Below are 250581 nucleotides of genomic sequence, written 5' to 3'. Positions count from 1 at the left end.
TCACAGCACGGGGCGGTGGCAAAGTGGTTAGCACTGCTGCCTCACAGCGCCAGGGGCTGACCTCGATTCTGACCTCGGGTCATTGTGCGGAGTTTGCACACTGCCCCCCCCCCGTGACTGTGTGGGTTTTCTCCGGGTGCTCCAGCTTTCTCCCACAGTCCAATTATGTGCTGGTCAGATGGATTGGTCATGCTAAATTGCCCCTTCATGTCCAGAAATGTACAGGTTAGGTTACATAGACATAGAACATACAGTACAGAAGGAGGCCATTCGGCCCATCGGGTCTGCACTGACCCACTTAAGCCCTAACTTCCACCCTATCCCAATAACCCCTCCTAACCACTAAGGGCAATTTAGCATGGCCAATCCACTGAACCTGCACGTCTTTGGACTGTGGGAGGAAACCGGAGCACCCAGAGGAAACCCACATAGACATAGGGAGAACATGCAGACTCCGCACAGATAGTGACCCAGCGGGGAATCGAACCTGGGATCCTGGCGCTGTGAAGTCACAGTGCTATCCACTTGTGCTACCGTGCTGCCCATGTGGGAGTGGGGTCTGGGTAGGGCGCTCTATCAGAGGGTTGGTGCCGACTCGATGGGCCAAATGGCCTCCAGCACTGTAGGTATTCTATGATTACATGTCAAAGACCACACAGAGTAGGATAAGGCAAAAAAAGGGAAGCTTATGTCAGATATTAAGAGTTCAATACCGCAGAAAGCCTATAGAAAATGAGGGATAACGTTGAAAAGGAAATTAAGAAAGCAACGACAGAACATGAAAAAAATATTGTCATTAAAATCCAAAGAAAACCAAAGAGGATAAGTCAGGAATGAGTAAGGACCAAAAAGATCATTTGTGTTTGTGTAGAGGCAGGTGATATGTGCATGGTCCTTAAATGAATACTTTGCTTCTGTTTTCACAAAACGGGGGGGGGGAGGGAGAGGGGTGACACATTGTAGTTGAAAAGGAATTTAAAATATTGCATGATTTAAATATAGCGAGAAATAAATCCGAAAAGGTTTGACATCTTTGAAAGTAATACATTGTCAGGACCGGGTGAAATGTATCTCAGTCTGTGAAGAGAAGAAAGGGAGGAAAAGCAGAGGTACTGATCATTTTCTTCTAATCCTCTTGGCTACAGGAGTGGTACCAGAGGACTGGAGGCAGAGGACTGGAGGCAACTAACATTGCAGTGTTTAGAAACGGAGTTTGGGATAGACAGAATAATTCTAGGCCAGTCAGCCTTATTTCAGCAGAGGGCAAACTACTGGGGGGGGGGGGGGGGGGGGACAGTGTAAATTGTCATTTAAAAATGCATAGATTAATCAAGGACAGCTAGCTTCGACTTGTTCAGGAGAGTTATGTCCAACTAACTTGATTGATTGATTTTTTCAGGAAGTAATAAGGAGGGTCAATGACAGTAGTCTAGCAATGCCTTTGACAAGGTCTCACTTGGCTAACTGGTTAGGAATGTAGGAGCCCCTGGAATTTAAGGAAAACTTTGGATCCAAAATTGGCTCAGTGGCAGGAAGCAAATGGTAATAGATGACAGATATGAATGTGACTGGAAGACTGTTTCCAGTGCAGTTCTGCAGAGTTCAGTACTGGGTCCCTTGCTTTCCAAGGTATACATGATTACATGTAGAGGCATGATTAAGAAGATTTCAGGTTGTACAAAAACTGATTGAGTGAAGGAGAAAGCTTGAGACTGCAACAACATTATTGGACTGATCAAGTGGGCAGAAAAGTGGTGAACTAAATTCAATCCACATAAGTGTGAGGTAATGCATTTGAGGAGGGCAAACTAGGCAAGGGAATACAAATCAATAAGAAACTAAGACGTGCGAAGGGACAAAGGAACCTTGGAGTGCATGTCACAGATCCCTTAAGATAACAGGGCAAGCAGACAAGGTGGTTAAGCAGGCTGATGAAATATATTCCTTTATTAGCAGACGATAAAAGCAGGGAGTTTATGTTGTAAAAAACGCTCATGATGGCGATAGCTGGAGTACAGCATACAATTCTGTTCATTGCATTACAGGAAGAATGTGGTCATGTTTGAGGGGAAATAGTGGAAGATATTGTCAGAAATTGAGAATTGTAGCTATGAAGAAGATTAGATAGGCCAGGGTTGTTTTCTTTGGCGTAGAGGCAGCTGAGAAAAGAATTACTTGAGGTGCATAAAATTAATGGGAGCCCAAATTGATGACTACCTATTTCCCTGAGCAGAGAGATCAGTAACCAAGAAGCATAGATGTAAATAATAATAATCTTTATTATTGTCACATATAGGCTTATATTAACACCGCAATGAAGTTACTGTGAAAGTCCCCTAGTCACCACACTCCGGCACCTGTTCAGGTACACTGAGGGAGAATTCAGAATGTCCAATTCACCTAATAGCACGTCTTTCGGGACTTGTGGGAGGAAACCGGAGCACCCGGTGGAAACCCACGCAGACGCGGGGAGAACATGCAGACTCCGCACAGACAGTGACCCAAGCCGGGAATTGAACCTGGATCCTGGCGCTGTGAAGCTACAGTGCTAACCACCGTGGTCCATGCCGTCCAAAGTAATTGGTAGAACGATTAGAGGGGAGTGGAGAAATTATTTCATCCAGAGCCCGGTGGTTTTCTGGAACTCACTGCCTGAAAGGCTGGTAGAGGCCGAAACCCTCGTAGCATGTCGAAGTACTTGAGGTGCTGTAACCTACGAAGAGCTAGAACGCGGGATGAGGATAGATAGCTTTTTCAGCTGGCACAGACACGATGGGTCAAAGACCCAAGATTGCATTCATCAGTTTTCCACCTTCTAGCTTATTTCCTTCTTCCCTCTGATGGTTGTATCTAATTCCCGAGGAGGCAGGGAATGCCACATCACAGCCAGTGGAGGTAAAGTTAAAATTTCCCATCCCGGTTTTCATATATCTCTGAGCTAGTTATTGGAGCACTCCATTTGAGTGTATTCTTGTTTTGTCAGCAAGTTAGTTTAGCAGTCCAAATGTTGCGTGCAGCTTTTAGTTAATGGGATCTTTGCGCACATACAAAATTAATTATTCTCCCCCCCCCCTTCACCTTACTCTATAATATACATCACACATCATAAATATGAGCGTACAACATTTCAGTTTCATGTGCAACATTTCTGCAAAAGAGAAGAGTTAGCAGAGCTAATTAGACCAGCATTTTGCTGCCCGTCTTCAGGTAATTTACCAAGCAACCTGTGGTGTACATGACAGGTGCAGTACTGCACCTATCTGTGCTTTATTTGGAAGCAAGCAACATCAAACACTTTGTCCTTCCCTCGCACCACACACTTGTATATGGTGAGTGTGGTGGTATGAATGTGAGCACTGCCATTGGTGCAGAGCATGGGTTTCCCATTGGCTCTGGCTGGTCATGTGCCTCTCGTCTGATTGGCTGTGACTAGTCATGTGACTGCTCACCAATTGGTCGCGAGGCAAGTAGACCCCGCCTCCGAGGCGGGGTATATGTACCCAGAGTTCCCGGCGGTCGGCCTTGCTCTGTAGTCGACCACCGGGCTAACAACTAGCTGATTAAAGCCACAGTTCAGATCCTAATCGTGTCTTGAGTCGAATTGATGGTACATCAATTTAATCAGCTGGAATTTTGGAATGGAGCTTCGCATCAAGCCTGACTGCCTCCGCACCAGCCCGCATGCTGCAAATGCGTCTGCAATCTTTAAACACTGGCAAGCATGTTTTAATAGCTACCTGACGACTGCAGCCGGCAAGCCCACCAAGGAGCAGAAACTCCACCACTCATGTGGGCACAGCGATCTACTCTATGACTGAGGACGAAAGCGATTATGATGCGGCCATGGAGATTCTCAAAGAACACTTTCTCCGGCTGGTCAACGAAGTTTACGCACGGCATCTCCTGACGACTAGACAACAGTTCCCTGGTGAGTCACTCGACGAGCTTTACCAGGCCCTCGCAGCTCTAGGGAGAACGTGCGCATGTCTCCAAGTTTCGGCGACTGAGCACATGGAACTTTTAATCAGAGACGCTTACGTTGCTGGCATGCAGCCCCCTTCTATCTGCCAACGATTGCTGGAAAAGAACACCCTCAGCCTAGCTGAGGCACGGACTCTTGCAACCTCCCTGGAGGTTGCTGACCTGAACGCCCGATCATACGCCCCCGGCCGCGCAGCAACCCCCTGGACTTCATGGCACGGGTCACCCCCGTCCTCCGTGGACCCCGACCCCCCCCCCCCCAAGCCTGCGCTGCGGGTCGCTCCGACAAACTAGCGAGGCCCTGTTGCTATTTTTGTGGTCTCTCCAAGCCCCCGGCCCGCTCCGCTCTGTGCAAGAGCTGCGGGAAGAAGGGCCACTACGCGGTGGTCTGCCAGACCAAGTCGGTCGCTGCTGTTCCGCGCAGCGACTGCGGATCTCCCCCCCCCCCCGGGCCCCCCCAGGGCACCAACCTCTCCGGCCCCCGCAACGGCCCCACGGTCCTCCCGACCCTCGCTCCCAGCTGGCCCGCAGACGCCGCTGACACTGCCCCCAGCCGCCACGAGGTTCCCATGGGCGCCGCCACCTTGGACCCCGGACGCATGTGCGGGTCCTGGGCGCCGCCATCTTGGGCCAACACGGAAGGCCCTGCAAGCGATTACTCTGCCACTGAGGATGATCTGGAACTCTCACCACGACTGGCTTCCTTCAAACTTGACCAGTCATGACCATGCTCGCTCGCCAAGACTACGACAACGGTTCAGCTCAACGGACACAAAAAGAGGTACCTGCTGGACTCTGAGAGCATGGAAAGTTTTGTCCACCCCGACACGGTAAGACGCTGCACGCTCCCCATCCACCCAGTTAAGCATAAGATTGAATTGGCCTCGGGTTCGCACTCCGTCCAAATCACCGGGTGCTGCATAGCGGACCTCACTGTCCAGGGGAGTGTCTTCAAAAACTTCAAACTCCTCATCCTCCCCCGTCTATGCGCTCCGGCACTCTTGGGCCTGGATTTCCAGTCCAACCTGCAGAGCTTGACCTTTCAATTCGGCGGCCCAATTCCTCCTCTTACTGTTTGCAGCCTCGCGTCTCATATTATGCCCAGTGGGTCCCCAACTACGCCGACAAAGCCCGCCCCCTCATCCAGTCCACCTCCTTTCCCCTGTCGATGGAGGCCCACCAGGTCTTTAGCTGCATCAAAGCGGATATCGCAAAGGCCACGATGCATGCTATCGACGAGTCCCTCCCATTCCAGGACGAGAGCGACGCGTCTGACGTCGCTCTGGCGGCCACCCTGAACCAAGCGGGCAGACCCGTGGCCTTCTTTTCACGAACCCTCCACGCTTCCGAAATCCGCCATTCCTCGGTGGAAAAGGAGGCACAGGCCATAGTTGAAGCTGTGCGACATTGTAGGCACTATTTGGCCGGCAGGAGGTTTACCCTCCTCACAGACCAATGGTCAGTAGCTTTCATGTTCGACAATGCACAGAGGGGCAAGATCAAGAACGACAAGATCTTGCGGTGGCGGATCGAGTTGTCCACGTACAACTACGATATCTTGTATCGTCCTGGGAAGCTCAACGAGCCATCCGATGCCCTATCCCGCAGTACCTGTGCCAGCAGATTGGCGCAGATTGACCGCCTCCGCTCCCTCCACACGGACCTCTGCCATCCAGGGGTCACCCGTTTCTACCATTTTATTAACACCGCAATGAAGTTACTGTGAAAGTCCCCTAGTCACCACACTCCGGCACCTGTTCAGGTACACTGAGGGAGAATTCAGAATGTCCAATTCACCTAATAGCACGTCTTTCGGGACTTGTGGGAGGAAACCGGAGCACCCGGTGGAAACCCACGCAGACGCGGGGAGAACATGCAGACTCCGCACAGACAGTGACCCAAGCCGGGAATTGAACCTGGATCCTGGCGCTGTGAAGCAACAGTGCTAACCACCGTGGTCCATGCCGTCCAAAGTAATTGGTAGAACGATTAGAGGGGAGTGGAGAAATTATTTCATCCAGAGCCCGGTGGTTTTCTGGAACTCACTGCCTGAAAGGCTGGTAGAGGCCGAAACCCTCGTAGCATGTCGAAGTACTTGAGGTGCTGTAACCTACGAAGAGCTAGAACGCGGGATGAGGATAGATAGCTTTTTCAGCTGGCACAGACACGATGGGTCAAAGACCCAAGATTGCATTCATCAGTTTTCCACCTTCTAGCTTATTTCCTTCTTCCCTCTGATGGTTGTATCTAATTCCCGAGGAGGCAGGGAATGCCACATCACAGCCAGTGGAGGTAAAGTTAAAATTTCCCATCCCGGTTTTCATATATCTCTGAGCTAGTTATTGGAGCACTCCATTTGAGTGTATTCTTGTTTTGTCAGCAAGTTAGTTTAGCAGTCCAAATGTTGCGTGCAGCTTTTAGTTAATGGGATCTTTGCGCACATACAAAATTAATTATTCTCCCCCCCCCCCTTCACCTTACTCTATAATATACATCACACATCATAAATATGAGGGTACAACATTTCAGTTTCATGTGCAACATTTCTGCAAAAGAGAAGAGTTAGCAGAGCTAATTAGACCAGCATTTTGCTGCCCATCTTCAGGTAATTTACCAAGCAACCTGTGGTGTACATGACAGGTGCAGTACTGCACCTATCTGTGCTTTATTTGGAAGCAAGCAACATCAAACACTTTGTCCTTCCCTCGCACCACACACTTGTATATGGTGAGTGTGGTGGTATGAATGTGAGCACTGCCATTGGTGCAGAGCATGGGTTTCCCATTGGCTCTGGCTGGTCATGTGCCTCTCGTCTGATTGGCTGTGACTAGTCATGTGACTGCTCACCAATTGGTCGCGAGGCAAGTAGACCCCGCCTCCGAGGCGGGGTATATGTACCCAGAGTTCCCGGCGGTCGGCCTTGCTCTGTAGTCGACCACCGGGCTAACAACTAGCTGATTAAAGCCACAGTTCAGATCCTAATCGTGTCTTGAGTCGAATTGATGGTACATCAATTTAATCAGCTGGAATTTTGGAATGGAGCTTCGCATCAAGCCTGACAAGATCTTGCGGTGGCGGATCGAGTTGTCCACGTACAACTACGATATCTTGTATCGTCCTGGGAAGCTCAACGAGCCATCCGATGCCCTATCCCGCAGTACCTGTGCCAGCAGATTGGCGCAGATTGACCGCCTCAGCTCCCTCCACACGGACCTCTGCCATCCAGGGGTCACCCGTTTCTACCATTTTATTAAGACCCGCAACCTGCCCTACTCCGTTGAGGAAGTCAGGACAGTCACCAGGGACTGCCACGTCTGCGCCGAGTGCACACCGCACTTCTACCGCCCCGAACGAGTGCATCTGATCAAGGCATCCCGCCCCTTTGAACGTCTCAGTATAGACCTCAAGGGTCCCCTCCCCTCCAACAACCATAACACATATTTCTTGAGTGTTATCGACGAATACTCCCGCTTCCCTTTCGCAATTCCCTGTCCCGACATGACCACAACAACCATCATAAAGGCCCTCCTATCCATCTTCCCCTGTTTGGTTACCCCGCGTACATCCACAGCGACCGGGGGTCCTCTTTTATGAGCGACGAGCTGCGTCAGTTCCTTCTCAGCAGGGGCATAGACTCTAGCAGGACGACCATTTATAACCCCTGGGGTAACGGTCAGGTCGAGCGGGAGAATGGCACCATTTGGAAGACCATCCTGCTGGCCCTACGGTCCAGAGATCTCCCTTTTCCCATTGGCACGATGTCATCCCCGACGCCCTGCATTCAATCCGGTCTCTCCTCTGTACTACCACTAATCAAACATCTCACGAACGTCTTCTTGTTTTCCCCAGGAAGTCGTCCTCAGGATCCCCTCTCCCGACCTGGCTGGCCACCCCCGGGCCCATCCTGCTCCGGAAGCATGTGCGGGTGCACAAGTCCGACCCGTTGGTTGAGCGAGTCCAGTTACTCCATGCCAACCCGCAATATGCGTACGTGGAGTATCCCGACGGTCGGCAGGATACGGTCTCGCTTCGGGAACTGGCACCTGCCGGCGTGCGGCCTTCTCCCCCTACAATTCTCCCCAACCCCAATTCCCTCCACGACCCAGCGCACATGCCCCCTTTCCCCCGATTACAGCGTCTCCACCACCGGCCCAGGGTACGGAGACACATCTACGACCGACGCTCCCGGAGGCAAGGACGACCATCGGTCCAACGTCACCGGCTCCATTGCGATGGTCCTCTAGATTAGAACACCACGGGCACCCGACAAGCTGATCGTGTCCATCTGATGCGGCCATGGGACATTTTGGACTTTGTTGTTATTCCATTGCACCTTAAGTAGTACAGTAGTCCCCCGTTATACCGCAATACCGTTCGCGATATACCGCGGGGGGGTTTATGGACCCCAACTGTCAGTTGTGTCAATTTCAGCGGCCGGCTCACTTTGATCCGGAGAGGGAAGCTGCTCTCTCACTGAAACAATCAGCCGGCCGCTGAAATTGACACTGCCCGCTGCTCTCTCCCTCCAATCCAACTTTTAAGTTTTAATGTTTCTGATTGGAGGGAGAGAGCAGCCGGCAGTGTCAATTTCAGCGGCCGGCTGATTGTTTCAGTGAGAGAGCAGCTTCCCTCTCCGGATCAAAGTGAGCCGGCCGCTGAAATTGACACTGTTTTAATTAGATCCACGATGGGGGTTTTAAATTTATTTAAAAATCTATGCTAGCGCTTCCCATTGTGAGTCTACGGGGGTCTGACCTCTCCCCCCGCCCCCCGTAGACTCTCAATGGGAAGTGCTAGCATAGATTTTTAAATAAATTTAAAACCCCCATCGTGGATATCCGCGGCTCGGTTGCAACGCGGGTGGCTGTCTTGGACCCCAACACCCGCGTTATAAAGGGGGACTACTGTAGTAGTATTGTTTGTTTTTGCCACGAGCCAGTGGGCAGCCCACCTTTCTCAATTTTCGCTGCTCATACCACCAGTCCTCGGACCCCCTCCCCCCCCCCTCTCTCTTCCACTCACACACCCCCCGCCTTCTTTCTCCACAAGGGGTGAATGTGGTGGTATGAATGTGAGCACTGCCATTGGTGCAGAGCATGGGTTTCCCATTGGCTCTGGCTGGTCATGTGCCTCTCATCCAATTGGCTGGGACTAGTCATGTGGCTGCTCACCAATTGGTCGAGAGGCAAGTAGACCCCGCCCCTGAGGCGGGGTATAAGTACCCAGAGTTCCCGGCGGTCGGCCTTACTCTGTAGTCAACCACCGGGCTAACAACTAGCTGATTAAAGCCACAGTTCGGATCCTAATCGTGTCTTGAATCCAATTGATGGTACATCAGTCAGCTCCAGGGCTTTACAGTTGACATTCCTTTATCTGCTGCTAAATTGTGGAGAAGAAGCCTCAGGTAGAACGCTCGTTGGGTTTTTCATCTGATGGAGTCTTCAAGGTCTTCAGAATTCACTATTCTATGTGTGATTATCAAAATCAAACTCAAACCCATCTTCACTTGCCATCTACTCAATTCAAATTTCTATGGAGTCATTTAGGAGCAGAATCCCTGGTCATTTTTTCCTTCCTAATACAGGATCCTCTGAATTCTCAACTTTTAAAAAATCCTTCTTAATGTGGATTAATTAAAATAAGAGGCTTAAAAAGGTTCAAATTACAAAAACAGGAAGTAAATATATATTACGGTCGGCACGGTGGTACAGTGGTTAGCACTGCTGCCTCACGGCACCGAGGACCCAGGTTCGATCGCGGCCCTGGGTTACTGTTCATGTGGAGTATGCACATTTTCCCCGTGTCTGCATGGGTTTCACCCCCACAACCCAAAGATGTACACGTTAGGTGGATTGACCACGCCAAATTGCCCCTTAATGAGAAAAAAATAATTGGGTAATCCAAATTTTTTTTTAAAGGAAATATATATTACAAAACCTCCTATTGAAGTCTTTAAATAAAAATAAATATCCTGATTTCAAAAATATCCTTGTACTTTGTGCATTTTAAGGCAAGATACAAAAAAGTGACATTTGTAAATCATAAGAACTAGGAGCAGGAGTAGGCCATCTGGCCCCTCGAGCCTGCTCCGCCATTTTATGAGATCTTGGCTGATCTTTTGTGGACTCAACTCCACTTTCCGGCCCGAACACCATTATTAATCCCATTATTCTTCAAAAAACGATCTATCTTTATCTTAAAAACATTTAATGAAGGAGCCTTAACTGCTTCACTGGGCAAGGAATTCCATAGATTCACAACCCTTTGGGTGAAGAAGTTCCTCCTAAACTCAGTTCTAAATCTACTTCCCCTTATTATGAGACTATGCCCCCTAGTTCTGCTTTCACCCGCCAGTGGAAACAACCTACCCGCATCTATCCTATCTATTCCCTTCATAATTTTATATGTTTCTATAAGATCTCCCCTCATCCTTCTAAATTCCAACGAGTACAGTCCCCGTCTACTCAACCTCTCCTCGTAATCCAACCCCTTCAGCTCTGGGATTAACCTAGTAAATCTCCTCTGCACACCCTCCAGTGTCAGTACGTCCTTTCACAGATGTGGAGATGCCGGCGTTGGACTGGGGTGAGCACAGTAAGAAGTCTTACAACACCAGGTTAAAGTCCAACAGGTTTGTTTCAAACACGAGCTTTCGGAGCGCTGCTCCACCTGAGGAAGGAGCAGCGCTCCGAAAGCTCGTGTTTGAAACAAACCTGTTGGACTTTAACCTGGTGTTATAAGACTTCTCACTGTCCTTTCACAGGTAAGGAGACCTAAACTGAACACAATACTCCAGGTGCGGCCTCACTAACACCTTATACAATTGCAGCATAACCTCCCTTGTCTTAAACTCCATCACTCTAGCAATGAAGGACAAAATTCCATTTGCCTTCTTAATCACCTGTTGCAACTGTAAGCAAACTTTTTGCGACTAAATCAAATAGCATCAACAGTGAAGATTTGTTTCCATTTATAGTAACAAATATAACTGCCATTATGTGGTGAATGTAATATATATATATGATAATTCACTGTCTTCGTAAGCGCAGTAGCGCTATCCTACCACAAGGGGGAGTAGCTCTAGGAGTACTCAGGAACTTGTACTGGGCTCCACCCTTGGCTCCGCCCATGACTCCTCCCCCTAGTGCTGCTGTATCAATACCCTTGTCCAGAGTCAGCCTGAGTTCACTAAGAGTTCATCAACGGGTAACAGGCTGGCTCTGAAGTAAGTCGATTAATGCCTAGATTCATATCGGAAACACGTGTCTGGTGAATTGATGGTTCCATCAATTTAATCAACTTAAGAACAGTAAAGATCGATTATGGAATCGGCCCACAAGCCTGGACGCCTGGAACTCGACCCGCAGGATGCAGAGGCTAAAGAAATCTTCTCCCACTGGATGCGGTGCTTCAAGGCCTACCTGGCAGAAGCGAGCACAGCCGAAACGACAGAGGATCAGAAGCTAAGTCTACTGCACGCGAGGGTAAGCCACAGAAGCTCTACACAACTAAACTCGGCCAGTTCATATACTGCGGCGCTAGCAGTTCTCAATAAAATTTATGTAAGGCCTATTAATTAAGTTTACGCACGCCATGTGTTCACGACTCGCCGCCAGCGGCCTACAGAATCACTCGCCGAATTTCTAAGGGAACTCAATAATTTGTCCAATGACTGTAATTACCAAGCGGTTACCACGGCTGAACACAGGGAACTTGCCGTACGCGATGTTTTTGTAGCGGACCTCAGGTCTAACTATGTGCGCCAACGACTGCTGGAAAAGGGGGCCCAGGACTTAGAAACGACTGTGGAAGCTGCTACCACGGTGGAGGTCTCCTTCCGCAGCCTTAACTCATTCCCCGCGAACCCTGCGATCCAATCATGGGCCCCCGCCAGCGACTCCCCCAGGCCTGTGCTACGCTGCCGCCCAGCCACCATACTGCCCCAGCCAGCCACTATGCTGCTCCAGCCAGCCACTATGCTGCTCCAGCCTGCCATTTCTGCGGCCAGAACCAGCACCCGCGGCAGCACTGCCCGGCCCGCAGTGCGACCTGCAGCAGCTGCGGGCGAAAAGGCTATTACGCAAGAGTGTGCCTCGCTAAAAGGGCCCCAGCATGGGGCTGACAGTCACAATTCGAGGCGCTAGCTACTCGAAATTCAAACTCTACGTTTTGCCCAAACTCTGTGCGCCACTCTTATTAGGCCTAGACTTCCAATGTAACCTCAAGAGCCTCACCCTCAGCTTCGGAGGGCCCCTGCCCCCACTCACGATCTGCAGCCTCGCTACGCTGCGAATCCCCCCCCCTCCCCTCTTTGCCAATCTCACACAGGACTGTAAACCCGTAGCCACTCGTAGCAGGCGGTACAGCCTGCAGGATAGGGTATTTATCAGATCAGAGGCCCGAAGGCTGCTCAGTGAGGGGGTTATAGAGGGTTATAGAGGCCAGCAATAGTCCCTGCAGAGCTCAGGTGGTGGTCGTTAAGACCGGGGAAAAATTCCGTATGGTAGTCGACTACAGTCAGACCATAAATAGATTTACACTCCTCGACGCGTATCCCCTCCCCAGGATTGCAGACATGGTAAACCAGATCGCCCAGTACCGGCTCTTTTCCACGGTGGATCTGAAGTCTGCATACCACCAGCTCCCAATCTGCCCGGAGGACCGCCACTACATGGCATTCGAGGCCGATGGCCGCCTCTTCCATTTTCTCCGGGTCCCTTTCGGCATCACTAATGGGGTCTCGGTGTTCCAACGAGCAATGGACCGAATGATGGACCAGTACGGGCTGCGGGCCACGCTTCCGTACTTGGAGAATGTCACCATCTGCGGCTATGACCAGCAGGACCACGATGCCAACCTCCACCGTTTTCTCCAGACGGCACAGAAACTGAATCTCACATACAACAAGGAGAAATGTGTTTTCCGCACAACCAGACTAGCCATCCTCGGCTATGTCGTGGAAAACGGAGTCCTGGGCCCAGACCCGGACCGTATGCGCCCCCTCTTAGAACTCCCCCTCCCCCATTGCACCAAGGCCCTTAAACGGTGCTTTTTGGGTTTCTTTTCCTACTACCCCCAGTGAGTCCCACAATATGAGGACAAAGCCCGCCCACTCTTTAGGGCCACACGATTTACCTTGTCAGCCGAGGCAAGCCAGGCCTTCGACGGCATCAAGGAGGACATCGCCAAAGCGGTCATGCGGGTGGTGGATGAATCCACTACATTTCAGGTAGAGAGCGACGCCTCAGAGGTAGCTCTTGCAGCCACGTTAAATCAGGCAGGGAGACCAGTCGCATTTTTCTCCCGAACCCTCTCCGCTTCAAAACTCCGACACTCTTCAGTCGAGAAAGAAGCACAAGCCATTGTGGAGGCTATCCGTCACTGGAGGCACTACCTCGCAGGTAGGAGGTTCACCCTCATCACCGACCAAAGATCGGTCGCCTTCATGTTCGACAACTCGCAAAGGGGCAAAATTAAAAACGACAAAATTCTGAGATGGAGGATCGAACTCTCCACCTACAATTCCGATATTAAATATCGACCCGGGAAGCTCAACGAGCCTCCGGGTGCCCTATCCCGCGGGACATGCGCCAGCACGCAGATCGACCGATTAAAAGTCATCCACAATGACCTCTGCCACCCGGGGGTCACCCGGCTCACCCACTACATCAGGGCCCGAAACCTGCCTTTCTCCAACGAGGAGATAAAAGCGGTCACCAGGGACTGCCCGATCTGTGCGGAGTGCAAACCGCACTTCTATAGACCAGACAGGGCCCACCTGGTCAAGGCATCTAGGCCCTTTGAACGCCTTGCGATTGATTTCAATTGGCCACTCCCCTCAACTAACAAGAACGTTTACTTTTTAAACGTCGTAGACGAGTTCTCCCGTTTCCCATTCGCTATCCCGTGCCCTGACATGACCTTCCACACAGTCATTAGGGCCCCGCATAGCATCTTCACCCTGTTTGGTTTCCCCAGCTATGTACACAGCGACCGGGGTTCATCCTTCATGAGCGACGAGCTGCGTCAATACCTGCTCGACAAGGGCATTGCCTCGAGCAGGACTACCAGCTACAACCCCAGGGGGAACGGGCAGGTGGAGAGGGAGAACACGACGGTCTGGAAGACCGTCCTACTGACCCTCCGGTCGAGAAAGCTCCAAGTCTCCCAGTGGCAGGAAGTCCTCCCAGACGCGCTCCACACTATTAGGTCCCTTTTGTGGACGGCGAGCAATCAGACCCCTCACGAGAGGCTCTTCATTTCTTCCAGGGGCACTACCACGGGGGTCTCACTTCCGGCATGGCTAAGGGCGCCGGGCCCCGTACTTCTGAGGAAACCGACACAAAACCGACCCCCTTGTTGAGAAGGTGCGCCTGCTCCACTCCAACCCCCAGTACGCATTCGTCGGGTTCCCTGACGGCCGTCAGGACACGGTATCCCTCCGGGATCTGGCACCCGCCGGATCCAGCGCCCCCTCTACCCCCACAGAAGGACCTCTCACCCTACACCCCATGCTGCCGCAGCCTCGCGCTCCCGAGCCCACGGGCTCGCTCCACCAGTTCCGCGCACCCGCGCCGGCCAGCCCCCAGCGCCCCCAGTCCCCGGCCGAACCAGGAGAGTATGAAGCTCAGATACAACCCTCCCTGGAGTCCGCCATCGTACCCCAGCACGCAACACCCATCCAGCCACCGCAAGAGGTTGCAACACCGGTGCTCCGCAGGTCACAGCGGACAATTCGACCACCGGCAGACTGACGTTGTAGGCCACCACCCCCGCCGAACTTGATTTTTTTGCAGGGGGTGAATGTGGCGAATGTAATATATATATATATATATATATGATAATTCACACTGTCTTTGTAAGCGCAGTAGTGCTATCCTACCACTAGGGGGAGTACCTCTAGGAGTACTCAGGAACTTGTACTGGGCTCCACCCTTGGCTCCGCCCACAACTCCTCCCCCTAGTGCTGCTGTATAAATATCCTTGTCCAGAGTCAGCCTGAGTTCACTAAGAGTTCATCAACGGGTAACAGGCTGGCTCTGAAGTAAGTCGATTAAAGCCTAGATTCATATCGGAAACATGTGTCTGGTGAATTGATGATTCCATCACATTATTAAACATAAACCTGAGCTAGCCATCTCTGAGTTGCCACTTCCATGTGACAGGACAAAGGGATGCTGCATTTTGCAACAGATTTCAGTGTACTCAACCTGGATTCTTATTCAATCTCATCTTGGACTCATTCAAAGGAGGTCATTCATTCATGCTCAACCAAACTAACAGCAAGGGTTGGCAATGCACTTCCCATTAACAATAGAACAAAATCACACCAAGGCCATAAAACGAGGGTCACAATGCAGGTGAAATGTGTAGCCATCTCAGATGGCCACCTGCAAAGGACCATGGGAATTATGGCCAACCCAGGACTCTGACAGACTCAGAGCTTGTGTGTGTATTTGCAACTCAGATAGCTAGACACGATCAAAACCCCTGCTCGTTTGCATTCTAATGGCCCATTTCCCCAGAACAAAAGGACTGTACTCAGGTTACAGATACAGACTAATCGGCGCCACTCCCTTTATTCAGGGAGCCCAAACAGCCAAGGGCAATGACCGCTAAGGACACGCCCAGCCATCAAGGCACCCACCCCTTTATTGGCCAAAATCAAAGGCAGTAATCGAAGCCTGTCGAACTATTGGGTTCAAGTTAAGGACCGCCCCAAAGAGTGCAAAATCCCAGAGGGGTAAGAGACACAGCCACGTGTTCGGTCTCTCTTGGATCCGGCCTATGCCAACCCAAGTGCAGCATAACGACCAGACAGACAAGTTCAAGACCAACGATCGCTACCAGACGGATGAGCCCAGCAGAAACAGAGCCACTTCTTCCACCCAGCCACGCAAGATCCGGACAAAGGCCTTGTCCATCTGCATAGAGCCAGTTAACCTGAAGTTAAGTCTCGGTTATTGTAGTTGTTGGGTGTAGTTTAACTTGTAGTGTTTTGTGTTGCACGTCAAAATAATCCTTGTGTGTAAATAAACCATCTGTGAACTTGAACTGACTAACTGGTTGTGTGGTCCTTTGATCGATATCCGGTAAAGCCGTGTGGTGGTATCATTTGACACCTGGCGACTCTAAACAGCATCATTATTAATTGGCAACATTATTGGTGCCGAAAAGAGCAATAAATGATAGCCTAAACTGAAATTCTAACAGCCCACTGGATTCAACATACTCTTACAAATAATAAAGGGAGAATTTCAGAGAATAAAAGAGATAAAATAGATCATGGCTGATCTTTTGTGGACTCATCTCCACTTTCCCGCCCGAACACCGTAACCCTTTATTCTTCCATCTATCTTTATCTTGTTTAAGCACGATAAGGAAATTGTCTTATTTAAACACAAAAAGGAAACTTGATCTGACCAAATAGTGTATTGTGCAAAATATATAAAACTGATATTTATAAAGCACCTTTCGTGTAATGCAACATCCCAGAGCACTTCACAAGAACATTATAAAACCAAGTGTGACACTGAGCCATATAAGGATATACGAGGTCAGATGATGAAAGTTTGGTCAGAGGTAGATCTTAAGGAGGAAAATGAGTTTATGAGAGGTGGAGAGATGTAGGGAGGAAATTGCAGAGCTAGGAACCTAAGTGATTAAAAGATACGACTACCAATGGTGGAGCAATTAAATTTGGGAATGCACAAGAGATCAGAATTAAAGGAGCACAGATATCTCACAGAAAGGATCACTGAGATAGGGAGGGGCGAGATCATGGAGGGATTGGAAAAAAAGGATGAGAATTTAAAAATAAAGATGTTTGGCCCGATCGAACTGCTTAGTCATGTCCGACTGTTAAATGTCGCGAGAGGCCTCGAGGGATTTACGACGCTCAAGATGTGATCTGGATCTTGCCCTCACTGGGCGGGATCCAGAGTTGCATATTTATGTGAGCAGTTAAGCTCACTTAAATATGTCTGCGCCAAATTTCCCCAAGGCCTGGGATCAAACGCCTTTGCCTAGGAGACCTCGCTATGGCAACATTTAACAAACGTGGACCAGGCGTAACGGCACCTGGAGATGAGGGTGGTCTCCCCGGCCACTGGAGAATCCCGAGTGGTCAGGCTCTGGGCAGGATGGTACCCTAGCACTCCTACTGGCACTTGGGCACCATCAGTCTGGCACCTTGTCACTGCCACCCGGGCACAGTGGCACTGCCATGGTGTGCAGGTGGCACTGCCAGGCTGGCAGAGGCACTGCCAGAGTGCTAGGCTGGCAGTGCCTGGTTGCCAGGTTGGCACTGCCAGGATTCAGGCCTGGGTTTGCCCCGCCCTTATGAGTTGGGGTATGGGTGGGAGAGGGCTTGAGGACACCCACCCCCCCCACCAACAGGTAGGTTGGGTCACAGTAACTCACCAGTGCAGGAATAATAATCTTTATTAGTGTCACAAGTCGGCTTACATTAATACTGCAATAGTCACACACTCCGGCGCGTGTTCGGGTACACTGAGGGAGAATTCAGAATGTCCAATTCACCCAACAGCATGTCTTTCAGGACTTGTGGGAGGAAACCGGAGCACCCGGAGGAAACGCACACAGACACAGGGAGAACGTGCAGACTCTGCACAGACAGTGACCCAAGCCGGGAATTGAACCCGGGTCCCTGCCACAAAATTAGGGTAAGTGCGGCCTTGGTGGGGTGTTCCTCGTCGGGGCCAAAAAAAAATCCCTTTTGATAGCGGGGTCGTTTTCAGCGCTGCAGGCGTCAAGAAACACCCCACTAAACGCACCCAAAACGGGACAATTACTGGGAACGAGCCAATGTAGGCCAGTGAGTACGGGTGACGGTGCATGTGTTGCGACATGGACAGCAGGGTTTTTGGGTGACCTCACATCTGGAGGCTAGAATATGGGACACCAGGCAGGAGTGCATTGGAATAGTCCACTCTAAGGAAACAAAGGCATAGATGAAATTCATAGTGGCAGATGAGCAGAGAAAAGTTCAGTAATATTGTCTGGGTGGAAATAGGCAGAAAGGGGTTTGGATGAAAGATTATTGACCTGAAATGTCTTCCCCTCTCAAATTATTTTCCAGCATTTTTCATTTTTGTTTCCTACTTCCAGCATCAGCAGGATTTTGTTCTTGGATTGGATTATCTGGTTTATTATCTCCTTGATGTGTGCAAAGTGGTAGACAGATTTGTCATCAAACAACAGTGACTATAGCCAGAATTAAATCTAGCCCACCACAACGGGAAACCTAGCCGTTGGGTCCAAATCGCAGGAAGGGCCATGCATCAGTCTCCAGGAAGTGGGAAAACGTCCCAGTTACGTTGTATGTGGGGAAGAGCTGATGTGGAAAACGTGCCCGCATGCAGCAGGATGTCAACTAGGCTCATTAGTGAGCCAATAGGCACCATTTATCCCTGAACTGACTGAAATTTAGTGGTTGCTCAAGAAAGGAAATGAGCATGGCTTTCCTGTCACACCCAAATACTGCTAGCAGATCTGACCTGGAAGGGGGGGGGGGAGCAGCAGAAAACCAATTCCCTCGTTGTCAGGCATTCTGTGCTTGAGACCCCCAAATTTGGGAAGGGGCTGAGCCACTGAAAGCCCTTCCCTCCCCCACCCCATCTCTTGCACTCCTGCAGCCCCATCCTGCCCTGACTTACCGGAGTCAAGGTTCTCTGATGAAGTCCTTGAGAGCATCAACAGGAAAGGCCACCACTTACTTAGCAGGTGGGATTTCCACTGTCAGAGTCGTAAATCTTGGGGCAGGCTCAGTATTCACCCATTGAATGCCTGGCCAGTACTTAATTTGGTTGGGCCTCCCCCAGATAAGTGATCTTGGTTTTTCACCGGTGGGCAGGACCCCATCAGGAACATTATAATCCAGACCCAATGTTTCAAAAGGACTTCTTTGTATCTGAAGTACTTTGGAATGTCTTGTAGGTGAAAGGTGTTATGTGAATGTCAGGATAGGAGCACACCTGAAGTCAAACTTTTTATTTTGGAAACACATAATAGGTATTTTAAAAAAAAAAACACAGAATATAGACATCTTGAGTACATGACATTTTTATTCTTCCCCATGTGCTGTACACAAAACAAGTTTTTTTCAACTGAATCACAATGATGGAATGTTTGTAACATCGACATAATGCATAAATTATTCCTCAAATATTAGCAGAAGCATCCAACATGGAATTTACAACGAAAAAAATGCCCAAGTTGATAAATTGAATTCCAGTTTTGTTGCACACACACAGAATCCCCAAACTTTTCTTGTGGAAACTCATTTATTTGTATGATTTCTGACAGAAGAAGAAGAAGAAGAGTACACCTGTTAAGGCCATGCTGTTACACGCCATGCGAACTTCAGTGATATGTGGGGGAAGGGAGCAGGAGGAAGGAGTCGCCAACTCCATTCTTTGAAGCATAACAAAAGAGGAGCAAAAGAGGGCTTACATTTATACACACCACATCCAAGCTTCAGCTATTCAACAGACCACCTTCAGCATCACTTTATAGTGTTTTGAACATATTTTCCCAAACAATTTCCCAAACATTTGGCAACAAAGGCATTTGTTAATACATTAAGATAAAATATAAATAGTTTTGATCAGCATTTTTACAGACAAAATAATGTTAAATTTACAGCCTAGTGCAGCACTTTGTTCTTTATCCCCTGCTCAGGAGAGAGTTATTACTAACTGGTCCAAATAAAGGGTTACTTTACTAATCTACACACAATACTAACCATTTACATTAAACTTTCATTTCTCCTTACCCTCCTGCATTCTCCATCCCCTCATGAAAAAAAATGTGCACAACAGCAATTAAATAGTCCTAAAACAGCAGCCACAGATAAAAGAGACTATATTTATGTTGAATGTAAATCAGCTCTCAACTTTCAATATTTTAGTGCACTTCAAAAGATTGACAAATTTTCTCCAATTATCCAATCTTAGCACAAATTAGAATAATGATAAATAGATGCAAACTAATTACCTGAGTAAACTGTAGGAAGAAGTAGCAAATGATACAACAAACCTAGCAAATTCAATAAATAGCGGCAGTAGAAATTTATCTTAATAAGTGTGTACATGTACTTTCACTTTGTATCCTTTTGCTCTGCAGAATTATACTGCTGTCCGGTTTAATTTAGGACACATTAAATAACTCAAGGCTAATATTAATGTTTTATTTCTTTCAAACTTTTTGTTTTATATCAAGAATGACAGATTGCACAGCTAACAGAGTGGCACAGAGCATGCATCATGGACTTTGGTTAAAACTGGGAATCTTGATAAAACAGCCAGATACCTATATTTGATGCCATTATTCTAAAAGATCTCGAGCACAATATATAGTGGGCTGTCAATTCCCTCATGAATTTGCTGTAGAATTGCACTGTACTGTTACACCCTGGTGCAAAACACGTGGCATTATTCTGGAATTAGTACAATGATAGCTAGTTGGGGTATATAAAGGAATGTCCGCATTAATGTGATGCAACTGTCAGTGTAAGGAAGTGACTTAATGCATTCACTACAGACGTCCAACGATTTACCCTCTGTACTAAAATAAGTGGGTTTAATTGCAAGACCTAGTTAGAGAGAATATATTTATAGGTTATAAAAAATAAAAATGTAACAGTGAACAAGGGCAGTGGCAGTCATTCAATTTATGATTCAGAGAGGCATCCATAAGCATAAAATCAAGTGCTGAATTTACTTATGAATGTCACCCAGAACACCTCTTTCTCCTGCTTTCTGCCATTTGCAACCACTACTCAAGATATATACACACACAAACACACATATATATCTGGATATTTGATGTGAAAGCTCTTCAATACAGAATGAATGCAGTTTCGGTTTAATAATATGCTCGTACGTTTTATTCCTAAATTCATGAGCAGCTAGCTACATACTCCATTATTTATATCTGCAGGTCCAGATGTGCAATTGTCTGTTTAATTTATTAGTTTTATGATAACACTGTTTGATTCCTGTGAAGGTGGAACACACAGCGCTAAGGAGGGTAGAGGAAATCCTTGAGTATAAAGCTGCACATATTCTTCCACATGTATAGTTTACTTAAATAAATTGGGGCAGGACGAAGGCGCCAAATAAAAACAATCTTCAAATAGGCGACTCCCATCCTAAAGGTAAACTGAAGTGAGTTAACACAAGAACTCATCTGTATCCAGTTCTCCAATTAAATTTGTAGATCCAAAGATCAACTGTTACTGCAAATAGCGATAAACTTTAAAGCAGTGATTTCCAGAGTCAGCTACTACCACATGACCATCCGAGGTCAATGCCAGACCTTGAGGACCATACAGAGGATCAGCTGAAGTGTTAATATAAGAGAGGAATGATCCACTTCCATCAAACACCTGTATTAAAATAGAAATAAACCAAACACCTGTATTAAAATAGAAATAAACCAGAATTGAAACTTAAGTAAAGATCAATTTGAATTTTCTATATATCCAAAGTTACAGAAAATTGTTGTTAATGGCAAGAGGTTTTTGAATAATATTTGTTCAATCTCTACATTTACCAACCATTTACCTGGCATCAATTAGCTGAAGAATAAACTTTTGTTATTAAAACTATATTTTCTATTACCTGTATGCGACTGTTTCCCCAGTCAGCAACTATAATATTTCCATTGGAATCCACTGCCACTCCTGTTGGAGCATTAAACTGGCCATTTCCTTCTCCATTTGATCCAAATTTTAATACAAACTCGCCATCTGTGTTAAACACCTATGCATAAAATGAGAGTATGTTGCACATATTAAAAAATATACCGTCAATCTTGAAAGCTTTTAAGCTACGGTAGGATTTTCCCATTCAGAATCAGGACACCGTGGAGGCAGCTGGGCAAAAATAATGCCACTGCCTGCAAGTCTACTGCCTCCATTTCCACCTCTGATGACTTTCCTGAGGACAAGGATAGAGTTTGGGAATGGGTGGGACGAGTGAGCAAGTAAAGTGCAGACTGAATTCATTAGGGAGCTCATTAAAAAGTCACTGTCTGACCTACAAAAAGTTTCATGGGGCAGGCAGCTGTTCGGATCTCTCTGAAGCTGACCAGCCTCCACTTGGCGTCAACAGGGGCAACAAAGCTGGAAGTTTTATTTAATGCAAAAAAAAAGTGACAGTTTGGACAAGAGATTACTTACTGAGCAGTAATATAATTCTACGAACCAACTTTCCCAGAACTATTCCTGGTCCCAGCTGTTGGAAGATGAAGATCCTCGTTTTAAGATCATATACAGATGGCAGCCACAGCATTGGCTTCTGATTCGGGCCAGATTGTGGTCAATTGCCCTGGTGCCCCACCTCCACTTAACGGTCACAAAGTGGGCAGCAGGCCCCTCTCAAATCACACTTTATGGCACACTGGAAATGGAGGTGGGAACTCAATATGGAATTGGTCCTGCTCCTGAATCCCACCTCCAAAGAAAAAAAATCTTGCCCTTGGTGTTGAATTAAATTGTTAAAATCCTGTGTAGCATTTTTTTTTGTCTATGCACAAAAATCCTTAATTCATGCAGTGAACTAGTCACTGATAACCAAATGCAATTCAAAACCATAACAAAAACGGTAATTATTTCCTTGGATTCCGCTCCCAAAAACATATTTCACTATATGTAAGTATTAACTCAAGTATATGTAACTTTAACCATGATTTAAGTATTGCACTAACAAAATGTAAATGTGCATAAAATGCAATTTTTACTCTCAATAGCATAGATTTGCAATATGCTGCTGCAATGGAAGAATATAAACTTATTTTAATGCAATGCCAATATACAAGTATTTAATTTTTCCCTCAATATCAGACAAGTGTCAGCACCATGATATGACAGACAACATAAGGTCAGAAGAGCAGATGCCGGACTATTCAAAATGACTGGAATGAACCTATTGCAAGTAGACCAAAACAAACCTGGCATAAGGAGCTTATAGTCAACGATGAACAGATCAAAACAGGAACAGAAAATCCAAGTCCTTCAATAATTGAACAGATCAGCTAATGTGAACTATTAATCACTTTAAATGCTTGCCGAGGGTGGCACAGTGGTTAGCACTGTTGACTCACGGCGCCGAGAACCTGGGGTTCAATCCCAGCCCCGGGTCACAGTCTGTGTGGAGGTTGCACATTCTCCCCATGTCTGCGTGTGTCTCACCCCCACAACCCAAAGATGTGCGGGGTAGGTGAATTGGTCATGCTAAATTGCCCCTTAATTGGAAAAAAAGAATTGGGTACTCTAAATTTATAAAATAAAAAACTTTAAATGCTTGCCTGACATATCATTGAGCTTTCAAAACTAGAGAAAATCCTTGGGAACTTTGTCACATACACATTCAGAAGGTTCGTGATTCTAACCTCACTTAACAAAAAAAAACAAATCTGTGATGAAGTCATATGTATAATAGTCACCATAACCACTTCACCCAATGTACCTCTTCCTGGGCCTTCGAGCTGCCCCTCCCTCACCCATCTCTAATGGGCAAAGCCCGCCTCCCCCCCCCCCCCCTCAAACAACCGGGGGCCTCACCTCCCCAGAAAGATCCCTGCCCCAGGTGCCATCACAACTGGTTCACGACTTTGTGAACCAGTGCCAACTGGGGATGCCGGTGTATCCCAGGCCCCGGGTGGGGAGGTCGGTGTATCCCAGGCCCCGGGTGGGGAGGTCGGTGTATCCCAGGCCCCGGGTGGGGAGGTCGGTGTATCCCAGGCCCCGGGTGGGGAGGTCGGTGTATCCCAGGCCCCGGGTGGGGAGGCCGGTGTATCCCAGGCCCCGGGTGGGGAGGCCGGTGTATCCCAGGCCCCGGGTGGGGCGGTCGGTGTATCCCAGGCCCCGGGTGGGGATTCCGGTGTATCCCAGGCCCCGGGTGAGGAGGCCGGTGTATCCCAGGCCCCGGGTGGGGAGGCCGGTGTATCCCAGGCCCCGGGTGGGGAGGTCGGTGTATCCCAGGCCCCGGGTGGGGAGGACGGTGTATCCCAGGCCCCGGGTGGGGAGGTCGGTGTATCCCAGGCCCCGGGTGGGGAGGTCGGTGTATCCCAGGCCCCGGGTGGGGAGGTCGGTGTATCCCAGGCCCCGGGTGGGGAGGTCGGTGTATCCCAGGCCCCGGGTGGGGAGGTCGGTGTATCCCAGGCCCCGGGTGGGGAGGTCGGTGTATCCCAGGCCCCGGGTGGGGAGGTCGGTGTATCCCAGGCCCCGGGTGGGGAGGCCGGTGTATCCCAGGCCCCGGGTGGGGAGGCCGGTGTATCCCAGGCCCCGGGTGGGGAGGCCGGTGTATCCCAGGCCCCGGGTGGGGAGGCCGGTGTATCCCAGGCCCCGGGTGAGGAGGTCGGTGTATCCCAGGCCCCGGGTGGGGATGCCGGTGTATCCCAGGCCCTACATGAATCAAATGAACGGATATTTAAATGAGCCCAATGAATCATTTAAATATGCTCACCTGGATCTCGCCCAGTGAGATCCAGATCACAAGACATTTTGAATATCGCGAAGTCTGGTATGAGGCGTCTCACGAGATTCTATGGCTTCCTCCCAACACCAACCCGGATGCAACGAGGCTGCTGAATAGCGCCAAAGTTCTAACTAGCTATTGATGAATTCACAATTTAAATTTTAAAAACTCATTGATTAAAAAATGAATTACTGCATTTAAATTCCTTTAACCACTTAATCCCTTCTGACAACAAGCATTTGTGTTCATAGTTCCACTTCAAAGACATTATAAGCACTTGGAGCTGTCAATCAGATTGTGAACTGACAGGCACTCCACTTTGATAATGATAGGCTGTGAAATCAGTCACGCAGCAGTAATCCTATAATGAGAGTGAAATAGCAAGCACATGGCTGGGGGACCAGAGAAGCCCACCTCTCATCTCACCCTGAACTGTAATAATGCCGCATTATAGATACAACAGTCCATTACTGAAGGTATACTTAAATGTAACCTCCCCATAAATTTAGAGTACCCAATTATTTTTTTCCAATTAAGGGGCAATTTAGCATGGCCAATCCTCCTAACCTGCCCATCTTTGGGTTGTGGGGGTGAGACCTACACAGTCACTGGGAGAATGTGCAAACTCCAACCTCCCCATAAATAAGGCACAACACATGACTGAAGACAAGTACAGTGGTACTATCCCCAATTATTAAAATACAACATATCTAAGCGACAAAACAAGACACTGGAAGCTGTGCCCTAAATCTAAATTGGCTATGAATTAAGCTGGAAGGGGAGAGGAGAAACAAATTGGACAACACATTGTCCTTTCATCTTGGGATGCAGGTTTCAAACAAGCCCTTCAAACAAGCATTCAAACAATTAAATGCTTCCCCTTTCTTTCCGTTAACTGTAAGAATCCCATGTGTAATAAACGAGGACCATCTTTATTCTTTCCTGGTATCTTTGGGTGCACAGTTACATTGCCCTTTAACGCAGTACACGTTAGAAATCTCTCAGCGTCTGAAGATGGTTAATATGACAAATAGAATTTAAAAACTAAAATAGATGTGCATTGAAATTGGGATTAAACTATGTTGGAATTAAGGTGCGACTAATTTTCAAAAAGTTAGCATATCCATCACCTCAATCTGCATAAAAATTCTCAGAAAGTCAATTTAGCCCCAAAACAGCCAATTTCCAGTTCAGACCAATGTTCACTCTTCTACCCAATGAAATTCTTCACTTTGAAAAAAAAACTGGAATACAGAGAAGAGCATGTTCAACTTCCTGCATTTGGTCATCCTACAGCTTTCTGCATTTGATTATCCTTAATAAAAGGTTTGTCCAATAGATTACCAACATGTAAAGTTTTCTATACCTTCACAGAATGATTATGAAAATCAGTAACAATGATTTCATTATTGTTGTTGACTGCTGCAAAATGAGGACCTGAAAAAGAAAGGCAGAAAATTAGCATAATGTCAATATGTTTTTAAGAACAACTTTGTTTGAAAACATTGAACACTGGGTTTGGATTCTGAACACAAAATGTATTCCTACACTAACGACATGTTGCGTTGTTTGTAACACTATAGGTGTCGGCAAATCATTGATAACCAGATGAAAGCTAAAATGATCTTGGACTTGAAGTGTCCTATTCTATAAAATCTGCATGGAGGATCTAAAGCTGCATTTCCAACAATGCGCATTTAAACAAACTCAATTCCAAAATGAATGGCCCGACTTATTTGGGAAAGAAATTTAAATCCTTACCTATTGCTGAATCAAAAGGTTAACATGTTTCTGAACCTTGGACTGGCTTTGTGACAGGGAGCATTTGTGGGAAGGTCGATCATTTTATTTAAAAAGAGTAGTGGTATAAAATGTTAAAAGTTCAATAAAAATATTTTTTTTTAAAAAAAGGGTAGTGGATAAATATTTGAAACATGTAAAAAAAAATATATGGCCCAGAGGAGAATAAAACCAAAGGATCGAGATTATTTTTTTATTATTCTAGCAAAGCTGGTATGGACACTAAATGCCGGATAGTTTGTTCTCTGCTGGTAATTTCTGCGGTTCTACAAAGACCTCGAACAGTGTCAGTTAGTAACCCAGGTCCATCTACTTGGATTAATGAAAGAAAAGTAGAACGTGTCAGTTGGTTGGAAAGAGCAAGTAGCACTTCCAAAAGAAGTTCATAAACCAGCAACTTTTATCTTCAGCTTTTTTCCTGTATCATTGGCGTGGATTGGTATGGTTTCTGCCTGACATCTTTCTCTTCTACATTTCATGAAACCTTTTTAGCTCATGAAATATTGAACAGGTATTTAGCATCACGATGAATGTATCTGCTGACTGGGAAATAGCAAGCCTGTCAAGAATGAAAATGAAATGAAAATCGCTTATTGTCACGAGTAGGCTTCAATGAAGTTACTGTGAAAAGCCCCTAGTCGCCACATTCCGGCGCCTGTCCGGGGAGGCTGGTACGGGAATTGAACCGTGCTGCTGGCCTGCTTGATCTGCTTTTAAAAGCCAGCGATTTAGCTGAGTGAGCTAAACCAGCCCCTAGAGCAAGAACGCTGCAGAATAAATGTACCTTGTGCAAAAAGGGCAACTGCAACATCAAAGGAATTGAAAGATTACAAATATGAGATGCACATTTGTTTTTTTTAAAAATACGTAACGATCAGTGAAAGGTCTAATGTTATCAACGCCATGGGGGTGAAACTTGTGGGCAATTTCCAAGGAATGGTTGACAATTGGACACAAAAATTGGTAAATCTGGAAATATCTTGAGGAAACTGGGACTTTCCGGTGGCGGCTATGGAGTGAGCGGGCACACATTTGGTAGCTCCCGCACAACGTTGATTTTTTTGGACCTTTTCCCGTACCTAGGTTGGACGTTGGATGGAAAAAGGTGTAGGAGAGCCAGGAGAAAGCGTAACTCCTCTGGTGTGGCTGGTGGATTGATCTATGGACCAGAAGTGGGTCAAGAAGAAGGGAGCTGGTGGAGCAGGAGAATCTACATGCGCCACAGGTCAAGATGGTAGAGGCTAAAGGGCCTGTCCTGCCCATCCAGTAGTCAACGGAGCAGCTGGTGGACTTCTTAAATGAAAATTTCAGCCAGCAGCGAAGAGAAGCCCAGGAGGACCTAGTCAGGACGGTAGAGCGCTTTAAGCGGGGATTGACCGTGTGGAGCAGAAGCTGGAGTCCCAGGGCAAGGCGATCCTAAAATGGAGGAAACAATGGGGGAGCATGAGGGGCAGCTAATTTCATTGGTGCCTCGATGGGAGTCATGTGGAAGACCCAGAAGCGGCTGAAGGAGAAGGTGGAGGATCTGGAGAACTGCCCTAAAAGACAAAACTTGCGGATGATGGGGATGCCCAAATGCATTGAAGGAGCGGATGCCGGCACAAATGTGGCCAAGATGTTGGAAAAGTTGATGGGGGAAAGAGGGCCTTTGACTGGCCTCTGAAGGTTGACCGAGCGCACAGAGAGCTGATGATGCCACAGGCGGGCGTGCCGACGAGGGCGATGGTGGCGCAGTTGCACAGTTTCCTGGACAAGGAGAACATTCTTCAATGGGCAAGGCAGACGAGGAGGTGCACCTCGGAAGGGAATGGGCTCTGGGTATACCAGGACTTGAGCGCAGAATTTAACCAATTTAATCGGCTTACAACTGAGCCTGCCTGTGACTATGCTGAACTGAAGGCGTACTCGCAGGACCGCAGAATTTATACTTCCTGAAGGGGGTGGAGCCGAGGGTGGAGCCCTGTACATGCTCCTCATCTCCCCCAGTGGGCAGAGCCGCGCAACGGCTCACAGGGACACAGTAATGTACAGTGTAAATTATAGTGGTTACACGTTCACCCCCATGCGATTCTCCCACCCGGTGGGGGGGTCGGAGAATCCCGCCCATGGTTTCTTTTGGTGGTTGTTGGAGAGCCTTTTCTCCTTTGAAATGTTTTGTTGGGCTGATGGTGGTGTGCTCGAGGAGCATTAAGGATGAGTGCACCTTTTTTCTGTTTCTTTATTTCTTTGTTTCTTGAGGGAGTACGAACGAGGGGGGGAATAAATGGGGGCTAGGAGGCTTTGAGTGAGGACTGCCAGGCTAGCTGGGCAGGCTAGTTAACGGTAGCACAATGGAGCAGTCAGGTGGTTGGTGCAGGGGAGGGGGGGGGGGGGGGGCTGCTGACAAGGGCATGGTTGTTGTGGAGCAGCGGGAAAGGGAGGGGTGGACATCCGAGGATGGGCTGGCCCAAAAAGGGATACGGTTGATCGACAGGGGAAGGGGGCGGGGAACCCCCCAATCAGGTTGGTCACGTGGAACGTGAGGGAGCTGAATGGGCCAGTCAAATGGTCACATGTGTTCGTGCACCTGAGGAGTCTGAAGGTGGACGTGGCTTTTTTTTTTCTCCAAAAGATGCACTTGGGATCAGACCAAGTTGAGGAAAGGACTGGACATGGAGACAAGGAGTGTGGCGGTGCTGGTGCTGGTGAATAAGCAGGTGACGTTCGAGTTGGGGAACACTGTGGCAGATTCGGGGGGGGGGGGGGGGGCAGCGGAGAAGAGAGATTTGTGATAGTGAATGGGAAGCTTGAGGAAATGCTGGTGGTTTTGGTAAATGTTTTTGGCCAAACTGGGACAATGTGGAGTTTTTTAGATGGGTGCTGGGGAAGATTCCTGTCCTGGAGTCGCACTGGTTGATCATTTTAACACAGTCATTGAGCCACGTTTGGACCAGTCGAGCATGTGATCGGGGAAGGTGTCGGCGGTGGCGAAGGAGCTGAAGAGATTCATGGAGTGGATGGGGGGTGGGGGGGGGGGGGGGGGGTAGACTGTTGAGGTTCAGTAGGCCAAGGGCGAAGGAGTTTTCGTTGTTTTTTCATGATCATCGGCTGTACTCCCTGATTAACTTTTTTGTGCTGGACAAGGCGTTGCTGGCAGGGGGCAACACCCGGAGTGGAGACTAGATGCGGGGTTATTGGCAGATGAGGTGCGCGAGCGAGTGAGGACTGCCACCTGGGGATATGTGGACCTCAATGATACAGGGGAGGTCAAAGCCGCCATGCTGTGGGAGGCACTCAAGGCAGTGGTTGTGGGGAGGGGGCAGTTTATTTATTTTGATTTGGGCTACAGGGATAAGATGGAACAAGTAAAGATGGCAAGGTTGGTGGAAGGAGATTCCGAGGGTGGATAGGAGGTACTCGGAGGCCCCGGAGGCTGGGCTGTTGAAGGAGAGGCAGAGGCTCCGGATGGACTTTGGGAAGGTAGTAGGGCAATTCCAGAAGGGCCAGGGGGACAATGTATGAGTACAGGGAGAAGGCGAGTAGGATGCTAGCCCACCAACTTAGGAAACAGGAGGAAGCGAGAGAGATTGGAGGAGTGAAGGGCGACACGGGAAGGGTGGTACTTGACCCGGTGGTGGTGAATGGGGTGTTCGAGGAGTTTTATAAAAGGTTTTGGGGGAGGGGGGGATCTGGGGCCGCTGCTGGTGAGGGCTTATAATGAGACTAGGGAAAGGGGGGAGCTCCCCACAACATTACCACAGGTGCCCATCTCCCTGATACTGAAGAATGATAAGGATCCGGAGCAGTGTGGATCCTGTCCGATATCATTGTTAAATGTGGATGCCAAGTTACTGGCGAAGGTGTTGGCTTCGCGAATCAAGGACATCGCCGGGGGTGATAGGTGAGGATCAAACGGGGTTTGTGAAGGGGAGGCAGTTGTCGGCAAATGTGGCGAGGTTACTTAATGTGATTATGATGCCCCCGGAAGGCATGTAAGTGGAGGTGGCAGTGGCAATGGATGCAGAGAAAGCTTTCAACTGGGTGGAGTGGGAATATCTGTGGGAGGTGTTGGGACGGTTTGGTTTTGGGCAGGGGTTTGCGGATTGGGTCCGGTTACTGTGAAAGGCACCAGTAGCGGGTGTGCAAACAAACAGAGTGAATTTGGGATATTTCGGGTTGCACCGTGGGACAAGGCAGGGGCGCCCGCTCTTCCCGTTGCTTTTTGCCTTGGTGATAGAGCCTTTGGCAATGGCACTTAGAGCGTTGAGGAGTTGGAAAGGGATTGTAAGGGGTGGTCGTCGAACACATGGTTTGTCTGTATGCAGACAACTTGTATATATATTTCAGACACATTGGGGGACATTGGCAACATTAAGGAAGTTTTGGAGAACATTGGCCAGTTTTCGGAATACAAGCCGAACATGGCGAATGGAGCGAGCTGTTCCCAATTAAAACCAGGGGGCAGGAGAGGAGGTTGGGGAGCTGCTGTTCAAGGTGGTGGGGGTGTGTTTTAGGCACTTGGGCATTCAGGCGGCGTGGGGCTGGGCACAGCTGCATAAGTTGAACTTGGCTTGGTTGGTGGAGCAGATTTCATAGAATTTACAGAGCAGAAGGAGGCCATCGGCCCATCGAGTCTGCACTGGCTCTTTGAAAGAGTACCCTACCCAATCCCACACTTCCACCCTATCACCATAACCCAGTAACCCGACCCAACGCTAAGGGCAATTTTGGACACTAAGGGCAATTTAACATGACCAATCCACCTCACCTGCACATCTTTGTGACTGTGGGAGGAAACCGGAGCATCCGGAGGAAACCCAAGCAGACACGGGGAGAATGTGCAGACTCCGCACAGACAGTGAACCAAGCCGGGAATCGAACCTGGGACCCTGGAGCTCTGAAACAATTGTGCTAACCACTATGCTACCGTATGGGGGGGGGGATTTTAAGAAGGTGGTGTGCTGCCACAGCCGTTGCCGGGACGGGTGCGGACAGTGAAGATGACGGTGCTGCCTCGGTTCTGGTTTGTATTTCAGAACCTCCCGTTCTTTATTCCAAAGTCAGTTTTTAAAAAGGTCAATGCGTTGATCACGGGGTTTGTGTGGACAGAGAAGATCTCACGGGTCAAGAGGATGTTTTTGGAACATGGATGATGAAGTGGAGGGTTGGTGTTGCTGAATTTAATGAATTACTACTCGGCGTTTAACATTGCTATGGTTAGGAAATGGGTATTGGGGGAGGGGTCAGATGGAGGCGTCTTCTTGCAGGGGAACGAGTTTAGGGCATTGTTGACAATGCCTCTGCCGATCTCGTCAGCCAAGTACTCCGCGAAGCCCAGTGGTGACGTCGGCCTTGAGGGTATGGGGACAGTGGAGGCAGCACTTGAGACTGGAGGGTGCCTCAGTGTGGGCACCGATTTGTGATAACCATAGGTTTGCACCGGGGAGGAGCTGGACGCAAGGTTTCAGAGGTGGCGGCAGGCAGGATTGAGTGGTTTGGGGATCTTTTCTTAGGGGGAGCTTCGCGAGCCTCGAGGACATGGAGGGAGAATATGAGCTGCCCAGTGGGAATGGGTTTAGGTACATATAGATACGGAATTTTGTGAGGAGGGAGGTGACATCCTTTCCCGGGTTGCTGCCCTTGGGGCTGCAGGATAAGGTGTTGTTGAGGGAGGCAGTAGGGAGGGAAGGCGTCCGAGGTTTATACGGAGCTGATGGACTCGGAAGGAGCCCCGATAGGAGATGTTAAACAGAAGTGGGAGGGGGTTTTTGGAGGCCCCAGAAATGGGAAGAGGCTCTTCGGAGGGTGAGTGCAAGGCTTGTGGGCGATACTCAGCCTTATTCAATTTAAAGTAGTTTACAGGGTGTGGTGAATGTAATATAGATGTATATATGTTAATTCACACTGTCTTTGTAAGCGCAGTAGCGCTATCCTACCACTAGGGGAAGTAGCGCTGGGAGCAATCAGGAACTTGTACTGGGCTCCACCTTTGGCTCCGCCCACGACTCCTCCCCCTAGTGCAGCTGTATAAATACCCGTGTCCAGAGTCAGCCTGAGTTCACTACGAGTTCATCGACAGGTAACAGGCTGGCTCTGAAGTAAGTCGATTAAAGCCTAGATTCACAGCGGAAACACGTGTCTGGTGAATTGATGGTTCCATCACAGGGCGTTATGACGGTGGCGAGGGTGAGAGAGTTCTTTGGGGGAGTAGAGGACAGATGTGGGCGGTGAGGCCTGTGAACCATGTTTACATGTTTGGGCATGTCCAAAATTGAAGGGGTTCTGGCAGGGGTTTGCGGGTGTAATGTCCAAGTTGTTGGGGGTAAAGTGGCCCCGAGCCCAGAGGCAGCGATATTTGGGGTGTTGGAATACTTGGGAGCCAAGGGGACGAGAGAGGCCGATGTCTTGGCCTTTGCCTCCCTGATAGCCGCAGACGGATTTTGCTCAGGTGGAGGGATTCAGAGCCTCTGAAAGTGGGGTGTGGGTGAGTGACCAGGTGTAATTCCAGAGTTTGGGAAAGATCAAGTTCGTCTCGAGAATGTCGGTTGATGGGAAGCCGTTCATTGACTTCTTGAAGGAGGATTGAGGTGTAAGCAGAGGAGAAAGTGGGGGGTATAAGGGGGTTAAAATGGGGAAGGCAGGACGGGAGGAGGGGAAGGAGTGAGGGGTGGGGATGGCGTGTCTTATTTATGACATTGTACAATTTTGCTTCTGCTCTTATTTGTTGTGTTTGTTGTTTATATCAATGCCTTAATAAAATATTTTTTGAAAAAAGGAAACAGCAAAATGTCAGAATTAGTTGGGCAGCACAGGCACAGCAGTTACCACTGCTGCCTCACAGCGCAGGGAACCAGAGTTTGAGTCCAGCCTTGGCTGACTGTGGAGTTTGGACATTCTTCCAGTGTTTGCCTGGGTTTCCTCCGGGTGCTCCGGTTTCCTACCACAGTCCAAAGATGTGCAGGTTAGATGGATTGGCCATGATAATTGTGCGGGGTTAAGGGTTTAAGCGAGTGGGCCTGGGTAGGGTGCTCTTTCAGAGGGTCGGTGCAGACCCGATGGGCCAAATGGCTTCCTGCACTGTAGGGATTCTATGGATTCTTTGAAGAGTATTAGATCCTGTGGTATTATATGTGGATCAAATTAATTTTCCTCTCTATAAATTATTCAAATACTGTCATAAATCAGGCAGCAAGCACTTCTCCCTCCTGATAGCTTAATCAGAAAACCTTCAAACCAAACCTAAATAATGAAACCATTTTTGGGAAAGGAAAGTGAAGAAAAAGTCACCCCTCTGTGCACTTGTAAAGCAAAAACCTAAATTAAGTCAATATTCATATTAACAAACCAAAGCTCAAGCTTAACTAACATTGATCCTAGGATTGCTGCTCAATTCTCTTCCGAGAGGTATCAGTTATTCTTAATAGCCCTCTGCTTTATAACTAGGTTCTTCCCCAGCAATGACAAAGTACTTATTCAGGAGGTTTGACATCATCAAGTACCAAACAGAGTAACTAGGCAACTGTTGAAAAGTGCAGGAAAAAAAGTTCAGGCAACTGTCATCATCCAGTGAAAAAAAACATACCATGAAGAAGCAATGTATGGTTTCAGGTCAATATTTGAAATTAAAAGTTCAATTGCTGAAAGCTCCCAGCGATTAATATTAGAATCTTTACAAAAGGAAATGCTCGCAAGTTTTTTTGTTGGGAGGGAGTGTCGAGAATAATTAAGCATTTGGTAACTGGTTGGAGAATGCCCCCCTGAATCATGGTATGCACATTGTAATTTAATATCAAGAAACAAAGGTCAAACAATTATATCAGCTATTGACACCACAAAATCGACGCATAAATACGTACAAAGCACATGGGAAACATTCAAACAATGAAAAGAGAGAGAGATCCAGACATAGGACTGTAGAGGCTTGTGTTAGTAATGATTATGGAAGGGCAGCAAGGTGGCACAATGGCTAGCACCGCTGCCTCATGGCGCTGAGGGCCCAGGTTCGATCCCAGCCCTGGGTCACTCTCCATGTGGAGTTTGCACATTCTCCTCGTGTCTGCGTGGGTCTCACCCCCACAACCCAAAGATGTGAATTGTCCCTTAATTGGAAAAAAAAAAATAATTGGGAACTCTAAATTTTTTTTATTTAAAAAAAAAAAGAAACGATTATGGAGGCAGCTTTTTTTTTTAAAAAAGAGTAAAAATATTAAAGTAGATGGATCTGTAATAAATTTAAGCACTTGTTGATAAAATGCAACACCACTTAAGATGCCGATTGCTGTTATAAAAATAAAGTTGCCAAACGGGGCCACCACATGAAATAGAAGGAAAAGTTCCATTCCACCATCTGGACACTTTACACGCTAAGAGATTATTGAACCGATGACACAGAGCATAAAGATGCCACTATCATTTCCAGAGTTTCCCATGTCGAAAGTTTGCAATTTCATCAGTAATACAGGCATGCACTAGTTACAGAAATGGAAAGTCCCTTGGTAGGAAGCACAACCTCCTTCTAGAAGCTCACAAAAGGTTTTTTTTTTAAAAAAAACAAGATATTACTCATTGCCGAATTCACTTTAAAATCAGACACAAAATATAAGTCGATTCATTAAATAGGAGCCTGTTTCAGCTCTATTTTCCCCGTGATTTGTGCTCCAGGACACAATTTTCTGGATTTTTGGCAAGCCTTTAAGTTAACGTATCTTTTTTGGATTTATTCATCTTATATAGATGACAATTGATGAAGTACATTTGGCAGGAATCATGCAGTTATCATCGTGTTCAGGACAAGAACAAGCATGCGTTCAATTTATGCAACAAGATTTGATCATGCTAAGTCTTCATGCAAATGTGTGCAGAAGAGGCAAGAAAGGGGGTTCAAGTATTACCATCAAGTGTACCTGCAAACTGCTTGTCACTGTTTCCTCGATTACCAAATTTTGTCACCAGCTTCCCATTAGGCTGGAAAATAAAGACGCAGCAAGCCTTGTTGTCCACCACAATTATATGACCATTCCGATCCACTGCTACACCCTTTGGTCCCAAAAGTTTCCCAGAGCCTAGCTTGGTCTGTCAGAGAGAATAGAATGCAATCATCTTAAAAGTAGTTTTACGTTTTTAGTCTCCATTGCCTCCCCCCCCCCCTCCCCTTTTAAGCATATTATGTGGGGAAAGTATTTTATGTTCATGTTCGAATCAAAGCATCACAGTTCAAAATGGGGCCATTCAGCCCACTCTGCCCATGCCAGCTCTGTGAAAGAACGATCAAATTACTTTGCAAATTTCTCTTTTTCAAGCACTTAAAAGTTTCTATCGAATATGCTTCCACCACCCTTTGAAATTGTGCATTCCACAACTTGCTGTGGTGCTAAATGTTCAGAGGCACCCTGAAATTAAATAGTGTCTTTGACAACCGTGTTTTATCACCAATGAAGTTCTCTTGGAAGTTAGTCATTGTTGTAATGGAGGGAATAGGCAGTTAATTTGTGCACAGCGAGATTCAATAGACAGCAAGGGAATAATAACCAAATAAACTGTTTATTGTGATGTTGATTAAGGGATAAATTTTGGCCAGCACACCAGGGATAACTTCCCTCCATCTTCAAAATCGTTCCACCGTGATCTTTGACATCCACCTGAGAGAGCATACATACAAGCTCTTACTTTAATATCTCATGCAAAAGATGATGGTGCAGATATCTCTCAATACAGATTACTCTCAATACAGATCTCTCTCAATACTACACTGGGGTGTCAGCCTAGATTTTTGAGCTCAAGTCTCTGGAGTGGTACTTCAACTCGAACCTTCTTTCTCCGAGACGAGAGCCCCGGTTGATCTCAGAGTAACTTACCTTTATTTCTTTTTTAAAACAGGGAGGGAAAATTGAGGAAAACAATGGTTGGAAAAAACAGTTTTAAGACCATTGGCTGGATTCTTCCACCCCGCCCGCCACAAGAATACCTCGGGCAAGCCGCGGACAATGGAGAAGCCCATTGACCTCAGGCGGGATTCTCTGGTCGCCAAGCGGACGCAGCCGGAGAATCCCGCCCCAGGAAGTTGAAAAAGGTTCACCAGTTCAGAATCTTGATTGGGGAATTGAGTAGAAAAGATTTTTCTTCCGAATACAAGTAAATCCAAATTAAAATCGAGGATTATCAGAAGACTAAGGCCTGAATTTTCACTTTTGAATCATGAGCGCAGAGTCGGGACAATTCACGGCTCTTTAAACCCAACTCGGGAGCAGGTTAGTCCCAAAATTGATTAATTTTCATTCGGGAGTGGGGTGGGAAGAGAGAATTAATGGCAGTTGGGTGCGCTGCCCCTGAAACAGTTCAGAGACAGCCACAGGGGTTGCTGGGTACGGAGATAGTGTGTACGAAGTCCAAGCTGTAAAAAGAAACCAATACAAAAGACACCCCTGCCACCCTCAATCCTACCTCCATGCACTCCCCATGCCACATCTATGACAACCTATGCCCCTCTACCCAACCCCATGGCCCTTCATTAATGTATGCTCCCCTACCCACATCCCAAGGCCCCTTATAGCCCCTCTTTGCCAACCTATTGCCCTCTACCCAACCCTCATGTCAACCCACCACCCTTCGCTATTATTCACCCAGTATCCACCATGGGCAGACCTCAGGACCCATGCTAAGATTAAATAAAATAAAGTTATAAGTGTCTATTGCAAGCTTTATTTTCACATGCAAACACTCATGAAAATCTATTAAATACATTCAAATTCCTTCAAATACATAATCCCTTATAAAAACAGCATTTCATTCAAGTTCTTAGATGTGCAGGGGAGGTGAATTGGCCATGCTAAATTACCCCTTAATTGGAAAAAAAAGAATTGGGTACTCGAAATTTATTTCATTTAAAAATTCATCAAGTCCTTAACTCCTTATAAAAACAAACATTGGTATTCATAGCCTAAAAAGTCTTTATAACCACCTGGAACTGTCAATCAAGCTCTAAACTGACAGGCACCCAGCATGATATTGACATGTTGTAAAATCAGTCTTGCAGCACAAATCCTATAATTATAACCCTCAGGCTTATGTCAACAGTGAAAAAGCAAACTGATTTTTAAAAAAATTCTAGAATGTTGTTTTGAACATTAAGGCCTGGAGATTCAAATGCCTTAACAGCTCCAATTAGTTTGGTAGTTACCTTGACAGCTCCCTGTGATTATATCCACTTTGTACACACATGCATGCCTACTTTTTTAAATCCCAAAGGGCACCTGACCTCTCCCTTGGGTGTCCCTGGAAATGCAGAACAGAGACGGGGTGTGGACAATTCCAAGTAAGGCAGCAATCTGACAATGAAGTTACGATAACATTGATCGCTTTTCGGCCTTTTGGTAAAGATGAGCACGAGGTCAGGTGTAATGCCTGGATCTTGTATGTCTCTCCTGTTTGGACCATGAATTGGATTCAATGTGAATTGATTTTTGGAGCAGGCAAGGAGCTGGATTAGAGGGTTTGTCCCTGTCCACACTCTGAGCTCTGGCTTTGTAACTCTGATAAAAAAAACATTGTATACAGTTCGTGCAGGAATTGCATTGATTGATGGGTTCAGCGAGGATTCATTTCTTTTTTACAAGTGTCGATTATTGATCAACGAACAAGAATATTTGACAAAAATGTCGACCATATTTAAATGTAAGCTTGCACATAAACTCAGTTAATTCATTGACTTACTACAAAGACTACCTGCTCACCTTGAATTTCCCATCCGGTGAAAAAATGCTCACCCACTTGTTATCATAATCGGCTATAATGATGTCACCACTCGGGTGTACAGCTACTCCTGTTGGACGCTGCAACTGCCCAGGAGATCGGCCGCGAACACCAAACCGGTTTTTAAATTGTCCGTCATTTGAGAAAATCTAGAACACAAGTTTATTTCATCTTGTATAATATTGAAGTTATGAATCGAAATGTCATGCTTTGTCATTCATAAACAAGAAATAATTATTTAAGTAGAATCAGTCAGGCTGCTTGAAGAATGCTGAATGATAGTCTGTGCCACTGAGAAGGAAAGCCCACTTAATTTAGTATAGTGTCAGGGGAGATGGTGGCGTAGTGGTATTGTCATTAGACTAGTAATCCTGTGGACTAGTAACCTTGGTCAAAGTTCTGAAATAAAGGACACCCTTACAAATGTCATAACAACTTTATCTAACAACACTGAATAATATGTGCAAACCTGGTCTATTCACCCTGTGTTTCCCCTTAGCACGGTCTTGAGGATGCCTTTGCCTGGCCTATTGCTCCTCCACAGAACTATTCCAGTGATTGCATATGACTAGTGGAAGGCTGATGACTTTCATTAGGAGAGACTGTGGACGGTCTCACATATTCAAAGTGCACAGCAGCAATCTACCAAGCAGTTGTATTGGAACACTACCACTCCAAACTACACACCATGCTGGCTTGGAAATATATTGCAGTTCCTCAACTGTCGTTGGGTCAAAATCCTGGAACTCCCTTCCTAACAGAACTGTGGGTGTACCTAGAACATAGAACATTACAGCGCAGTACGGGCCCTTCGGCCCTCGATGTTGCGCCGTCCTGTGAAACCCCTCTAAAGCCCATCTACACTATTCCCTTATCGTCCATATGCCTATCCAATGACCATTTGAATGCGTTTAGTGTTGGCGAGTCCACTACTGTTGCAGGTAGGGCATTCCACGCCCTTACTACCCTCTGAGTAAAGAACCTACCTCTGACATCTGTCCTATATCTATCTCCCCTCAATTTAAAGCTATGTCCCCTCATGCTAGACATCACCATCCGAGGAAAAAGGCTCTCACTGCCCACCCTATCTAATCCTCTGATCATCTTGTATGCTACCTGCACCACATGGACTGCAGCGGTTCAAGTAGGTGCCTGGAGAGCGCGAAGAATGAATGGAGCTGCAAGGTACAATTACTGAGAATGTTGTACAGGAAAGGTTATGAAAGTCATTTAGCAGTTCATAAAAATATATTGATGCAACTATACAATAATAATAATACTCTTTATTAATGTCACAAGTAGGCTTACATTAACACTGCGCTGAAGGTACTGTGAGAATCCCCTAGTCATAACAGCAACACAAGAGTGGGACAGGTCACTTAACACAGGAACAGATTGTTTTTGCAATATACCCTCACCTGGACACATTGATTGTTACTGTCTGCAATCATGATCTTTCCACTGGTGGACGTTGCCACTCCCTGCAAATTAGTGAATTCTCCTTTATTCCTTCCTTTGGTTCCTGCAATAAAATCAAACTTGCTAAGTGTGCACACCTTTATTTGGAAAGGCAAAGGTTGGAGCATATTATTCAGCATCATTTCTACCAGAATGCTTATGGGAGAAAAACAGTCAAATAAATCAGAGAAACACAGTTGGAGTTTCCACATTTATTACTTCCTACAGCTTTACAGAGAGCAATACACGTTCAGAAAAATTCCTTGGTGCAGCTCCCGCTTTGCCAACAGCACAATGAAAATTTACATCCAAATTTCCTCTGATGGAACTTACCAAAGCAGGCATGAACAACTCCAAAGGAAAATTCCCACTGGAGCTTCAGCGGCTATTTTTGATACACTGTGACTGATTTTAACTGATTTTAAAATATTGACTCAAATCTTCTTTCATGAATTATACTGGTATTTCTTATATTATATTATACTGGTTGTGACCATAGCTACTTGTTAGAAGAGAGATTTATTCAACTTAAACTTAACATTGCATTGCACAGATTTTTTTTTTTACAGTCAGATCATAGCCAAAGTGGCAATCTCTAGATATGTAGCAGAACAAAACAATATCTTGGAATTTGGTCAGAATGCGTACCTTGCACGCATCTGTAAGAATAAGAACTGACGAAATAGAAGCAGATTTAGGCTCCGAGAGATGTAGAAGTAGGCCATTTGGCCCATGGACTCTGCTCGCCATTCAATGAGATCATGGTCGAACTGACATAATAATCCTCAACTCCACTTATCCCCATAACCCTTTATTCCCTTACTGATTTTTAATCGGTCTATCTCAGCCTTGAGCATACTTAACGACCCAACCTCTACAGCTCTCCGCGGATAAAGAATTCCACAGACTGCCCTCAGAAAGAATTCCTCCTCATCTCGGTCTTAAATGGGTGACCGCTTACTCAGATTATGCCCCCTGGTCCTGGACTCTCCCACAAGGGGAAACAACCTCTCAGCATCTACCCTGCCAAGCCCCGTGAGAATCGTACATGTCTCAATAAGGTTGCCTCTCATTTTTCTAAACTCCAATAAGTACAGGCCCAACCTACTCAACCACTCCTCAAAGAAAATCCCTCCATACCATGGATCAGCCTAGTGATCCTTCTCTGGACTGCCGCCAATGTCAGTATATATTTTCTTTGATAAAGGGACCAACTTGGTGCCACAACAAGGCCTCTCTCTCTCTCTCTCTCGATACACGACACTTGTATTGTCTCGCGCGATTCAAAGTAATCTTGTGATATGTCGTGATCTGGATCTCTCCCAATGAGACATTTGGCACATTTAAATATGTCTGCATCAGATTCTCCTGGGACCCAGGACCTAACAGCCTCATCTTGGTGATCTCGTCAGGGCGCCGTTCAGCGCTAATCCACACAAACGTGGACCAGGCATAACGGCACCCCGGGCGGTCTCCCAATCCATTAGAGACCCCCGGGTGGTCGGCCCCTGGGCAGCTGGTACCCTGCCACTCTCACTGTTACCCACGCACTTTGGCACTGCCAGCCTGGCACCGCCACCTGTTCAGCCTCAGTGCCACCCTGACACTACCAGGGTGCCCAGGTGGCACTGCCAGGCTGGCAGGGCACTGTCAGGGTGCCATGCCCATAAGAGATGGGGTGAGAGGGGTGCTCAAGGATCCCATAAGAGGTAAGTGGGTGCCAGGGGGGGGATCTGGAGGCCGCAATGCGGATGAAAGATCGGGTGGCCTTTAAAAATGGTGCCCCGATTCACGCGTTGGTCTTTATCAGCGCTTCAGGTGACAAGAAACCCTGTTCAATGCACCTGAAACAGGACTCTGTTTTTGTCCCGTTGAATCGTGTCCTTTATGTCATCCTCATTACTTGCCTTCCCACATTTTTGTGTCATCCACAAACTTGGCAATAGTACATTAATTTCCCTCGTCCAAGTCATTAATGTATATTGCAAATAATTGTGGCCCCAGTACTGATCCCTGTGGCACTCCATTAACTACAGGTTGCCATCCTGAACATGCCCATCTTATTCCAGCTCTCTATCTTCTATCATTCAGCCAATGTTCTATCCATGCTAACATACTGCCCCCAACACCATGGCCTCTTATCTTATCAAGCGCATTTGAAAATCCATGTAGATTACATCTACTGGTTCCTCTTGATCTATCCTCTCGTTACCGCCTCAAAGAATTCTAATAAATTTGGCAGACATGATTTCCCTTCATGGTGCCATGCTGACTCTGCTTGATCACATTATGCATTTCTAACTGCTCTGTTATTACATCCTTTAGAATGGACTTTAATATTTTCCCAGTGACAGAAGTTAAGCTAATTGGCCTATAGTTACCTGTTTTTTGTCTCCCTCACTTTTTGATAAGGGTGTTACATTGGCAGTTATCCAATCCTCTAGGAATTTTCCAGAATTTAAGGATTCTTGGAAGATTACTACCAGTGCACCCACTATCACTGTAGCTATTTCCTTTAATATCCTGGGATGCAACCCAGGACTGGACTCACCTGGTCCAGGTGACTTATAGGCCTTTAGCCCCATTAGTTTCCCTAGTACTTTTTCCCTCGTGATTGTTATTGTATTTATTTCCCCCCCCCACTTCTGCCCCTTGATTATTTAGAATTTTTGGAATGTTATTTTTGTCTTCCATTGTGAAGACTGACACAAAGTGTAAGTTTAACTCCTCTACCATTTCCTGGTTCCCCATTATTGTTTCCCCAGTCTCATTGTCTAAGGGGTCTATGTTCATTTTGACCTCTCTCTTCCTTTTTATATATTTAAAGAAGCTCTTGCTGTCCGTTTTTATATTATTTGCCATAGTTTATTTTCACCCTTTTTTGTCATCTTTTGTTGGTTTTTAAAACTTTTCCAATCCTCCCGTTTACCATTAATACCATATTAGATGTTTTTTCCTTTAGTTTAATACTATCCTCAACTTCATTGGTTAACCATGGTTGATTTCTTTCCTTCCTAGAATCCTTCTTCCCTTCCTAGAATCCTTCTTCCTCACTTTTTTTTTGTGAATCATGAACTATGTTCATAGACATCTGCCATTGCTGATCAACCAACTTTCCTGCGAAGCTCCTTTCCCAGTCCACTCCATCCAACTCTACCCTCATTCCTTTATAATTACCCTTATTTAAGTGCAGCACAGTTGTTTCTGACCCACGTTTCTTACTTTCAAATTGAATACTGAATTCTACCACGTTATGATCACTGTTTCCTTGGAGATCTTTTACTCTGAGATTGCATATTAAACCTACCTCATTTACATTACCAGATCCAAAATAGCCTGAATCCTGGTTGGATCCACAACATATTGTTCTAGGAAACTGTCGCAAATACACTATGGATTCTTCCTCATGGCTACCTCTGCCAATTTGATTTTTCTCAATCCACACGAAGAGTAAAGTCACCCATGATTAAAGTACTACCTTTTTTACATTCCCTTATTATCTCCTGATTTATTCTCCATCCTGCAGTATAGCTACTGTTCAGGGGCTTATAGACTACTCCCACAAGTGTCTTCTTCCCCTTGTTATTTTTTACCTCCACCCATATGGATTCTACATCTTCTGATCCAAGATTATTTCTTACTATGGTGCTTAATTCTTGCTATCATACTTATTCCATCCCATACTGATGAAGCTGCCCCACTATCCATTTCTTCCTGCCTCTTCTTACGAAAAATCACATACCCCTGAATGTTTAGTTCCCAGATCCAAACAAGCTGAACGAACCTCAAACCTGTTGGACAATTGCAGTGGCTGACACACCTGTCCTCTGGATTCCCTTACCTGCCTCAGCTTTAATCACACCCTCCTGTCTCTGCTCACTTTCCAAACCAGACAATTCTATCCTAAGGGGTATAACCGCCTCTTGGAAAAAAAAAAGTGCACCCAGGTAATTCGTTGTTTGGATGAGAATGGGGCTGCCAGGTGGATGAGCTGGCTGGCAATGGCACTGTGGTAAAGGAAGTCATTCAAGTGAGATGAGTACATAAGAATGTAGTGGTAGTGGGGGGCAGTATAGTGAGGGGGATTGGCACTTTCTCTGAAGCCAGGAGTGAGAGTTCAGGTGGCTGGGTTACCTGCCAGGTGCCAGGATTCAGGACATCTCCTCCAGATAACTCGCTCCCTCCCTGACGTGTCACAGTACCTGCAGCTCAGCCTCCAGCTCAATGACTGAGCCAAAGTTCCTCAAGACACAAACACTTTCTGTGGACATGCTTGCCCTGGATAACACCAGTATCCATGAGTTCTCACATGCCGCAACCTTGACAAATTACCTGTCCGGCCATACTTTTGATCTTTAACTAATTACTTAATTATTTATTTTAGATATTAATTAATCTTACCACAAACGGCAGGACAAATCTAAACTTTTGGAAAAAAAGACTATGACCATTTACTGGATATTCACTAGATACTCATCATCAGTTCACCTCCTCCTTTGTAGAAGAGCAGAAACCAATTTCAACAGGGTGTGAAAGTTGGAAAGGTCCTCCCCTGCTCATCAAACTCCCTCTTCTTGCCTGTAATGACCCCCAAGAGGACCATGGGGATACCACTGTTGATCGGCCCAGGGGACTCGTGGAGTACGAGCTTCCCAGGTAGGGGCAGAGGCCATGCAGCTGGAGCTGTTTAAAGACTACACATAACAGCTGGCCCAAACAGGGCCCACAGTTATTGGTTATCCCAACAAGGGCTGGGTTGGGAAAGAGTTACTGCCATGGGCATAGTTCAATAAATCTTTGTTCCACTACTGCTGGCTTCCTCAAGTTACTAAATCATAAAGCTTCCATACTCTGCCCAAAGCCACCAGGAGGGAGGTGGGAGGCACAGCATCGGTTGAGGGGGGGGGGGGGGGGGGGGGGGGGGGGGGGGGGCAAGGCACTGTCAATAGTAGGTACCCCCTTCCTTCTCATCTTTTAGCCTGAGATCATGAAAGAGTGGACTTGCCTCCTTCATTCTGCCTTCTCCCAACCCTCCTCATGTCATTTATGGCAGCAGAGGCAGAATGAGGCCCTTAACTGCGCATTAATTGGTCAATATGCTGAAGGGTGGGTGGGCTGGCTGAAACCATACCCATCCACCCTATTATGTGGGCCAACTCAAGGACTGGGCTGGAAAGCACTGGTTAGCCCACACTGAATTTCACAATGTGCTCCCCCCACTTGCAAATAAGCCAGCGTTGGTAAGGAGAGGGGAGGTGGTTGTGGGGTCCGTGAACTTCTTCCCATTGTGTCTGCATTTTAGAGTTAACAGCTGGGATGACCCTTTTCAGGTTACAAACTCTTGAGCCTGGTCTCCCCTATTGGAAGTGCACTGACAGCCACATTGACAGCTGAGTGTACAGGGAAGCCACAAGGCACTTTGGAAATGTAAACAGGGTTTAATGTCTGTTGCAGGATCTGGAAACAAAACTGTTAATTTACACGAGGGACTATGCACCTTGCATGTACCGCTTGGTGTTCTGGGTCTTCAAAAAATACTAAATAAAAGTAATTAGTTTCCATGGTGTCAAGAGCTACCGATAGGACAGCTTGGTACAATTCCTTAGGGCCCGGGAAGCAAGCTGCACCAGGACATCTGACCGGTGTCTGCAGCATGCTGATTTCATGCAGATGAGGCCCAAGGCCCCCCTTTCAACCAAGTCTCAGGGAGACGCCTCGGGTATATCGGCTGATTGCAAACTGGTGCTGTTCAACCCCCTCCCCAGGCTGCACAGTGGAGGGGCAGGGAAAGGGGTGCAGAGGTCAAAGAGAAAAAGTTTTGAAAATAAATCCACATACCAACTCTAAAGATCAAGTCATCTTCAATTGGATTTTCTTTTCTTTTTCCAGTGCTATACATACTAGCTGGCCGTTTCACAGCCTTCTGTTTAACATGTCCACTGCCAGGTGACTTCACACGTCGCTTGACTCCATCCGATGTTGGCGAGAGATCAGTGGGCTTGACAACCCTCAACTTAAATGGACTTCCTTTAATATGCTGATCATAAAGTCGGAGTGCGAGTGTAAAGTCACCCTCTTTCTGCTCTTTCTGAATGGTATAGAGGAAGTCATAGGTGCCGTTCTTATTGTCAAGTATCTCCCCATCGACCACACTACCATCAGGAGATGCTATTTCAGCGCTAAGGCACGCATTTCCAGTTTTCACAAGTTCTCCATCTTTGTCCTTTGTTGTTATAGTAACAGATGTCGGATGGCCAATCACACACTGTCTCAAACCCTCGCCTGTTGCGACAGTCTCATAAGCCACTGCATTTGTGGTGATTATGGTACCTAAATTATGAATAGACTTCTTCAGGCCTTCGGTTTCCACCACAAACTCCAGCTGATCATTTTCGTGAGGCTGTAAAGGAAATTCTTTACCAGCTAGTTCATTCAACCTATCACCCATTTGCTTCTTCACCAAAAGGACTTCCGTTTCGGTCCCATGGTTTAGAGCTTGTTCAGTGAAGTTGCAACTACTCCTGATGCTTTCTTGACCCTGCAGTAATGCATCCAGTTGTGCTTGGAGAACCTGTAACAAAAAATTGAAATATCTATACATATCTTTTATTTCAGAATGTTAGGAGCTGCTCAAAAATCTCAACAAGTTCCATTCCTTTCAGTGAAGTAGAGTACAACCTACAAAAAAAAGAGCTTTCAACTCCCTCCACCAAAACATTCAGGCAAAGCATGATGGCTAATTAATAGTTAATGGATCAATTAGGTGAAAAAAAGTGTTGGTCAAATCTAAGGAGGCAATACAACCGGTAAAGATAATTATAAATCTGGATTCACATAGACTAAAATTTGAGAACATCAAAACAATAACATATTACCCAAGCACCATTCCATCTTCCATTAAGGCAAGATTATAAAGATGAGATTTTGTGTTATGCTTCAAACTAATTATAGCCTATCTTATTGACATTAAGTGTGAATGTGTTATTCATACTGTTGACTTAAAGACTCCCATCTTCCAGTGGAGTCACCAGTTGAAAAGCACAGGTTACTAGATCTACCCGAAAAGTAAGAGTTCATTAATTGTAAATGAAGTCTATGAACATTTTTACATAACACCACAATGTTCCCTCTCAGGTGCATGGGAATGCAGCCGTTCAGCAACCTGGACTATCATCATAGAATCTACAGTGTAGGAGGCTATTCAGCCCATCAAGTCTGCACTGGGTCCGCACTGCACGGCACTTGGAAAGAACACCCTACTTAAGCCCACACCTCCACCCTATCCATGTAACCCAGCAACCCCATTTGACTGTTTTGGACACTCGGGGTAATTTAGCATGGCCAATCCACCTAACCTGCACGTCTTTGGACTGTGGGAGGAAACCTGAGCACCCGGAGGAAACCCACGCAGACACGGGGAGAACGTGCAGACAAGCACAGTGACCCAAGCCAGGAATCGAATCCAGGTCCCCTGCACTGAGAAGTAACAGTGCTAACCCCAGTGACACCCAAATACTGTGTAAACAGCAAGCTCACATAGGAGAACCGAGCATCAAACTCGAAAAGTAAAAATGCAGCTCGCTGGAGAGTGCAGAAATTTGCAGCTGTGATTGGAGGAAAATTAGCTCATGAGTGAAGAAATCCATGATTGGAGCAGCAGTGAGTTCAGGAAGAGAGGTTATGGCCATTGGAGAAACTGGAGTTAATGTAGGGGTATGGAGAGATGATCAAGGAGGGAGCAGCATGTGATGAGAAGGGCGCAAGGTGAGGAGTCGGACAAGTCTTCAGAGTCTTGGGAGAGATTGAGCTTCAGAAGGCCAGAGCACCCCAGACTCATTAGCCAAATGCTGCAGGAGGGGAAGAGATTAGAAAAAATTCCCCATTGGTGGGTCAGCCTGTGAGGGGAGGGGCTGTGTTCGGTTGCCAACCTTATATTAATACAAAATGCTGGCGTCTCATTTCACCTGGAAGCTCTCAATGGCCCAGGGCACAACCTGGAGCTGAATTGCACAGAAATGCTGAGTGTAACTGAATGCAACAAGCCCAACAGGACCAGCCCATCATGGCCAAATAAACATTATCAAGTCTGGACCAAAGTCGATCAATGGATTTAGTCTCGGAGCATTGAACAAGTAGGTTTATATTGCAAATTGGAGTATTGATCATTGATAAGGAGCCTGGTCAATGAACACCAGCATTTAGCATTGACTGGGTCAAATAAAGCAGCCTAGAAACCGCAGGTAAATTGAAGGTGTCCAGGCTAATAGATCATGGGTGAAATATCAAATTATGTGAGTTTCATTTCACTTCAATAATGTGTTGGGGCGTGGAAGCAGCTCCAAGGAATTTCCAAGTTGTACAGTTAGACCAAAGATGTTTTCAGGGAGGGAAAGTCAGGAGATGAAAGTGTAAAAAAAAAGTCAAATTTTGACATCACCAGCTTTCAGAGAGCCGGATTCAAGACACTGTACCGGTAATGGAAAAATCTGATTTGTTTAATATTTAAACATTTTAAGTTGCACTTTTCAGGAATGCAACTACAGTGTAAATGTTGAGATGCATTAGAGTAATTTTCTTATTGAGAAGTGATATTATTCATTCAAAACTGAAGAAAACGGTGCTTGGGAACTTAGTGCCATGATTTGAAGAGATTAATGCCCACGGGACTTTAAATCACCCAGAGAAAAAAGGTTTGCAGTTTTCACCCAAAGAAAAGTAGCCATCTGCTCCTGGACTTCTTTTTGTTGACAGGTCATCTGGTATAATTTTTTTAAAAAACAACTCATAATCTGTTTTCCAGTTTCAATGGATTCCATTGCACACATGCGAATGGTGTTTTGACACCAGAGTCCATTATGAAGGTTATGGCTGAATTTCAAATGTTGACGGTCCACATTTCATGCAGCGGATTATGTACACAGTGTGATTGACATTTTAATAGGTTATGAAAGGACTATTTGTCTTTGATGTAGTTACTGAATAAATATATTTTTATAAGGGCGGCTAGGTGGCGCAGCGGTTAACACTGCTGCCTCATGGCACTGAGGACCCAAGTTCGATCCGGGTCACTGTCCATGTGAAGTTTGCATATTCTCCCAGTGCCTACATAGGTCTCACCCCCACAGCCAAAGATATGCAGGGTAGGTTGATTGATCATGCAAAATTGCCCCTTAATTGGATACTCTTAAATTTATATTTAAAAATATTTACTTTTATACTTACAACCGAATGGTCAGTGGAGATTTCAGTTTTTTCCCCAATCGGGTGTATGGTTCTGTCCCCAATGTGAATGGTTGTGTTTTTGACAAATAGTTCTACTAGATTTATTAGAGATGTACATTTTCATGTCCATTTCTAAAAATGTGCTTTATCATGGCTTTGTAGGATACATGACAGGCATGGAGGGTGAGTGAGTGTGGTAGAACTAGAGGCCAGTTTTGAAAGCTGGGTTGGTGCCTTAGCAAACAGAGGTAGGCTGTCTAACCAGTACACCTTGGCACCAACACTCTTCAAATGATGCCTCAGGAACCAGGAAACCCAAACATCTGCAGATGACGGAAATGCGGCATGTTATGACAGGCTGTTTCCTCATTTGGGAAATGGTCCAACTTCCGTTTTCCTGAGCCCAATGCGAAAATCCAATTTCATGAAATTGGATGAACATCTCCAAGGCAAAACGTGTGTGGGCCAAAGAAGGATTCCTGCAAGAATCCCAAGATACAAATCACCAAGTCATATAACGATACAGCACAAAAGGAAGCCTTATGACCCACTGTACTTTTGCCAGCTCTGTGGTAGAGCTGTCTAATTAATTATCATTCCCTGCAATTTTCTCCCTTGAAGGGGTGGCACAGTGGTTATCACTGCTGCCTCACGGCACCGAGAACCCAGGTTCAATCCCGGCCCCGGGTCAATGTCCGTGTGGAGGTTGCATATTCTTCCCGTGTCTGCACGAGCCTCACCGCCGCAACCCAAATGTGCAGCGTAGGTCGAATGTCCGCACTAAATGCCCCCACTGAATTGCCCCTCAATTGGAAAAAAATAATTGGGTACTCTAAATTTAAAAAAAGATGTTCTCCCTTGAACAATTTATCCACTTCACTTTGAATATGCTTCGAACATCTTCAAAGCAGAATGTTCCAGATCATAACCAATCATCGCAGTAAATTAAAGGTCTCATCTTCCTTCTGGTTCTTTTGGTGATGGCTTTAAACTTGTACCCACTGATTACTGGTCATTCTGCCACAGAAACCATTTCTGCTTATTTATCTTATCAAATCTATTCACGAGTTTGACTGTTTCGATCAAATCTCGCTTAACTTTCTCTTCCCCAAGAAAACTTCTCCAGTCTCTCCACAGAACAGAAGTCCCTGATCCCTGGTACAACTAACTGCAAATCTCTTCTGCACCCACTCCAAGGCCTTGTGGTGCATGTAATTGAACACTATATAGAATGCAGAGGCCTAAACAGTGTTTTAGAGATTAAACATAACACCCGTGCTTATGTACATGACTCCTGCATTAATAAAGACAAAGATGCCATTTTATTTTTTTGAAAATAACCTTCTCAACGTGTTCTGCCACCTTCAATGATTTCTGTACTTGGAAACACAGGTCTCTGTTCCTATGTCCCCTTCAAAATTGTACCATTTACTTCTTATAGACTGCATACAGATTGGGCGAGTCAAATTAGCCACAGTACAATACAGGAGGAATTTCTTCAGCTAGAGGATGATGAATCTATGGAACTCTTTGCCACAGAAAGCTGTGGTGGCCAAATCACCGAGTGTCTTTAAGACAGGGATAGATAGTTCTTGATTATAAGAGGATCAGGGGTTATGGGGAGTAGGCAGGAGAATGGGGATGAGAAAAAGATCAGCCACGATTGAATGGTGGAGCAGACCCGATGGGCCGAGTAGCCTAATTCTGCTCCTATGTCTTATGGTATGTTTTTATGGACCAATACGCTGAGGAACCAACATGGGAACAGGCCATCTTGGAATGGGTATTGGGCAACACAAAAGGATTAGTTGGCAACCTAGTTGTGAGACAACCCTTGGGGATGAGTGACCATAGAATAGTGAGGTAGTTTATTCTGAGACCAGCATCCTGAATCTCAATAAAGGTAACTATGATATGTGGCATGAGGGGCTATGATGGACAGGGAAACATTACTAAAAAGGAAGGACAATAGCAGGCATTCAAGGAACTAATAGGTGAACTCCAAAAGTTCTTTATTCCTATTTGGCGCAAGAACTGGAAAGGGAACTGTGGCCAAACCATGGCTTACAAGGGAAATTAGAGATAGACGAAGCATACAAGTTCCTTATCAAGGATTTCATAGCACAGAATTTGGAAAGCAGTGGTGTAATCAGACAAAGTCAGCATGGATTTACGAAAGGAAAATCATGCTTGACAAATCTGCTGGAATTCTTTGAAGATGTAACCAATACAGTTGACCAGGGAGAACCAGTGGATGTGGTTTATTTAGATTTTCAACAAGGTCTCACAAAGCAGATAACTATGTCAAGTTAAAGCGCATGGGATTGCGGGTAGTGTCTTTAGATGGATAGAAAGCTGGTTAGCAGATCAATATCCGATTTGGAAAAAATGGGTCTTTTTCCAAATCGGTAGGCAGTAACTAAGTGGGGTACTGCAGGGACCTGTGCTAGGATCCCAACTGTTCACTTATATATTAATGATTTGGACGAGGGAACTAAATGTATTACCTTCAAATTGATGAGCTGTGAGGAGGATGCAGAGATGCTTCAGCATGATTTGGACAGGCTGAGTGTGTGCGCATATGCAAGGCAGATGCAGTATAATGTGGAAAAATGTGAGATTATCCACTTCAATAGCAAAACTAGGAAGACATTATTATTTGAATGGGTGTAAACTGAGACAGGTACATCAGTCGCTGAAAGTAAGTGCAAGGGTACAGAAGGCAGTAAAGATAACAAAATTTATGTTGGCCTTCATAGTGAGAGGATTTGAGTGGAGGAATAGGGATGCTTTACTGCACCTGTATAGGGTTTTGGTGAGGCCACACCTGGAGTATTGTCTGCAGTTTTGGTGTCCCTATTGGTGGAAAGATGTTCTTGCTATGAGTGCAGCACAGGCTTACCAGGCTGATTCCTGGGATGGCAGGCCTGTCATATGAGGAGAGACCAACTTGGTTAGGATTATATTCCTTGTAGTTAAGAAGGGTGAGAGGGATCTCATAGAAACATACAAAATTCTAACAAGATTAGACAGGGTAGATTCAGAAAGAGTGATCCTGATGGTGGGGGAGTCCAGAACTAGGGGTCATAGTTTGAGGGCAAGGGGTAAACCTTTTAGGACTGAGGCGAGGAGAAAGTTCTTCACCCAGAGAGTGGTGAATCTGTGGAATTCACTACCATAGAAAGTAGTCGAGGCCAAAACAGGTGTGTAATTTCAGGAAGGCATTAGATGTACTGCTGCCTACCGCGCTGAGGACCCAGGTTCGATCCTGGCCCCAGGTCATTGTGCAAATTCCACACGGACATTCTCCTCGTGTCTGCATGGGGCTCACCACCACAACCCAAAGATGTGTATGGTAGGTTGATTGGCCTTTGTAAATTGCCCCTTAATTGGAAAAAAATATATATATTTTTTTAAATGTTGATGCAACTCTTGGGGCTAAAGGGATCAAGGGATATGGTGATGAACTCAAGATCAGGAAATTGAACTTGATAATCAGCCATGATCATAATAAATGGTGCAGCAGGTTCGAAGGGTCGAATGGCCTCCTCCTGCTTGTATTTTCTACGTATATTTCTATGTTTATTTCTTATTCTTAATACCAAAATGCATCATTCCATTTACAGGGGAAAAATTATATGGCTATGGGGAAAGTTAATGAGTGGAACCAACTGGATAGGGCTATTAAAGAGCTGGAACAAGCTTGTTGGATCTAATGTCCTCCTTCTGTGTTGTCTCATTTTAGGGTTCACACTTCTCTGCATTACATTTCATTTGTCTATTTCCTCCTGAGGTTTGTTACGAACCTCTACATTTCCAAGTTTTGTTTCATCAGTGCAGCACAGTGGGACAGTAGCTAGCATTGCTGCCTCACAGCGCCCTGGACTGGGCTTTGACTCTGACCTTGGGGGACTGCTTGTCGTAAGAGAAGTGGACAAGAACTCTGGGACTGTACTTTTTGGAGTTTTGAAGGATGAGGGGGGGATCTTATTGAAACTTACAGAATATGGAGAGGCCTGGATAGAATGGGCGTGGAGAGGATGTTTGCATTAGTAGGAAAAACTAGAACCTGAGGACACAGCTTCAGTCTGAAGGGTTGATCCTTTAAAACTGACATGCGGAGGCTGGTGAATCTGCGGAACTCACTGCCACAGAAAGCTGTGGAGGCCAAGTCACTGAGTGCTTTTAAGACAGAGATAGATAGGTTCTTGATTAATAGGGGGATGAGGGGTTATGGCGAGAAGGCAGGAGAATGGGAATGAGAAACACATCATCCATGATTAAATGGGGACTGGGCGACACGATGGCACAGTGGTTAGCACTGCTGTTGATATACCTTCAATTCACAGTGAGGCAGAGAGAGCGAGTGAACAGTAGACTTTATTAGTCCTGAACTTGTCTAGCCAGAGTCAGTAGTACAGATGAATGCCGCCCACAAGAGGCCGGCCTATATATGGCCCCGGTGTGGGTGGAGCTAGAGGCGGAGCCATACCGGGGTTACAGTACAGTACCTGGAAGCAGTTCATATCACCACTTCCAGGTCATAGGCCACAGGTTATGGTATCATGCATGCATGATGATGAATCCATTCACCAGAGCTGTCTACGGTGCTGAGGACTCGGGTTAGAATCCCTGCCCGTGTGGAGTTTGCACATTCTCCCCATGTCTGCGTGGGTTTCACCTCCACAACCCACAGATGAGGTTAGGTGGATTGGCCACGCTAAATTATCCCTTAATTGGAAAAAAATTAATTGGGTACTCCAAATTTATTAAAACAAAATCCATGATTGAATGGTGGAGTGACTCGATGGGATGAATGGACTAATTCTGCTCCTGCATCTTATGGACTGTGTGGAGTCTGCACATTCTCCCACTGTTTGCGTGTATTTCCTCCGGGTGCTCTGGTTTCCTCCCACAGTCCAAAGTTGCGCATGTTAGGTGGCTTGGCCATGCTAAAATTGCTCCTTAGTGTCAACAGGTTAGATGAGGTTCCAGGGACAGGGCAGGAGAGTGAGCCTGGGTAGGGTGCTCTTTCGGGTCAATGGACTGACTGGCCTTTTTCTACACTGTCGGGATTCTGTGATTATGCGGAGTTTGTAATTTTAAATACATAACAATTGCTGACTATTAATCTTCACTAAAAATTCTGATTTCATGAATTATTGCATAGATTTTCCCACAGGACACTAAGAGGGCAAAGAAGTCAGATTTATGGACATCTGAGACAGCACTATATACAATTGATTATGTTTATGTTTTTATTTGAATAACAAACAGCTTTTTGTAAGTTAGTGGAGGGAATCCTCAGCAGTACGTCAATATTTGAAAACCTCCCCCAAAACTGTTGTTAGACAACTGTGTATTTCACTCAGACAAAGCTGTCCTATCTTGTGCCTAATTATTCATACTTGCAATGTTAAGTCAGGTATTCTTGTTCTGAGATCGCAAGGTAGGATCATGGGAGTGTTGGAAAAAGTCAACATATAGGTCAATTTGTTTCCTCTTTAAAAATTATTACGACGACACGAGCTGGTTCTGTAAGCTGTTACAACATCACATGCTTTCCTCAAATGCTGGATTAATGACAGAAATCATAAAGGAGGAAATACATTTTGATTGAACATGACTCATGGAAAACTGTCTGACTTCATACCATGTTGACTTCAGTTCCAAATAAAACAATCTGTACACTTATAAAACTCCTTATTAAATGTCCCATTAAAAAACATTTGCAATCCAAAGTACAGTGAACTGCAGCCCAGCATTTGGAACCTTGAACAAGACAGTAGGGTTCAAACATTGGCATAACAACAAAAGCAATAGAACATCACAAATCATTTAAATTGACATTCAATTTCTATTCAACCCTCAAGTCTTTCATTAATGTGAAGAACCTTACCCTTCCTTGAATATATTTTTTGTACCAATATATTTCTATTCCAAGTGGAGACTAATGAAGTAGAATTTAACTGTATTTTTGTTAAGTCTGAACCAGAATAGTCAAATCTTTTCCCAAGGACGTCAACTCCTATTTTTAATGTTCATGGAAACTACAAAAATCTGAGCCTCCTGCAAAGAGCTGAGCTAAATTCAATTCCCAATCTGTACAATGATCTCAGCCAGGATGGTAGGAGAGTGTTCCCTTAAATTGAAATAACTTTGGCCAAGAGCAAGGATTGGCTCAGTCATGGCACTCTCTGTAGTAGTACAGCATGTCGACATTCAATGTGTAGGTCCCGATGAGTAATCATGATTTGGAACTAGAGAGTGACTGCACCTCAGAAAACATACTCCAGAAAGGGTGAAACAAATTTAGAAAGAAGGAGGGGGATGAGAGAAAAGTGAGATTTTTAAAAAAATATATAAATTTAGAGTACCCAATTCATTTTTTTCCAATTAAGGGGCAATTTAGCGTGGCCAATCCACCTAGCCTGCACATCTTTTGGGGTTGTGGGGGCGAAACCCACGCAAACACGGGGAGAATGTGCAAACTCCACACAGACAGTGACCCAGAGCCGGGATCGAACCTGGGACCTCGGCGCCGTGAGGCAACAGGGCTAACCGAGAAAAGTGAGACTGAGAGAGCAAGCTAGCAATTCCAAATAAACAAAGGTTAGAGGCTTTGTTATCAAATATTCTCAATTTGCAAGCCAGCCATTCTTTATACTCTGCCATGATTAATCAGGGCTGTCCTTTGTTCTTGCTACGTCCTCTGCATAACAACTAACCCGGTGCTACTGAAAAGATGCCACTTTCTCAAAAGTTGCCATTGTACCAAGCAGTGATAATTGTGCTAATTTTAGATAGTCGGAGACTTCCGGTGACGGTGGGCAGGAGGCAGCCGCACACGAGAGGGCTCTTGCTGGGGAATAGAATTTTCAGGGTTTAACGCCCGGTCCCACGGGCAACGGAGGCTGAAAAAGTTGTAAGATGGCAGTGAGGAGAAATGTCCAAGTTTGGAAAAAAAAACGTGAAAAAGGAGGGTTAGAACATAGAACAGTACAGCACAGAACAGGCCCTTCGGCCCTCAATGTTGTGCCGAGCCATGATCACCCTACTCAAACCCACGTATCCACCCTATACCCGTAACCCAACAACCCCCCCCTTAACCTTACTTTTATTAGGACACTACGGGCAATTTAGCATGGCCAATCCACCTAACCCGCACATCTTTGGACTGTGGGAGGAAACCGGAGCACCCGGAGGAAACCCACGCACACAGGGGGAGGACGTGCAGACTCCACACAGACAGTGACCCAGCCGGGAATCGAACCTGGGACCCTGGAGCTGTGAAGCATTTATGCTAACCACCATGCTACCCTGCTGCCCTTTAATGAGGGTTAATGAAAGTCCGCCGGTGAGTGGAAAAGTCAGCAAGGGAACTGTAAGGAAAGCGGAGGCTGGAGCACCAGGGGAGGCCGCATCGCTCACAGCAGAAGAAATGACCACGGTGATGGCCATGGAACTTGAAAAACAGTTCACAAAGCACATGGAAACGATGAAGAAGGAGATGGGCAGCGGTATCGAGCGCAGCGGCGGAGGTGCAGGAGCAAGGTGAGACACTGAAGGAAGTGGAAAAGGCATTATCGCAGCACAGTGATCAACTGAGACCAACAAGGGTCTGCGAGCCAAAATGGAAGACTTGGAAAACAGATCCAGGCGGCAGAATCTGAGGATTGTGGGTCTGCCCGAGGGGGTGGAAGGACCGAGGCCGACGGAATATTTTGCCACGATGTTGGCGGAGCTATTTGGGGAGGGGGACGATCCCTCTCGATACGAAGTGGATCAGGCTGATCGGTCATGGAGGCCTTTACCAAAGGCGAGAGAGCCGCCAAGAGTAGTAACTTTGTTTCCGTAGTACAGTGTGAAGGAGAAGGTCCTGTGCTGGGCAAAGCAGAAGCGGGTGGTGCAGTGGGCTGGAGCTAGTATACGCATATGCCAGGACTTAACGGTGGAGCTGGTGAGGAGGTGGGCAGCCCTCATCCGGGCGAAGGCACTGTACAACAGCAAGGTGAAGTGCGGCATAGTGTATCCAGCTACGTTGAGGGTGACCTACAAATCTAAGGACTTTTATTTTGGGACGGTGGAGGGGTTTGCGAAGGCAGAAGGACTGTGGCAGAATTGAAAAATGGGACTGAGAGCGTGTCTTGTACAGATGTAGCCTCATGTAACTTTAATTTTTCACTGCGTGTTGGTGCATGTACTAAATGAGTGGACGCTGTATATTTGGACAAGGGAAGAGTTGGGACTTTCATTTGCAATGATGGTTCTTTGGGGCTTGGGTGTGTATGCTAAAGGGGATTTAGCACACAACCCCACTCAATGTGGGGGAGGGTTGGGGGGTGAACTATATATGTCAATGGTGACCATAGGCGATTCCTTTTAAAAAAATACATTTTAGAGTACCCAATTCATTCCTCCCCCCCCCCCCCCCCCCAATTAAGGGGAAATTTAGCCCCTACTCTGCAAATCTTTGGGTTGCGAGGGCGAAACCCACACAAACACGGCGAGAATGTGCAAACTCCACACGGACAGTGACCCAGAGCCGGGATCGAACCTGGGACCTCGGCGCCGTGAGGCTAACCCAGTGCGCCACTGTGCTGCCCTGACCATAGGCGATTCCCGATTCCTTTTTCTTTTTTTTCCTTGGGAGGTTTTGTTTTATTTGATGCCTTTTTGTCGTTGTTTGGGGGGTGGTGGGAGGATGGGATCGTTGTTGTTAATAAGAGGATTGACATTGTATTCATCGCCGTTTACTGTTTGTTGGTAGGGTGTAAATTTTGAAGAAAATGTGAAAATGGAGAATAAAAATATATTTTTTAAAACTTTTACATAGTCAATCCGACCACCATGACCATAGTACAGTTATTTTACTTCATAAAAACCAGGAATGAAAACTACTAATTAGGAATGAATTAATCTACTTAAGCAGTTGTAAAGTTAATCAAACATTAATTTGGTAAAAACTAAAATTCTCTTACTTTTTGTTTAACTCCATAAGTAACCTCTAGTTCCATTAGCAGAACACTCTTTCGTACATTTAAAGTCTTCTGGAGCTCATCAAAAGTAGCATGGATTTCTTCTTCAATGCTTACTTTCTCATTGGTCAAATCCTGCAAGATTTCGGACAGGAAACTAAGAGCGGAGTCCAACTCGGGCAACCTGTGAAAAGACAAAATGTTGTTACTTCTGTGAATTCTTTTCATGACTTTGCTCGCAAGTTTTTTTTTGTAAATTTTTAACAGAATGAATTGTGAGCCATTAGCAACCTTCGAGTTGCAGGCAACAGGGTGGGTCCGTCATCCTCACTGGAAGAGTAACTAATGTGAGACACAGTAAATTATGGCAGGGAGCAGCAAGAAAACAACAGAAAACAGAAAAGAATGAAAAAAGAGGGAAGAGATGGAGGATAGAAAAAAACCAAGAGAAATAAATAGGAACGTTACAAAGAAACACTGAGTGGGACGAGTTAAACATTGACAAAAGGGAGCCAGGATTGAATGGCATGCTTGTGAACTCAAAAAGCATTCAAAGCAGATTTAGAGAATTACAACCGCAAATTATGGAGGGTACGACATTGTAGTTCTAACAGATTTGGATTGGCTTTAGGCAAACTGAGAATGTAATTACTGAGGAAAGATAGAGTCGGGGGAAATGAGGAGATCTAATGTTAAAGAATTCTATCACAGTTTAGAACACAAGGATCCTTTTGAGGAGGCTTTGTTCACAGACTGCATACATAATGAGGGAAAATCCTTTGTGTACCTCAGGGAGGAGATAAGGTGGATAACAGACACGAAAGCTGAACAGCCTTCATCTGTGCTGCAAACATGTACAGTTCAAAAGATTCTAGTCATAACAGAAATCAAATAAATATTTTCTATCATAAAATGAAATAAGTCAAGGTCAGAAATGTGGTTTTCAGCATAATTGATGTTGGATGCAGTGGATTCGTGCTTGCAACGTTTGTCACATTTTGGGTCTTTTTTAAATCCGCCCACAAAGAAATAATACTGCAGCTGCTGAGACAGAGGAAATTCATTATCAGTACAGCAACCCCCCCACCTCCCTCCCACCCCAACAATCTAGCCCAGCTTCTGACAAACATCCTAATTATATTATTTTGGATGATCTATTCATCTCAACCCACCCGCCTCTTGTAGTCAGCAGCAATAGGTCTGGGCAGGCACCCGGTTACAGCCTAGACAGGGAAAATTAATTTACTCAAAACTCTACGACAGCTGGAATCAGGGGCTGACCAAGTAAATGCATGCACTAAAATGGGATGGTAATGCATGGTTTATTGTTTTTCTTACTCAAAAAGGTATCTGAAGTTCAATAAAGTGAGTATGCTTGGAATTATAATTGTTACTCTGTACAGTCAATTTTTTTGTCAATCTACCTAATAAAAGTTTTGAAATCATGGGCTGGATTCTCAGTCAGCGGGATCCTCCGTTTCGCCGGCAGCGCACTCATGTTGCGGATTTCTCGATAGTGTGGGAATTCCCACAATGGGAAAGCCCATTGGCCGACTGGAGGATCCCGCAGCTGGCGGGGGCGTGCTGAACCAGAAGACAGGTGCAGGGGGACGGAGAAACCCACCTCATATCTGCGGTGGTATGTGAAAGACATCAGCCCAGTAAATTGGAAAAATGCTCACTGGTATCAAAGAGTAAGTTGGACAACAACTTCTTGCAACTGCATAACAATTTATACTACAGAAGAAGAATGATGATTGGCCAAGGCCTATGCGCCTGTCTTGAATTACCCAGGAGCTGGGGGAGCCGATACTTCCTCATTGCTTTCCCCATGGCAATGCCTTGACCACAGTTGACTTGCCAACCAATTGGTAGTCTTTATACTAAAACGTTACTGTTGTGATCAGAAATGGCATTCTCGAGCTTGTCCTGATGAGTGCAAGATAAAAAGCTTCAGCAACATGTCTTTCTTTTCAACAATATTCAGGTGTATTTAGGTCCTAATAAAAACCAATACATGCGATGTCCAGAACAGCTCACAGTACTCCAGGCGTAGTATAGCTAAGTTTTTGTACAGCTAAGCATGACTTCTACCTCACTGTGGGCTTTCCTCTAGATAATAAAGTCAGCATTCCATTAGTATTTTTGTACTGTTAATGACATTTTAATACTCTATGTACTTGGACCTTCACAGTTTCTAGCTTTTTAACCATGTAGAACGTACTCTGTTCGATCCTTTTCAGGTCCAAAATGAAGAACCTCACCTCTGCCCACACTAAATTCAATTTTCCACAGTTTTCTCCATTCACATAATCCAGTACTTTTCAAAATTTTTTGCCCGGGACCCATCTTTACCAAACAGCCATCCTTAGTGACCCACGCTGGCCAAACTTCACGACCCACCATTTTCACTTACTGTGACAGGTGAGCCTGTTTGGTTCTCACGATCTCCCTTGCTTTACTATTCATTGTTACATTTCTGATAATGACTTCAGCTGATGATGTAAGATCTCACTGCATCCGTTGAATAAAAATAAAAGGAGGTTTGTCCTTGAAGTCGCCATGCTTAGTTGTCAAATGCCTCTGAAGTTTTGAGAGTTTTAAACTTTCATTTTCCAGTGCTTTCCTGGATATAACACGCGTGAGCTTTGAATCCTGATTTGCAGTTGGAATCCTGATTTGCAGTGGCACAATTAATAACCCACACCTCAAGTATTCATCTTCATTGGGCAGCAAGGCGGAGCAGTGGTTAGCACTGTGCCTCACGACGCCGTAGTCCCAGGTTCGATCCCGGCTCTGGTCACTGTCCATATGGAGTTTACACATTATCCCCATGTTTGCGTGGGTTTCGCCCCCACAACCCAAAGATGTGCAGGGTAGGTGGATTGGCCACGCTAAATTGCCCCTTAATTGGAAAAAAAATTGGGTACTCTAAATTTTTTTTAAAAACGTATTCATCTTTATGCTGCTTTGTTCCTGTTTTCAATGTTTTCATTGGTTGTTCACTGGAGGTGCTCACCTCCAGCACTGCTGGCCGCTGCAAAATGGAGGAATCTCTCTCGTGCCCAGAACACGTTATGTCAGTGTACGAGGCACGTGATCTGCTCTCTGCCACCACTCCAGGCAGGAAGACGCCAGTGATGAAAAACAAAATGCTCCTGGGTCAGTGCGCTGATGACAGGAGGCATTCTGCCCCCCTGGACTCTGAGCCTGCGCAATGCTGAGGGGACGCGCACGCGCACAAAGGCCAGCGTTCTGAAAGCCGGTCGCAGCCGGCTGACGTAATCCATTCTCACTTTGCAATGTTATGCTTCATCTATCCTGTTTATAATGCCTCCCATCTGTCATCAGCAAATTTTATGTGGCTTTTTATCCAATCACAAAATTAATAAACTTGTGAATAACTGAAACTCCAACATGGATTTTTGCGTGACATCAGTAATTACGTGCTGCCAATTAAAGTACATGCTCATTAATCCTAATCTTTCCTTTCTTGCAGTCAAAATCCTAACCAGGTAAAAAATTGCCTTCAATTCCATAGCTTCAATGTTAGCTAACATCTCTTATGAGAGACTTGATCAAATGCCAGAAGTCCATATAAATAATATCCACAGACATTTCCTTGTTCCCTACTTTAATCACCTTTTCAAAAATGAAAATTCAGTCAGATTTGTCATACCTGGCCTACCTTTCACATATCCAGGCCTGCTGTCTCAGAGGGGTGTTCAGTAACCTATCCTTAATTATTGATCTAACAGATGCTGGACTAACTGGTCTATAATTCCCGAGAGTTTTATATAGTGAGGAGCCTCATTCAGGGAAATGCATGGGGGCTGGAGTTGAGAGATCAAGCGTAGGCAGCCTTTAAACAACAATGTTAGGAGCCTGGCTGTTGTGACTGCCGAAAACAGAGGGAGGCCTCCTTTCCAGCCTACCTCAGCTGACACGCATCTGACACCGATTTGCAGCTCGCTAACTAGACTGCGGGAAAAGACAAAAATCCCAGACATAGTCTCACATCAGTTCGAAGTTCAGTTCGTTGGCCTCAAAATTGCTCGACATGCAAAATGTGCTCCCAAGAGAAAAATCCAGCCCTTAAGGGTAACATTTATAATATAGTGGCAGTGTCAGGCTAATGTATGTCCCAAAAAGGGCAATTACTTCTTATCAACCCTTTTTTCCATTTCAGTTAAAAAGCAAAATCAATATATCCAATAGGATTATCACTACTTTCTGCTGAGTGAGACTCATGCCATCTGTCAAACTGGCAGGGTTGAATATTTTAATTACAGTACATTTAGCATCAAGTGTGTCATTCGAATTTGTTCAGACGATGAACCAGACTAATAAAATAAATTACATCAACATAATCCACTGCTGTCAGAGCAATTCATCAATGGATCATCACTAAATGCAAATACATTTTATGATGCAGGAAGTTAAATTACAGTCCAGACATTAGAATCGGGTTAAAACCCAGTATAGCTGGATGAAAATAAATCTCTCACTCTTCTAAATTCCATCAATTACAGGTCCAATCTGCCCTCATAAGGCAACACCTTCATGTCAGTAATCAGCCCAGTGAACTTTCCCCGAACAACTTCCAATATAAATATATCTCTCTAGCCCAGTGAACTTTCCCCGAACAACTTCCAATATAAATATATCTCTCTAGAAGGACACCAGAGCTGTACCCTATACTCCAGGTGTAGCCTCACCAATGCCCAGGTATAACAATGATGTGGAGATGCCGGCGTTGGACTGGGGTGAGCACAGTAAGAAGTCTTACAACACCAGGTTAAAGTCCAACAGGTTTGTTTCAAACACAAGCTTTCGGAGCACGGCTCCTTCTTCAGGTGAATGGAAAGGCTTGTTCCAGAAATGTTTATATAGACACACAGTAAGAAGTCTTACAACACCAGGTTAAAGTCCAACAGGTTTGTTTCAAACACGAGCTTTCGGAGCACGGCTCCTTCTTCACATCATATATAGACACAGTCAGAGATGCCCCGGAATGCGAGCACCTGCAGGCAATCAAATCATCAAAGATGCAGAGAGAGAGGTAACTCCAGGTTAAAGAGGTGTGAATTGTCCCAAGCCAGTTCAGTCGGTAGGCCTCTGCAAGTCCAGGCTTGTTGGTGGGGGCCGAATGTAATGCGACATGAAGCCCAGATCCCGGTTGAGTCCGCACTCAAGTTGTTGTAAGACTTCTTACAGGTATAACAAGCCTTCCCACTTTCATATTCCTAATTATTTTATTGTACTAATTTGTGACTCGCGTACAATGACACCTAGTTTATTTTGTATCGTAGCATTCTATAATATTTCTCCATTTAAACATTATCCTTTTCTAATATTCCTGCTAAAGTGGGCAACTTCACATTTTCCCACACTATAATCTATCTGCCAAACTTTTGCCACTCACATAACCTATCCATATCACTTTCTATGCACCTCACAGCTTGCTTTCTACCTTTTTTGTAACGTCAGGAAAATTGGCTACAATACATTTGTACCTTCATCAAACAGCATTCTGTACAGTTCTGGTCAGCATATTACAAAAAAAACAATATTGAAACACTGGAGAAGGAATACAAAAGATTTAACAGGGTGATACCAGAACCAAGAGGTTATAGCTATAAGGAAATCACTTGAATAAACTGGAACTCTTTACTCTATAAAAGGAAAAGTCTGAGAGTGACTTAATGGAGATTTGTAAAATCATGAAGGGTGTTGATGGGGGTAGGTATAAAGGTGTTTACTTTTTTAAAAAATGTAGAATACTCAATTAAGGGGCAATTTAGCTTGGCCAATCCACCTACCCTGCACATCTTTTAGGTTGTGGAGGCGAAACCCATGCATAAAAGCTAGAATGTGCAAACTCCACATGACAATGACCCAGAGCTGGGATCGAACCTGGGACCTCGACACCGTGAAGCCGCAGTGCTAACCACTGCGTGCCACTGTGCTGCCCTAAGGTATTTACTTTTATGAGGGCATCTGAAACCAGGGACCATAAAAATAGGATAGTCACTGGTGGAGGGATGAATGACCAGGGGGTATAGATTTAAGGTTTACGGGGATGTGAAGAAAAACCTTTCCACCCAAAGGGTGGTGGGAGTCTCAAACTCATTGCCCGAAAGGGTTATCCGATAGGGTTAGGGTTAGATGAAGTAGAGTGGGAGGAAACTGATGTGAAACATAAATACCAGCACAGATCAGTTGGGATGAATGGCCTGAGCTTGCACTGTAACTTCTATGCAATGCCCATCTTTTATCTCTATCCCATCAGAAATGTGACAGAGTGTAAACTAGCAAAACTGAATGAATTATTGCTGACGGGTAGACACTCAGCAAACTTTCTACTTCTCCAAAATTCTGTAAACAAATAAACACTCCAGCCAGTACTGAATTCAGTTGTATCCACAGAAGACATTTGCATACAAAAGCAGGCAATGCCATTACCACTAAAACCTTCATTTCACATTTCTATTCATTGTTTAACTGTAAAGGGGCAACCATGTACACTATTCTCCCATATCAACTGCCATTATAAACAGTTCATTCTTTGTTCACAGCAGAGAACACAATGTTCCTGTGAACTACAATTGAGATCATGTTTAAGAATTGACAACTGAATGAATTTGGCCATGTTTAACAATGGAACATGTGATCTCTTGTTTAAACACCATTGGCAGCATTAAGTCAGGAACATGGGTCGAGATTCTCCAAAAACGCAGCTTAGTGTTTCACGCCGGCGCCAACAGGCCTCTTGGCCCAGCAATTCTGTAGCCCACATGGGGGCCAGCACGGCACTGGAGTGCTCCGCGCTGCTCCAGCAGCCATACGCGGCCCTGCACTGCCGGCCTCGAGGGTCCGCGCGGCCGTTTCCGCGCTGGCGTCGCACAGCATGGCGGAGCCACACACGGGCCGGCGCAGAAGAAGGTTGGCCCCCCCCCCCTCAGATCGCGCATGCCCGCTGATCGGTGGCCTCCAATCGTGGGCCTGGCCGTCGTGGAGACTGATCCCCCCCCCCCCCCCCGCCCCCACCAGGACAGCCACTGCAGCTGCAACGCCGAGCTCCCGCCGGGTGGAACCATACATGAACCACGCCGGCGGGAACACGGCCAGTCGACCGCAGAGAATCGCCGCAGGGGCCTCTTTCAATGGTCCTTGACCGCGCGCATGCGTGCGACTGGCGCCAATTCTCCAGTCGCCGGAGAAGCACGTCCCGGCATCGGACCGGATTGCGGTCTGAGGTCCCAATCTCCGCCCCCGCACCGACGCCATTTCGGCGCAGAGGCTCATAGAATCCCGGCCATGATGAGGTAATAGGTCTCCAATTGAGTGCCAATCTGGACTTGGAAATTTTGGAACCAGTTTGAGATTGAATGTACAATTACAATGAAGGCATTTCTCTAGCCTTGCTTGGTAAATGATTCTAGCCTAAACCTGCCTTGTGGACAATACACACAGCCAATGGAAATGGAGGAAACAATCGAGCACTGGATAAACAAAGACTGGTTACTGCTTCAAGTATTCGACCACCAAACATTTATTTCAGGGGCTGGGGTGGCACAATGACGCAGTGGTTAGCACTGCTGCCTCACGGCGCTGAGGGCCCGGGTTCAATCCTGGCCCCGGGTTACCGTCCATGTGGAGTTTGCACATTCTCCCCGTGTCTGCGTGGGTCTCACCCCCACAACCCAAAGATGTGCAAGGTAGGTGGATTGGCCACGTGAAATTGCCCTTAATTGGAAAAAATAATTGGGTACTTTAAATTTAAAAATATATATATTTCAGGTGCTGAGCATGTTCAACATTTCTGTTTCTTTTTTTTTCAATAAGTTTAGCGTACTCAATTATTTTTTTCCCCAATCAAGGGCCAATTTAGTGTGGCCAATTCACCTACACTGCACATCTTTTTTGGGCTGTAGGGGTGAGGCCCACCCAGTCACAGGGAGAATGTGCAAACTCCACAGACAGAGTTCGACCCCGGCCCCAGGTCCTCAGCACCGTGATGCAGCAGTTCTCTGTTTATTTACTTCAGTTTTCCTTCATAATTCCTGGAGAGGGAGTGTTTGTCAGCACTGAACGTTAAGTGAAATTCAATTTATTTCGCTACAAAATTCCCAGCTTTGTGAACTGCACCAACTTAGTATCATTTATCACACATGATGGGAATTGAGGACAACACACAAATAAGAAAGGGCAGCATTTCCACTCAGGTATCCAATGGGCATTTCTTTCTCTGTGAACACTTCAGTTATATCAAACAAACTAGAATAGAGAATATTTATACCAGAAGCCGCATCGGGACCAAATCAGCATCCTGAGTGCTCAGTTGACAGAAACGGATTTGTGGTGTGTTCTCTCTCATACCTGCTGCCTCTCCATTTCCCGCTCTACATTGCATTGCATCAATTCCTTGCACACATTACCAGAGTAAGGTTCTATGGGGAGCTAAAAGGGACAAATGTACAACAGCATTGCTGAGGCAGACCAGGGAAAACTAGAGCACCTCAACACGAGATTGAAAACTGGAGAGAGTCAGACCTCGTAAGAAGGAAGGGGAATAAACCCCGTCCGGTGACTAGTTTGGGCCATGGGCCCATCTTTGGTTCTGAAGATCCCAGCCCCAGCGAACTTGTGGCGAGAGGCTGCTCCGCCAACTGCAACTGTTGTAAAAAGGCCTCTTAATATTGGGGTTTTGCTTATCAATGCATTCATAGAACATACAGTGCAGAAGCCATTTGGCCCATCGAGTCTGAACCGACCCTCTTGAGCCCTCATTTCACCCTAACCCCGTAACCCAATAACCCCTCCTAACCTTTTTGGACACTAAGGGCAATTTAGCATGTCCAATCCACCTAACCGGCACATCTTTGGACTGTGGGAGGAAACCGGAGCACCCGGAGGAAACCCACGCACACACTGGGAGAACGTGCAGACTCCGCACAGACAGTGACCCAGCGGGGAATTGAACCTGGGACTCTGGCGCTGTGAAGCCACAGTGCTAGCCACTGTGCTACCGTGCTGCCCCAACGAGCAGCCCTATTTTTTTCTCTCTCCTGCTCCATGTCTGGGAGTATTTCCTCCTGTGTCAGGTGCTGTACAATCTAGGGTTCCAAAATCTCCTGTGCATGGCAAGTAGCAAGATTTACAAACTTATCTTAGATAACCTGAGCTCGTGTTAAAGGAATTTGTTAACCACAATTAGCTCACAAGCCTAGTCAACACTTACCAATCCTACCCTAATAATCGCAGTGATCAAATTAGGCAGGTTGTTGTTGCTCACCCATTGTACAATTATCTCTAATAAAACCAAAATACTGCAGACCATGGAAATCTGAAATATAAACTGAAAACGTTGGATAATTTCAGCAGGTCTGGCAACACCTGTGGAGGGAGAAACACAGCGCAGATTGGGTTTCTCTCGCCGCAGATGCTGTCGGACCTGCTGAGTTTATCCAGCATGTAATGTTTTTAGGACAATTACCTCTGTTTGACAGCCTCCAGCTGAGTCTGCAGGGAAGCTTTGTGTTGCTCTACCACATCTTTGAGGGGAACAGTTGGGTGCTCGGCATGTTCACCTTCTGTACATTCATGACACATTGCTGTCTCACAGGATTGGCAGTAAAACTCCATCACCTGGAGAAAGACAGTGATAGAATTGGAGGAGAAAACAATGATTATTGTACACTTTCCAAAGCACTTGATTTTGTTGCAAACATACATAGTTGGTCACTAACTTAAGAATGTCTACATTCACAGTCCCTTCAAATCCCTGCTGGTAACTCAAACAAAAATTGTATGGTTCTAGAATCACCTTAATAGATTAACCATCGTTAGACAAAATAGTCTAATTGTTTGACATTGTAACACCATTATTGATCTAAGGAAAGATAAATACCCAATGGTCCATATCGCTATGAAAAGGAACCACAGGTTATTTATAACTACAATGGAGCCAAGAATAAATCTCACCATTTTCCTTTATCCGTTTACCAACAATATCACCTGCCTGCATTTCTTTTCTCTTATCCCACCCACCAATCACAAGTGACAAGAAGTTTCTAATAAATGTAAATTAATCAACGATAATTTCTCTCATGGTGAGTAAAGTAAGAAGTCTTACAACACCAGGTTAAAGTCCAACAGGTTTGTTTCAAATCACTAGCTTTCGGACCACTGCTCCTTCCTCAGTTGAATGTAAAATGATTGAGTCTCTGTCAGATTTCATACAGGAACAGTCACTGTTTAGGCAGCATCTCAAAGGTCGAGGCACAGTGAAAAAAATGCATTAAATATTTTTGAGAAAGGGGAGAGGATTTTTCAATAAGGCATATTATTCCCTGTTAATTATGGGTGTAAAAGACCATTGAGGCCGTATTAAATCATCCAATCAGAAAGGTCTTGAAGTGGCTTCAAGGTTTTCAACTCACTGCAAGGTTATTCATTGTGGAAAAAAGCTAGAATTAGAGGAGTACAGATATTTCAAAAGGTTTATGCGGCTGGAGATTACAGAGATAGGGAGGGACAAGACCATGAAGAAATTTGAAAACATGGATGAGAATTTCAAAATCAAGGGGCGGAATTCTCCCCCCCTACGCCAGGTGGGAGAATCGCCGGGGCGTCGCGCGACTCCTGCCGCGTCGCCCCGGCACCCGCACGCGATTCTCCCACCTCCGCCCTCCCCCCCCCCCCCTCAAACCAGCGCGGCGAGAATCACGGCTGGCCGCTCGGAGAATCGCCGCTCGGCACTTGTAAAAGGCGAGCGGCGATTCTCCGGCCCGGATGGGCCGCGCGGCCGCCCCAACACGACAGGTTCCCGCCGGCGCCGTCTACACCTGGTCGCTGCCGGTGGGAACTGCGCGGGATCGCTGGGGGGGGGGGGGGGGGCCTGCGATCGGTGCCCACCGATCGGCGGGCCGGCCTCTCTCAGGGAGGACCTCCTTTCCTCCGCCGCCCAGCAAGATCCATCCGCCGTCTTCTTGCGGGGTGGACTCAGGGAGGACAGCAACCGCGCATGCGCGGGCAACGTCATTTACGCGGCGCCACTTTTTATGCGGCGACATGGCCCAGCGAGCGCAAATGACGCGACGCCGCTCCTAGCTCGCCAGGGGCGGGAGAATAGGGAGCTGGGAGCGGGCTCCGATGCCGGAGTGAAACACTCCGGTTTTCACTCCGGCGTCAGCACTTAGACTCCCGTTGGGAGAATTGCGCCCAAGGCATGGTTAACCTCGAGCCAATGTCGATCTTTTGTGTTTGTCTTAACTGTAGAAGGCCCACACAGCATTCCATAAATAATTATGAACCAGGACGTGCAAGGGAGGGAGGAACTTAAAACAATTACTATCACCCGGGCAAGGGTATTGAGGTGAAAGGCTGAGAAATCCCCAGTTTCACATGGACCTCATCCTAGGGCCTTAAAATAAGTGGCTCCAAACATAACAGATGTATAGTTTTTAATTTTCCAAAATTCCCTATATTCTTGAAAGGTCCCTTCCAATTTGTAACTCCTCTATTCAGGAAAAAAGGGAATACAGAAAACAGGAACTTTCATCTGTCTTTGAAAAATACTATAGTCTATTATTACGGAGGTTATAGCATAGCATCAGGCAGAGTCAACATGGTTTTGTGCAAGAGACAAAGGGCTGGATTCTCTGATTCTGGGGCTATGTCCCCAGGCCGGCCAGGGGCTGGTGGTGTTTTACGCCAGAAAAACTGGCGCAAAACGGCCACCAATTCCCCGTTTTGCTGAGGGTTAGCAGGACGGCAGCATAGAGCACCCGGTACTAGCTGCCAATACGCTCGGAGAATTGCTAGGTCCGTGGCCGCGCATGCGCACGGCGGAGGCCACTCGCGGACCCGGCCCGCAAAGTAGTCCCCCCCTTTTGGCCAGCTCGCGCGCCCGTGACCCCAGCCCTGAATAATGTCTGCCCCTGACCCCAGATCGGCCCTCCCCTGACTGTGGCGACGCTGAACTGAGTCCGCAGCCGCTACGCCCTGTTCCCGACGGATGGGACCACACGTGACCAGTGCCGTCGGGAACTGGGCCGGGCGAGGACGGAGTATCGGGAGGTGGGCCTCAGGCATTGCCCTGAGGCCGTCGATACGCGGGGCGGTGGTACACCGCTTTGGAGGGGGCGGAGCATCGCGAAAGCACCACCGCCCCGATTTGGTCGTGAATGCGGATTCTCCGTCCTTTCGCCGAATGCAACCGGAGAATCCAGCCCATTATGTTTGTCTAATTAGATTTCTTTGTGGAAGTACAAGCAACACAGATAAAGGGAAACCTGTGGATGTGGTGGTAATTTGATTTCCAGAAGGCGTTTCACAAGGTTACTGAACAAAATATGAGCACAGGGCGTTAGGGCAACATAGAAAATAGAGATCAGGGATAAATTGGACTTTTTTGGGCTGGCACAATGTAACCAGTGGAGTGCCACAAGGATCAATGCTGGGGCCTCAACTATTTACAATCTTTCAATGACTTGGATGAAGGGACTGAATGTATGGTTACTAAATTTTCTGATCACTTAAAGGATAGGCAGCGGGATTCACGCCACACCACGGGGATTTTCCGACCCGGCAGGGGGTCGGCGAATCCCGCCCCAGGAGTATGCAAAGGAATATAGATAAGTTAAGTGAGTGGGCAAAAGTTTGGCATCTGGATTAATAATGTGGGAAAATGTGAATTTGTCCATTTTAGCAGGAAGAATAGAAAAGCAGCATAATATTCTAATAGGCGAGAGATTGCCGAACTCGGCAGTGCAGGATCTCGGTGTCCTGGTACATGAATCATAAAAGTTAGTATGCAGGTACAGCAAATAATTAGAAGGCAAATATAATGTCGTAATTTATTGCAAGGGAAACAGAACATAAAAGTAGGGAAGTTTTACTACACTTGCACAGGGCGGCCACGTCTCGAGTACCACGGAAAGTTTTGGTCTACTTACTCAAGGGAATATTGAATGACATTGGAAGCAGTGCAGAGAAGGTTCACTTTACTGAGTCCCAGGATGAAGGAGTTGTTTTATGAAGAAACTTTGGGCCTGTATCTATTGGAGTTTAGAAAAATGAGAGGAATTCTCTTCATAATGAGCAGTGGAGAAGAAGTCATTATTGAATATTTTTTAAGGCTGGGTTCGATAGATCCTTGACTGACAGGGGAACCAGCAGGTATAGGGAATAGACAGGAAAGCAGAGGCCTTAATCTGACCAACCGTGATCTTATCAAATGGTGGAGCAGGCTTCAGGGCTAAATGGTCCACTACTGCGCCCAATTTGTTATGCTCGTCTGTACAGAGGTGGAAATAGTGGCGGTCTCAACAATAGTGAGAATGTGTAGTTGGAAGCTCCCCTTCACAGGAAATATGACACCAAGATTGGGTTCTGCCTCAGGCAGGGAACAGGGTGGAATCGATAACTAGGGAAGTGTGTGTAGTAGGGACCAAACAAAGACTTTAATCGTCCCAATATTTAATTGGATGAAATTTCTGCTCATCCAATACTGGATGTTAAAGAAGCAGTCTGATAATTTAGCAACAGTGGATAAGGATAGAGGGGCGCTGGTCAGGTAGAGCTGGATGTCCTATTAATACCTGTGAAAAATTACATTGCGTTTTCAGATTGTGTCAGCAAGGCACCACGCATAAACAAGAATAGGAGCAGAATAAAAACAATTTCTTGAGATTGCCAAAGGTAACAGAGCAGGAAGAGAAGGCATTGTAAGGCAGTTCAGGGGAGTTGGTGATGCAGTGGTAATATTACTGGACTAGTAAACAGAGGCCCAATTTAATGCTCGGAGGGCATGGGCAGCTGGTGGAATTTGAATTCAATTAATAAATCGGAAATTAAAAGCTAGTCTCATTAATGGAGGCCACGAAACTAGCATCAATTGTTGTAAAAAATCATCTGATTCACTCATGCTCTTAAGGTAAGGAAATCAGTCATCTTTATCTGGTCTGGTCTACATGTGACTCCAGAGCCACAGCAATATGCTTGACTCTTAACTGCCCTCTGCAATGGTATAGCAAGCCATTCAGTTCAAAGGTAATTCGGGATGGACAACAAATGTTGGCCTTGCCAGTGATGTCCACATCCCATGAAAGAATAAATAAAGTAGTGATACTACGGCTACAACAATATAGATATTGGGAGCACAGAGGTTAGCACTGCTACCGCACAGCATCAGAGCCACAGCTTAATTCCAGCCTTGGGTGACTGTGTGTGTGGAGTTTGTACATTCTCCCCGAGTCTGCATGGGTTTCCTCTCACAGTCCAAAGATGGCCAGGTTAGGTGAATTGGTCACGATCAATTGCTCCTTGGCATCCAGGGATGTGTAGGTTAGGTTATGGGGTTATGAGGCTAGGGCGGAGTGGACAGGTAGTGGACATGAGTAGAGTGCTCCTTTGGAGGGTCAGTGCAGAATTGATGGGCTGAATGGCCTCCTTAGGGATTCTATAAGAATGGAACCAAGCAAATGGAAATAAACTGCTCTGCTAATTCTCCTTCTCACTTTCAGGGTGCGATTAACCTCTGCGACCAAGATCGGGTATTCAGCATGGTGCGGGTTGTTTATGCCATGGGGATAAACGCGAGTGCTATAAAATCTCACCAAGTAAAAGGGGTAAAGAACAGAGGCCAAGATTCCAACACCTAATCACTGTCTGGAAGTCTCTGCGAAAAGAAGGTGCGCATGGGCACCTGGGGAGAACAGGGAAAAGTTTATGTTTGATTCTCGCTACATCCAAAGATCGGAAATAAGAATATTTTGGAAATGAAAAGCCTTTTCAGGGAAAACTAGACATTGAGGAAAGTATGGGACAATTCTCTGACAATATGCTTCATAGTCGTAACATGATTTACAGCCTCATATGCTTGATTTTTAAAAATGTTGTTTGAGTACAGTGGGAAAAGGGTATTGCAAGTTCCAAAGTAAGTGATCTTGACAGAGAAGTGAAGCAAACCTACTAATCCAGTATAATTTATTGAACAATCCACTCAATTTACAGTGGGTGTAACTTATTTGTAAAATTCAATTATGATCACCAAGACCGACAAGGATAATAAAGAACCCTACAACTGATTAAAGTTGCAGCAGAGTCGAATCACACTTAATGCCAAAACTAACTTACATTTCCATCATGATTTGGGCAGGAAAGGGGTTTCCCTGCTGCTACTGCTGTGACTGTCTCCAGAATGGAGGAGTCCTCACAGTTGTTGTCTGGAGTCCGCTGAAGAACATCCATTAGGTTTGTAATGAAGAAGTTATTCTGTAATGCAGAAACTCCCTTTTCAGGCAAGATAGAAGTCTGACGGCAGATTGGGCAGGAAAGAGTTAAACTGTAGGCTGGAATGTAGTTTTGCAAACACCTGATAAGGAAGAGAAACAATCAAAAGTCATTTGAATCCCTCGATAGAATTTTTAAAATTAATATTGACATTGGAGAGTAACTTCACTTTCAAAATTATCAATAAAGGTACTAAAAACACATTACATTGACACAGAAAGGTACATTGGAATGTCAACTCACTCTTCCTCAAAATTAATTCTTCAAATAATGAGAATAGTTTTGCAAATTAAACCAATTATGGGATCCCAAGTATAATCATAAACATTCAACCACTAACCGTAATAAACAAGAAAAGCCAGGCACAAGGAAGATCTTATGAAGAACCAGTTTAAACCAGTAACATTCCTTTTATTTTATAATATGATCATCAATTTGAACCTGACCAGTAGCTTTCTGCTACTAATAGGTATTTATCAAAAACGTTTGCTCCTTTCTCGAATCTTTAGATAGTGACAACTGTGAGCAAAGTCCATTTTCCCTGAAAAGAATTATATGCAACAGCTGGCTCTGAGACACGTAACTAAATGGCCAATTGTAATTGAATTATCCAGTGTCACCTGACAGATAATCAGCAATACAAGTACTCTTTTTAAAGAGCACCAATAGTACAATAGTCTAAAATGTGGTCTAATTTAACACACAGAAGCTTAGAATAAAACTAATCAGCATATTGACAATCAACCATGCAACTGATCTATGGGTTTCTCCAATGTCATCGAGAGAGACATAAATTTGCATGTTTTTAAAATTTCATTTATGGAATGCGGGCATCACTGGTTAGATCAGCATTTCTTGCCCATCCCTAGTAGCCCTTCAGAAGGTGGTGGTGATCTGCCCTAATGAACCACTGCAGTCCCGGAGGTGTAGGTACCCCCACAGAGCTGTTCGTGAGGGAGTTGCAGGATTTTTGCCCCAGTGACAGTGAAGGAACTGTGATTATATTTACAAATCGGGGTGGTGAGTGACTTGGAGGGGAACCTGCTCTTGTCCTTCTAGATCGTAGTGGTCATGAGTTTGGAAGATGCTGCCCAATGAACAGTGGTGAGTTCCTGCAATGCATCTTGTAGATGGTACACACGGCTGTCACTGTTCCTCAGTGGTGGAGGGTTTGAATGTTTGTGGGAGGGGTAGCAAACAAGCACGCTGCTTTGTAATGGATGGTGTGGAGCTTCATTCATCCAAGCAAGTGGAGAGTGTTCCGTTACAGTCCTGATGATCATTGCTGGTACTTGTAAAGCATGAATGGAACTTGCCAGTTGTCAGCCCAAGCCTGGATACTGTCCTCCAACCACCACAACCACTTTCTTTTGAGCCAGGTATGACTCCAACCAGCAGAGAGTTTCCCCCCTGGTTCCTATTGACTCTAGTTTTGCTAGGGCTCCTTGATGCCATACTCAGTCAAGTGCTACTGTGATGTCAAGGGCAGTCACTCTCACCTCTCCTATGGCATTCAGCTCTTCTGTCCATGTTTGAACCAAGGCTGAAATGAGGCCAGGAGCTGAATGACCCTGGAGGAATGCAAACTGAGTGTCTGTGAGCAGGTTATTGCTGCATAAGTGCCACCAGATAGGACTGTTGATGACTCCTTCCATCACTTTGCTGATGGGTAGTAGACTGATAAGGTGGTAATTGGCTGGGTTGGATTTGTCCTGTTTCTTGTGTATAGGATACACCTGGCAATTTTCCACATTGCTGGTTAGATGCCAGAGTTGTAGCTGTACTGGAACAGTTTGGCTAGGGGTGCAGTAAGGGTTCTGGAGAACAAGTCTTCAGTATTATTGCCGGAAGAGTGTCAGAGCCCATGGTCTTTGCAGTATCTAGTGCCTTCAGCCATTTCTTGATATCATGTAGAGTGAATTGTACTGGCTGAAGACTGTTTTCTATGATGCTTGGGACCTCCGGAGGAGACTGAGATGGATCATCCACTTGGTACTTCTGGCTGATGATTGTTGCGAATGCTTCAGCCTTGACTTTTGCACAGATGTGCTGGGCTCCTCTATAATTGAGGATGGGGATATTTGTGGAAACTTCTCCCCAATGAGTTGTTTAATTGTCCATCACCATTCATGGCTGGATGTGGCAGGACTGCAGAGCTTAAAACTAATGTTTTCATTGTGGAATCGCTTAGCCTGTCTATTACTTTGACAAACTGTCAATTGCTTTGACAAAAGAGTCATCCTGGCTTGAAATGTTAGCTCCCTTCTCTCTCCACAGATGCTGCTGACCTGCTGAGATTTTCCAGTATTTTCTGTTTTTGTGGATGCTCAGTAGAGTTGCTAGATCTGTTCAAAAGTCTATCCCATTTAGCAGGTGATAGTGCCACACAACATGGTGCCACACAACATGACGGAGGGTATCTTCACTCTGAAGACTGACTTTGACTCCACTAGGACTGTGCGGTGGTCACTTCTATCGATACTGTCATGGACAGATGCATCTGTAGCAGGCAGATTGGTGAGGATGAGGTGAAGTATGTTTTTCCCTCTTTTGGGTTCCCTCACCACCTGCTGGAGTCCCTGCCTAGCAGCTATGTCCTTTAGGACCTGGCCAGCTCTGTCTGTGGTAGTGCTACCCAGCCACTCTTGGTAATGGAAGTCCCCCACCCAGAGTATATTCTGTGCCCTTGCCACCCTCTGTGTTTCCTCCAAGTGATGTTCAATATGGAGTACTAATTCATCAGCTGATGATGGCAGGCACGTGGTAATCAACAGGAGGTTTCTTTGTCCACATTTAACCTGAAGCCATGAGACTTCATGGGATCGAGAGTCGATGTTGAGGATTCCCAGGGAAGTCCCTCCCGACTGTATACTACTGTGCCGCCACCTCTGTCCTGTGAGACAGGACATGCCCAGGAATGGTGATGGTGGTGTCTGGGACATTGTCTGGAAGGTATAATTCTGTGAGTATGACTATGTCAGGCTGTTGATTGACTAGTCTGTGAGACAGCTCTCCTAACTTTGGCACAATCTCCCAGATGTTAGTGAGGAGGACGTTGCAGGGTTGACAGGGCTGGGTTTGCCGTTGTTATTCCTGGTGTTGTTTCTGCTGCCTGGGTCAATGCCATTTGGTACTTCCAGTTTCATCCCTTTTTTGTGTTTTTGTAGTGGTTAAATACAGCTGAGTGGCTTACTAGGCCATTACAGAGGGCATTTAAGAGTCAACCACGTTGCTGTGGCTCTGGAGTCGCATGTAGGCCAGACCAGGTAAGGAGGGTAAAAGCAAATTACTGCAGGTGCTGGAATCTGAAACCAACGAGAAAATGCTGGAAAATCTCAGCAGGTCTGGCAGCATCTGTACGGCGAGAAAAGAGCTAACGTTCCGAGTCCAGATGACCCTTTGTCAAAGTAAGGAGGGTATTTCCTTCCCTGAAGGACATTTGTGGACTAGATGTTTTTTTACGACAATGGATTCATGGTCATCATTAAACTTTTAATTCCAGATGTTGTACTGAGTTTAAGTTCCACCACCTGCGCTGGTGGGGTTCGAACCCGGGTACCCAGATCATTACACTTGTTCTCTGAATTACTGGTGCAGTGACGACCACTACGCCACCACCTCCCCTAGTGTGCCCCTGTGTTTTAAGAAGGTGTAATTAATTGTTAAAAATTGAAACATGGAAGAAACAGAAAACTAAATTGTTATGTTATTCTGAGGGTCTGTTAGAAATTTCTTGGAGTGTCCACAGGTGGCAGAATGCCTCAAAAGTACTGATGGACACCCTCTTCTGGGCCAACCTGGAATGGACAGGAGAGGCAGCCAGCCAGAGTGACCATCCTGCAGATCGTACTCCTCCACTAAATGGAAAAAGGTCAATCGATGTGTTTATCAAACTGAACATTACAGAAAGCATTCATTTCAAATATTAAACTCTTGATTGAGTTGTTTAAAAGAACCAAAAAGCTAATCACTGATCGATATCTTGAGACTTTCCTTGAATATAAAAATGCCCCACAGTACTCTGATGACAGGATTCAAGGATTAGCTGACGCAATGTGAACTGACCTAGTTTGAGTTTAGAATTTAGATCTCTGCTGATCCCTACTCACAATTAGGAATTGTTTCTTCCTGGCTCATGCAGCACGAAAAAGTTCTTTGATCCCTAGCGTACAAGAGTTTCAAAGCAGAGGCAATTGTTCTGTGTTCTTGGCAGTTAAAATTAAATAGAAATAAAATATAACAGCATTTCATTTCTGATTGCCTTGTAAAATGTAATAACACCAGTTTGCAGCAAAAAGATGTCAATGTGCTTTTAGCCTGCTAATGCTATCCCAATCAGTCAAAATTTGTTTTATTGATACTACTGTAGATAATAAATTTAATCAATTGCAAATAAGTCACTCTTTTGTTAATTGCCTTGTTGTTTTTAAATCAATTTTTAGCTTTGTACAATTTACCGAATGGTAGATCCTGGAGCAGGGCCTCTTGAAGCTGCCTGTACTCTAAAATTAAATCTGAGTATAATATCGTAAAGTCCCAATATTTCTTCCAACAAATTAATCTATTATTCTTCAGGTTTAAATAATAATAAAATGAATGCGTAGGAAACATATGACTAATTACAAGTGTACAGTGTTAGTGGAAAAATTGACTGAATCACCGAACACCATTGTCAAAAACACTAATAAACCTCCATAATTTTGTAATAAAACTAACATTTGATACATTCAATTACCACAGACCGGGGAAGTTAATAAAATGGCAAAATATATTGGAGTGTAAACCCAAATTAGTAAAATCTCCAGAATCCTTGGCAACAAAAATAGGAATGTAACTTTGTTATTGTGAAACTGTTGCTAATATTTTTGAAATCATTTTCCTTTGTTAATTCAAGTAATCTGACTTCATCCCTCATTCTGGCAACAGTCTGAAATTAAACCCATTTGTTTGCAATCTTGGTATAATATTTGCTTTCCAATTATCATCTGACCTCCTACTCATGCCATCACTAAGCCCACCTATTCCAGCTCCATAACATTGCTCCACTTCACCCGTATCGGTTCATCTCCTGTTGAATCCTCAATCGTGCCTTTGTTACCTCTAAGCACTATTACTCCAATGCACTCCTGTCTGGATTCCTGCAGTCTACCCACTGTAAACATGAGGTCATTCAAAACTCTGCCCATGTTAGCAAGTCCCATTCCCCTGTCACCCTGTACTTGCTGACCTACATACTGGTACCTGGCCAAGCAATGTCGTGATTTTTAAATTCTCATCCTTGTTTTCAAATCCCTCCAATGACTTTGCCCCTCCCTATCTCTGTAATCTCCTGCAGCCCCATAACCCTCTGAGAGATCTGCACTCCTCTAATTCTGGCATTGTGCTTCCACAATGTTTGGTGGCCATGCCTTCAGATGACTAGGCCTCAAGCTTTGAATTCCTTTTCCTCTCTCTAACTCACATTCTTACACTTCTTAAGACTTGCCTTTGACCAAACGTTTGGTTATCTGACCTCAAAACTCGTTATGTGGCTCAGTGTTATATGTTATTTTATAATGCTCCTGTGAAATGAGCTGTAGAAATATAAGCTGTGGTAATATCCAACATTCCTTCTCAGCTTTGGGATGTGCCACACCGCAGACAAACAGATCACACACAAACGGCATTAGTTTAAGATGAGCACATACACTTGGGTCGTACACAGTGAAGGAAAATTAGAGGGAACAGTGATAAGTTATCACATATATAATATTAAGAATTACATACAATGTTAACCTTTTAGCTACATATATACAAAAATTATCTGAGCCCTTAAAAATTATCTACAGGTAGCAAAGTGGTTAGCACTGTTGCTTCACAGCACTGGGGCCCCGGGTTGGATTCCTGGCTTGGGTCACTGTCAGTGCAGAGTCTGCATGTTGTCCCCGTGTCTGTGTGGGTTTCCTCTGGGTGCTCCGGTTTTCTCCCACAAGTCCTGAAAGACATGGGGCGCGATTCTCCGCACCCCACGCTGGGGGGGGGGGAGAATCGCGGGAGGGCCGGGCGAATCACGCCACGCTGCCCTGGCGCCCCCTGCAATTCTCCCACCCCCCCCAAAAATTGCATATCGCGTTTTGCGACAGGCCGCTCGGAGAATCGCCGCTTCTCACGGCGACCGGCGATTCTCCGGCCCGGATGGGCCGAGCGGCCTTCCGAACCCGACCGGTTCACGCCGGCGCCAAGCACACCTGGTCGCTGCCGGCGTGAACAGCGCGCGACCAGTGAGTGTGGGGCCTGTGGGGGGCGGAGGGCGGATCGAGCACTACGGGCATGCTCAACAGATGTCTGACCTGCGATCGGTGGCCACCGATCGTCGGGCCGGCATCTCTAAAAGATGCACTCTTTTCCCTCCGCCGCCCCGCAAGATCAAGCCACCATGTCTTGCGGGGCAGCGGAGGGGAAGACGGCAACCGCGCATGCGCGGGTTGGCACCGGCCAACCTGTGCATGCACAGCTGATGTCACTTCGGCGCCGCCGGCTGCGTCATTCCCGGCGCGACGCTTTGACGCAAGCGTCAAGGCCCGGCACGCGGAATTCACGCGCCGTCGCTCCTAGCCCCCTGGGGGGGGGGGGGGGGGGGGGGGAGAATAGGGGGCAAGGAGCGGCCTCCGACGCCGGAGTGAAACACTCCGGGTTTCACTCCGGCGTCGGCTGTTTGTCTCCCGATTGGAGAACTCCACCTGTGCTGTGAGGTGAATTGGACATTCTGAATTCTCCCTCTGTGTACCCAAACAGGCGCCGGAATGTGGTGACTAGGGGCCTTTAACCTCATTGCAGTGTTAATGTAAGCCTACTTGTGACAATAATAAAGATTATTATTATTACCAGAGCTTGTTATTAATAGTAAGCAGCGTCTGTAGATGAGTAACACTGTCTGTACTTCACTGTTGTGTGAAGTGTAGGTCCATTTTTCAGGTGGTTTTCCAATGTGGAAGACAGGAAGTACACACATTTTACAAGCTGAAGATAGGAATGGGATGAGGCCATTCAGCTCCTCAAACCTGTCCCGCCTGCTATTCAATGAGATCCTGTCTGATCTGTTCTTATCCTCATCCATACACCTTAAAAACCTTGGCTAGCAATAATCTATCACTCTCAAATGTAGGGCGGTATTCTCCGCTCCCGGGACTAACTGCCCGAGCCGTCTTGAACGCCGTCGCGGCGTGAACAGGTCCCGGGAACGACCTATTCTGGCCCCCACAGGGGCAAGTACGGCGCTGGAGCAGTTCACACCGCTCCAACCTCCTTACGCGGTGCCAAATGGGCGCCGTGCCAACCCGCGCATACGCAGTTGGAGCAGCTCATTCCTGCGCATACGCAGTTGGAGCAGCTCATGCACATGCAAGTCGGCTCCTCACCAACATGGCACCGGGGTTCTGGGGCCAGCCGCGGAAAGAGGTAGGCCCGGGGGGGGAAGGGGGAAGAGAGGCCGTCCCGCCGATCAGTGGGCCCCGATCGTGGGCCAGACCCCATTGGAGGCCCCCAAGGTGAAGGAGTCCTCTCTCTCTATTTCCCCCCCCTCCCCCCCCCCCCCCCCCCCACCACAGGCTGCCCCCGCAGCGCAGTTTCCGCCGACAGTGACCAGGGGTGAACGGCGCCGGCGGGACTGTCATTTTTTTCGTTGGCCATCTGCGGCGATTCTCCGAGCGGCCAGGCGCAATTCTCGCGACGCTGGTTTCGTGGGGGTGGGAGAATCACGTGTGGGTGTCGGGGTGGCTTGGCGCAACTCACGCGGTGCCCCGGCGATTCTCCCACCCGGTGAGGGGGGCGAGGGGGGGGGGGGGGGGAGAATACCGCCCCTAATATCATTTATTCAGCTAACAGTCATTGCTGCTTGTGTTGAAACAGGTGTCAATCTTGTTGCATGTGGAAATAAGGGGTTCAATGCATATTTGAGGACCCCATTGTAAGATTGGCCTGCCTCAGGAAAACAAGGTCTATATGCAATCTAACAGGTGAACCATGCTGAAAATAACAAGGCAATATTTGTAAACCATACTTATCTCAATGTGGAGCCAGGAGGAACAGGAATCAGCCCTATCCCATGTTCAACTTTGTGTGCCCTCCTGACTAACACCCTCCCCCCCCTTCCCGGTCCACTTTTTCACTCACTCAAGAGCTGCTGTGACATGAAAATCAGGCCAATCTTCAATCGCACTTGTTACTAAGTTGCCTATTGCTATCGGCAGTTTACTGGCTCGATGTAAGTGAGGCCCAAAGCCAAATATTGGGGATGCCTCAGGCCTCCCAATTCTGGTGCAGAAATATATCCCGAGATTGATTAACAATGGATATACATGAATTTCTAGCCTCACAACATTCTCTCCAAATGCAATTTGTTCCCAAAAGGCATGACTCAGGAAACACAAGGTTAGCCAAACTCAGCACATTTCACCTGCAGCTGGCATGCTTTGGTGCAATGTATGTAGTGCCACATGGATATCTTTTCATAACATCGTACGGTAACTTCTAATTACATTATCACTTTTGTGATCTGCATACAAACATACAAAAACGAAAGCCATTCAGACCATTTTAAGTCACCCATGCAGGAAATCCTATTTCACATCTTCCCTCCACAGCATTCAATTGTTCCAGGATTTTCAACCCCACTCCACTACCCTACCCAGTAGTCCATTCACATGCTAACCACTCCTGTTGTGAAGAACTTCCTGACATCAGGGGCGGGATTCTCCGACCCCCCCGCCGGGTTGGAGAATCGCTGGGGGCCGGCGAAAATCCCGCCCCCACCGTGGCAGAAATTCTACGCCACCCGGGAATTGGCGGGGGTGGGAATCACGCCCCGCCGATCGGCGTGACCCCCGCGCCGATCGGCGAGCCCCCTGCGGCAATTCTCCGGCCCGCAATGGGCCGAAGCTGAGAGGCCAATCCCGCCCCGTGGTTTGAACCACCTCTGGTGGCGGCGGGATCGGCGGCGCGAGCAGGCCGCCGGGGTCCTGGGGGGGCGTGAGGCGATCGCACCCCGGGGGGTGCCCCCACGGTGGCCAGGCCCGCGATCGGGGCCCACCGAACGGCGGGCGGGCCAGTGCCGTGGGGCCACACTTTTTCTTCCGCCGCCGCCACAGCCTCCACCATGGCGGAGGCGCAAGAGAATCCCCCAGCGCATGTGCCGGTGGTGACGTCAGCGGCAGCTGACGCACCGGCGCATGCGCGAACCGGCGAAGGCCTTTCGGCCAGTCCCGGCGCCGGGCGGCGGGGGTCAAAGGCCGTTGTGCCGGTTTTGGCACCAGCCGGCGTGGTGCCAACCACTCCGGCACGGGCCTAGCCCCTCAATATGAGGGCTTGGCCCCAAAAGGTGCGGAATTGGTCCGACGCCGTAGTGGTTGGCGCCACTCCGCTAGGACCCCCCGCCCCGCCGGGTAGGGGAGAATCTCCGACCCCCCCCCCCCCGGCCGGGTCGGAGAATCGCTGGGGGTCGGCGTGAATCCCGCCCCCGTCGTCCTCAGATTTCTCCAGCCCTCCAAAAGTCGGTGAGGCGCGAATCGCGCCGCCCGCCTTGGAGAATAGCGGGGTCCGCCGCGACTCAATGGGCCTCGGGGCTGCCCAAATTCATCGGCCCATAATGGGCCGAAGTCCCGCTGGTTTTTTGCCGGTCCCGCCGGCGTGGATCAGACTAGGTCCCTTACTGGCGGCGTGGGCGGGCTCCTGGGTCCTGGGAGGGCGCGGGGCGATCTGGCCCCAGGGGGTGTCCCCACGGTGGCCTGGCCCGCGATCGGGGCCCACCGATCCACGGGCGGGCCTGTGCCCTGGGGACACTCTTTTCCTTCCGTGTTTGCCATGGTCTTCACGATGGCGGAGACGGAAGTGACCCCCTCCCCTGCACGTGCGTGGGGATGACGTCAGCAGCCGCTGACGATCCGGCACATGCGCGGACTTCCGCCGGCCGGCGAAGTCCCTTCGGCCCCGGCTGGCGTGGCGCCAAAGGCCTTTCCCGCCGGCCGGCGGGGTGCCAACCACTCCGGCGTGGGCCTAGCCCCTCAAGGTTAGGGCTTGGCACCTAAAGGTGTGGATTCCACACCTTTGGGGCGGCCCGACGCCGGAGTGGTTCACGCCACTCCGACACGCTGGGAGCCCCCGCCCCGCCGGGTAGGGGAGAATCCCGGCCCTGGTTTTGTTCCCTTGCTGCAGTCATTGTAGTTATAGGTCACTCACACTTCTCATAGAATCCCTACAGTGCAGAAGGAGACCATTCTGCCCGTCTCAGAAGCACAATAAATCTTTTTGGTCAAATCTCTAATTGTTCATGAAATATTCAGTCTAACAATGGCCTTGAAAACATATTTCTATCAGGTTATGAATAGATCGTGGCAACAGGGAGTCCATTTTACTTAGCTGAGAAGGCAATAATCCTGTCATCAAGCACCATCATTAATCAATTATATTATTAAAAGTATTTCTGAGCTACACTTTATCATTTTGACAAAGTCCAGATTTGAAAACTTGGCCTTTTAAAACAGAATACAGCTTTACAATAAATGCAAATTATAATGCAACTCATCAAATCTTATGGCAATTCTACAATGTGTCTTTTTATTCCAGTCTTTCAGCAACAGTCTGTCACTGGGGTGGATACAATACTGCCAGAGGAGCATCACCAGCTACAACTCTGCAATTCACAGTTCAGCAAAGATATTAACATTTTGATGGTGTTGAGAAGCTTTAGCTGGCATTGAGAAAGCCAATGTACATTGTACAGGTCATTGGAATGCAAACTGTTAAATAAAATCTCTTCTTGTGAATGAAGTACTCACAGGAAATTGACCCAGTCTTCATTTAAATCCATGTTGATGTTAGCAGAAATGTGAAAAAGGATATGTTTAGTCACATCCTTTTTTCCTGGAACTCAGACTCCAGACAGATACCCGACACTTGTATTGAACCAGTTTAATGGAGGAAACAAGAGATTCAAGGATCACAAAGGATCATTCATGAAATGAAGAGGAAGCTTTCATTACCTGAACACTGCTTTACATTCATCTAGTTAATTGATCCAGTAAAGATGTTTTGTGCTATTGCCTTAGTAAAGACTCCACATGCAACAATCATAGAAAGCAAATGCCCATATGGACTGATTTTTACACAAATAATATTCGCCTACAAAAAGTTTCAAAACAGGCCATTACTCTCTTGAACTTTTTCAGTGTAATGCAAAATGATAAGAAGCAGAGCCTTTAAGGAACTGTTTCGGCCAAGTTAGGAAGGAGGTTACCTACCTCTCACAAAAGGTGTGTAGACAAGGAAGGACTTTAGGAATTTTGTAACGATCCAGGCAGATGCTGCAGATCAGAAACTGTTTGTCAATCTGGCGTACCACAGGACTGGTAATGTTCGAGCTGTCACTGGCCATCCTAATGCACTGACATATGGGTCCAGTTTGCCCTCACCCAGCACACTGAAAGAAAGGGTAAAGAATACAATAGAAATTAACTCAAAAAAGAAACCCAGTTAATTTGCAGCTCAGTTCGTTTGTTTACAAATCTTGTCACGACTTCAAGCCAAATGAAATCTTCTATCCAACAGATAAAATTTATAACAATGTTAATGGATTTTTTGAGACAATTGTCTGACATGCTCCAGTGTGTAAACGATTAACCAAGGAGAGAGAAAATCAGTGAGTCACATTTGTCAGTCGACTAGCAGCTCACCAAAGTCCTGTTAACAGTGTTATAAATATCTGAGAAACTAAATGATATGCCATCAGAATTTAATGCTGAATTTAACACTGGATGTAGCAAATAGTAAGCTATTATTCTGAATCGTGTAGAATATGACACAGTTTCATTTAAGTCTATATAAGACTAGAGAATAAAAGATCATTTGGCCCAATGAATTTGTTTATTAGGTTAGACACCGAGTTGTATTTTGATAGCTCCAATATTATATGAAACATCAATGTTGTCAACTTTGCTTCCAGTCTCCACCCCTCTTCAATGTCACATGGTCCATCTCAACTCTTCCCTTCCTTACCTTCTCTGCCTCCATTTCATTGTATCAATGAATATTTATTATTAGTCCACTGACTCCCACAACTACCTCAACTATGCTTCCTCACACTGTAAGGACTCCATTCCATTCTTGCAGTTGCTCCATCTCCGTTGCACCTGTTAGAATGGCACAATCTTCTGCAACAAGTCTTCTGATATGTTTTCTTTTTTCCTCAACTGAGGATTCTATCCCCTGGCCCCTGCAGTGTAATTAATAGGGCCCTTTGCGGTGTCCATCAAATTTCCCGCACTTCTGTTCTCACCCCTTCCCCTCCATCTCAGAACCACAATAGGGTTCTCCTTCCTCACACTTTCCACCTCATCAGCCACCATATTCAACTGACCATTTTCTGCCATTTCCACCATCTCCAGCAAGATGCCACCACCAACACCTGCTCCTCTATTCATCTTTCAGCATTCCAGGGACCATTCTCTCCTTGGTACCCTCTTCCAGTCCTCAATCATCACCAACATCCCATTCCCACAGCACCTTTCTGTATATTTTTTTTAAATTTAGAATTTTAAATTTCACCATTTCCATTGACCCCGTCTAACAGACGTTCCTTTTGTTCGTGTCGGACCCACCCCTTTCCAAAACCTTCAACATTCTTTAACATGGGGCAGCACCGTGGTTAGCACTGCTTCCTCACAGCGCCAGGACCCGGGTTCAATTCCAACCTTGGGCGACTGTGGACTTTGCACATTCTCCTCCTGCCTGGATGGGTTTTCTCCGGACAGTCAAGGATGTGCAGATGAGGTGGATTGGTCATGCTAAATTGCCCCTTAGTGTCAAAAGTTTAGACCGGGTTACGGGAATAGGGCAGGGAAGTGGGCCTAGCTTAGGGTGCTCTTTCAGAGGGTTTGTGGAGGCTCGATGGGCCATCTTCTGCACTGTCGGGATTCTATGATCTTTAACTTTCCCTCGATCTTGAGAACGGTTATTGACTTGAAATGTTAACTTTGTTTCTATCTCTACAGATGCAACCTGACCTGCTGCATATTTCCAGAATTCTCTACTTTTATTTTATCAAAAAGAGACTTGCTTCAACTTCGGCCCGGAGCTCTCGTGGGGTACAGGAATTCAGTAGTGGTTCTGCTCAGTGATAGAATAAGTTATTCTGCACACACTGATTTCTGCACACGCTGATTTCTGTCAATTCTGCTCTTCAAAAGAACTCTGTTCTTCAAAAGAACGTGGGAGCGATTCTCCGAGCCACGCGCCGGGCCGGAGAATCGCCGCAACCGTGCCACGGCACCCCGACGCTGCCGCAAGATTCTCCGAGGTGCGGAGAATTGGCACCATTTGCGCAGGCGCATTTGGCGCAGCGCCAGCCACGGGCCGCTGGAATCGGCGGGGCCGATGGGCCGAGCGGCCGTGACGATACGACAGAGTCCCGCTGGCGCCGTTCACCCCTGGTCGCTGCCAGTGGGAACAGTCGGGGGGGGGCGGCCTGTGGTGGGGGGGGAGGAAGGAGGAGGGGGGGCTCCTTCACTGTGGGGGGCCCCTGATGGGGTGTGGCCCTCGATCGGGGCCCACCGATCGTCGGACTGGCCTCTTTCCCCCCCCCCCGGCCTACTTCCTGGCGCGGCCGGCCCCTGAACACCGACCCCATGTTGGTCGGGGCCGGCGTGCAAAAGAAGTCCCCGCGCATGCACAGGTTGGCGCGACCCAACTGTGCATTCGCGGTAAGGAGGCTGGAATGGCGTGAACCGCTCCAGCGCCGTGCTGGCCCCCTGTGGGGGCCAGAATCTGTTGTGCCAGGGCCCGGTTCACACCGTCGTCAAATAGTACGCCGTTCATTTGGGCCCAATATTGGAGAATCGCCCCCCATATCTTTTGTTCAATTGTGAATGTAGTTGCAGAGGCTTATATACATTAACCCACATAAATCTGATAGGAGTTTCTTTTTAACATATCCAATTAATTTTTTTCCCAATTAAGGGGGAATTTAGCGTGGCCAATGCACCTACCCTATACATCTTTCGGTTGTGGGGGTGAGATCCGCGCAGACATGGGTAGAATATGGAAACTCCACACGGACAGTTACCAAGGGCCAGGATCGAACCCGGGTCCTCAGCACTGTGAGGCAGCAGTGCTAACCACTGTGCCACCCAGTCCTGGCAGGAGGTTACCTGTTCACTCACTCCCAAGTGCAAACACAGTAGTCATTCCTTCCCAAGAAACCAATATTATTTACACTATCCCACAACAGAAATCTTTCAAGTTCCTTTTTGAAACCTTGTACCCAATAAACATGAAGCTTCATTAAATTAAGTTAACTAAATTACTGTCAACCACCTTAAGTAGGAATAAATAATTTATGTTTATTTAGCTCAGATAATAAATTGTACATCAGGTCCTTTGGTCTAGATCTTAGAAATTCTTTTGAAAGAAAATCTTCCTATTAACCAGATTCTGGCATTTTAAAATCTTAAATAATTTCAAGGTGAAGACAGTCGCACTCTGATTCTCCAACTGTATTGCTCCAATTTCCCAGATGTCACTCATGGCTGTGGTTGCACTCTAACCTCTGAACCAGAGGATCATGGACTCAGAGACCACTCCAGAAATCCAGAAACTTGAGCATATAAACTCGGCTGACACTCCAGTGCAGTCCTCAAGTCAGCGCTTTTCCCAATGTGACACATTTTAATGCCTCAGAATTTGTGCGGCCCCGGAGTGAAAGTTAGGGGAGGGTTAGTGAATTGGGCAGGGTGTGTGTGTGGGGGGGGGGGGGGGGGGGGCGCGCGCGCGCGCGCGCAAACTATTTGTTCATCGGGGAGGGGGGATGGTTAAAACCTCTGTTTTTTTCCCTGCAAAAAGTGAAGCCCCACCTGTTCCCAGCCTGTGATTGTAACAGCAATCGGGCCTCAGAGCACAGTCAATTAAGCCTCACCCTTGCCTGGGTTTCGCCCCCACAATCCAAAAAAAGATGTGCAAGCTAGGTGGATTGGCCACGCTAAATTGCCCCTTAATTGGAAAAAAAATGAATTGGATACTTGGAAAATTAAGCCACACCCACTGCCAGAGTTTTAAAATCCAACATTTAAAGGGGCCATGCAGCTGTAAAAACTCAGTCTGTGCTTCACGGCCAACATTGCTGCCTCAGAACTCACAGCCCCAAAATCACATCCCACAACTCTACTGGATGTCATAACCCACATTTTGGAACCCCTGCCTTAAGTAATGCTACACTACCAGAGACGCCATCTTTCAGACAAGGCAATAAACCAAGGTCCTGTCTGCCCCTTCAGGTGGATGCAAACGTTATACTTTTTGAAGAACGATAGAAGGTTTCGACTGATCCCTGGTCAACATTTATTCCTCAAGCAACACCTACTGGATATTTATCTCATTGCTGTCCGTGGGACCTCTCTGCGCACACATCGGCTGATAGATTTCTTAACATCACAACTTTTTAAAAATACTCAACTGACTGCGAAGCACTTTGGGGTGGCCTAGGGTTCTGACAGACTCTATATAAATGCCGTTACTTTCTTTATTCTTTGGGTACTTTGAGTGTGGAAATTAACTGCGCTGTCCTGTTTTGCACCACTTACTTCACACTCTGGTCATTGAACCAAAATAATCCAACAAATATTTTGTGCCTCAAAGAGGCTAATTGCTGTATTTTCTCCCACTCCCCAATCTTAGCCATGATTATAAAATCACTTCCTGCTTGCTTCTTCTTTTTGCTAGAATTAGAAGGTGAAGGAAAATATTCTTCTGCCTCTTTTGGGGGGGGGGGGGAGGGGCCTAAAAACTTTTATATTTCAATTCCTTCCCATGCATCTTGATATTTTGTTCAATGATATTTTGTAATCAAGTTAGTAAATTAATTTCACATTATTATGTTCTCATTACAGTTCTTTTTAATGCAAGGATTTTGTTGCTTTCTATGGAAGCCAGCATTTAAAAGAATTTCTGGATTTTTAAAAAAATGTCGATGATATTAAATTCATTGTGACTGTATTTCACCTGCTGGCCATTCATCAGCCTCTTGCCACTGGCAACTAGAAAGTGAAATTAGCCAACATGTGCATTTGCCTCCAGTCTCACGCTGATTTGGAATTATCTGCGAGACTATCTATACAAATGGAAAGGGAATAAAGAATTATTACTGAGGCTGCGCTGAAGTATTAGGAATTGGCAGCATATGAAGTATTATGTGATGAAGAAATTAAATAACCACAATGAGGGTCACATTTAATACTTTGAGACTTAAAGTAAAACAAATTTATTTCCGACTATGACGAGAGACAAATAAATTGCTTTAGAAGCTGATTCAGAACCAGATATAGAAACACACCGAGCTGCTCTCCATTCCCAGCTACCTCTTTCTGGTCTCCCTCCGTGCAAAATAATATGCAGGAACTATGCTGGGTAGCCAGCTGTGATTGATTGATTCACCAATTGTAGTTCAGACCTAACCATAATCTCACAGAAACGTCTGTCATTCAAGAAAGAGATCAATACTCTGCATTCATCAAACAATTTGGTAAGACTTGTAACTGTTCTCTTTTAGATAGCTGTTAGTCTGAGGATCTTGCTTCTAGTCATTGTGGAATTTAATCTTTTTCAGGCAATAACATGCAGTTTACTATCTGAAGTATAATCCTACCATAGTACTGCCATTCTTAGAGCAAAGACATGTCTTGCTGCACGTAATGATGCTCCATGGAGAGAACAGAGACGGGGGGGAAAAAACAATAGAAACGGAAAAGTGGTGACCCTATTATCTGTTATAGCAACAACATTTATAGGTCAGTGACGAGCAGTGTTTCACTGGCTGAGGAAGACCCAGCAGAATTCAAACAAAATCAATCTTTATTTAGTGCCTATTTCTTGCTCAGTGCTCTGAGACTGCAGCAAATCGCGCAAAGGACACTGGGATCGGGATGCAGCAGTCAGTTGCGATGAGATTTGCTGCTTTGCTGTAAATCATCAATCAGCATTCTTAAAGGCCCACAGTCACTGAATTAGATCAGTGGGATGCTATTATGGGATGAGCAAGTGAAGCCCTTACGGGCATAGTTGCTGTGGTAATTCTGGCCCGCAACTACTGAATATCTATGTAAATATCTCACAAAGCAATGAGTTCAAGTGAACAGGGTTGTGCTATTTTTATTATTTGTTTTACGGCTGCCACAAGCAGACAAGATTATCCATTGCTTTTAATGGATAATGTGCTATTGTGACCTATTTCAAATCGTAATCGGCTTGCATTATGAACAGCTCAATGTGCCAAACCACTCTTCCACAATGCCTATCCTATTTTGTATTCTAATTTTTCTGTGTTTTTTCAATTTTAGTGTACCCAATTCTTTTTTTTCCAATTAAGGGACAATTTAGCATAGCCAATTCACCTACCCTGCACATCTTTTTGGGTTGTGGGGGCGAGACCCACGCAGATACTTTAAAAAAACTATTTTTTTAAAAAAAAATTGTTTTTACATTTTTTTCCAATTAAGGGGCAATTTAGCATGGCCTATCCACCTACTCTGCACATGTTTGGGTTGTGGGGTGAGACCCACGCAGACACGGGGGAAGGTGCAAATTCCATACAGACAGTAATCCGGGGGCGGGATCAAACCTGGGTCCTCAGTGCCGTGAGGCAGCAGTGCACCACCGTACCGCCCTATTTTTCTAGTTAAAGCACCTCACTACCAACCTGAAAACACAGTTGAATTTTGACATCTAATCTAAGTCTGTTTGTCTCTTTTTAAGCAATCTTTGTGATAACCAAATGTGACTATTAATATTATGATGAGCTTTAACTTTTAGAGCTAGCTCTTTCATTTCCACACAGTTTATTCAAACCTGTTTCTCATTTCTGAAACTAGTGTTTTCTTTCAGAATATTCCCTCCTTTATTTTTTTTTTAGATTTACCTACATATGCAGCAGAAGTAGGCCATTCGGCCCCTCAAGCCTGCCCTGTCATTCAATAGGATTATTTCCTTTTGGTTTTCTTGCTGTTATGACTGGTTTTGTGAAGCCAAAATGTCTGTGGTAAACACTCTGAAATAATTCTCAATAAAATTTGAAAATATACACCGCCATGACAAACAAATCTGTCAATGTGAATTCTTGTAAAACTGTTAACAATAAAATCAAGTACACACACTCACAAGTCCCCTTCCTTGATTGAAATTCCTGTTTAACGGATCATTGCAGCAAGAGGAAAAAGTGTTAATGTGGCAGCTGTGGAAAAAGAACTGGCATTGAACTTGCACTCATGTATATTATGTAAAATTACCACAACAGTGGCTCATTCGGACAAGTCTCTGGTAGGACTGTCATTTTTATGATGCTTCAATAATTAACAATTTGAATAAGCACAAAATCATTGAGATGTCTGCCTGTGGTGGGTCAATATAATCTTCTCTCTCACGTTACCATACCTTCTCTCTGTATTGCACCCTCCCCCACAATATCTGACTAAAGGATTCCACTCAGTTCCAATCCTTTCTCTCTAATGCCCCCTCAAACATAAAAAGAACAGACTTCAGCTGCTTTACAACTCCTTCGATTGAAGCCATTGAAAGCCACTGCTCGGATCCATCATTCTTTCATTTCCCTCCATCACACAACTTCATATCCTCTGTTAAAATTATTCTTCCTGCCCCTACCACTAGTTACTGTGCACATCAAAACTGTTTGCATTCCCTGTGGTCTATCAGTCACATAGAGCAGTCTATGATCTTTGCGGCTCAGCTCCGACAGACTGTTGCCAGGGCAACGTCCATGCTTGTTGGGAAAGGCTTCGCTGTGAGGCCACATCACCAGGCAATACTGCTTCGTTCGGAAAGACAAGTGACTCTATCCAGTGTTCCATTCTTTATTTTTAATTATTTCCAAAATATGCATACCATTCAAAATCAATACCAGACTCCCATCTGGTTCTGGTTACACTCAGGCAATTTTCAAAATTAAAATTGGAACCACTTCAAATTAATGCAAAGTGATAGACAGCTATGGATTATGGAAATCTCCATTAGGATTCCTATCAGGCCTCCCAAATATGTGTAGCAACAAGTCAACAATTACAACATTAAGAATGCATTTTTCATGTTTATTTTCCTGGAATTACATCTCTATTTACCATTTATTGATTTATTGTGGCTTTTTAATGTCTTTTTTAACAACTACCTTTTAAGGTGAGGGGATGAGTGTGTGGCTATTGCGTGCATTTGACAGAGTTTGTGGGTTTATAAAGAGCAACTGATTGTGCTCTGTTGGACCTTAAATTGTGTGATACTTATCCTGTAAACCTGTGCGTTTTTTAAAGCTTCTGGATATCCTCTGATTGAGACCATTTGTTCTCAGGCCTCTACCTTTGGTGCACTGTAACCAGCCACTGGGTGGTACACATGAATACACTGATCCAACAGACTTGGGGCGCGATTCACCCAGTTGGGAACAAAGTCCCACAGCAAGCGAGTTTAGCTGCGTGTTTCCCAGCACTCGCAGTGCCAAGAAACGCGTGGCTATTCAACGCGACTCGCATTGTATAAGGGGCATTAACCGGGGACGAGCGGCTGAGGCCGCACATAGCCCCATTTTTACAGTGGGGAGCTGTGCGAGAGATTGGGATGTCATTTAAAAATGGTGTCCCAATCTCCAAGGCCCCAAATGATCCCCTACCTCCCCTCCAGCTCAAATGTACTATGGGAGGGTTCCCCCCACCTCCACACACAGGGCACATGAACAAAAAAAGCCTGCTTGCCACCTTGGCAGTGCCAACCTGCACCACCCATAGTAGCTGGCAATGCCACCCGGGCACCTTGGCAGTGCCAGGCTTGCATCCAGGTGGCACTGCCAGGATGTCAAGCTGACACTGCCAGTGTGTCACACAGCATCAGCAGTGCCAGGGCACCACTTTGCCCAAAGGGCATGCAGCTGGGGCCTCCAATCCCCTGGGAGACCTCCAAGAGTGCCGTTTCATTTAGTCCCCTTTTCCGGTGCAGCATGGCTATTGGATCGCACTTGTGATTTTTCATCCTTTTTCCTCGGTAAGTACTTTTGATACCTGTACCTCACAGTCACATTAAGAATGGCAACTTTGCTCTGGCGTGGCTATGGAGGGAAATGCAGGCAGGTGCACTAGTTGTTGACGATTGAGGCATTACGCTATGTACCCATATCCGGCACTCTGGGGATTAGTCATCTTGGTGGAACATCCAATTACTGCTGGAATGATTGCAAGGTATACATGGGAGTACTCTTTGATCAATCTTTATTGACTTGTGCACAAGGAGAGTGACTCAGTGGAGCTCACTGCATTGCTCTGTCTGAGTCCAGAGAAACAGAAACGGCTTTTTCAACCAATAGGTTTACAGCTGCAGTCAAATCCTTCATTTGCATGTCAACACACCAATAATATCACAGTTAAACTTTTATTTTAAACCAATGAAAGGACAGTAATTGTAGCCAATGGAAAAGAGGGTAAATGGACCAATAAAAAAACGAGTATTTTCAATCCTTCATTTGCCTCCCCATCTGCCTTTGGGTGTTACTGTAGTTTACAGAAAGCGCATTCTTGTTATAGCTACCTCCGTCATTTGATCTCTGCAGACTCACGTCCTTCACTAAGACATAGTTTATTATGTATTCCACAACATCAAGGCAGTATATGACAAAGTATGGTAGCAAGGAGCCCAAACAAATCTGCAGTTAATGGGAATCAAGAGGAAAACGATCCACTGGTTGGAGTGATACCCAGCAGAAAGGAAGATGGTTGTGGAGATCCGTTATCTCAGCTCCAGTACATGCCGCAGGAGTTCCTCAGGGTGGTGTCTTAAACCCAAACATCTTCAGCTGCTTCACCAATGGCCTTCTTTCCATCATCAGGTCAGAAGTGGGGATGTTCGTTGATGACTGCACAATGTTCAGCACCGTTCGTGACTCCTCAGACAGAAGGAACCTATGCCTAAATGAAGCTAGACATGGTCAATATCCAGGCTTAGGCTGACAAGTGACAAGTAATACTCGTGCCACACAAGTGCCAGGCAATGACCACCTCTAGCAAGAGAGAATCTACCTGTGGCAGTGTGGCCCCTTTAACGGGGTGGGCTCCATGGACCTCGTGTCCATCCAAGTGCCAATCGCGCGCGCAAACCCCAGTCAATCGGCTGTTTGCGCGTGGTCTGGGAGCAGGACCCTAGGCAGTGTGGACCAGGGACCTGAAGTGCAAAGACCTGTTGTATAGTGTTCTGTGCCTGTTATCTAACTGCCTTTGCCTTTCATCAATAAACCATTTTGTTTATTACTGGAAGCCTCCAGTGTATGTCTCGAGCCACCACACTACCCATCATCCCTCGACATTCAATGGCATTACCACTGCTGAACCCCCAAGTATCAACATGCAGGGAGTTACCATTGGCCAGAAACTGAACTGGACGTGCCATATAAATACTGTGGCTGCAAGAGCAGGTCAGAGACTACGAATCCTGGAGCGAGTAACTCACCACCTGACTCCCTGAAGTGTGTACCATCTACAAAATGCCCTGCAGTAACTCAGAGGCTCATTAAACAACGACTTCCAAACCCACGACAACTACCATCTGAAACGACAAGGGCAGCAGATACATGGGAACCATCACCTGGAAACTCCCCTCCAAGTCACACTCCATCCTGAATTGGAAATATATTGGGCTGGATTCTCCGTTGACGCTGGGCAGAATTCACAACAGCAAAACTGGCACCAAACCTGGACCGATTCAGCAACTGCGGAGGGGCTAGCACCGGTGGCACGTGGAACATAATCAATGCCAATGAAAAACGGTGCAGGGTTTGCCTGGTGCGTGATTGACACTCAGGAGGCTGACAAGCTGCAGTCACACATCCACATTACACTCCCCACACACACACATCCCACTCAGCAAGATAGCACTGGTTGTGCCGGAGCGTGTCCATACAGCTGATGGGTCAGCTGGGGCCAGAGGGCACCTATGGGGGTTGCCTGGGGGAACATCCATATGACCCATGGCCTTAAGTTTACAGTGAGCTGTTAGCGGTGTGCGCAGCTGCATGACTGCCTTGCTGGCTACGGCAATGGTGTTCCGTGCCCATCCATCCCGACCCCACAGCCCACCTCTTGGTCACCCCCCCCCCCCCCCCCCCCCCCCCTCCACTACTCAACCCCAGCCCTGACAGAAGGCCCCTGCCCAGTGGCACACCGGTCAGCAAACTATGGCGGCGTTGGACACTTTCCGTACCCTCTCTCTCCCTCAGCTGCCACAATGCCAGTTTCATGATTTTTTGGATTTTGTTTATTGTCACGTGTATCGAGGTTCAGTGAAAAGTATTTTTCTGCGAGCAGCTCAACAGATCATTAAGTACATGCAAAGAAAAGAAAATATATAATAGGGTAACACATGGTACACAATGTAACTACATAAACACCGGCATCGGGTGAAGCATACAGGGGTGTATGAGGTCAGTCCATAAAAGGGTCGTTTAGGAGTCTGGAGACAGCGGGGAAGAAGCTGTTTTTGAGTCTGTTTGTGCGTGTTCTCAGACTTTTGTATCTCCTGCCTGATGGAAGAAGTTGGATGAGTGAATAGGCCGGGTGGGAGGGGTCTTTGATTATGCTGTCCGCTTTCCCCAGGCAGCGGAAGGTGTAGATGGAGTCAATGGATGGGAGGCAGGTTTGTGTGATAGATTGGGCTATGTTCACGACTCTCCGAGTTTCTTGGGCCAAGCAGTTGCCATACCAGGCTGTGATGCAGCCAGATAGGATGCTTTCTATGGTGCATCTGTAAAAGTTGGTAAGGGTTAATGTGGACATGCCAAATTTCCTTAATTTCCTGAGGAAGTATAGGCGCTGTTGTGCTTTCTTGGTGGTAGCGTCGATGTGGGTGGACCAGGACAGATTTTTGGAGATGTGTACCCATGGAATTTGAAACTGCTAACCATCTCCACCTCTGCCCTGTTGATGCTGACAGGGGTGTGTACAGTACTTTGCTTCCTGAAGTCAATGACCAGCTCTTTAGTTTTGCTGGCATTGAGGGAGAAATTGTTGTCGTTACACCACTCCACTAGGTTCTCTATTTCCCTCCTGTATGCTGGCTCGTCGTTACTCGAGATCTGACCCACTATGATCGTATCGTCAGCAAACTTGTAGATGCAGTTGGAAACAAATTTTGCCACGCTGGTGTGTGTGTATAGGGAGTATAGTAGGGGGCTAAGTATGCAGCCTTACGGGACCCCGGTATTGAGAACTATTTTGGAGGAGGTGTTATTTAAAGGCAAATGTCATTCATGCCGTCAGGAACTCAGCCCATCGGTGGTGGATCATCACAGAGGCCCCGGAGAATACCAGGTCAGTCCCGCTAATGACGTGCAAATGGTGTTTACTGTACTTGCGTTCCGGACCACATTGACGCTGCTGTCGAGGTGATAGAGAAGTGCAATTTGGCGTCAAATCGGTGCCTGCTGCGATTTTGGCATTGGAACCTATACTCTGCCCAATCACGTTTCACGAGTTCGGCATCAGCCAATGGAGAATCCTGCCCATTTTGTTCCTTCACTGTCACTGGATCAAAATCCTGGAACTCACTCCCTAACAATTAGTGGGTGTATCTACACCATATGGACTGCAGAGGCTCAAGAAGGTAGCTCACCACCACCCTCTCCGGGCAATTAGATTTTATAAGGCTAGGAAGAGTCCACACCGAGTTTTGTGGGAACAAAAACTTATTTTATTGACAACTGTTATGTACAGCTCAATAGTTCCCTACTGGGTCTTCCTTTGTCGGTGCCTTACTGGCCAACTCAATTTATACATAGCCAAACATTGTTAGAGGTTCCCCACCCCTTATTGGGGAGCCCGTATTCTGCAGGGACACGGAGTACTTACTCATTCCCACCCCGTAAGACCCGTGCAGGTTATAACATCCCTTCCCGCCCATAGTCCAAAGAATCCTCCGGTGACTGCGGTGAAGGAGGGCGGCAGATTCTCTTGATGTCCGACTGGGCGTCGTGCACCCGAGGTGTCAGGTCGGGTGGTGTGTATCTCAAAGGTGAATGCCGTTTCCGACTCAAACATCTCGGTGGCTGCAATTCCTGAGGCTGCGTTTCCACAAGCTCTCCATCGGAGGCTTCCTGCATTCCCATCTCTCAGTCTGAGTCGACAACCTCAGTTATTCCGGCATCTTGACTCCCTTGGGGCTCCGCCGTGGCCTGATCGGGGAGAAAATGCGGTTTGAGAAGAAGTTTCCGAGGATGAAGAAGTTCTCGACGAAGTGGTTGCCTAGACCAAATATGATCAAGGTGTTTTCGCATGATCCGATCGGTAAGAAACCAACCTTGTATGGTGGAGGATAACGCTGGAGACCCACTGGGCGCTGTCAGCAAAGTTTCAAACAAACCCCGCATCATCTTGTACAAAGTGCCTGGGCGGTCAAAGTTGAATGGGGCAATGCCCTTGCTGCTCCTGGTTATGGCGCACTTTCGCGCCAATGTCTGGCAAAATCATACTAAGGCGGGTACAAAGTCTCCGGCCCATCAGCAATTCAGCGGGGACCACTGCTGTTGCTGCATGCAGCGTAGTCTCGTAGCAAAACAAGAAATGAGCCAGCCTAGTGTTCATCGACCCAGAAGACAGTTTCTTACTGCCCCACTTAAACATTTGTACCGCAGACTCCGCGAGGCCATTAGAAGCCGGGTGCTATGGGACGGTACAAATATGCCAAACCCCTTTTGCTTTCAGAAACATGGCCAACTCCTCACTGGTAACCAGAGTGCCAATTATTTGGGACAAGTACTTCAGGGATGCCGGGCGTGCAAAATGATGTATATAACTTCTCAATGGTTGCCCGGGATGTGGTTGCTGCCATCCTGTGCACCTCAAGCCTCTTCGATCATTCAACAAGAGGAACATGGACCTTTGAAATGGACCGGCAAAGTCAGCAGGCAACCACGTCCATGGCCCTGGCCATTCCCAATGATGTAAGGGCGCAACCAGGTGGGAGCTTCTGATGCTCTTGGCAAACAGAATATGGCTGGACCATTTTCCCAATGACTGCGTCAAAATATGGCCAGCATAAATAACTTTGTGTCAGCATTTTCATCTTGGACAGGCCTGGATGTCCGTTTTGGAGGTCCTTCAAGATCAACTCCTAATCTTGACTATGCGCGGATACCATTTTCCAGCTGAACCCGGATAGCTTGCACGAAAATGCCAGTAACTCACCTGGAAACTCATCGCTGTCCACTGTATAGCACCACATGCCGAATGTTTGAAAGAATCGGATCTGCCTGGGTTCATTCACCGATCCGGGATGCCATGACAGGAAATTAAAAGTTGCGACTACCTCAACCGTCTTGCGAGTTGATGAGGGGCCGCTCGGTAAAGCCATATGGCTAACTGCATCGACATTCGTGATTTGAGTCCCTGGCCTATGTTTAAAAGAATATTCATCGGTGACTAATAATAGACCCAAGTGCTGGATCGCCTGTAGGCAATGCGTGGAATCGCCTTATTCTCCTTGAAAAGTCCGAGCAAAGGTTTATGCTGCTTAATAATAGTGACAGTCGCAGCCATAATGGTGAAAATTTATCACAAAGACCACCATCAGGCCTTCCGTCTAGATCTCTGCGTACTTTTGTTCTGCTGCGGCCAATGTACGGGAGGCAAAAGCAATCGGATGTTCCCCACCGTTCTCCATCCGGTGAGACAGAATGGCCCCAATCCCGTACGAGAAGCATTGCATGTGACGAGCAAAGGCTTGGCGGGATCGTAATGGGTCAGTAACCCTCCTCTTCCGGTTCATCCAAATCAAAAGTCCAGACCTTGGGCTGATATCTACCTTTACCGGGGGGTCTGGACCTCTGGGCCGCATGCAGCCTGCGCTCACATTGGGGCCGGTGACTATAAGTCCCACAACAACCAGGCTCCCTTTCTACAGATTCCGGGGATGTCTCTCGCTGGCATGGCTCTTCCTTCGGCCAACGTGTCGGGCCTGTATGCCGCTCGGCCCAGGGCAGGGTGCTGATTGGGAGGGAGGCACCTCGGTGAGAGGGGGCACATCCCAGGCCATTCACCTCCATCCCCTGTATCTACTGCACCCCTCACTCTGCACTTTCCCGGGACAGCCACAATCTGAATGGCTTGCTGCAGAGTCGGGAAAGGTTAGGCTAGCAGTTTCTTCTGAGATTCACATTGTTAATGCCGCAAAACAGGTGATTGCGCAGCAATTCAGATAGGGTGGTGCTGTAATCACAGAATTCTGCAATTTTCCGTGACCACAACAAAAACCCGACTTTAAAAAAATAACTTAACTATTTTTACAGCAATGTGAATTCATAGCAGAAGCAGGTCTTTCCACTATAGTGTAATATTAGCCCGTAAATGCTGAATATACTGATATTAAATCCTTTAGTCTGCTGCTTTAATATTTGAAACAAACACTTCCTCTTACAATTTGGAGAACAGGATGGATCTGGATGAGTCGGCACCGATTTGCATCAATCACTGGGGAAGCAAGACAAATCCATGGGAAGCAAGACAAATCCAAGGTTGTCAGAGAACAGACCTGGCTATTTTTATCCAGGCGGATGGAATTACAAACTTAGCAATAATTTTTTTTAAATATATAAATATGTCTTTCTACAAAAATGGAAGTGATAGATAAGGAGCTTGAAATTTGTCTCCAGATACTGGCGAGATACCAAGACTGTTGCTGTACTGTGATTTTAACTATGAGTTAAATTGCAATATCAGTGAAAAACTGCCAGTTATCAGATTAGCCACTCCTCCGGGATCCACAAGTAAAGTTGTAGCCTTCCCTGATTCCCAGTCCCCACCCCTGCTCCCCTCTCCTCTTTCTTACCCTGAGACCTTTCCAAAACCCCAGCATTGCCACTTACCTGGAGTTTTGTCTCTTGGTGATTTCTCTGTGCTCATTTCACAAGTGAATCAATCAGTGGCATTAAAATGAGGCACAGGAGATAAAATGGCTTAGGTGTGAAACTTGGGGGCTGCACGGTTGCACAGTGGTTAGCATTTCTGCCTACGGCGCTGAGGACCCGGGTTCGAATCCCGGCCCCGGGTCACTGTCCGTGTGGAGGTTGCACATTCTCCACGTGTCTGCGTGAGTTTCACCCCCACAACCCAAAGATGTGTATGGTAGGTGGATTGGCTACCCTACATTGCCCCTTCACTGGAAAAAATGTCAACATTTTGCTTTTTACTAGGTTCATTATAGAAGAAAGACTTTAAAAAATGGGTGGCAAGCATAAATATGAACTTTCTATTTTGGATGCCGGCTTTGTGAATATTAAAATACAGCTATGAGAGTCTGCTTATATACAGATATACTTATCTATTTACACAGATGGTACAGGAAACAACTAATCTCCAAGTGACAAAGTGGTTGTTATATTCTGGGATTGTGCCCAAATTGATTAAATTTTCTGATGCAGTGGATTACTCTCTAAAATACTATCTGGAACTGTGAAAAGCTGAAGGACAAAAATAAATCATTATTGAATTGATTTTTACAAGTATTTTTATTGAAGTTTTTCCATTTTATCAAATAACACAAAACATCCCACAGGAATGGTACAGCATACAAAATTGCCTCAACATACATACAGAGGAGGACAGAAGAACAACAATGCAGTCGGCTCAATACAATCACTATACTCTACTCAACGCCTCTCTGTGCATTACCAGAGAAGAAGGGAGAGAAGGATAAGGCCATGAAAACACCTTCCCACATGGCGATTGCTCGCAATGACCATGTGAATTCAGGATAAGATCTTTGTGTCATGTTTGGGCACACACCAGAACATATCTCCCTCAATTCCAACAACACCAGAGGACCAATAATATGGTGTAATAGCCTCCTCTCGGATATCTGTACCCTTGCAAGAGCCAATCACGGATTCGTTAATCCCATAATAACAAAAATAAAAATAAAAATTCCCACGAACACCAGATTGAAAAGGATATTTAACATATACCACAAAACACAACCAAAATCCAAACTCAGGCACAGTACAGAACGATCATCATTCCACATATTTATGGGGGCACCACGGTGGCACAGTTGTTAGCCCTGCTGCCTCATGGTGCCAAGGTTCCAGGTTCGATCCTGGCTCTGGGTCACTCTCCGTGAGAAGTTTGCACATTCTCCCCGTGTTTGCGTAGGTTTCACCCCCACAACCCAAAGATGTGCAGGGTAGATGAATTGGCCACACTAAATTGCACCTTAATTGGAAAAAATGAATTGGGTACTCAAAATTTAAAAATAAGCATTACACGTATTAATGAGAGAGGACCAGCAAATATTCACACAATAAATTCAGATTATCGTCAGGATATATACACTTATACTTAGGAGTTAGTACCCCCAGGATACCTAGTACATGCCAAGACTCAATACCTAACTGGCCTCACTCCTCACTAGCCCCATTAATTCTATAAAAGCCTTAACTGAGGAGACCCCACCACCGAGGAGAAGAAGAATTGGCAAGCCACCCATCAACTGGGTGTTCTGGGAGAAGGCTAGTTCTCCCCCCCCCCCCCCCCCCCCGCACCCCCACAACCTGATACAAGGAAAACTCCCCATAATCCAACAGACCAAATTGGGATCTGCAACCGCACACTGTCCACCCAGATTAGGAGGAGAAACTCCCATAAGGGAGGAATATGCCCTTTGGATTATTTGGATTAACCAAAGAACGTCAGACACAGACCAGCACTGTACGCCATTACAAAGAGGATACTAGGGGACAAAGCAGTGTTGCCTCCCAGCCGCGTGTTTCTCGATGGCATGCTATTTGCTGGATTCTTTGTTTCTGCTGCTGTCAATGAGAATTCTCATTGAAGCCACCTCATGCCGCCGGGAAACCAACCGGCGGGGGCCAGAGAAAGAAAAATGAAACCCTATTCATTGGTCATAAAATTGTCAAAATATATAAACAGGCATTCATAAACCTCTTCAACAAGCAATCTTCTGAGGAGCTCATAAAACTGTCAATCAAAACAAAACTCACAACAATGCCAAAAATACCTCAATAAAATTGTCTGTTTAAAAAAAAACAAAGCTCACAGTTTCCTTGACAGCTTAATCCACAACACCTGCTGAGCTGAATCCATTAGTCAGGTCTGGTGTTCAGTCAAGCATTCATTATGAGATTCCATGTCAACAAAATCTTTACAGTTGAACACATCAAAAACTTTGAAGTAATGGACCAGTGGCAGAGTATGTTGGTGCTCAAAATCAGTACATTGTCAGCCATGATTCAGTGGCAGCACCGTGGCTAGAGTCAGAAGGATCCTTGCTCAAGCCCCACTCCAAAGACTTGAACTCGTAATCTATGCTGACACTTCAATCTAGTACTGAGGGAATGCTGCACTGTCAGAGGAGCTGTCTTTCAGATGAGATATTAAACCAACATTCCTGCCATCTCAAATGAAGTTCTGAGTTCCTAAATCACTATTTGAAAGAGCCCAGTAAGGGCATAGGCGACTAAGGCCACATCTGGGAAAATAGTAAGAAGTTAAAATTAAAGGTGATCATATGAGGTGGCACAGTGGTTAGCATTGCTGCCTTACAGTGCCAGGGACCAGGGGTCAATTTTGGCCTTGGGTCACTGTCTGTGTGGAATTTGCACATTCTCCCCATGTCTGCGTGGGTTTCCTCCGGGTGCTCTGGTTTCATCCCACAGTCCAAAATCTGTGTGCACAGGCCAAGCCCTTGGTGTTCAAAGGTTAGGTAGGGATAGGGCAGTGGAATGGGCTCTTTCGGAGGGTCAGTGTAGATTTGATGGGCCAAATGGCCTTCTTCTGCACCGTAGGGATTCTATGATTCTATGAATTAATGGCACAGATTGAGTTAAATGGGTTTGATCTAGCAGCCAAGACTGAGATATGGTTGCAGAATGACCAAACTTGGGAACTAAATATTTCACGGTACAACACAGATAGAAAAGATAGGCAAAATGGAAAAAGAGATGGGGTAGTTTTGATAACAAAATTTGAGACAAAGGCACTGATGAGAAACAAATTTGGCTTAGAAAAGCAGGATGTAGAATCAGTAATGGGTGGAACTAAGAAATAACAAAGGTTTGAAAACACTTGGAGGAGTCCATAGGCTTCCTCACAATAGTTATAGTATTGAATTGAATATGAATCAGGATATTAGAGGCGGATGCAACAAGAGGTTTTTTTATAAATTTAGAGTACCAAATTCATTTTTTCCAATTAAGGGGCAATTTAGCGTGGCCAATCCACCTAGCCTGCATACTTTGGGCTGTGGGGGCGAAACCCACGCAAACATGGGGAGAATGTGCAAACTCCACACGGACAGTGACCCAGAGCCGGGATCAAACCTGGGACCTCGGTGCCGTGAGGCAGGAGTGCTAACCACTGTGCCACCGTGCTGCCCATGTAACAAGAGTAATAGAGTAATTGAGGGACTTTGATTCCCTCATTTCAATAGGGCAAACCAAATTGACAAAAGTAGCTTGGACAATGAGTTCAAGGAATTTCTCAGCCAACAGCCCAGTTCTGTCACCACAGTTTAGGAAAGATGTTAAGGTCCTTAAGGGGGTGCAGAGGGGATTTACCACAATGGTTCCATGGGTGAGGGGATTATCTACAAGGTTATTTTGGAGAAGTTCGGGTTCTTCTCAGAACAAAGGAGATTCAGGTGAGATCGATGGAGGAGTACAAGAGTATGACAGGTTTGGACAAGGTTGATAATGAAAAGTTGTTCCCATGAGCTACTGGTACAAGGACTAAGGTACACTGATTTATGGTTCTGGGCAAGAAATACAGGGGACATGTGTGGCTGCAGCATAAGATAAAGATGCATGGCATTAAGGGTAAAGTAATAGCATGGATAGAGGATTGGTTAATTAATAGGAAGCCAAGAGTGGGGATTAATGGGTGTTTCTCTGGTTGGCAATCAGTAGCTAGTGATGTCCCTCAGGGATCAGTGTTGGGCCCAAAATTGTTCACAATTTACATAGATGATTTGGAGTTGGGGACCAAGTGCAATGTGTCCACGTTTGCAGATGACACTAAGATGAGTGGTAAAGCAAAAAGTGCAGAGGATACTGGAAGTCTGCAGAGGGATTTGGATAGGTTAAGTGAATGGGCTAGGGTCTGGCAGATGGAATACAATGTTGATAAATGTGAGGTTATCCATTTTGGTAGGACTAACAGCAAAAGGGATTATTAGTTAAATGATAAAATATTGAAACATGCTGCTGCGCAGAGAGACCTGGGTGTGCTAGTGCATGAGTCACAATAAGTTGGTTTACAGGTGCAACAGGTGATTAAGAAGGCAAATGGAGTTTTGTCCTTCATTGCTAGAGGGATGGAGTTTAAGGCTCGAGAGGTTATGCTGCAATTGTATAAGATGTAAGTGAGGCCACACCTGGAGCATTGGGGGCGATTCTCTGCTCCGTGGACCAAGTGCCCGTGCCATCGTGAACGCCGTCGTGTTTCACAACAGTGACATACGAACATGGCCCGGGCACAACCATTTCTGGCCCCCACAGGGGGCCAGCATGGCGCTGGAGTGGTTCACGCCACCCCAGCGTCCCTACGCGGTGCCAAATGGGCGCCGTGTCAACCCGCGCATGCCAACCCCGCGCAAGGGTCTTTGGAGGCGCAGGAACCCTTGGGCTTCTTGAGGCCCTTAAATAACCAATCAATGGCCACTTTAGTGCCTCAAGCTGCCCACCACCATTTTATCTGTGGCAGAGGGAGGCCCATGTCAAGTGAGTAACCTGCCAGCTTTAACTGCACAAACTGGTGTTGGGAAATAAGAGGCACTTCTTTTGAGGGTCCCCGGTGTTCATTGGAGATCCTCTCCCATCCCCCGCCCCACCCCCACAAATCATACCCTATAGGCTTCTTATACTTGACCCCCGCCCAACCCGCCTCACTTTCTCGCTCAGGCCTACCAGCCAGGCCCTTCTGATAAATCAGACCTATTCATTCCGATATTCATTAGTGCCTCTTCTTCGGGGACTGGCTGTAGTCCCAGCAAAGGTCATTGCTCCAACCCGGCGCTACTGGGTCTACTGAACTGCCAATCATCCAATTGGCTGGCAGCTCTCTAAAGTGGGACCTGATCCTCAAATGGGGGTGAATGTCCTATTCTTAATCAACTAATGTCCTGCAGAACATTAAATAGCTGTGAGGCAGCTGGTATCAGCGGGGATGAGTTTCCTACCAGCTCCTTGGTTGCGGGGTGGGAAACGCCAATATCCAAAATATCCTGCCGAATGACGTAGATTGGGGGGGCAGAGGTGGACTTACACTGAAACACAGCACTGCCGGGCGAGACCCTGGCAAATGGTGGGGGGGGGGGGGGGGGAGCATACTGAGAGGTGGTAGTGTGTGCCCCCAACAGTGTAAGTCCACATCTGCTGCGAAGCCATCAGCAAGGAGGTGGCACTGGCCAACAGCCTTCAAAGGGAACAGTGGGGTGACGCTTTGACCTCCATGCCAAGGCTGAGGAGGCAGCTGTTAAATCAGCCAAAAAGAACAGAGGCCACCAGGCCTGATGTCAGCAGCAGCAGTCAGGTAACCAGCCAGGAGCGCGCTCAGTCGTCGAGGCTCGACTCGAGGCCCGGTCATCCAGGCGAGAGCCTAGAGGTGAGCAGAGCAGCAGTGGGGAGGGCAAGAGAGAGCAGAGGCCAAGCCAGATAGCCAGCAGCAGCAGCCAGGCAATGGGGTGATGACTTGACCAGAGCCAGAGGCCAGCCAGACAGCAGTGCTGAGAATGATAGGGCTGGATTGAGCTGCAACCGACTTGGGCGGTAAGGGCGAGATTTTGGGTTTGTGTGCCTTGCAACATGTGAGCTGAAGATGGGCGGGGCCAAGAGGACATTGATGTCACTCGGGGTGGGGCATGACATCATTGAACAGGCCTTAACATCATTGGTGCGGGGTTCAACATCATTGGGGGTGAGGCTCAACATCATTGGGGGTGTGAATTGGGGCCGTCGCAAAGAGGGAGATCGCAGGGCCTCCAAAGGTGGAAGACCTCCTATGGGGTACCAAGTATATTATATTCATGTTTCCTTACAATACGAAGGAATGTGGGAAAGTAAGCAGCGCGGAGGACACAAAGCGATTACAAAGAAATAGTAAGAGATTAAATGAATGAGGAGAAGGTGGCAGATGGGGTATAATATGGAGAAGTGTGAATGATCCACATTAGTTAGAAGAATTAAAAAGCAGATTTTATCGAAATAGCAAGAACCTGATAAATATAGGTATTCAGAGGGATTTTGGTGTCCTTGTACATGAATCACAAAGATGATTTGCAGCAAACAATTAGGAATTTGTATCAAATTGAGGATTTGCAAATTTGCTATCACCATGAAAACACCAGTCTGTACAGACATTGGTGAAACACAATTATAAATGTGAAACGGAACCTTTACTCTGAGCGAATCCAATGCTTGATGGTTTAGAGGGATATGTTTGATGATGTCTGGCATCCCATCTAAACCTGATGAATGCTAACCCAATGTTAACAGCGATAACCATCTGGGTATCGCCAATCATATCAATGGCGATGTTGCATCTATTCCTCATGCTATCCCATCTCTCTCTCTATGAACAAATTCCCAGCTTCTGTGCCATCCCCAAAACATTTCCCAATAATGCAACTATGAAAGGGTTACCACAAACTTAAAGCCATAAACATCACAAACGGGAGGACCTGATAGCACCCCCGTGCGACTGATAAGAGAATTCACAATCAAAGTCAGTGAACTGACACATATTCTCAACAATCATATCACATTGGATGATTCCCTGTTCCCTGCCACCCTGTGCCAAAGTCAACCCCAGCTACCGTTGGAAAAATGCACTCCATTCTCTCACCGATCATTTTGCCAAATTATCTGAAAGTTTCATTGCAAAGTGAACATTGAAAAATATGGTGAAACATTTATGCCATCAGCAGTTTGATGATAGAAGGGGATCATCCACGGTCCATTGCCTCATGGATCTTCTCAATCAACTGTATGTTAAAGCTGACATAAAGCATCAACTACAGCAGTAATAACTGATTTTGGCTAAGTGTTTGACCATGGGGCAGCATGGTGGCACAGTGATTAGCACTGCTGCTTCACAGTGCTAGGGATCCGGGTTCAATTCCAACCTTGGGTGACTGTGTGGAGTTTGTTCATTTTCCCTGTGTCTGCCTGGGATTCCTCCAGGTGCTCCAGTTTCCTCCCAAAGAGGAAAGTGGATTGGCCATGATAAGTTGCCCCTAAGTGTCCAGGGATGTTCAGGTTAGGGCTTGCGGGTGTAGGACAGGGTGGACGGGGGAGGTACATGGATGAAATGCTTGTTCAAAGGGCCGGTGCAGAGTCGATGGGCCAAATGGCCTCCTTCTGCACTGCAGGGATTCTATGATTTCTATGTAGATCATAGAATCATAGAGTTTATAGCGCAGAAGGAAGTCATTTGGCCCATTAAGTCTGTACCAGCTCTTGGAAAGAGCATCCTACTTAAGCCCACCCTATTCCTGTAACCCCACTCAACCTTTTCTTTTGGACACTAGGGGCAATTTATCACGCCCATCCACCTAACCTGAACATCTTTGGACTGTGCGAGGAAACCAGAGCACCCAGAGGAAACCCACACAGACACGGAGAGAACGTGCAGACTCTGCACAGACAGTGACCCAAGCCGGGAATCGAACCTGGGATCCTGGAGCTGTGAACCAACTGTGCTAACCACTGTGCTACCATGCTGCCCACATCATAACATTGCGATCAACAATTACCTGCAATATATCCGTCATCTGTACACTGGGTCTCGTACTTTCTCAACAATTGACAATGATGTTTTTATCGAGTACTTCACGGTGGATAACATGTTGGGGTCCCACAAGGAACCAAATTAGGCCCAGGTATATTTTTGCCCATCATAAACAATGCCTGTTTTAAGGGCGGCACGTGGCTCAGTGGTTAGCACGGCTGCCTCATGCCGCTGAGGACCCAGGTTCGAATCCCGGCCCTGGGTCACTGTCCCTGTGGAGTTTGCACATTCTCCCCGTGTCTGCGTGGGTCTCATCCCCAGAACCGAAAGACGTGCAGGGTTGGTGGATTGGCCTCGCTAAATTGCCCCTTAATTGGAAAAATGTTTTAAAAATAACTCACCATGCCTGATGCATCTCACATGCAAGGGGCTGTCACTTTGTTGCGTGAATGGGCAACCACAAATCATATGAGACTGAACCCCCAAAAGTGCCTAGCTATGGAATTGTATTTCATCGGCAACTGTCCTGATCCTCCTCTCATCAATTTGACGATGCTGAGATTGCACAAAAAGCGAACATTAAACTACTAGGATGCTACATTAAAAGCGAACGCAACACTAACTGACGTATTTACTGTGTTTGATAGTTATGCAAGATCCGTTGTTGAATACACAATCCCTGTTTTATACACTGGACTTACCAAAGTGTATATGAAGAAGTTTGACAGAGCTCAGAAGCAAGCATTGAAACTGTTGCGAGGTAACATGGCACAATCAAACAACTGAATAAGTATTCCCTTTCTGAAAAAGCTGATAAAGCTCTGTCTGGGCTTTGCTAGAAAACTCCTGATTTCCACCTCCCATTTCCACTATCTCTGATAAATGTGTGGTGGAACTAAGGTGAAAGGATACTATTCCACAAATAAGACATAGAACAATTGGACGATGAGACAGACCAATCCCCCACTTTATAGCACTCAGAAATAGTATGTAAATGATGGAGAATTTAATAAATTCAACCTGACAACAAATTATCTGTGGACATCAGTACAAAATGCAGAATGCAAACATTTCATTTTAATTATGTAAATGAAGGCGACCTGCATTTTGCAATGTATTATAATTATTAGTATACAGAAGAATTCATAATTGTGCAATACTTTTTATACCTTGTTTAGTTTAATGATTGCCCATAAGTTATGATTTATAATTACGTATTTTATTAGTGTTGTCATCACAATTTGGCAACTGCCATCATGATGATATTTCAATAAACTAATTATTCATCTATCGAGGAAACCAAATGGTATGTTAGCTTTTTTTGGAATACAAGAGTGAAGAAGTCTCACTACAATTATACAGAACATTGGTGAGGCCAAACCTGGAGTTGTGTGTGCTGTCTTGGTCTTCTTAACTGAGGAAAGACATTCAAGACAGTGCAACGAGGGTTCACAAGATTAGTTCCTGATTTGAGGGCATTGTCCTGTCAGAAGAGGTTGAGAAAACTATGCCTAGATTCCCTTAAGTTTAGGAAAATAGGGTGGGGAGGAACATAGGGTGTCGTTGTATGCCGATGACCTGTTACTGTATGTGGCGGACCCGGTGGGAGGGATGCCGGGGGTGATGGAGCTGCTAGCTGAGTTTGGGACCTTTTCCGGCTATAAACTAAATCTAGGCAAGAGTGAGGTGTTTGTGGTGCACCCTGGGGACCAAGAGGAAGGAATTGGTAGGCTCCTGCTTAGGAGGGCAGGGGAGAGTTTTAGGTACCTGGGGGTGCAGGTGGCCAGGGACTGGGGGACTCTTCACAAGCATAATTTCACCAGGCTTGTGGATCAGATGGAGGAGGAGTTCAGGAGGTGTGAAATGCTGCCATTGTCGTTGGCTGGGAGGGTGCAGTCCGTCAAGATGACGGTACTTCCGAGGTTCTTGTTCCTCTTTCAGTGCTTGCCCATCTTCACCCCAAGGGCCTTCTTTAGGAGGGTGACTAGCAGTATTTTGAGCTTTGTGTGGGCACATGGGACTCCGAGAGTGAATAGGGTTTTCCTGGAGCGAGGGAGGGATAGAGGCGGGCTGGCGCTGCCCAACCTTTTGGGGTACTATTGGGCAGCCAATATGTCAATGGTGCGTAAATGGGTGATGGGGGCGGCGTGGAAAAGAATGGAGATGGCATCATGTAGAGGTACGAGCCTGGGTGCCCTGGTAACGGCGCCGTTGCCGCTTTCTCCTAAGAGGTTTACCACGAGCCCGGTGGTGGCGGCGACCCTAAGAATCTGGGGACAGTGAAGACGGCAAAGGGGGGAAACAGGGGGCTCGATGGAGGCTCCATTGGGTGGCAATCATCGGTTCATCCCGGGGAACAGGGATGGGGGATTTAGGGGGTGGCATAGGGTGGGCATCAGTAAACTGAAGGACCTGTTTATTGGCGGGAGGTTTGTGGGACAGGGAGAACTGGAAGATAAATTTGGGCTTCCCCAAGGGAACATGTTCAGATACTTGCAGGTAAAGGCGTTTGCTAGGCGACAGGTGGAGGAATTTCCTTTTCTGCCCTCGCGGGGGGCGATGGACAGAGTGCTTTCGGGGGTGTGGGTAGGAGAAGGGAAGGTGTCTGACATTTATAAGGTAATGCAGGAGGTAGAGGAGTTGTCCGTGGAGGAGCTGAAGGCTAAATGGGAGAGGGAACTTGGGGAGCAGATAGAGGATGGGACTTGGGCGGATGCCTTGGAGAGAGTCAACTCTTCCTCTTCATGTGCGAGGCTTAGTCTCATCCAATTCAAGGTACTGCACCGGGCCCACATGTCCGGGACTAGGATGAGTAGGTTCTTTGGGGGTGAGGACAGGTGCACCAGGTGTTCGGGGAGTCCGGCGAATCAGGCCCATATGTTCTGGGCATGCCCGGCACTGGAAGAATTCTGGAAGGGGGTGGCGGGGACGGTGTCGATGGTGGTGGGATCCAGGGTCAAACCAGGGTGGGGACTCGCGATCTTTGGAGTTGCGGTGGAGCCGGGAGTACAGGAGGCGAAAGAGGCCGGTGTCCTGGCCTTTGCGTCCCTAGTAGCCCGACGAAGGATCTTGCTGCAGTGGAAGGATGCGAGGCCCCCAAGTGTGGAGACCTGGATCAGTGACATGGCGGGGTTTATAAAATTGGAGAGGGTCAAATTTGCCCTGAGAGGAACAATACCAGGGTTTTATAAACGGTGGCAGCCTTTTCTGGACTTCCTGGCTCAAAGATAGGTATCTTGGTCAATAGCAGCAGCAACCCAGGGGGGAGGGGGGGGGGGGGGGGCACTGCCTTAGGGTAAAAGCTTAGCCATTTAGGATGAGATAAGGAGAAATTTCTTGTGAATCACAGAGAGCTGTGGATGCTCTGTCGTGAAATATATTGAAGACACAGGTCAACAGATTTTTGGGTATTGAGGAAATTAAGGGATATGGAAGGAGTGTATGAAGATGGCATTGAGGTGGAGAATCAGCCATGATCTTGTAGAAAGATAGAGCAGGCTCGAGATGGCCATCTCCAGCTCCCCTTTCTTATTTAATGTGCTCTCATGTTCAAACAGATCATTTTAGCACTTGCATATAATCACATTGTGACAAAAATGCTGCATGATTCTTTTGCCTCTTTTGACATTTTCCAAATTGTCAATGAAGGTGACGGCCATTTTAAAACTGGATCATAATGAAAATTCATGACAGCTGTACAACCGTGTCTCACTTTCTCAATGAAAGCAGTTATCTTCCAGAGAAATAATCAAGGATAATAGTAATTAAGTTATCTTTCACGCTTTCCACATTAAATTGCAGTGTTTCCCAGGATCTGTGCAGTTCAGCCATCTGCAGTAACTACAAAGAAAGGCTCTTACCAGCTGTTCGCTTTGACTGTAACATGTTCATCTAAACTTGACATAATTCTTACCCCCTAAATCTGTGTCTGTAATTATTATTCTTACAAATTGCAAAAGGAGTACTGTAAAAAAAGTAACCAAAGTCACAGCAACTTCAATCTTTGCGAGAGATGTTTACATGAAACTAAATATTTCATTATGATTACCTGAGATATAAAAAGTTAACTTTTCAAGTGTCAGAATATTTTCATTTAAATTGCATGAACAAAAGGAGAATTAGACAGATCATATTTTCAACTCCACAACATTTCATGAGTGATGTGCTTTTGTCATATTTCAGGGATTCAGCACTTCTTGCAACATCAAAACTTTAAGAAATGTATTAACTCCATAGTCCTTGACATGTTGAGTTCCTAATTGCAGTCAGGCTACTGAGCCCAAGAGGGAGAGGAAAATGTCAGCGAGTTGTTCCAGGTCTCTGTTACATTCCCCTGTCAGCCGTTAGCTCTAGTGCAGCATTCGTAGTAGCCTGGGAACCACTAGTTATCCTCAGAGACACAGACTGCTGCATGGCTGGGAAAGCATCGAAATTGAAGTCAACAATGAGGGGCGTGATTTTCCATTTCTGTTGACGCCAACGCAGAATTCGTAGACTTTCACAACAGAAAAACTGGCGCCGAACCTGGATCAATTCTGCTACTATTAAGGGGTTAGCACCGTTGTGCCACATGGAACACAATCAATTCCAATGAAAAACGGTGCGGGATTTGCTGGGTCCGTGATTGACACTCGGGAGGCTGACAAGCTGCAGCCGCAATACACGTTACACTCCCCCGGAGTGTACACACACTTATCCCAGCCAACAAGATGGTACTGGTTGTGCTGGAGCACGCCTATACAGCTGGTAGGTCGGCTGGGGCCAGAGGGCACCTGGGGTGGGTGCCCTGAGTGGCACCTATACGACCCGTGGCCCTAAGTTCAAAGTGGGCTGTTAGCAGTGTGCGCAGCTGCATGGCTGCCGTGCCGACTGCGGCAATGGTGTTCTGCGTCCGTCCACCCGACCCCACAGTCTGGCTACCTCCTACTACTCCCCCGACCCTAGCAGAAGCCCCCTGGCCAGCGGCACAACTGTCAGAAAACAATGGCGGACACTTTCCGTATCCCCTCTCTCTCCCTCAGCAGCTGCCGCGCCAGTTTCAGGATTTTTAGAAGCACAAGTGAACCACGCCATTGGGAACTTGGCCCATCGGAGGCAGAGAACCGTGGAGGCCCTGGGGAATACCGGATCGGGCCCGCTAATGATATGCAAACAGTGTCTACTGTACTTGCATTCCGGAACACATTGACGCTGCTGTCAAGGTGCCGGGGCATTGCGATTTGGCGTCAAATCGGCACTTTTCCCGATTTCGGCATTGGCTAACGGAGAATTCCTGCCCCATGCCTCTGAAATTATGATGATGCAAATATGAAATACAAAACAATCCTTATGAATACTTCCAAATGCAAGGAATACAGGTATCATCAGTGGAGCTATCCGTGCACACTGATGAAATTGACACCACTCAATGCAGCCTAGAGTTCATTCTGTGAAACACAGTGACCAAGTTATATACTTTAACTATCATTAATTTTATCAACACATTTACATTGAGTGCAAAATTACATTGGAAATAATTAGAGTGCTGCCAGACACCATATGAATTCAACATTAATATGGGCCGGGATTCTCCAAAATCCCGGCCAAGTGTTGACGCGGAGTGGTGTACGCCAGCGTCAACAGGGCCTTCTGGCCCAGCAATTCACCTTTTTGTAGGGGGCTAGCACGGCTGCGCGCTGCTTCGGCACCAAAAGGTGGCCCTGCACAGCCGGCGCGGATCCACGCATGCGCACGAGGGCCGTCGCTGCACCAGCGCATGTGCGTGGTTGCTGTCTCTGCTCCGTGTGGAGCAACATGCCAGTGACCTAACAGCGGGCCGTACGGAAGGAGGTAGGCCCCCTCCAGATCGCGGCCGCCCGCCGATCGGAAGCCCCTGATCGCGGGCCTGGACCCCGTGGAGGCCCCCCTGGACCCTCACCCCCCTTCCCCGGAGTCAGATTCCCCGACCCCCCCACCAGAACGTCTACAACAGCTGCGGGTCCGAGCTCCCGCTGGGTGGTACCAGGTACTCAGTGAGTTCGGCCCGTCGCCCGCGGAGAATCGCCACAGGGCCTTATTTCAGCGGCCCCCGACCGGCGCCGCAGCGACTGCGCGGGCACGATTGGCACCGATTCTCCAGTCACCGGAGAATTGTCGGCTAGCCGTCAGAGCGGCGTGGCGGGAATTTCCCGCGCCCCTGGCGGTTCTCTGCCCCGTCGCGGGCTTGGAGAATCCCGGCCATGAATTTTCACCAAGTCAGACAATAAATTGGGGGTGGATCACAGCATTGTAATTAGACAAATGTAATCTGTACAGTAGTAGCACAAAGTTCATAATGAAAGTTATATTAGGAAAATTGTGGCCAAACACTAAATGAGATCGGTCAAGGCACAATAGGCTGTTTATTTAAGCAGAATTAGTGAAATACCAAAGGTCAGTACAGATCTCCCTCAACCTGACCTTACATTATGTGTCTTGTTTACTAAAGCAGGATAAAGTGAGAAATCATGAAGATATGACTTGGTACCATGCTTTGTGCTCCCTCCATCAGCCCAATAAGTCAGCAGAGCCCATTTACAATCAGGCAGAAAACCTGTGAAATGTTGATAGTTTCAATGATTCTGTGCATTGAAAGCTTGTAGTGTCCATAAACAAAGTTTGCAAAATTATCGTGCTGTGCTGCATGGCCTTGCAATCAAGCGTTATGTCCACCTTAACATCATTGAAGAAATGACCTGTATACTCGTATGGACAAGGAAGAATTCTAACCTGTGAGTGTAGCCCCTGCATTAACCGCATTAACTATCATAGGACATTTCGAATGATTGTATTTATGTTGTCAGTTACCAAAGTTCACTATTTTGTTTGCTAATTCTGATTTAATAATATCTCCTACTGTCAACTAACATTAGACTTGTGTGAAGATTAATGTTCAAACCCAATGCATTAATTTTAAACAAATTACCATCTTCTTGGGAGCTCAGTTGGCTAGACAGCTAGCATGTGGTTCAGAATAATGTTGAGAGCGCAGAATTCACTCTCCATTTCTGCCCCGCTCATTCCCTCCCACTCACCGTTCCTCTCAATGTTTCCCTCTTCTGATGCCCTCATTCGTTCCCCACCCCATAATTTCCTCCCACTGCCCATCCTCTCGCCTCTTCCCTCTCTCAACCCCCTGGCGCTGCTTCCTGATCTTTGCCTTACTCGGCACTGTTCTCAAAACCCTCAATGTTAGCAAGAGCTCAGTTGAGGAGTGGTGAGAGGAAAGCTAGCAGGAGTTTTACAGAGGGATAGCATGTGGGAATTAATGAGCAGGAGGAAGTGAGGTCAAGAGAGAGAAGTGGTGAGGGGGTGGCAAGTGGGGGGTCAGTAGTAAGTTAGTAAGTAGTGGGCTAGTTAAGTTCAAGGCAGCCGTTAATGTTTTAATGTAAAAATTACAGATCATAGAACATTTCAAATGATTATATTCAAGAACTTAACCCACATTATTACATGCTTTCTTACAGGAAAGTAATTTCCATTTATTCCCTTTTTGTTTCGCAGGCTGGTTTAAGGAAACATTAGGAATGCTGAGGAATAGCTGTATTATGATTGAACTAAAGAGACACAAGATCATACATTATATTGCTCAGGGTAAATGACCCAGATTTTGCTATAATAATAATGGTGAGAATATCAGTGCTCATTGTTATTCTGGGGTAAATGGGATGGAAAACTCTGACATTTGGTAATTTGGTAGCAGTCTCTGGTTAACTGAAAGGTTTTTTTTATAAGATATTTTTTTAAGCCAGAAATGATTATTCCTGTAAACATCTGGGCATATAATTGTAACAATCGTTAATTTAGAATCTAGAATCTGCAGCCAGAGATGCCTTCCTTCTCCACAGGCTGACCTCGTTGATAGACTTGGCATTGATATAATGCAATGGTGTGAACTTAGGATACTTGCCATATAGTTCCATACTAAAGATAGTTGAAGCAATTAGGGCTGATACAGTCAGTAGAAAGTATGGTGTGATAAGTGATACCTGTAACTGAACAACCCCTCTAGACCTGAAAAAAAAGTAATGCTTTTTTTAGTGTGGAATCTAATTGCCCCAGGAGAAAATTGTGTTGTTTTTTTTTTCTTTTTTTCACTTTTTCCTGTCTCTTTCATATGTAATTCCATCTGTTATTTTCTGATCGTTCACTCCCTGAACATAATCTAAATCGAATTTATATTTCCTACTTTATACTTGCTGGTTTGGACTCTGTGGGGCTCAGTGAGAGTTATTCAGTCCCGATTGATTGAAGAACCACACGGTTTCTTGACCTGATACCCTGTAGTGTGGAGGGTGCCATGCTGGATCATGTGCCTGGTCATTGAAAGTCTTGGTTCTAAAACCAGACAAGATAGATATGGTCAGATGTCTGCAAGATGAACAACAAACGTTGTTTCTTCCCTACTGACCACAAAATGCTGGCTCTTGTTAACAATTGTAACCTTGGAACTAATATTTTTAAATTGAGTGAATAATCGACCACCTCAGTGCCGCAGTCAGAATCGCTAGTTTTAAATAAATTTTTAAATTGTGGATCAACAACATTGTATCCTGTATTTGAAAGCACATTTACAGTTATACTAGGAATTGGATGGCTGCCATTATTACTGTGTACTGATTTTAAAATCAGGCAATGGTATTTAAATGCAAGGATATGTTTCAGTTGTGTTTGCATGATAACTGTCAAACATTGTTGTCCGTCATGCCAGTCATGGGGGAGGGCAGAAAACAGGGCCTGGAAGCACCATTAGCACTGGGAGAGATCATGGACAGCATTAGCTCCATGCAGGCGGGGAAGGCGCCGGGACCAGACGGGTTCCCGGCGGACTTCTACAAAAAATTTGCGACAGCACTGGCCCCGCACCTGCGGGAGATGTTCACAGACTCGCTGGCTAGAGGCACACTGCCACCCACGTTAGCACAGGCCTCAATCTCGCTGATATCTAAGAAAGATAAATACCCAACGGAATGTGGGTCATACAGACCCATCTCACTGCTGAACGCAGACGCCAAAATACTGGCCAAAATCCGAGCCAAAAGGCTAGAAGACTGCGTATCAGAGGTGGTCGCAGAGGACCAGACGGGTTTTGTCAAAGGTAGACAGCTAACCTCGAACATCAGCCGCCTGCTAAACGTGATAATGACCCCATCCGGGGAGAGAACACCAGAGGTGATCGTCTCCCTAGACGCAGAAAAGGCCTTCGATAGGATTGAATGTAAATGTGAACGGTGCCAAGGAGGCCCGGCCAATCACGCCCATATGTTCTGGTCTTGCCCCAGACTTGCTGAGTACTGGACAGCCTTCTTCAAGGCAATGTCTAAAGTGGTGGGGATGAGGGTGGAGCCATGCCCGAAAGTGGCGGTCTTCGGGGTATCAGAACAGCCAGATCTCTTCATGGGGAGGAGAGCGGACGCCCTTGCCTTTACCTCTCTGATCGACCGCCGTAGAATCCTGTTTGGCTGGTGGTCAGCAGCACCACCCAGAGGTCTGGCTGTCCGACCTCTCAGAATCTCTCCAAATGGAGAAAATCAAATTGGCTATCCGAGGGTCAGACGACGGCTTCCACAGAATGTTGGAGCCATTCACCCAATTGTTCCGGGACCTGTTTGTGGCCAACGAACAAGCAGAAGAATAGCCAGGTAGCCAACAATCAGGGGAAAGTAGCCGAGGCAGGGGAGGGAGGGATAGACCGGGGGGAAGGGGAGGAACAATAGAGGGGAACCAGTGAGGTGGAGGCAAGGGAATGACAGCCGGAAGGAGGGCATGGGAAACAGTAACAAATTTGGCAAACAAGGAAATTCCGGGCGAACAACAGGACGAACGGCTGAAGCGGAGGTGATCGTGGGACGATAACAGCAGCGAAAACCGTCTGGGAGAAGCAAGCAACAACACCAACACCAGATCCATTCGTGTATTGCCCTCTGTAATTGTTCTGTCATTGTTTCCCCGGTACCAAATGTATATGTACCCTCCCCCCCCCCCCCCCCCACACAAACAGATGCCTCCCTATGTGCTAAAAACAACACTGCCAATTGTACAGAGCTGCTGTTGTTGAGCTAGCACAAAATACCCTACCAGTTATTTTATTCAAATTTTTTTTTGTTGTTGTTTGTTTTATTTTTTGTGCGTGTTCCCTTCTCTTCCATGTATATATATATATATATATTCAATTTTGTGTACATAACAGTAAATATACTTTCTTCAAACATTGTTCTCCGTGCCAAGTATCAGTGGTAGTTTCTTCTTGTCTTAAATTTAAATTAAACTTATATAAAAATCAGCTCGAAGGGCAGCACAGTGGTGGAGTGGTTAGCACTGCTGCCTCACGGCACTGAGGATCCGGGTTCAATCTCGGCCCAGGGTCACTGTCCATGTGAGATTTGCATATTCTCCACACGTATGCGTGGGTCTCACCCCCACAACGCAGAAAGATGTGCAGGGTAGGTGGCTCGGCCATTTTAAATTGAACCTTAATTGGAAAAAAAAGGATTGGGTACTGCAACTGTATTTTAAAAATCAGCTCCATCTCTTTACGTGATGAATAAGTGTTGATTTGTTTACCAGCACCGCAGAAATAACCAATTTGCGTTTGCAACAAAGTGAAGGATCATTAAAGCCTCCAAAAAAATGGGCCCAGTGACAGCACTGAACAAGCAGCCATTATCCTGAAGGTGAATGACACTCGGTTCTTTGAGCAGGACAATGGTCTGGATTTATACAACTGCATCCATCGGATAGAACATTTAAATATCGTGCAGAGCGACCATTTTATTCACCTCGTGCTCCTTTTTATGTGCATATATAATCATACACCACTCACACATATAGCAAGGAACATTATTTACAATGTGCATTTTCTAATCACAATATACAACTCAAAGTAACTATGGGGATTTAAGAGTCTCTCCCCATAAGGCTTAAAAAAATGGTAAATGTGAGGCATCGAATGCAGTCTCGAGAATGAGTGAGCAAAGACCGTGATTGAGCTGTTTTCAGTTTCTGGGTTTTGTTTGTAGCGAATTGGTACTTTCTGTCCTGTGGTACTGACATTTTAATGGCAAAGTGATCCCGGTCGGTGTCACCCCAAACAATTGGAACATTGAAACTACAGTGAGACTCAGGCATATTTGAAATCAAGGCTTTCTTTGAGCTCCTCAGCTCACAAGGATATCAATCAGTTGGTATCAAAAACAAGGCAATATCCTTGCCAAATGGCACTTGTGAGAGAACAACAAGAAAGTGTCCTTTCCAAGTCTAAACTGCAGATTATGCTGAAGGCAGACTGTGAGCTATAATGCAACAAACTATATCAAATGTGAGTGCTTTGAACAATTAACAACATTTAAAATAAATAAACTGCCTTTCCATTTCTTCTATTTTCGAGGACCGTTGCCATTTCTGATTCCATCATTAATTTGGAATCTATATAATTTATTTAGAACTCACTCCCATTTACACATACTTCAAAGGCAATGACGTCTGCTGCTTTATAGCAAGTTGCAAATCCTCATGCAGGATAGGATGAAGAGAATGGGTCTATAACACACGCTCCTGTGATCTGATAGATTACAAGTGTGACCATGAAAGTAAATGAAAGCTCTCAGTCTAAAGATTTATTTACATTTCACGTTATTACACCCATCTCAATATTGTTATGATTGTGAAGCCACAACAAGAGACATTTACCAGCCTTTTCTACAATTAAAATACTGATAGGATGATATTTCTATATTAACCATAATCTAAATCACCTACAAATAAACTGAGATATACGCAGGAGACCAAATTTCAAACAAATGAGCCCCGAGATGTACAGCGGCATGATGGGCAGTAATTAGCACTGCTACCTCTCGGCACCAAGGACCCGGGTTCGATCCCGGCCCCGGGTCACTGTCCATGTGGAATTTGCACATTCTCCCCATGTCTGTGGGTTTCACCCCCACAAGCCAAAGATATGCAGGCTAGGTGGATTGGCCACACTAAATTGCCCTTTAATTGGAAAAAAAAAGAATTGGATACTCTAAGTTTTTTTTAAATGAGTCCTGAGACTTAAGAGATCATTCCCTTCACCCAGTTTGCACTGTTCTCCAAATTCTAGGGTTTCCACGTTTCATTTAAATAGAAGGCTATACTTTTAAAACTCACATTTGAAGCAATCAGTGCTCTGATATTTCAAGTTTGAAATTAGTTTGGTTCTAATGGATATTTATTTTGAATTTTGAGACGTTCTGGGCTAGGACAGTGCCTGTGTAATCCGTTAAACCATGCCAATTGGCATCCTTCAACAAGAATCTATTAATTAATGCTTAGATCCGGTTCCAGCAGAATAGAAGCTAAACACTTGTCTGCATTCTGAAAGTGCACTGAAAATCGGAGAATGAAACTTGTCCTTAATTTGCAGATGACAAAACTATGGAACACTTCTCACCCCTAAGGACCACAGTTGATACTGGATAATTATAACGCAGCAAGCGCCTCATCTCCCAACCTCAAAAGAGTGCAATTCTGACGCAAATTATACAAACGTCAGAAATTGAATTAAGATTTCCAAAACATATTTCATGTTGTATACTTATGATCAGCAGCAATTCAAAATAAGATCCCAAAGGTGAAAGGACAATGGGCTCGATTCAACCAAATGGTAAAAAAGTCCCATAGCGAGTACGTTTGGCCTTGTGTTTCCTGGCAGTGCAGAGAAACATCTGGGGCAGGATTCTCCCCTACCCGGTGGGGCGGGCGGTCCCGGCGCCGAGAACTGGCATGAACCGGCTGTGGCGGAGGTCCACAGCAGCCGGTGTGGAGGGAAAGAGTGCCCCCACGGCACAGGCCCGCCCATGGATCGGTGGGCCCCGATCACGGGCCAGGCCACCATGGGGGCACCCCCCGGGGCCAGATCCCCCCGCACCCCCCCGAGGACCCCCGAAGCCGCCCACAGAGCCAGGTCCCGCCGGTAAGTACCAAGTCTAATTTACGCCGGCGGGACTGGTCTAAAACTAGCAGACACTTGGCCCATCGCGGGCCGGAGAATCTCCCGGGGGGGGGGGGCGCTGCCAGCGACCGCCGACCAGCGTGGCGTGATTCCTGCCTTCCTGCCCCTGCCAAAAGCCCAGTGCCGGAGAATTCAGCAGCCGGCTGGGGTGGGATTCATGCCATCCCCCGACGATTCTCCAGCCCGGCAGGGGGGTCGGAGAATCCCGCCCTTGGTTATTCAACGCGACTCGCGTTGTATAAGGATCCTCAATGGGGAATGCACGGCCGAGATGGCACAGAGTCCCGTTTTGTACTGTAGGGACTCCCCAGTGTAGCAAGAAATCGGACGTCAATTAAAGAGATCCCCGACCTCTCCCCCCCAGCCTGAATGTACTATGGGAGGGTCTCAGCCCAAAAGCACCATGGGCGAGTCCATACTGCTCACACTCGCGCGCAACAAGGTCACTGAATCATGTCCTTAGGCTTAGGGAATCAAAATAAAGCCTACAAACCTGTTTACTTTCCAAAGGCATTCAATCTTAAGTAAAGGCAAAGTGTTGTTAATGCGCGCTGAATAAACCTAGCACACAAATTATATAGTTTGATTTAGAATCTGGTTCTTTATATTAAATGTTCCAATAACTAGTGAGGGTGAAAAATTATCAGTCATCCACTGATAGGTTGGAGGCATTTTAAAAGCAGCACATTACAGCAGAATGCATAAAATAGACAGGAAGGATATGAACATCTTCTATGTCAATATGGTCATCACAAGAGCTGCAATTTTCCGCACACAGGGTGTATTTTAGGAATGGTAATTGTATTTAGTGGTGTGTGCTATTTGTTACTAAGTATAATAATGTTTTTCTCTACTATTTAAGAAAGTTATCAAAATAGTTTAATTCTTTCTTTGTAGCCACCACAAAAAAATAGAAAAGCCTGAAAATATGGAGGAAGTCCGATAATAAGGCCAGACCACGAAAAGAGTTTTAAAATTCGGAAACTAACCACAGCTTTGATGATTGTTTAAAAAACATTCATTTTCTCTGAGCGTAATTTGATCTGTCTTTGCAGAAGGATTTTTTTTCTCTGTAACAAGCAAGATTCTGTAGGAGTCATGAAATCATAGAATTTACAGTGCAGAAGGAGGCCATTCGGCCCATCGAGATTGCACCGGCTCTTGGAAAGAGCACCCCACTCAAGCCCACACATCCGCGTAGCCCAGTAACCTCACCTAACCTAAGGGCAATTTAGCATGGCCATTCCACCTAACCTGCACATCTTTGACTGTGGGAAGAAACCAGAGCACCCGGAGGAAACCCACACAGACACGGGGAGAACGTGCAGACTCCGCACAGACATTGACCCAAGCCGGGAATCGAACCTGGGACCCTGGAACTGTGAAGAAACTGTGCTAATCACTGTGCTAGCATGCCGCTAGACTTGCTATAGTCGAAAACACTTATTTTTCAATCATGGGAAAAGGGGAAAATTATGCAACAAAGTCATGTTTTTGCGAACAGCATGCTCGTCAAAAATTAAAATAACAGTAATTTATCGGTCATCCACTAATACCAACAATGGCTCAGTTACAGCCCAGTTTGTATTAATGTGACACAATGGGCAAAATTCTCTTACCTGGGACTCTGTCCTGTGGTGGTGAAGGGGGCCAGGAGTGTTGCCCGCTGCGGAAGCCATCAGGAAACCATGCCATATCTTCCATCCCCGTGATTATGCATCTAGGGGATTTTGCTGTCTGCCATAATAGGGTGGGCTTGATGGCACACATCACACTGTCATACCCGGATTCCGTGTTGAACAGGTGCTGGACATCACTGACCACTGACCCAGCATTAAATAAAGAAGATGGACCTCCTGAAGAAAGAATAATCTGATGTTGGAGGATGGACCTCCTCAAAGACACTGAAGCTGGAAAATCCACCTGAAAGATGCTTCCCCCACCTACTGCTGTGATGCTCCTGGGTCCAGGGGTGCTGGTGGAATCCATTCTGATTCCTCAAGGCAGCCCCAGGTCCTCTTTTAGGTAAGCCCCAATCTTTGCACGCCACATTAATCCAGGGGTGTTCTGCACTGGCGTGTTTTCCCATTTCCTTCACAGAAAATCAGGCAGGAGGGCAAGATTCCAGTCAGACTTTCATTTGCATCCAATTATCAGGATGCAAATCAATTTTATGTTCCATCCAGCTGGCGCACCATGGCAGGCAACATCGGAAGATTCTGCTGGAAATTCATGCCAGGGTGATACTGATTTTTGAGTCTTTCACATAATTTTGTCCCCTCCTCCCCTGCCAGCCTGCCTGCCATTGATCCCACTGGCGGGATGTTGGAACCAACAATTCTACGGACACGTGCTTGAGGGATTAGAATAGCGGTTTTAATATACTTACAACAGAGCGAGCCTGTTAGCCGTTGAACTTTCGGTGAACTGGCCGGCTGACCCTGTGGCACTGATCTTTATACAGCAGCTCCCGGGGAGGAGTCCTGGGTGGAGCCAAGGGAGAAGCCCAGTACTGTACAACTCTCGAGTATTCCCAGAGCTACCCCCCGGTGGTCAGGTAGTGCAACTGCACTTACAATATAGACACATATATATACAGATTATAATCCCGTGTGAATCACATTCACCACACGGGGACATGGGAGAATTCTGCCCAATATGTGCACAGCGTCGGTGCAAAGATGGTAGAATAACTGTAGACTCGCATTGTCAAACCAGTCGTAAGTAGGTTCCGGTAACGACTATTTAAATAGTAAGTGTCACACTACTTTGCGTCGACGAAGGTATCATTGCGGTTAAACATTGAATGCAGATTTGTGTTTGTATTCCCCACTGTATACATTTCTGAATTAGCAGTGCACCTTAGGAAGAAAAACCTGAGTGATATTACCCTGCATGACTATAATGTAATTCTACTGCGCAATTATTGACAGTGGCCTCAAAGCCAGTATTTTGGCAGGCAGAAAGAAAGAATAAAACATTTTAAAAAGACGTGCTTCATGAAAAACGGAACAATTGTGCGAGGCTGAAGTTCCAAGGATAGGTTTTTGGAATCTACACCTGACCACAATATGCATCAGAAAATTAAGAATGGCAGGCTGACAGCCAAACGGTATCATACAATACCGAGACAAGAGAAAATCACACAGGATGTTATTAAAATACTGCAAACGCTTCTCACCATGCCTTTACCTAGTGGTAATTTGTAGAATCAAATTATTTTTATCCCTCTGCTCAGAAAGACTGTGCTTTCTTCTAGTGTAACAGTCCTCAGCTCGCAGCAACTCTCCTTGAAGATTTCCGAAGGGGAGGTAGTGGTATAATCATTGGATTAATAATACGGAGACCCTGAGGCAATGCTCTGGGGACTTGGGTTCAAATTTGAATTCAATAAAAATCTGGAATTTAAAGTCTAGAGATGACCATGAAACCATTGTTGATTGATGTAAAAACCCACCTAGTTCACTCACCACCTGGCTCTGTGCTTTAGGGAAGAAAAACCTACCCTGCTCTGGCCTACAGGTGATTCTGTACTGCCCTCTGAAATGGCCAAGCAAATCATTGGATTGACACCCAAATCCAAAACAAAAGTGGTGTCACTGTAGATGGTGGATGTTAGAAGGCCATTCTCCAGGATAGAATAGCTAAATGGGGTCTTCTGATTCACATATGTACCTTTCAACATAGGGCCATTCACTTTTGATCTAAAGTGGAATCCCCAGCTGATTTCACCGAGGATTGCAATGCATCACTGTTGCCAATTTACTATGGAGCAGAGCTTCAGAATTCAGAGGCTCTGTGCTTGAGTTCCTACTTGAGTATTTCTGTCACTCATAATTATGCACCAGTGTCCATTTTTAAAATCCAATCCGACAATGCAACATCATGAATTCTTCAATTCTCTGACATGTCTTCTACCACCTTACTCATTCTTCCGTCTTTCTTTTTTTAATTTTTCCAATCATTGGGCAATTTAGTGTGGCCAACCCACATAGAATTTAAAGTGCAGAAGGAGGCCATTCGAATCTACACTGGCCCTTGAAAGAACCGAACCTTTGGACACTAAGGGGCCAATCCACACGCAGACACGGGAATAAATGTGCAAACTCCACACGGACAGTGACCCGAGGTCGGGATTGAACCTAGGACCTCGGAGCCATGAGGCCGCAGTGCTAACCACTGCGCCGCCTTAATGCCCCTGATGTTGCTTTCTTTAAGAAGTCTTAATAATTGGTGGATGACTGCAGCAAAATGAGCAATTTCATATTATCAGCGTTAGATAATATTGGACCAGAATTTGAATATTGGTTTGGGAACTTTGTCAAAGCCCAGGTTTTGGACTTGAGCTCATCTTTCAAATGTGAAAACAACGCTGGATTCTCTATAATTGAAAATGGTGTCATGAAATTAGTTATGAACTTGTTCATCTGCATTCGAAAATGTCTCAGTTGGGCAGCACGGAGGTGCAGTGGTTAGCACTGCTGCCTCACGGCGCTGAGGATACGGGTTCAATCCTGCCCCACCTATCCATGTGGAGTTTGCACATTCTCCCCGTGTCTCACCCCCACAATCCAAAAAGATGTGCAGGGTAGGTGGATAGGATAGGCCATGCTAAATTCTAAATGCTAAATTCCCGGTTTGGAGTCACTATAGGCCAGGCCGGGTAAGGACGGCAGATTTCCTTCCCTGAAGGACATTAGTGAACCAGATGGGGTTTTACGACATCAACAATGGTTTCCTGGTCATCATTAGACTTTAATTCCAGATATTTTATTGCATTTAAATTCCAGCACTTGCCAGAGTGGGATTCAAACCCGGGTCCACAGATCATTACTCTGGGTCTATGGATTACTAGACCAGCGACAATACGCCACCACCTCCCTTTTTTCTGAATAGCACACATCTTGAACGCCAATATTTCTCTTGAAGAAAGTCTATTGGGCTGGATTCTTTGGCTGCGCCCGCCACAAGATCACCACGGATGGGACGGGAACCATGTAAAAGTCCGTTGACCCCTGGCAGGAATTTCTGGTCATCGGGTGGGTGTGGCCGAAGAATCCCACCCATTGTAATTGAGCAATTTCTGAATTGATCTGAACAGTGAAAGTAAGAACAAATTTCAAACAATCTCCCTTTCTCCCAACAACAAAGCAAATCCAATTTGAATCAGTTCATGTTTTGCCACTTATCACTGCAGGTTACAGAGGAAAACATCCTCACAAGCACTGATTAACTTTGATTTTGTTCACTAAGTACACTCTACACAAAGCCACGGCCTTTGTTATTGTTCACTGAATTATATGTAGCCCTGAGGAAATCTGAAAGAAGCAAAATCTGGCAAATTATAAATGAGGCTTTAGGAAACTGAAAATAACTGATGATATAAATGAACAAGTAGTTCCTCTATTTACTGACACAGAGCATATTTGTAGAAAAGCCCTAGTCACTTGTGGGATTACCTTTGATGAAAGTGAGTGTTTGCAGCCCAGGTTGAATTTATTAATTACTTGAGGATTGTAATTTGGATGTGCATGTTAAGCGGTTGATAAAGATGTCAAACACTGACATTTGTGCCCATCGAGAAGAATGAAAAGAATTCCAGTCGGAAAGTTGAGGCATTCGCAATTGGGTTAATTTAGTAAGGCAGAACCAAAAATGTTCTTTAGTTTGGGCTCAGAGCAATCATGGCATTTTCCATTGCAGAAGAAATCTCACATCATTCACTTGTACTTTTGACCTTTGTGCCAATTGCCAGTTTGGATACAATTCTGGCCTCAAGTCAGTTTATATTAAAAAGTGTTAAGAAAACAGGGGCGAAATTCTCCCCTACCCGGCGGGGCGGGGGGTCCTTTAGGGGCTAGGCACCTTTAGGGGCTAGGCCCGCGCCGGAGTGGCTCCCGCTACGCCGACTGGCGCCAAAACCGGCACCAACGGCCTTTGGCGCTATGCCGCCTGGCGTCGGGGCTGGCAGAAAGGCCTTTGCCGGCCAGCGTGAGTCCGCGCATGCGCCGGGGCGTCAGTGGCCGCTGACGTCACTACCAGCACTTGCGCGGTAGGGGGGTCTCTTCCGCCTCCGCCATGGTGGAGGCCGTGGCGGCGGCGGAAGAAAAAGTGTGCCCCCATGGCACTGGCCTGCCCGCCGATCGGTGGGACCCGATCGCGGGCCAGGCCACCGTGGGGGCACCCCCCGCGCGCCCCCCCAAGACCCCGGGGGCCCGCTCGCACCGCCAATCCCACCGGCACAGAGGTGGTTTAAACCACGTCGGCGGGATTGGCCTGTCAGCGGCGGGACTTCGGCCCATTGCGGGCTGGAGAATTGCTGCGGGGGGCATGGCGATCGGCGCGGGGGGGCCGCCGATCGGCGGGGCGTGATTCCCGCTCCCGCCGATTCCCGGGTGGCGGAGAATTCCAACCACGGCGGGGGTAGGATTTACGCCGGCCCCGGGCGATTCCCCGACCCTGTTGGGGGTCGGAGGATTCCGCCCCAGAGATCAGAGATGTTTTGTTTCTGCTGGTTTAAAGTTTACATCAAAGACACAGGGCCAGTAGAATAATATTACCCCTTTACTGCCAGAGACAATTGGCTAGCATCTACGATAACATTAGAAGACAGTGACTTGCACTATCGTAAAAATATTAGTGGCACTTCTCGACTTCCAGTGGTGACAGTGGAGTGACGCACAGAATTGAGCTCTATTTACCCGAAAACAGAAGAATTTTGACAGGAAAGTGTAGTTGAAGGTGTAGAGGAGAAATTCCCTCTGGGGGGTGGCATGTCAGACCCGGCAAAAGAAGGTGAAAGACCTGGCCAAGGAACTGGAAAAGACCCATGGTGCAGCAGCAATTGGAAGGATGGCAGAGGGGGAAGGGTCGGTGCAGGTTGGAAAACCCCACATGGAGCAGTTGATGACTTTTATTCGAGAGGAGTTTCGGCAACAAAGAAAGGAGATGCAGGAAGACCGATCAAAGGCCATCAAAGGAGCAGTTGCATCCCTGGAAGGCTTAACGGAAAGGGTTGAGAGGCACAGGGATCGAAGATCAGGGAGATGGAAAGGGTGGTGTTGGACCACAGTGATCGGGTGGTGTCATTAGAGGCAGAGTTGGGGCTTCTGGGGGATCTTTACAAGTTGTCAGGGCAAAGGTATAAGAGCAGGAGAACAGGTCCAGAAGGCAGAACCTGCGTACTGGCCTACCCGAAGGTGTGGAAGGCAGGAGTGCCATGAGATACGTCTCGAGGATGCTGACAGGGCTGGTGGCGGTGGGGTGCCGGACAAGGCCCCAGAAGTGGACAGAGCGCACAGGTCTTTAAGGCAGAAGCCAAGAGCGGCAGAGCTGCCGCGGACGGTGATTGTAAGGCTCCACCACTTTGTGGAGAAGGGAAGGATCCTGCGATGGGTCAGGGAGAAACGGAACTGATAATGGGAGGGAAACAAGGTCCGATATAGCAGGACATTGGGGTGGAGCTGGCAAAAACGTGTGCTGGTTTCAACAGGGCAAGGCAGCTCATTATCAACGGCAGATCAGGTTTGGCAAAACTGTGGGTGAAAGCTAGAGAGATACTGGCGGGAGTGTTCGGGGCGTTAGCACAGATTGTGGGGGTGGAGATCAGGTCGGACCCTATGGTGGTAATTTTTGGGATATAGGAAAAGCGGGAACTGATGGAGGGGAGGACGGCCGATGTCTTGACCTTCGCCTCTCTGATTTCCCAGCAAAGAATTTTACTGGAATGGCGGTCGAATGCAGGGGTGGCGGCCTGTCTAGGGGACCTATACGAGTTCCTTAGGTTTGAGAAAATTAAGTTTGAACTAAGGGGTTCAGCGGAGGGCTTTGAGGCGTGGTGGGGACTGTTCGTAGCCACGTTTGAGGAGTTGTCCATCGCAGCGGGGGTGGGGAGGGTGAAAAAGGGGGGAAATGTGTACAGACTGTCAAGCTGTGAGTTGGGGAGTCTGTTCCCTGGATTACGTATGTTTTTGTTGTTAGTGCACTTACCTCTGAAACCCAAGGAAGTAACACAACAGTCACAGTCAGGAATTTCAAATACACAGGATTAATTCAATTTCTGGCTGCCTTCTTTGTAGAAGTAAAATGGGCTTTAAGCCGCCAAATTTAATATTGGATTCCACTCTGTCTGTACTGATCCAAAGGTGTGCCAGGTGTCATGATATGCACTTATGCACATAATGAGATACAGACAGGCAGTGACAGACACCCAATACAGCCAATCAACACAGAGGACAGAACACAACCAATCACCAGGCAGAACACTAGAGGGTGATTTTCCCACTATAAAACACACGAGGCATCAGCACTCTGCCTCTTTCCACTCGTGACAACTGTAGAGACAGTCAGGGTGTATATATCAGTTAGCACCTTCTACATGTGGCTCAGAGCTAGTCTGGTCTAGTTAGTTATAGTAAACACACTTAGATTAGTAGAGTGTTAACCCACAGCAAGCTGTGTGTACTGCTCAAGAAGTTCAATAAAACTTATTGAACCAACATCACAGTTTGGTGTCTGCTTTCCGACACAACTGCATCCAGTTGCAGTCCGTGTTACCCCAGGGTGAATAACACAACGCCAGGCACCACACTTTCTCAGGTGATTCCAGGCACCCAACCTGAAATAGGCTTTCAGCAACTGGGACCCTCTAATACAGAATTCAGTTCCAAATGGACAGCCTGTCCTGTAAATTATCCACCTAGTTCCAGGTATTGAACAAGATAACCGGCATCCTTAAAAGGCTCATTTTCTGCCTAGTTTCAATTTGGTAAAACTGTCATGTTCCTCAGGGCCACAAAGAAGCTCATGGCCGAGATTCTCTGAAACCCCGGCCAAGTGTTGATGCCGGCGTCAAAACCGGCGCAAGTGACTCCGGCGTCAACAGGCCTCCAGGCCCAGCCATTCACCCCTTCCGAGGGGGCTAGTACGGCGCCGGAGTGGTGTCTGCTGCTCCAGCGGGCGAAAGCCGGCGTGCCACGGCCGGTCCAGGTCCGTGCATGGACACAGCCGGCGCGGGTCCGCGCATGCGCTTGGGGCGCTGTCTCCGGGCCAGCCCCGGGCAATATGGCAGAGCCCTACAGGGGCCACGCGGAGGAACATAGGCCACAGCCCCCCCTCCCGAATTAGCCCGCCAGCCGATTGGGAGGGCCCGATCGCGGGCCTGGCAACCCCGCCGGCGCGATTGCCGCTGATTATCCAGTCGCCGGAGATTCGGCGGCCTGGCATCAGAGCAGCTTGGCGCTATTCTCGCGGCCCCCCCCCCCCCCCCCCCCTCCGGACGATTCTCCAACTCGGCACAAGATCAGAGAATCCCGGCCCTGTGTTTTGCTGCTGCACTTGAGGCCCCTAATCCCCTCCACCCGCCCCACACTTTCACCACCAACCCCCCTCCCCGCCCCTACAGAATTGCTGCCCTCCCCAAGCCCGATCTGCTAGTCAGCTTACTGTGGGAGCTGGTGGGTTTCCTACCCCTGGCCCAAGAGCTGCAGCAAGCTGTCTCTTTCCTGCCCGCAGTTTGGTGATGGCATTTGAAGGAGGCACCTGTTTTAGGTGGAAGCTGAATTTCTCTTGCATTCACTTTAAATCTACTTTGACCAATTTCTGTTCTAATACCTGCTGTAGAAATGACTATAGCATAAATCTGCCAATACAATGGGAGACGCCTTGAAGGATCGACTCATCTCACATCACCAGAGCATTAATCACACCTTGTGTAAGCTCAGGCACGTCTCCCACAAATTGAAGAGAGACTTTCATTCAAAGGAATTGCAACTGTTTCGATTTCTTCTTATTCCAAGTACATTAGTATGAACCCAGAGTAAAGATTTCCAATGTGTTCTATGTGTAACTAAACTAGCATGTCATACAGAGGTTTCCAATTCTGATAGCACAGAGAAATCTTCCTCTTCTTCCAAATGTAGTTTTGACATATCTTAATGTTGTATGGAAGTGCATTTCCCAACATACAGAACAGCCAATATTGTCTGAGTTATCACAAGACAGGAAATGATACATGGATGCACCGTATGTATGTGCATGTATAAACTTGTACATGTGGATAGTTTCTTGTTCATATTTAAGTGCATATTTGTGGTAAATTATATTTAAGGCAGAGAAGGAAATGTTAAGATCTTATCATTAATTTACTTAATCGTGTATTAAAAGATACCTTACCTATTCCTGGAAGACTTCTAAATAACCATATGCCATAGAAAAATAAAGCAAGCTGTAGTATTTCAGCTCCTTTCATAATCATAGTAATTTCAAATAGAACCATTTGAGAGGTGCTTCTACTTTTCAGATGTTTACAAAGAGTATGAAGTTGGAAGTTTTTTTAAACTCATCGCCGCTGGGAGATTTGAACCAAGTTGAGTCTTTGTGGACTATGTGAGGCAGAGTCTGAGTTAACTTGCTGTTAAAGTGACAAAACTCACTTCAGAATATACGGCTGGGGACAGTCTTGGTGAGCCCCTAAATACAGAGTAGTCCACATCTAACTAAACTTACAGCTTATTGATTATGTGGAGCTGGACAGCACACAAAAGACAAGTCAGGGCGACACCTCGGTGCAGATGAATCACGGGACACAACGTGCTCAGGCCCAGCTGTGTTGTGATGTTAACCCTGGAGCTCCTTGGGGAGATCGAGGGTTATTTGGAATCCAAAACATTAAACAGCTAGGCTGCTTAGTCAGTTCAGTGGTGCCAATTAGTAATACATTACCTCAATTTCAGGAAAATGCTATAGAAGGTAGACAGGATTGTGCCCGATCAGGACTTCCACAAACTGTAGATAGAAATAGCCTCTTGGCAGACGTTCCCTCTCCATTCATTTGGATAGTGAAGCTAACAGAGTTTTACAGAAGAGAGTGATTTATGAGGTTGATTTTAACTCCCAGTGGGAGTCAGTTTTCCACAGTTCAAGGCCATGGAAATTCCAGCCACTGAACTTAATTTCCATGCCACTGTGCACTTCCACCCTATAACCTGTTTCAGCAGGTGGTGAAGGCACCCGAGAAGGACCCTGCTCAGAGAGGAAAATGGACGGGAAGCATGTGTAATCTCATGGCCATGTCCTGGCCTGCAGGTAGTCTGGAAAAAAGGGAGTTCAGGCAGAGTGCTGAAGAAACAATGGGAGCATCAAGACATGGGCAGCCTAAACTTTCTTTGCAGTGCCTGGAGCAGCATGTCTACTCCTCCTGGTCTTGATGCTTTTCAATCTGGCAGGAAAGCTGCAGCCTTGAGTTAGAATGTCTCAGCATCTGGTTGATGATCATGCCAATGAACATAGTTCATTTATAGAAGGACCCCGTCAGCTTCCAGCCTCAGGCACCTGCTCAAGAGCGCAGGTCAAAATCCAACACCTTAGGATCCAACAAGTAACCCGGAGCATTTTAACTGTCCACAAAGCCAGGTTCTGTCGAGTGGTTAGGTTAAAATCCCTTCACCATCTAAAATGTTTTGTCTCTAGTTGCAATGTGACATTAAACAAACTACCTTTATTGCACTGAGCATTGTGAACATTGCTTAGGATCTTGATTCTAAATCTAAGGAGGTGAAATCATGCTTTGTGATGGGAGTAATGAATTTATTGATACAAAATTCCTTTGCCTATTATAATAAAGATATTAGTACAATCATTTCAAGATGTTTTTTTCAATTCCCTTGTTAGAATCATGAATTTTATCGCATGTTCAGAAGGTTATTTGTCACATTGAAGTAGATTCTTCCTTAAATGTATCAAAGAGTACAGTTGCTACAGAAACTCCTCGTTATTCATACCACACAGTGATGTTAGCTTCTAATTAACCCACTAATCTGCTTTAAACAAGTCCTGAAATATGTTATGCATTTCATAGTAATGAACAGCTATAATATGATTTCACATCCAAGGATGTGGGGGTGAATTTTCAAGCTGCTAGGCATCAAAGCACCTTGGGCAGTTTTACAGCTTTCGGCACTGCATGTACCGCCAAGCTGTTTAATGGTGCATATGCGATCCATTTCTTTTATCTAAATGTAGATATGAATGTAAATTACCCAGATTTACTGCGCCAACTGGGATCTAATCAATGATGTGACAAGTTATGCAGGTAGCAATAAGGGGTGCAAAATTATGCCAAAAAAACTTCCTGCACCTCGTCAAAGTTGAACTCCTTGCACAGAAAAAGGAGTACATAAGAGTCACACATATTTTCCTTGCACCACAATGTCATTAACTGCAACAAAAAGATGTCAGGATACCTGGAGCTGTCACTGTTCACAAATACTTCCATTTCCAGTGAGATAGGAAATGGCGGAAATTTCAGAAAGTAAATCAACAAATTCAAACTGTGAGTTCAAATTACCTCAAACAGTGAAATATTCAGGCAGTCACTTACCACACAATGATATTACAGTGACTAAATGCTTTAATGTTCTAGGTGAGAAGACCAGCACATCTTTTGAGTCTTCTTGTCCTGATTAGAATTCATTCTTCATGACTCACAAATAAGAGGAGCCACTGTTGAAGGAAGCAGAAGCGCCCAGAAGATTTCTGATGAAAGCCCAAGGTCCAGTTTAGTTTAGTGATGGGAGGCTGAGATGGAGATGTTTCCTCCCACCAACCGGGCCATCAGCAGCCTCCCAGGTGCCAATGCAGTCAGTATCACCACTCCTCTTCAGGTTTTATTTTGGGATGACAGCACAGCAACAGAAAAGCAGGTTAATTAGCCAAGTTCCACGTCTCCATTCTCCATCGTCATTGGCATGCAGGGGAAATAAGGAATCCCCTGACTAGGTGGTAATGGTAGAGTCGGGGATATGCCGGGACATGAGGTTGCAGATTGTGGTTGAATACAATTCTGCTGCTGATGATGGCCCACAGCACCTCGTGGATGCCTAGTCTTGAGTTGCTAGATCTGTTCGAAGTCTATCTCATTTCACACGGTGGTAGTGCCACACAGCACAATGGAGGGTATCCTCAATGTGAAGACAGGACTTTGTCTCCACTAGGACTGTGTGGTGGTCACTTCTCCCGATACTGTCATGGACAGATGCATTTGCAGCAGGCAGATTGGTGAGGATGAGGTCAAGTATGTTTTTCCCTCTTGTTGGTTCCCTCACCACCTGCTGCAGTCCCAGTCTAGCAGCTATGTCCTTTAAGACCTGGCTAGCTTGGTCAATGGTGGTACTGCCAAGCCACTCTTGATGATGGACATTGAAGTCCCCCACCAGAGCATATTCTGCACACTTGCTTCCTTCAGTGCTTCCTCCAAGTGGTGTTTGACATGGAAGAGTAATGATTCATCAGCTGATGGTGGCCGGTACATGGTAATAAGCAGGAGGTTTCCTTGCCCATGTTTACCTGAAGCCATGAGATTTCATGGGGTCGAGAGTTGATGTTGAGGACTCCCAGGGAAACTCTCACCTGACTGTATATCACTGTGCCACCGCCACTTGCATCTGTCCTACCAATGAGACAGGACATACCCAGGAATGGTGATAGTTGTGTCTGGGACATTGTCTGTAAGGTACAATTCTGTGAGTATGACCACGCCACTCTGTTGCTTAACTAGCCTGTGAGACAACTCTCCCAACTTTGGCACAAAGCCCCAGATGTTAGGAAAGAGGGCTCTGCAGGGTCAGCAGGGCTGGGTTTGCCGTTTCGCTTCCGGGGCCTGGTTCGATGCCCGGAGATCTCCCCAGTTTCATTCCATTTTTGTGTTTTCATAGCGGTTGAATACATCTGAGTGGCTTACTAGGCCATTTCAAAGGGTAGTTTAAGAGTCAACCACATTTCTGTAGGTCTGGAGTCACATGTAGGCCAGACCAGGTAAGGATGGCAGATTTCCTTCCCTAAAGGACCTTAGTGAACCAGATGAGTTTTGATGACAATCGAAAATGGTTTCATCGTCATCTTTTAATTCCAGATATTTTATTGAGTTTAAATTCCATCACATGCAGCGGTGGGATTCAAACCCAGGTCCCCAGATCATTATCCAAGGTCTCTGGATTACTAGCTCAGTGACAATACCACTATGTCATCGCCTCACCAAATGCTTTCCAATCACCTCCCTTCACGCTAGAGTGATTTTGAAGAGGTTAGTTGGAAATTGACAGCACTCAACTTTGAAGTGGTCCATGACCTGTCAATCAAAGCTTGATGTTTATAACATTGCAAAAGATCTGAGGACGTTTAAACATAGCTGCCTGGTTTTCTCTTTCCAGGAACTGATACATGGTGCTTCCTGTGTCTGACCCAGCAGGTGTGTGCCCAGGTGAGTGTTAAAGCAGAAATATTTTTCATTGCCTCTGTCTGGACTTCTCTCTAACTTCCAGATAGGGGTGTCCCTTCTGGGATGTTTCCTGACAGGGGTCTCTTTTTTTGGGGGGGAGGGGTCTTCCTGACAGGAGTCTCTTTTCTGTTGGGGGCCCTTTTATTTAGGGAGTCTCTGTGGGGGGAATCCCTTTATTTAGGGGGTCTCAGGGAAGCTGATCTGCGCATCGGGGAGGGTGGGTGGCCAGCCACGGGACTTCACTATCTGGCCGCCCACTCAAAATTTGTTTGGTGAAGGATTAGGAATTGCTTCCTCATTTGAGCGCACTGAGGTGCAATGGTCCATTCACATTGGCAGCCCGATAGCAGAATTTCCTAGGGATCCTTCGCAATCCTCGCCATGCATAAATTTGTATGGCGAAGGATTGGGAATCACTTCCTCATTTGAGTGCAATCACGTGCAATAGTCTTCCAAACGGAGAATTTCGCCCAATGCTTCAGTAATGTTGGGTGAGGAATAGGTTTGGTCAGGACAGGTGGAGAACTCTCCTGTTCTGCTGTGAATAACACCTCAGGAACTTTTAGTCCACCTATGCCAAGACCTCAATTTGTCATTTCATCCAAAGGACAGCATCTTTGACAATGAAACACTGCTACACTTACATGCTACAGTGAAGTGCCATTCAAATCGGGAAGCTGTTACAGTACAAATAAATAATTTTTAGCATTTGGTTTACTGAAAAAGTCTTACATTAGTAAAAAAGTGAGTATATGAATGATTGAAGTCAACAAATTAAAATATTGTGGCAACTTCTCATTTTCTGCATTCCCGACTCACCATTCACAAATTTGAGCTTGCGTCAAAGAACAAAGAACAAAGAACAGTACAGCACAGCAACAGGCCCTTCGGCCCTCCAAGCCTGCGTCGACCATGCTGTCCGTTTAAAATAAAATCTTCTACAATTCCGGGGTCCGTATCCCTCTATTTTCATCCTATCCATGTATTTGTCAAGATGCCCCTTAATATGATATTCAATATGATATTCTTAATATTGTGATATTCCATGAGACAAATTTAATAGATTATTAAGTTTTTCCTCAGGAGCACAGAAGACAGTGGGCGCGATTCTCCGACCCCCAAACTAGGTGGGAGGATCGCGAGAGTGCCGGGCGAATCATGCTACGCCGCCCTGGCACCTGCTCGCGATTCTCCCCCCCCCCAAATGGCGTGTCGCATTTTGCGACACGCCACTCGGAGAATCGCCACTCGCCGTTTCTAACGGCGACCGGCGATTCTCCGGCCCGGATGGGCTGAGCGGCCTGCCGAACCCGACCAGTTCCCGCCGGCGCCAACCACACCTGGTCGTTGCCGGCGTGAACATTGCGTGACTGCTGCATGTGGGGCCTGTGGGGGGTGGAGGGAGGATTGAGCACCACGGGCGTGCTTAGGAGGTGTCTGGCCCGCGATCGGTGCCCACCGATCGTCGGGCCGCCGTCTCTAAAAGACGCACTCTTTTCCCTCCGCCGCCCCGCAAGATCAAGCCGCCATGTCTTGCGGGGCAGCGGAGGGGAAGACAGCAACCGCGCATATGCGGGTTGGCGCCGGTCAACCTGCGCATGTGCGGCTGACGTCACTTAGGCGCCGCCGGCCGCGTCATTCCGGCCGTGCCGCTTTGACGCAAGCGTCAAGGCCTGGCGCACGAAATTCACCGCCGCCGCTCCTAGTCCCCCGGAGAGGGGGGGGGGGGGGGATAGGGGGCGAGGAACGGCCTCCGACACCAGAGTGAAACACTCCGGGTTTCTCTCCGGCGTCGGCTGTTTGTCTCCCTTTGGGAGAATTTCGCCCAGTATCTATCTCATCCTTTATCCACCGATAATTCTTAAACCTGCCTATTGTCAAAATTGAACTCAAAAGGTCATCAACAGCTCAGATGAGGAGATTATGAACGATGACTATGAAGATAATCTGATGAAAGTAAATAAATTATATCCCGAAGGACACAAGACCAAAGGTCGGGGCCCAACACTGAACCACTTTAGAGTGAGAAAACTGTAACGGTGAAAGAGTCTCGAAAAGTCTATTTTGTGCCTTCCACAATACAAGCCAGTGTTGACTGCATCCCAAAGTGTTCAAAAAGTGTTGCAATAGGGTGGTCATCTTTTAAAATATAGATTCTGGAATGGTTCCTGCAGATTGGAAGGTGGCAAATATAATCCCACTATTTAAGAAAGGAGGGAGAGACACAACGGAGAATTACCTGTTAGCCTGAGATCAGCTGTTGGGAAAATGTTATGGGTGGCACGGTAGCACAGTGGTTAGCACTGTTGCTTCTCAGCGGCAGGGTCTCGGGTTCGATTCCCGTCTTGGGTTACTGCCTGTGTGGAGTTTCACATTCTTCCCATGTCCGCCGTACAACATGGTGCCGGCCGTGCGTGGACCTGGCCTGCCAAAAACTGCCCCCCTGTAACCCCCTTGCCACCCCCGAACCACACTCCACCAGACTGCTCAGCCCCCGCCAAAGCCCCCCCTGCCAGCGGAACGGCTCCCCCCCCACCGACTGGCAGTGCTGGACACAGTCCGCAGAGCCATGCAAGGTCCCTGAAAAGTGAGAGGATATGCGATTGACGCCATCGGAGACTTGACCCATCGGGGGTGGAGCATCAAGGGAGGGCCTCCGGTGACATCATGTGATTCTCCGGCTGATCGACAAACGTGATTTCGGCGTCGGCGATCGGAGAATCCCCGCCCAATGGTTTTGAAGTAGATCAGCCATAATCTCATTGAATGGCGGAAAAGGCTCAAAGGGCCAACTCCAGCTCCTATTTCTTATGCTCTTAAGCCAGGAAGTCAACAAAATAGATCCAGAAAACCCTTAAGTGACATTTTCCATGTGTTGGCTCTTCAGAAATTTCCAGCACAGGCAGAAACCATATTGAAAACGATATTCAACTGGTCATATAGAATTGTTCAAAAGATCCACAGTACCAAGTAGTCTGGTAATACGAGATGATGTTGCATGATACCGTGCAATTTGATTGGGTGCAGTTGAGAGGGCAAGTTGGCTGTTGAGGCCATTCGCTCATCTCACTGCAGGTGTTTCCAAAGAAAAATAAATCTGCAGGTTTGAAAGCAGCATCGCTAATGTGACCCCAAAGATAGATCCTGATCCCGAGGAGTAATGGCTTGCACCAACTTTCAGCAGCCAGTCCTTCAGAGTAGTTGAAAAAAGAGCAAATCTTCATAGCCTTTTGTTAAAATTCATTGAATTTGATAAGATACATGAATTAACTGATGCATTAATCTCACACATTTTCACAGCAGTAAATTCCATTACTGAATTTCAAACAATATGAAGATACATACATATTTCATATTTATTCTATCTCTTTCACTCAGTATTGTGAAAATTAACTAAAATTTGAAGTGTAAAAATTTTGGATTACAAAGAAAAAAAAGTTTACCCATGTAATTTTTCAGTAATTTGAGGAAACTATTTATGTTAGCCATCTGGACTAGCATCACAGAAGCATAGATTAGTCTCCTCTCTGTAAATCAGTTCTTCAGTCCCATTTGATGTGCTGATTAGAAAGCTGCATCATGGCTCTTCCTCAACCATGATTGATTTTGATGGAGCCAACTATCCTCTCAAGTACTGCATTGGGATCAAGTCCAGTCAGGCTTTGTTACGGTCGTCTAACTAAAATACAGGCTGAACATATTGAAGAAAGTAAATAAGCAGATCAGAACATAAATTAATTTAATGGAGAACCTCCATTAGAGCAGTATTTTACTGGTCCTGATTACTGAGGTCGCATACCGTTTCATTTGACTTTATGAATAAACGTTGGCATTTTTGATGGACAGCTATTTGCTGATTAGATTAACTATGAAACGTCTAGCTACAACTCAATATACCAATTCAAATTGAATTGGTTTGGCAGGGTTCTCCTGGACTCCTGAATATACACTTTACAATTAATTCCCAAATGCCTCCCCTAAACCTTTCCATCACATTGAATCATCGTCCGTTTGAAAAAGTACAGACCTGGAGCAACATACAATATTAGTTAATTTATTTGCCTCTTTCCCAATATGAATAATTGCAGCCAAAGAAATCATTTGTGGCACAGTTTGAAAAGATTTGACCCGTGGTTTTTGAATATTCTCTCCTCCAGACCCTTCTAATTATTCTCCCATTTTTAATTTCTGCTTTTTGTCCCTTTCTCCCCATTTCCTTCCTTATTTTCAGGAATTTCTGTTTCTCTCTCTTTTACTTTCCTCACTCCTAGCAATGAGCGTAGCTAAAGGAAGCCATCAGGCTCAGACTTCCCGGGAAACCTAGCTGCCCTTTCCTAATATCCAGGTACTTCTTGAATGATTCCAGTGTTTTTCTCTCCACTATCCTATCTGGAATACCCAATTTTTTTAAAATGTTTTTATTGAAGTTTTTACATTTTATACACTATAATATAAATTTGGTAAGGATAATTATGCTGGTTACAATGTACAAGACACTTTCCTCTGTGCCGGTCCCCCCCAACTGGACCCCAGCCCCTCCCCCCCCCAGCCCCCCATTGGACCCCACCCCCTTCATTTGTTGTTTCAGGGTCCATGACTCATGGCCATCTATTGGGTTAGAAATTCATTTTTGGTCCATTTTGTGACACAGAATAGTTGGAGCACTTGGGAGCAAATTTGGAGGCCTGGGATTTGACCAACATTGAGCCTCATCAATGTATTTCCAGTGAGCTGTGGAAACCAATCAGATGTGCAGAGGTAGCTCACCATCAATAGGAGCATCAATTTGGGCCAATGAGCTACCTCATTGGCAACAAGCCTCAAGCAGGTTTGATAGAGGATGAAGGTAAACCGGTGAAAGTCCAAAAAACCTGAGCAGAACATACAAGTCTCTTGCCAGCAGCAAGCAACTGGAAAATTTACCTAATGTTATCGAGGCTCAATTATTTCCAACTAGAGTGTGAGGGTTATTATTACTGACAGTACAAGGGGGAGGGCTGGAAACCAACAGAACAAAGATAACTGGGCTTGAAAGAAAAGGAGGAATGTAACCAAGAAGAGCAGCAGGGAAAAGCGGAGAGACTGGAAACTCTCCGTGGGAAACATGGATGTTCACTTTAACTGGGTTTTGGCAGGCACCATTATACCTGAACGATTAGCACACGCACCAACAGTGTACTGCCTACAACATGTGAATTGTAAAGTTACATGTAATCATTTGCTCATGTGGACATGCAGGTGGGAGACCACTGATATTTAAAAATAAAACTGCAGCTTGTCCTTAAAAAAGTGAGTGTTCTTACTCTGAACTGGATATTTGGTTCTCGAAAGGAAGTCTATTCCTTTCTGCACATGGACTCACTTACTCAGAGGATTATGGTTAGTAAATGGCTTGAAATAATGAAGCTGTAGGAGGAGATTTTACTGCTGGTTTAACACCTAGGGGAGTGATTCTCACCATTGTTGAAGCAGTGATGGGAGGAATAAATCGGCTGGCTGGTTTAGAAACGGCCTGATTCCAGTTCCATCCATTTCAATGGAAAACAAATAGGGCAGGTTCTCGAACAAGCAGGAGATCAAGTCTACCAGCTTACTGCCACATTGTCAAGATGAAAATGACAGGGGGGATTCTCCGACACCCTGCCGGGTCGGAGAATCTCCGGGTGGCGGCGTGAATCCCGACCCGCCGCCGGTTGCCGTATTTTCTGGCGCCGGTTTTTGGGTGGGAGCGGGGACAATGCCGCACCAATCGAGGGCCGTTGGCAGCGACCCCCCCCCCCCCGGCAATTCTCCGGGCCCCGATGGGCCGAGCGGACGTCGGTTTCTGGCCAGTCCCGCCGGTGTGGATTGGACATTGGCCCACACGATGGGACCTGCCAGTTAAGTCGGCTTGCGCGGTCCTCGGGGGAGGGGGGGGGGGCGCGGCGCGGGGGGATCCGACCCTGGGGGGGGGGGGAGCCCCCACGGTGGGCTGGCCTGCGATCGGAGCCAACGATCTGCGGGCGGGCATGTGCTGTGGGGGCACTCCTTCCTTCCGCGCCAGCCCCTGTAGCGCTCCGCCCTGCGCATGCGTTACAATACGCCGGCCGGTCTGCGCATGCGCTGAACCATGCCGGTGATTCTGCGCATGCGCTACCTCGCGCTGTCCCTTCGGTGCCGGCTGGCACGGCGCCAACCCCTCCGGCACCGGCCTAGCCCCCAGAAGTGCGGAGAATTCCACAACTTCTTGTCGGCCCAACGCCGGAGTGGTTTGCGCCATTTTTTACGCCAACGCCAGGCCATCGCGCAGATTCGGGAGAATCCCACCTGGCATCTTTTTTAAAAACTTATATTTTTAATTTAGAGTACCCAATTCTTTTTATCCAATTAAGGAGCAATTTAGCATGGCCAATCCACCCACCTTGCACATCTTTTCGGGTTGTTGGGGCGAAACCCACGCAAACACGGGGAGAATGTGCAAACCGCACACGGACAGTGCCCCAGAGCTGGGATCGAACCTGGGACCTCAGCGCCGTGAAGCAGCAATGCTAACTACTGCGCCACCATGCTGCCCCTGAAAATGATATCTTAAGACTCAAATGTGCAGCACCAAAGAACATGAACAAAACAATGATAAGCTCTTCAGAAAACGCAATGACAGCACTGGAAGATGGGCCTTTAGTGACATTCTATATTATCACTGACCCAGAAAATGTTTTAAAATACGTATCTTTGGAGTGCCCAACCCTGCAACTGTAGGTTCCTCGTGGTTTCTGAGCGTACAGCATGAATACTGTAGTGTCTCTTCCAACTCACTGCTGAACTGTTTTACCATGCTTCACAGTTATTTCAAGTCATGAGCACAATGTGACAATGATGGGAAAAGACGGAGACAAAGGTCAGGAAATCTCATAGCCCCCCGACAGTCAATGTTTTTCCAATCTTAGTGTCAATAAGAGCAGAAAAATATGAAGAACATACAAACAAAATGATAGCGCTACTGCTGAAATTATTTATTTTGTGGGTGATAATGGCATCTGTCAGAGAGCTTTCCAATCTTGACAATGATGCATAGTAACTGCTGATGAAAATCGCTCCAAGGGTTTAATAGTAGTGGCATCACTGACAATTAAACAGTAATAATCATTTAGTTATTACAAAATACAGAAGGAATGTCAGCAACATACTAGACTGTGTATTAAATAGCACGCAAGTGGTCAATATTAAATGCTAAAGTAAATACTTGTAGTGTATGGTTAGCATGGGGATTGCACACTCACTTGACTACCTGAAGCACGCTATAAGCCTCTGTTGTAATTTGCCTCGCAATTCCCTGAGGCAGCACTCAACCTCTTCCACTGACAGCGATTATTTGTGGGGTCAGCGGGAGGTCGCTTCATTTAAAAATGAGAGCAGAAATCTGTGCCACTATGGACTTCTCAGACACACGGGATGCTACAAAATAAAACCTTGATGCACAGGCCAGGGGGATAATGCCAGCAATCCACCCCTTCCTCCTTCAGTAACATTAGATTGAGCCTTTTGCTGTCCTTTTTGTAAAAGGACCTAATTAAACAAAAATATATTTTATTTAGGCTCATATCCTCAGAGGTCCATGAGGGACAAGGGAATCCTCTCAACTAGCTTGGAGGAGGCTGAAAATGCCTCATCAAAGACTCTGTGAGGTCAAGGTCCTGGGGATTGCAAGTTGGCTGAGACGCAACCCTTCTACATCACTGGCCTTAAGGGGCAGATGAAAGTTCAGCTCCTTTACAAAGCCCACTACAGGTCATACTGAGCAGATACCTATCAATCTGGCTCTTCTGCTGCACTCACACCCCCTGAGTTATGATGGAGAAGTTGAAGATTTTCAACCTTATTATGTACCAGAGAATTGGGTTTAAGAGATTTTCTTCCTTGCCTTCAAATCTCTCACCGCCTTGCCCCAACCCATCTCCATGTCTTCTTCCATTTATCACTTGGAGCACTGTCTAAAGCCAACTAATCTTTATTCCCTGATTTCTCTGTTTCAGCACCAACAAACCTTTCCCAGTAAATATGATCCTGTCCTCTGGGCCTCCTTCTTTAGCACCCACCATGTCATCTGCTTTCTTCTGTCAAAAAACCTTTTAAGCAGGCTGATCTTTGACTGTTCTTTTTCCCATTAAAATCGCTTTCCTTCCCTCTTTCCTTTAGTTATTCGCTGCCGTATTGGGCAGAATTTCCCTTTTTTCATCTAAGTGCTGGCTCAGATGAGGAAAGTAACGTACAGCTCACCGGACGCCCAGACAGTTTTTCTCGCCATATTGTGCAGCACTCGGAACAAACAAAATGGAGGAGGTATGGCTCACACCGTCACGCTGACGAGACTGGACAGGAATAAGCCGGCAACATCGGGATTCCTAAGATCAAGGCACCCTTTTTAACGACACCCGGATCTCCAGGGGAAAACAGAGGAATTCCCCCCAATATACACAGGGAACCCCACCCCATGGAACTCCCAGAGGACACTGGGGTAGTGCTGGGGCAAGACCAGGGTATGTCCCTCTCCCCTGGGGGCTGTACCTAACCAGTGCGCTTCCGGCAGGTTCCCTTTGCCTGGAGCCCACTTTTGAAAACCTACTGGGGGAAGATCCCAATGTGGAGGAGCAATATGGCAGGGAAGCCCTTTAAGTACCGATTAGAATCATAGAATGTACAGTGCAGAAGGAGGCCATTCAGCCCATCGAGTCTGCACCAGCCCCCACAAAGAGCACCCTAGTCAAGCCCACGTATCTACCCTATCCCCGTAACCCAGTAACCCCCACTTAACCTTTTTTGGACACTAAGGGCAATTTAGCATGGCCAGTCCACCTAACCTGCACTTCTTTGGACTGTGAGAGGAACCGGAGCACCCGGAGGAAACCCACGCAGACATGGGGAAAACGTGCAGACTCTGCACAGACAGTGACCCAGCCAGGAATCAACCCGGGACCCTGGAGCTGTGAAGCAACTGTGTTAACCACTATGTTACCGTACTGCCCACCATGAACCTGCCCCCACGCTACATCAATGGTGCGGGTGGGGACAAATGCACAACAAGAGGGGGATTCTCCGGTCCCCCAGCCACGTGTTTCTTCGCCACGTGCCATTCGCTGGCTGCGGGATTCTATCTTCCCACCGCTTGTCAATGGGATTTCCCATTGTAACCACCTCATGCTGTTGGGAATCCGGACGGGGGTGCGTGGAGGCGGGAATACTAAATCGCAACGACCGTTGATTTCTGGCCAAGATCTCACCAGCGAGATTCCAGTTTTTTGACTATTGCGAGATTTTGCGCCAATATCTATACATTAGCACTGCTGCCTCACAGAGCCAGGGACTCAGGTTTGATTCTGACCTTGGGTGACAGTCTGTGAGGAGTTTGCACATTCTTCCCATGTCTGCGTGGGTTTCCTGCGTGGATTGGGCCTGCGTAATATGGTCGTTCAAAGGGTCAGTGCAGACTCGGTGGGCCGAATGGCCTCCTTCTGCACTGTAGGGATTCTATAGGGGTTTGTATTGGTGTAAGCGATAGGTATTATTTATACAGGGGTTACACAGCTTATCTAGCTGGAACTACCTCAGACACTACACTCCATAATGCGTGCAGCCTGTCCTATTTTCAGACATTAGCCTTTTTGCTATTATGATCCTGAAACTCATCCAGCCACAGCAGAAGGCGCAGGTCCGTCAGTTTCAATCTGCTGGATTGGTGCTTTGAAGTCAGTGGTGAACTGCTGCGGGTAGTGCTACAAACACGGGTACACACAAAGACAAATGTCCTACTTTCGGCTCTTTACTGGCATAGAAAGCAGCAGAGACGGGGCCATTTTACTCCTGGAATGCAGTATAAAAGATGCAACCGTCCATATCGCTGCCACTTTCACCAGAGGTTTAAAGATGTGGCACACGTACCACAAGGAGGAGGAAATTATTCATCTTCTTTCTTGGAGTGGACCGACCTACCTGGACTACAAACACCAGCTCACACTTCCATGTTCAGTTAGGTTTTGTTTAAAATAATTCAAAATTTTATGTAATTAGTATGCCAGAGCTTCTCATAGCTGAGCGACAGTGGCACAAAAGGCTGGTTTGTCGCACTGCATTTTGCAAACTGCTGAACAAAACGTCGCTGTGTTAACAGTCTCCTCCTCGCCACCCTAACCCAACTGCTGACACCACCACCACTCAGAGTATGGACCAGTTTTCAAACATTCAAAGCTCAACTAAATTACCTGAGAAGTCACTTGTGCCACTTTGAAACAGGGCACAATGTTTCGACCTGAACAAAGGCCCTCCCAGGGCAGCATAATCCTTTTATTCAGGTCTGTGTGATTTGCTTTCCTTGTTATCCAATCACTACAAGGTCACAACAAGCCAGCTCTGTGCCAACAAAGAACTCATGAAAAGATTACAACAAAATGGAGACCTTAATGCTGTCCCAGGAAAAAAAAATGCTTTTAAAACAGAAACTAAGAAAATGGATTTTCAACATTGGCAATGCTGCGTGGACAATTTTTGCAACAAGTGTGGAGAGCTGGGAAAGCCTTTCATTGAAACAAACATTCAGGCTAGACTGTTGTTCAGATAAAATATTGACCAAATTACCTTCCCCTGAATACATTGCGCTTTCACAGTATGTACACAAAGCAGCAAGATATTCCAATGCATGTACCATGTGACCAGGCAGTGATGTGAATCTGGAAAATATCTGTTCATATTTGGTATTTGAGAACTCTCATTGCATTGTTAGATCCAGTATCTGGCAAATGCAGGGATCCTCATCACCACGTTTAGGAGTCTTCAAACCAAAGAAATCGAGACATGAAGAATTCATGTTCGCCCCAATGTGGGGTGTGTGCACATGCCCCATTCGGACACTCCACTCAAGTATGTTCAGAAACCAATGCATTGACAGGGGTGTCTAAGCCGTTGCATTGCTGAAGTGTGCAAAGAGGTACTGTGAAATTCAACCAGCTACAACGCACAATGGTTGGTTTCCCCTGCTTTATCAATCAGGAATACTCTGCCTATTTAGTAATCCTGCAAGTAAGTTCCCCAAGGCCCAGTGGTAAGAATCTGAACACACTGAGGGAGGTCTTCACTTAAAAGTATCATTGATGAGCTCGGCTGGTTCATCGATTATCAGCCATGACTTAGAATACGTAACATTTGCCTGGTCCAAGCTTTGAATTACCGAGTCTAGTGCAGGCAGTTGACCTCCTTCTGAATTTCCACCGCCAAATCTCGGCCTCTGTTTGCTACCCTCCTCCAAGGAAGAGAGTGACTAGTTCAGATGTTCAACCTGAAGTGGTGGCCCGGGTTTTCATCCTGGAAGCGGGTAGAGGGAGTCAGGAAAATTCCCGGCTTGGCCCACCCACCTCTGGAGCAAGAGTCCGCAAAGCTGTGTGCTCCATTGTTAGGGGGTAGTTACAAGTTGGAGTCAATCCAGCCGACCTGGAAAGATGTTCAGAGGCAGCCACAGGAAGTGCCAGGTATGGAGGGGGGCTGTTTACAAAGCCCCCCCTGGTGCTTTGGATATTGTCCTTGATTTTTAAAAAAGGCCCTCCATCCCGCACCCCTCACATATCCTTTATCCTCCAAACAGTACCCTTGCCCCATCCAGGCTATCCACTACTCCTCACCCAACCCCTTGATAGTCACACAGCTCCTAAAAACCACAAACCTTTGAAATCACTTAACTTGGGCAAAATAAATTATAGAATTAACCACAGAGATCACAGAATCTGAGCTGTCAATAAAACAATATTTCCTCTGTGGGAGGAGGTGTTCCCTTGTTCTAATAGCTGCCTGGACTCTTAGGCTGAATTTAAGTGCCAGTGTGATCCCAGGTAGGTAGACTGTATGTTCCAATGACCAGTGAATCATATCAAACAGCATGTCCTTTTGACTTTTCGCAATACGCAAAGTACTGACTGTCCCATCCAGAACCTACTTGCAAAACTCAGAACATAGTGTCCAACATTAGATGTAATTCCACGATTGGGCAACAGTTGCTAAAACAATCTTAATTGCATTAAGTATTACACTGAAAACTAATTTAAGATCATCAGTCAAGCATTAGTGTGGCTCAATTATGCATGCTAGAAGCCATAATATATTCATAAACAGGGCCCTGTTCTTTAGTGACAGAAGGAGCATTACACACATTGCACCCTTTTCCACCTAAAAAAAAGTGGGTGGGGGCAGCCATTCCCTGGTTCATTCCTCATGGCAATGACTTGACCAGACTTGACCTGCATGTTTTGAATTTGAACAAAAGCTTGACAGTTAATAGTTCTCTGCTGCATTCTCCATGGCAACGCCTCTCCCAGAACCCACTTGCTAATTAATCAGCACTCACATCTCAACCGTTGTTCCCTTTTTTGTTGATTTATCTTGCAATCTGTCCTGCTGAGTGCAAATTGAGAAGCCTTCATAGCTATTTTTAAAGGGCTCCCGAGTCAACCCGACTTGGTGAAAATCCAGGTCATTATCTCATGTTTTTCTTTCCCCAGATGCAGCCTGACCTGCTGAGTATTTCCGGCATTTCTATTTATACCTTAGAGTCACAAGACATCGGAGTTGCTACACCGACAAATGTGGGTCTGAACAGTCATTTTGTTCAACTAGATATTTGGTGGAATTTATTGGCTGTTCACACCAGTGGGATATCCCAGTCCCACCGGTGGCACATGGGTTTCCCGGTGACGAGGGTGCACTCAACGGGAAATTCCACTGACAATGGCGAGACCAGAAAATCCCGCTGGCAGGCCACCGCCGAAAAACACAGCCGGTTCGTGGGTGAATCCCGCCTTTTACTTATGACTGTAATATTAAAACAATGGTTTTCTATTGCATTGTAATCAGTCTATATTATAATCTCTTGCTTTCCGATTTTCAAATTTGGTAAGGATCTATACTAATCTGGAATATCCTTTTTCTTTATTTGCCCTGATCATTCATTCAGTGACATATTCCTCAGGATACTGTTGGTTGTCCCGGTTTGTTTTGGATTCCATAATGGAAATACTCTCAAAATCCTCAATTCTTGCTGCACCTGCCAGATGTGTGGAGTCTGCACGTCCTCCCCGTGTGTGCGTGGGTTTCCTCCGGGTGCTCCGGTTTCCTCCCACAGTCCAAAGATGTGCGGGTTAGGTGGATTGGCCATGATAAATTGCCCGTAGTGTTCTAAAAAAAAAGTGGGGTTGGGGGGGGGGGGTTGTTGGGTTGCGGGTATAGGGTGGATACGTGGGTTTGAGTAGGGTGATCATTGTTTGGCACAACATTGAGGGCCAAAGGGCCTGTTCTGTGCTGTACTGTTCTATGTGCGATGGGGTGGGCCTTCATTACACCAACTATCCAGACTGTTTCCCTAGCTGTAATCTTGGCGATGGGTCACTAAGTTTGGAGTGGGTGGTCCCTGAGTCTATAGGCACAACATGGAATGTCTACTTTGTGTTGCCAATGAAAAATTCAGGCACAGCCCTCTAACGCCAGTTGCAGGGGGTGAAATGAAAATGAAATGAAAATCGCTTACTGTCACAAGTAGGCTTCTAATGAAGTTACTGTGGAAATCCCCCAGTCGCTACATTCCAGCACCTGTTCGGGGAGGCTGGTACGGGATCCCGCGCTGCTGGCCTTGTTCTGCTTTACAAGCCAGCTGTTTAGCCCACTGTGCTAAACCAGCCCCTAACCAGGGTGGGGTCCGATGTCCAAGATGCTAATGGATTAACCAGAGAGGATCCTTTGAGATTGATCGTCTTTGCTCCTTTATATCTTTAGGGCCTTTCCAAGCCTCAAAAAATGAAGCCATGCTAGCTCTAAGGAATCTGCTAAGCCAAAGAGTGATGAGCAGGGCAGCATTCCCAAGAGAGCCTGGGGATACAGGAGGAATGGACAGAACACAACACCGCTTGTCCTACCCATAGCAATCTTGCATTGATCTACTGAATTGGGTATAATGAAATCTATTTGAAATTGCTGTGGTTAAAAAAGATACACAGGTCACTGAAGAATGTCCATTAAACTACAGTGCCAGAGAGAAATAATTGGATTAATCATGAGAATTTTCAAAGCAAGGTACAGTGTTCTGCAAAAACTGTACAAATGAGTCGATATTGTAAAAAAGGGCCATATAAATGCAAGTCTGCAGCTTCTCCAAAACTAAAATGAAACCAAACCACACCCTGCAGCAAACAGCCTAAAACAAAAGTAAAAAGCCGACAGACAGCCCAGCTCCACCCACACTCTGATATCACTGATAAACACCCATTTCTTAAAGGTACATTTCTTAAGCACCCATTTCTCAAAGATACTCTCACATGACATCAGGATCTGGTCTTAACCTTCTTTGCTCTAACGAAAACAAACCCAGCTTCTCCCGATCTCCACATAACTGAAATCCCCGGTACCATTCCAGTAAATCTATTCCCCAGTCTCATAAATCCTCTCCACGGCCATGAAATTCTTCCCAAAGTGTGGTGTCCAGTATTGTGCTGTACACAATACTCCACCTGAAGTGTTAAACAATGCTTGATAAAAAATGTTATATAATTTCCTTGCTTTCTTAAATAAATTTAGAGTATCCAATTCTTTTTTGCAATTAAGCGGCAATTTAGCATAGCCAATCCACCTACCCCGCACATCTTTTACAGTTGTGGGGGCGAAACCCATGCAGACATGGGGAGAATGTCCACATGGACTAATTTCCTTGACTTTGTCGTCTATTCTTCTATGATTAAAGCTAAGGATATTATATTAGTCTTTTTTCCTGCCACAGTATACATAAACCCCCAGGTTTCTATGTTCCTGCATCTTCCTTAAAATTATATCATTTATTTCATATTGCTTCTCCTCATCCTTCACACTTTGCTACATTTAGATTTCAGATGCTCTGTGTCTGTCCATTTCAGCAACCTGCCTATATCCTCCTAAAATCTGTTACTATCCTCTTCCATGTTTCCTTTGTAATGTATAAGACACTACTTCAGCCTCAGCCAGAGTACTGAGTGCCATCTTTTAGGAAGGATATGAAAGCATCAGGTTGCGAGCCGCAAAGATTTACAAGAATGGTTGCAAAGAGAGGAACTTCAGTTATGTAGATGGATTGGAGAGGTTAGGACTGGTTTCACAGAATCATAGGATTCCTACAGTGCAGAAGGGGGCCATTGAGTCTGCACTGGCCCTTGCTCCGATACAGCACCCTACCTAGGCCCAATCCCCCACTCCAATCCCTGTAACCCCACCTAACTTTTTTTTTGGGGGGGGCAATTTTATTATGGCCAATCCACCCAACCTGCACAAACTTTGGACTGTGGGAGGAAACCGGAGCACCCGGAGGAAACCCACGCAGACATGGGGAGAAAATGCAAACTCCACACAGTCATCCAAGGTCGGAATGAAACCTGGAGCTGTAAGGCAGCAGTGCCGACCAACGGGTCACCGTACCACCATTGGAGTAGAGGAGACTGGGAGGAGATTTGATAGTTATTCAAAATTATGAGACATCTTGAGAGAGTAGATAGGGAGAAACTGTTCCACACGAGAATGAGAAGCACAGATTTAAAGTAATTGGTAAAAGAAGCAAAAGGGATATGAGCACATTTGTTTCTCACAGAAATGAGCGGTAAAGGTCTGGAATGCACTGGCTGAGAGGGTGCTGGGGGCAACTGAAGCATTCAAAAGGGAATTAGGTTGGTATCTGAAAAAGAATGTGCAGGGTTACGTAGAGAAGATGGGAGAATGGCAAGTGAATTGTTCATTTTGAGACTCTTACTTTTTTAAAGAACTCAGTCAAGTTAGCCAAACACGATTTGCCTCTAATAAATCCATGCAGACTTTCTCATTTTTAGCTCATACTTTTCCAAATGCCAATTAATTTTGGCTTAGAATATCATCTCCAAATGTTTCCCCGCCACTGATCTTAGACTGTCTGACCTGTAATCACCAGATTTACTGGTCTCTCCTTTTCTGAGACAGTGATGTAACATTTGCAGCTTTCCGGTCCTCTGGCATTACCCCTATATTCAAGGAGGATTGTGGCCATAATTTCCACCCTTGCTTTCCTCAGATGCATTCCATGTAGACCGGGTGACTTTTCTGCTTTGTGGACTGCCGCTCCTTTATGAACCTCTTCTTTATCTAGTCTTATCCTATCCAATTTCACTATTGCCTCCTTCTTTACTGCTACTTTGGCAGCATCCAGGCGCAGTGGGTAGCACTGTGGCCTCCCGGCACCGAGGGCCCAGCTTTGATCCCGGCCCCGGGTCACTGTCCGCGTGGAGTTTGCACTTTCTCCCCGTGTCTTCGTTGGTCTCACCCCCACAACTCAAAGATGTGCAGGGTAGGTAGATTGGGCACGCTAAATTGCCCCTTAATTGGAAAAAAAGAATTGGGTACTCTAAATGTAATTTGAAAAATACATTAGCAGCATCCTTTTCTCTGAAAAGCCCCTAGTTGCTACATTCCAGAGCCTGTTCGGGGATGAGGAACTTCAGTTATGTAGATAGATTGGAGTGGTTAGGACATACAATGGAACATAGGAAGCAGAAGTAGGCAATCAGCCCTTGGATCCTTCTCCACCATTCAATCAGATCATAGCTGATCTCTTCCTGGTCTCAAATCCATCTCCCCACCTATTCCCTATATACCTTTAACATTTTTAAAATCAAAACTCATTCAGTACCTATGCTATACCCTCTACTCCACGAGATGACCTCTTTTTAGGCCCCTATTCAGCACCACTCTGTTATTATCTGTGTTTGTAAAAGACTCTTGGATTCCTCTTCATGCTAGCTGTTAATCTATTATCATAGCTTCTCTGTTCCCTTTTATAGATCTCTTCTATATATTCTATATTCAGCTTGGTTCTCCGCTGTATTATGAACATTACAATTGCCATTAGCCTCCTTTTTCTGTCTCATCTTAAGCTCAGCGTCTTTAGTCACCTGGGGACCATTAGTCCTTCCATTCCCCCATGGGAATCTGTCCTGTCTGTAACCAAACCATTTCCTTTTTGAAGGTCTCCATATCCATTTGCATTTTGGTCAATACCTTACCATTCAGAACCTTCAATTATTCAAACCTCTGCACAAATCATGCTCGACACTTGTCTCATGGAATACATAGAAAATACTGTTCCAACATCGCAAGCTCCCAACCACTGCTCAGACAATGGGAATGCTGCAGGACTTCACTGTATTCATACATTGGGTATAAAATGTTCATGCTCTTAAATAAGGTGGTTTGAGTATTGACCCCATTGACTCATTGCAAAACTGTATGGATTGTTGAAAATGTAACTGTTGCAACTGCATTTTTAAACATTTTACATACGTACAAACAAGCTAGCTTCAAGTTTAGCATTAAACTAATTCACTCCCACCCAACCACAGCAGATAAATACATAATTTGGGACTCGACCATTTATACTTCTCTAGAGGCAGCCTAAAATCATTTCAGTAACAATAGCGTCTCAGTCACAAAATGAAAAGCTGGGAGGTGAGTGTGTACAGATTGCATCATCATATCAGATCATTGTGTAGTTTTCTTACTTGCATCCAAAGAAACAGACCATTGGGGGCTTAAGAAACTTTGTGAAAACATTTCCAGATGGGTTCAGTGAAGATGAACAATGGAGTGGTCTCCAGTATGCACCAATGAACAGATACCATGTACCATTTATCATAGTTGTGGCTACAATGTAAGAATCAGGAGCATGCCATTCATAGAATCATAGAATCCCTACAGTACTGAAGGAGGCCATTCGGCCCATCAGGTCTGCTCCAAACCTCTGAAAGAGCACTCTACTCAGGTCCACTACCCCACCCCATCTCTGTAATCTAACCTATACATCTCTGGACACTAAGGGGCAATTTAACATGGCCAATCCACCTAACCTGCACATCTTTGGGCTGTGGGAAGGAACCGGAACTTCCAGAGGAAATCCACGCAGGGGAGAATGTGCAAACTCTACACGGACAGTCACCCAAGGTCCCTGGCACTGTGAGACAGCTGTGCACCAGCCCTTCATGCCCCTCCTGCTATTCAGTAAGATTACTGTTTAATACACGTATCATCTGTAGCCCTCTGTTGTAGAAAAAATGCAAAAGGTTCACAACCTCAGTGATCCAATTTCTCTTCCTTTCAGTCCTAAACTATCCTAGATTATGACCCCGAGTTCTAGACTCTCTCAGGAAAACAGCCTCTCAGCATCTACAGCTCTTGACAGAAAAGTTTGAATAGCTGGCAATTAGAATTGGCTCTAATGTTAGCATATTTTAGCGAAAACATCGAGTTATCAAAGTGATAAATTTAGATTCGCTAAAATAGCAAATTTATATTACAGTTCCGTGATGTCAACAGTAAAAAAAATTAAAAGATAAACATTATTAAACATGAAAACAAGTCGTCAGCAAATAGTGACAAGTTATATTGCCAAGATAATGGGGCAATGGTTTGTTCTTACTACATTGAGCACTGTACCTGACCTGTTCTTAAGGTTAAATTACTGTTTTTTTAATTCATACCAGGCGTCGCTGAAACTTTTTTTTATCCAAAAAAGATACAGCAGGCAACCCGGCTTTTGTTGAAGGGTCAGATTAGAAATGTGCTCAGCAGTACATAGTCAGCTATCCATCCAGCGCCCAAACCGAATGCGAAATTAAAGCTCCATCAGCAAAATGCTCCTTTACTCACAGGTCCAGCATGATTGTTTTTTTTATCCCCATGTACTACACAGTCTTCAGTGATAGTCTTCAGTGGGTGGGAACCCCTCCTTGTGCTCGGGTACTCAGAGACTTTCCATCAGGCGGTGCAGAGCGCTGAGCTCAGAGTGAGAGGCTGCACAGACAGGCAGAGCCGGGGAGGCCGCCACTCGCCAGCCGGCTCGGGCTGCACTCAGCCAATGACTGGGGCCGCTCGAGCTCTGCCCTGTGGCTGCCTCCCAGCTGGTGCTGTGGACAGAGGAGGTGGAGCCTGAGCGGCGAAGGCAGAGCCCGCGGGCGGCAGCACACTTCACACAGCAGCAGCTCAGCGGCCGGGCCGCCGCTGGAGCAACAACATTGCACAGCAAAACTTCCCAAAATAAATCAATACATAAAATCCCTGCGCGTCAGCAATAAAGAAATCTGATTCCCCACAGCCAGCTTCCAGGAAGGAGGGGGAGGTGATTGTGAGCTGCCTTCTCAACGGGGAGTTCCCCCGGGTTTCCTGCACCACACGATATGGAGCAATGCACAGCCCGGGAGGAGGAGGTGGTGGACGGGCAGCGGCTTAATCCTGCGCCAATCCCCCTGTTTCTGTCAGCCATTTCCGAGCAGTTTTAGCGATAATCCTCTGCGCCCAAGACTGCGCCCAGAACTACGCCCGGGTGGGGGATCGAGATTGATATATCATTCATAATGACCAAAGGTTAACACCGCGCAGAATTTATGATCTCGCAGTGTGTTATTAAAGCTGGACCTTGACAATCTTTGTGTAAGCAGGAATAATGAAAGGGTGATACCGATTCCAAGGACTCAACTCTACGGGAACACATGTTTTTAATAAAACTGCTGTTATTGCATGAAGATGGAGAGATGGCCAATACTATTCTCCTCTATTCAGGATTTACTGTAGGGCGGCTCTGGCCATATATTAAGAGCTAGTACACTCATTATTATGATTGAGGCAATGAATGACTAGCAGAGCTATATTGATACAAAAAGGTCTCCGTTAATCTGGGTCAGAGATGAATTACCCCGGGTTCCCGCTCTTGACCATTAACCAGTGACCTCTGGTGAGAAGCAGCAGCAGAGGGGGTGGGATGAGACTCAACAACAAAACAACTCATATTTATAACAAGCCTTTCACATAATCATTACCCACTGAACACGAGAATTATAAAGCAGAATGTGACACCTAGGCGAGCCACACAAAGCGATATTAGGGTAGATGACCAAAAGGTTGGTCAAAGGGGTTTGAGGAGGAAAGAGGTTTAGAGAGGTGGAACAGTTTAGGGAGGGAATTCTCGGATCCGGGCTAAAGGCAGTCAATGATGCACAAGAGGCCAGAATTTGGTGAGTGCAGATATCTCAGAGGACTGTGAGGCTGGAGAAGATGACAGCGATGACGAGGGAGGCTATGAAGGGATTTGAAACCAAAGAAGAGAATTTTAAAAATTGTGAGCTGTATGCCCTGGAGCAAGGACGGGGTGAACAAGGACACAGGCAACAGAGCTTTGGATGACCTTGAGTTTATGGAGGACAGAATGTGGGAGATTGGCCAGGAGTGCACTGGAATGAAAGAAAACAAAGACATTTATTCAGCACTTTTCAGGATTACAACAGATCCCAAAACACCCTTTAGCTAATGAAGTACTTTTGAAGTGTAGTCATTGTTTTATTGTTGCAAATATGTGCACAGCAATCCTCCCACAGACAGTAAGCAAAGTGATAACAACCAGGTACATTGGGCTGGATTCTCCAATTTTGAGCCTAAGTGCCGAGGATCTGTGGCGTTTTACATGAAAAAATCGATGGCGCCCTCTCACCAACCCTGCGACCGGTGAGGGGCTAGCAGCCACGCATTGTAAAGCTCCCGGCTCCAGCAATATAAATGGCTGGAGAACGGCCAGCGTGGCCACGCATGCACACGGCGGCGACCTGCAGTGGTCGCGCCATAAAATATGGCGCGGTGTGCGCAGACCCAACCTGCCAGAAAATGCCCCCCCCCCGGCCACCTCTTGGCCACCCCTTCCACCAGCCCTCGTGGAAGCTCCCCCCCCTCCCCCCCCCCCCCCCCCCCCCCCCCCGGCCAGCAGCACTGGACACAGTCCGCAGCCGCCATGCCGGGCTCCCGACCACTGAGACCACACGTCAATCGTGTGAGCAAGAATTCAGCCCATCGGGAGCGGAGCATCGGGGGAGGGCCTTCAGATGACGCGCTAATGCCATCCCAATGATGTGTGGCACGCGACACAATGACGCCATTTTGGAGGGGGCAGAGCATACAAAACCTGCGTCAAACAGGCGGTGCCCCCGATTTTGGCGTCAAAAGGGATTCTCCGCCCAATCGGTGACTACAAAATCGGCGTCGGAGAACAGAGAATCCTCCCGTTGTTTTTGTTATATTGAACGCGGAATAAATATTGACCAAGATACCCCTTATCTTCTTCAAAATATTACCATGGGATCTTTTACATTCACCTGAGGGGGCAAGCAGAATCTCAGTTTAATGCCTCCATTGAAGGATGATGTTTTCAACAGTGCAGCACTCCCTTGGTATAGTAATGCATTTGAGTGGCAGCCTTGATTTTTGTGTTCGGATCCTGGAGTGGGACTTGAATAATCAAGTCGAGAGGTAAGAAAGGCTCGGCTGTGGTGCTTCTCTCATGGTCAAACAGCCTGCCAACACATTTAAAATGTAGTGTCAGAAGGGGACAATCACCCATTGAAATTCACTTTCAGGGAGAAAAGGTGAAAGAATGATGGGAAAGATGGGAAGCCAATGTACAAGCATAATAGAAGCTATAGGAATCTGTGTCGAGCTTATTCATTATTTAAAACACACCATTTTCCTTGTTCGATACATATTACTGCCTCTGACTTGTCACGCTGCGTGTCCAACATTCAATATTGGATGAGTATAAATTTCCTCTCAAGCCTGGGAATACTGAAGCCATGTCTCCAGCTCTTGCCACAAATTCCATTCCCTAGCTACTGACCCCTTCCTTTACCTGGTCACTGCCTCAGGTGGAACCAGATTGTTCACAACCTTGCTGTTCAACTTGACCCTGAACTGAGCCTCTAATTCCATATCCTTACCATCACCAAGACTACCTATTTCTAGCTGCAAAATATGTCTCATCTCATCTCCACTGCTACCTCAGCTAACCTGCGGATGAAACTCTTAGCCAATGCTTTCCTGGATGGCCTTCCACCTTGCACGTTCTGCAAACTGAGCTAATCCCAAATTCTGCTCCCCACATCCTAACTCACACCAAGTCCTGTACACCCATCCGAAATTGGATTAGAGGAGTGCAGATGTCTCGGTAGGCTGTAGGGCTGCAGGAGGTTCAGAGAAAGGGAGGAGTGAGACCATTAAAGGATTTGGAAAGAAGTATTTGAAATGTAAATCTATGTGTTCTAGACTAGGGGCCAAGAGAGGTCAGTGAGCATGGGTTGCTTAACCATTCGTGGACGTATCTGCAGCTGCTCTAAGTTCTGGAATTCCCTCCCTATATCTCTCCACATCACGACCATTCGAATCTCCTTTAAGACACTCCTTAATATTACCTGATTTGACCTACCTATTCTCATATCTCCTTTGGTGCCTCAGTGTCAGAATGCTCCAGAGAAGCATCTTGAGATATTTAACTTTGTTAAAGGTGCCATATAAAAGCTAGTTGTCGTTATTGTGACACTTTTTTTAAATGTTGGAAATAATTCAATATGAGACAAAATAAAGGATTAATAGGAGTCTCCCGGGGCATCTCCTGAATACATCCTGGTAGTGAGCTGAACAGAGGTTACTGGGCAGAGCTTGGGAACCATTTGTGTTATTCATGGATTTTTTATTTGTTTATTCTTGGGATATGGGCATCGCTGGCTAGGCCAGCATTTGTTGCCCTTTCCTTATTGTCCTTGGAAAGGTGATGGTGAACCAATTTCTTGAACTCGTGCAATCCACTACATCCATGTTATTATCCAGGCCTTGCTGGAAGTGGGCATGGACTGTAAAACACTTGGGAAGTTGCGAATGACACGGAACATTGTGCAATCATCAGTGTGATGCACGATCAATTGCACAGAGACGAGAGTTGAATACAACTGAGGCTTTATTACTCTAAGATGTGTAGCCTCCCACAGCAGCTGGCAAAATGGCTGCTGTACGGCGGACACACATATTTATACACCGCCTACTGGGCGGAGCTAGCAGGCAGGGGCTACCACTGGACCTGTAGTACAGGGTCTTACCATACACATTCTAATATGGACAACAGTGGTGATTACCACACTCACCCCCTGTTAAAATTGAGTTCGGCGGGGGTGGTGGAGAACTATATACAGAGCAAGTTTGAGTTTAATGTACAGAAACAAGAAAAAAAAATTCTTTTGAAGTCCAGTGGTTTGATAGTCCCTAACCAGTTATAGATTTAGTCGGTCCGGGGCCTTTCGTGTGCCGCTGGGAGCAACACAGTGGTGGCGGCATTTCTGGTGTTGGTCTGGTCCTCGGTGACTCCGGGAGTGTGCCAAAATCCTCTTCATCCTCGGCGTGGGCAGGGGGAGGATGGATGGTCCTGGGGGGGTTGCTGCTGGGTGCGCCGGGGGAGGGGGGCAGAGCCGGGCTAGAGGTGTGTGTGTGTGTGTAACCTGCTGGTGCCAGGTCCCTGAGGGAGACAGTATCCAGGCGGCCGTCGGAGTACGCCACGCAGGCATACTGGGGGTTAGCGTGGAGAAACTGCACCCTTTCAACCAACGGGTCCGCCTTGTGGAGTCAGACGTGCCTACGGAGGAATATGGGTCCTGGAGCTGCGAGCCAAGTTGGGAGCGACACCCCAGATGTGGACTTCCTAGGGAAGGCAAAGAGACGTTCATGGGGCGTGTTGTTAGTGGCGGTGCATAGTAGTGACCGAATGGAGTGCAGTGCGTCAGGAGGACCTCCTGCCAGCGGGAGGCTGGGAGATATCTGGACTGTAGGGCCAGTTGGATGGCTCTCCAGACCGTCCAATTCTCCCTCTCTACCTGCCCGTTTTCCCGGGGGTTATAGCTGGTCGTCCTGCTGGAGGCGATACCCCTGCTGAGCAGGAACTGACGCAGCTCATCGCTCATGAATGAGGATCTCTTGTCACTGTGGATGTAGGCGGGGAAGCCGAACAGAGCGAAGATTGTGTTGAGGGCTTTGATGATAGTTACAGACGTCATGTTGGGGCATGGGATGGCGAAGGGGAATCTGGAGTACTTATCGACCACACTGAGGAAATACGTGTTACGGTCAGTGGAGGGGAAGGGCCCTTTGAAATCCACGCTGAGGCGTTCAAAGGGGCGGGAGGCCTTCACCAGGTGCGCACGGTCCGGCCGGTAGAAGTGCGGCTTGCACTCCGCACAGACCTGGCAGTCTCTGGTGATTGTCCGTACTTCCTCGATGGAGTAGGGCAGATTGCGGGCCTTTATGAAATGGTACAACTGTGTGACTCCCGGGTGACAAAGGCTGTTGTGAAGGGTCTGGAGTCGGTCTACTTGTGCGCTGGCTCATGTACCTCGGGATAGGGCATCGGGGGGGCTCGTTGAGCTTGCCGGGCTGATACAAAATCTCGTAGTTGTAGGTGGAGAGCTCGATCCTCCACCTCAAGATATTATAATTTGTGATCTTGCCCCGCTGTGTGTTGTTAAACATGAAAGCTACCGACCGTTGGTCAGTGAGGAGAGTGAATCTCCTGCCGGTCAGGTAATGCCTCCAATGCCGCACAGCTTCAACGATGGCTTGGGCCTCTTTTTCGACAGAGGAGTGCTGAATTTCGGGGGCATAAAGGGTGTGGGAAAAGAATGCCACTGGCCTGCCTGCCTGATTGACCGTGGCAGCTAGGGCGACGTCTGATGCGTCGCTCTCCACTTGAAAGGGTAGTGTTTCGTCTACTGCGTGCATCGTGGCCTTGGCGATATCGACTCTAATACGGTTGAAGGCCTGTTGAGCCTCGGCCATCAGGGGGAAAAGGGTGGACTGGATGAGTGGGCGGGCCTTGTTTGGGACCCACTGGGCATAGTATGAAAAGAACCCCAAGCAGCGTTTGAGGACCTTGGGGCAGTGGGGGAGTGGAAACTCCATGAAGGGGCACTTGCGGTCGGGATTGGGCCCCAGAAGTCCGTTCTGGACCACATAGCCGAGGATGGCTGAGCGGTTTGTGCTGAATACGCACTTCTTGTTATAGGAGAGGTTTAGGAGAGTGGCGGTGTGGAGAAATTTTGCAAGGTTGGCATCGTGGTCCTGCTGTTCGTGGCCGCAGATGGTGACATTGTCTAGGTACAGGAAGGTGGCCCGCAGCCTGTACCAGTCGACCATTCGGTCCATCTCCCGTTGGAAAACCGAGACCCCGTTGGTGACGCTGAAGGGAACCCTGAGAAAGTGGTAGATGCGGTCATCTGCCTCGAAGGCAGTGTATGGGTGGTCCGCCTTACGGATGGGGAGCTGGTGGTAGGCGGATTTGAGGTCTACAGTTGAGAAGAACCGGTACTGTGCAATCTTAATCACCATATCAGATATGCGTGGGAGGGGGTACGCGTCGAGCTGCGTATATCAATTGATGGTCTGGCTGTAGTCAACAACCATTCCGTGTTTCTCCCCAGTTTTAACAACTACCACTTGGGCTCTCCAGGGGCTGTTGCTGGCCTCGATGATGCCTTCCCGAAGCAGACGCTGGACCTCGGACCTGATGAAGGTCCTGTCCTGGGTGCTGTACCGTCTACTCCTGGTGGCGACTGGTTTGCAATCCGGGGTTAGGTTTGCAAATAGGGAAGGTGGGTCGACCTTTAAGGTCGCGAGTCCGCACACAGTAAGGGGTGGGAGGGACCCAGTAAATTTCAAGGTTCGGCTCTGGAGGTTACACTGGAAGTCCAGGCTGAGTAGCAGGGCAGCGCAAAGATTGGGGAGGACATAGAGGCGGAAGCTGCTGAATTCTATGCCCTGGACCGTGAGCGTGACTATACAGTACCCTGGGATCACCATGGAGTGGGATCCAGAGGCCAGGGAAATTCTTTGATTGGTGGGGTGTACCGCGAGGGAGCAGTGCCTTACTGTATCTGGGTGGATGAAGCTTTTGGTGCTCCCGGAGTCCAGCAGGCAAGGGGTCACATGCCCATCGATCTTCATGCTGGTCAAGGCGGTGGCTAGGTTGTGCGGGCGAGACTGGTCGATTGTGACCGAGGCGTGTCGTGGCTGGTCGTCGCTGGTGTCGGACAATGGGGTGCCCGGGGGGCACGGGTCCTGGAACAATGGTGGTGCCCCTGTGCCGTGGGGAAGACAAGATGGCGGCGCCCAGAGGTCATGGGGTGGACAAGATGGTGGCACCCACGGGCCGCACGTGGCGGGGGTTGAAAAAGATGGCGGCGCCCATGGGCCGCACATGTTCCATGGAGGGGAAGATGGCAGTGCCCACTGGCCACGCATGGTCTGAGGGGGAGAAGATGGCGGCGCCCACTGGCCATGCGTGGTCCGAGGAGGTGAAGATGGCCCATTGTCCGTAAGCGAGGGGAGGGTTGGGATGATAGCGGCGACTGGCACACCGTAGCAAAGTGCCCTTTCTTCTGCAGGCCTTACAAAGGGTGGTGTGGGCCAGGCAGCATTGGCGGGGGTGTTTCTGTTGCCCGCAGAAGTAACATCGGGGCCCCCCAGGGTTGGCTGGCTGGCACGTGGCACAGGCATATTGGCTGGGTAAGGGCCCGATGGGGCAGCTGTCTGTGGGGTCCATGATGTGTAGGAGGGATGAGCCGCACGGCTGGGGGTGTAGGCCTGAATATTGCTCAAGGCGACTGTCATCGATAGCGCTAGTTTCTTTGTTTCTGCGAGGGTCGAGCGTGGCCCCCTCCAAAAGTCACTGGTGTATGAGGTCTGACCCTATCCCCGTAACAAAAGCATCCCGCATGAACACGGAATGTTCCGTGGCCATGACGGTCTGACAGTTACAGTCTCTGACTAGTGGAATCAAAGCGCGCCAGAAATCTTCTACGGACTCACCAGGGAGCTGACAGCGAGTGGAGAGTACGTGTCTGGTGAAGAGTGTGTTCGTCCGCTGGGCGTAATTCTCTTTTAGTAGCGCCATGGCTTCGTCGTAGTTCGGCTCATCCTGGATCAGAGAAAAGACGTTGGAGCTCAGGCGCGAGTACAGTATCTGGATCTTCTGAGCCTCCGGAATTGGGTCTGGTGCAGACCTGATGTACGCCTCAAAACAAGCTAGCCAGTGTTGAAAGTCTTTTTGGCGTCGCGTGATTGCGGATCCCGCTGCAGGCGATTCGGCTTGATGTGGAGGTCCATCTTCTGAAAATCTTAGAGTAATAAATTGATGCACGAGTGTTGAATACAACTGAGGCTTTATTACTCTAAGATGTGTGGCCTCCCACAGCAGCTGGCGAAATGGCTGCTGTACGGAGGACACACATATTTATACTCCGCCTACTGGGCGGAGCCAGCAGGCAGGGACTACCACCGTACCTGTAGTACAGGGTCTTACCATATATATTCTAATATGTACAACAGTGGTGATTACCACTCAGTGAACATCCCACTTCTGACCCAACGATAGGGGAAGCTCAATGAGAGAGCAGCTGAATAATTCTGGGCCTAGGACACTAGCTGTAGAGGTACTCCTGTAGTGACACTGAAATATATGAATCATGATTGGATTAGGATAGGAACTAAAATATCAAAAGAAACTGTTCAAAAATATTTTTAAAATGCAGAATTTTAAATCATTATGAACGCATTTGTTATTGTACAAATATAAAATTAGCTTTCAGAGCCAGTGAGGATGTACATAAGTAGTTATGAAGTTAGTACATCACTAATAACTCAGTTATATCTCAGTGAACAAGTTGTAACTTTTACAAGTGTGTACATTGAGACTCACAGCATTAATGGAAGTTTTCATCAATTCACTGATTTAGGGATTGCACACTAGGAGGAACCCCGTTAACACACCCTCTGGAGAAGCATAGAATCATCAGCAGTATCTTCTTGATTTCTGCATTATGCTGTGCATGTGAGGACTCTCAGGCCAGGATTCTCCAATCTGAGTTCTCCCGCCATCACTGCCAGCGAGAATGGAGAATTTGGCATTCAGCCAGAACTCCATTCACTGCAACAGGACCGGAGAATCCCACCGCCGTGAACAAACAGGGAATTCAGGTCCCGAAGTTGCTGTGAAGTTCAGTGAAAAAGTGATAACAAATGTTAACAGTTTTGTCATTACCAAATCCGAGACAATGAGGCAAGCATATGGCCACTGTCAGGATTACAATAGATGTTACTGCCACCCCAGCTGAGGTCATGTGAACAATTATAGAACACCTTATATGATGAAGCATGATTTGTGCAAGATTAATGAGGCCACGCTACCAGCAATTAAATATTAAAACATAATGTTAAAGTTGAGGCTTCCAAATTATACACCTCGAGCAAGGTTTTGGCAAAGTTTTAACTACACCCTGGGGGACAAGAGCTTTCACCCCAACAATAAGTTTGATCATTATCCTTAGTTTCTGATGGCTTTGACTTTACAAAAGGAGGTATTCCTTAGAGGTTCTGAACATGCTGTAGTATTGAGATTGGGAGTTTGTGACGAGCCAACAAATGCAGATGGAATTAATTCCCCCCCCCCCCCCCCAAGGTATTTGGACCACATCTGCCACTGTCTCAGAGTCTGCATCCAAGCTGATAAAAGAGACCTGGGCTACACCCATTTCACAAGACAGGCCACAGAGTCGGGCCACCTCCTGCACAATGACCTGCAGACAACAACTGGATCAAAGATGGCTCCTCTTATTGAGGCAAAGGGTGCCACTACACAAAGCTTTCATGCTGCAAGATCTTTCCACCATTCCTGCTCCCCTGGCCAAAATATTTTATCCACTTACCTTTGAGGGCCTCAGCTCTTTGGTTGACAGATCCAGCTGGTTGGAGTGTCCATCGCGAAAGCTTCTGCTCAATAGGCCACACAAATGGTTCTGGACTTCTATCTTACATTATTGAAATCCGATTTGAATGTATTCACAAGGCTCCTGCGTGAGTGAGGTAAGTGCCTCAGCCCCTTTGAAGTCAGTGGAAGTAAGATGGTGGTAGAAAGCTAGCGCCAAGTAATGTCTAGTTTCCCCCAGGCAGAATGAGTTAAAATCCCTCCGTAGTTCAATCAAATAGAACAGGGCTGTGTTTCACTTCCCAAAGCTTCAATTCTATCCGTAGCAGATGGTGTCGCTGAACAATTCGACTGTTACTGGGTGCTTTGTTCCTTTGGACTTTCAAAGCAAACTCGGTGAAAACAACTGGGATATGCTGGATAAGCCAATAAACCATTGTGAACTGCTGAACAGAAGAGATGCCATTGTTCAGTGGGAAGCCTGCCAGCTGCTTAGTCACAGATTCAGTCCAGCTCAACAAACACAAAGTGCCCGCTCAGTATTCTCACTAATGAATTGTCTGCTGTGAAAAAAAGCAGACAAATCCTCTTGCAGGAGGATTCTGTACATCTCTGGTCGAAATAAATTATATCTTTTTACTGTGTGAATCTTGAGATTATTACCCCATTCAATTATCTGATTATTGCAGTGAAATTTTAAAAATGAATTTACTGTGCTCCACAATGCTTTCCATACATGTTAGATATTTTGAAATAATACTTGAGCATTCACAATTCTTCATAAAACTGCATAGATAATAAAACATTATAGGGTGGGAGAGGTCTTTTGGACCATCGACATTGTACAGTTTGTTCCATTTCAGAGTCTATACAATCCATTTTTGCCTCACAAGGAAAATTTCTTCCACGTTTCTCCATCTAAAAATATACTGAATATTGGTGTACAGGAAAGACTTCCAGTGGCGATGTGTAGGTGGAGGGCACACGTTGGGTGGCTCCTGCTAGAGCTTTTGTTTTTTGGCCCTTTTCACGCAGATTTTGGGGAGAATTTTATCTGATTGATTGTGGCAACCAAAGGATGTTGAAATCCCAGAAAAGGTATCCAGGAAGAAAGGGTGCGAGCAATAGTCGGTCAGCGAGCTTGGTGGGACGTTCAGTGGGAGGAAAGGTGACGGGAGCGAGCTTACCGGGTGGGGCTGGGTCCATTGCAGTGGATAAACTGGCCAAAGTGATGGCGGGGTTGTTTATGCGGCTGTTTTCCAAGCACTTGGACAGGCATCGAGAGGAGATGATGGCCTCACTCAAGGAGTGGGTGGATGAGACTCTTGCCCCGATAAAGGAGGTTTTGCAGATATGTCGATGGAGGTGCGGGAGCAAGAAGTGTTGAAGGGGGTGGGAGAGTCATTGACGATGGGTGAGGAGCTGCGGAGAGTGATGGCAAATGCACCACCAAGAGCTGATATAGTCTGCTTTCACAGCTACCAGGTAAAGGAAAATGTGTTGAGATGGGTGAAGCTGAATCGAGAGTTGAGGTGGGAAGGCATGGGTATTCATATATGCCAGGATCTCACGGCAGAGCTGGCAAAGAGGCGGGCGGCCTTTGGTCAGGTGAAGTCGGCTTTGTATAAAAGCAATGTGAGGTTTGGGGTGGTCTACCTGGCAAAGCTAAAGGTCACAAATCACTTCAGAGACTACTACTTTAAGAAGGCCGAGGAGATGGAGGCGTTCATGAAAGCTGAGGACTGGGACTGAATTGAGTTTAGACTTGGTTGGTTTTTATCTTTTTATCTTTCTTCCTTCTTTGAGATCTTGTTTGGGAGGGGATTGGTTTGGGAGTTTGGGGTAATTTGTTGGGCTTTTTTTCCCCTTGGTTTGAGGGATTATGGTATTGGGGATTTGGAATGTGGGAGGGCCTTTGAGTTGATTTTGTTTTTGATATTGGGCATGTGGGGGAGGCGGTTCTGGCAGGGGCCATCTTGCTAGCAAATGTAAGTTGGCTAGTGAATGGGAGCGAGGTGGGAGGAGGGGCCAGGGTTATTGGAACTGGTATGAACGGGTTTTGATGGGCCTGAGAAGTGGCTGGGAGTTTCTGGGAAGGGGAGGGGTAGGTGCCTGATGGTGACTAGAGGGTGGGGCTGAGTCCTGCCTGTTGGGCAGGGCCAGAAGTAGTGGTTATGAGTGACTGGAGGGGCAGGGGGGTTGAGAGACCCCCCGATCCGTTTGGGAACGTGGAACGTATGAGAGCTGGGGGACCAGTGAAGAGAGCGAGAGTTTTCTCGCATTCAAAGAGCTTGAGGGCAGCACGGTGGCAGTGGACAGCACTGGGACTGCGGCGCTGAGGACCCGGGTCCGAATCCCGGCCCTGGGTCACTGTCCATTTGGAGTTTGCACATTCTCCCCGTGTTTGCGTGGGTTTCACCCCCACAACCCAAAGATGTGCAGGTTAGGTAGATTGGCCACACTAAAATTGCCCCTTAATTGGAAAAAAAATAATAATTGGGTACTCTAAATTTATTTCAAAAAAATAATTTTTTAAAAAATCAAAGAGCTTGAAAGCTGACTGGGTTCTGCTGCAAGAGACCCACCCAAGGGTGAAGGACCAGGTGAGGCTTCAGAAGGGCTGTGTGAGTCAGGTATTCCCCTCGGGCTTTGATAGTAGGGCCCGGGGGTAGCGATATTGGTAGGTAAGAGGGTGAGGTTTCAGATGGACCGGGGGGCTGGTACGTGATAGTAATGTGTGTTTTGGAGGGGAAGTTTGTGGTGCTGGTTATCCTGTATGCCTTGAATTGGAATGGCGTAGAATTTATGAAGAAGTTGGCTGCCATACCGAACTTGGTACGCACCAGTTAATACTTTGGGGGGGACTTGAATACAGTGCTGGATCTGAAGATCTATAAGCCCAAGCCACATTCTCTGACCCCCTCGGATGGGGGGCAGGGGGAGCGAAGATGATGTTGTTGTTTATGGGAGAGATGGAGGGTGAGAGAGGGACGGCCCCGTGGAGGATTTTACATGCGCGGGACAGGGAGTCTTCGTTCTTTTTGCCAGTACACAATGTGTATTCAAGGATTTACTTTTTTATATGGGGAAGGCGCTGTTAGCTGGGGTGAGGAAAGCAGAATACTCGGCGATTTTTATCTGGAACTATGCTACACATTGGGTGGATGTGTCCTAGAGAAGGGGCCAGTACAGGGGCCTGCATAGAGACTGGATGTGGGGCTGTTGGCAGATCCAAATTTTTGTGCAAAGATGGGGAAGGTGATTGAGGATTGTGTGGGGTTCAATAGGAACGGGGAGGTTTCACCATCAGTGGTATGGGAAGCGTTGAAGGTGGTAGTAAGGGGTGAGATAACCATCAGGCAGTTGTGAGAGAGATTATTCAGGTTTGGAATGGGGCAGGGGAGTTGGTGGTGGCACTGGAGCAGGTACACAAGGTGGACAAAGAGAAGGTGCGGGGCTGGAGCAGGGATCCAGAGGCATAGTGGGCGAGGATGGAGGCAGGCTCTTATAAGGATTGGGGTTGCGGGTTCTAGCATTGGCACCGCTCCCGTTTGCGCCAGCAAAGTTTTTGGGAAGTCCGGTGATGGTAACCACATTGAAAATATGGAGGCAATTTTGGCAGCACTTTAGGTCGGGGTGGGGCCGATCTGAGGGAACCATGGATTTGAGCCAGTGAAGATGGATGCTCGGTTTCAGGGATGGGAGGAATGAGGGGTGATGAAAATGAAGGACCTATTTCTAGAAGAGCGGTTTGCAAATTTGGAAGAGTTGGGGGAGAAGTTTGGGATCCCGCGGGAGGAGGTTTTCGTGTGTACGCAGGTGAAGGGCAGCATGGTGGCGCAGTGGTAACACTGCTGTCTCACAGCCCCGAGGTCCCAGGTTTGATCCCGGCTTTGGGTCACTGTCCGTGTGGAGTTTGAACGTTCTCCCCGTGTTTGCATGGATTTTTCCCCCACAACCCAAAGATGTGCAGGTGAGGTGAATTGGCCACGCTAAATTGCCCCCTAATTGGAGAAAATGAATTGGGTACTCTAAATTTATCCCCACAAAAATGTGTATGTAGATGCGGGATTTCATGAAAAATGTTTTTCCAACTTTTGCGGTGGCACCACCTTCTTCATTGTTGGAGGGGCTTCTGTTGGTGATTGGCTGGAGGGGGGTGGAGGGTCTTTTCGGCAATCTATGGAAGGATTTTGGAGAAGGATATAGCATCTCTGGAGGGGGGGGTGGTTAAGGCCAAGTGGGACGAGGAGTTGGGGATGGCGCTGGAGGAGGGGTTGTAGTGTGAAGTGCTGTGGAGGGTGAATGCTTCAACCTCGAGCGCGAGGCCGGAGTTGATAAAGCTAAAGGTAGTACATAGAGCGCACCTGACAAAGTCAAGGATGAGCCGGCTGTTTGAGGAGGTGGAGGATATTTGTGAACGATGTGGGCAGGGCCCAGCCCATCATGTGCATATGTTCTGGTCCTGCCCTAAGTTGGAGTAATTTTGGAGGTCATTCTCCAGCACTATTTCGGTGATCTTGCACATGGATTTGGAGCCCAGTCCCCTGGAGGCCATATTTGGGATGACGGACTTGCTGGAGCTGCAGACAGGAGCGGGGCGGATGCTTTAGCCTTTGCCTCGTTGATCGCTCACAGACGGGTCCAGTTAGGGTGGAGGTCAGCTTCTCCGCCCTGTGCCTCGGTGTGGCTGGGGGATCTAATGGAGTTTTTGTATCGGGAAAAGGTGAAATTTGCTTTGAAGGGGGAAAGTGAGGGGGTTACGTAAGAGATGGGGTTTGTTTGTATTACATTTCAAGGATCTGGTTACCATCAGCTGTTAAGAGGGGGGCAAACTGGGGTGTTTGGTTGAGGTTACAGGGGCTGGGGGTTTGGGGGGGAGGGTTTGTGTTGTTTTTTCTTTGTTGTATTGTGTGTTTAAAATGGTAGAATATCTGAAAATTGAATTTAAATATTTTAAAATAATTGGTGTACAGGAAGGCATGGAATAAATGCCTTGGTGTTTACAAAAATAAGTTGTCACCATTTCAAAAATAACTGTGGTTTAATTACCAAGTTGAGAGAAATAGTAGCTAGAGTGAAAAGAAGCCACCACATACCCGAACAGTGAAAAAATACAGAGTTACTGTCAGAGTTACAGTAGCTGCTACAGCCACATTGCTTTCGGTGGTATAAAATTTCCAAATTCAGCAGCTCAAGAACTCTCCATAATCAAGACACATTGCACAGTCTCCGAACTTGTTCTCTTTTCAGCCCCTCAAGACTACAACTATTCCTTCCCTTGGGCCTCACTCCATCCTACAATTACAGCATTTATAACACACTTGGTGTCTATAATGATATGCATAAGCAATTCTGTGTGTTAATAGTTAGACCTCCAACCAGCAGGTGGCAGTAGAATTACACCACGTGACACTGCAACCTCGGGAGTCTGGGTGAGGAGTCTTTGTGGATAGTATTAGCTCTCGTATTCCAGTTCACAGTTCGTTAGTAGTATTAGTATTGTTTTCTACACACGTTATTGTAATTTAATAAACCTTAACGAGTCATGAACTAGATGTTCTTTTTTTTTAAATTTAGAGTACCCAATTCATTTTTTCCAATTAAGGGGCAATTTAGCGTGGCCAATTGACCTACCCTGCACATCTTTGGGTTGTGGGGCCGAAACCCACGCAAACACGGGGAGAATGTGCAAACGCCACACAGACAGTGACCCAGAGCCGGGATCGAACCTGGGACCTCGGCGCCGTGAGGCAGCTGTGCTAACCCACTGTGCCACCGTGCTGCCCCTGAACTAGATGTTCTTTGGTGCACTGACTCAGTCATTGCAACGTACTAGAACATAACGGCATCCCTACTTTCTGATTAATATTAAGGGTGGGATTTACTCTGGACCTCTCCCTCTCTGCCAACATAACAAGGTTTCAGTTGAGATTCTGGTGGCTGAGAAAACACCCAGAAAAATTCAACCCCATTTTATTTTCAACCTTAAGACATGTTTTGAGCCACAGGCCTCAGCCTAGCCCCTGAAAAAAAGGTTTACTTTTTAACATGGTAACCTCTATCTATATTTACTTTAACCACATTCAATAATTCTTGACTCATTATTTTATAAAGAAATTAATCAGCAAAGCATTCATTGGATTTGCCAAAAGCCTTTTCTAGAGAAACAGTTCCTATCTCATACCTAATCTCAGATCTGATTAATTGATATCCTTCTTCATTTCACAGTCCAAGTTAAACAATAACAATAATCTTTTTTTATTGTCACAAGTAAGCTTACGTTAACACTGCAATTAAGTTACTGTGAAAAGCCCCAGTTGCCACACTCTGGCACCTGTTCGGGTACACAGAAGGAGAATTCAGAGTGTGTAATTCACCTAACAGCACGTCTTCTGGGACTTGTGGGAGGGAACTGGAGCACCCGGAGGAAACCCACGCAGACACGGGGAGAACGTGAAGACTCCGCACAGACAATGACCCAAGCAGGAATCGAACCCGGGACCCTGGTGCTGTGAAGCAACAGTGCTAACCACTGTGCTACCGTGCCACACTTCTGTTTACATCAACATTATTTCTGTTGTAGGGCAGCAGGGTAGCGCAGTGGTAGCCCTGCGCCTCACGGCGCTGAGGTCCCAGATTCAATCCCGGCTCTGGGTCACTGTCCGTGTGGAGTTTGCACATTCTCCCCGTGTTTGCGTGGGTTTCGTCCCCACAACCCAAAGATGTGCAGGGTAGGTGGATTGGTCACGCTAAATTGCCCCTTATTTGGAAAAACTGAATTGGGCACTCTAAAATTATTTTAAAAAACATTATTTCTGTTGGGCAACTGGAAGTACCTTTACTCCCATTTAATAAATAGAACAAAAGTCACCTTTTATTGGTTTTCTCAGTGTCACATAGCTACCTTATTCAGGGTACTCTCTGGACAAGTAGCTTGCAGTGTCATTCTTCATCACTCCACCAGACTTTCAAAGATTCAAAAGAACTCGCTGCAGTAACATCTGGAGAGCGCAAATGTAAGATATCCACCAATAAATTCAATTGAAAATTCTGGAGAATTAGAATGTGAAACTTGCTATAAGAACAGTAAGAAGTCTTACAACACCAGGTTAAAATCCAACAGGTTTGTTTCAAATCCCTAGCTTTCGGAGCACTGCTCCTTCCTCAGGTGAATGACGTGGAGATGCCGGCGTTGGACTGGGGTGAGCACAGTAAGAAGTCTTACAACACCAGGTTAAAGTCCAACATGTTTGTTTCAAACACAAGCTTTTGGAGCACTGCTCCTTCCTCAGGTGAACGGAGCAGTGCTCCCAAAGCTTGTGTTTGAAACAAACATGTTGGACTTTAACCTGGTGTTGTAAGACTTCTTACAGGTGAATGAAGAAATAGGTTCCAGAAACATATATATAGACAAAGACAATACTTTGAATGCGAGCATTTGCAGGTAATTAAATCTTTACAGATCCAGAGAGAGGGGTAATCCCAGGTTAAAGAGGTGTGAATTGTCTCAAACCAGGACAGTTGCTAGGATTTCGCAAGCCCAGGCCAGATGGTGGGGTGTGAATGGTTAATGCGACATGAATCCAATGTTCTGGTTGAGGCCGTACTCATGTGTGCGGAACTTGGCTATAAATTTCTGCTTGGCGATCCTGCGCTGTTGCACGTTCTGAAGGCCGCCTTGGAGAACGCTTACCCGGAGATCAGAGGCTGAATGCCCTTGACTGCTGAAGTGTTCCCCAACTGGAGGGGAACATTCCTGCCTGCCGATTGTCGCACGATGTTCATCCATTGTAGCAGCGTCTGCATGGTCTCACCAATGTACCACGCTTTGGGACATCCTTTCCTGCAGCGTATGAGATAGACAACGTTGGCCGAGTCGCACGAGTATGTACCGCGTACCTGGTGGGCGGTGTTCTCACGTGTAATGGTGGTACCCATGTTTATGATCTGGCCCGTCTTGCAGAGATTGCCATGGCAGGGTTGTGTGATGTCGTGGTCACTGTTCTGAAGACTGGGTAGTTTGCTGCAAACAATGGTTTGTTTGAGGTTACGCAGTTGTTTGAAGGCAAGTAGCGGGGCTGTGGGATGGCCTTGGCAAGATGTTTGTCTTCATCGATGACGTGTTGAAGGCTGCGAAGAAGCTGTCGTAGTTTGTCCGCTCCGGGGAAGTACTGGACGACGAAGGGTACTCTGTTGGCTGCATCTTGTGTTTGTCTTCTGAGGAGGTCGCATTACATTCACCCCCTACCATCTGGCCTGGGCTTGCGAAATCCTACCAACTGTCCTGGCTTGAGACAATTCACACCTCTTTAACCTGGGGTTACCCCTCTCTCTGGATCTGTAAAGACTTAATTACCTGCAAATGTTCGCATTCAAAATATCGTCTTGCATCCTTGACTTTGTATATATATATGTTTCTGGAACCTCCCTCTTCATCCACCTGAGGAAGGAGCAGTAATCCGAAAGTTTGTGATGTGAAACAAACCTGTTGGACTTTAACCTGGTGTTGGATGACAGTGCTCACTGTGCTTAATGTGCCCACCCCAGTCCAACGCCTGCATCTCCACATCACTGCTATCAGAAGTTGAGTCAAATAGATTAGATTCATTTAAAGGGAATCAAGATCAACAAATCAGCGAGGAAGAAATAGAAGGCTGTGCTGATATTGTCAGATGTAAACGTTAAGATGGAGGCTCTTTTGGAGCAGGAACACTGGCAGAGACCTGTTAGGCCAAATACCTGTTTCTACCTATGTCATTATAAGTGGTATTCAAGGTGAAAAATTGGCATACCGAGAAACTAGCACAACTTCTGTTAGAGATTTTGTTAGATGTTCCTATCCTTTCAGTTAACTTATCCTCTCTCCTACTCCTTCTGCAGGCTTTGGCTCATTTATTGGGGATGTTGAATCCCAGAATCGTCATTTTGAGTTCCACTTTGGGTAATTGATTTTTTTTCTTAAATATTTCAATCAAAATACCTTTCTATTGATTTTTACCAAAAATGTCCTTATAGTAAATGTTGCAAACAATTTTCCACATTGAAAATTTAGGATCCCATTTACTGAAATTACCTGATTATATATTTTCATCATTGACCTGACGTCAGAAGCAGGCTTTACAGAGCGAACAGTTGTATGATTGGCGCGTTAAATACAAGAACTTGCAAATGGGTAATTTGAAGTAAAGTAAAGGTGCCATAGTCCCAGATGACCATAGGCTGCTTTCTCCTTTGAGGGGGAGAGCTAACTGGTGGTGATTTAACCTGTGGATCGCCACACTTCAGGAAAGGGGCAAGGTTGAGAAGGCGAGGCCTTCATGAATAATCTCAGCCGGTATGGAAATTGAACCCGCGCTGTAAGCTCTGCTTCACGAACCGACTGTCCAGCCAACTGAGCAGGGGTGCATCATATAACAATACTTTCCTACTTCATGCCTTACAGCCTTGGAATGCCAAAGATTGTTGGAAGCATATCCACAAAGTAAAATTAGAGAACTGTACAGCATTTTCCTCAAATGTTATTCTTCCCCCACTTTTGAAGACAGTTGTTTCATGCTGAGGTATGGTTTCTATGGACACAGCAGTCTAACTTGCCTTTCACCATTTGTAAGTTTAGACTGTTGTGTATTCATGTTTGTTCCTAGTTGTAACAAGGTCACTTTAAGAGTCTGATCACATCATGTATTGATGACATCATGGGCAAATGGGCGTGGGCAAATGGGCAGTCCATCTTTACAGAATGTAGAGGAAACACATTTCCAATAAACCTGTTTGTTGTATGTACCTTAGGGGTCTGCAAACCTTTTTTTTTTTAAATTTAGCGTACCCAATAATGTTTTTCCAATTAAGGGGCAATTTAGCGTGGCCAATCCACCTAACCTGCACATCTTTGGGTTGTGGGGGTGAAACCCACGCAAACACGGGGAGAACGTGCAAACTCCACACGGACAGTGACCCAGGGCCGGGATTCGAACCCGGGTCCTCAGCGCCGTAGGCAACAATGCTAACCACTGTGCCACCGTGCTGCCCAGGGGTCTGCAAACCTACCCTTTAAAAAGTAACACAGAGAAAACTGGCACCGAGGTGGACAGATGCTGGCAGACTCCCGGAGAAGTAGATAAAAAATAGAAAAATTGTCAATCCGTGTGCAGACATCTGAAAAGGATTAAGAAGCTAAAAATCTTGCTACACCAAATCTGGAGAAGGAGAGGTCCCTAGTACTGGTAACAGCCATAGAAGGAACCAAAATTTAAACCTAGATTTCGAAGGAAGCAACATCAAAAAGAAGATTGCCACATGCTCTGTCTGGGAAGATCTAGAACAGCATAGGAAACACTGTCAGTAACAAGTACCCTGCGACAATAGTTTAGAGCTGGGAGTGTTCCAAAACCCGGAAGGAAACAGGCTGAGCTCAGGGATACCTTGTCTGAAAAGAAAAGCAAGGTAGTGCCAAAATCCTTGTGGCACATCCTTATGCAAGCCCTTTCCAGAGTAATGGGACTGTATGATGAGAACACTGAGCAGTGGAGTTCATATTCTGAAATATTAAATTATTTTGTCCAAACGAACAAAATTGTAGCAGATATTGTAGTCCCAACGTTTCTGAGTACAATGGGGAGGTTGGGGGTGGGGGGTGGGGGGGGGGGGGGGGGGGGTCAGGGCACATTCAACCTCCTGCGAAGTCTGATGAAGCCAAAAAAAACAGGCTTGAAAACCAATGATGAGATTGTGGAGATATTGATATTGCAGCGTCACTCCTCACTTAAACCATTGGTCATCGCCCAGAGGTTCAGGTTCCATAAACGTGCCCAACAAGAGGATGAATCAATCACACTACTTTGAATAAATTAGCTGAATACTGTGAATCTGGAGATGCCTTGAACAACACCATTAGAGACAGATCAGTGTGTGGGTTAAGACGCAAAGTTATCCAGAAAAGGTTGTTAACAGAAAGCAATTTAAACCTCCAGAAGGCTTTAGAAGTTGCAATCGCTATGCAACACGATAGCACAGTTGGTAGCACTGTTGCTTCACAGCTCCAGAGTCCCAGGTTCAATTCCCGGCTTGGGTCACTGTGTGGAGTCTGCATGTTCTCCCTATGTCTGTGTGGGTTTCCTCCGGGTGCTCCGGTTTCCTCCTACATCCCAAAAGACGTGCTGTTAGGTAATTTGGACATTCTGAATTCTTCCTCTGTCTACCCGACTTGGCGCCGGAATGTGGTGACTGGGGTCATTCATAGTAACTTCATTGCAGTGTTGATGTAAGTCTACTTGTATAATAAAGATTATAAATTCGCAGTTCGGGTAGGAAAATTGAACAGCATGGAAGCGTCTGCTAGCGATATGCAGAGTAGGCACTTTGCGATTAGCATGGAATGCTGTTTGATGCCAGTCTACTTTCTTTCACAACCTCAGCTTGTGGTAGTCACCACTGATGTATATATTAGGTTATTTGTGGTAAGGCCCTGTACTACAGGTACGGGGGTAGTTCCCTGCCTGCTGGCTCCTCCCAGTAGGCGGAGTATAAATATGTGTGCTCCCCGTACAGCAGCCATTTCGCCAGCTGCTGCATGAGGCCACACATCTTAGTGCATTAAAGCCTCGATTGCATTCAATTCTCGTCTTTGTGTAATTGATCATTGATCAATTTAATACACTAAAGTTTTCAGAAGATGGACCTCTGCATCAAGCCGGATTGCCTGCAGCTGGATCCCCAATCAAGCGACGCCAAAAAGGACTTTGAACATTGGCTAGCCTGTTTCGAAGCTTACGTCAGGTCTGCACCAGACCCAATTCCAGAAGCTCAGAAGATTCAGATCCTCTACATGCGGCTGAGCTCCAAAGTCTTTCCGCTTATCCAGAACATGCCGACTTATGATGACGCCATGGTGCTACTGAAAGAAAACTACGCTCAGCGGACTAACACGCTTTACGCCTGACACATCCTCTTCACTCGTAGTCAACTCCAGGGTGAGTCTGTGGAAGATTTCTGGCATGCTGTAATCCCCCTAGTCAGAGACTGTGACTGTCAGGCCGTCACGGCCACGGTACATAGAACATAGAACATAGAACGATACAGCGCAGTACAGGCCCTTCGGCCCTCGATGTTGCACCGACATGGAAAAAAAAAAATAAAGGCCATCTAACCTACACTATGCCCTTATCATCCATATGCTTATCCAATAAATTTTTAAATGCCCTCAATGTTGGCGAGTTCACTACTGTTGCAGGTAGGGCATTCCACGGCCTCACCACTCTTTGCGTAAAAAACCCACCTCTGACCTCTGTCCTATATCTATTACCCCTCAATTTAAGGCTATGTCCCCTCGTGCTAGCCACCTCCATCCGCGGGAGAAGGCTCTCGCTGTCCACCCTATCTAACCCTCTGATCATTTTGTATGCCTCTATTAAGTCACCTCTTAACCTTCTTCTCTCTAACGAAAACAACCTCAAGTCCATCAGCCTTTCCTCATAAGATTTTCCCTCCATACCAGGCAACATCCTGGTAAATCTCCTCTGCACCCGTTCCAAAGCTTCCACGTCCTTCCTATAATGAGGCGACCAGAACTGTACGCAATACTCCAAATGCGGCCGTACCAGAGTTTGGTACAGCTGCATCATGACCTCATGGCTCCGGAACTCAATCCCTCTACCAATAAAGGCCAACACACCATAGGCCTTCTTCACAACCCTATCAACCTGGGTGGCAACTTTCAGGGATCTATGTACATGGACACCGAGATCCCTCTGCTCATCCACACTACCAAGAATTTTACCATTAGCCAAATATTCCGCATTCCTGTTATTCTTTCCAAAGTGAATCACCTCACACTTCTCCACATTAAACTCCATTTGCCACCTCTCAGCCCAGCTCTGCAGCTTATCTATGTCCCTCTGTAACCTGCAACATCCTTCCGTACACTTGAACTTGCTTATGAGGGACGCTTTTGTTACGGGGATAGGGTCAGATTACATCCGACAGTGCGTTTTAGAAGGGGCCACGCTCGACCTCGCAGCAACCAAAAAACTTCCGCTCTCACTGACGATCGCCTCGCGCAACTTCCAGGCCTAAACCCCCGGCCGCGCGGCCCACTCCTACGCATCGTGGACTCTGCAGACGGCCGCCCCATCGGGGACCCCACTCAGCCAACCAACCCTGGGGGCCCCAGATGTTACTTCTATGGGCAACCAAAACACCCCCGACAACGCTGCCCGGCCCGGAGTGCCCTTTGTAAGGCCTGCAGCAAGAAGGGACACTTCACTGCGGTGTGCCAGGCCCGCTCAGTCGCCGCTATTGATCCGACCCTTCCATTGTACGGCCAGTGGGCGCCACCATCTTCCCCTCTTCGGACCACGTGCGGCCCGTGGGCACCGCCATCTTGTTCAACACCCACCATGTGCGGGCAGTGGGCACCGCCATCTTGTCCTCCCCAGGAGCATCAAACGCCGCCATCTTGTCTTCCCCATGACACGTGCGGCCCGTGTGCGCTGCCATCGTACAGGACCCATGCCCCCCAGGCATCCCATCGTCTGCTACCATCGACGACCAGTCGCGTCTCGCCTCGGTCACGATTGACCAGTCTCGCCCACACAACCTAGCAACCGCCTCTACAAACATGAAAATTGATGGGCACGAGATCTCCTGTCTGCTGTACTCCGGGAGCACCGAGAGCTTCACCCATCCCGATACGGTAAGGCGCTGCTCCCTCGCGGTACACCCCGTCAATCAGAGAATCTCCCTGGCCTCCAGGTCCCACACCGTGGCGATCCGGCGGTACTGCATAGCCACTCTCACTGTCCAGGGAATGGAGTTTACCGGCTTCCGCCTCTACGTCCTTCCCAACCCCTGCGCTGCCTTACTACACTGCCTGGACTTCCAGAGCAACCTCCAGAGCCTAAATTGAAATTTGGCGGGCCCCTACCATCCCTTACTGTGTGCGGCCTCGCGACCCTAAAGGTCGACCCACCTTCCCTATTTGCAAACTTAACCCCAGAGTGCAAATCCGTCGGCACCAGGAGCAGACGGTACAGCGCTCAGGACAGGACCTTCATCAGGTCCGAGGTCCAGCGGCTGCTTCGGGAAGGCATCATCGAGGCCAGCAACAACCCCTGGAGAGCCCAAGTGGTAGTGGTGAAAACTGGGGAGAAACACCGAATGGTCGTGGAGTACAGCCAGACCATCAATCGGTACACGCAGCTCGACGCAAACCCCCTCCCACGCATATCTGATATGGTCAATCAGATTGCACAGTACCGGGTCTTCTCAACTGTGGATCTAAAATCCACCTACCACCAGCTCCCCATCCGTAAGGCGGACCGCCCATACACTGCCTTCGAGGCAGATGGCCGCCTTTACCGCTTTCTCAGGATTCCCTTCGGCGTCACCAACGGGGTCTCGGTCTTCCAACAGGAAATGGACCGCATGGTCGACCGGTACGGGCTGCAGGCCACCTTCCCGTACCTTGACAATGTCACCATCTGCGGCCACAATGAGCAGGACCATGACGCCAACCGTGCCAAATTTCTCCACACCGCCACTCTCCTCAACATTACAACAAGGAGAAGTGTGTGTTCAGCACGAACCGCATAGCGATCCTTGGCTATTTGGTCCAGAATGGAGTTCTGGGGCCCGATCCCGACCGCATGCGCCCCCTCATGGAACTCCCCCTCCTCCACTGCCCAAGGCCCTCAAACGTTGCCTGGGGTTCTTTTCTTACTACGCCAGTGGGTCCCAAATGATGTGGACAAGGCCCGCTCACTCATCCAATCCACTCTTTTTCCCCTAATGGCCGAGGCTCACCAGGCCTTCAACTGTATTAAGGCCGAATCGCCAAGGCTGCGATGCACGCAGTCGACGAGACGTTACCATTTCAAGTCAAGAGCGACGCATCAGACGTCGCTCTGGCTGCCACTCTCAACCAGGCCGCAGGCCCGTGGCATTCTTTTCACAAACCCTTCATGCCTCCGAAATCCGGCACTCCTCCGTCGAAAAAGAGGCCCAAGCCATCGTTGAAGCTGTGCGGCATTGGAGGCATTACCTGGCCGGCAGGAGATTCACTCTCCTCACTGACCAACGGTTGGTAGCTTTCATGTTTAACAACACACAGCGGGGCAAATTTGAAAAACGATAAAATCTTGAGGTGGAGGATCGAGCTCTCCACCTACAACTACGAGATTTTGTATCGCCCCGGTAAGCTCAATGAGCCCCCTGATGCCCTATCCCGAGGTACATGTGCCAGCGCACAAGTGGACTGACTCCGGACTCTGCATGACAATCTTTGTCACCCGGGAGTCACATGGTTGTACCACTTCATCAAGGCCCACAATCTGCCCTACTCCATCGAGGAAGTCAGGGCCATCACCAGAGACTGCCAGGTCTGTGCAGAGTGCAAACCGCACTTATACCAGCTGAACCGTGCGCGCCGCCTCCCCCTTTGAACGCCTCAGTGTGGACTTCAAAGGGCCCCTCCCCTCCACTGACCATAACACGTACTTCCTCAGCGTGGTCGATGAGTACTCCAGATTCCCCTTCGCGATCCAATGCCCTAATATGATGTCTGTCACCGTCATCAAAGCCCTTAACACCATCTTCGCTCTGTTCAGCTTCTCCGCCTACGTCCACAGCGGCAGGGGATCCTCATTCATGAGCGATGAGCTGCGTCAGTTCCTGCTCAACAAGGGTATCGCCTCGAGCAGGACGACCAGCTATAACCCCCGGGGAAACGGGCAGGTGGAGAGGGAGAATGGGACGGTCTGGAGGGCTGTCCAGCTGGCCCTATGGTGCAGAAATCTCCCGGCCTCCCGCTGGCAGGAGGTTCTCCCCGATGCCCTGCACTCCATTCGGTCGCTCCTATGCACCGCCACTAACGACACACCCCATGAACGTCTCTTTGCCTTCCCCAGGAAGTCCACCTCCAGGGTGTCGCTCCCGACTTGGCTCGCAGCTCCAGGACCCGTACTCCTCCGTAAGCACGTACGACTCCACAAGGTGGACCCGTTGGTTGAAAGGGTACAGCTACTCCACGCCAACCCACAGTACGCCTATGTAGCGTACCCCGACGGCCGCCAAGATACTGTCTCCCTCAGGGACCTGGCACCAGCAGGTTCCACATACACACACCCATCCGGCCTGGCGCCACCCTCCCATTCCCCGCCGTACCCAGCCGCAGCCCCCGCTCCAGGACAATCCATCCTCCCCCTGCCCACGCCCGAGGATGACGAGGATTTTGGCACACTCCAGGAGTCACCGAGGACCAGACCAACACCGGAATCGCTGCTACCACGTTGGCGCTCCCAGCGCCAGATCAAGGCTCCGGACCGACTGAACCTGTAACTTGATCGGGACTCTTGAAACATCATCCTTCTGTATAATTCTCCTCCACCCCACTGAACTCAATTTTTTTTCTCTCTGTATTTTAAAACATGTACTTGTATATAGTTCTCCTCCATCCCGCTGGACTCAATTTTAACAGGGGCTGAATGTGGTAGTCACCACTGATGTATATATTAGGTGATTTGTGGTAAGGCCCTGTACTACAGGTACGGGGGTAGTTCCCTGCCTGCTGGCTCCGCCCAGTAGGTGGAGTATAAATATATGTGCTCCCCGTACAGCAGTCATTTCGCCAGCTGCTGTCGGAGGCCACACATCTTAGTGTATTAAAGCCTTGATTGCATTCAACTCTCGTCTTTGTGTAATTGATCGTGCATCACAGCTAAATATGCTTTCAGCAACAAGAAGGACCACAACAGTGTTATTTAAAGGAATCATCATTGACTTTCTGATTAGTTGCTGATTGAAGAGTTTGGTGGTTTGCAGGGTTCTTTCACAAGTCTACAGGCAGCAGTGTAGTAGTTAATGAAGACTTTACCCGGACTGCAAGAATTCTGCATAAACCACTTGGTCAGGCAGATGCTCTCCAAGTGTGCTGACACCCTCTCCAAAATGGTGTGTGATATACCAGAACAATGCATGCATTCTGCAAATACCACTTTGGAAGATTACAGCAAAGAAATCTTGTGGCCAGATAGTAAAGAGAGTCGAGGACAACAGTCCCAAGGGAATCCCAGTCAGAACGGCAAGACAGCTGATTATTTGAGCTTGCAAAGACTGTCCTAGTCTGGGGGGGTGGGGGGGGTGCATGTTGTCCACTGTCAGTAGTGCCCAGTCTGTTGCACAGAGGGCATGGTCAGCTGCAGGTGTCACAGTCAGTCAGGGGAGGCATCTGGTGCCTGTAGATTGGCAACAGGCAGCGTAGGGATGGGCACTCATTGGTCTCATGCTACAGTAGGCCTCAGGATGGGGAGGGGTGAGGTTTATATGGGTCACAGGAACATCCACCTTAATGACTCCGGGGTAACATAGGAATATCAATCACAAGGGGCTGGTTTAGCACACTGGGCTAAATCGCTGGCTTTGAAAGTAGACCAAGGCAGGCCAGCAGCACGGTTCAATTCCCGTACCAGCCTCCCCGAACAGGCGCCGAAATGTGGCGACTAGGGGCTTTTCACAGTAACTTCATTGAAGCCTACTCGTGACAATAAGCGATTTTCATTTCATTTTCATTTTCAATTAAAATGGGATCAAGGATTACAAGGGGAGGACTGAGAGTTCTAGGAGGGAGGGAAGCCTGAACGTTATGCTGTTGCTGGGCGATGGGAGGGACTTCCAAGGCCGTACAGGGAGGGTTGAAGTTGGTCTGATAATAAAGCTTGAGCACCATCTTGGAACCTGAAGCAGTGGAGGAGTGTAAAATGAAACTAAAAACAACGCTGCCAGGGAGAGCGGTTAGTGCTCCTGGGAGGAGTGCCTCATTGCATTGGGAGGCCAATTGAAGGGGCACCCATCTGGAATCTGTATTCCCAAATGAGAAGAATTGCACAGCTGAGACATGATAGGAGCATCATTGTTATAACAGTGACAATAATATACCATCAATGTAAAAGAGCATTCTTGTGAGATTAATTTTAAATAGTTCAAATTATCGATCTCTGTGCAGCAACACTTTACAACAATCATGGTTATTTCCCTATGTGGAGAGACGGCAAAAACAAGTGGGCACTTGTACAAGCGGGGGAAGCCTTTGGAAACACCTCAGAATCTCATAGCCGCCAGGTTCAGGCAGTGAAATCTGAGGCCCCGAAAAAGAATCTCATGTCCTCACAAAGCATCTGCCTTCATGTATTGCAAAGAATGTAGTTCTTCAGTCCGCTGAATGAGTAATGTGTAAGCTGGAATATTGGGCAGCACGGTAGCACAAGTGGATAGCAATGTGGCTTCACAGCACCAGAGTCCCAGGTTCGATTCCCTGCTGAGTCACGGTCTGTGCGGAGTCTGCAGGTTCTCCCTGTGTCTGCGTGTGTTTCCTCCGGGTGCTCCGGTTCCCTCCCACAGTCCCAAGACGTGCAGGTTAGGTGGATTGGCCATGATAAATTGCCCTTAGTGACCAAAAAGGTTAGATGGGATTATTGGGTTATGGGGATAGGGTGGAAGTGAGGGCTCAGGTGGGTCGGTGCAGACTCGATGGGACGAATGGCCTCCTTCTGCACTGTATGTTCTATGTTCTATGAATAAATGCTGGCCATCCAAGCACCTGACCAGGTCCATCTCATGGCAGTGGGTCTACTGAGGTGGGGCAGGGTATGGGTTGATGGTAGGAAACTGTGACATTGAGTGTGTTCGTAGCCATGGTCACGATTGCATTGACTAATAGTCGCTCACTAGTCAGAAACAGAAAAAGAAACTGAAGACTGCTGATAACTCATGTTTTTATATCAATAATCCAACAAAGAGGAGAACATGAAGAAAATGGAGGCTGCATTTAATGTTGCCCATATTATCACAAAGCAGACAGGTGTGCGCATGACTTCTGAGTATGGCCTTTTAGATTGTAGTCCCTCAGGGATGACAGACAGTACATAGAGATAAATAAAATATTATTCTTATCCTTGCACATCTACATCTCTCCTTGTACACTACACCCTAACATACCACAATGCAGATGAGTTGGGGATTACCTGAACCTCCATTCTACGCAACCAGAAATTACCATCATTTATACCCACAATGTTGGTCACCAAGTTGTCTCGCACAAGCATTTTTTACATGGAGGGGGACTGAGATGGGACACTTACTGTGATGAGATGCCTTCACACAACAGGGACCTGAGGCATATGATGCGAGATCAGTGATAAATGGGGGGAGGGAACATGGTGTACTCCCTGATAGACCACCACACAACTCAACCTGCAGTGGAGGCAGACACAAGAAGAGATGTTTAATGTGTGCAATTTTATTTACATAGGTGGAAAGTATTATACATGTGGCGAACACACTTGCCACTGTTACTTTTACTATTTCTTGATCTTCCTTATCCTGCTGTTATGTCTTAATGCTTTCTCGACATTCACAGTGGAGGTGGATGGAGCCTGCTGACTTCTACGCACTGTTGTCTGCGTTGACTTTAGTGGTCCTCTGGAGAGTAGAGGCTTGGAGGGTTGCGGTCTGCTTTGGCAGACCTGCTGTGAGGCAGGTTCACCCCTCAGTCTGTAGAGCGGGAGTTGCTGGGGTCAGAGGCAAAGGGGATTGGAATTGGCTGAACACATCCAGAGTCATCTCGGTAGATGGCCCCAGGCGTCCGGCTGCTGGTCCCCATCCCAGTGGGTGCCTGAGGGCCCCTAGCTGACCAGCTGATTCTTTGAGGAGAAGGGGCACAGGCAATGATATCAGGGTGCCCTGACCCCCTCTCATGTAGCCACTGATAAATTCCATCAATGATGGGGTCCTATTTCTGGACTTAAATCCTGGACAAATGTCTTCATGGCAGCCGCCCTCCTGTCCATGCCATGGCATGCCAGCGCTATAACCTCAGACCGAACCGTGGAGGGATTCCTCCATCATACACTGCAATTTGTGGAGTGCATCTGATAACTTTGCCGGATCTTCCATTGTCTTTCACTGCAGCTCCAACGGCTGCCTTAAGACCAAGTCCGCAAGCTTGCCGTCTGACTCAGACGCAGAATCGTGGCCTCCAGCAGTCCTCTGAGTGCTGATGACCTCGGATGCCCTGCCTCAGACTGGTGGAGAGCAGATTGCAACCCCGAGACTACACTGGATCCGTGTCCCACTGAGGTGTGTGTCTCTGTCCTGGTGGAGTGTGTGGTGAACTCTGATAGATCTTCATTTGTTGCATCCCCAGGTTCATCATCTGAGTGTCAAGGGGATGGGGATGAGGGGCAGTTCTTGGTGGCCCAAGTGTGCTTGGCAGAGCAGCCAATGAAAGAGAGTAGAGATATTTAGTGCGTGGCATCAAAATCCAAAACATCACATTGCACTCACAGTCTTGCAGTCTGGAAGATGAGCTAGTTATGAGAAGTGAAAGAGAAAAAGTTGGAAAATCTCAGCAAGTCTGGCAGCATCTGTAGGGAGAGAAAAGAATTGACAAAGAGTCATCGGACTCGAAACGTTAGCTCTTTTTTCTCCCTGCAGATGCTGCCAGACTTGCTGAGATTTTCCAACTTTTTCTCTTTTGTTTCAGATTCCAGCATCCGCGGTAATTTGCTTTTATTTAGTTAGTTATGAGAAGGTTAACTTACCCGGACTATGTGGATGGGCTCATTCATGTGGTTTCTATACACTGTATGACCAATCTCTTCTGGATGGAGTTAACACTCACTGCCACAAATACCTCCTCCCAAGCCATGTCAGTTACCTTTGTGGTCCTCCTTGGGCCATGCCGGGGGTACAGAAGGTCTTGGCGGACCTCAGCTGTGCCAAGTAAATGTTCCAATGAGACATCGGTTAACTTTGGGGCTGAATGTTTCTTCCCCTTGTGGGTCATCTTGCAGAAATCTCGGGTTTCAGGCCTTGAAAGATGTATGTGCGGGCGCAGTTTAAATATGGTGCTCAGTGCAATAAACCACTGATGTTATGGTGGGGCAGGTGAATCACAGGCTGCCCGCTGGTGATACGGCATGTTTCCTGATGATGAATATGTAATGAGGTAGGAGGCAGACAATCCGGCACAAAAACCTGCTATTGTGGCCAGTAGGGAAAATGCCATTTTCCCAGCACTTGGTCAGGGGAAGGGAAAATCCTGCTCAATGTCTCCTCATCTTCCCTGTGATCCTTATTTATCTTGAATCTGTGCCCTCTTGTTACTGACCCTCCATTTCAATAAAACACTTCCTCTTTATTTACTCTATTGAAATACATCTGAAGATGGAGAAGGAGAAGGCTATTCTGCCCCTCCAGCCTGCTCTCCTATTCAATAAGATCTTGGCTGATCTTCTACCTATACTCTACTTTCCTTCTGCAGCCTCACCTCCCATAATTCCCAGGTGGTCAAAAAAAATTAATAGGGCGGAACTTACCAAACAACCCACCGCACGTTTTTCAGCAGCGGACACAGCTCGCCAGCGGGAATTTCTGGTCCCCCGTTCGTCAACGGGATTGGGGAAACCCATATGCCATCCGTGGGACTTGAATACCCCACCGATGTGAATAGCCAGCAAATCCCGCCCATAATGTTGAACATTTTACTTAAATCTCCCCTTAACCTTTTCTGTGTTAGGAAGAATACTTCCAGTTCCTTTAATTGGTCTAAGAACTGAACTCCCTTAAGCAAGTAACATTAATTGAGAAACTAATGTTATGACATCGCAAATTCGCAAAAGGGGAATATAAATTTGTGGTATGACTCTTAGGCTGCTCTGTCCCTGAAGGAAGATCCTCAAGCAGTCAGCAAAACAGCAAAGGACCCAAATTAGCATCCAAGTGCAATGAACCCATCTTTTACAGTGGTGTAAATAGACAGTCACCTGATCACAATCACTGACATGTGCCTGCAAATAAAGGCAAAAGGTAAAGTCGCAATAGTTCCCCATGACTATAGGCTACTTTCCCCTTTGAGGAGGAGAACTGACTGGTGGTGATTTGACCTGACGATGACCACACCTCAGGCATGGCCTTCATGAATAACCTCAGCCGGTACGGGAATTGAACCCGCACTGCTGACCTCTGCAGCATAAACCAGTTGTCTAGTCAACTGAGCTAAACTGGCCTCCAGTCTGCAAATACTGATTGTAACTTATAGGGTGAAAGCTAAACAATTCCCTCCTTGATTTATACAACACCCTGTGTAACAGTGGGGCTCTAATCAAGTTGAGGAAATTCTTTCCAGCCCCTGAAGGGTGCCACTATGAAAATGCTGAGAGGCTGCATTGAAATCCAAATACTAACAGCAGGAGAATGTGGGAAAGGCCGGGGGGGGGGGGGGGGGGGGGGGGGGGGGGGTGCTGCTGCTGCTGCCACAAAGCAACCTCTTTATGTAAAAGAAATTCAAAAGTGAGGCCCCAACTGTGAACTGAGATCCTAATTACACTCCCTTTTAAAGAAAGAATACAATCTCCTCCCAGTGTCTCCACCTCTTTTCTGATAAAGCAGGCAGGAAGACTGGGATAAGATTATGGCAAAATCCCGTGACCGTGATGTGACCATTGTGTGCAGCATGAATTCGATCTTTGGTCGAATTGTAATCACATTGTATAATCACTGAAATAAGCTGAGGGTAAGATATTTGCAGGAATTTAAATTCTCCAAATTGCTTTTCTCCACAGAAATTGGAAAATTAAAGTGGTCAGCATGGATAAAGAGCCACATTTGCATTGTGTGGTCCGCTTTTGGGCCCCTCCATTTTACTACCTAATGATAATAAACGCGACCTATTTAATCTGCATCCACTTAGACCTTCTGACTGGCGCCCCATGGGATTGTACAGGTTTTGTGGTTGTACCTCCAACCCTGTTAGATATTTTCCCCATCCTTCTCCACAGTATCACATTAGTGGAGGTGTAGGGTGAGGCAAGCACTAGGCCAGGATCACAGAAAAGAACACTCAAAGCATTCATGTACGACAATGACCTTTGACATCAATGGCTTGTAAACGTCTACATACAACGCAATTAATAAAATTGTTTAGTGGTGGCTTAGCCAGAGTGTTAAAGCATTGGCTCTTTTTCTGCGGCATTAAAATAAATAATATATAAACAGTAGCCCTATCTTAAGTGAGGCAAGGCACTCACAATAACTTTCCCCTTATAAAAAAAACATGATCGGGTGCTCCCAGTGGAGAATAAACATCCCTTTAAAGGAGCACTATCTTCTTGAAAAGCTGTTTGAAAATCCTTTCTCCGATTGCTCGCAAAAGCAAGACACGTTTCATGTCATTGTGAGGGATGTGGTTGTGACTAAAATGACTCAGGTCACTCTCCCTCTCCCCAAGGTTTCCAGTATATGTTTTCACAAAGACACTGCCTCTTTAATTATCAGTAGATTGTGTTTAGCTTCCTTCCTAAATGGGTCTGGAACAAAGAGGGAGATGCTGAATGTCAGCATGCCAGAAGGGCATAGAAACAGAAATTTGCATATTTATCCCACACTGTTCAGTGACACATTGCTCTGCATAAATAAATGTTACCTACCACAGCACAGTGGGTAAGCTATTTGTGTCTCACTCGATCCACATCAATAGCGATGCTGAGGTTCCACCCAGAGGCTCTACTGAGGTTGGTCCACAATATCAGCGAGATCAGTGCAGACCAACGGGCTTTATTCATTGTCAGTAGTAAGTCCCTCCCTCGCCCCAGCTCCCAAGTCTGATGTGCCGTAAGCTTTAATACAGCTAACAGCTGCAGCTGGAAAAGCTGTCCTTTGTTTTAACATGTCATTTCAATTAAAAAGGGCACCGAAAGGCAATCCACTGTCTATGAGACAATGCCTGCCAGCTCAAGATGCTGGTGTGCTTTGTGCAGTGTGGTGGACAAGTGCCATTAACCCATACTGGCTAAAAATAATAGGATTTTCCCATTGAAAGTAAATTTGTTATATTTTTCCACCAGTTGTATCGCACAAGCTTTTTATCTTTTGAACAACTTTTCCTTTAGACATAAATTCAACTAAACAGAAATTATCAGTCTCTTTGCCCGAAGTGTGATGGCCCACTTTTTTTGCATAACATGCATAGGTGTGCAATCACTTCCTTGTCAGCCTCCATTCTAGAATATTCCTTTTAAAAATGTCAGTTTTGAATGTGAGGCTGTTGAGCCCTTTGAATGTTTTAATGTCGAGATGGTTGCGACTCTGGTCACCGACAAATAACAAACAGACTTTTGGAAATTTCTCAGTTCCACGAGTTTTCTAACAAATTAAGCTCAAAAGTACCCACTTCATTTTCTTATACAGAGCAGCCAACGGATAGTTGGAAAGAGATAAAGAGAGAAGTCAGCAATCTGTAAAGTAGAAAACACAGCTCAAGCACTTGGGTTTTAGTAAGGAGTCTGGAAGAATCACCCCATCTTTCAAGTGCTGGCTGACTGATTGTTATTCCAGAATTTGGTACTTTCATATAATATTTCTAAATGAAATGAAAAATGAAATGAAAATCGCTTATTGTCACGAGTAGGCTTCAAATGAAGTTACTGTGAAAAGCCCCTAGTCGCCACATTCCGGCGCCTGTCCGGGGAGGCTGGTACGGGAATCGAACCATGCTGCTGGCCTGTGTTGATTACTTTCACCTCCCTCCTCTCCCACACAAGTCTCCTTTTCTGGGAAGTAAAGGGGAATTTGGGTGAACATTAAAGAACATAAGAACTAGGCTGATCCTTTTGTGGAATCAGCTCCACTTACCCACCCGCTCACCATAACCCTTAATTTCTTTACTGTTCAAAAATCTATCTACCTTTGCCTTAAAAACATTCAACAAGGTAGCTTCAACTGCTTCACTGGGCAGGGAATTCCACAGATTCACAACCCGTTGGGTGAAGAAGTTCCTCCTCAACTCAGTTCTAAATCTGCTCCCGCTTATTTTGAGGCTATGCCCCCTAGTTCTAGCTTCACCCACCAGTGGAAACAACCTCGCTGATTCTATCTTATCTATTCCATTCATAATTTTATATGTCTCAATATGATCCCCCTCATTCTTCTAAATCCCAATGAGTATTGTCCCAGTCTACTCAGTCTCTCCTATAACATTCCCAATTAATGGCACGGTAGCACAGCGGTTAGCACTCTTGCTTCACAGTGCTAGGGTCCCAGGTTTGATTCCCAGCTTGGGTCACTGTCTATGCGGAGTCTGAACGTTCTCCCTGTGTCTGTGTTGTTTCCTCCGGGTGCTCCGGTTTCCTCCCACAAGTCCCGAAAGACGTGCTGTAAGGTGAATTGGACATTCTGAATTCTCCCTCAGGTGTACCCAGACAGGTGGCGGAGTGTGGTGACTCGGGGATTTTCACAGTACCGTTATTGCAGTGTTAATGTATGCCTACTTGTGACATTAATAAAGATTATTATTATTATATGTTTTGTAGGCAATTGCTGTGCTGATTCCTACTCAACCTCATTGTTAAATGGAGGCTCCTTAAATAAAATCATTGAAAGAAGGCAGGTGCTTAGCCGTGGGACCAGGTGACAGCCCAACTGCTTGTTGCCAATTGAGGGTTAAAGCACTCATTAAAATTTAATGGGCTTGTGGAATTATCAATTGTGTCAGCTACTCATGAAAGCATGAGTGCACCTTGCCGCTGCCTGCCTATTCTCATGCTAATCCCTGCTTCCTTTCAATGGTTCCTCGTACAGCTTTGATCAGATAATGGTGTTTTTGTTGTTGTTGTTAATTGCTAATTCCACTCTCATTCCAGCCTCATGTACGCTCCATTATTCTTTTCTTGTCTCTTCAGTTTAATTGTGCAGCAAGCAACATAAAACCAAGCCAAAATGTGAGTTTGAAAAATAATGGGCGAGATTCTCCCAAAACGGGAGAAATCGTAAAGCTGCCGTAAAACCCGGGCGGGTTTTACGGCAGCGTGCCCCTTCCCGACCGGGGACCGATTCTGGTCCCCGGTCGGGGCTAGCAGCCCGACGCCGTAGGCTCCGGCAAGACGGGCTTAACAAAAATCGTTAAGCCCGCTTGCCGGAGTTAGCGCCGGCTGACGCGTCATATGACGTCAGCCGCGCATGCGCAGGTTGGAAGACTCAAACCCGCGCATGCGCGGGTGACGTCATCGCGTTTTTGCGTGAACCCCGCGCATGCGCGGGCCGGGTTGCCCCTCAGCCGCCCCGCGAATGGATACTGCGGGGCGGCGGAAGGACAAGTAGTGCGCGGGCATCGGGCCCGCTGCCCGCGATCGGTGCCCACCGATCGCGGGCCCATGGCACCCTTGGCACGGCCGTGGTACGGCCGTGCCAATCGGTGCCATGGTTATTAATAGCGAGTTTGTGACGCCGTTTTTACGAACGGCAAGACCAGGTGTGTTTGCCGTTCGTAAAAACGGCGGAAAGGGCTGGGACTTCGGCCCATCTAACAGCTGAGAATCGCTGCCGGCCGTAAAAAAACGGCGGCAGCGATTCGGGTCGGGACTTCGGCGGGGGGGCGGGAGAATAGCGGGAGGGCGGCAAAAATGTCGGGAAGGCCCTCCCGCTATTCTCCCACCCGTCGTGGGGGGCGGAGAATTTCGCCCAATGCATCCGTTTAGAGACGATTAGCCTTTCATAAGGTTTTTAAAATTAGCCTTTCGATCAATGATTGCAACTCGCCTGGGCAGTCTTGTCATTATGCAACCTCGAGAAATGGATTCATTTTGGGTACTGTCAACCACTAGCAGGGTCTGACAGCTGTACGGAACCCTACCCTTGAGTTGTCCATTGAACATACACCAGACTTTTTTTCAAAGGGGGCAATATAGTGTGGCCAATCCACTGAGCCTGCACATCTTTGGGTTGTGAGGGTGAGACCCACGCAGACACGGGGAGAATGCCACACGGACAGTGACCCGGGGCCGGGATCAAACCTGGATCCTTAGCGCCGTAGGCAGCAGTGCTAACCACCGCGCCACTGTGCAGCCCTCAATGCAGCAGACATAAGGCACAACCCCTGCTCTTTGTTCTAGTGCCATGTTCTAAAATATCTGTTTTTTTTCCAGAGATTGGGGGAGGGGAGACCGGGGACCTCATCTTAGTCTCCATCTAAAACAGGAGATGAACCACTAACATTCGTACAGTTAATTGAGTGATGCTCAGTGGGGAAGACTGTGGAGCTAGCTTCACATATTAATGTTCGGCATTGATTATTCATCCAGACAGAAGACTGCCAACCAACTCAGTTTGAACATTTTGCCCAGAAGATTGCGCCTCCGACACTGCAATACTTCCCGCAGTGCCATCGAGGTTAGGGGCTCCGGGCCATGAGTTCAATGTTCTGATTCAGAGGCAAATATGTCGCCCACTGAGCCAGAATGACACATTGAAAAATGTAGGTGGAGGGCCATGGACCGTAGAACAGGGGATACCAAGTGGGGAGAAGAGGAGACAAACAAGAAAGTAGTGGTTGGATGATGTCAATCATGGGATTTAACAGCCTGTAGTTAGTAGTTGGAAGGGAGTTTACGAGTTCTACACTTCTGAGGTTCTGACAGAGAATGAGTTATAGCTGCAGCTATTGAAGAATTTCAGGCTAGCAGCTCTCTCCATTTATCAGAACAATAATAAGCTTTTATTTATCTAGCACATTTAACAGAGCGCAAAACTCCACTGTGCTTCACAGGACTGTTATGAAACAAGAACAAATGGCCTACTTCTGTTCCTACATCTTGTTGTCTTATGATGCAATGCTCAGCACTAAGTCACGGAGAGCATATTCAGAGGTGACAAAGGCTTGTCAAAAAAGATAGGTTTTACGGATCAGCATGAAGGAGGAGAGGGTGACTGAGTGGCTTTAAGGAGGAAATTCCATAGCTGAGGGCCTTGGTCACTGAAGGCATAACTGCTAATGAGAGAAATTAAGGCAATTTGCACAAAAGGATAAGCAAGGAGACCTCAGAGACTTGCAGAACTAAAGTCGTTTACAGAGGCAGGAAAGGGCGAGGCCACCGCCCTTAGGGTGGTGTCTTAGTGAAAGGGTCGTAGTGGTCATAGTTTGAGGATAAGCGGTAAACCTTTTAGGACTGATGTGGAGATCCCGATGTTGGACTGCGGTGAGCTCTGTAAGAAGCCTTACAACACCAGGTTAAAGTCCAATAGCTTTGTTTTGAATCACCAACTTTCGAAGCGCAGCTCACTCACCTGATGAAGGAGCAGTGCTCCGAAAGCTAGTGACTCCAACCAAACCTGTTGGACTTTAACCTGGTGTTGTACGACTTCTTACTTTTAGGACTGAGGTGAGGAAAAGTTTCTTCACCCAGAGAGTGGTGAATCTGTGGAATTCACTGCCACAGAAAGTAGTTGAGGCTAAAGTGTGTAATTTCAAGAAGGAACTAGATATAGCTCCTGGAGGAAGGCGGGATCAGGGTATTAAACTTGATGATCAGCCATGATCATAATGAATGGTGGAACAGGCTCGAAGGGCCAAATGGCCTCCTCCTGCTTCTATTTTCTAAGTATGTTTCTATGTTGTAGTCCCCACCTTACAATCTCTATGATTTAGAGCTTGAGGTTTGCTGATAGATGATGATCTGTGTGATTCCTTCTAGATGATTAAAACTACAATCAATAAATTGTGTGCAGAGGCCCCAGATGTCCGACTTGGACATGGGAGGATGCAACATTGAGCCAGAAAATCTGGCTAGTGTCACGCCAGACTATGTCTTCCAGTTCTGAGATGGTCAATCGACCCGGTGAATCCGAATGGGGGCGGGATGGAGCTGGAGGGTCCACCATTCAAACTAGCGCAAAGCAAATTGGGGATCCAGACAGCCCATGTCTGGACATGGATCCACAAGTGGAATCCGGCCAGTCTGGCGGAGGAAGTTAAAAAGGGATGCACTCCCGCTCTCCCTGGCGGGGAGGGTGCAGACGATAAAGATGAACGTACTGCCAAGGTTCCTATTCCTGTTTAGATTATAGTAATCTTCATTTCCAAGGCCTTTTTCCAAGGAATAGACAAAATGATCATGGCGTTTGTGTGGGGGAAGAATCCAAGAATCCCCAAGACTACACTGCAGAAGAGAAGTAACATGGGCGGCCTGGCTCTTCTGAACTTGCAATACTACCACTGGGCAGCCACAGCTGAGAGAGTGAGAGGATGGGTAAGGGAACAGAGTATGGAATGGGTGAGGCTGGAGGAGTCCTATTGCAAGGGAACGACACTCCGTGCCCTCGCCATGGCAGCGCTCCCATTCCACACAGCAAAGCACACGCCCAGCCCAATGGTGGTAGCTACGTTAAAACATGGAACCAGATGGGACAACATTTCGGCTTAACCGAGATGTCCACCATGGCCCCCATCTGCGGTAACCACAAATACCCACCAGCCATGCTAGGAGCCACTTTTAAGAAGTGGAGACAGGACAGGGGGACGCTCACGATCAGGGATGACTTTTACATGGGGGACAGACGCACAAACAAAGACGAGCTAACAGAAAGACTGGAGCTACCGAATGCACAGGAGCTCCGACATTTACAAATTGAAAATTTTCTCTGCAAGGAGCTGATGAGGTACCCTAGGGCCCTGAGAGACACAGTGCTGGAGGAACTGCTGCACGCGGACAATCTGGAGAAGGGGAACTATGATGGACATGTACGGACGACTTTTAGAGAGGGCGGGAGCACCATTCAACTGAGCAAGACAGAAATGGGAGGACAAAGTAGGGACCGAAGTAGGATGGGGACTCTGGAGTGAAGCACTAAGTAGGACAAACTCCACTTCCTCCTGCTCAAGGCAAAGCCTCATACAGTTTAAAGTGGTGCACAGAGCGCACCTAACCAGAACCCAAATGAACAGGTTCTTCCCGGAGGTGGACGGTATGAACGGTGCCAGGGAGGCCTGGCCAACCACGTCCATGTGTTCTGAGCCTGCCCCAGACTTGTCAGATTTGGACAGCCTTCTTCGAGGCAATGTCCAAGGTTGTCGGGGTGAGGGTGGAGCCATGCCCAAGAGTGGCAGTCTTCAGGGTGTCGGACCAGCCAGTACTACCTATGGGGAAGAGGGCCGATGCACTTGCTTTGCTCCCTTAACTGCACGCTGGAGAATCCTGCTTGGCTGGATTGTAATGGCTGTTCCCGTGGGCTCTGAAAGACACGAGTGGATAGGAATCTGGAGATAGCTGCAAATTCCATTGCTGTGGCAGCCTGGCTGGCTTCATCTTGAGAGAGCTGGATATTGCCAAATAGAGCATCTGTAACCTCGTGAATGCATTTGTGAGCAGGTACATGAGAGATTCTGCAGAGGTCCCCAATGGAGCCCTGGAACGAGCCACTCGTGATGAAGGCCAGAGAGGTTGTCACTTTTGGAGGCACTGGAAATGGATAGCCTCCTGTCCCTGCAACATTGAGGCATGTGAGGTGTCCTCCATACACCCTTGGTCTTGGCAAAAGCCTCTGCTCAATGGGTCTCTCAGCCTCAGCTTCTGGGTCTTGAGGGGGCCCCACTGGCCCCTAGTGATGATTGTCTTCCCCTTCATGGTTGCCTGATTGCCAAGCTGAAGGTAGTGTGTCTACTCCTTCCACGAGGCTCTCTTGCATGTGTCTGCGAAAACTCTGAACAGAAACATGAATGAACATAAACCAGCAATGTTCACCTTCCAATCGCTAACTGAGCAATTCTAGAACCCATGGGTCACTTTCATTCCATAAAACTATAAGGAACAGCAACAGAATTAGGCCATTGAGTCCTTTGAGCCTACACTGCCATTTAGTAAGATCTTTGCTGATCTAACACTAAGTCCACTTTTCTGCCTTATCTCTGTAACCTTTAGCCCCCCTATTAATTACAAACCTATCAATCTCAGCTTTGAAAATGTTTAAAGACTTAGCCTCCTCAGCTTCCTGGGGTAAAGAATTCCAAAGATTCACCACTCTTTGAGAGAAGAAATTCTTTCTCAAATCCACCTTAGAGAAGCACCTCCTCAATCTGCGACTATGCCCTCTGGTCCTACACTCTCCCATGAGTGGAAACATCCTCCAAACATTTACCCTGTCGAACCCACTAAGAATCTAATACGTTTTAAACATATCACCTCTCATTCATCTGAACTCCAAAGGAGCATAAACACAACCAGTCCAATCTTTCCTCATATGGCAGTCCCTCCGTGCCCAAGATCCTCCTAGTGAACCTCTTCTGTACTGCCTCCAATGATAATATATCTTTCCTTAAATAAGGAGACCAAACTGTACACAGTACTGTAAATGTGGCCTCACTAGTACCTTGTGCAGTTGCAGCAACACCTCTTTATTTTTATACTGCAGCCCCCTTGAAATAAAAGCCAGCATTCCATTTGCCTTCCCTAGTTCCTTCTGCACCTGTATCCTAGCTTTCTGGATTTCATGAACAAACACCCTCAAGTCCCTTTCTGCAGTCACTCTAATTTAAGTAATAATCTGCCTTCTCATTCTTTCTTCCAAAATGAACAATCTCACATTTTTCCACCTTGAATTCTATTTGCCAGTTTTCTGCCCACTCACTTAATCTGTCAATATCTCTCCGTAAACTATTTACATCCTCCTTACACCCTGGCTTCCCTCCCACCATTGTATCATTCACAAATATGGCCACAGTACACTGTACCTTCCTCAAAATGATTAATATATATTGAGAAGAGCTGTGGTCCAGCACTGATCCCTGTGGAACTCTACTGGTTACTGCCCTCCAGCCTCCCCCTTATCACCACTCGCTGCTTCCTGTTAATCAGCCAATCCACCATCCATGTTACAATATTACCTCTAACACTATGAGCTCCTATCTTGTGTAGTAGCCTTCCAGCCATTACATCCCTACCTAGTCCCTGAGAATGCTATCACAGCCATCTCAATCACTGGTAGGGGACCTAACCTCCAACAATTCCTCACCAAATGACACAAGCATGTTGGGGCTTTGACACAGAGCTGGGATCTGGCTGGGGGACAAGCCATGTGAGAGAAGCCTCATTCGGGGCACTGTTAGACTGTACCCTTTAGATTACACAGCAGCCCCAACTTGCACTCATGTTGTGAGAGTTCTTTTGGGGAGGCAGCCTTCAAAATCTTAATCTTCCAGCTTCAATGTGTTGAGGTCTTAGGGTCATGAGGCTGATGCATTTTGGCTCATGGCCCCTTTTCAGTTTGCTCCTCCTGACATTCGGGATTTCCCACTAAAGAACAAAGAACAAAGAAACGTACAGCACAGAAACAGGCCCTCCGGCCCTCCAAGCCTGTGCCGACTATGCTGCCCGTCTAAACTAAAACCTTCTACACTTCCTGGGTCCATATCCCTCTATTCCCATCCTATTCATGTATTTGTCAAGATGCCCCTTAAATGTCACTGTCGCCCCTGCTTCCACCACCTCCTCCGGCAGGGAGTTCCAGGCACCCACTACCCTCTGTGTAAAAAACTTGTCTCGTACATCTACTCTATACTTTGCCCCTCACACCTTAAACCTATGGCCCCTAGTAATTGATCCCTCTACCCTAGTAAAAAGCCTCTGACTATCCACTCTGTCTATGCCCCTCATAATTTTGTAGGCCTCTATCAGGTCGCCCCTCAACCTCCGTCGTTCCAGTGAGAACAAACCGACTTTATTCAACCTCTCCTCATAGCTAATGCCCTCCATACCAGGCAACATCCTGGTAAATCTCTTCTGCACCCTCTCTAAAGCCTCCACATCCTTCTGGTAGTGTGGCAACCAGAATTGAACACTATACTCCAAGTGTGGCCTAACTAAGGTTCTATACAGCTGCAACATGACTTGCCAATTCTTATACTCAATGCCCCGGCCAATGAAGGCAAGCATGCCGTATGCCTTCTTGACTACCTTCTCCACCTGTGTTGCCCCTTTCAGTGACCTGTGGACCTGTACACCAAAGAGACAAGGGGTCTTCGGAAGCCAATTCTACAATGACCCCACTCGGGTTTATATTCTTGCAAGAATGTACAACATTAGTTAAAATATCACTTTGCCTGAATTAGCATTTGACTGTTTCAAACATATCTAATAGTAGGCTACTTCTTCAAACGATCCACAAGTACAGTCATTGACTCGCCCGAAAATCCCTGGCAGCCCTCCTCTGGCAATATTTTTCAGAGCTTGTTTTTGTACTGTGTCATTGGATCAGCTTGGAAAATGGAGCTGCTGAGGTATTACTACCAGGCCAGCTTAGACCCTAGGACTGACTATGCTCTCTAGACCCGACTAAATCCCCCACTCTCCTCAGTCATGTGTCTCTGTGCTCTCTTCCCCACTCGTTTCCCCCCTCAGTCAAGCTTTTACCCTCCACCCCTTTCAATAACCCCCCACCTTCCCGTTGGTGTCACATGGTAAGCCTTGGCCATGACACACTCCCCCCCTTCTGAATTCCTATTGCACAGTTTGGGACAGAGCACCCATAAAAGCAGTGCTACGAAAGGTAGGCAAACATACCTCGAGATCACGAGTGAAGTGGCGCTCGCCAGGTGCATGTCATTTCTATCCGGTTGTGAATCACATCGGTCAAATTTGTGACCAGTGTGGCCATTTGACCTGAAGTGGGGGTGTGATTCTGGCACGTTTCCACTTCAATGAGTATTCATGATATTCAAAATGGTTCAAATGATGTTCCCAACATGGCGTGATGGGCTCTGCAACCCGCCATGAAAGTCGGCGGTCAACTAATTTCTCACCTTATCAGTAAATTCGAAAGCATGGGCGCGATTCTCCGATCACGGGACAGAGTGTCCGCGCCGTCGTGAACGCTGTCGAAACGGGCGCGGGCATTAGCGATTCGGGCCCCTACAGGGGGCCAGCACAGCGCTGGAGCAGTTCACGCCGCTCCAGCTTCACTTCCTGGCACGCACTGGGGGCAACGCCAACCCGCGCATGCACAGTGGCGACGTTCCAACCCACACATGCGCGGTGGTCCCGACGCAACATGGCGCGGGGGTTCTGGGGCCAGATACGCAACAAAGTAGGCCCGGGGGGGGGGAGAGGCTGGCCTGCCGATCAGCGGGCCCCGATTGCGGGCCAGACCCCATCGGAGGCCCCCCCATGGACGAAGCTACCATCCCCCCCCCCCCCCCCCCCCCGATCCTTCGCACAGATATCTTGGACCCCGCGGTGGCTGCCCTTACAGTGCTGCTGGCAGGCTAGGTGACCAGATGCCAGAGAAGACGGCGACAGCTGTGTCGACAGAGACTCAAGGCAGCCCATGTGCAGGGCCGTGCTTCACATTCTGAGGACCAGATGCACATCAGGCCAGGGAGGGACACAGAGGGGGAGGTCGGCGACTGCCCGAGGTGTACAGGCGTTGCTGGTCTTTCGGGCAGATGACGGTCAGCTTGTGCAACAGGAGGCTCCGCCTCAACAGGGAAACAGTGTGGCACCTGTGCCATGTCCTTGCGGACTTGGCACCATGTGGATGGGGAAGATGTCCGCTCCCAGTGAACGACTAGGTCACCACAGTCCTGATCATTCCAGGGCTCAATTGGCTACAGCCCACAAGTGAATTGATGAGGTCACGAATGCCCTCTTAGCCCGGGCAGTGAGCTACATAAACATTGACACGGTCCAGGCCCAACAAGATCCCGGGCAGCAGGGTTCTCCGCCATCGCTGGGATGTCCCAGGACCAGGGGGTAATAGATGGCAAGGATGTCGCCTTGCACGCACCAGGCCATCAGGAAGTGCCCTACATTAACAGGAAGGGGTTCCACTCCCTGAATGTCCAGCTCGTGTGCTGTTTGAGGGCATTGAGACCCGGGTTCAGCCAAGGGTGGGCCTCCGGGTCTTGCAGTGGCAGGTGTCAGTGGAGCCTCGGGAGCTCATTCCGGTCTCACTTTCATTCCATGGCGCAGCCCGAGGGTCATCGAGCATCCCGACGGAGGAGGAAGTGATGGGGCCTGTCCCGATGCCAGTGCCTTCCACGGGGAACACCTGAAACACCTCAGCACTTCTGAATCCCCCCCCCCCCCCCCACTGGCGCATCTGACGGCAGCGGGCAGAACAGGTTGGCACCTCATCACCTACGAAACCCGAAAGTCAGCCAGAGGTATCCAGGTCCTGGCCCTCCAAAGGACAGCCGTCAAAGGCATCTCAGGTCAGAGGGTGACAGGCGCAGCAGACCACCTGTGTCAGATGTGCTGTCTGGGGTCACACGTAAAAGGAACGAGAGGCTACACAAAATCAGGAAGTTCGGCACGAGTTATGTTGGCACATGGGTTGGAGGTAAGGGTTCAGGGTACAATAATGTATCTATAGAACATAGAACAGAGAACATTACAGCGCAGTACAGGCCCTTCGGCCCTCGATGTTGCGCCGATCTGTGAAACCCCTCTAAAGCCCATCTACACTATTCCCTTATCGTCCATATGTTTATCCAATGACCATTTAAATGCCCTTAATGCCCTTAATGTTAGCGAGTGCACTACTGTTGCAGGCAGGGCATTCCACGCCCTTACTACTCTCTGAGTAAAGAACCTACCTCTGACATCTGTCCTATAGCTATCTCCCCTCAATTTAAAGCTATGTCCCCTCGTACTAGCCATCACCATCCGAGGAAAAAGGCTCTCACTGTCCACCCTATCTAATCCTCTGATCATCTTGTATGCCTCAATTAAGTCACCTCTTAACCTTCTCTCTAACGAAATCAGCCTTAAGTCCCTCAGCCTTTCCTCATAAGATCTTCCCTCCCTACTAGGCAACATCCTGGTAAATCGCCTCTGCATCCTTTCTAATGCTTCCACATCCTTCCTATAATGCGGCGACCAGAACTACACGCAATACTCCAAATGCGGCCGCACCAGAGTTTTGTACAGCTGCATCATGACCTCATGGCTCCGAAACTCAATCCATCTACTAATAAAAGCTAACACATCGTACGCCTTCTTAACAACCCTATCAACTTGGGTGGCAACTTTCAGGAATCTATGTACATGGACACCCAGATCTCTCTGCTCATCCACACTACCAAGAATCTTACCATTAGCCCAGTACTCTGTCTTCCTATTACTCCTTCCAAAATGAATCACCTCGCACTTTTTCTGCATTAAACTCCATTTGCCACCTCTCAGCCCAGCTCTGCAGTTTATCTATGTCCCTCTGTAATCTGCAACATCCTTCCGCACTGTCCACAACTCAACCGACTTTAGTGTCATCTGCAAATGTACTCACCCATCCTTCTACGCCCTCCTCCAGATCATTTATAAAAATGACAAACAGCAGTGGCCCCAAAACAGATCTTTGCGGTACACCACTAGTAACTGAACTCCAGGCTGGACATTTCCCATCAACCACCACCCTCTGTCTTCTTACAGCAAGCCAATTTCTGATCCAAACTGCTAAATCACCCTGAATCCCATGCCTCTGTATTTTCTGCAATAGCCTACCGTGGGGAACCTTATCAAACGCTTTACTGAAATCCATATACACCCTTCAACTGCTTTACCCTCATCCACCTATTTGGTCATCTCAAAGAACTTAATAAGGTTTGTGAGGCACGACCTACCCTTCACAAAACCGTGTTGACTATCCCTAATCAAATTATTCCTTTCCAGATGATTATAAATCCTATCTCTCATAAACCTTTAAAAGACTTTGCCCACAACAGAAGTAAGGCTCACTGGTCTATAGTTACCAGGGTTGTCTCTACTCCCCTTCTTGAACAAGGGGACAGCATTTGCAATCCTCCAGTCTTCTGGCACTATTCCTGTAGACAATGATGACATATAGTCAGTATCAAACATCTTTTCACCAACATTCAACCTCATAGAATCATAACAGAATCCCTGCGGTACAGAAGGAAGCCATTCGACCCCTCGAGTCTGCACTGACTCTCTTAAAGAGCACTCTACCAAGACACATATCCCGTCCTATGCCCATAACCTCACCTAACATACATATTCAGGAGCAATTTGTTTTGCATAGCCAATCCTCCTAACCTGTCTTTGAACTGTGTGAGGAAACCAGAACATCCAGAGGAAACCCATGCAGACACAGGGAGAACGTGCAAACTCCACACATACAGTCACCCAAAGCCAGAATTGAACCCGGGTCCCTAGCGCTGTGAGGCAGCGCTGAACCGCCGTGCTGCCTCTGCCTCAATCCTTTGTCTGAAGGGTGTGAGGGATGGGTTGGGCTGGGTGTAGAAGATGTGCCGGGTGGGGGTGAGGGGGCGGGGTGGGGGTGGGGGGGGCGAGGTGAGGGAGGTCGATGGTGTGGGTTTCCCCCCCCCCCCCCCGCCCCAGGGGGAGTTGGGGGTGGTGGGATGGAGTGAAGGAAGGAGAGACAGAATGAACGGCGGGGGAGAGTATGGTGTGGTAGGACAGGTGGCGGAGCTGCCTGTGGCCAGGCCTCTTAGTTGGCAAATCTGGAGAGGATGAGGTTGTCCCATGTACGGTGGCCCTGGAACACACATTGGGTGGCCTGCCGCGCCAGCCCGGGCTCCATACCCGGCTCTTCCTAGCCATCCTCCTTGTCAGATGAGGCCTGATGTTCTTCCTCCTCCTCCAGCATGCCCCCCCCCCCCCCCCCCCCCCCGTGATGTTATGCAGGATGCAGCTATATTGGAGAGCCCCATCGGAGCGGTCCATGCACCAAAAGTGCATCATGCGGACGCTAATGCACTGCTCAATGACGCTCCTGGTCGTTGCATGAATGTCGTTATAACGGTTCTCTGCGACGGTCTGGGGCCTCCGGACAGGCGCCATTAGCCAAGAACTCAGCGGGTAACCCTTGTCACTCAAGAACCAACACCAAGGGACTGCCTCGAAGGTGCCCTTAATTTGAAGAGTGAGCCAGGAATTATGTGTTATGCACGCTGTCTGATGCAGACATGTATGATGTGCAGCTGGTGGTCACACACCAATTGCACATTCAAGGAGTGGAAGCCCTTCCGGTTGATAAAGGGCTCCCCCTGATGAGCCGGTGGTATTAGGGGGACATGTGTTCCATTGGTCACTCCCTGGAGCTGGGGCATGCTAGCAATGGCAGAAAATCCTGCTGCCAGGGCATCCTGGTGGGCTTGCTCCAGATTGAAACATAGAAACATAGAAAATAGGATCAGGAGGAGGCCATTCGGCCCTTCGAGCCTGTTTCGCCATTCAGCATGATCATGGCTGATCATCCAACTCAATAGCCTAATTCTGTTTTCCCCCATATCCTTTGATCCCCTTCGTCCTAAGTGCTATATCTAAATGCTTCTTGAAAATATACAACATTTTGGCCACAACTGCTTCCTGTGGTAATTAATTCCACAGGCCGACCACTCTCTGGATGAAGAAATTTCCCCTCATCTCTGTCCTAAATGGTCCACCCCGTATCCTCAGACTGTGACCCCTGGTTCTGGATGCACGCACAATTGGGAGCATCCTTCCTGCATCTACCCTATCTAGCCCTGGTAAATTTAATAGGTTTCTATGAGATTCCTGCTCATTCTTCTGAACACCAGCAAATACAATCCTAGCCAATTAAATCTCTCCTCATACGTAAGTCCAGCCATCCCAGGAATCAGTCTGGTAAACCTTTGCTGCACTCCCTCAAGAGCAAGAACTTCCTTCTTCAGAAAAGGAGACCAAAACTGCACACAATATTCCAGGTGTGGCCTCACCAAGGCCCTGTATAATTGCAGCAAGACCTCCTTGCTTCTGTACCCGAATCCTCTCGCAATGAAGGCCAACATACCATTTTCCTGCTTTACCGCCAGCTGTACCTGCATGCGTACCTTCAGTGACTGGTGTACAAAGACACCCAGCCTCGTTGCACATTCCCCTCTCCTAATTTATGGCCATTCAGATAATAGTTTGCCTTCTCGTTTATACTACCAAAGTGGATAACCTCGCATTTCTCCAAATTATACTGCATCTGCCATTCATTTACCCACTCACTCAACTTGGCCAAATCACACTGAACGATCTCTGCAGCCTCCTGACAGCTCACCCTCCCACACAACTTGGTGTCATCTGAAAATGTGGAGATATTACATTTTGTTCGCTCATCTAAATCATTAATATATGTTGTGAATAGCTGAAGCCTGAGCACTGACCTCTGCGGTACCCCACTAGTCACTGCCTGCTAATTTGAAAAAGACCCGTTTATTCCTCCTCTTTATTTCCTATCTGCCAACCAGTTTTCTATCTATCTCAATGCACTACCTCTAATCCCATGCATTTTAGTTTTGCACGCTCATCACTTATGCAGGACTTTGTCAAAAGCCTACTGAAAGTCCAAATAAACCATATCCACTGGCACCCCCTCGTCGACTCTACTAGTTGCATCCTCGAAGAATTCCAGTAGATTTGTCAAGCATGATTTCCCTTTCATAAATCTATGTTGACTCTATCCGATCCTGCCACTGTCTTCTAAATGCTCTGCTATAAAATCTTTGATAATTGATTCTTGAATTTTACTCACTACCAAAATCAGGCTTTCTGCTCTATAATTCGCTGGTTTCTCTCTACCTCCCTTTATAAATTGTGGAGTTACATTAGCTACCCCCAATCTGCAGGAACTCTTCCAGAGTCTATAAAATCCTTGAAGATGACCACCAATACATCCATTATTTCTAAAGCCACTTCCTTAAGTATTCTGGGATGTAGGTGATCAGGCCCTGGGAATTTATCAGCCTTGAATTGCAACAATTTCCCCAACACCATTTCTCTACTAATATTGATCTCCTTGAGTTCCTCCACTCGCTAGGGTGGTGCAGTGGTTAGCACTGCTGCCTATGGCGATGAGGACCCGGGTTCGATCCCGGCCCCGGTCACTGTCCATATGGAGTTTGCACATTCTTTTGCACATGTCTGCGTGGAGTTTGCACATGTCTGTGTGGATTTCACCCCCACAACCCAAAGATGTACAGGTTAAGTGGATTGGCCAAGTTAAATTGCCCCTTAATTGGAAAAAAATAATTGGCTGCACTAAAAATAAAAGTTTCTTCCTCTCACGAAACGCTGCGTGTCCCAACGTTTCTGGGATATGATTTGTATCCTTATTTGTGAAGACAGAACCAAAGTATGTGTTTGTTGGTCAGCCAGTTCTCTGTCCCCTATTGTCTGCTATGTTGCCACATTGGGCAGCACGGTAGCACAGTTGTTAGCACTGTTGCTTCACATCGCCAGATACCCCGGGTTTGAATCCCGACTTGGGTCACTGTCTGTGTGGAGTCTGCGCATGTGGGGGTGAGACCCACATAGACACGAAAAATGATCGAACCTGGGTCCTTGGCGCCGTGAGGCAGCAATGCTAACCACTGTGCCACCATGCTGCCCAGTTAATTTCCTCTTTACCCAGCAGTGCGACTCCACCACCTTTTCTTTTTTGCCTATCCCTTCTAAATACTGAATACCCCTGGACATTCAGTTCCCATCCCTGGTCACCCTGCAGCCACGTCTCCGTAAACCCAATGATATCGGACCTGTTTACGTCTATTTGCACGATTAGTTCATCTGCTTTATTGCGAATGCTCCGCACGTTAAGGCACAAAACTTTTAAGTTTGTATTTTTAACATTATATGTCTCGCTCCCAACATTTTTCACTGTGGCTCTGTTTGAATCTGGCCCTTGGTTTCTCTTCCTATCGCTTTTCATATTCCCCTTTCTGCCTTTTGTTTTATCCCAGTATCATCCTCCTCTGATTCCTTGCAGAAGTTCCCAACCCCCTGTCACTTTAGTTTAAACCCTCCCCAACCACTCTAGTAAGGAAATGAAAAATGAAATGAAATGAAAATCGCTTATTGTCACATGTCGGCTTCAAATGAAATTACTGTGCAAAGCCCCTAGTCGCCACATTCCGGTGCCTATTCGGGGAGGCTGGTACGGGAATTGAACCATGCTGCTGGCCTGCCTTGATCTGCTTTAAAGCCAGCGATTTAGCCCAGTGTGCTAAACCAGCACAGAGAAGAAACCCGCTGCGCATGCGCATGAAACACGCCAGCAGTTCTGCGCATGCGCCAGAGCACGCTGACAGTCCTGCGCATGGGCCGGCTGGCGACGGCCCTTCGGAGGTGGTTGGCGCGGTTCCAACCCTTCCAGCGCTGGCCTAGCACCCGGAAGTTCGGAGGAGTCCGCAAATTCCAGGCGGCGCGATGCCGGAGCGGTTTGCGCCACTCTTGGGCCGCCCCGCCATTTGCGGGAGAATCCCGCCCTCTGAATTCTCCCTCTGTGGGCGCGATTCTCCGCTCCCCACGCCAGGTGGGAGAATCGCGGGAGGGCCGAGCGAATCACGACACGCCGCCCTGGCACCCCCCGCGATTCTCCCACGCCCCCGCTCGGAGAATCACCGCTCGCCGTTCGACCGGCGATTCTCCGGCCCGGATGGGCCGAGCGGCCTGACGTTCCCGACCTGTTCACGCCGGCGGCAACAACAGCTGGTCACCATGGCGCCAAAGGCTCGTTTGTGGCTTGTGGGGGGCGGAGAGGGGAGTGAGTACCGCCACCGTGTTCGGGAGGGGACTGGCCCGCGATCGGTGCCCACCGATCGTCGGGCCGGCGTCTCCAAGGGACGCACTCCGCATACACGTCTTGCGGGGCAGCGGAGGGGAAGACGGCATCCGCGGGTTGGAGCCGGCCAACCTGCGTATGCGTGGCTGACGTCATTAGGCGCGCCGGCCGCGTCATTCTCGGCACGCCGGGCCTTGACACCAGCGTCAAGGCCCGGTGGCCGAGATTTACAGCACGCCTCTCCTAGCCTCCTGGGGGGGGGGGGGGGGGGGGGGGGGGTGAATAGGATACGAGGAGCAGCCTCCGACGCCTTTGTGAAACTCAGCCGAGTTCACGACGGCCTTCCCGATGCCGCGCGGGAGCGGAGAATCGCGCCCGGTGTACCTGAACAGGTGCCAGAATATGGTGACTAGGGGTTTTTCACAGTAACTTCATTGCAGTGTTAATGTAAACCTATATGTGGCAATAAAGATTATTATTATTAATCCCCTATAACTATTGCCACACTCTTTACTCCTCCCCTCTGCAGCAAATTTGGCTATTGCTGCTTTCCCTGAGAAGTTATTCCCCTCAACAGTATCCAAAGCGATATTTTTGTTTTGCAGGGGAATGGTCACAGGAGATTCCTGCATTGCTTGCCTAGCTCTTCCTTTCCTGCCTGTGGAGTTTGAACCTGCGGTGTATGTGCTATCCACAACACTCTCCGCCTTGCAGATGTTCCACTGTGCCTCCCGCTGCCGGTCGAAGTCTGAAACTCGAGCTTCCAGGAGATGGAACTGGAGATACTTCCTACACACATGCTGGTCCCAGGCACTGGAAATGTTCCCGGCTTCCCACATGGATCAAGAGCAGCAAACCAAGGCTTTGATCTCTCCTGCCATGACTTACCCCTTTAAATTAAACCTTTGGAAGATGCTTGATATTAGATTAAATCCAATTCCCTATGGCCCTTCTTTCCTTGTCCTTGTTACTACCAATTATAGCCCTTACAGTTTATAAACCACAAAACATTAAAAAAGTTACAAAGCCATAATTGGATCCATAGGGTGGATGGGAACAGAAATACAGTGGACAGGCAAGGCTTGGAGATAGCTGATGGTAATGTGGAGTGGGCTAGTTGATAGTGTAACTGGTGAGGCCTATGTCCTGAGAGGATAGTGTGCCAGGTAGGGTGTCAAACACCATGGTGCATGTGTCCTTTGTTTGGGGTGAGCTCTGTTATTCCCCGGCTTCCCCTGCAGTGGGGCTGTACTGATGAGTGCACTGAGGAGTGACAGCAACTCATGTGCCACTGATTGAGCTTGGATGCGCCCATCCCGTTAATGTGTTAACTGGGGTATGAGGGTTTCCAGAGGGGTGGCCTGGGTGGATTCCCAAATGACCAGAGTCTCTGTAAATATCTACAGGACACAGTGAGCAGTCAGGAGCTTGTAACTTGTACTAAATGGGTGCATTTAAAACAAATACTGCAGCAATGGCCGTCTGAGTGGGTCAAACCCACTAATCGCATTCAACTGAATGCAAATACCACAACCAGTGCAGAGCATCAGCTCATTACTGCCACCGGTGAGGGACCGGAGCATTGCACCCAATTTGGCACCGGAAGAGAACTTGATTTTAGCCAGGTGCCCAGTTCTCAGCCCAATCGCCGTTCGCTTTTGTGGCCTCACGGGGTGGAGAATTTCACCGATTTTCACAAATAACAGGAAGAGGGCTTGCAATAAAGTGTGGGTGTATCTCCTGTGTGAACCTAGCATCAGGAATGACAAATTGATTTTTCCACATTCTACTTCAACTAAATTAGCACGCAGTCTGCAAACCCAAGAAAGGCCGGCTGCACCTGTACAACCACTTCAATTATAGATGCCTTGGGAATTACAGGACTGTGAAGATTTACTCATTCGATATTTATTCTGCCTTGGTCTCCTGATCAAATTTTAAAGAAATGGATTTGTGAGACACTGGCAGTCCTGAGGGAACTGACAAAAAGCCCTTCCTCAGCATCTATGCTCTTTCGCATAGCATATTAAAGGCATTATATTTCACCCTTACAGATCCTGGGATTTATACACCAAGGCACAGCTTGATACAGCTCTCTTGATGGTCATTTATAAGTGATTGTTCATACTGGTTTATCTTAGCATTTGCAGCCAGGAGAATTCAAAGCAGGTTTATGGGAAAAGGCTGGTATTGGGGCGCTCCTGGCCTCGGCGAACCCTCTCTCTCATTTACATTCTCGGCAGCTGCCGTACAGCAGCCAGAAACAGAGCCAGTGAATTCAATGGCAGTTCTCACTGCCCAGAAAAATACTTCAAACGAGTAAAACCAAGGGCCCGTGCACCCCATTTTGCAACAATAAAAGCTTGCACCTCAGAAGGAGACAATTTGGGCCGTTGTGTCTGTGCTGCTTTTTCCTCAAGCAATCCAAAACTAATGCCATTGCCTCATGCTCTCCCCTAACCTGGCATCTCCCTCGTCTTCAAATATTTACCCAATTTCTCTTTGTAGGAGGCAACATGCAATGCTCGCTGCCTTAACTGTTTCCCATGGCAAAGCATCCATGCTGGCAAAACACTATGTAAGAAATTTCTCCTCATCTCTTTGCTCACAGTCATAGCCATCAATTTGAATTGATATCTCGTAATCACTTCGTTTCCAGCCATAGGAAATAGTCTTCCACTTTCGGGAAATTATAGATTCAATTTCCCAGCTTTCTCTTCTTATTCGCACACTACAGCATTTTTACATTATGTGCATGTTCCCATTCCATGATTTTCCTCCCCAAAATGTATTCCTCCACATTTATTTGTATTAAATTGCATAAGTCTGTCCATTCTGCAGATTTGTCGTAAATTATTGTAACCAAACTACTACTTTGTTTTGCCAGAAATTTCAAGATCGTGGTCACGATTTAACGGCCGCGTCACGCACGACTTAGGAGCCACGCTAAATTGCCCCTTAATTGGAAAAAAAAGAGAATTAGGTACTCTAAATTTATGAAAAAAATACTTTATTTTCTGTCCATCAATCAATTTTCTATCTATGCTGCTACATTTCCTCTTATGCCATCACCTGTTTTCTTGCAAACCTCTTGTGAAATGTTTTACAAACGTTCTCAGAAAATCCATATAAACTGGAGCTACTGCATTTTGCAGTTATCTGTCCAGCCATTCCTTATTTTAAAAACTCAGTTAAATTTGTCAGATATGACCTGCGTCATAGCCTGCATGGGACATATGGGATGGGAATGATTATCTTCCCCGTGGTTCTCGCGGAGTACGAACTCCCCCTGCTGAGGGGCGGGGAACTCTATTCAGCTGTGCATAAAAGGTTGGCCAGCACGGCACAGACCATGGAGAGACCCGGTAGGGATCTATTAGGAGTTGTATGTAACTGTAAGTAAATCAACCAAAGTTCTTTATTCTTTATTCCTACTCGGGCCTACTCCCTCTGCCCTTATTAAAACCTGCCTTTAACAATTCCATGTTGGTCATTAGTATTTAAACTATGCATGGCTTAATGCTTCTATTTATTGTTTTGTGGTATGTGAACTTTGTTGATAAGGCTCCACCAAAGGGCAGCACAGTGGCGCAGTGGGTTAGCCCTGCTGCCTCACGGTGCCGAGGTCCCAGGTTCAATTCCGGCTCTAGGTCACTGTCTGTGTGGAGTTTGCACATTCACCCCGTGTTTGCGTGGGTTTCGCCCCCACAACCCAAAGGTGTGCAAGGTAGGTGGATTGGTCATGCTAAATTGCCCCTTAATTGGAAAAAATGAATTGAGTACTCTAAATTTATATTTAAAAAAACATGGATTTCAAGATTTTGCTTATAAATGTTATTTTTCTAAAGTTAAAGTACCCAAGTCTTTTTTTTCCAATTAAGGGACAGTTCTGTGTGGTCAATCCAACTATCTTGCACATCTTTGGGTTTGTGGGTGTGAGACTCATGCAGATACAGGGAGAATGTGCAAACTGTACACGGATAGTGACCCAGGGCCGGGATTAAACCAGGGTCCTCGACGCCGTGAGGCAGCAGTGCGAACCACTGCACCACTGGACCGCCCTGAAAATTAGTAAATTAAAGAGAGTCATTATTACTTCATAGGAAGGATCTGAATCCCCTGCACCCATCCCCAGTAATGTAGCTTGTAGAGCTTTACGTGTTTTATCTCAATGAGGCTTTGTTATCTTAAAAATAAAACATTTAGTGAAATCAGAAAGCACTTTCTGACTCAAAAGGTGAAAATCTGGAAGTTGCACCCAAAAAGATTGTGGATGCTGGGTTAATTGAAATTTTCAAGACTGGCACACATATTTTTTTTTAAATGAGGCAACAGTATGAAGAGGTATGGCCCAAAGGTGTGTAAATGGGTTCAGTTACATACAACTGTAATGGAATGGTAAAACAGGCTCAGGGAGTTAAATGGGTCTACTCCTACTCCATTTCCATGTCCAATATTTGCAATTTGAGAATGGATTCGGACTACGTGTTTGCAAATACCATTGCTGATCTCAGAGGAGGCAAATTTGATTGTTCCTGCCCTTTAGGTCAAGGCATCTAAGATGAATTGTGTGCTTCCTGAATTAGTAGGATCACTTACGTGATCTCTGAGATACCGGGATATGTGCACGGGAACCATAAGCAAAGCCAGAGTTCTCGCTACTCTAACTTGTTTTGTGATTGTCAAGCTTTCTGCTGTTCAGCACACAGCAAAACCTGATTCTGAACAGCTTATTAAAATATTTTAACTGAAGCTACAGCAACGTCAGAGCCCTTCTTTTGTGAAATGGTTACTATGGCCTGGGTTTTCATCTTTGAATCGGGTAGCAAGGGGGATCAGGCAAATTCAGCCTGTCCGGCTCTGCAGAAAGTGTTGCAAAGGTGGGCTACTTAAAAGGACCACCTCAGTGCTGCGGGAACTTTGTCCAAATTAAAATAAAAGACAAAGGCTGTCCAGCCTTTAGTCCTCACACCCCCTCACCTTCCAAATGCTCCCCATCCATGCCACCTCATGCCCTTCCACTCACCCAACCCGCATGACAGCTCATACCATCCCCCCCCACTCCTCCCACCTCCAACGCCAAGCTATGGCACTTTCGTCTCCATTGATCTGTTATACACTGTATGGAACCAATGAATCCTATAGCGACAGTAAAATGTGTAAAGAAAGCTTTAAAAATGTAATGTACTCATAATTTTCCACTAGTTGTATCTAATAAAATTGTCAATCATTCAGACCTTACCAATTACAAAAACATACAGCCTTGAAACCACTTAATGTGTAAACAAACATTGTGAAATTGACAGCAGAGATCATAGAGTCAGAGCTGTCAATCAAGCAATGTTTTCCCTGGGGCGCAGATTTTTCAATAAGTGTAATGGTTGCCTGGACTCTCAGCCAAGCATACAGTCAGTTATTTGGCTGTGGGGAGGACCATGAGTCCTGGCTGACTGTCCGCTCCTTAGCTCAAGGAAACATGGACCAGCCTCACCTACATGATGCTGTTCTATACTATTTAATGCATATACCAACTGAGCCACTATGGTAGCCAATAATCAATAATATTATCATCCATGCAACAAAAGAGAAACACAGCATATACTAACTGCAGCATCTACCAGAAACCATTGATTGATTTGATTTGATTTATTGTCAAATCAAATCAATCATCGATTGACAATTGCTGCATTTTTACAGTCATTAATCTCAGTGTGAATATTATTACAGATCAATATTCACGAAAACAGTCACTGGTACCAAAAAGCTAAAATCCGCAGCTAAATAATAAAGTATTCTCAGAACTTCATGGGATGTAATTATTATGGAAATAATAAATACTCTTGTGTTGTCAACATTTTAATCCAGTCTCAGAATCCAGATGATTATAAACCACGCTCAATTCTGACTCTTCTTTAGTTGAATATGTCTGCATATCCTCTCCTTGTCTCCTGCCTCAATCTTACAAAAAAGTGTTTATCTTTTTTAAATGCCCTCAGGTCACTAATACTTTGGCCAATCCAACCCATTAGCTGATTACACATGAGGACTATATAAGTTTGGATTTTTATCTATTTGGCTTTTCATTTTTGACCAAAAAAGGAGAAAATCAGATGGAATCGGGTCTCCGCCACAACAACTCTCCAGATGCTTTTCTTCCGGCCCTGTTAGGAGTGGCCATCTTGGTTGCTGTATCCTTGCACTGGAGGACCTCAATAACAACAGGTGGATGGGGTTTGATATGGGACCACATGTCTTTCAGGCACCACCGAGCCATTGCCAACAGCAGAGAAAATCACAGAAAATTATACATCAGAAACTGTCTGCGGTCAGACATACTTGAAGGTCACAGGACCCATTAATTATGTTTTTTGATATTTATTATATAAACCTGTCTTTAATTATTCTTATTTTTTTTTGCAATTTTGTGTAAAATACCCAGAAAACCTTTTAAAGTTGCTTTAAAATTTCTCAAAGTATTTTAAAGAACCTGTAAGAACTTTAAATTGCTTTGAAGTGTTATTTTTTTACCAGATATTATTTTAATTGTTGGCTCTGGTCGGGCGAGAGGAACCAATGGGGTTTTATTTCATAGAATTTACAGTGCAGAAGGAGGCCATTCGGCCCATCGAGTCTGCACCGGCCCTTGGAAAGCGCACCCTATTTAAGCCCATACCTCCAACCTATCCCTGTAATGTAATATAATCTTTATTGTCACAAGTAGGCTTACATTAACATTGCAATGAAGTTATTGTGAAAAGGTTTACCACAGGGATACTAAATGGCTTGCAACCCTACACACTGGCACTCAATCTTCCTTCTGGACCTACTTGATTGCTTTAAGCAGTGTTTGAACTGATCTGTAGAACAACCACAGTCACTTCAAAAGAGAAACCTCAAATATGAGGTTATTGCATGAATCCTGCCATTGCATCCCCTATTGGCAACAAATTTATCTCAGTCTCCTGTTGAGACTTCTCCTCGGCAACATTCAGGGATGCCATTTAAAGATAAGTATGTTAATCCTTCGCAGGCATTCCTCCAACTTGCTCCACATTATTCTGCAAACATCCTATCAGTGATAAAAACACCTCTCACTGACAAGAAATTAGGCAACCTTCTGACCATGTAAGACTGACACTTATGCCCTTCCACCGACAGCTTAATACCTGCCCTACAATGACAGTGTTTTTGAGGTGCCAGGCTGTGGTGAATTATACTGTATTGTAATTCACACTGTATTGCATTGCATTATATTATGTCCTTGTGGGCTCTGTATGTGAGCCTTTGCGCGGCTCTGCCCATAGGGGGAGATGAGGAGCTTGTACAGGGCTCCACCCATGGCCCCTCCCACTACCAGAAGTATAAAGTGCTGCAGCCGTGAGCCTGCTCTCAGTTCCTCTGGTCGCAGGCAGACTCAGTTGTAAGAATATTAAAACCACAGTTTACTTCCAATCGTGTCTCTAGTGAATTGATGGTCACATCACAGGCTAATGATTTTCAGCAGGTACTCCGAGGGATTGAGTTGAGGCATCGTTGCCTTTGGCTATTGTTTCCTCTTTAAGAAGGAAGTAGAGAATGTGGATCAGCCCACACATCTTCAAATAGAATATATGCCAGATTGCTGAAGACATCCTTTGATCAGCAGGGCTGGGGATAGAGGGTGAGGTGTCACTCAATAAGACCCTCTCCACATGGATTTGTGGATCATACCTTGTGGGCTCCCTTTACTCAGGCCCACAAAATTAGATTGCAGTTTGCCAGATTACAGGCAGTAATAAATCCTCAACTAACAAGCCTTTAAATTTGTGAGTGCAGTGCCTGGAAGAAGCTGTGGTCTCAAGCATTACATTGAACCACAGTGTTACAGAGACAAAATGGCTGCCTTGTGTGTTTCACTTGCTGCAGCAGCACTGGGGTTTTTCTCTCTGAGGCAGACGTCCTATAGAGGGTGCTAACAATGCCTGCAGCTCGCCATGAATATATGTCAATACACTGAGGGACATTGTAACAAGTGAAGTGAGTGAGTGCCGAACCCACAATGAGGAGAATCTACTCTTCATATTCTTTCATAATTTATGCTAATTTCTTCATCATTATAAAATGCCCCAGCCGTGTTATGATGACTGAAATCAGATATTTTTGAGAGGCAAAAACTGCATTAGCAATGGTGCTGAGCAGCAATTACCTGGAAATCAAGTAAGTCCATTGGCAATTGAAAGATTTGTTTGCATGCAGTCTGTTTGATTGGGAGAGATGCATTTTGTGAAATATTTTATTTTTTAATATAGTTTTTTTTCACTTGCAGAATAGTTACTTTTTAAAAATGCAAATCAATGGCACGGGCAACCTCCTTCTCCACTGCCAGGCACCGTTTCGGGGAGGATTTGGAAATATGTTACCCAGGTAAATGTTGTACACTAGAAATGGTGCATTCAGGATCAGTACAAACACTGCTTTCATTTCCCAATTGATAATCCTTCAAAACAGGAAAGATTAGTGAAATTTGAGTGCATCAATGAGTACCATAGAGAGCAAACTATCACTCCCTTAAAAGCTCCCAAAAGTCTCCTTCCATCCCAGAGGGTCCATTCCTTCTCAGAGGGCATAATTCACCTCTAGTTTGTCCTCCAGTTCACAGGTACACTCTCCCCACTAACATCCTGTGTAAGGAGACAATTTCCTTTGTTTTGAAAATATATTTATTAACTCTGATCATTTTATACCCAATAAATACAAAAAGTACACAAATTACAACAGTGAACCAAATAATACAAACATTGATCAAGCAAACCTCTCACCCTTGCTCCCGCCCCTAAATTTCCCCACCCCAGTGTGAGGAGACAATTGCCCCCCAACCCTAAATCCCCCACCCCAGTGTGAGGAGACAATTGCCTTCCCAACCCTAAATCCCCCACCCCAGTGTGAGGAGACAATTGCCCCCCCCCCAACCCTGAATCTCCCACCTCCGTGTGAGGAGACAATCGTCCCCCCAACCCTAAATCCCCCACCCAGTGTGGGGAGACACTCAAATCCCCTCGCCCCACATCCCCACCCCAGTGTGAGGATACACTCACCCCCCAACCCCAACTCCACCAGCCCAGTAAGCAACACTCCCTCCAACTCCACCACTCCAATATGAGGAGACACCACTCCAATATGAGGAGGTGTTCTCCCCTCTAATCATTCCACTTCCTCGGTGTAAGGAGAACCTTTTTCCACAAACTTCCACATCCTCTGTGTGGAGAGTCATCCTCCCCACTAATTTCTCCCACCCCACCCTACCCCCATTGTCGGTAAATTTACTTTCCTCTAATCCCAGTGTAAGAAGTCAATTTTCCCTCCAAGCCCCCTCCTCTACTTCCCACCCACCATACAGTGTACTTATATCTCCAGTAGCACCCTGGATTGATTCAGATATATAAAAACTAAAAGACCAGGGGAAACCTGGTACTTACTCTACTTTCAGATTGAGGATGTGGCTACAGCAGTTAGCAAATTACAGTCACAACCTCTTGTGTAGCAAAATCATCTTATGTGTTGGCCTCATTGTAGTGAGAGCATTGCTTCCTAAAGACCCTCAATGCACATGGCCTCCAGCTGAGTGCCCTTCTCCTTCCCTCTCTTCCTTCTTCGACAAGCTTGTCCTGCTCTGCGTGGTCGTTCTCATTCTCCCAATCATGAGAGTTTGGAATTGATGTTGAGCATTCTCAGGGCAACTCCTTCTGACTGTATACCACTGTGCCTCCACCTCTGCTGTGTTTGTCCTGCCGGTGGGACAGGACATCCATGGATAGTGATGCTGGTGTCTGAGATTGTCTGTAATGTATGATTCTGTGCTTATGGCTATATTAGGCTGTTACTTGACTAGTCTATGAGACAGTTCTCCCAATTTTGTTATAAGCTCCCAGATGTTAGTAAGGGGTACTTTGCAGGGTCAACAGGGCTGAGTTTGCCGTTGTTGTTTCCAGTACCTGGCTCTGTCCAATTTCATTCTTTACCGACTTTCCAGTGATTATGATAACTGAGTGGCTTGCTGGGCCATTTTTTAAAATGAATAATCTTTATTGTCACAAGTAGGCTTACATTAACACTGCAATGACGTTACTGTGAAAAGTCCCTAGTCGTCAAATTCCGGCACCTGTTTGGGTACACAGAGGGAGAATTCAGAATGTCCAATTCACCCAACAGCACGTCTTTCGGGACTTGTGGGAGGAAACCGGAGCACCCGGCGGAAACCCACACAGATACAGGAAGAACATGCAGATTGCTCACAGACAGTGACCCAAGCAGATTCCACACAGACAGTGACCCAAGCCGGGAATCGAACCTGGGACCCTGGCGCTGTGAAGCAACAGTGCTACCCACTGTGCTACCTATCTCAGACGGCATTCAAGAACCAACCACATTGCTGTGGGTCTAGAATCACATATAGGCCAGGCCAGGTAAGGACGGCAGATTTCCTTCCTTAAAGGGTAGTAAACCAAATGGGTATTTATAACAATTGGCAATGGCTTCTTGGTCGTTATTAGACTTTTAATTCCAGTCCAACTTCACTATCTGCCATGGTGGGATTCACCGATCCCCCCCCCCCCCCCCCCCGCCATGTAAATCAGATTCAAGCCTCAGATGGTAAAAGGGGGGGGATCATCATCAGCTCCTTTTTAACATTGGTAGCCCACCATTTAAGGTCAGGTAACTGTAGGACTTGCCTACCCCCCCTCCCACCCCAGCCTCTGCACTAACACCCAAATCCCTCTCAGCTCACACTCCAGGCCGCCCTTACCCTCCCTGACTTGAGACCCCAGAACCTTGCCTGTTCCTGGAATCCCAGAGCAAGAATTTTAAGCCCCTTCCCTCAGAACCTGGTAAGTTCTGGAGTGGTGGGGGAGTGTAAAATAGCATGAACTGCATTCCCGCCAAGGTGCCACCTGCCCTGATCCGGACATGATTTTACGGTTGGGTGGAGAGGGCTTTGGTTGAGAAACCTGCCCTTGCCCAACTAAGGCCCTTAAGTGGCCACTTAATGGCGTTTTCCTGCCCAGCCTCAATTTATAGACTGACAGGCGCCTGATGACTGAGGGTACTGTCATGTGAGAGTCCCTTTAAGAAAAGTGTGTTTTATCAAATGGCTGCAGTGATGTCATAGAACATAGAACATAGAACATAGAACAGTACAGCACAGAACAGGCCCTCCGGCCCTCGATGTTGTGGCGAGCCATGATCACCCTACTCAAACCCACGCTATACCCGTAACCCAACAACCCCCCCTTAACCTTACTTTTAGGACACTACGGGCAATTTAGCATGGCCAATCCACCTAACCCGCACATCTTTGGACTGTGGGAGGAACCGGAGCACCCGGAGGAAACCCACGCACACACGGGGAGGACATGCAGACTCCGCACAGACAGTGACCCAGCCGGGAATCGAACCTGGGACCCTGGAGCTGTGAAGCATTTATGCTAACCACCATGCTACCGCGCTGCCCCGTAGCTGGAATTGTGTGGGTGGAGCTGGAATGTGATTCTGCTTTTTACTTTTGTTTTGAGCTGCAAGCTCTTTTTGGCTCTGTTTTAGTTTTGCTTTCAGTTGGAGAGCTGCATTCAAACCAAGCAGATGTGTACTGGTCTCTCTCTGTATGTTAAACAAAGTGTTTAGATCACTTGATAATTTAAAAGTGATAACTGTTCTCTGCAGAGAATTCAAACATGCTGGGCTGGATTCTCCCCTACCCGGCGGGGCGGGGGGTCCGGCAGGACAGAGTGGCGTGAACCACTCCGGCGTCGGGCCACCCCAAAGGTGCGGAATCTTCCGCACCTTCAGGGGCTAGGTCCACCCTGGACTGTTTGCATCCTGCCGGCCGGCGGGAAAGGGGCTTGGCGCCACGCCAACCAGCGCTGAAAGGCCTCCGCTGGCCGGCGCGAATTGGCACATGCGCGAGCACCAGCATGTGCTGGTGTCATCCTCGCGCAGAGGGATTCACTTCCACACCGGGAATGGCGGACCGATACAGCATCTGGTGCGGAAGGATAGAGGTCCCCCACGGCACAGGCCCGCCCACGGATCAGTGGGCCCCGATCGCGGGCCAGGCCACCGTGGGGGCACCTCCCAGGGCCAGATCACCCGCGGCCCCCCAAGAACCCCAGAGGCCGCCCGCGCTGCCAGGTCCCGCCGGTAAGGGACCTACTCCAATTTATGCCGGCGGGACTGGCAAAGAACGGGCAGGACTTTGGTCCATTGTGGGTCTGAGAATTCGGGGACCCCGGGGCCCATTGAGTCGCGCCGGTCCCCGCCATTCTCCGAGGTGGGCGGCGCGACTCACACCGGGCAGACTTTTGGGGGGCGGGAGAATTTGGAGGACGGTGAGGGCAGGATTCACGCTGACCCCCGGCAATTCTCCGACCCAGCGAGGGGGTCAGAGAATCCCGTCCACTGTCTTTGTTAAAAAGTGTTTTGGCTTCTGGATGTTGTTAGGAAAGGTATTAAGGGTTACCTATAGAGTACTGTATATTTTTGTGGGGTTATCAGTGTTGGTAGTTGATAAGATGTTTACTGTGGGTTTATAAAATGGTAACTGGATTCACAGAGTAAACATTGTTTTGTTTTAAAGATACTTTAGATCTCTGATGCATCACATCTGTAAAGTGGGCCATTGTGCTCCCCATAACCAAAATCTATTCAAAGTTGTGGGTCAGGTGAACTCCATGATATACTTTGGTGTTCTCTAAACCCTGGCCCATAACAGTGGGAAACGGAAGGAATTCTCACTCTCGTTCTCAGATGGAAACAGGGCGTTGTGGGGCGGGGGGGGGGGGGGGGTGCTTCCATTGGAATGGCCATTTAGACTCGGGGTGCCCTCCCATCACAGATGGCCAGTCCTGAAGGCCACTGCAGATTTGAGTGAGAGCTGCTGGCCAATCAGATTGACCAGCTGCTCTCTCAGGTAGGAATTCTTTCTGAGTGAGGGGCCCAACTTCGGCCTAAAATCACTGCGAGGCAGGCAGCGTGGGTGGGATGTGTTCCATGTTGATTCTTTGGATGGTGGGAAGGGAAACCTCATCATCCTAAAGATCCTGGCTTATCTTTTGCCCCTGGCATTACTTTGGCTCATAAGTGAGGCATTTAAATTTAAAAGTTAACAGTAAACCAAGAAATCGCTGGGCTTAAAAGAAAATGAGAGATTATTTATTCCATAGCACCCCAATTCTCCTCAACATTTATTGAGCGATTCTTGTCAAAATTCTTGAATTGCCGTTAGAAATTGAAATTGCCTTTCACAACACCCCTCCAGCCCTCAAGCTCCTCCCAGCCCTTCCCTCCTCTCCTCCTCCACTACCATACTCCTCCCCTCCCCTCCCTTCGCTCCTCCCCTCCCTCCTACCAGGTTGTCCATGTAGATCAAGCGGGTTATAGAAAGAGAAAAAACGATGCCAGAAGGATGATAACATTTACTGATTATAAAATTTGGTGCATGATTTTGGTACTGCTAGCAACCTATATTGGCATGGAAGAGGTAAGCAGTGATTAACAACATATACCTGGGCTTAAAATGTTATGTGAACGGGTTGCATATACCTGGTTTGTTTTACCTTGAAAGTTGAAGGGTGATCTACCTGAGGTACTTAAACTGAAAAGACAATTCAATTGGTTTGACGTGGAATTTAAAACAAGAGGGCATAATCGGAGAAATACGTTGGAGGAGGTGAGAGTTTTTGTCAAGGAGCATGGACTTGGACTTGATTAAATGGATTCAAATGAGACTTTAATGGGGACGTATGGGAGGGGTTGGTTTGGGAGGGGTAGTAGTTTGTACCTATTTGGGATTGAGGGGGCTACGGTTGTTGGGGAGTAGTGGTCAGGGTAACGGAATGGGGAATATATAGCCCCCTGGGGGAGTTTAAGTATTGTAAGGGTATTGGGTTTTGGTTACTCATCCACACTAATATGAGCTGGACGGCGTTGTTTTTCTCTATTCTTTTAGCATACACCCTGGATGGGGGGGTTACCTTTGCTAGCTGTAAAGTTTCAGAAAGTGAATGGGAGTGAGGTGGGGGAGGGGTTGTGGCTTGTTGGACCTGCTTGAGCAAGGTTCAGTCAGCCTAGCTTATTTGTTTTTCTTGGGTGGGGGGGAGAGGTGAGAGAGGAGGGAGTGGTTTTTCTGGAATGCTTTTTTCAGGATTATGGGGGCGAGGGGGGTGCTGAGGGTGGGGTTGTGACTGGCACTAAGGGCTTTTAAGTGTCTCATCTTAGCGACGGGGTTAGTGGTTGTCTTGGGTGGGTCCTGGGCCCTGGATGGCGGGAGGTGGTGACCTTTGCCTTTTATGTTTAGGAATTGGTCACAGTCAGTGGATCGGCGGGGGGGGGGGGGGGGGGGGGGGGGGGGGGAGGGGGGGGGGGTTTATGGTTGCCGTTTTATTTTCAAGGGGAGGGGTTTGTAAATGGTATTTCATTTTTATGGATTTGTTTATTTTGTGTTTTATAAAATGAAAACTTCAATAAAAATATTTTCAAAGAAAAAGCTAATTATATAATTTAATTATAGTTAGGCCCTTTAGGAGTGAATCCGGAAGCAATTGAAAATGAAAAGTGGTGTTAAATAAGGACGCGGGAGTCCAACCGAGTATAAATAAGAACAAGGTTTTATTTACAAACAGTGGGCGGGATTCTCCGTTCTGCCGGCAACCCGGGGGTTTCCCGACGACATGGGGCTGCCCCACAATGGGAAACCTCATTGACCGGCTGGCGTAACAGAGAATCCTGCCGGTGGGTCGAGGCTGAAAAGTGGCGTGGCGGGCCGGAGATATCCAGCCCAGTATATTTACACTTTGTGGATGCTGGGTCAATAGAAAATTTTAAAACTGAGATTGGTAGACTTTTGATAGGTAAGGGTATCATGAGATACACAACCGACTCAGATAATAGAAAACAGCCATTGTCTGAACAGGTTTGAGTGGTTGAATGGCTTACACTTTTCCTATGTCAGGAGTTCAAATCCCAGCATGGTAAGTTGTAAAATTAGACACACTAAAAATCTGATTCTTTGGGTGCTGTGCCAGACGATGATCATTAGAAACTGTTTGGTTGTTGTAAAAACTTAACTGGTTCTCTTGCTGTTCAGGAAAAGGAAGGTCCCACCCCTACGTAGTCTGGTCTCCAGTGGTTCCAATCCACACTCTGGTTGATATCCGAGAGAATTATAATTAGAAACAAAATCGATCATGTCCTACCCTGCCCTACATGTCTTGTCTACTGGAAATAGCCCCAACATGCCGAATGTGTTCATGCTAACATTGAGAATTTGTCAGTCCATCTACTTGAATTTATCTTCACATATGTTATTTGTAGTGACATTTGCCACCAGGCAGTTTTCTTAAAAATTCAGTTTGGCCATAGATATGTTTCAGCATTGGCAAAGACTCCTGTCAGCCCATTGAGCATCTTGCATTGTTACAAGAGTTGATGACACTGACCCATATCTGCCTGTAAAGTAGATCAATCAATAAAACCTTTCTTTGTGTAATGATACAAAATAAGGAAAATGCTCTGCTTCCCCACAGTCACAGGTGAGGCAAACCGCAACTAAAATTATTTCTGATTATTCTCTCCAACACTGCAACCTCCTTGCATCCTATTGCCTGATTGACTTACTTAATTCTGATTCAAAAACCTAACTTGCTGCCTGTATTTGATACATAGGCACGATTTAACCAAAACATTTCCAAGTGTCATTTTGGGCATTGTGTTTCTCACCGATTTACCCCTCTCCCGGGATTTCTGATGGTCGTTCCGCCTCGCGAGATCCAACCAGATCTCACGAGATGCCGCATGCCCAGACTCGCATAGCTACAAGACCTTAAAAGCTCACTAAGCTATGCTACTGCCAGATCAAACGGCTTCCCGGCATCCATCTAGCCAGGCGCCGTTCAGCCCTGATCCTCACAAATGGGGACCAGGCAGAACAGCACGTGGAGGGGATGGGGGGGGGGGGGGGGGGGGGGGGGTCACCCTGACAATGGGAGGCCTCCGGATTGTCAGCCTCTGGGCAGGGTGGCACCCTGGCACTGCTGGTGCCACCTTTGCACTAACAGCCTGGCACCCTGGCACTGCCAGGTCCCCAGATGGATCTGCCAGGCTGGGAGGGACACTGCCAGGGTGCCAGGCTGGCAGTGCCCGGGATGCCCTCCCCATGTGTGATTGGGTGCGGAGTGGCTCAAGGACCCCTCAACAGGACAGATGGGGCATTGGGTGGGTCGGGGGGGTCGCACCGGATGTGGAGTTCCTCAGCGCATGATATGCAGCTAAGTGAGGCCTCGGCAGGGCGTTCCCTGCCAGTGGCTGAAAAAAGAACAGAGTGCCACTAGATAGTGGGGTCGATCCCGATGCTCTCGATTCCTCCCAGAACGAACTCTGGATTTTTTTTTCAGTTAAATCGTGCCCATAGTCATTTCTTTAGGCCTCTGGGAATTTCTTCCAGGTTGAGCCCACATTTAGAAATGTTTTAATCACTGGGGAGCTGAACTCGCTAGTGAGACGGACTCCTCAGTGATCGGCCACCATTTTGAAAGGGAGCCCTGATCGCAAAGTGAGCTTCAGAATCCCCCAGACCCCCCCACCCATGGGCAATGTCACCCCCACACACATGGAAATCCCCTCCCCAACGTGGGTGAGAACGAGATTGCGACGTCTGTAGCGCTAACAATTATACTCAAAGCCGAGAGACTGGTTCAATAGAGGCTTTATTGTTGTACGATGTTGTCCCTCCATCTGCAACTGTAGACTAAGGGTCTGAGCAGCTCTCATACATATTTATACATAAGCTCCCTGTGGGCGGAGCTAGCCGGCAGGGGCTGACCGGAGGAACCTGTATTACAGGTACAGGCATACAACCCCCTACTGCAGTACACATAACTACAATGGTTCACCCCCTGTAAAAAATGAGTCCGGCGGGGGTGACATGTAACTCTAATACAAAGGATGCTATTTACAAGAGGGTCCAACAAGGAAAATCAAGAGTCCATCCGGTTAGCAGGTTACAGGTTGAGCCGAATCGGTGGTCGAACGTTCCGCTGTGATCGGCGTAGCTGTGGTGGTGACGTCGGCACAGGCGGTGATGGCAACGATGGTGCAGGTGTTGGCGGTGTTGGTGCTGGCTGCTGGTGGGATGACTCCGAGAGCAAGCCGAAATCTTCCGTGTCCTCCAGGGTGGGCAGGGGGATGAGGGATGGACCTGATGGGGACGAATAGGGGAGCGCTGGGGATGGCGCGGGAAAGTGTGTGGGCATGGGATCGGCACCTGAGGGAGTCAGGTCCCGAAGCGAGACTGTGTCCTGGCGGCCGTCGGGGAACTCCACGTAGGCATACTGAGGGTTGGCGTGGAGAAGGCGTACTTTGTCCACCAGGGGTTCCGCCTTGTGGTGCCGTACATGCCTACGGAGAAGGACTGGGCCTGGAGTCGTGAGCCAAGTCGGGAGCGACACCCCGGATGTGGACTTCCTAGGCAAGGCAAAAACACGTTCATGGGGTGTACTGTTAGTTGCGGTGCACAGTAGCGACCGAATGGAATGGAGCGCGTCAGGGAGGACCTGCTGCCAGCGAGCGGCTGGGAGGTTCTTGGACCGTAGGGCCAGCTGGACGGCCCTCCATACCGTCCCGATCTCCCTCTCTACCTGCCCGTTTCCCCGGGGGTTGTAGCTGGTCGTCCTGCTGGAGGCGATACCCCTGCTGAGCAGGAATTGACGCAGCTCATCGCTCATGAATGAGGATCCCCTGTCACTGTGGATATAGTCGGGGAAACCGAACAGGGCGAAAATGGAATCCAGGGCCTTGATGTTATATCCGGGCATGGGATGGCGAATGGGAACCTAGAAAATTCATCGGCCACACTAAGGATGCAGGTGTTGCGGTCGGTGGAGGGAAGGGGCCCTTTGAAGTCCACACTGAGGCGTTCAAAGGGGTGGGACGCTTTCACCAGGCGCGCGCGATCTGGCCGGTAGAAGTGCGGCTTGCACTCCACACAGATCTGGCAGTCTCTGGTGACTGTCCGTACTTCCTCGACGGAGTAGGGCAGATTGCGGGCTTTGATCAGATGGTACAAGCGAGTGACCCCCGGATGGCAAAGGCTCTCGTGCAAGGCACGGAGCTGGTTCACTTGTGCACTGGCACATGTACCTCGGGAGAGGGCGTCTGGGGACTCGTTGAGCTTGCCGGGGCGATACAAGATCTCGTAGTTAAAGGTGGAGAGCTCGATTCTCCACCGCAAGATTTTGTCATTCTTGATCTTGCCCCGCTGCGTGTTGTTGAACATGAAGGCTACCGACCGTTGGTCAGTGAGGAGAGTGAATCTCCTGCCGGCCAGGTAATGCCTCCAGTGCCGCACCGCTTCAACGATTGCCTGGGCTTCCTTTTCAACAGAGGAATGCCGAATTTCGGAGGCGTGGAGGGTGCGTTAAAAGAATGCCACGGGTCTGCCTGCCTGATTCAGCGTGGCGGCAAGGGCAACATCTGAAGCGTCGTTCTCTACTTGGAAAGGCAGAGTCTCGTCTACGGCGTGCATCCCCACCCTAGCTATGTCAGATCGAATGCGGGCGAAGGCCTGTTGTGCCTCGGCCGAGAGGGGAAAATGTGTGGACTGGATAAGTGGCCGGGCCTTGTCTGCGTATTGTGGGACCCACTGGGCGTAAAAAGAAAAAAACCCAAGGCAGCGTTTGAGGGCCTTGGGGCAGTGGGGGATTGGGAGCTCCATGAGGGGGCACATGCGGTCGGGATCGGGCCCCAGTAGTCCGTTTTGGACTACGTAGCCAAGGATGTCTAAGTGGTCTGTGCGGAACACGCATTTCTCCTTGTTGTACGTGAGATTAAGGAGAGATGCGGTGTGGAGGAATTTATAAAGGTTGGCATCATGGTCCTGCTGGTCATGGCCGCAGATGGTGACATTGTCGAGGTACGGGAAGGTGGCCTGCAGTCCGTACCGGTCAACCATTCGGTCCATTTCTCGCTGAAAGACCGAGACCCCATTCGTGACGCCGAAGGGAACCCTCAGAAAGGAACCCTCTTCCTCCTGCCTCCCCCTGACCATGACCCCACCGCTGGGCATCAAGCCATTGTTTCATTAGTTCCAGGACTGTTGCTGACCTCATTGCCTCTGGAGATCTTCCCTCCACAGTCCCCAACATTATAGTTCCCCAAGCTCATGAAGCCTGCTTCTATCTCTTTCCCAAAATCCACAAACTGTACTTGATGTGTTAGGCGGGTTGGTTTGATGTTGACTGCAACTGGATGCAGGGAAGCTAGAAACAAATGTCTGACACCGGAGATGATCCAACACGGTTTTATTTAAACTATGAACGGCTGTACATGTTCAGCTGTGGGTTGACACTCTACTAATCCTACTGACGACCTCTTACTGGTTCGACCAGACCTACTAGCTACCACATGGCAATAATGTCCACTGACTTGTGCATTCTGACTGTCTCAGTGTCTGGGTCCCGAAAAGAGCGGGAGTCTTAATGCCCTGTGAGCTTTATAGTGGTGGTGTCTTGTCTGGTGATTGGTTGTTCTGTGTTGTGTGTTCATTGGTCATCCTATGTGTCAATCACTACCTGTCTGCATCTCATTATATACATGAGTGGATATTATGACAGTACTGACCTGGTAGACCCATCATATCAGCCAGTTCCTGCCGCACTGAGCTAATTTTTCCTATCTTCATTCCATCTCTCATGTCCAGTCTCTTCCCACCTACGTTCATGATTCCTCTGATGCCTTACATCACATCTACAACTTCCTTTTTTCTGGCCCTAACTGCCTCCTCTTCACTATGGACATCCGATCTCTCCACATCTCCATCCCCCACCAATAGGATGTCAGGGCTCTTCACTGAGCAGAGGACCAATGATTCCCTATCCACCACCACTCTCCTCTGTCTGGCTGAACTTGTTCTGCCACTAAACAATTTCTCCTTTAACTTGTCTCACTTCCTGCAAATAAAACGCGTGTATATCCCAGTTTTGCCTTCGATCTTTTGTTGGTTATGTGGAACACTTCTTGTTCCAGTCTTACTCAGGCCCTATCCCACAGCTCTTTTACCGTTACGTCAAAGACTGTACTGGTGTTGCTTTGTGCTCTTGTCTGGAACTGGAATCAATTTTGTTTTTAGTTTCCACCCTTCTCTCACCTTCACATTTCCAATACTTCGCCTCTCTTCCTGTCTCCATTTCCAGTGATGGATTGACCACCAATATTCATTACAAACCCACCGACTCCCACAGCTACCTTAGCCACAGCTCCTCACACCCTGCTATTGTAAGGACTCCATCCCATTCTCCCAGTTTTTCCATCTCCGCCACATCTGTTCTGATGATGCCACCTTTGAAATTGGTGCTTCTGACATATCTGCTTTTTTCCTTAACCAAGGTTTCCACCCCACTTTTCGTGGTTGACAGGGCACGCAACCAGGTTTAACCCATTTGCCAATTGGGCACAACAATCCCCAATCTCCCCCCAACCAGAGCACATTACTGCACCCCTCGCCCCTCCAACACCCACCCCCGGTCCAATTGCGTACACGGAAAATGCCAGCTTAGCACCTTGGTAGTGCCAACCTGGCACTGCCAAGGTGCCAGTCTGGCATTTACAGGGTGCCCAGGTGGCAGCAACAGTGCAGGACAACACCTGTGCAGGGACCTCCGATCCTCAGGTGGGCCATTTTGTCTGGCCCCCGTTTGTGGGGACCAGTACTGAATGGCGCTCACCTGAGGTCTCTGAGACGAAGGGGATGAATCCTAAATCCTCAGATACCTTAGGAATCTGCACATTGGAGTGAAGCTAACTGCCTCGCTCTAATATGCCAAAAAGTGATCCCGCCCAAAATGGCCAGGATTTACATCGCAATGTCTTGGTGAGATCGCATTGGATCTCGTGTGGCATGGCGAGCGGGTAGATCCCGGGATCGGGCCCTCCCGGCTTCATTGGCCACGCTGCACTACGGCAAGCTGTTTTTCCAGCACAGCATGGCCGTTGGGTCGTGCACGATATCAATTAGGTTCAATCCTGTCATCACCTAATGTTCCTCCATGTGCACTTTGCAGGCACTGAATCGTTGATTTTGTTCTTCTTTATCTCAGAGCAGTTGATGCCAATTGTAATATCCCCACCCTTGTCTCTGATGTGATCAGTTCGTCCAACATGTTCAGGAGATCAAGCCTAGAATCCGACAATAAGCTTGAGCTTTGCATTTCTTAAATTGGCCATATCACACCAGTAACTCAACTCAAAAAGCTGTATTTTGACACGTCTTTTTTGACCCCATATTTATGGTGCTGACGGCTCCCAGGTGCAAACCAACAAAGTATAAAAGGGTAATGGGGGAATGCAGAGATTAAGTCCTGTGTCAAGTCAAAGAGGAAGTTGTTTGAGAAAAGAAAATGACTGGTTCACTTGGTCCTGCAAAACAACGCAGTGGCCCTGATCCACTCGATCAAAACAAGCTGCAGCAGTACGTTTGGCATCGTCACAGAATCCAATAGCAAATCATTAACAGTTACCTGAACCAATATCACCACAAAGGAATGAGCTGCTGCCCTCTTTCCCAGTGTGAATCTGTACAAATGGTTTTCATAGAACTGTACCAGGATATCTGAAAAATGACAAACCCACAGAGACCACCTTTCAAGTCAGATTGAGCAGCGAGGCTAACTATAGAAAGATTGCTGGCTGTAGGGAGATGGGCGGGGAGGGGGGGGGGGGGGGGGGGGGGGGGGTATTTCTTCAAAGTAATTGTTAATAGAAAAGTGCTACCAGAAATCTTGGTTTGATCCAATGTTTTAAAAATAAATCTCTTTATCCTGCCTTATTTTATGAATTTATTCAGTATTTTTGTAATCCTCAAAACGGGTAGGTTTAATTTGGGAGGGTGGTTAAAAATCTAAAACAGGAGGAAAAAACGCTATGAGCCCAAGATGTGATGAGAGGCAGAATCACAATCTTCCCACAGGAGGCCGAAGCTGCCCGTCTCCTGTGTAACAATGATTGTCTTTTTAACTCCTGTCGGGCAGGTCTCCCTGACCTCGGGAAACTCAGTAGGTGATAGGAGGCAAGGTGGGCTGAATCCAATACTGTGGGGGGTGTTTCCTCTCGATCCAACAAGCTACCAGCAAACTCACCTCTCCTAAGATCAGACCTTATGGCCGACCGACAGCCCCCCTCCCCCGCCAACCACCATCTGCTCCTTCGACCATCATCTACTGTTCCCTGCAATCGGACTCCTCTCGATCACCACTTCACCCTTGAACTCTTGCGCTCCCTCCTCCCAGATGCTCGTTGTCCTTGAGCTAATGGCCAGCCCACAAATATTTGTGAAACATGTGGTTTCCCTGCTCTGTGGGGTTAGTGATCCTCCTGAGCACTGCCTGCATAGTCAGGTGTAACACAGGTTGGCTGCACTACAAGAGTTCCATCTAGATTATCCTGATAAATTCATCCTCACAGGGTATTTTATTGGCGTAGAATATCTCTGGTCGCCATACATGGTTTTGCACTAAGTCCCTAATTAGGGCTGAATTATGAGCAGTGTGGTGCGGTGTGACCTTTCAAGCACTGGGAATTGGGTGGAAGATACATAATCCTACTGCCTAATTTTACTTGTGACCTTTATGAGCCATCAGAGAGAGCAGATTTTCAACCCAGCTGCCAAAGTCTAGCTGTGGCCAAACCTCATGCTTCAGCGAGGAGTTCAATTACTACAGGAGAGAAGGAAGGGGGGAAATTGGCAGAAAAAGCATAACACTTGAAAGTGTAAAATATAAGAGATTCAAGAGGACATGGGGATGGAAATAGATGGTTTGGTAGTAGAGAGTTTGAGATGCTGATTGGACAGGAGATTAGGCGCAGGACTGAGACTTAGTTTGTGTGGTACCAGATGATAGAAGAGAAATGACATGACCTAACTTCTGCACCATCTGTGTCATTCAATTGTCATCTTTTCCTTCACATTCCATAAAAGTTCACTTCAATGAGGCAGCTGAAAAACCTGAGTGGGTGTCATTGGGGAGCCAAAAAATGAATCTTATGTGGGCGACGCAGGCTGGGCCTTCCCTAATTGCCCTTGTGGGGGACAGTTCAGAGTCAATCACATTGCTATGGGTGTGGAGTCACATGCAGGCCAGACCGGGTAAGGATGGCAGATTTCCTTCCCTAAAGGACATGAGAGAACCAGATGGGTTTTTGCACCAATCAACAATGCTTTCATGGTCATCATTAGACTTTTAATTCCAGATTTTTTTTATTGAATTAAAATGTCATCATCTCCAGTGGCGGGATTTGAACTTGGGTCTCCAGAGCATTATTCTGGATCTCTGGTTTATTAGTCGAGTGACAGTACTACCACGCTATCACCTCCCCAATTAGACCACTAGATAGAGGCCCGTGTAGTGGTGAGGTAGCCCTCCTTAATAAAGGGAAGAAATACTGATGGGATCGTTACTAACCAGGGGAAGATTGCCATTGTCAGCTGACCAAACAGTCTGATCAACAACAAGCTCAGAGGAGTTGCAAGTCAGAGAATGTGTTACTCGGTCAAAGATCAGTAAAACCTGGAATTTCCTGGTACTGGCTCGAACTGGTCTTGTAAACTTAAATGTAACTCCAGTTCAGATCATTTCCAAGTATTCATTTTCCCATTCTGACGTGGCTGAACTAATGCTGAACCAGACAGTACTGTACAATGTACCACCATATTAATCAGGAGCATAGAAAGAAATAGTAACCATATCAATTCAGACTTGCAACCCCACCAGAAAATTATTCTATCTTTCTACTTGGAAGAGGAAGGGACATGGTTCATAGATCATAGATCACAGAATGTACACTGCAGAAGGAGGCCATTCGGCCCACCGAGTCTGCACCGGCTCTTGGAAGGAGCACCCCACTTAAGCCCACACCTCCACCCTACCCCCGTAACCCAGTAACCCCACCTAACCTAAGGGCAATTTAGCATGGTCAATCCACCTACCCCTGCACATCTTTTGGACTGTGGGAGGAAACCGGAGCACCCGGAGGAAACCCATGCAGACACGGGGAGAACGTGCAGACTCCGCACAGTTGCAGGTAACAACAGAGGGAAGGGCAGAAATTTGAAGGAAAATAAATAACTGTTACCAGAGTGTCACAATCAAGCTAAGAATGCTTTGCACTGATATCCTACACCTTCATGGATTATAGCACATCAGCATTGAACAGCGGGCTCCAGGTTTGAAAGGTTGGATGCAGTTTGGTTCTCTACACTACAGGACTACCCACAGAGAGTGCAGAGCCAGGAAACATCATCAGTCCACTCTTGCACATCTTCCAATGATCCATTCAGGTGGAAGCTTGGAAGCGGTTGGCACCTGCCCATCCTCAACCACCAGAAAGCTAAGCTTAGAGAGACCAACAGGGCGGAAAAAATCAAGGCACTTGGAATGCCCAATAATCTTACAAAAATGCTGGAGAAAGATGGAAACTGTACCCGGCTGACCAATTCCCATATAACCGGAGTTAGATGGAAACTGTACCCAGCTGACCCATTCCCAAATAACCGGAGTTAGGTGGAAACTGTACCCAGCTGACCAATTCCCAAATAACCGGAGTTAGGTGGAAACTGTACCCAGCTGACCAATTCCCAAATAACCGGAGTTAGATGGAAACTGTACCCGGCTGACCCATTCCCAAATAACCGGAGTTAGATGGAAACTGTACCCAGCTGACCCATTCCCAAATAACCGGAGTTAGATGGAAACTGTACCCAGCTGACCAATTCCCAAATAACCGGAGTTAGATGGAAACTGTACCCGGCTGACCAATTCCCAAATAACCGGAGTTAGATGGAAACTGTACCCGGCTGACCAATTCCCAAATAACCGGAGTTAGATGGAAACTGTACCCGGCTGACCAATTCCCAAATAACCGGAGTTAGATGGAAACTGTACCCGGCTGACCAATTCCCAAATAACCGGAGTTAGATGGAAACTGTACCCGGCTGACCAATTCCCAAATAATCGGAGTTAGATGGAAACTGTACCCAGCTGACCAATTCCCAAATAACCGGAGTTAGATGGAAACTGTACCCAGCTGACCAATTCCCAAATAACCGGAGTTAGATGGAAACTGTACCCGGCTGACCAATTCCTAAATAACCGGAGTTAGATGGAAACTGTATCCAACTGACCAATTTGCCATAATGCAACATCAGTTTTGTAACACAGCAACGATTGAGATTTTATAATCTCAAATTTGAGAGCATTAGTTAAATAAAATGTTTCGGAAGATAACGGAGTAAAATTTATGACTATATCTTACATATATTGTGATACTAGAGCCAGAGTAAAAATCATCTAAAGAGCTTCAAGATTGAAGGTAGACGTCATCAAATCATTTTCTAAGATTGGTAAAATTTGCACAAACTATGATAAAAACGATTCGGTTTCAATAACATTATTTTACAATAAAACATTTTACTATGCAAAGACTGTACAACAGAATATGCCAGTTCATTTAGTGAAGAAAAAGACCTCACATTTCAAATAATCTGTGCCATAGCATCTAAGATCATTTCATTAAGCGTAATTTGCTCAGTTTTATGTAAAGCCTCTTACCATTGTATTGCATGACAATATTTCCAAACAAACATCAATGAATATGAAGGAAATGAGCATCAGCACTAACCGTGTGCTATCAGTATGGATTATACAGCAATGCACAAACCTCACCCATCTGTCGTGACAGATTTTAAATGATGATCTGCATCTGCTTTGATGTAAGCGCTCTTGCTCACGGCTGTTTGACCCCATGTGACACAGGTCAGCAGCATCTAAGTCATCAGTGCAACTGAAAGGTGTCTCTCGTCAGGAAAAGTAACGCAATAAAAATGGAAGCACCTACTAACCCCATCCTCTAACCAGCATGGACCAAGCCTCTGTCTATCCGCAGCCTCCTCTGCATCCCTTTCCCTGAGCAAAGCAGAGAGCTGGTGATCACATATTCAAAACACGTCTTACCAATCATCTTTATTGTTGTACTGTGCTGGCCAAACGAAAAGTCACACACTGGCTGAAAGACCTTTTTTTCCCTAAATAAAATCTTATATTTTCTAATATTAGCTGACACCACCCCTTTGTTTTGTTAACTCCTTCCTGCTTTAATGATCTTTGTCAGACCTGACTGCTTCATTCCTCTCACCGCTCTGCAGTCTCCTACTGATCGCTGAAGAAGAACAGCAATACTAACTGTATTTGTAGCATTAAAGAGTGGCCCAGACTCTCAGAAACACTTAAAATCCAGTTGCCTTCTGTCAGTTTTCAACTTTATAAGAATACAGCACATTTCTAGTCGCCCACCACATTCTACATAACCCGTTCACAGCTCATTTGCCAATCTTTTTTTCCATGATCTCACTGCAAAATATCTGCCTGGCCAAACCGAACTGCACAGGATCCTCCCCCCCCCCCCCCCCCCCCCACCCCACAAAAGCATTTTCAGTCTGAATGCACAATATAGTCCAGTGTACTTACATTTAGAAATGTACTAGAGAAAGTTGTGCATTGTTCCAGCAAAAGCTATTACAAAAGGAAAAAAAAAGGAAAGAGAGAGAGGATTGTAAATCTGGCTTTCAGCACGAGAGCATAACAAAGCTGCTTCCTGTAATCTACTGTTTTCCATATGCTCGGTCCCCATGTGTATCGAGGAGCAGCTGCCAGCTTTATTATCTGCGTCATGATGCTTCTTGAAAGAGGGAGGGGGCAGAGATAATGAAAATGGAATAACCTGCATTCGTAAAGAAGATATAAGGTGGTTACCTGGTGGAGCAAGAAGTCAAATCAATTCAACGTGCGCCAATACACCTTTTTTGTAAAGTCGCCATAGTCCCAGATGACCATAGGCCGCTTTGCCCTTTGTGGGGAAGAGCTGACTGGTGGTAATTAAACCTGAGGATCACCACACCTCAGGCTAGGGGCAAGGTTGAGAAGGCGGGGCCTTCATGAATAACCTCTTACATCTTTAACTATTGAATAAATATTGCAACATGCAAACTGGCGTCAAGCAGAGATCTGCAGTTCATTTATATATTGATGAAAATCACTTACTAATGTCCGACATTTGCAAGTCGGTTGGCTTGGCCCATTTCCAATAAGGGCCTGGCAATTAACTGTCCTCCAACACAACTATTTATGTGCAGAAGGGCTTACAAAACCATGGATGGATAATGCAGCAACAACATAGCTAAAAAATGACTTATTAATATTCGCCTCATTTCCTGCTGAAGAACCTGTCTCTTCAGAGCAGTTGTCATAGAAACTATGGAGCTGGTTGTTTCTCCGTTAGGCTGTTTCCATGGCAATTATACATGGATCCATTTAGCAGAAAAGGCCTTCCTACAAGAGCATTTTCTTTTCGGATAATGTGGGAAATGTACCTGCTTAGTTTAACAAAGAGTAGGGATAACATCGCGATGTAGCTTCCTCTGATCTGAATTCTAAACATCACAGGATGTAGAAAAAAGCTCTCGGGGTCACAGAAGATGTACATCAGGCAAACAGTACATAATTATATCTATGATCTCTCTCCAAGAATGACTGACCTTGAATACAAAATATGTTTGGCACCAAGAATTGGATAAGTTGCAGAATAGCATTCAAAATGCTCCCACTGCAATATTGTAAGATATTGTATACGGCATCACTATGGTATTTGCAGCATGTTTAAGTCCCAGTAAACTGCTGTAAATCTCTGTAATGAGGGAAAACATCTATCAACAGAAGGTAACATTCCTGACCTGACAAGCATTAGGAACCCTACAGTAAAGATTTCAGTTCTGCCAAACAGGAAAATCTTTCCATTACAAATTCATGAAGAAAAAGCATTTTGTCTTATTCCACAATTAAGTTGTTGATTTTTTTGAAAAAGGATTTAGTCCTGGTAAGATGGAAACCAATCACCAGGTTTGAAGAGGTATACTGCAAATGTGCATAGATAGGATTGACAGGCTCGAAATTTGCTCAGACCTGAATGATGTCTCAGGTCAAATGCAAACGAAAAGCATTTGCTTTTCACACAATTAAGAGCTTTTCACATCCTTTTGTCATCAGTTGGAAATAGCTACCCCCCCTAGATTTGAGTATATCCCTCACCTCTACCCTTTCTCCCAGCCTCTTATTCTGATACCCATCAACATACTGCTATCCTATTCCTTTTTCTCGTAGAGAGGACTGATAAGATGTACAGAAGTCCATTGCCAGATTGATAGAAATTTTAGGAGAGGTTCTGAGAAACCTCTTTATTTCTGGGCTAAGCGATATTGTTCATTTTTCAGTTTCCATGTAACACTGATTACAGTACAATATATTTAAATATCAGGAATAATGGTAAATGAAACCCTAACGCACACAGTTGCACAAAAGATACAAGAAAATAATTAAACATTTTGCCTGTGCTTGTCTCTTAAGTTTTTTCCCACTTGTTTGCTATTCTTCTTCCATCTTTTTTTAAATTTTAGCTTGAATTGTACTCTTTTCCCAGCCTATACACTCTATTCTCTTCCCAAAGGAGAAAATCAGAGGGTTTTCCCTCCGGCCCCATATTCTATGCCCCGACACCTCCAGCCAAACAGTTTCAGAACGATGTTGGAATAAAGCCTCGAATCAGGCCACTCTATCACTTCCCTTGATCATGATTGGTCAAAGGGTCGTCAACAAAAGGAAACAGAATGTTTATCCTCAGCAAAATAATCGTCTCTGCACAAACCCTATTTTGCCCATGTAAAGAAATAGGTCGCAGATATTTAAGTTTCTTTAATGCAAGCATCTAGTCCACGCTTTTAAAATAAACGGGTTAATTCCCCTTTAAATAATGGGCATAGGGCCTGCACATGAATACATCAGACTTTGACTGATGTTCACATAGTGTAGTTTGGAGATAATGTGTTAATGGCACAAATCTTCCCAAGAGACATTAGCTTTGCAATAAATATTTGTAAGATACTGCTCCAAGGATGGATTAATTAATTAAAATGGTAATTAAGAGAGTAATATACCTGTATTAATCAAAAATCTGTCTTTTAAATCAGACATTTATCTAAGGCCCCTATTTGTTCAGGTTGATGTGAAAGATCCCAAAGCACTATTTGAAGAAGGGCAGGGGAGCTTTATCTGTGTCTTGTCCAACATTCATCCCTCAACCAATGTCACTAAAACAGATTCTTGTAATTTATCTCATTGTTAATTGTGGATCCTTGAAGTGCACAAACTGAGTGCTGTGTTTGCCAACTGTGGTGGTATGATTTGCATAGCTGTCTGCCATTGGTGCAGAACACCGGCTTACCATTGGCCCTGGTCGGTCATGTGCCTCTCGACCGATTGGTTGAGACCAGTCATGTGACGGCTCTCCGATTGGTCGAGAGGCTGAGTTAACCACGCCTCCATACCGAGGTATAAATAGTCAGAACGCCCGGCGGTCGTCCATTTATTGTAGTCGACCGCAGGGCTAAGTTCTAGCTTATTAAAGCCTAACTTTTGTACAGCAACTCGTCTCGCGTTCGATTGATGGCTCATCACCAACATTATAATAGTGACTACATGCCGAAGTAATTCATGAGCTGTGAAGCATTTTGGCATATCTTGGGAATGAAGAACATGGCTTATAAATGCATGTTAGTTTGTTCAAATCAGCACCCTATGATACATTAGAGGCCTGATTCCCTGACTTTGTGCTCCCACCGGGGAGCTGATGGGCACATCAAGGACAGGGGAATCCACAGTGAGGAAAATAAAGAACTTTGATTTATTTACAATACAGTGTATACACTACCCGGTAGATCCCTACTGGGTCTCTCTCTCTGGTCAGTGCTTTATGCATTTTATACAATGCTAAATTGAGTTCCTTGCCCCTCAGCGGGGAGCTCGTACTCCGTGAGAACCACGGGGGGGGGGGGGGGGGGAATAATCATTCTCGCCCCGTAATTCCCATGGAGGATATTACAGGCACATGGGAGATTACTGCAGGTGCACAGGGGCCATGCTCACAACAAGTGGGAAATCAGGGGTTATGCACTAATGGTTTCCAACAAGGTGTGGTTCTATGTGTGGTTATCTGTTGGGAACACAACAACAAACTATATTTATAAGGCCCCTTTAAGGTAATAAACCGTTCCGAGTTGCATCACAGGACTGTTAAAAGCAAAATGTAAGATTGAGCCACATAAGGCATTATTAAGGCAGAGAAGCAAAACTCTTGTCAAAGAATTCAATTTTATGGAGCATCGCAAGAAAAGAAAGAGAGGAGGCGAGGTGGAGGGAGAGAATTCCTAGGCAGCTGAAGGCATGGTCATGAATGATGGAGCGATTAAAATCAGAGCTACTTAAGACTCCAGGGGCAAAAATAGGTGCATTGAGTGGGGTGTTTCTCAGCACCTGCATTGCCAAAAACACTGCGTTATGTAACGGCACTTTGACGTTATTTTAGGCCTCAGTAGAGAATGATCCATCCAGACAGCACTTACATCCTTCCCTGCACTGGAGAAATGTTTAGAGCGTCGCAAACCTCTTGCGAGATTCAATGGCCTCGTTGCATCACCAAGTCGGGCACGACAAGGCCAATAAATCGCACCCCAAAATGAGATCAGCACGGATATCTCTGAGGGTCATCCGATTGGAGAGGATTACAGAGATAGGGAGGGACAAGGCTATGGAGCTATGAAAAGAAGGATAAGCATTTTAAAATCAAGACATTGCTTGACTGGCAGCCAGTGTAAGTCAGTGAGCACAGGGGTGATAGAGGAATGGTCTGAGTAAGGTCACAAGCAACAACGTTTTGGATGACTTCAAATTTAGAAAGGATAGAATGTGGGAAACAGCAAGGTCTACCGGGGAATAGTCAAGCCTAGAGGTAATAAAGGCATGAATGAGGGTTTCAGCATCAAATGAGCTGAGGTAACAACAAAATGAGGCGATATTGCAGAGGTAGAAGTAGGCCATCTTAGTAATGGTGTAGATATGAGCTCATCTTGCGATCAAATATGACACCAAGGTGGCAAACAGCTTGGTTCAAATTCAGACTGTTGGCATGGAGAGAGATAGAGTGGGTAGCTAGGTAACAGTGTTTGAAGGGGGGGAGGGGGACCGAAAATGATGGCTTAGTCTTACCCTACTTAATTGGAAGAAAATGGTGCTCTTCCAGTACTGGATATCGGATAAGCAGTCTGATAATTTAGAGATAGTGGAGGAGTGGAAAGAGGTATTGGTGAGGCAGAGCTGGGGTGTTTTCAACATACTTGTGGAAACCTATGCTGTGCTTTTGGATGATGTTGCCAAGGGGCAGCATGTAGTTGAGAAAAAGATGAGGGCCAGGTTAGATCCTTGGAGAACACCAGAGGTAATGGTGCAGGAAGAGAAGGCATTCAAGTGATACTCTGGCTATAAACAGGCAGATAAGAATGAAACCTCTCGCTATTAAATTGGGCCAAGCAGAGCCGTGTGTACCTGATACAACTGACCCAGATTGACATAAATGTGATTCCATTTAATTAATAATGAGAACAACCATGTGGTCAGACAAAAAAAAAACTCCTTCAATTGCATTCACAGAAAAAATATAGTCCAGAGATTCTTTGACCCAGCAAGTCTGCACTGACATATGAAAAACAGTTGACCTACTTTCCGAAGCCCTTTTGCTAGCACTTCACCCACAGCCTTGAATGTCAGCATGTGCCAAGTGCTCATCCAGGTATTTTTTAAAGGATGTGAGGCAACCCGCCTCTACCACATTCCCAGGCAGTGCATTCCAGACCATCACCACTCTCTGGGTAAAAAAAGTTTTCCTTACTTCTGGTTGCGGCTATGCAGAGCTAAGCCGCACGTTCGGCAGCTCCCGGCAGAAACGGACTTTTGGGCTCTTTTCAGTGCCCCTAACTGCATTTTTTCGACATTTCCCGGTGTGGGAAGGAGACTGCAACATTCCCGATATTGTATGGCTCGGACCAGGAGCGGGGCGACTAAAAAAGTGGTGGTGAAGCCAAAGAAAGTGTGAGGGAAGCAAAGCAAGATGGCGGCGGGCGGAGACCAGGCAGCGTGGATGCAGTGGGCAGGAGGCTCTCCAGCGCTGCTTCAGGGAGCTTAAAGCGGACCTGCTGGAGCCGATGAAGGCTTCTATTGATAAGCTGCTGGAGACCCAGACGGCCCAGGGGGTGGCGATCCGCGAGGCTCGGCAAAAGATGTCAGATAACAAGGATGAGATCTTGGGCCTAGCGGTAAAGGTGGAGGCGCACGAGGCGCTCCACAAGAAATGGCAGGAACGGTTCGAGGAGATGGAGAACCGTTCGAGGCGGAAGAATTTGCAGATCCTGGGCCTCCCGGAGGGGCTGGAGGGGTCGGACGTGGGGGCCTATGTGATCACCATGTTAAACTCGCTGATGGGAGTGGGGTCTCCAAGGGCCCCTGGAGCTGGAAGGAGCCCATAGAGTGCTGGCGAGGAGGCCCAAGGCTAACGGGCCGTCACGGGCGGTGCTGGTGCGGTTTCGTCGATTCGTCGACCGGGAGCGTGTGCTCAGATGGGCCAAGAAAGAGAGGAGCAGCAGGTGGGAGAATGCAGAGGTTTGCATTCATCAGGACTGGAGCGCGGAGTTGGCGAAGAAGCAGGCAGGGAACAACTGAGCGAAGGCGGTGCTGCACAGGAAAGGGGTGAAGTTTGGCATCCTGCAGCCGGAGCATCTGTGGGTCACCTACACGGACCGGCACCATTACTTTGAGTCCCCGGAGGAGGCGTGGGCCTTTGTTCAGGCCGAGAAGCTGGACACAAACTGAGAGTCGGGACGAGGGGTTGTGTGTGGGGATGATTGGGGATTGCCATGGTTGTGTTACATTTTGAGGGGGGGTGGTTCTCTGTTCTTGTTCATTTTTGATTCGGTGTGGGCGGTTAGGGAGGGGTGGGCACTGTTTTGGTTGGGTCTGTCGGGTGGGCTCTTGGAGGGGGGCAAGTAAGCAGAATGAGGGGTGGATGGCCGGTAGGGGGGATGGGGCCCCGTGGGGGAGGGGGAGGCCCGAGTCGGGGGTGAGGGGACTGGGCCTGTAAAAGGAGCTGCGCCAGAGGAGGTGGGGCAGGGGCAGGAAAGCGCGGGCTTTTTCCCGCGCTGGAGGGGGTGGGGCTGGGGCAGGGAAGCGTGGGCTTTTTCCCGTGCTCGGGATGGATGGGGGAGGTGGAGCGCCTGCTGGTGGGTAATGGAGGAGGGGGGGGAATTCCACAATGGGAGGAGTCGAAGGAGAGGCGGGAGTGGCCGGGGTCAGCAGGAGTCAGCTGGCTTACGGGAGCGCAATGGGGGGAGCAACGCAGCTAGGAGGGGTCCTAGCTGGGGGGGGGGGGGAAACCGGGTTCCTGCTGGTATGGTCAAGGGGGAGCTGGAGCGAGTAGAGGGGGTTGGGACGGGGGTCTGCCGCCGTGGGGAACGGGCCGGGTGTGGGGCGTGGACGCGTGGCTGGCCGAGGAGGGGTTATGGCTAGTCGGCGGGGGAGGGGGGCGGGCAGCCCCTGATCCGGCTGATAACCTGGAACATAAGGGGACTGAATGGGCCGATTAAACGGGCCCGGGTGTTCACACACCTGAAGGGGCTGAAGGCGGATGTGGTCATGCTCCAGGAGACACACCTGAAGGTGGCGGACCAGGTAAGTTTGAGGAAGGGGTGGGTAGGCCAGGTTTTCCATTCAGGGCTGGATGCCACAAATCAGGGGGTAGCGATCTTGGTGGGAAAGAGGGTGTCATTCGAGGCGTCGAGCAATGTGACAGACAATGGCGGTAGGTACGTAATGGTAAGTGGTAAGCTGCAGGGGGAGAGGGTGGTGCTGGTCAACGTGTACGCCCCGAACTGGGACGATGCGGGTTTTATGCGGCGTATGTTGAGTCGGATCCTGGACTTGGAAGTGGGGGGCCTAATAATGGGGGGGGGGGGACTTTAACATGGTGTTGGATCCGGCACTGGATCGCTCCAGGTCTAGGATGGGTAGGAGGCCGGCGGCGGCTAAGGTGCTGAGGGGGTTCATGGACCAGATGGGAGGGGTGGACCCTTGGAGGTTTGCAAGGCCGGGGGCTAGGGAATTTTCTTTCTTCTCACACGTTCATAAGGCCTCCATTTAGGGGCCTCACGGTAGCATGGTGGTTAGCATCAATGCTTCACAGCTCCAGGGTCCCAGGTTCGATTCCCGGCTGGGTCACTGTCTGTGTGGAGTCTGCACGTCCTCCCCGTGTGTGCGTGGGTTTCCTCCGGGTGCTCCGGTTTCCTCCCACAGTCCAAAGATGTGCGGGTTAGGTGGATTGGCCATGCTAAATTGCCTGTAGTGTAAGGTTAATGGGGGGATTGTTGGGTTACGGGTATACGGGTTACGTGGGTTTAAGTAGGGTGATCATTGCTCGGCACAACATCGAGGGCCGAAGGGCCTGTTCTGTGCTGTACTGTTCTATGTCTATGCCTATTCCCGGATCGACTTCTTTGTCATGAGTAGGGCGCTGATTGCGAGAGTAGAGGATACCGAGTACTCGGCGATAGCCATTTCGGATCACGCCTCGCACTGGGTAGACTTAGAGCTGGGGGAGGAGAGGGACCAGCGCCCGTTGTGGCGCTTGGAGGTGGGGCTGTTGGCGGATGAGGAGGTGAGCGAACGGGTCCGAGGAAGCATAGAGAGATACCTGGAGGCCAACGATAACGGGGAGGTTCGAGTGGGGACGGTCTGGGAAGCGCTGAAGGCGGTGGTTAGGGGAGAGCTGATCTTGTGCACGTTAGGACCCGTGCACTGATCTCCTTGATCCTGAAGCAGGACAAAGATCCCCTGCAGTGTGGGTCTTACAGGCCGATTTCGCTGTTAAATGTAGATGCCAAGGTGCTGGCAAAGGTCTTAGCCATGAGAATTGAGGATTGTGTGCCGCAGGTCAACCATGAGGACCAGACGGGGTTCGTGAAGGGGAGGCAGTTGAACACGAATGTGCGGAGGCTCCTGAACGTTATTATGATGCCGGCGAGGGAGGGGGAGGCTGAGATAGTGGCGGCGATGGACGCTGAGAAGGCCTTCGATAGGGTAGAGTGGGGGTACTTGTGGGAGGTGCTGAAGAGGTTCGGGTTTGGGGAGGGGTTCGTCAGGTGGGTTAGGCTGTTGTACGAGATCCCGATGGCGAGTGTGGCCACAAACAAGAGGAGGCTGAGTACTTTTGGCTGCATCGAGGGACGAGGCAGGGGTGTCCCTTGTCCCCCCTGCTCTTTGCATTGGTGATTGAACCCCTGGCTATGGCACTGAGGGAGTCGAGGAAATGGAGGGGGCTGGTGCGGGGTGGGGAGGCGCATAAGGTGTCGCTCTATGCGGACGACTTGCTGCTATATGTGGCGGACCCATTTGGGGGGGATGCTGGAGGTAATGAGGATCCTCAGGGAGTTTGGTGACTTCACAGGGTACAAGCTCAACATGGGGAAGAGCGAGTTGTTTGTGGTTCACCCAGGGGACCAGGAGAGGGGGATTGGCGAGCTCCCACTAAAAAGGGTGGAGAGGAGCTTCAGGTACTTGGGGGTCCAGGTGGCCAGGAGCTGGGGGGCCCTTCATAGACTTAATTTCACGAGGTTGGTGGAGCAGATGGAGGAGGAGTTTAAGAGGTGGGATGCGTTGCCGCTGTCCCTGGCGGGTAGGGTGCAATCAGTCAAGATGACGGTGCTCCCTAGGTTTTTGTTCCTGTTTCAGTGCCTCCCCATTCTTATCTCGAAGGCCTTCTTTAGGCGGGTCAACAGGAGCATAACGGGGTTTGTGTGGGCGCGAGGGACTCCGAGGGTGAGAAGGGTGTTCCTGGAGCGGAGTAGGGATGGGGGTGGGGGCTGGCGCTGCGTACCTCTGTGGGTACTATTGGGCCGCTAATGCGGCGATGGTGCGTAAGTGGGTGATGGAGGGGGAGGGGGCGGCATGGAAGAGGCTGGAGACGGCGTCTTGTGGGGGTATGAGTCTGGAGGCGCTGGCAACGGCGCCGCTGCCGCTCCCTCCAACGAGGTATACCACAAGCCCGGAGGTGGCGGCTACCCTCAAAATTTGGGGGCAATGGAGGCGGCACAGTAAGATGTATGGCCTCCCACAGCAACTGGCAAAATGGCAGCTGAATAGAGGACACGCTCCTCCTACTGGGCGGAACCAGCAGGCAGGGGCTACCGGCGAACCTGTAGTACAGGTCCTACCCTACATCCCCTAATACAGGTGTAACAGTGGTTTACCACATTCACCCCTGTTAAAAATGAGTCCGGCGGGGGTGGTGGAGAACTATATACAGTAGTGAATTTATGTACAGTGTTTTATCAGCAAAAAGAAAAAAAAAATGTTCTTTGAAAGTCCGGTGCCAGTTAGAGATTCAAGCGGTCTGGTGCCTTGACGTTCCACTGGGAGCAACGTAGCAGTGGCGGCGATGTCAATGCTGGCGATGTCGGTGCCGGCCTGATGTTGGGTGACTCCGGGAGTGTGCCGTAATCCTCTTCATCCTCTGGCGTGGGCAGGGGAAGGAGGGATGGTCCTGGTGGGGTTAATGTTGGGAGCGCCGGGGGAGGGGAGAGTGGCGCCGGGCCGGAGAAGTGTGTATGGGTGGAACCTGCTGATGCCAGGTCCCTGAGGGAGACAGTATCTTGGCGGCCGTCGGGGTACGCCACATAGGCATACTGGGGGTTGGCATGGAGCAAGTTCACCCTATCCACCAACGGGTCCGCCTTGTGGAGTCGGATGTGCCTACGGAGCAGGACCGGTCCTGGAGCTGCGAGCCAAGTGGGGAGCGACACCCCAGATGTCGACTTCCTGGGGAAGGCAAAAAGACGTTTATGGGGTGTGTTATTCGTAGCGGTGCACAGTAGTGACCGGATGGAGTGTAGTGCATCAGGGAGGACCTCCTGGCAGTGAGGGGCTGGTAGGTTCCTGGACCGTAGGGCCAGCTGGACGGCCCTCCATACTTTCCCGTTATCCCTCTCGACCTGCCCGTTTCCCTGGGGATTATAGCTGGTCGTCCTGTTGGAGGCAATACCCCTGCTGAGCAGGAACTGACGCAGCACATCACTCATGAATGAGGATCCTCTGTCACTGTGGATGTAGGCGGGGAAACCGAACAGAGCGAAGATTGTGTTTAGGGCTTTGATGACGGTGGCAGACGTCATGTCGGGGCATGGGATGGCGAAGGGGAATCTGGAGTACTCATCGACCACACTGAGAATATACGTGTTTCGGTCGGTGGAGGGGAGAGGCCCCTTGAGATCCACGCTGAGGCGTTCAAAGGGGCGGTAGGCTTTCACCAGGCGCGCACAGTCCAGCCAGTAGAAGTACGGTTTGCACTCCGCACAGACCTGGCAGTCTCTGGTGACTGTCCGTACTTCCTCGACGGAGTAGGATAGATTGCGAGCCTTGACAAGATGGTACAGTCGTGTGACCCCCCAGGTGACAAAGGCTGTCGTGTAGGGCCCCGAGTCGGTCTACTTGTGCGCTGGCACAAGCACCTTGGGATAGGGCGTCTGGGGGCTCGTTGAGTTTGCCAGGGCGATACAAAATCTCGTAATTATAGGTGGAGAGCTCGATTCTCCACCGCAAGATTTTAGTGTTTTTGATCTTGCCGCGCTGCATGTTGTTAAACATGAAGGCTACCGACCGTTGGTCAGTGAGGAGAGTGACTCTCCTGCCGGCCAGTTAATGCCTCCAATGCCGCACAGCTTCAACAATAGCTTGGGCCTCTTTTTCGACGGACGAGTGCTGGATTTCTGAGGCATCAAGTGTGCGGGAAAAGAATGCCACGGGTCTGATTGACCATATCAGATATGCCTGGGAAGGGGTATGCGTCGAGCTGCGTGTACCAATTGATGGTCTGGCTGTAGTCCACGACCATTCTGTGTTTCTCCCCAGTTTTAACAACTACCACTTGGGCTCTCCAGGGGCTGTTGCTGGCCTCGATGATGCCTTTCCGAAGTTACCGCTGGACCTCGGACCTGATGAAGGTCTTGTCCTGGGTGCTGTACCGTCTGCTCCTGGTGGCAACAGGTTTGCAATCTGGAGTTAGATTGGCCAAGAGGGAGGGTGGGTCGACCTTTAGGGTCGCGAGGCCGCACACAGTGACGGGTGGTAGGGGCCTGCCGAATTTGAGGGTAAGGCTCTGGAGATTGTACTGGAAGTCCAGGCCTAGCAGTAGTGCAGCGCAGAGATTAGGAAGGACATAGAGGCGGAAGCCGCTGAATTCTACACCCTGGACCATGAGAGTGACCGTGCAGAACCCCCGGATCGCGACGGAATGGGATCTGGAGGCCAGCGAGATTCTTTGATTAGCGGGGTGGACCGCGAGGGAGCAGCGCCTTACCGTATCCGGGTGGATGAAGCTTTCGGTGCTCTCGGAGTCCAGCAGACAAGAGGTCACGTGACCATTGATTCTCATACTGGTCGAAGCAGTGGCCAGGTTGTGCGGACGAGACTGGTCGATCGTCACTGAGGTGAGCTGCGGTCGGTCATCGCTGGCATGAGAGTATGGAGAGTGTAGGGGGCCCAGGTCGTGGAATGCAATCGCCGTCAATGCCCCGTGGGGTAGACAAGATGGCGGCGCCTGAAGATCCTGCGGGGGACAGAATGGTGGTGCCCATGGGCCGGACGTTAGGGGGGGTTGGACAAGATGGCGGCACCCATGGGCAGCACGTGGACTGAGGGGGGACGATGGCGGTGCCCACTGGCTGCGCGTGGCCCCAGGAGGTGATGATGGCGGCACCCACTGGCTGCGCGTTGTCCGGGACGAAGATGGTGGCGCCCATTGTGTGTAGGTCAGGGGGAAGGGGGTGATAACGGCGACTGCACGGGCCTGGCACACCGTGGCGAAGTGCCCCTTTTTGCCGTAAGCCTTGCAAATGGCAGTGCGGGCTGGGCAGCGTTGGCGGGGGTGCTTCTGCTGGCCGCAGAAGTAACATTGGGGACCCCCGCGGTGCGCGGGTCAGCGTGTGGCGCAGGCGTATTGGCTGGGTGAAGCCTCGGCCTGGGCAGCCATCTGTGGGGTCCACGAGGGATAGGAGGGGTGGGCCGCGCGGCCGGAGGGGTAGGCCTGAGCGTTACGTGAGGCGACCGTCATGGAGAGTACTAACTTTTTAGTCCCAGCTAGGTCGAGCGTGGTCTCTTCTAGCAATCTTTGGCGTATGAGGTCTGACCCAATCCCTGTTACAAACACATCGCGCATAAGAAGGTTGGAATGTTCGGTGGCCGTAACTGCCTGACAGTCACAGCCCCGGACTAGTGGGATTAGGGCCCGTCAGAAGTCTTCTAAGGACTCACCAGGGAGTTGAGAGCGAGTGGCGAGTACGTCCCTGGCGAAGAGTATGTTCATTTTCTGTGCGTAATTTTCTTTGAGGAGCGCCATGGCGTCTGCATAGTTCGGGGCGTCCTGGATCAGCGGAAACACGTTGGAGTTCAACCTTGAGTCCAGGATCTGTATCCGTTGGAGGGGTGGTCGCTGAGTTGATATAGGCCTCGAAGCAAGCTAGCCAGTGATTAAAGTCCTTTTTCGCATCGCTTGATAGAGGATCCAGCTGCAGGGGAAGTGGTTTGATTCGGACTTCCATCTTTTTGAAAATCTTACTGCAATAAATTGATGCACGATCAATTGTACAAAGACTAAGGTTGGATACAATTATGGCTTTATTGCAGTAAGATGTATGGCCTCCCACAGCAGCTGGCGAAATGGCTGCTGAATAGAGGACACGTTCCTCCTACTGGGCGGAGCCAGCAGGCAGGGGCTACCGGCGACCTGTCGTACAGGTCCTACCTTACAACACCTAATACAGGTGTAACAGTTGTTTACCACACTTCCATCTGTCACTTATCTGCCCATTTGGCCATCCATATCTTCCTGTAAACCGACCCTCAACCTCAGTTATCTGTAAACTTACTGATCCTACTTACTGTGAACCCAGCACAGATCCACTAGATAAACTAAATTAACATCACCCCCCCACCCCATGACAGCCTGGCCTTGTAGTGCAGAAAGCCTAACTGAAATGAGTGAGGACACTTTGAGGTTCGTACCATTGATACATGCTGCTTTGGAACAAATCCTGTCAAACATTCCAAAAATACAATCACATTCACATTTTCCAGGAAGCAATACAAGAACATTTAGAAAATCAATATTTTCCTGGTTTCCTCCCTGTTATTTCCTCCTCTCTATAGAGTTGTCGTCAGTTGCACAGACAGCAGCAGTGCTGTGGTGTATGGGACAAATGACGCATTCATTATGGTTCAATACAGAAGCAGATTCAATGTTAAATTTCGAAAGAGAATTGTATATATAGGGTAAAAAAGAAAAATGTTGCCGGGCCTAGGGGAAAGAATGGAGGAGTGGGCCTAATTGGACAGCTCTATTACTACAGCCAGCACAGTGATATTGGCTAAATGGACCCCCCCTATGCTATATGAAACTCCATGAGCAGGTTTGTTTTAAATTAATTCCCAGTCTTCAGGCAACCAGTGTGACTTTGCAATAAGGATGGCTGCACTCAGAATGAAAACATTGTTGGAACAGAGGATGATAATGTTGTGAGTCTAGGGTACAACATGTACCTTTAGCATCAACCAGTGGGAAATGAAATGTATTGGCTGTGGGATGAGTGTTACAGAGCTGTGACAGAAAGGCAATGAGAGAAGAACTGTGATAGACTCCCCTCTATGTGAGACCACTGTGTTTTGCTTAGAGAAAGTGGAACAAACATACTTGCACCATCACAACTCACTGTCGGCTAATGTTATATTATTACTATCCCAGACCAGACCTCAACAGTGGCTAGGATACTGGACCAAAACACCAATATTTTATTTGATTTTGCAAGACCTCAGCCTCCATATGGATACTCTGCAAGTTCTCTTCCTCCTGTCTCAATCTGTGGCTTTTGTCACCATACAATGAAAAAACACTCCAAGATATACTTCTTGGTTCACCTCAGTTGTTTAACTTTCCACTGGCTTTTCAACCACAGTAGACATCACTCCCACCTGTGATCCAGCTATGTCATCACCCAGGATAAATTGTTTTCCTGGCACTGGTCATTTTTCTATCACTCCTACCACCACTTCACCACTTTTTCACCAGACTCTCTAACCATACCTTACATAGTGGCACACTACTGATCTACTATCTGGCAATTCTCTTTCCAAACTATATATATCCTTATCTCTCATCATTAAAGATTGACTTGCTCCTGTATTCCTTAACATTTTAATCTCCTTACCTACTCCATCTTATACACACGAGTAAAACTTACCCTCACAAACAACATCCTTCAAAAGATTGGCACCTGTTTGTTCACCAACCTGTGAACAGGCTGTACTCTCTGTTGTACCTCTTCACTGGGATAATGGTTGTCTTCCCACTTTAATAAACCCCATTGGATTATCCTGTTTTACCAAGTTTGTCTTCTCAGTATTTTTCTTAAGCCACCAACACTGCGACTTCATGAGTCCAACTTTATTGCAATGAAACACTTATGGCGAGGGTCTCCATCGGCCGACGCTGGCATGGGGGAACGCATTTGGGCGGAGAATCAATTCCACACCAAAATCGTGGTGGGTACCATTTTCACCCGATATTCCAATTCTCCGTCACCAGACAGCGGCATCAATACTTTCCAGAACGCATATACAGTAAATGCCGTTGGCATATCATTATGAGAGGTATGGACAGGGTGGATAGCAACAAGCTTTTTCCAAGAGTGGGGGTGTCAATTACAAGGGGTCACGATTTCAAGGTGAGAGGGGAAAAGTTTAAGGGAGATGTGCGTGGAAAGTTTTTTACGCAGAGGGTGGTGGGTGCCTGGAATGCTTTGCCAGCGGAGGTGGTAGAGGCGGATATGATAGCATCATTTAAGATGCATCTGGACAGATATATGAACGGGCGGGGAACAGAGGGAAGTAGACCTTGGAAAATAGGCAACAAGTTTAGGTAAAGGATCTGGATCGGCACAGGCTGGGAGGGCCGAAGGGCCTGTTCCTGTGCTGTAATTTTCTTTGTTCTTCTTTGTTCTTTGTTTATCAGCGTGCAAGACCTGGTATTCTCCGGAGCCTCCACCATTCTCCGCCTACACTGGGGCAAATGCCCGACGGTGAGGTTCATTTGTGCTTTTAAAAATCGTGAAACTTGTGGTGATATGCATCACTGTAAAGACACAAGGGGTTAATGTAAATACACTAAGACTAAGTAAACACTAGAGGGAGCACCAGAGACATCATGACATGCAGACATACAGCTAATTAGCACATAGAATAGGCCACGACCAATGGGCAGTCAATACACCCAGAGGTGACACTACCACAAGGGGGTTACCCGTATAAAAGGATAGGGCACACATGCTCTATCTCTTTCCACAGGCGACACTTATAGAGAAGCACAGGGGCAGATCAGAAGCACCACACCCACCGCATGGATTAGAGCAGACTGGTTAGTTAGACTGAGTTACTATGGTAAGATTAGCAGGAGAGTCGAACTCAAGTAGGAGAATTGTTAATTGTTCAATAAATGTGTTAAGCCTACCTCCAAGTCTGAACCTTCCTTTGTCAGAGCATACATCAAGGAAGCAGCTTATGCTACATGAAGAAGCATAACACAACAAAACTGGTGGCATGGTTGATGAGGGAGAGAGAGGGAAGGTGGGACACAGAGAGGCACCACTATGGGTTGCCGGTCCTGACACTGGCTGGGCAGGATGGGGGGGGGGGGGGGGGGGTGGGTTGGGGGGGGAAGGGGGCCTTGCCTGAGCTGGGGGGGGGGGGCACAGTGATGGGATCACAATCACCTTACCTGGGTGTTGTTGCTGGTTGTCACTGTTTGCTGAGTTGTAACTATATGGATTGAAACAGTCACTCACTGGTACATGGTTTGTTATGCTCTTGACTGAGCATAAGCTGCTTCCTTGATGTGCATTCTGACAAAAGAAGGTTCAGTCTTGGAGATAGTTTTAACACGTTTATTAAACTATTCACAATTCTCCAACTTGAATTCGACTCTACTGTTAATCCTTCTATAGCTACTCAGACTGACGAACCAGTCTGCTACAATCCACGTGATGGGTGTAATGTTCAATCAACCCTGTATCTGTACTCACTGAGTGTCTCCACTGGAAAGAGGAAGATCATGTGTGCTGTGTCCTTTATATATGGGTTGGTGTAATGCCCTCCTGTGGTAGTGTCACCTCTGTGTGTATCGTGAATGAAAATGAAATGAAATGAAATGAAATTAAAATGAAAAATGAATGCCCATTGGTCGTGTGCTATCTTATTGACCTATTGATTGAAAGTCTGTGTGTCATGTCTCTGGTGCTCCCTCTAGTGTCTATCTAGTCCACATGTACTTACCCCTTGTGTATTTACAGTGATGCATATCACCACAGACCCCTCATGGGACTGGGGCGGCCCAGGCATGGACTGACATTGCCATGGCCTGCAAAGCAGCCACCTTGCTGTGCACCCCACTGACGACCCACCTTGGCCTTGGTTCTGCAGAGTGACACTGGCAGTATGTGAACCCACCCCTGCACCCCACCCTTTGCCATATCACCGCCCTCCAACTGGCCACCACCTACTGGCGGGGCACCACGCGGCCCACCCAATTTCAATGTCCACAGTTCCCCCGACAGGGGGAGCTGGGTGGGCACCATGGAACATACCGCCGGCAAGGGCAACGCTAGCCGATGGTACCCCTTGCAGCAGGGATGGGCACCAATGCCAGAGGCCCATGGTTTCGGCCACCGACGGGGCCAAGGGTGCAGAGAGGAGGAGGGGGAACATGTCCAGCACTACCACAGTTGAGGGGGGATCGTTCCTCTGGTGGGGGGGGCTTTGGCGGGGGCTGGGGGGACTGGTGAGAGGGTGGTCCGGGGGTGGAGAGGGGGGTTACAGGGGGCACTATCTGGAACGCCTGGTCAGTGGGCGGCTGCGCCATGTTGTACAGCGCAGCCGGCGCAGGTTGCCGCCGTGCACATGCGCAGCGAAGGGCCCGGCCATTCTGCGTCTGTACCTGCAGGTAAAGCTGGGGGCTTTACGTAGCGCCGCTGCTAGGCCCCCACCAGGCGGAGCATCGGTGTGGGGTTGGGGGGGGGGGGGGGGGGGGGGGGGGGTAGACGTTGACTTTTTGGTTGTAAGACCAGACCCTTCCTCTGGACATAGCCGCAAAAATCGGAGAATCCAGCATTAAGTGTTGACACCGATTTCCTCCCACAGTCCAAAGATGTGCAGGTTAGGTGGACTGGCCATGCTAAATTGCCCCTTAGTGTCTAAAAGTTAGATGGGGTTACGGGGATAGGGTGGGGGAGTGGGTCTAGTTTAGGCTGCTCTTCCAGAGGGTCAGTGCAAACTCGATGGGCCGAATCACCTCCTTGTGCACTGTAGGGATTCTATGGTTATCTGACTATCATCTGCCACATATCCTGCATCATTACAGATAAGACATCCCATGCACAGTGATGACATTGTCCACAATAAAAGTTCTGCATAAAGCGAATGTTTCACGCACCAGTGCAAATATTAGGCCCCGAATGTTACCGTGGTGCAGCGACACAGCCCACTTCATCTTAAAGGCACATAGTCTGTGCAAAATTGTTTTTGAAACATTATGAACTTAGGCACAGATATAGGGACTTTCCCTTGAGCTGGTGCCATTCTGCCAACTGTAATTTCAGCTGATGTGCAGGAGAAATCCTGTCCGATCAGTGAAATAGAACTTCTGTTATATCTCTGGCAAAGTTATCGTGATGGAGAGCAGCTTGAAGGAAATTGCTGGCTCTTGTTTCAGCTCCTGTACTGAATCACAGCTTCAAAGACAGAGGGATCAGGTCATTGCTGTTCTCCCCGAGAGCATCTCCTCTGGTCCCTCATTTTTTCTCCTCCTTTTTCACATTTTGTCCCAAATTTACACCCAACAATAAACAATAATCTGGAACAAATGTAATGTCAATCCCCATATCAATAACAACGATCCCACCCTCCCACTAAACCACAGGCATTGGGCCGCATGTTAACATAAACAAATGACAAAAAGGAATCAGGAATCGCCCATAGTCACCATTAACACATACAGTCCCCCTCCCCCCAACCCTCACAGCCACCAACCCTGTTCAATGTGATCCAATTCTCAGAAATGCATAATGAATAATGCCCATGAATTGTTGAACCCCTCCATCCTTCCCCTCAATTCAAATTTGACCTTTTCAAGCGTCAAGAATTCCAGCAGGACGACTTCCGGTGGCGGCAATGAACAGCTGAGCCGCACGTTCGGCGGCTCCCGAGATCAACGGACTTCGGGGCTTTTTTAAAGGCCCCCAACGGAGCTGAGGAGGCAAATCCCGATGGGGGAAGAGGCCAGGAGTCGCCCCAGTGGTCCCATGGTGCAGACCAGGAGCGGGGCAGGGAGAGAATCGACGGAAAAAAACCCATAAAAAATCGGGACCCGAAAAACAAAATGGCGGCCAGCGAAAGCTTTGAGGAGCTGAGGAAGTAGGTCCAGGAACAGCAGATGACTCTGCTGCGCTGCTTCCAGGAGCTG

At 47.3% G+C, this 250581-nt stretch overlaps 1 protein-coding gene across 12 annotated transcripts; it reads right to left on the bottom strand.

Moving 5' to 3' along the window:
- Positions 1-19047: 19047 nt before the first annotated feature.
- On the bottom strand, positions 19048-231864 carry trim2a (tripartite motif containing 2a). Of its 12 annotated transcripts, none has more exons than XM_038792020.1 (12): positions 231846-231864; positions 84244-84422; positions 72815-73052; positions 67170-67321; positions 57674-57854; positions 45309-46041; positions 39431-39534; positions 37994-38161; positions 35156-35336; positions 25852-25922; positions 21627-21767; positions 19048-21391 (listed from the first exon to the last, which is right to left on the bottom strand). In XM_038792020.1, exons 2-12 carry the CDS (start codon positions 84375-84377, stop codon positions 21239-21241), a joined length of 2256 nt encoding a protein of 751 aa, XP_038647948.1. In that variant the 5' UTR covers positions 84378-84422; positions 231846-231864; the 3' UTR covers positions 19048-21238. The 12 variants fall into 12 exon arrangements, with proteins under 12 accessions (XP_038647948.1, XP_038647941.1, XP_038647950.1 ...); XM_038792013.1 differs by lacking the exon at positions 231846-231864 and adding an exon at positions 231561-231727; XM_038792022.1 differs by lacking the exon at positions 231846-231864 and adding an exon at positions 231048-231070.
- Between the last annotated feature and the right edge of the window lie 18717 nt (positions 231865-250581).

The sequence above is a fragment of the Scyliorhinus canicula genome, chromosome 3, assembly GCF_902713615.1.
Source record: "Scyliorhinus canicula chromosome 3, sScyCan1.1, whole genome shotgun sequence".
Classification (NCBI taxonomy): domain Eukaryota; kingdom Metazoa; phylum Chordata; class Chondrichthyes; order Carcharhiniformes; family Scyliorhinidae; genus Scyliorhinus; species Scyliorhinus canicula.
This window is presented reverse-complemented; position numbering and strand designations above follow the sequence as displayed.

What these genes read in the sequence shown, in the direction of transcription:
- trim2a (XM_038792020.1), bottom strand. Translation starts at nt 84,377, where the DNA reads ATGGCCAGTGACAGCTCGAACATTACCAGTCCTGTGGTACGCCAGATT. An exon ending in CTGGAGGCTGTCAAACAGAG is followed by an intron (nt 57,855 to 67,169) that starts GTAATTGTCCTA and finishes GTCTTTTCACAG; the next exon opens with GTTGCCCGAGTTGGACTCCG. An exon ending in CTTATGGAGTTAAACAAAAA is followed by an intron (nt 46,042 to 57,673) that starts GTAAGAGAATTT and finishes TTTTTGTTACAG; the next exon opens with GTTCTCCAAGCACAACTGGA.